Source organism: Macaca fascicularis, chromosome 12 (assembly GCF_037993035.2).
Source record: "Macaca fascicularis isolate 582-1 chromosome 12, T2T-MFA8v1.1".
NCBI classification, from domain to species: domain Eukaryota; kingdom Metazoa; phylum Chordata; class Mammalia; order Primates; family Cercopithecidae; genus Macaca; species Macaca fascicularis.
This window is the reverse complement of record NC_088386.1, coordinates 60,783,214-61,026,874: the sequence shown is the minus strand read 5'-3', so window position 1 is coordinate 61,026,874 and position 243,661 is coordinate 60,783,214. Positions and strand designations below refer to the sequence as shown.

The window sequence follows — 243,661 nt, the reverse complement described above, 5'->3', positions numbered from 1 at the left end:
TCATTATTTTCTTTCAAAACCCAACAATGGATTCCACAAATGCATGGCAAATATCAATAGAAATGGAAATGATATATTTATAACCCAATAAGACCTACTTCATGATGGTCTTAATGATTTCACTAGGTTGCCAAGTAGGAAATAATTAAAAGACAGAGGGAAAAAATATCAAAGAGAGATACAAATCATAACGATGTATAGTGCTTATAGCAAACATATCAAAAGCATATTGACAACAGCCAGATGGAAATAACGGCAGCAGTATTGTTTACTCATTGCTGTGCAGTTAAATAAAATATGTCTAAGCATTTTCCAGAGTTAATCATGTATTATTTACTCCTTCACTCAACTGATGGGAGTAATCCTGAATTATATTTCTGAAAAAAGGAAAGATGCATTTATAGAATAAGAAATAAACTCCTGGTGCATTTATGAACAAGAACTTTAAAGGCATGAGCTCGTTTAATTCCAACGGCACTTCAAGATAGGTACTATGACCTCAAATTTACAGCTGGGAAAATGAGATCAGAGAAATTAGATAATTTGTCTGAACTAACCCCATTAGGAATTTAACACAGAAACATCTGGCTCTCAAAAATATTTCACTAATCCCTTTGAAAAACCATGAAGAATGAGTCTTTTCCCAGTAAAAGACATACACACAATACTTTACACACAAAACCTGTCCATAGATTCCCCCCACTGACCAATCCCACCTACAGTCAGATAAGATCCTCGGTCATATCTCGCTTCCTCAGAGTGAATGCTAACCCCAAGCAAGCATTTTTCTTCCCTAGAATTAAAATCTTAGTAGTGAACAAGAGATTTTTAAATTAAGTACATGTATATAGACAGCTTACTATCAGATTGTTTTTAGGATCTGCATAATAACTTCAAAGGAAAATGCTAAAATGGTTGAAGTAAGACTTGATGATGCCATACACATAAATATAAAACATATGAGTAAAGTGCATTGAGGCTCACATCTTTTTTCAACACAGTAGAATCTCAAGCTTCTAGGATCAATTATTGTATGGAACTGGTTAACAAATACTAGAACACTATTGTGCCATGTAAATGGCATTGTATATTCACAGTAAAAACCTATTTATTGACATTGAAAGAGTACATATAAAGTAACGTTTTTGTGTGTGTGTGTGTGTAGAGAAAGTTCTAGAATAATATATTGAAATGTTGAAAATTTTATTTCTGGAGATAAGGTAATGTTTAAAAATCTTCTTTTGCCTATTTGCATTTTCAAAGTTTTGTATAATAAGTATGCACTATATAAAATTACTTAATAATTAGCATAATACATCATTGCTCAAATGTCAAAACTTCATGAACATTAAAATCCTTTTCTTAAAGCCAAAAGTTAGCTTTATGACTTGGAATCATTTTCTGCACACATATATTCCACCAATTTAAGCTCAGGGAGAAGTAAGAGTCTTTGGCAGGAAACAGACAGCACCTTCCTGCTAGTGTGTTCTGTCAGAAAAACATTAATCTTGACTTCAGTGTGGGGTGACATCTAGTGAAGTGTTTCTGCAGATGATTGCTGGTTATTATCATCATGGTTCTTTCTCTTGCCTCTTTTCTTTCAGTATACAGTCCTTAATATGCCTGTTCCTTTACAAAGCATGCATGTTTACCCAACCTAAAGAAGGCAGTATTTGAAACATGCATATGCATATAAGAGAGTCCTTATTTTGTGCACCTTGGTAAGAGAGAGCTTTTCTGTGTGCCATGTAAATAGCACACACTTTTTTCCTCTGGAAAACAATGGTAGAACCTCAAATTTTGGATTATGATTCACCTGGCTTTTCATCTGTTAGTAAATAATAAGGTAGCATCATAGTTGCTAAGGTTTAAGACAGATAGGAAGTCAGTATCTATAGTCAGTCAATAGGTTAAAGACCAACACTATCCCCACTAATATGCTTCAGTTTTGGGGAACAGTCAACTATTCCTGAGAGGGGCCAGTAGGGGCCCTTAGTCCTCTGGTTTCAGACAGATAGACTAATAATCAATACTGAAATTACAGATCAAGACTGAATGGGTGAGACCGGTGACTTAGCTATGAAATGGAACCTGTTGTCTACAGTCAGGATTGCTCCTAAAGAATCGGGCAGGTAGAAGTCAAGTTGCCTTGGAAACAGGGAAAACATACCATAGGCAGAGCTTGACAATATGTGGAACTAGATAGTCCTTTGGAATTATCTTACAAAATTTAGTCTAGTCCCTCTCCATGTTAATGTTTAAATTGTCAGAGTTTCATTTAACAGCATGCCCATAGTTATGAATTATTGATGTAAGTTTGGGGATCATGACTCTTCTGGATTTTAAAATACATTTTGACATCACAAACACTCTTGGCCAGCCATAACAGAGATTTAAGCACCAAATATGCTGTAGTATCATTCTTGTACTAAATAAAAGTAAGATCCATGAAGCTTTATCAACCTCAGATAGTGGGATGGGCTAGGGGAAGTGGTGAGACAGAGAAGGATGGGAGTCACATGACGAAGCTTGCTAGTTGTCCTAAAGAAGCAGTTATTATATGTTACAACATTTGCCCTAAAACATAAGGTTGTCTGTAGATTCCATAGTCATCAAATTCAGATTCTAGTCAATAAATACCAAAGGAGTAAAAGAAACAGGTTGAACATATAAAAATAAGATATTAAACTAGCATACTAAAAAATCCACAGCATTAATAAAATTGCCTTAAGAAAAAGCTAAGGTACCATTACATATCCATTAAATGAGCAAGAGCTATAAGAATCCATTGGTGACAGGTTACGGTAAAAAGGTAGGCATATATTTTAAATTCCATTGTAAATTGATTCAAATTTTCTGCAAAGCTATTTGTGACAAAAAGCCATATAATTTTTTTTTCTTTGACCTAGTAATTTCACTTTGGGGAATGCATTCCCAGAAAATAATCTTAAAGCAAACAAGTAATTTGTTCCAAGCTGTTCATATAAAGCTGTTTAAAAAAGGAAAATTTGAAAAGAACTCAAATGTACAATAATAAGCGATTGTCCAGTGAAACTTATGTTTGATACCATGGTATACTAGCTGGTTTATTAAGTCGTATGGACTTTGTCAATACAGATGCATATTCACAGTAAATTGTTAAGTGAAATAAGAACAAGATCCATATGGGAAACCTGATTAGAGTACTAAATACACATGCATGTGCATGACGAGACTAGGAAGTGAGGGGAGGGAGGGAATACAGATTTATTAATATCTTGAGGACCTCTGTGTTCCAAGTCTTTACATAATTCATCTCTTTTAATCTCTGAGCAACTTTGTGAGACAGATTTTATTTATCCTGTTTCTCCTCAAGAAACCAAGTAATTTGACCATGGTCACGCAGCTGGAAAAGTGATGGAGCTAGAATGAGAGCTGTGTCTGGGATTTAGAAGTTCATGACTTCCCAGTTTGTTATGTTTGAAAGCATTTTCTGAAGTTCTTTTTAAAAAACATTAGTCTCATCTCATGATCATTCAAAATGGATTGATTGGTTGAATACATTTGAAAAGTGTGCTAAGATATATCCTCCTAATGTTAATTGGCACAAACTTTTGCAGTCTTAAAGTAAATAAGCCAGTTTACATTTGTTTAAGACTGCATTTCCCAAACCAGTAAATCCTGTGTGCTTGTGTGTGTTAATACACACACAGGAGTATATGTGGCAACTGTTTATTCCCAGTTCTGCAGAACAGTTTGGGAGACACTGATCTAAAGTGTTGTCCTCACTAGATATGTTCTTTTGAGTTTAAATATTAAAGCATCTATATTTATCGAAGTTAATTATCCCTACCGTGTATATAAACCTCTATCTGAAGGTGCTCAGAGGATTAAATGCAAATTATGGAATTGCTCAGAACTCAAATGTAAATAAATCTATACATCCATATTTTCTTTTATCTTTAGAGTGATAAGTGGCAACTCTAAATATTAAGACAGAAAATTACCATGGAATCCCTGGAGTTAGTCTCCCTTGGAGGAGCAAGTGCATGGCAAGTTGTCCTGTAGATAAGGATAATAACAGTTTTGATGCTTTCAGGGTCAGAAAATTAGCTATCAAAGTGGACAATGAGGAAAAAGTAGAGGATGAGGATTCTGAGTCCATGAGGTGGCACTTTCTGAAACCAATACTAATCCAACACCTTGAGGGGTGATTGCATTGGTAAACGTAAAGAAGTAAACACTAAGAAATATAGCCCTCTGGTTAGAGAACTGCTGCTTTTCCCAAAGGCATCACTTCAAGACCTGTGGCAGTGACCATACTAGAGGATCCATCCTTTCTCTCTGTTCCTGACCTTTGGATTCAAGCATTGCATTTACAGAAAGCCAATTCTGAAGCCATCACAAGGCATCACAAATAGATGGCTCGGATATGTAGTTAATCCCATAATCTGTATCAACCTCTCATGCCTCCATAATTTCTTGTATTGCAAAAAAAGCTTTGTCTAGGTAAAAATATTGGGGTTTTTTTGCTATGCAATTATAACATTAAGACAGTTTTTGAAGGACTATTCCCATTCCCACCAGGTACAAATTCTGGTGCTGTCTCTAGAATGATCTTACATTGGGCTCTACTCTGACCATCTTTCTCAGCATGTCTCCAGCAAGTGGTGCCTGGTTCCATCAATGCTCTTATCTCTTCTACTTCATACGTCTGAGCTTTGAGAAAATTGAAGAATCTTTAGTTTTAGAGACACAGGCCACTTTATCTGGCAGCCCTGCCACAGAACAAGGAAAATTGACACCTGAATGGTGGTTATGAACTAAACCATCTTTGGCACTTAGAATGCAATTCGCTAAGGCTTTAGATTTCCTCTTCAATTGTCAGCATGGCAATATGGGACTGAGATGCATTGGTTATTCTTTATGCGATCTTGATTCTGGATATACTGTAATGCATTACAGGGCCTGGTGTGGGGATTTAGACGAGGACTTAGTCCACTTCTGGACCTATTACTATTTCCACCATATTTTCATCATGTGTTATTACCACTGTGTGGAGATAAACTGGCTAAGGTGTCTGTGTGCCCACCTCCCAGGGTAAGTCAGTAGAAATCTCTGGCCACTGACTGAGCACTGATACTTGTTTCAGTTTCCTAGATGATCCAGGCTAAGAACCACCTATGTAGAGAGTCATCTTTATTACACCCTTGAAGTGTGCCTTGTGATATATTTTATGCTTTGGGTCCTCTCTAATCTTAGCAGCCATACTTCCCTCTGCAGATTTTAGTCATCTTTTGCCTGGTTGATTCTGTTTCCAATCTTGTGCAGTTTCTGAAATGAGGAGCAATGCCTGCTGGATCATCAGAATATAAAATCTCATCAGTGGCCAAAACATTCACTGAGGAAATACAGAAACACTTCAGAGATATTGTGTGCTCTGTTCCAGACTGCTGCTATAAAGCAAATATCACAATAAGGCAAATCACATGAATTTGTTTCTTAATGCATATAAAAGCTACAACTATACCTCACTGTAGTCTATTAAATATGCATAGCATTATGTCTAAAAAATCAATGTACATGCCTTAATTGAAAATACTTTCTTGCTAAAAAATATGCTTATGGTTACCTAAGCCTTCAGCAAGTCTTAAACTTTTCACTGGTAGAAGGTCTTGCTTCAGTGTTGGTGACTGCTGACTGATGAGGGTGGTGGTGGGGGAAGGTTTTGGTGGCTGTGACAATTTCTTATGATAAGAAAACAATGAAGTTTGCCACCTTGATAAGCTCTTCTCTTCTCTGCAATGCTATCAAATGCGATGCTATTTTATAGCATTGCCCACAGTGGAACTTCTCTCAAATTTGGAGTCAGTCATCTCAAACTCTGCTGCTGCTTTACGAACTTAAGTTTCTGTAAAATTTTAAGTCATTTGTTGTCATTTCAACAGTGTTCACAGCATCTGCACCAGGAGTAGTCTCCATATCAGAAAACCACTTTGCTCATCCATAAGAAGCAGCTCCTCATCTGTTCAAGTTATATCCGAGATTGCAACAATTTTTTCACACTTTAGGCTCCACTTCTAAATCTAGTTCTTTTTCTGTTTCCAGTACATCTGCAGTTACGTCCTCTACTGAAGTCTTGAGCCCCTTAAAGTCATCTGTTGATCTAAAGTCGCCTCTGAAAGTTTGGAATCACCTTCTTCCAGACTCCTGTTAATGTTGATATTTTGACTTCCTCCCATGAATCACAAATGTTCTTAATGGCCTGTAGAATGGTGAAATTTTTTCCAGAAGACTTTCAATTTGTTTACCCCAGATCCATTAGAGGAATCACTATTTATGGCAGCTGTAGCCTTACAGTGTTTCCTTAATAATAACACTTGAATGTCAAAATTACTTCTTGATTCATGAGCTGCAGAATGGATGTTGTGTTAGCAGGCATGAAACAACATTAATCTTGTTCATCTCCATCAGAGCTCTTGAATGACTATGTGCATTGTTAATGAGCAGCAATATTTGAAAGAGATCTTTTTTCTGAGCAGTAGGTCTCAATATGAGCTTAAAATATTCAGTAAAACATGTGTAAACAGATGTGTTGTCATTCAGGCATTGTTGTCCCAGCTATAGAGTCCGGGTAGAGTAAATTTAGCATAATTGTTAAGGGCCCTAGGTTTGGAAAATGACAAATGAGCACTAATTTCATCTTAAAGTCACCAGGTACACTAACTCCTGGTAAGGGAGTCAACCTGTGCTTTGAAGCTTTGAAGCCAGGCATTGACTTCTCTCTGGCTATGAAAGTCCTAGATGGCATCTTCTTCCAATAGAAGGCTATTTTGGCCGGGCGCAGTGGCTCAAGCCTGTAATCCCAACACTTTGGGAGGCCGAGACGGGCAGATCACGAGGTCAGGAGATCAAGACCATCCTGGCTAACACAGTGAAACCCCGTCTCTACTAAAAATACAAAAAATTAGTCGGGCACCGGTGGCGGGCGCCTGTAGTCCCAGCTACTTGGAGGCTGAGGCAGGAGAATGGCGTGAACCCGGGAGGCGAAGCTTGCAGTGAGCCGAGATCCAGTCACTCCACTCCAGCCTGGGCGACAGAGTGAAACTCCATCTCAAAAAAAAAAAAAAAAAAAAAAAAAAAAAAGAAGGCTGTTTCATCTACATTGAAAATCTCTTGTTTAGTGTAGGCACCTTTATCAATGGTCTTAGTCAGATCTTCTGGATAACTTGCTGCAGCTCCTCCACCAGCACTTGCTGCTTCCCCTTACATTTCTATGTTATAGAGACAGCTTCTTTCCTTAAACCTCATGAACCCACTTCTGCTAGCTTCATCTTTTCTTCTGCAGCTTCCTCACCTCTCTCAGCCTTCAGTCTAGACCACTACAACTTCCTCTGTATCAGCAGTAAAGCTGTTTCACTTTGTTATTATTCATGTGTTCACTGGAGTAGTACTTTTAATTACCTTCAAGAACTTTTCCCTTGCATTCACAACTTGGCTAACTGTTTGGCACAAGAGGCCTAGCTTTTGGCCTATCTTGGCTTTCCACACTGCTGTCCTCACTAAGCTTCATCATTTCTAGCTTTTGATTTAACATAAGAGACATGCAACTCTTCCTTTCACTGGAACACTTACAAGTCATTGTGGCCTCATTTCACCATTATTGTGTCTCAGAGAACAAGGAGGCTGAGGAGAGGAAGAGAGATGGGAGAAGGGCCCATCAGTGGAGCAGTAAAAACACACACTTTTCTGGATTCACTTCGCTGTCTTCCATGGGCATGATTTGTGCCGTCCAAAACAATTACGATAGTAACTTCATAGATCAACGACCACAGATCACCATAACAGATATAGTAATAGTGAAAGAGTCTAAATATTGCCAGAAACACCAAAATGTGACACAGAAACCAGAAGTGAGCATATGCTGTTTGTTACCACAAACCTTCAATTTGTTTAAAAAAAAAAAAAAAAAAAAAAAGGCAATATAAATGAAACACAATAAAATGAAGTATGCCTATAGAAAGTTTACTTCTCATAAGAATGGTCTGGTTTATACTAACAAAGGTCTATTAAAAGTTTCTTGAGTCTTTAGAAAAAGGGTGCTTTAAATGCAGAAAGTAAAATGCGAGGTAATAATAGAAGCAAAAAGAAAGAGATTATTCTTGCAATTTGCTTATGTAATTTTCTCTCTCTCTGAATTACGGGTAGTCTCTAAGGCATTCATCAGATAATAATCTGGTAGAAGTAATATAGAATATACCAATTCTCTTCCATTAGCAAAACCCTACCTGAAAGCTGAATATTGTATTACAATTCAGATGTTATTACACTACCTGCCTCTCAGGTGTCAGACCTTACCACAGACTCAAACAAAACCTTCTTGTCACTTCCTGATCCACAAACACAAATGCTTTCTTTACATGATTAAAGGTGTGAAACAACTCCCAGACACTTCATCCTCACACAGGATGTGCTTTCAAACTTCCCTCCTGACTTGTTAAGGAAATACCTACATCAAATCACAAATATCTAAGATCGAAGAGCACTGAAGTGTTTGTTTGATATCCAGGATGATTTTGGGCAAGATTTTATGTCAGTTTGAACTTTAGTTCCTTCATCTGTGAAATAAGAGTTTGGTCAAACCATTTTTTCAAAACTGTCATCTCACTGGCTAATTTTGGCCTGCAGATATGTTTTCTTTGACTGGCAGTGCTTTTCTGTATGCATCTGTTGTCAACATTTAAAAATTAGAATGTGTACATAAAAGCCCATTTCTGGATTCTCTTTTAAACATTGGTAGATCTGGCCTACATTCTCCCTTGGCGACAATTAGCTGGAGCTGAGTCTTCACTGCTCATCCTCTTTAGACAGGGATTGTGTTCTCTAAGACATCAGAAGCCACTGCAAGTCCATGCATTGTAGTGTTGCCTGGCCCCAGGAGCACTAGCAATTGTAATCTGTAATCTAATAACCTTTTCTATCTCCTCCAATTCTGAAATCCTATGATTGTCTTTTTCCTAAAAGCCTAACACATACTGCTGAGATAAGTAGAGGTGGATGTAAAGGGATACAACAGAATAAAGAAAGAGGGGAATTCTAGGCTTCCTCTCTGACTCTCTGACAGGGTATGGATGTAAAATATCTCTTGAATAAGTAGACTTAATCCTTTCAAAATGTGATCCATAATTTCAGAGGGGGTGGAGGGTGAGAAAACATACAAACACTGCCATCGTATTTGCCCGATGATGTAGAATTGAAAATAACACCAAAGCAGAAAAACAGCTACTAAATTTTATTTTTGTTATTTTTAAATTTTTTTTAATAGAGATGTGGTCTCACTATGTTGCCCAAGCCGGTCTCAAACTCCTGGGCTCCAGTGATCTTCCCACCTCAGCCTCCCATAGTGCTGGGGTTACAGGTATGCACCAGCATGCCCAGTTATTTTTTAAATTTAGATTTGTTCTCTTTCAAATTATAAAAACTCATCCATATTAATTTTAGAATATTTGAAAATTCAAAAATGTATAAAATAGTACCAGATTAGCATCCATTCAATTCAAATCCTAAGGACATTATATATGTATATCATATTTTTGTGTGTATATATATAATATGTTTAGCTTAAACCTGCAAGCTATGGTTTAAGCATTAGACTTACAAATTGTGGTACTATAGTTTGAATTTACAGGGGATAAAGCGGTTTTATTCAATTGATTATAACAAGCATTAATACATACTTACAAGGTAATAGAAGGGATACAAATACAAACCAAGAAAATAATATCGGGCTTCCTAAGGCACAAAATCTATGATGGGAAAATAATACAAGTACACATACTACTAATGCAAAGCAAAAGGAGGCAAAAAGAAAATTCCCAAATGCAATAATTTCAGGTCTGTAATTCGCAGAAGCTTGCCAATGAAATAATGTAAAAAAAAAAATTACTTTCCAAACAGTTTTAAAGAAATTCAAATTTTCACCATTATTCCAAATAGCACAATTCAAAAAATAAAAATATCAATTAAAATGAAAAAAATGCCTATTATTGAAATGCATGTATATGATTATAATTAATCAAAATTATTCTAACATAAAAAATTAAGTATTGTGAAGAGAAGTAGAAAATAGAGACCCTGCCTACTCACTGTTTGCATAAAGGAAATGAAGCGAGGTTTCATAGCTTACTGGATGAACATTGTACTTTCTCCCAGACTTCATGGGGCCTAGCACTGAAAGTAGTTACCATAATTTAAAATACCTCTGTTTGAAAGATTTTTATTCTCCCATAGATCGTAAACCAACCAGAACATGATTTCAGTATGTTATGAATAATACTTGAAAGAATATTTTTGTTTTTGATCCATAATTTGTTTTGATCCATAATTTCAGAGGGGTGGAAGGTGAGAAAACATACAAACCCCAGCATCATATTTACCAGATGATGTGGAATTGAAAATAATACCAAAGCAGAAAGAGTTACTAAATTTTATTTTATTTTTATCTTTAAAATTTATTTTTTTAAATACAGATGTGATCTCACCATGTTGCTCAGGCTGGTCTCGAACTCCTGGCCTCAGGTGATCCTCCCACCTTTTTTAGAGACAGGGTCTTGCTCTGTCATCCAGGCTGGAGTACAGTGGTGGGATCATAGCTCACTGTAGCCTCAAACTCCTGAGCTCAAGCAATCCTCCTGCCTAAGTCTTCCAAGTAGCTAGGACAACAGGTGCATGCCACCATGCCCCATTAATTTTTTAAAAACTTTTGGTAAAGGTAGGGTCTCACATGCTTCCCAGACTGGTCTCAAACTTCTGGGCTCAAACAATCCTCCCACTTTGTCTTCTCAAAGTGCTGGGATTACAGGTGTGAGACTCCGCAGCTCACCTGACAGAAATATTATCATGTCTAAATATATACTTGCAGAGGAAAAAAACTCTTGTGATTTAATTTAAAAATGATAATTAGTTTATTTTTCAAAGGACTTTAATTCTGAAAATGTTTTGCTATAGCATATTTGTGTATATAAAACCTAATGATAGCCTAGGTAAGTTCCCAAATGAAATTACAACTAGATGCCACGTATTCCGTTTGCAAGTCTACAATGTTATTAAATTATTATTGCCTTGCAAATTAATACTTGCTTTCATCTTTGTAAGTGACCAAGAGGAAAATAGGCTCAAAATGAATGTCAAACAGTAAATACACATCACTAAAATTTATGACTATTTTTCCCTAGAATCTTTTCCTCGTACTTGAAAAATACAACTTATACTAATAATAAAACATTTTTCCTAGCTTTTTATAGTTTTAAAGACCGATATGCTTACCACAGGATCTTTATTTGTCCAGAAAATTTAGTGGGCATAAGCCACTGTCCACCAGATAAAACATGGATAATAAATGTAATCCTTCAAATTTACTGCTGATCTATCAAATGTACAGTTGTCAACCTAATCAATTCCTTTGATGGATCAACATTTCCATTACTAAGAGAAAACGTATACCTCTGAGCTGTGTATTATTCTCTGCAGACAAAAAAAAAAAAAAAAAAGTGAGGTTGTCATGGCGACTGCAAACTGTGAGATTCTGTCATGACCCAGTAGCAGTATAATGGAAAACATCTGCCTGGAAATCACAAGCTGGCACAAGGTCTTTGGAAGGAATTATTTGAGAGAATTTAACCTTAAAAGATTTCCTCAATTTTGATCTCAGACTCTCTTACTGTAAACATGTAAAATATTGCTATTCTTGCCAATTTCTGCAGCACATAACATAAAGGAAAACACAGAGAGAAAAGGTGACTTTTTTCATTGCCAATATTGCATCTATTGAGGAATTTAGTCCTTAAACATGAAATTATTTATTATAAACTCTCTCCTTATACCCCCTTCTCCAAAGTAGGGCAATTATTTTCATGATTTGACCCAAACCAACTGTCTCAAACTGAAACTTATGTCAGGGTGCGTTAAAATACAGATTACTGGGCCCTACCTCCAAAGTAGGTTGGAGTGGGGTCTGAGAATTTGTATTTCTAAAGTTCTCAGGTTGCTGCCAGCCCATTAACCACATTTTGAGAGCCACAGATTTACACCAAAAACCTCAAAGAATTCTAAAAGCTTGCTAGCAAAAAATCTTGAAAGGAGTAAGAAAAATGTCAGGTCTTATTACAAAGCTCATTTCAAAGATAGAGACTACAGTGGTTTCTAAACCTGGCCCTGCCTGAGAAAGCACTTCTAAAATACAAAATTCCAGGTTTCATCTCTGGAGATTTAGTTTTAGCTGGTCTTGGATTGAACTCCGTGCCTGGATATTTTTAACCAGCATCCCAAGTTGATTCAGATGCAAGCATGTTCCCCTACTTTGTTTGAGAACCACTAATTTGAAGCATATTATGACTTTGTGGTGTATAATAATCACCTGTGAAGTTTGTTTGACAATTCTCATCACTGCCTCAGCTACTCAGAATCAGTAGGTCTGGATGACCCAGTAGTTTGAAAGTTTATAAAATATCAGCAGGACTTGGTGAACATGATCACAAACAGTCATCAAATAAGATGTTCAAGACATCTATTGAAGGTGGAGGAAGAAATTTCTAGAAATATTTTTAAATTTTATCTGAAAACTAAGAAAAGCATTAAGATTTACTCATACACTGGCTCTCACATTGAGCCCACAGTCGGGGCAGTCACATGTCACCTTCTGTGGAAGGGAAGGGTGGGCCTTCAAGTTGGAGAAAGGGTTGACAGTAAAGCTTTCATTTCAGTATTATTAGAACACACAGGAGTTCATTGGACTCATTTAGGTGAGCTTATGGATTTTTTTTCCTAGATTCCACTTACCTAAGCCTTCAAAAATGAATTAGTGGCTTAAAAAGAACTTCGATTGAATAGAAATACTACAAATAATGCAACCACAAGTGAGCTACCTGAAAATGAAGAGCTGACAAATTGTTTAATCTCAGTACAAACTCTTTCCCAATCTTATTAAGAGAAATAATCTACTAAGATCTTACAACAAGTTGATCAATAAAAAGAAAATAATTATTTCCTGAAAGAAGCACAGGCTGTGGAAAGAGCATTTTGAAAATGGATGTTTTCATCATTACATAATTTTGTTGCTGAAAGTCTACAAACTTAAAAACATAGAAACCAAATTTTCTGCCTTGATAAAAAGTCTTCAAAAGGCTTTCGTTAGGTTCTGAAGCATTGTTTAAAGCTAATTAACACCTGATTCGATTACAAGAAAAACTGATGAACACTGGGGAAGATTAAGATTTGCTTGAATTTCAACAAAAACTAGACGCTGGATCTGCATGTGCCTTTATTTATTTATTTATTGAGAGAGAGAGAGAGAGAGAGTCTCACTGTGTTGCCCAGGTTGAAGTGTAGTGATGCGATCTTGGCTCACTGCAACCTCTGCCTCCCAGGTTCGAGCAATTCTTGTGCTTCAGCCTCTTGAGTGGCTGGGGCTACAGGTGTGTGCCACCACACCCAGTTAATTTTCTTATTTCTGGTAGAGATGGGGTTTTGCCGTGATGGCCAGGCGAGTCTTGAACTTCTGGCCTCAAGTGATCCTCCACCTCAGTCTCCCAAAGTGCTGGGATTACAGATGTGAGCCACCATGCCCAGGCTTCCTGTGCCTTTGATGTTGGACTTTCCATCCCCTGTAACTAATTTCTGTTGTTGAAGCCACCCAGTCTATGGTATTCTGTTATAGCAGCTTGAACTGAGTAGAAGAATGTTTATCATACCAGTACGTATTTAATATGGTTTTACAGATTATGCAAAGTGATTTCATCTCACATTTGCTAAAATTTTATTGAGTAAATAAGTATATAATCATGCTAATTCTTGTCTGGTATGTCGGGTATAGTACTTTATGAGGAATACAATGGCTTTACATTTATATGACATACCTCGTCTTTGTTTAGATTCAAGTTCTGTGCCTCTGAGTTGTACATTTTCTACCTTGTTTCACCTAAGAGCATGTCTTTGGAGATGCAAATTGAGTTGCCTTGCTAACAATTGTTTGGGGCATGGAACAGATAACCAGGAGATTAATATTCTAAAGTTAGAGAAATGATTTAAAAACTGACAAATGAAAAATATTATGAATCTATAATATCTGCCCTGCCTGTGTGTCTGAATGTCTGTGTGTTTATTTGTGTCATGTATATGCAATATTTCACTACCAAATTACGTGAAAAAAACCCTAATCAATTGGCTTAAAGAAAAGTAAGTGCTTAAATCAAATATTTTACATAATAGAATCTAGCTCAAATGCTTTTTAGTTCATGTGACTTTAGTAATCTTTGGGTAAATACAATAGTTTCTAAATTCTCTTTGGTAATTTAAAATCTTAAAGTAAACTGGGCACGGTGGGTGGCTCACGCCTGTAATCCCAGCACTTTGGGAGGTCGAGGTGGGCAGATCACGAGGTCAGGAGATCAAGACCATCCTGGCTAACATGGTGAAACCTCGTCTCTACTAAAAATACAAAAAATTAGCCGGGCGTGGTGGCGGGTGCCTGCAGTCCCAGTTACTCAGGAGGCTGAGGCAGGAGAATGGAGTGAACCTGGGAGGCAGAGCTTTCAATGAGCCTAGATCGCACCACTGCACTCCAGCCTGGGTGACAGAGCAAGACTCCACCTCAAAACAAAAACAACAACAAAAAAATGCTTAATGTTATTTTATGTTTAATGAAGAAATCCTTATTTTCTAATGGGAAATAAAAGTTACTAAGAGTTACTAATAATTACTATGTGTAATTAAAGCTACTAAATATAAGAGAAACAGTTCTACATATAGCGTGTCTAAAGAAAGTAAGATGTGTTTTTGGTGAAGTTTAATTTAAAAAAAAAATGAGGATGTGGTTTTTGCTGAAGGAAAAGTAATTTTGTCTAGTTGAGAAGCTATTTAAAGTTTGCCTCAAAATAAAGGGAAAAATAACATAAATAAAATTAAATGGCTAGAAAGAGAAAGGATAAAAGTGTGGGAAATTAGGAACCTTTGATTACTGGGTGGCCGCGTGGTCACCCATGGTATGGAGCTGCAGCTGGGCTGCATTCAGTTACAAAAGGTAAAGGGCACCAGAAAAATTTAGAGATGGGTCCGACTCCTGGGGAGCTGGTTCACTGGATGCATAAGGAAATGTGGACTAATAAGGAAAAGGCAAAATATTTAATTCCTTGGTTATTGTTATCTACAATAGCTAAAATGAAAGTAAAAAGAGTGCTGGGTTGGGCCTTGAGATTGGACCAAGCTCAGATGTGGATCTGTCTGAGCTCAGATCACTAGCCTCAAAGCTACCCACAAAGGGGAAAATTATGCCAGGGCAACAGAAAGTACCTCTGAGACCTGTGGTTACCACGAATGTAGTCAGTGTGGGAAAAGGGCAAAACAGTATTGAAACCAAAGGGTGTAATGTTAAGGAATTGTCCCATTTTATGTTACAGATCACCAGTTTATCACCGGCTTCCTAAGGAATCTTTACGAAAATGGACTGTGAGTGTAGCTAACATGGGGGCAATATCTTTGTTTTTAAATGCTGCGGAGTGGAAAAACACGTTTGAGTTGATGCAGAACCCACAGCTCACTATCGAACAATTGTGGGCCGGTATATGTAATCGAGACACACAGAAGGTTAATCCTGAGGGGGCAGCCAGCTGGGTGAACTGGATAAAAGCCACTGTGATATCTATTTATCCTGAGAAGGGGGACTACCAACTCCCTTATAAATGCCAAGTGGAGCACCCCAGATGAGGCAGCTGATACGCTTCATATACAAACCATGGGGGGCTGGCTTTATAATGACTGGGATATTAGCCCATTAAATATGCCTGTTACCCAGGTGATGATAAATGCTTTGGTCCAGGGGGCCCCTTCTACATGGCACAACAGTTTGGGAAGCCTTATCAAATTTGCTGTCTCAGCTTCCCCTCATAGGTCTTACAGATGCTAATAAAACATTAGGGTAATTAACACAAAAATGGAAAAGAAAGAGGAGAGTCATGGGACTTGTCTTGGGACAATGAAAATCTTTAGAGGGATATTAAAAAATGATATAAATAAAATGGAAATTTATAAGGTTAAAACAAAGCTTTTAATGTAACACCATTGACGGTTGGGTGGACCAAAGGGAGCCTCTGCTGTTCTCCCAACATTAAAGGACTCCAAACCAGTTTTCTGTCTTTACCCCAGATAGATATTATTTTTTAAAAAATCAGAAGGCAAAGATTGCAATGAGAAAGCTGACCAAAAATTGCCTGAGGCAATATTGAGGCAAGTTAATCCAGATAAAGATGATAAAGGTTGACAAAAGGGCCAAAGTCTCAGCTCAACCTCCTGCTGGGAAGCCAAATCCTTTTTCACCAGAGAGGATAAAATGGTCTGGGGGTGGAAAAGAAAAAGCTTCCTGGGACCAGAACATAAAAATGTAAGGGCTGATAGGATTATTGAAGTTGGAATGTTTACACAAGCTTTATATAAAGTAGTCGTGACTCCTTTACCTAAAGGTTTTAGGAAAATAGATACTGTATTTGACTGGAGGATGTTTCACTTACCTGATACTATAAAACAGAAGATATATAAATCTGCCCTTCAAACAATATTGATTAGTCTTGCTAAATGAGAACCAGTAAGATTTTCCAAGCTCACAGGGTGTAGAGTAGAAGTTGAAGTGCTGGTAGGGAAAAATTCTCCACTTAATAGCCCTTTGAGGAATGTTTACTGGGGCTTATGGCAAAACCCTGTGAGTACTCCCCAAAGGCAACTACTGGGACTTTGAACTAGAGAATTTCCACTTGAGAGACATTTACTGTCTTGCTATGGAACATTAACTGAACCCATCCCTGTTACTGGAGGACATACAATGATCTGACATCTGAAATACCCATGCTGTCTGGAATGATGTCAGAGAAACACTGTAAGGGGGATAGCAGTGTCCAGAGGGTTCCATCGTAAAATGGGAATGGTTATATAGGATCATACTGCCTGGGGAATTCAAAAGGAGATACTCATGAGCAGGGAGCCTTTTTTTCTCTAGGTCCAACTCTGGAACTGTGGGAGGAGCTGTTGGCTCCTACAGTGCCTGATAAACAGCTCTTACCTAACTGACAAAGAGTTGCTTGGTTTGTGGATGGTAGTTCCAAGGTGAATGGACAACATCCTATTTAGAAGGCTGCTACTCTGATTGTAAAGTGTACTTTTGTGAACAGAATTTACCTTTCTCTCTGAGTTCTCCAAAATGTGGAAATTATTTGTGAGTATTCTTATTTTATGGCAATATAGTTATTTGCATAAATTCAGTAAGAATGTGTTTTCTTTTGAAACAGGTCACAATTGGAGATGCTGCTGTTTTATCAAGTTTTTGACCAGAGTAACATATTTTCAGGCAAATTTCCAGCAAAACTAACTTAAAAAGAGCCTACATGGCCAATGACTATTCTTGCTGCACATTATGCAAATAGTGAGGCCTAATATAATAAGCCTAAAACTTATTTTGTACATAAATTGGTCTTATTATTATTTCTCCTTGGTTGAGAAAGATTATTAGAGAGAATTTTGTTTCAAAGGAAAATTGTAACACACCTGATACTAGATTTCAGCCCAACCTTTGGTTTTGAGTTCTTACTATTTGCTACAATAAGTCTTTAAAACAGAAACAGGTTAAAATTTTCATAACATTTTTACTTAGCTACCTAATAAAATCGGTTCCATTTTCTATTCTGACACACAAATTCTCTTCTAATGTTCAAATTATTAATGTTACTTAATCTCTTGTTTTACTTCTTCCAAATAAACTGGAATCATGATATCCTGAAGACTAGAGATGATTCACCTAAGGCCTGTATATCTCCCTAATTTGGAATCCCACTGGTCCCAATCTGCTTTTCATTGCCAATGCTGTGCTGCTAAAACTATCCAAGCATGCTCCCAGAGACTATCACCAAAGGGGTGGGCTTGTGATTGTAAGGGCCAGTTTCTGGTTTCTGACCAGAGGGTGCACTTCCCAGCTTGTCAGAGTGGCCACCCTGCAGGCTGTAACATGTATGAGAAATAGAGCTCTCTTTTCCAAATTTATGACCCCTGTCATTCTTCAGCTGACACTACAAATACATGCAAAAAAACAAAAACAAAAACAAAAAAAACCCTGCTTCAATTGTGAAAAAGTAACATATGAGGCATCTTAGGTCATCTGTACTTAACTTTTCTTGAAGTTCATGTTGTTTGCTAAGCACAGTGTATTAGTCCATTCTTCTGTTGCTGTGAAGGACCACTTGAGACTGGGCAATTTATAAAGAAAAGAGGTTTAACTGGCTCATGGCTCCACAGGCTGTAAAGGAAGTATGACTGGGGAGGCCTCAGGAAACTTACAATCATGGATAAAGAATAAGAGAAAGGAGTTATGTCTTACATGCCTTGAAAAGGAGGAAGGGAGTGAAGGGGGAGGTTCCATGCACTTTTAAGTAGATCTCGTGAGAACTCACTCTCATGAGAACAGCAAGGGAGAAATCTGCCCCCATGATCCATTCACCTCCCACCAGGCCCTTCCTCCATCTAGACCATTTCACATAGTGAGTTAGAGCCACAAATAACAGTTTAATAAATTTAGAGAAAAACACCTTTTTTAAAGACCCCTCTGAGTTGCTAGATCACATCATATACAGGCAAGGTGAAATAAAACAACTATAATAAATATATAGATTGTTAATATAGTCTTTAAATAAAACAACTATAATAAATATATAGTTCGTTAATATACTCTTTAAAGATCAGAGACCTTAAAGTGTTTTTCCTAATATGTGATCTTATTTTTACCAACAGCAATAGTAATTTTAATTAATATTATATCCAAAAACTTGAATATGTATAGTTTGGATTCTAACAAATTAAGTAGTTTTCTTCAAGAGTGTACAGTTAAAAAAAAATAAGCTTTGTGTTCTTTTTTCACTGGCCGTACAAATCATAGACATTCCAGACTCCTGCCTTCTACAAGCATCTTCCCTCTGCTGCTTTTATTCTTCCTTATCCTCTTCAGGACCCTTTAGTTCTCATCTTCAGTCTTTTCTTCCCTTTTAGGATAATAGGGGTAGTTGAGGATTTGTTTTCCTTTTCAGAAATTTCTCCATTACCCATTGACAGAAATTCAGAACCACAAAGCACTAAAAGATCAGTAATACGATGGCTGCTATTAAGGTGCCTTTAAAATGAGAGATACGAATGAAGTAGATTTTTAAGATGTTAGACTGGTGCTTTTTGATCATTAATGAACATACGAATCTCCTGGAGATTTTGTTAAAATGCAGAGATTGGAAGTGGAATCTGATATTTTGCATTTCTACCAAGCTGCCAGTGATAGGGACCACACTTTGAGTAGAGAGTAGGGACGTTTCTTTAGGAATGCACTCCTTCCTTGAAGAAAGTTGGGCTTCCTCTCTGTTCTTCCTTTTCTCTTTAGGAATGCACCCTTTCCTTGAAGTTTCTGAAAAACACTGAAGATTTTAATTGGTTTTCATTATTTTTTCTTGCTGCTTTATTTCTCTGCATTTACTCCAGGCAAGATTTATACAGCATTTGTGAAATCTACAGTTTCTCTTAGGCATGAATGTTGTACTAGGCCATGTGTCATGATATATCAGTGATAATGAGAAGATAAAACAACATTACTGCAATTCTCTCAACAAGATAATTACATTTCCTTTTTTAAAACCAATAACCCAAAAAGCTATTTTCTAAACAGCTACTCTGTTCCAGGCACCATATATGATCCTGGGGATCCCAAGCTGAAAATTACAGAATTCCTGCCAATAAAGATCTAAAATTTGTTGTGATAAGTGTTATAAGATACTGTCATAGGGTATGTATACATCACAGGGAAGAACAGAGGCATAATTTAACTTGCATATGGGGAAGAGTGAAAGGCCATAGAGAGGTGAATTTTTAGTTGGGGCTTAAATGGAATGGTAAGGTTTTGCCTATTGGAAAAAGAAGAAAGAATATTCTATGCAAAGAAAACCGCATGTGGAAAGGTGTGGAGGCATTTGCTCTTGGGTAGTAGTTTTTGAGGTAGGTGTTATGCTCACCATTGACAAGTTCTTTACAGGAGAAATAAATACAGTTACTGTGAGAAATACTATTATGTTATTCACAGTGAATTCACACTTGAAATAAGAAGCAGGTAATTTTGAAAGAAAAAAACAGTACTTGAAAGCGTAAGTGGACATTAAATGTTTTATAATTACTCTCCACACTACCTTTTTAAAGAAGGCTTTTGTGAAAGAAAGAAAAAGGGAAAGAATGTGTTTTCATCACTTGTTAAAGAGGTTTCCATGGAAAAGCTGAATCTCAATGTGGGGCTCACTGATGGCGAAGTTACTAGAGTGTGCTTCAGAAACATATCCTAGTTTCTGAAGATTAGTGTCCCTGTGGAATTAGAGACAATTTCTTATGACTCAGTATTTTTTAGGATATCTCCACATGCAGAGGAAGCCTTCTAAGAGGCAAGCTTTATACGGTCTGGTTTTTTTTCAGTGTTTTTTTTGTTTTTTCTATCAGCCACTTTGACTGATAGACACTTACTAGGACAAGACTAAAAGCAAAACAGTACAGAACAAGCTTCAAATATAGTGAGCATTAAATTGATTTGTTTGTTACATATTTATATTGCACTTTTTGAACTGAACATCTTTCTAGGCTTTTAAAATAAAATGCCGAAAAAGATAAAATCCCTGACCCCAAAAAGCTCCATTCTAGTGTAAGCACGACTAAGCAATAGGGGTTTCTATTTGATCAATGGTTCTCAAAGTGGGTCCACAGAGCCTTGGGGGTCCCTGAAACCCTTTCAGAGGCACCATGAGGTCAAAATACTGTTCATAATTACACTGAGATGTTATCTGCTCCTTTTCACTATGTTGACATTTACATAGATGGTTCAGAAGCCATGGTGTGTGAAACTGCTGGTGCTTTAGCACGCGTATCATCTGTGGCACCAAATTGTTCTGTACCTTTGATTATTGTATGCTTACTGCCACACACTTGCATGAGAAAGGGGAGAGAGAGAAAGAGACAGAGAGAGAGAGAGAGAAATTTCTCTTATGAATATCCTGGATACCTATGTAATAAACCTGCATGTCCTGCACATGTACCCCAGAACTTAAAATAAAATAAAATTTAAAAATAACTAGTTTTATTAAATCCTGACCTGTAATCCCAGTGCTGTGGGAGACTAAGACAGGAGGATTGTTTAAGGCCAGGAGTTTAAGTCTAGCCTGGGCAATATAGTGGATCCCATCTCTACAAAAATTTTAAAAGTTAGCCAGGCACGGTGGCCCACACCACACCTATAGTCCCAGCTACTCAGGAGGCTAAGGCTGGAAGTTTGTTTCAGCCCAGGAGTTCTAAGTTACAGTGAACTACGATTGTGCTACTACATTCCAGCCTGGGCAATAAAGTGAGACCCTGCTTCTAAAAAAATCTTGACCCTTGAGTACATATTTTTTAAATGTTCTCTGTGATTAAATGGCAAGTATGAATAAACCACTTCTGCTTCAAACCAGAGTATGATAGTTGTCTCAAGGGATAGTGTGATTGAGTCAGGAGCTAAACAAGCTGTCTTTTTTTTTCCCCATGAAAAGCCATTTTTACTTGAAAGAATGGCTGGCAGACTGGTTTTTTAGATTTGGGTATTTGGCAGGCAGTGTCTTAGATATGAAGGAAGTGAGTCTGTCATTTCAAAGAAAACTCAGGGTTTGTTGCCAAAGATAAAATCTGAGCTTTCAAGCAAAAAATTAGAATTTTGGAAATTTGTTTCTGCCACCATGTACTTGAGGGCTTCCCAACCCTTAAAGTTTTTTCTGAGATCAATGGTAACATTAACAACTGTGATTTTGATATTGTCTAATAAGATGTGTCAACATCAAGGACATTTATATAACTCAATGAATGAATATTTTCTAAATGACGGAAGCATGATGTTAGAAAACAATGCATTGTAAAATATACGTTCAAAGTGCAAGAGAGACCAAAAGATTTTAATGTAGCAGATTACAAATATTTCATTGATATAATTTCAAATTTCACATTGCAGCTAACCTTTAAAAAAACTACCCTTGTCGATTTTTGTAATAGTACTAAAACAATATGCACAATAATCTACAAAGGCTATTAACATAGTCCTCACTTTTTCAACTACATATCAATGTGAGACAATTTTTTATTCATATAATTCAACTAAAACAACAGATTTCAACACTTTAAATCCAGAAACTGGCATGAGAATCCAACTGTCTTCTATTAAGGCAGACATTAAAGAGATTTACAAAAATAAAAACCAATGCCATTCTTCTCACTTGTTTTGGAAAACAGTGACTTTTTACACACAAAAAATTATTTATACCAATATGTATTCAGTTTTTTGTTGTTATTTTAAATAGATTTTAAGATAAATATTTTACAATTATCTCAGTTTTAATTTCTGATACACTAAATATAGCCCATGTAAACAAAGGCTCTTTGGGGTTTTCCAGAAGTATAAGATTGTCTTGGAAACAAAATTGGGAACTGCTGTATTAGAATACATTTTTAGGATATCTCCACGTGCAGAGGGAAGCCTTCTAATAGGCAAGCTTTATACAGTCTGCTGGCTGCAGTGGGGTGGGCAGCTCCAGGTGCTGTTACAGGTGCCAGCACCATGCAAGGCTGTGGATGGACCAGGTGTACCACAAGCAGCTTCCACTGTGGGTACTGGGGAACACAGTGGCTCCCAGAAGCTTGTAGACACCAGTAATCACAGAGCCCCAAAGAGGGTGTCACAGCCCTGGCTCAGGGAGCTCCTAGGTCTAGGCTCCTTTAAGGGTTGCATCTCTTTTCTCCTCATCATCAGCAACGTGGTGAGTGGGGGACATGTTTCAGCTCTGCTTGCGTTACAGGTCTTTCAGTCCCACCATCTGGCAGATCCCGGGTTGTTGTCCTGCATCCAGGAAGAATGAGGTACATGGACAACTGGAGGGTAAGCAAGGTGGAGAGGGGCGGGCATCACTGAGCAGTGGAACAGCTCTCAGGAGACCTGAAATGGGTAGCTCCTTCCTGCAGCTGGTAGTCCTAATGTCTGTCTGAGTTTGGTTGAGTCTGGGTTTTTATGGGGTCAGAGGAAGTAAATGTGTGCTTATTGGTCCATGGGCAGCTATGGACAGGCCCAGAAAGAGCACCATAAGTTCTCACCCTAGGCCAAGGACTTAATCTGGAAATGGCAGCCCAGGCCCCAGGCTTCAAGCTATTTCTGGCTTAAAGGTGGGGTTTCACCAGGGACCCACCCCTTTCTGCCCAGGAGCCCATCTGCCTTTTGCCATCAACATGCCATCTATGGCACTAGGATGTTCATGCTGAGGGGTACCTGCAAGCATGCACTAAGCTGCTCCTACCATCCCCTCCTCCTCCCCAGGATGATTGGCACCCAAAGTCCAGAGGGGGACAAGGCAGCAGGGGGCTGGCATGTCAGTGCTGCCCCAAGCATGTGCACATCCAGCCGGGTCATGACAGTGCCCAGGTTCGACCACAACTTTCATCTGCACTGGACCATGTGCCAGGAGTGGGGAGAGGCCAGGGAGCAGGAGCAGGCACTTCCAAGCCTGCAGGGGTGGAAGTGGGGGTTGTCAGGCCCCCCTGAGGGCACAGGGATGCCCGGGTCCAAAGCCACAGCTGGGTGGCTGCAGCTACACCCAGTTCCCAGCCCCTGGCAGCTCTGCAGAGCATGCAGCCCCAGCCACACCTCCCCTGCTGCAGCCGGCATCTTGGTAGTGGCTGCTCCAGATGGGCCTCAACTCCCATCAGAAGGTTGAGTAAAGTTTCTTTATCTCAATAGTTCTTAAATACAATATTTATCAGAATCACTTAGAGTGTTTAATAAAACAGATTCTCTGGCCGAACTCTGGAGTTTCTGATTTAGTAGGTCTGAGGTGGAACCAGATAATTTTTACTTCTAACAAATTTCTAGGGAACACTAATGCTATTGGTCCAGGGATCACACTTTGAGAACCACTGCTTTGTGTAAATAAGTGAGGGAAGGGCCATTTGAAAACAGAGACTGCAATGACTTCTGGTGCCAACTAACCATAGTGAAGCCAAATTTCATAGATTGAGGGGACAAGATTGCCCTTACCTTATATACCAGCTGTAAATTCAAAGGTCCCCAGGCCACTTGTACTCTGACCAGCTGGCTACAATTTCTGGATTCCCCCTAACCTCTCAGGCTTAATTATTTACTAGAACAGCTCATACAACTCAAGAAAGTGCTATACTTATGATTATAGCTTTATTATGGCAAAAGTATACAAAAGTAGAATTAGCCAAAGGGAATGAGGCATAGAGTGAGGTTTGGAAGGGTCTCAAAAGCAAAGCCTCCATTTTGTTCCTCCATGGAGTCAGGATGAGTCACCCTTCCAACATATTGATGTATAACAATGCATAGAGACTTGCCAACCAGGGGATTCACCTGAGGTTTGTCCAGAGTTTTTATTGGAGTATCATCAAATAGGCAAGATTGACTGAATCACTGTCCATGTGATTAAACCAAATCTCTGACCCCTTTATGCTCCCCAGATATTGAGCTAATATCAAAGTCCCAATCCTCTCATCACATGGTTGGTCTTTCTAGTGTTGCCAGTACCTATCCAGAGTCATCTCATTAGTATAAAACATGTAGGGCCCACCATGAGTTACCACATTAGTATAAACAGGGTCCACCATGAATACCATAAACACTCCTATCACTCAGGAAATTCCAAGGATTTCGAGGCTACTTCTCATAAACTGGGGATAGAGACCAGCCAAATTGTTCATTGTACTACAGAGATCAAATGAATAGGCACTGAAATATAGACACCTGAATAAGCATATCTCACATGAATAAATACGTCTAGTCAGGAGTGGCTTGACTCCAGGGTATTTTGAAACGTAAAATAAATAATAAGTCCAGAAAAGCGGTTTGGGAACATTTTATGGGAGATCTTTGAAAATAGCCTAGAGAATTTTATTCTTTTAATAACAGCAAATCTTTACCTATAACTGTATATATTTGTTACCATATTGTTTTAACCTGAATTCTATTATAGTAAGATTATGGCAATTCAAAAGATGTCAGGAAGAAGAATGTGATTTAACCATGTTTCTTAAAAGTCTAACTTATATATTATCTACAATTGGGCCAGTGAAAATTCTCTGGGACTAACAGCTTAACAAAAATAACAAGAGCTGCCCTCATGCTTCCATACAAGTCAGTATCTGACTTCTTAGTTCTGATTACCTATTTAGCTCCAATCCTGGATTCTACGTCTGCTTTTGTCTCCGTTATTCGGACCCATTTTGTTTTCTGACTCAATTTTTTCTTTAGGATTTCAGCTTTATGGATCCTCCCTAAAATAGTTTTTTGCACCTCAACTTATCAATGTTCATTCTGACCCTTCAGCTTGCCTATGGGTGACCTCCCACAATTCCATCATAACTAGCTGCCTAATTATATCCTCCTATTATCAAGTTGGCCATGCAGGACAAGAAATAACCTGTTCCATAATATTGCATCAATTTCTGCATGCTTGCATTTTTCTTATACGCCTGCCCTTTCACTCCCTTACAGCTCTCAGCTCTCAGTCACATGGTGTGATTTCTGCCCTGGCACACTCCTTAGCCATGATGTGATGCATTGGATACAATGAGCACAGTAATTCTATCACAATATCTCCATACCAACTACTTCTGCTGAATTGACTATTATGCTAATCTACTCTATTCCAAAAACAGGAGTCTTTAGAATTGTGGTATACAATAAGGAAAACAGTGTCTGGCCTGGCTTCAAGGGTTTCTATATATGACTTAATTGCTGGGTGCTAAGTGATAAACATAAACAAACAAATGGACCCTTCACCTCATAAAGCTTATAGACTAATGGGTAGCTTAGAACTTGCTTCATTATAAACAATATCAGTTAACTACTAAACACATCCCTATTACACATATATACTTAATTATAGTCTACTAATATACTACTATATTGTTTGTGTATATTATAACGCATATATAAACCAGAAAACAAAAAGGATAAATTAAATAATACTTGTATATTCTTCAAAGTTTCTACTCTTTTTGGCTAACTTCTTATTCGATTTATAATATGGTTTGGATCTGTGTCCCCACCAAATCTCATGTTGAACTGTAATCCCCAGTGTTGGATGTGAGGCCTAGTGGGAGGTGATTCAAGCATGGGGATGGAGTTCTCGTGAATGGGTTAGCACCATCCCCTTGGTGCTGTTCTTGTGATAGTGAGTGAGTGAGTTCTTGTGAGATGTGGTTGCTTAAAAGTGTGTAGCACCTCCCCCCGCAACCTTCATGCTCTCTTTCCTGCTCCAGCCATGTAATACATTCCTGCTTCTCCCTTCACCTTCCACTATGATTACAGGTCTCCTGAGGCCTCCCCAGATGCCAAGTAGATTCTATCATACTTCCTGTACAGCCCGTATAATCGTATGCCAACTAAACCTCTTTTCTTTAAAAATTACTCAGTTTCCGTTATTTCTTTATAGCAATACAAGAATGGAGTAATACAGAAACTTGGTACCAAGAAGTGGGACATTGCTTTAAATATACTTGAAAAGGTGGAAGCAGTTTTGGACCTGTGTAACAGGCAGAGGTTGGAACAGTATGGAGGGCTCAGAAGATAGGAAGATGAAGGAAAATTTGGAACTTCCTAGAGGCTTGTTAAATTGTTGTGACCAAAATGCTGATAGTGGTATGTACAATGAAGTCCAGGCTGAGGAGGTCTCAGATGGAAATGGGAAACTTATTGGGAATTGGAGCAAAGGTCACTTTCGTTATGCATTAGCAAAGAGGTTGGCTGCATGGTGCCCCTGTTCTAGGGATCTGTGGAACTTTAAACTTCAGAGTGGAGATTTAGGGTATGTGGTAGAAGAAATCTGTAAGCAGTGAACTGTTCAAGATGTAGCCTGTCTGCTTCTAACAACCTTATCTCATATGTGTGAGCAAAGACAAGTCCTGAAACTGGCAACTTATATTTAAAAAAGAAGCAGAGAATAAAAGTTTGGAAAATTTGCAGCCCAGCCATGTGGTAGAAAAGAAAAGCCCATTTTCTGGGGAGAAATTCAAGCAGGCTGCAGAAATTTGCATAACTAAAAGGAAGGCAAGTACTGATAGCTAAGACAATGGGAAGGAAAATGACCTCCAAGGCATTTCAGAGACCTTCCTGGCAGCCCCTCCCATCATCAGCCGGGAGGTCTAGAAGAGAAGAATGGTTTTGTGGGACAGGCCCAGGGTCCTGATGCCCTGCACAGCCTCAGGGCACTGCTCACTTCATCCCAGCTGCTCCAGCTCCAACTCCAGCTGTGACTCACAAGCGCCCAGATATAGCTTGGGCCACTGCTCTACAAGGTGCAAACCATAAGTCTTGGTGGCTTCCATGCAGTGTTAAGCCTGCAGGTGTACAGAGTGCAGGAGATGAGGGTTCAGAGCCACTGGCTAGATTTCAAAGGATGTATGAAAACACCTGGATGTCCAGGCAGAAGGCTACTACAAGGGGAGAACCCTCAGGGAGAACTAATACTAGGGTAATGTGGAGGAAAATGTGGGGTTGGAGTGCACACAGAGTCCTCACTGGAGCATTGCCTAGTGTAGCTGTGAGAAGACAGCCACTGTCCTCCAGATCCCAGAATGACATAGCCACCAACAACTGCACTACACACCTGAAAAAGTCATAGGCACTCAATGCCAGCCAATGAGAGCAGCTGTGGCAGGTAAACCTTGCCAAGCCACAGGGGCAGAGCTTTCCAAGGCCTTGGGAACCCACCCCTTGCATCAGTGTGGCCTAGATGTGAGACATGGACTCAAAAGAGATTATTTTGGAGATTTTAGATTGAATGACTCCTCTGCTGGGTTTCAGACTTGCATGGGGCCTGGACCCCCTTTGTTTTGGTTGATTTCTCCTTTTTGGAGCAAAAGTACTTATCCAATGCTAATACCTTTATTGTACCTTGTAGGTAACTAACTTCTTTTTTATTTTACAGGCTGAAAGATAGAAGGGATTAGCCTTGTCTCAGATGAGACTTTGAACTTTGGACTTTTGAGTTAATGCTGGAATTAGTTAAGATTTGGGGGAACTGCTGGGAAGGCATGATTGTATTTTGCAATGTGAGAAGAACATGAGGTTTGGAGGGGCCATCAGCAACATGATATAGTTTGCATCTGTGTCCCTACCAAATCTCACCTCGAATTGTAATCCCCAGTGTTGGAGGTGGGGCCTGGTGGGAGGTGATTGAATCATAAGGGTGGAGTTTCCGTGAATGAGTTAGTACCATGCCCTTGGGGCTGTGTGATGGGAGATGTGCCTACTTCTCCCTTTGCCTTCTACAGTGATTTTAAGTTTCCTGAGGCCTCCCCTGAAGCCAAATAGATACTGCCATACTTGCTGTATAGCCTGCAGAATCATGAGCCAATTAAACCTCTTTTCTTTATAAATTACTCAGTCTCAGGTATTTCTTTATAGCAGTGTGAAAACAGACTAATATAATATGATTAGATTTTCATTGCTTTTACCTGATTATCTGGGTGAAAGAGAGGTTCTAACCAGTAATAAGTGAAAGTGTGATTTTTTTTCTCGTTGTTATGTAAATTTCATAGTCCCTTGCAGGGACCTTTTTAAGCCACTTAGATAAAGAATCCAGACTATCTCTCTCATTTTAACGTAAAATGTCTAAGACATTGGCCCCAAACCAGGGTAAGTAAGTTCTCTATTTCCTGATCCCTTATGCATGCAAGATGGGTACCTATCTCAAGGGCAACCATCCAAAGTTGCCTTACAGGAAGTGCTCTAAACACTAACAAGTAGCTATGTCAGCCAGATCCCTTCTCTAGAATTTAAACTGGGAAACAGAATTTGCAAGAGCAGGACATGGGGTAGGAGAAGCTGAGGGGAACTCCAGGAGGCCATGTGGTTGCGAGACTTGTGGAAGCCATGAGGGAGGTAAAGATATGAAGAAGCTGAAGCTGCAAGGGAGATGAATGAGCTGATTGGGGGAGGACAAGATCAAAAGATGAGTTCCATAAATGCCCAAGAATGATGTACTCAGTCAAGAAGACAACCAAATCAATGGAACCCCAATACTGTGTGGACAATTCCACTACTTATGTTCCATTTCCACAAGCGTCAAACATTTTTTCATCAGTTCCTGGGTTCCTATGGGGTCTTGCCTCCCTTGTTTGCCACATATATCCTTTTAATAAACTCAAATGATTTGAAGTAGCCTAAGTGAGTTTCTGTTACTGAGCAATAAACAAAACCACCCACTTATCTGGGGTCACTTTTTAAAGATTTGATTACTAAGTAGTAAAAAGTCAAAAAAAAAAAAGAGAGAGAGATGTTGGGGTAGAAGGGGTATTTTTTGTTTGCTATGAATTTAAGAGCATTTTTCCAGTATATACAAGTTAGGGAATATATTCAGTGCTTTTTTATTTGCACCAGTTTGGAGAGAATTCATAGGAGCAGGGCAAACAGAGCAACATCACTCCTGGCAATAGGCTGATGTTCTTCCTCCTCTCTCTGCAGTTCAACTTGATCAAACTGAATGAAGCCATTCAAGAAATACCCATGGTTGTTGGGAATATCTTGAAAATAGGCAAAGCTGTAAAACAGTTAGGTACACCCTTTTACAGAACCTGTGAATAATATTGTTTTAAAATCCATTTTGTTCTGTGGCAAGAACAAAATCATACAGAAGAGTATTAAATAAAAAGTCAAAGTCTTCAGCCCCAATGTCTTAGTCCCCATTTCTACTTACCAGAGGTAATGATTCTTAACAGTTTCAGGCATAGCCTTCCAGAGTACTTATTTTTAAATACATACCTTTTTATATAAAGGAACTTGTACTAAATATACTTTCCTCTAACTTTCTTTTCTTGCTTGCAGCAGCTATCTATTTCTATTAATACAAATCTGCCTCATTCTCTTAACAGCTGCAGTGCATTGTATTAAGTAGTTGTCACATCATTTATTTAACCAGAACTCTACTGATGGGCAAGTAGGTTATTTCCAGTTCTCTGTTCTTATAAATAATGCAGCAGTGAACATTCTTCTACATGTATCTTTGTGTATTTGCATGAATATATTTATTGGATAAACTCCTAGAAATGGATTTGCTGAGTAAAGGGGATATGTTGATTTAAAATGCCATAAATATTGTGAAATTGCCATCCCAATATGTTGTTTCAATTTACAGGAACAATATTAAAAAAAAAAGTTATTTTCCCACACCTATACTAGACTGGATATTATAAAATCTTTTTATTTTTGCCAATACTATGGGTTTAAAAACTAGTGTATTCATGGCCAGGCACAGTGGCTCATACCTGTAATCCCAGCACTTAGAGAGGCTAGGTGAGTGGATGCTTAGGCCAGGAGTTTGAGACCAGCGTGGCAATCATGGCGAAACAGCATCTCTACTGAAAATATAAAAATTAGCCGGGCATGGTAGTGGGCGCCTGTAGTCCCAGCTACTTGGGAGACTGAGGTGGGAGAATTTCTTGAACTCAGGAAGTAGAGGCTGCAGTGAGCCAAGATCACACCACTGCACTCCAGCCTGGGCAACAGAGTGAGACTCTATCTCAAAAAAAAAGTTTTCTTTTTCTCACTTTGTTATTTTTTTTTTATTAACTTATAGTATGTTTTCCTGCATATACATATATTCCAAAAAATATTTATATATATTCAACAGTATTAGTCATTCGCCTTTGACTTTGGGAATTTTTGTTATAAAGTCATTTCCCACTAAAAAATAACACCAAAAAATATAGCTTGTGTGTTCTTCTTTAATGGTTTTATTTTTAATATTTAAATTTTGGGGCCGGGTGCGGTGGCTCAAGCCTGTAATCCCAGCACTTTGGGAGGCCGAGACAGGCGGATCACGAGGTCAGGAGTTCGAGACCATCCTGGCTAACACGGTGAAACCCCGTCTCTACTAAAAAATACAAAAAACTAGCCGGGCGAGGTGGTGGGCGCCTGTAGTCCCGGCTACTCGGGAGGCTGAGGCAGGAGAATGGCGTAAAAACCCGGGAGGCAGAGCTTGCAGTGAGCTGAGATCCGGCCACTGCACTCCAGCCTGGGCGACACAGCGAGACTCCGTCTCAACAACAACAACAACAACAAAAAAAAAAAAAATTTTGGGATGTCTGGAATTTATTCTAAGGAGGGATATTGGGATCCATTTATTTTCCAGAAAAACCATTCAGCCTCCCAACAACATGTATTACAAAAACTACCTTTTCTAATCAGTATGAAATATCGTATCTTTCATATCCTGTATCCCTGTATATATATATATATATTTGGATCTATTTCTGATCTGAGTGAGTATGATTGTGCTGATATATCTACTCCTGTGCCAGTGCAAGCTATTTAAATTCCTATAGCTTTGAAAATGTCTTAATATCTGGTGAGAGTTATATCTGTTTCCTAGGGCAATTTGAAAGTACGTGTGAAAAAAATCATAAAATTAAGTGTAATCTTTGACCCAGCAATTCCATTTCTGAAATTTTTAACTAAGAAAATTTTAAAAGTATGTATAACTCAATGATACATAATTCAAATCTCCCCAGGACCAATCAGGATATAGCACAAAGTGGATCACAGAGTTATAACTAGAGTAACGAGTCATTTGCTTGAGAATGGGAGAGTTTCCCTGGATGTGGGTCTTTCAGTGCTAAAATCCAGGAAATCTTCAAGTTAAACTGGATGGTTGGTCACCCCAGCTACCCAAATATTTTGGTTCATGTTCCTTCTGTTCCTACATGTTCTCTAACTTCAGAAACATTCTTCTCCACAAATATTTCTGGGAGATTCCTAAGTTTCATCTGTGCTCACACATGTGTGTTTCACATGAGCACACATATATGTTCATCTCTATTCCTGCTGATACTGCTATTGTTCCACTTGCATAGGAGTTCCCACTAGATGCTATTCTCTATTGTGTGCTACTTTGTTGTCAGACTTTCCTACTTCTTCGGGTAGAGTGGGCATCACTGCCTCTCTACTTGGTATGGTATTACCTATCTGGTGTTAAGAAATCTCTAAAGCTGTGTGACTCCAGTTACTCTGACTTTACTGCTGTTGCACATGTCTGCCACTCTATAACCAAGCATTGAGCCTCCAAGAGATAAACTGCCAGACTTCCAATCCTGAGAATAGTCTATGCCTTCTTTGGATGAAAGATACAGAGATCACGTTGATAGGGAGGTGCCGGAATGGCTCTCTGATCCTCCCAAATCTCAATTCATCATTTGCTTGTGCTTGTCTGTGTAACTGAGTCCTCGAACCTTCCCTCCTAAAAGGAGTGAGTTTTCAAGGGTCTGCCTGGTCACCACATGGTTGACATTACATTCATGTTGTATTGCCTTCTCTGCTTGTATCAGTGAATTCCCAAATGCTTATCTTGAGGTTGCTACCCCTCATCTTTCTATATGTTCAATATTAGGATAAAGCTAGATGTTCTTGGGGCAGAGACAAAACAGAAGCGAGGAGGTTAACCTTTATGCATCTACTTGGGGGAGCTGGTACTCAAGTCATATCTAATATTTACCTACTGAAATCCGTAAATAGCAGAATGATGCTTTTTATCCTACTTTCATCTACCATTTGTACTTTTATACACCATTGGTATGTTGGGTATTGACCAAAATTATATTGGAGGATTTACATAGTTTAGGTTAGCTGGCATAAATCTTTTTGTGTGTGCAGCGAGGTGAAGAGAAGAAAATATTAGAAATTCATAAGTGAAAAAACTGTGGCTAGGAGACAGAACTAACATGCAGCTCCTGCTTGGATGGACAAAACAGCATCTGGAGACTCACATTGTGAAATTTTGCTACAAGAGCAACCACAGAAGCATACCAGGAAAACCAAAAGAATTCACAGACCCTTTGAAAGAAGTGGCTTGCCACTGCAAACGCCATGAGACAGCCAAAAACTGTGAGTTCCCAAAGTGTGAGGGGGGAAAGGTTGGCCTCCAAGTAAACATTCCCACTGGGGAACCTGAAAATCCAGATCACAGGAGAAGCATTTAACCTTACCTAGAGCTGAAATGGATTTAGAGAACTGAGTAAACTATAAAAGTAGAAGCAGCAGGAAGAGCCCTGTAGGCACTCCCGGTCCTCAGCTTGAGCCCCAGGGACCATTCATGGCTTTACCTCACACAGGTCAACAGGGAAGGAAAGGCAGCCAGTGGAACTGGGGAGGGTCCACAGGGTGAAGGAAATTCCTGGCTGAACTTTGTAGTAATTTCGACTGAGCACGAACTCTCCTGAGTAGACTCCAGGGCAAAGGGTTGGGAGGTTGGGTGGTAAAAGGGAAGTGCAGATATGAGTGCAGAAGCTGCAACAGTGCAGGCAGGCAGATGCCAGGCCTGAGACACCTGCTTGCTTTCTCAGCAGGGAAGCTTGTAGCCTGGGACAAGATTTCAGCCCAGCTCACCCACTCCATGGCCCCTCCCTTCACCTGAGAGGCCCCAGTAGTCATTCTGACCAACACAGGGCAAGATTATACCCCACTTCTACTGCTGCAGCTGGAGCTCTCTTGAAAGCGCCACCTCCTGGCTAGAGGCCAACAACTCAAGTCATTACAGAAACTCAGAACAGAACAATCCTGCTTCAAAGAAGGAGAAACTAAGAGCTAATTCCACCACCTGAAATACCCTGCCTAACCAGAGGACCTGTGTCTGTCCACATGACTTTACTGCTAGCATATCCAACATTTGAGAAAACCAGTGCACTAAACAAAACTACAACCAAAGACTATCGCAGAGTCCACTTAGAACCCCTGCCACTTTTACTGGAACAGATGCTGGTATCCATGGCTGGGAGACCTGAAGACAGATCACATCACAGTACTCTTTGCAGACATTCTCCAGCACCAGGCTGGAACCCAGCCACCCCACTGGGTGGCTAGGCCCAGAGGAGAAATAAAAATCACTTAATTCTGGCTCTCAGGAAGCCCTATCCCTTGAGGAAGAGGAAGAGCACAACATCAAGGCATCACCCCATGGTACAAAAGAACTTGAACAGCAGCCCTTGAGTTCCAGATCTTTCCACTGAAACAGTATACCCAAATGAGAAGGAACCAGAAAAGTAATTCTGACCATATGGCAAATTAAGATTCTGTAAGACACCCAAAGTTCTGTATGACTCACTCTAGCTCTCCAGCAATAGATCTAAACCAAGAAGAAATCTCTGAATTGCCAGAAAAAGAATTCAGAAAGTTAATTACTAAGCTACTTAAGGAGGCACCAGAAAAAGATGAAAATTGTCTTTAGGAAACTAAAAAAAAATAGAGGATATGGATGAAAAACTCTCCAGAGAAATAGATATCATAAAGAAAAGAAAATCACAACTTCTGGAAATGAATGATACACTTACAGAAAAGCAAAATACACAATAGAAGTTTGAACAAGTAGAAGAAAGAACTTCAGAATTCAAAGACAAGGCCTTTGAATTAACCCATTCTGACAAATACAAAGAAAAAAAAAATTTAAAAATGAGCTAAGCCTCTAACTAATTTGAGATTATGTTAAGTGACCAAACATAAGAATAATTAGTGTTCCTGAGGAAGAAGAAAAATCAGACAAGAGAAATAAATAAAAGGCATCCAAATCAGTAAAGAGGAAGTCAAATGGTTGCTGTTCACTGGTGATATGATTGTATACCTAGAAAACCCTGACGACTCATCCAAAAAGCTCCTAGATCTGATAAATGAATTCAGTAAAGTTTTAGGATACAAAATCAATGTACACAAATCAGTAGCACCGCTACACATCAACAGCGACCAAGCTGAGAATCAAATCAAGAACTCAATCCCTTTTACAATAACTGCAAAAAAAGAAATAAAATACTTAGGAATATACCTAACCAAGAAGGTGAAAGACCTCTACAAGGAAAACTACAAAACACTAATGAAAGAAATCACAGATGACACGAACAAATGGAAATGCATCCCATGCTCATAGATGGGTAGAATCAATATTGTAAAAATGACCGTATTGCCAAAAGCAATCTACAAATTCAATGCAATTCCCATCAAAATACCACCATCATTCTTCACAGAACTAGAAAAAAATCCTAAAACTTATATGGGAGCAAAAAAGAGCCCACATAACCAAAGCAAGATTAAGCAAAAAGAACAAATCTGGAGGCCTCATATTGCCTGACTTAAAACTATAAGGATGTAGTCACCACACAGCATAGTACTGGTAGAAAAAATAGGCACATAGACTGATGGAACAGAATAGAGATTCTAGAAATAAAGCCAAATACTTAGAGCCAACTGATCTTCAACAAAGCAAACAAAAACGTAGAATGGGGAAAGGACATCCTATTCAACAAATGGTGCTGAGATAATTGGCACCCACATGTAGAATTATAAAACTGGGCCTTCATCTCTCATGTTATACAAAAATCAACTCAAAATGGATCAAAGTCTTAAATCTGAGACCCGAGACCATATAAATTCTAGAAGATAACATCAGAAAAAACCTTCTATACGTTGGCTTAGGCAAAGACTTTATGACCAAGAAGCAAAAAGCAAATGCAATAAAAACAAATATGAATAGATGGGACTTAATTAAATAGAAAGCTTCTGTGCAGCAAAAGAAATAATCAGCAGAGTAAATAGACAACCCACAGAGTGGGAGAAAATCTTCTCAAGCTATGCATCCAACAGAGTACTAATATCCAGAATCTACAAGGAATTCAATCAAGTCAGCAAGAAAGAAACAAACAATTCCATCAAAAGGTGGACTAAGGACATGGATAGACATTTCTCGAAAGAAGATATAAAAATGCCTAACAAACATATGTAAAAATGCTCAATGTCACTAATGATCAGGGAAATGCAATTCAAAACCACAGTGAGATACCACCTTACTCCTGCAAGAATGGTCATAATTTTAAAAAATAGAAAAAATAATAGGTGTTGGTGTGAATGTGGTGAAAAGGGAACAGTTTTACACTGCTGGTGGGAATGTAAACTAGTACAGCCACTATGGAAAACAGTGTGGAGATTCCTTAAATAACTAAAAGTGAAACTACCATTTGATCTAGTAATCCCACTCCTGGGAATCTACCCAGAGAAAACAAGTCATATGAAAAAGACACATGTCTACACCTGTTTATATCAGCAAAATTCACAATTTCAAAAATATGAAACCAGCTTAAAATGCCCACCAACCAATAAGTGGGTAAAGAAAGTGTGAGATATATATAATATACATACTCAGCGTATGGTTGTACAAAATTTTAAACTCAGAGGGAAACCACAACGTAAACAACATTATTTGTACAAACACTTTAGGCACAATGAGTCACTGTGCTCATTTTGGGAAAGTGACATATAGTTGTAACTACCTTTCTGTGGCTTACTTACCTTTCTATGGCTGAGTATATGTGTATATATACACATAGACACACATACACACACACACACAGACACACACACACACACACACACACACACACACACCATGGAATACACTCAGACATAGAAAGGAAGGAAATAACAGCATTTGCAGCAACTGGATAGAGTTGGAGACCACTGTTCTAAGTGAAGTAACTCAGGAATGCAAAACTTAACATCGTATGTTCTCACTTACTAGTGGGAGCTAAGTTACAAAGATGCAAAGATGTAAGAATGTCATAACGGACTCTGGGGACTTGAGGTGAAGCATGGGAGGAAGGTGAGGGATAAAATATTATCTGTTGGGTGCAGGGTACATTGCTTGGGTGATGAGTGCACCAAAACCTCAGAAATCCCCACTAAATAACTTATCCATGTAATCAAATACCACCTATTTCTCCAAAACTATTGAAATAATAATAATTTAAAAAGAAATTCTTAAGTATATTTCAGCTACTTTTAATAAACTTAAAATTACCTTTATTGTTTTAGTATCCCGATGATTTTAAGGCTGTCTTAGAATTACAAATGGAATAAGTTATTCCATTTATTTGTAATTCCAACAATAATGATGCTGATTTACATATCAATTCATTGACAGATAGATAGATAGATAGATGGATAGATAGATAGATGATAGACAGAATCTCATTTAGTCATAATTTTGCCACTAAGAATCTCTCCAGACTAACTTCTCTCTATTTCTCTCTTTTTTTTTAAGTTATTCTTGTGTTTGACAGTAAATGTAGGTTTCAAGCTATACAGAAAGCTATTCTCACAGTAGACCTGAGACCGCTCTCCTTAGAAGGATCTGCAGGCTAGGTTGGCCCCTGGCTGACACAGGAGAACTTGGATGGAAAACAATTCCCTACAACTATATGTAACTTTCCCCAACGGTCACAGTGACTCATTGTGCCTAAAGTGTTTGTACAAATCATGTTGTTTACATTGTGGTTTCCCTTTGCGGGTCTAAAATTTTGTACAACTATATGCTGAGTCCTGTGAATCTTTTTATCTATAGTCCTGTGAAACCTGGGGGTTGTTGGGATCCTTGACACACAGGCTCATGGGCTCATGGTGCATTTATTGTGACCTGAGATTTGGTGCCACCCATCCTCTCAAGGTTCCATCATGTGATTTAGTGAAAATAGTACAAATGGCAACATTCTGAGCTAAGAGGGTTCCTGTAGCTATAATTACTGTTGGGACACAGGTGACACCAGCAACTAACTCCCATTGCCATAGTGACTGAATGCTTCTTAGAACCATCCACTTATACTTATACTTTTCATTTATTGGCATAAAATCCTATTCCAATATAAGAACTTGTTAATGTGTGTGTTTGTGTGGGTTCCTTGCCACCAAATTAGATATTTTACACTATTCACTCTTGTACCAAACCATCTCCTCAAGTTACCCTACTGATCAAAGCTTTAGATATTATTGATGTTTACCATGAAGGAATGTTTATAATGTGCTAGTTATTTCATTTTAGGCCATGAGAGACTGATATGATCACTTACCAAACACAGACTTAGGGGTCCATGGAAGCACCAGATGCAGAAGTATAAATCGCACAAAGAACAACAGTGGCGAAAACTAGGCAAAGCAGTCCCTGGCCTTGCTGTTTGCTTTTGGAGATAATTAAGCTGTTTGAACTAAACCAGAGACAAAGAAATCTAGGAGATTGAAGAATTTTTGACAAACCTTTAACTCAGCATCAGTTATTTAGAGGTCTTAGAGAGTATACCTGAATAACAAACTAACTGCCATTTGAGACATGTATATGACATTATAACAATAGTAGAGTGTTCATGGGACCTTTTACAGGGTTGATAAAACTCAAATTGTAAAGGCCAAAAACACAGGTGGGTTGCAGTACACTTTTATTACAATTTTGCAAATATGTTTATTATTACAAGTACATTTCTGTTTTTATATCAGAGTATTTCATGTAACATTGAGCACAACGGTACCAGGAAGTGATTAGTGCAGATAAACACAGGAGTTTCAATATGCCACGCAGCTTCCTCCAGTTTTGTACTTTGAAGTAATGAATGACTCTATAGAGATGAACTCTTCAAATATTATTATTATATTTTTATTAAATATTGAAGTCCAGATCTTCAAAAAATATTACTACAATTATTACAACAATAATAATTCAACAACATGAACTATAACCACATTTTTATAAGATTAATTAGGGTAATCAGGTAAAACACAACCCCTGAAATAAGAAGTGAAAATTTTCTAGTTCTATTATACTATCCATTTTTCTACTTTTTATTTTCAGCTTAAAAAAATAACTTTCCAACTTGGCTATTCTGAACTTTCACTAAAAGCTGGGTCTGGAGCTTTTAAGTCCCTTGAAGGGGTAGTAGCCTCAGGGCAATATTCTAAAAGCTATAAAAAACTTTCACCTAATACTAATGGTTAAAACATTTCCACATAAATACCTTTGCCTACTTATTTCTGTTTTGTCTCCAGTGCAGTAGAGTCAATAAAGCCAATTTTAAACAATCTTCCTTCTCCAAAGAGGGGATGTATACTGGGGAAAAAAATTAATTCCCATTAAAACAGGAAAAGTTATATGTAGAAATCTAATAAGAGAGGGAAAGACAGAGAGAGAGAGAGAGAATTTCAGCCAATAGAGAATAACTGTGGCTGAAATAGGAAAATTAATTCATTGTTATTTATAGGTTAATTGATTTTAACACTTTGGTTTAGATAAACATAGTTCAAGCAAATGTTATCCCAAAGGACTCATTAATGTGAGCATTCTGCTGGAGTTTGTAAATTTTCATTGGTGAATTTATAGCTGCAGCCTGCTAACAGAGATCATATTGCCTGACTAGACATATGCATGTAATATTCACAAACACTGATATTTAAAAGTCATAAAAGGAGAAGATCTTTTGCAATTACAATGATGCAGTTTTCTGTTTCCACTTAAGTAGTTTTAGCAATTACCTAAGTAGATAACTTTCCAAAAAGAACACCATTTTTTAAACTCCAAAATTTCTTGAATATTGAATTTTAATCCTTTCATCTTTCAATATTCTTTGTACAAAATCAGAACCTCAATGTAGAGAGTTTTTGTCTGTTTGTTCATCTGTATTCTTTTGTTTTCACTTACAAGAAAAAAATGTAAAGTTAATATTGTTTTAAACAGAATTGCTTATTATTAAAATTTTAAATGCAGCAAGTGAAGACATCCAGCTTTCATAACTCTAAATCATATATCCATCCATAGTCTTTCCTTTAGCTAATCCTTTGAAAAAGTTTAGTGTACCCATTTCCATGTCCATTCCTTTCTCTCTTCCTCCTCCATCATTTTTTTTCTTTTTTTTGAAACAGAGTCTTGCTCTGTCACCCAGGTTGGAATGCAGTGTCACGATCTCAGCTCACTGCAACCTCTGCCTCCTAGGATCAAGCAATTCTCATGCCTCAGCCTCCCTAGTAGCTGGAATTACAGACGCCTGCCACCAAATCTGGCTAATTTTCTTGTATTTTTAGTAGAGATGTGGACCATTGCATTAGTCCATTTTCATGCTGCCGATAGAGACATACCAGAGACTGGGCAATTTGCAAAGGAAAGAGGTTTAGTTGTTCTTACAGATCCACATGGCTGACGAAGCATCACAATCATGGTGGAAGGCAAGGAGGAGGAAGTCACATCTTCCATGGATGGCAGCAGGTAAAGAGAGAGCTTGTGTGGGGCATTTCCCATTTTAAAAATCATCATATCTCATGACACCCATTCACTATCACAAGAACAGCATGCAAAAGAACAGAAAGACCTCATTATCATGAGAACAGCATGGGAAAGACCCGCTCCCACAATTCAATCATCTCCCAGTGGGTACCTCCAACAACGTGTAGAAATTATGAGAGCCACAAGGTGAGATTTGGGTGGGGACAGAGAGCCAAGCCATCTGGGTCATGCTGATACAAGAGTTGGGTTCCCATGGTCTTTTCCTGTGGCTTTGCAAGGTGCAGCTTTCCTCCCGGCTACTTTCATGGGCTGGCATAGAGAGTCTGTGACATTGCCAGACACACAGTGCAGGCTGTCGGTGGATCTACCATTCTGGAGTCTGGAGGACAGTGGCCCTCTTCTCATGGCCCCACTAGGCAGTGCCCCAGTGGGGAATCTGTGTGGGGGCTCCAACCCCAAATTTCCCTTCCACACTGCCCTAGCAGAGGTTCTCCATAATCCTTTACTCTTACTTTTTTTCTCTTACTTTCCAACGGCTAGCAACAGTTATTTTCCTTGCTTTTGAGGCAGGCATTTTCTTTACGTAATATACTATTCTTTGTATTCTGTCCAGGGATGCTCCCTTTCCTGTCTTCCCTTCCTTTACTCTCCCGCTCCCCTTGGAGAAGTATCAGTAGTAGCTTCGGGACAACATTCTAAAAGCTATAAAAATCCTTTCACCTAATACTAATGACTAAAACATTTCCATATAAATATCTTTGCCTGCTTATTTCTGCTTGGTCTGCAGTGCAGTAGAGTCAATAAAGTCAATCTAAGACAACCTTCCTTCTTGAGATGTATGCTGGAAAAAAAATTGTTTAGACCCTGTTACTAGGAGTCTACACATACTCATTCACTCTATTCATATGTCACAGGGTCCAAAGTGATGAAAGCTGGTCAATGCTACTTTGAATTCTCAAACCCCAGTTCAGAACACTGTAAAATACACTCATCAGCCTTACCCACAGGGCCCATGCTTTTGGATAAGAAATATCCAGGTTGGATCAATTAAAAGCCATTATAAAATGTGGATTTTACTACCTTCTCTTTCATGCAACCTCCAAATGGTTGTTATAAAGTCATATCCCCCTTCCTGTTTGTCTATGCTTTTTATGAGCAGGACAGGAAAAGGACAGGAAGGCAGCTGGGGATTTGGCAGTCAAGTGTAGCATACTCGATGCTCACACCCTCTCTTTTCATGCTCCCAGTAACGTTTCTTAAGTCCACATTGTTCTGGCAGGGCCCCCAGTCTCTGAAGCTACTCCTATCCACAGGCATGTGGCTCCAGAGATGCCCTCCCGAAACCAAATTAGGCAACAGTGAAGTGATGAAGTGGCTGGAAGGGAAAGTGGAGATACAATATGTTAGAGGAATCCTAAAGCACCATTTATGATATCTAGTGGTTCACAGAATTGAGATACATGGATGTTTTAGGGGTTTTTGTTTGTTTGTTTTTGTGGCCTAGGCTGGAGTGCAGTGGCACAATCTCTTCCTACTACACCTCCACTTCCCAGTCTTAGTCTATCCCCCACTTCAGCCTCCTGAGTAGGTGAGACAATAGGTGTGCACCAACCTCCCCGACCTCTGGCTAATTTTTTGTATTTAGTGTAGAGATAGGGGTTCTGCCATGTTGTCCGGACTGGTCTTGAACTCCTAAGCTCAAGCAATCATCCCTCCTTGACCTCCCAAAGTGTTGGAATTACGGGTGTGAGCCACCATAGGCAGCCAGATGTTTTAGTTTTTATTTACAATTTGCTCTTACAGACTTGCCTCAAAAATTATTTTTAATAGACAGCCTCCAGGAAACAGTCTGGATTTGGGAGCAGACAAGCCCAAATGCAGGAACAACTCATTCATGGGTAATCCTCAGTCTCTAGGATACAAAACAAGTGCTTATCCAAATACTTGCTGAATTAATCATTGAATAAATCCAGAAACAAGCCTCTGTTGTTATGTTCATTCAACCCATTTTTTTTCTTGTTCCCAAGTCCTCGAAATAGTTCAAACAGTTGTAAAGACACTTGGCAAAAATGAAATTTTTTTTTTCCCTAGGATAGTTCAATCTGAGTGGAAATGTTGGCTGTTCACATTATTGGAGAAAGAAAAACTTCAGGAGTACTTTGACCTGCTGCTTTGTCAAAACCATTGAGTGAGTTAAGAAATTGCTAGAATAAAAGGGAGTTGAGTCAGACTCACATGTGTGTCACATTTCAGTGGGCACACACTTGAGTCACAGTGCATAGGTTCAAATCCTGGCTCTGCCACTCAATTCTGTGCAGCTAAGCAAGTTAACATGAGTTAAACAATCTCATGTGCTTCAGTTTCTCCAACTTAAATGTAGAAATTATTATACTTTTATGGGAGAGGTAATTGAGGCAATTCACATAAATTACTTGGAAGAGTGTCTGACAGTGAAATTAAAGTTAGCAATAATAATAAATATAACAAAAGTATTGTTATATATTAGAATATAGTTTATATATAATAATGCTATTATTTCTAGGTGAGGGGTAGAGATAATTGTGAAAGAAGAATCTCAAAGAATATAGTGGAGAGAGAGCTCACAGGAGACTTCCTCTGTGAAAGCTTTACAGTGCTAACCAGTGATTCTCCTCAGAAAGATAAAAGATTATAGACTGATATTCAAGCTTTTTTTCCTTTGGTGGTAAAAGCCACTCTGTGTTTCTTCCTCTTCTCAAATCTTTTTTCTTCTCACCAGCTTAAGCTATTCCCCATCAAAGGCCTCTCTCTTTCTCCTTTTTGCTGTTTTTGAGCTACAAATATTCACTGTCCACAATGTTTTTCTTGCACATCTCAAGTAAATGCATATAGCAAGAGGACCATGTGGGCTAAACATTCTGGCTAAAGGGCAGCATCAGGAATGCAACAAATGGATGTCATTAACTGAGGTTTTGGGAAACGAGACACAAGGAAGAATGCCCAGAGGACATGATGTCAGACCTAGATTGTTTAAGGAGCAGTGTTTTCCCACCATGTTTCGCATTATCTAATTGACATAGCTCCCCTTACCTATTCATAGCCGAAAGTCAAGCTTCACCACAGGACTCTGCCTCCTCAGCCTTTAAGCTGCAGTGATCACCATCTGCACACCCAGATGATGACCTAAGAGTGACAAGACCTCAGACTCTGAAGTTTGGGCTCATTGCCAGTGTAAGTATATGCTGCCACCTTTTGCTACTGAATTTGGCATAAGAGATGAGTGACAAGCGGAGATTTTAATCACTCCTCTGTGTTTAGCTATAAGCAGTCAGAAAAAGACTAGTAGGGTCAGGCTGAGCCCTAACCACAGGGAGTGCTGCTAACATTGAGAACAAAGCAATAACAGAGGCAGACCCCTGTGACCCACAGCAACACAGTGGGCTGGATGTGCTTCTGTTACATTAGTAATTGTTATCCCAATGGCTAAATACCAAATATAGTAATAACTGAAAACACCAGAACAACCAGTTAGTTTTAAATTATCCTCTCTAGCCTGTTCCAGGTTACATTTTTTTTCAGCAAGGAAGAACAAAAATTAGCAATATAGAATCAAATCAATTATATACTGTCTAAAGCAGGTGAATTTTATTGTAGGTTATACTTTAAATATATAACTTTTATACTTTAAAATATGTCTTTTATAAGATATTTTAAGTATGTTTAAAAGTAAAATGAAAAATATCTAAGAAAACAAAAGTAAAAAGTAGTTTCAGATATCATTTTTAAAAGGCGTTAAAGAAATTTAGAAATAATGCTGTTCAATAAAAAGTTTAAAAAATAATATTTTGCAACCCTTTCTTCTTTGTGGTCCTCGGGGTTTAGGTATTGTGAAAAATCAAAAAATGGTACAATGTTAGAGGACAAACATATTTTTAAAAATCTATGTATATGTTCTTTTAATGTTATGTATCTTTGTTGTATCTTTGAACAAACTAGAGTAAATTTATAAACTATGGCTTATACATAGAAACATATTGAACGCCCAAAAAAATGATCAGTGCTACTAAATCTCTTCATGAGCCTTACAATACATTCATCACTTTCTTTCACCTTAACCTATTTTTATGGAAAAGTTTATGTTGTGGTCTTTTCATTTTCAGGTGGGACACTGTTTTAAGTGGTTGAATGAATTTATACAAAACCAGTTCAAGGAAAATAAATGTATCTGCGTTTAAAATTCCTGCCTCCTGGAGAGACTGCAATGTCTTAAAAGCTTAAAGTTTGAGAGATTTTATGCTTGAAGTGCGAAAAATACAGAAACAAGCTGATTCATGCACAGATGTCTCACATTTCTTTCTTCAGTCTCCAGCACTTTCCAAAAGCATGTCAGTGGTCCTATTTGAGGTATCTTTGGTGAAAATTAATAAAATTTTCAAAGTAACCCAAGCAAAAAAGGAAAAAAAAAAAAGAATGGAAAAAAGGATTTGTAGAAGAGATACTTCACGGAATCCAAAGAAACGTTAAAGAACCAGGTCCCGGGAAGAACAGAGGCTTTTTCAACTCTGCTATTACATATTTAAACTTGCAGTTCCCAGTCTCTGTGTCTTTAGTTCAAACAGTTAAGGAAGAGAATCTGATTGACCAGCTGGGGTCCAATCTTCATCCCTGGTGCAATCAACCGTGAGCAGTAGGGTGCAGTCACACAATGGAAGGATGTCTGCTGACTGCCCATGCTATGGGATTGGGGTAGAGAAAATTCTAATGGGAAAGGTATGAGGGCTGCACAAACTGCCTCAAAGTCCAAGTTGTCCCAAACACTTCAGAAGGCTGATAAACAGATTTTCGTTCCTCAATTTTGCAGCAATGTTTAATAAATACATGCTATATGTTTGGTACTATTCTATGCATGGGCATGGTGGGACAATACATTGGTATCCTCCTTATTTTGACACAAATGGCTGATTATTCTTGAGTAACTGTTACTGAAGGCTTCCAAAGGAGCCAAGAAGCAATGATGTCTCTCTGGTTAATAACCATCCCAAAGGTGATCAGTTTAGATTTCTAGATGCTCTCTCATTTGTGTAAAGACAAAAATTCATGTTTTAATATACAACAAAGCATTTGTGACAAGTCATTGTGCCATGGGACACTTAAATGTTCATTGGCTTGTGTTTGATGATAAGACTTCTTCAATATTCTGACCCCTTCATTACTAGTTCATACCAAATTCTGGTCTCCGGCAGAAAGTCTAGCATTCGATATTGAGAAAGGGTCCCTTTCTCAATATTTTGTAGTCTACCATTGCACCCGACATGTAACTGGCCTTAAGCAAACACTTACTGATCGATTGACTTGGTCACTTTATCGTTTCTGGTAACACATTAAATCATTATTACAGATGATCCTCAAGTAAGAGTTACATTTCATTTCAAATGATTATTGCAAATGTTGTGCGTCACTCCCAGGACTAACAAATTATGCAAGACCATGCAGGCAGGATTTAAAACCAATCTCCAGCAATGTTACTTTTGCAAGCTCTCTCCAATGTCTATATCTGCAATATCTTTACTGCCTCACATAAGGCTCTTTAAGCTTAATGTTGTTTTAAAGAACATTCTTTTACTTGTTACTTTTCCTTATTGCTTTTTGGCTTAAATTTAATTCAATTTTATGTTTTGGTTTTTTGGGTTTTTTCTTCAAAGTTCTGATTTTTCATGCTTGGGATTGTATGGAGTAGCCACTTTTCTTCACTAATGCAGTAACTAATATATGGTTGCCAGCTCACTTCGGTGCCTTTTTGAGAAAATAGTTTTGTGCAAAGTTAAGTAGTGCAGGAATGAACTCATTGTGGGGGGTGTGTGTGTGTGTTTAATAGGATAAACTTCAAAAAAGAAAAAAGCTCCAGCAATTCCTCATATCCTGAATAAAAGAGACAAGCCAAAATTATGGCTAGATAACTTCAACTTGATTTTCCTACTAAGGTACTGATAGAAATTTAATTTCAATTCTTAAAATCAGGCTGCATGCTTCTAACCCAAACGTTCCCTGTACTGGCACAAATAAGGAATATATAAACAGATAAAAACCATTTTAATTTCAATGCTTTGGGAATTTTCTGATGGGGAAAGATAAGTTTATTTGTAGCACAAATGAATGAATATGCTTGTGTGAAGGCATAAAGTGTGATGACTGGTAATACTCTTTGCTTGGGTGATATTTGTAGCCACTGGACAGAAAAAAGCCTTGTTACTCTATAATGAAGGGAGGGTTGCAGAAGATGCTTTCTTCCTGGCTTGTCCTGTGTAGCCATTAGACTTTTGATTAGGATAGTCAGGATTCATCTAATCCAGCTATATTTACATCTGGCTGACTCACCCTAGACCACCACCCTCTTATACTCCCCTTCACTTGAATGTGGGCAGAATGTGCGACTTGCTTCCAGCCGACAGAATATGACAAAAGTGAAGGGATTTTGCAAATGTAATTAAGGTGCTCAAACAGTTTGATTTTGAGTCAGTCTAAAGGAGATTATACTGGGTAGCCTGACCAAATCAAATAAGCCTTTTAAAAGAGGCTTTAGGTCTTCCCTGAGCTCAAAGACTTGATGGAGTGAAACTCTCAATTTTTAAAATCAGTCTTAAAGAAACTAACTACAATGGGTTCTATAGCTGATAGGAACTGAATTTTACCATCAGCTGCTTAAACTTGGAAGAGGACTCCAAGCTTCAGATGAGCTTCAAGTCCTGGCTGATGTTGTGATTGCAGCCTTGTGGGACTGAGAAGAGGACCCAGGTAGGCTGTCCCCAGATTCCTGACCCAAAGAAACTGTGGGATAACAAATACTGGATGTGTTGTCTGGGCCTCTATATGTGTGGTTATTTAACAATTGAAAACCAATATGCTATAATAACAATATCTGAAGATTATTTCATAAAGTTGACAAAAGGATATCCATTTGTTTGTTTTTAAAATGAGTAAACTGAAGCACCTTAGGAAAATATATACAGTATATGATTCATTGTATTGACTACAAACTAGGTTCTGGTATACATCCAAACCTTGCTAAAGAAAAACCTGGGATTAAGCTTATGTTTCTGGATTTTTAGACTCTCTTCCCAAGCCCCACATTTATTCGCATCCCAAAACTACCTGCTCTAAAACACCTGCTTCTTATTTTATGGAGGACTTAGCAGTGACATCATTCTGGTTTTGCTCCGAGGATGAGCTTTATAGTCTTTATCAGCTGGCTCCTGAGCAAGGCTTTGCTTCCTATTAGTATGCCTTGGAAAACGCTGACTGCTGACTTTATAAATAACCCAAGAACGACTTTACAATGCTATAATTATATGGATTTAATCAGGTTATTTTGCATCAGATTTACTTTAGGGACTGTGTTTTCCTTGGCTAATTTTTCTGTTACATTTGTGATTTTGCTGTGAACAGTGGCAGAAAGACATTCCCTTTGTAGGAAGAGGAACTTATTGTGTGAATTTGCAGCTGAAAATAAGTGTTCCACACATGAGTGTGCATGACACTACCTGTGTTACTCTCTTAAAACTCTTGGCCACAGGATCTCTGGTGTATGATGAGCTAATTATTTTACTCCTGATGCAACTTCAAGAAATGTAACTTTACTAAATGATGAATTATTTTCTGAATTAGAGACAGAATTTAAGACATGTGCTGAGTTGGACAACCAAATTTTACTGTGCTCACGAAAATGTGGATAAATACTTTCAAGACTCTCAAGTACTTACAGTGATAAAGTTACTTGAAACTCTCTATTGATATGAATACTTCAACACTTGGCTCATTCAATTTTATGTTAGTCGCTGAGATGCTTTCCATTAACCATGTCTTTAGTTTCCTAATTTGCTCATGTTTGTTTAATTTTTGCACTATGAAATCTATGCCCAAGGAAAGAAATCTTTTCTCAATACAAATGCTTCACAAACTGTTTTGTCTTGAAGAGACACATTCAAATTAAATATTATTTTTCCAGTAATGTTCCCAAAGTGGATATTTGCTTTCATTGTTTTACATCTAAGATAGATGCAAAATAAGCAGAAAATGTATTTGCAAAGCTGACTGTCCTTCCACCAACCAAAAAAAATTTATGACTCATGTTTCTTAATGGAAGCATCGCCCTCTAGTGGATAGGGTTGCAATAATGTTAACTTACTTTTTCCACATAACTACGTTTGTGTGAAATTCACATAACCATTTTAAAGTGTACAATTTATTAGTATTTATTGTAATCACATGTTGTGCAAGCACAAGCTTTCTGTAGTTTCACGGTTCTATTACTCCATAAAAACATCCCATAACCATTAAGTAAGCATTTCCTATTCTGTCCTTCCATCCCCAGTAAACTTTAATCTATTTTTATTTTATTTATTTATTTATTTATTTATTTATTTATTTATTTATTTATTTATTTTGAGACAGGGTCTTGGTCTGTTGCCCAGGCTGGAGTGTAGTGGCAGGAACAAGGCTCACTGAAGCCTCAACCTCCGGGGCTCGAGCAATCCTCCTGCCACAGCCTCCCAGGTAGCTGGAACCACAGGCCCCTACCACCAACTGGCTAATTTTTGTAGAGATGGGGTTTTGCCATGATGCTCAGGCTTGTCTGGAACTCTTGCGCTCAGGCAATCCTCCCCATTTGCCCTTCCAAAAGTGCTAGGATTACAGGTGTGAACCACTGCGCCCAGTCGAATCTACTTTTTATCTCTATTGATTTGCTCATTCTGAGTATATAAGAGTAACCACATAATATGTGACTTTTTTGTATAGCTTTTTACACCTGTCATAATGTTTTTGAGATTCATCCAAATTGTAGCATGTATCAGTACTTCATTTCTTTTATGATTGAATAATAAGTCATTATATGTGTATACCACAATTGTTTATTCAACCATTGATGGTCTCTTGGTTGTTTCCATCTTTTTTTCTATTATGAGTAATGTTGTTATAAACATTTGTGTACAGGATTATATTAGACATATGTTTCCATTTTTCTTGAGTGTATACCTAGCAGAATTCCTGGGTCATAAGATAATTCTGTGTTTAACTTTTTGAGGAACTGCCAAAAAAAGGGCAATCAGGTACATCAAAATATAGTTTTCTAAAATATTGGTAAGTTTGTCAAAAGGTGCTGGTTAGTATTGAAAGAAAATGACAATAGTTATTAAAAACAACTATGGTTCTTTCTATGCCAATTCTTCATATAAAGCCTTTCTAGAAATGGGAATGGGGTGATAATCCCTCTTAACATCCTAAAGATTGGCTCCAATAGTATGCTATAAGATTTATCAAATTAAAAATATATGTGCATGTATTTATCTATATTAAGGGAGTGTTTCAGTTGCCTGCTATTGCATTTTGCTTTTCTGGTAAATTTCTCTCCTTTTCTTGAATCCTTTGCCTCATGAAGACCATGAAGCCTTTTCTTTCAAAGAACAGAAATTCAGATAAAAATTATATCAACAATAGAAAAACGTCACTCGTCTTCTAATTTGATATTTATAAATCCATAGTAATGTCAGATTTTTGCGTATTAAGATCCAGAGTTCAGAGAATTGAACAAAGTGTGGATCCCAGAATACAAAGAATAGTATATTATGTAAAGAAAATTCCTGCTTCAAAAGGAAGGAAAGTAACTGTTGCTAGCCATTGGAAAGTAAGAGGAAAAAAGTAAGAGTAAAGGATTATGTATGAGTGATCTGATTTTCCTCCCTCACAATTAAAACTAGAACTGGGGGTGGCGTTGGTGGTAGACATTCAAAGATAGAAACATTTAAGGGACTCACAAGCAGAGGGAACACTCTGCCCTTTCCAGAACATAGACCATGAAAATTGCAAGATGTTGAGGAATGACCTACATTTAGCGTAAACCTGGAGTGCCTTGGTTCCACATACAGGTACAGGAGGAGGCTAAGAGCATGGCTACAATGCCACATGGTCTGCACCTGGCACAAAAGAGGATTCAGAATTTCTTTGGAGCTATGGCATGGGGAGGGGTAGAAAGCAGGGTTTGAAACTGCTTAAAAGACAATGGACCAGAGACATCTGGAAGCAACATTTAGAGAAGGGATTTCCATCAAGAGACCACAGGGCCTCTGTTTCTGATCATTTTGCCTGTAGCCAGGAAATGATTTCTGTTCATGGCAGAGCAAATAAATGTTGTCAAGCAGAGTTCACAGATCTTTATAAGTCAAATCCTCCTTTAAACCTTTTGTTTGGTTCTTATGGATTTTCTCATTAATTAATGAGTTAAATGAAATCTTTGACATGTGTTCATGCTTTCGTTGTCATGAGAATTATGGTTTTAGGGCTTTTTTTGAAATTATTCTTTTTACAGAAGACAATGTCACCTCAAAATGCTAAAATAGAAAAAGTATATTGGAACTCATATCTGGTGAAAATATCCTTCAAAAGTGAAAATTTAAAAAATATTGGGGGACAAATTCAACTTGAGAGAGTCAGTAAGAGCAGACCCATAGTAAAGGAAATATTAAAATGAATTTTTTTCAGGCAGAAGGGAAATAATCCATAGATAAGTAGAAAATATAAGAAAGAATAAAACACTAAATATTTTGGGAAAACTAAGTGATATAGTTTGACTCCGTATCCCAACCCAAATTTCATCTTGAATTGCAAATCCCATGTTCAAGGGAGGGACCTGGTGGGAGGTGACTGGGTCATGGGGGTGGTTCCCCCATGCTGTTCTAGTGATAGTGAGTGAGTTCTCACAAGAGCTGATGGTTTTAAAGTATGGCACTTCCTCACACTCTCTCCCTCTCCTGCTGCCATATAAGGTGTGCCTTGCTTCCTTTTCACCTTCTGCCATGATTGTAAGTTTCCTGAGGCCTCCCTACCCACTGGGAACTGTGAGTCAATTAAACCTCTTTCTGGTTGGGCATGGTGGCTCACACCTGTAATCCCAGCACTTTGGGAGGCTAAGGTGGGCAGATCACTTGAGATCAGGAGTTCAAGGCCAGCTTGGGCAACATAGTGAAATCCCATCTTTACTAAAAATACAAAAATTAGCTGGGTGTGGTGGTGGGAGCCTGTAGTTCCAGCTGCTTGGGAGGCTGAGGCAGTAGAAACACTTGAGTCGGAGGCAGAGTTTGCAGTGAGCTGAGACTGGACCACTGCACTCCAGCCTGGGCAAAGGAAAAGACTCCGTCTGAAAAAAACAAACAAACAACAGCAGCAAAAACTTCTTTCCTTTATAATTACCCAGTCTCAGGTAGTATCTTTATAGCAGTGTGAAAACATACTAATGCACTAAGTAGAAGTTGATTTCATAAAAGTAATGATAATGTCTTCCAGAGTTTAAACTACATGTAAAATGAAAATACGTAATAATAGTACAAAAGATGAAGTGGGGGAAATAGAATGAAAGTGTTCTCATGTCCTAGCAATGTCCAGAAAGTAGCGAAATACTAATTCATTTTGGAATTTAATAAGTTAATGTGGCAATTGCTTGGGTAACTATAAACAATATAGTAACACAATGTATAAAATTGAATTATACAAATAATCCAAAAGGAGTCATAAAATTTAAATCCAAATGTGAAATATGTGTGTGTGTGTGAGTGTAGTGTGTGTGTGTGTCTGTGAAAGATTGTCAGACTGGATATAAAATACAATTCATGAATATTCAATATTGAATAGCAGGTTACAGAAACATTTAAAGTAAAACAATGAAAGAAGATGTACCATGCAACCACCAAGCCAGGCAAAGCCACTGTAGGTATAATAACAATGAGACAAAATGAATTTAGGGCAATCTTACTAGAAATTAACAGGACTAGTCCATAATGACAGTAGGGTCAATCTACTGGAAAAAAAAAATGTAGCAATTTTAAATTTTAGGTACCTAATAAATATCAAATAACTAAATAAAAATTAAACTATATGGCAAAAGTTAACAGAACTAAAATAAATAAAACAAATTTATAATCATATTGGAAAATTTTTACACACCTCTTCTGGTAAAGGATAGTAAAACAGCCAAAAGAAATGAAGATTTCTTTCAACTTCATGAATAAAATGTATAGAATTTTGTACTTAACAACTGAAATGTACTTTATTTTCAACTACACATGAAATATAAGCCACATTTGATACATGCTGAGCTACAAGGCATCTTCAACCAAAAGTTAAATATTACGATTATACAAAGTATATTATCTATATTATCTGAATGTAGCGAAATTAAATTAGAAATCAAAATAAATACATCTAGAAACTTTTTCAAGTATTTGGAAGTGAAGCAGTTCTAAGTTTCTAGTAAGATTTTTAAAAATCAAAATAGAGATGAGAAAATATGTTAAACTGAATGTTATGAAAATAAAATATACCAAAATTTAGGGTATGCTATTACAGCCATGCTTAGAGAGAAATTTATAGTCTTAAGTACTTTTATGAGAAAAAGAACAAAGGTTGAAATCAATGAATGAAATAGAGATTTTCAGAATTTAGAAAACAATTGTAAATTAAAACTAAAGAAATAAAAGAAAGAAAATTATAAATATAAAAACAAATAAAAAATAGAAAAGAACATACAATACAGAATATTTTAAAAGGCAAAAGTTGGTTCCTTAAAAGACTAAATAAATAAAAAAGAGAAATCACAGAATACCAATAACAGGAATCAAAAGGAGTCACCATTAAAGATCCTATAGAGTTTTAAAAAACAGTATCATCATAAACAATTTTATGTGAATAAACTTGAAATGTTATCAAGTTACAGAAAGTGAAACAAGAAGAAACAACAAATCTGAATGGTCCTCTATCAGAGAAAATAATACATAATTAAGAACTTGTACATAAAAACAATTCATGCTCAGATTTTACTAAATAATTATCCAAAGAATTAAGAAAAATATTAACACCAGTCTTACTTATTCTCTACCAGAGAACAAGAACAAGAAAAATCCTTTGCCAACTTGTTTTAAGAGGTTAGCATAATGATGATTTCAAAACCGAACAAGCACATTAAAGTAAAAAGATTACATACCAAACTCTTTCACAAACATAGATACAGGAATATAAAACAAAATGTTAGAAAATCGAAGCAATGTATGAAATTGATAATTCACATGACCAAATTTGATTAAATTCCAGGAGCATAGTTAGAATTAATATACTAAAATCTATCGCTGTGTACCACAATATCAAAATACAAAAGAAAAATAATATATGATTTTCTAAATAAGATGCAGAAAACCAATAAAATTTTGCATTAATTAATGTCTTTTAGAAACTTTTAGAAAATTAAGAACTGAAAGAGTCCACTTTAAGATGATAATGATATCTATTTTTTTAAAATCTATACCAGTTGGCGTTTTTAATAGTTAATTATTAAAACCTTCCTTACTCATATTAGAAACAAAACAAAGCTTACCATTATCACCTCACCTTCTCAATGTTACAAGTAATGTTCAGCCCGTGCAGAGAGGAAAGAAAAGGAAAATGATAGTAGTAGGGATGGACAGAGCAGAAGTAATTAAAATAGAAAGCAGAAGAACTATAGAGAAAATCAACAAACCAAAATTGAATTTTAAAAATATATTCATAAAATTGAAGGACTCCTATATGGGCTAATCAAGGAAAAGAGATGATTAACAAATTTTCAGAATCAGAAATTAAAGAAAAATGATTAGAGATGTCACAGATATTAAAAGCATAATAAGGGAATGATATGAACAATATAGACAGCAAATTCAAATAACAATAACTTAGATGAATGAATTCTTAGAAAAATGCAATTTGTCAAACTAAAAAAAAAAAAAAAATCTTAGTCATCCTACATACCTGTTTAGGAAATTGATATCTTTAATTAAAAACTTTCCCACAGAGAAGACTCAGGTTTCCGATGGCTTCACTTTGAGTTCTATCAATATTTAAGGGAGGAATAATCTCTCTACTCTCTTTTAAGAATAAATGCCTCCCAACTTGTTTTATGAAGCCAGGATTATTTCGATACCAAAACCTGAAAAATTATCCAGAGAGACCACTAAAAGATAAAAAAGGAATGTTAAGAGATATGGAGAAAAGATTTAGACATTGAACCTATATTCTTAAGGAGTTCCAGATAGAATAAAAAAATATGGAATGAGAAAATATTTGTAGTGTTAAAAACTGATCATTTCCTTGGAATTTTCTGAATTAAAAATATTAATATGTGAATCCTCAACTTACATTAGCATAAATTATGAGTCAGATTAATGAAAATAATTTCATAGATGCACAGAAATAAAAAACAAAAGTATTATAATTAAATGTTTATATAAATATTTTAATATAAATATAGTAATTATGCATAAATATTTATACATATTTTTACTTATATTATTTTTATATAAATATATGTTATATATTTATATTTATTATATTTATATATTATATATAATAATATATAAATAATATTTATATATTATTGTATATAAATATAAAAATATTTATATTTAATATAAATATATTTATATATAAATATATAATACATAATTATATATCTTAATATTAAGTTGATATATAAATAAAATAATTACAATTAAAAATGTGGCCAAAATCAAGCCATTTTCAGAAAAAGAAAAATGGGGTCATTTTGCTGCTAACAGATCTTACAGAATTCCTAAAGGATACATTTCAAAAAAGAAATAGAATACAAAATTAAAAAGTTGGCAAAAGAAACAAATTTGAGGGAAAAAATTACTATAATTAGTATGTAAGTCTAAATAAGCACTGCCTACAAATTCATGTAATAATACTCTTTAATTTGTTTTATCTCAAATTAAGGTAGAGTTAAGATACTAGACAAAAATACCATGTTAGAGGAGAGCAATTATATGTCGTCAGTCTAGGAAAATTCATTTTTTCAGATCAGGGTGCAAATATTGATTACAGTTCATCTTAATTATGCATGTTAAAGTTTAAGAGTAATCACTTATAAAAGAGAAAAAAGAAGAAAGGAAGGAAAGGAGGGAGGGATGGATGGAAGGAGATGATGTGTAACTTTCCACCAGAGACGGGGGAAAGAAAAATAGAAAACACAAAGCAAAAGAGGACCAGAAGGAAGAGGAGAAAAAAAGGAAAATCCTCAAAAAGTAGAAAGTGTGAAATAAAGTGATAGGAATAAAATTAGATATATCTGTAAATATAAAAAATGTAAGTTGATTACAATAGGCTATTAGCAGGAAGTGTCACATTGGATGACTTAAAAATCTAGTTTTATTCTTTTACTTAATAAAATCTATCTACTATATCAAGAGATAAGAACCCATTTAAAGAACTGGGAAAATGAGATTGCTGTAAAATACTAGCAAAAAATGAGCAGCGTAGCCTTATTACTACCAAGCCTTTTTACTACCAGATTCAGCAGGTACACATGTATCATATTTCACTGCTCCTTCTACTGCTCAGGAGTAATCACTCCTTTTGGCCACATAATCAATTCCAAACTCTAGCATGGCTTTCCAGGTTCTTCACCTCTGGTTATAGTCTTTCTTTGGATAGTTATAGTCCTCTTTGATCTCTTAGCTGCTATTGCAAAGCTGATATATGGTAGACACTCGAATATATATTTAGTTTAGGTGAAAGAAAATAACATTATTCCTTGACCCATGGAATCATTGTAACATTTACTTGTATAATGTCCTCTTCACTTTTTTCATAGATACCTTTTCTTTAAAAAAAATGAGAGGAGCAGGTGCAATGGCTCATGCCTGTAATTTCAGCACTTTGGAAAGCTGCAGCAGGATTGCTTGAGTCCAGAAATTTGAGACCAACCAGGAAACATGGGGAAACCCTGTCTCTACAAAAAATTCAAAAAAAATGAGTTGGGTGTGGGGGCACATGCCTGTAGTCCCAGACACTCGGGAGGCTGACATGGGAAGATCACTTGAGTCCAGAAGGTTAAGGCTGCAGTAAGCCATGATCACACCACTGTTCTCCAGCCTGGGTGACAGAGTAAGTCCTTATCTCAAAAAAATAAAAAATAAGTAAGAGAAGAAATATGTTTATATTTTAGATCTAACATATTGACAGCTAAGCAACATTTCTTCCTCCTTCTCTCACCATTGCTGCATGTATCCACACCAGACTTTTTTCAGAATTATAACTTATGAAACATCCCATTTCTTACACTCCCCTCCTTTCTCCTACTTTCCTCTATCATTCCCTCTCCTCCTTTCTCCTCTTTCTTTACTTCCCCTCACCTCTTTTGTCTCCTCCCTTTTCTTTGTAAATAGGTCTGTATTACACAGAGTTCAGGAAAACAAGGGATTGTGTGAGATGCCCCAAGAATGGAGAAGATGAGAAGGAGAATCTTTCATGTCTAGATCTGTGAGTTGTTAATGACAAACTGAATGAATGCTTTATGACTGGCCACCGTGAACTGCCTTCTATTGGTCCAGATTAAAGGTTCTCATGCAACAAGGCAGGTAGCATTCACTGGAGGGAGCTATTTTATAAATGTTTACTGTTTCCTAGACCATCCCATATTCATTCCACCCAGTATACACTAGGGATAGTTAAGGTGCCATATGGAGTGTCTGTGTGTGCATGTGGTACCTGAAAACAGTCTCCCTAAACTATTCTAATAGAATTCCCTTTATACCATCCACAGCCCTAAAGAAGAACCTCTATTATAATTAGATCAATGTCAATCCCTCAATCTGTAAGATAAATACTCCAAAACCCATCCTCTTAGGAACTTTATTTTGTACATGATAAGTTATGTAATGAAGGACAGTTTGCACTTTCCGGATAATATGTTTTTCCTTTTGGGCAAAGGAGACCTGAATTTGCTAGTTCTTAGTCCTTAGTATGAATCAGCATCAACGATGAGCCTTCAAAAAATTAAATGCTTAAGTCTCACCCAGAGATATGAGTTCAATTGGTCTGGTCTTGGCCCATGCACTGGCTTTTTTTTTTTTTTTTTTTTTTTGCTTCTCAGGTAATTCTAATATGCATTCAGAATCAAGAAACGTTTCCCAAACTGTACATAATTAAACGAGAAAGTCAAATCTGTGCTGTTTGGGAATTGTTATATATTATGAAAAGTTGCAGTCTAAGCTTTCTTAGAATTTTTGTAAAGAAAATTGTAAAAATAAATACGCAGATACTATGTGCACTTTACAGAGTGATAGCAAATTTTAGGGATCTAAGTCTAAGTGGTCTGTAGACTGTAATAAACAAGACATTTGGTGAATAGAAAAGAAACAAGGAGAATATCCTAAATGAAAAATACTGAAAACCCAAGGAAAGGATAGAAGGATATAAATAAAAGTAGATCAAGAATACATAAGGAAGAAATTGAAATGGAAAAGTGAAAAAAAGAACAATAGGTGGACAGGAAGGAGAAAAGATGCACAACTTAAAGTGTTAGTCAATTTTTTATTAATTTTTGTAACTTTCCACTACTCTACCTAATGCCATATCTAGGTTTTTGGCCAATATTAAAGTAGTTATCCAATACACTCTTCTTAATTAACTTCCATTCCATGAAAAAATTGAAAGATGAATTATCATAATTAATGTGTGTTCTTTACATTTGTTTTTCAGATAGATTATTTTTACATGATAGAAATGTACCTTTAAATGGCATTTCAAAGATAGAAACAAAGACAACAATTAAATACAAAAACAAAAGCGAAACCTTTATTCTTTTGGCTTGATTGTAATGTGGTTTACCGTTCTTTATGGTAACAGCATTTTCCTGCATGCATTTCACCAACACACTACAAGTCAATAGCTTTAGTATAGAGAATCTACATTTATTGTTGCTTGTGAAACACAAAGTATTTTGCTGTAACTGGTAATATAACTTCACTACCTGGTTTTGTGGGGGGGAAAAAAAGCTGGGATCCCATATTATATCTGATACAGTTCTAGTGCCATATGGGTCAATAAGATCTATCTGTGTAAACAAACATTGGAAAAGACTGATGATTACTGAATAAAAAGACTAGGTGGAAACATTGGATTCAAGCAATGCCAAGAATATCAGCTGATTTTTTTCTTTAAGCCTCTTTCAATGATAAGGCATTACTATTGAAAGCAAATAAACATTGAACTCAGTTTGAGATTTGTTTTACATTGAAACGTGTGCAAGTTTACAGTACTAATAAAAAAGCAGAAACCTACACTGCATCCTAGTCCTTGCTTCTTATTTTGTGAAGTGCTTCAATTTAAAAGTGCTAGGAACAGAAACTAACAATAGTGACTGTGAAATCCACCTGAAGATACTTTTAATTTCTCATTTTATGTACAAAAGGCTGAAAAATAAAATAAAATGAACTTTTTACAGTATTTATATTTCCTTAGAAAACTCTAACCATATATTTTAAACAGATTTAAGCAGCTTGCAACGTGTTTGTACAGTCGGGCTTTTCATCATAGAGTGTTCAATTAAGGTTGGAAGAATAAAAAGCAAGAAGCTCTTCCTTGTTTGCTGCAACCTATTGCTTAATGACATGAAGAATGAGGTCTTGGTAGAACAATTTGCTTCACTTTACCACTGACATATGGCTTCCCATATTAGACTTCTGAACAGTGGAAGGAATAAGATACAGCAGCATAGGCAAGATAAACATGCAGCAGTGACAGCTTCAAACTATAATGGAACCAATTACATCATATTACCTGTTGAAAGCTTGCAAACTATACTTACTGTGGTACATATTTGATGCAATAAGTAGTGTGCTTAAATCATCATTTTCGTTTGCTCAAACATGCACCACTGGGTAAAATTACTATTTACAAAGCAGACTTTTATTTTTTTAATTGACATATACTATGTCAACCTTACCAAGAGCAGAAGATGGCTAAACAATACTGCAGGATAAAGCAGAATCAACTTTATAAAGTGGTGGTGGGGATGTTTTTTGGTCAATTCAGGTTTCTTAGAAAGGACTGATAGGATATTTTTATTTTATGCCAAAGGACACTTATCAAAAATGTGATAGTCATGCTGCTGGGACTGTGAATGACAATGTAATGGTATGTGTACATCTCTGTGTGTGTGTGTGTATACATATATATGTATATACACGCACATATACATATATACATATATACATGTACATTTAATGGATTATGTAAAAATAAAGCAACTCTTTAATGCTTGTGATTCTATGGAACATTTACAGGCACATTAAATTTTTTCTGGATGAGACACCTTAAAAATACGAATAGCTATTTAAGCACCTCAAAAATCTAAAAACATCCTGAAACAAGAAGTAAAGTCTTTCCTTTTGTGATGTGATTTTTTTTCATGTGTGAATGAGAATTGCAGCATGCCTCCATTTAAAATATATCCAGTTATACAATACAATAGAGAAATGTAGAATTCCCTCCCTTTAATCCCTCTCCCCAAACACAAACCCATTTACAAAAATAGTCACATATAATAGTAAACAACCTGTGAATTAAAAAGAAAAGTGATAAATTCACAGCACACGTTTTGTAAAAATATGGCAGGTGTGGCAGTTAAAACATAAACAGTGGTGACAATTACTATTATCAAGTGTCACATGTTGAATTTACATAAAAATTTAACTTCCCTCCCCCCTTTAAATTGGTTCCTATCGTCTGAGTAGCCATTACGCCTCTGCTCTTCAGCAGTGTCAGCTGGTTGTGAAAATAGAAACCTCCTGTCGATACTACTTCTCCAGTTTACTGAGTTCCAGTTTGCTGACCAGAGGTCTCTGTCTTGTTGTAGGCACTGACCTTAAGTATACATTTGTAAAAACAGTCAGTTTGGCATAGACCTCCTGTGGGAGTCCTGTAGACACAAACACATCACCATCACGGGCTGTAAACAATTGATCACAAAATGGAATATTCTTGGTTTCTTTTTACTTTTTACTTTCCCTGATATCTTTCCCTTTGTCTTCCTTTTCTGATTTGTCTTTTTCAAATTTTTCTTTTTCCGGTTTGGTCACACTATCATACGAGGGTGGAGATGTGGTGGAAGGCGTCATATCGGTTTTTTCTGGAGTCGAATTCTCATTCAGTTTATCAATGAGAGTATCTTCTTTGATAGGTGTTCCATCACATTCTTTGCCTTTGTCTTTCTTGTATATACTTGATACCTTTTTAACTTTTTGCTTCAAGAGGTAGCGTCTGTAAGCCCTCTGGATAATAATAGCAGACACCTCCTCTTGTTTGCGTTTCAACGTGGTGGTAATGGGCTCATAAGAGACTTTGGAGGGGTTTGATGCCATGAATCGCTCTTCCATCTGTATTCGAAGGGCATCCATCTCTCCACTCTCACCCAAAACACGCTTTGTAAAAGCAAATAAGATGTCGAGGCAGTGGATCCGGTCACCGCTGACCATGGGCAGATCCATGGCAATGAGCTGGACTTTGTTGGGTTTTGCTATGAGAAGAGGAGGATCCAGGGCATCTGCAAAATCAGAGAGCTTGGCAAACTCTATAAACTGGGTCGCATCGGGATCAAACTTCTCCCAAACCTCATAGAACATCTCAAAGTCATCCTCACTCAGGGGCTCTGCACTTTCTTCAGTAGCAACACTGAAGTTCTCCAGGATGACCGCGATGTACATGTTCACCACAACCAGGAAGGATATGATGATGTAACTGACAAAAAAGAAAATCCCAACAGATGGGTTCCCACAATCTCCCTTAACTGAGCTTCCAGGGTGATCTTTTTCAGGGTCACAGTCTGGAGGTCCACTATTAAGAATAGGCGCTAGCAATCCATCCCAACCAGCAGAGGTTGTAATTTGAAACAGGCAGATCATGCTGTTGCCAAAGGTCTCAAAGTTGAACATGTCATCGATCCCAACTTCCCTCTTAACATAGGCAAAGTTGGACATCCCAAAGATGGCGTAGATGAACATGACCAGGAAGAGCAGGAGGCCGATGTTAAATAATGCAGGAAGAGACATCATCAAAGCAAAGAGCAGCGTGCGGATCCCCTTTGCTCCTTTGATCAGACGTAGGATTCGGCCAATTCTGGCAAGACGGATCACTCGGAACAGGGTAGGGGACACAAAATACTTTTCTATCAGTTCAGCCAGAAACATTCCTGTAGAAAATCAACAAATAACAAAAATAATGTTATACTTAATAGTAGCAAATGAAAGTTTACATAATTACGTTAGTTTTACAAAATGTGAACAGGACAGTTAGGTACATGTATGTATGCAAATAATCTGCAATATTTGTTCAGCAAAATGAAACTGGTATGTTTTGTGTTATAACATTGACATCTTTTAAGTGAAGATAACAAGGGTCATTTTTCCTAGTTCAAGGAAAGCATCTATCAAAAAAATGACTCAACCCTGGAAGGTCTAAAGACATCATGAAGCATACAACGGCCAAGTACAGAAATTAATTTATATGTCCAAAATACTAGTTATAGTATTTGCATAAGAACTAAAGGCATATGATTTTGGATCAGGAATATGAGAGTTCTTAACTTTCAGAGATGGCTGTGATCCTGTTTCATTTGGGAGTAGGCAGTGTGATGTACAGAAGAAAACATAGACTTTGGAGACAGATATACTTGGGACTGAATCCTGGCACTTGCTTTTATGCATCAGTAAATGGTGATAATATCAATTTTTTCTTGTGGTCACACTGACCATTTACTGAGTATTTTCTTCATGCTGGGCACAGTGCTAAGTGCATGTATATATATACATAATCTGATTTAATCCTCACAACAACATTTTACAGAAAAATTCCTTGCAAAACCAGGAATTGGAGAGCTGAGGTGACTTCTCTTAGGTCATTGAGCAGGTGTGTAAATAGGGAAGCTCCAGGGCAGATATCAAATCTTGCCTCCTCATGCTACCTCATAGCACTTATGTGAGAATCAGATGCAATGGAACATTGTTACAATGTTCTATTCTACTAAAGAAAGTAGTTTAAAGAGTGCTATATGATTTTCCCCTCCATGTGAATGTTCTCTTTCCCCATATAGGGAGAAGAGTCTCTTAAATCTTCTTATATTTACTTCCAGTACCTCATTTAGTATCTTATACATAAACACTATATATATATATTTTTCCAATAAGCCTTTTGCACTCCTAGCACTTAATATATGTATGTATTCTAACATTAATGTATCATTGATGTTAACAAATTTGTTTTGGATTTTCAAACAAAATATTTGCTTCCAAAAAGAAATACTGCAAACTACAGAAAACTGCACCCAAAGATAACATGAAACTTATATATGTGTAATTATATATATAACTGCACATACACAATATTCCAATTATTTAAGAGGTCATATTTATCAATTATGTGACCACTTCAAATGATTTATGTATATATGTGTGTGGAATGATTGTTTATTCAAAGTAGTAACTATCAATACCACAGGAGTATGACCAGGTACAAGAGTATTCTGCCAAAGTTGCAGTTATTGTCTTCCGAGATGAGAATGAATGAGAATATATGAAAATATTAAATGAGAATAATTGAAAGCTGAAAATACAAATTCATTTTATTCCACTCATCATTTCAAGTATGGCATGCAATTAGAGAAATGGCAAACTAAAGAAATGGACTATTAGATTTTTATTTGGGAGTTTGGGATGAATGAGGAAGATTAGTGAAAAACACCTCTAAAGTTTTAAAACACACATTTTTACTACTATATTTCTTAATTGAATAAAAGCACCTCTTCTTACCTACAATGGAGAGAATGACCACCACAAAATCAAAAATATTCCATCCAATAGTGAAATAGTAGTAACGAAGAGAGATCAGTTTCAGCACACATTCTCCAGTGAACAGAACAATAAACACCAGATTAATCCAGTACAGAATGTTTGTCATTTCTTGACTCTGGTCATCGGTTTCCACCATCATGGTGACCATGTTAAGGCAGATGAGGATCATGATGCTGATATCAAAGACTTGTTTGGTTACAAAATCAAAGACCATTCCTTGGAATTTGTTCTGGAACAAATAATACGTAAAAGTTCCATTAGAAACTTTTAAAAAATTGAATTCAATTCTTCTGATTTTAAGAAAGCAACATAAAATTGTTGCTTTTATAAAAACACACCTTTAATTCTCACAACATTTTAGAAAAAAAAAAAATTCCTTGCAAAACCAGTGATTGGAGAGATGAGGTAACTTGCCTTAGGTAAGTAGTGTATATAGGGAAGCTCCAGGTTAGAACTCAAATTTTCTCTCTCTCTTTTTTTTTTTTTTTTTTTTTTTTTTGAGATGGAGTCTGGCTCTGTCACACAGGCTGGAATGCAGTGCAGTGGCGTGATCTTGGCTCACTGCAACCTCCGCCTCCTGGGTTCGAGCGATACTCCTGCCTCAGCCTCCTGAGTAGCTGGGATTACAGGTACACCCCACCACGCCCGGCTACTTTTTGTAATTTTAGTAGAGATGGGATTTCACCATGTTGGTCAGGCTGGTCTCAAACTCCTGACCTCATGGTCTGCCCACCTCGATCTCCCAAAGTGCTGGAATTACAGGCATGAGCCACCATGCCCGGTCTCAAATCTTATCTCTTGATGCTACTGTATAGTACTTATGTGAGGATCAATTGCAATGGAACATTTTACAATGTTCTATTCTATTAAAGGAAGTAGTGTATTTTATTTTTGTTGTATACTTGGAAGAAAATTTTGTATATTGTATATTCAGCTCTATTCAAATGTATTTGTTTTATTTGTACTAACAATGATACCAGGTTTTATAAACTCACCTATTATGTTCTCAGTGCACAGAACACTATCATGTTATGATGGACAGTTAGTAAATATTTGCCATATAATAAAATTTTTCATGCCATGTGTTGTGAGGGTATTAATTTTACTTTAAATAACTAATAAATAAATACTTCTCTAAGTTTTCCTCTCTCTTTTTAAATTTTTCATCTGGTTTCTGACTTTATATTCTCCCACTAAAGCTACAGTATCTTAAATTTCATCTTAAAGTTCAGCTGAGATGCCTTAAAAATTATTATTCAAGAGAAAAAGCTTCAGTGGAAAAAATAGTGAAATCTGACTAAGTTCTGTATTTTATTTAATGGTATTATACCAAAGTTAATTTCTTAGTTGTGAGAACTGATCTATGGTTGCATAAGATGTTAAATTAAGAGGACACTGTGTCTATATTCATTAGAGTATGCATTATGGGTAACTCTTCTGTAAGAATAAAATTGTCTTTTTAAAAGTCACAATGGAAATATTCAATCTTTGCCCTAGTCTATTTGGACCTTATTTCCAAGTACTAACTGCCTTATGTCTTGCTTATGGAATTAAGTCCCCAAACTGTAAAACAGTTCTGATCATTTGTTTCTGCATTGTTACATTTTGCACGTATCTGCTTTGTTTCTCAGGTAATCTAGGGATCCGGTCTTGACTTACCCCTGTTGGGCTGCCTTACTTTACCTTTGCAACTAGAATGACTAATACTCTGCTACATATACACTTAATGGCTTGCTTTCCCAGATCCTGACACTTTTAGTGGCCTGGATTCTACATCCTAGTGTTCTGCCCTCTTTCTATAGGGAGGCTTCCATTACTTCCAATGGCGATTTTTGGACATCAAACACTACTTGTTCTGTTTTGTTTTGCTCTTTCCTCTGAATGTGTATTTGGCCTGCTCAACTAGATTTCTATTACTGCAGCTGGATCTCTCCTCTCAGGGCCTCTTTCAACCTAATGAATGTGTGTAGTTTTAGTTCAAACCTTTCCTTATTAATTCTTAATTTACTGTGGTTTACCTTTCCAAGTCTGGTATGTTCCCCTTACTTCCACCCTCTGATATTTCCTACCTACCACTCTTAGAAGCTTATGAAGGTTCTACTGTATCATTTTACATAGTTTATCTGTCTACTACTCTGTCTAAAACAGATGTCCCCCACCCCTTCTCTGTCTCATGAATTCTAACTCAGTTTTGAGTGTAAAGCACTTAGTGCTCTCAGAAAACTGAGTTTTTTCGTTGATCATAAAATGTATGGCATTGTATTGCAAATGGTTTGCTCTTATTCAATTTTAGTTTTCTTTCTCTTCCACTTGTTTCGAGGCCCCTCAAAAGCAGAGCAGTGCCATTTTTCTCTCAGATATGCCTCCTAGAGTATAGTAAGTTAAAAATATATTAAAAGCAGAAATTAGTTCTTAATTTTAATATCACCATGACCAATAAAAAGCTCCTTAGATTCCCTACTCATAGAGTTGTCCAATGGGACAGACACTCAATGTACAACTGCAATCCCAAGTCTCTGTGTTCTGTTCTCCCGTTTAAATCCTAGGGTGTCAAATATGTTGGAACAAGATGGATAATTCTGAAGATCTTACCAAAAATTTATGTTCTCTAACTTCATCTTGGCTCTTCACATTTAACAATTAGCAATCGTTTGTCCTTCATTTTCTCCAGAGATAATTCCAAACTTCTCATAAATTTCCACTCTCTTGCCCTCTATTTTTACTTTTTTTTTTTTGAGAACATTAAATTTAAACAGTTTAAATACACTCCTCTATTTCCCTTTGCATTTCATATTATCTCAATTTCCACGTTCTTTTCATATATTACTCCAAATTCATTAGAGGACTCAGCCCCTTTTTCTTTCTAAACCTACCCTAGACCACTATGTTCTTGTCCCACATCTTGTGCATTTTTATGCCATAATTATTCCCTCTCTTCGATCTTTTCCTCTCTAAAATTCCTTTTGCTTTGCTTTGAACCTAATCTCTCAATCTTAAGAAACCTTTATTTTGCTACTTCTTCTAAATATTCATCATTTATTTCCCTTCCTCCTTCCTCTCACTCTCTTACTCTGCCTTGGTTGCCAAATTCTGCAAACTAGTATCTCCAGTTTTCTCACCACTCATGTCCCTTCTTCCTTTCCTGCATGGCACCAGTATTCATCCAGTTGTGCAAAGCAGAAACACACCAGTCATTCTTGTTGGTTCCTTCTTTAGCTCCCATATTCAATTAATAGACAAACTTTTAAATTTCACTCTGGTGATAGCTCACAAATCCATCCATTTTTATTAATCTCCACATCACTATGGTTCAGGCTACCTACCATCTCTGAAATAGCTCCAAAACAAGTCTACAATGTATTCACACAGCCTGTATGAAGCTGATTGAGTGATCAACACAAAGCCCAGACTGACTGGGTCCATTTTAATGGTTTCTTACTGCTCTTAGGATGAAAACAATTCTTGAACATGGCCTCCAAGGCCCAGAAAAGTTTGGGCTTATCCTAACCTCTTTATTCTCAGTGTGTCCCAAATGAACCTTGACTTTCTGCACTCCAATCTCACCAGTCCTCCTACATAAGGACCTTCACATATTCCTTCCCCTTCTACAGGGCTCTTCTCATCCCACTCTGGCTATTGATGCTTTCTATTCTTTTTCCATCCTCAGCTAGTGTATTATATTAACAAAGCCTTCCCTAAACTTCCTTGATTAATCGGTACCCTCCCTATAATCAGTTCTCACAGCTGAATGTATCCCTTTTTTCCTGGGAGGTTTCCATTTTTTGGCATGACTATTTGATTACTATCTGTTGCATTAACTAGACTCCAAACTGTTCAATATTTAAGTTCAAATGCCTGGCATACTGCATAGTATATATTGTCAATGAAGAATATGTGGACTTTACCAGTTACTTCCTAAGTTGTCAAATTGTCACTGATAACATTCTAGCTGAATGTGTTGAACTTTTTCCACGTACCCCTACCACTACCCAGGTAAATCCATGTCATCTGATGGAAGTAAACACAATCTCATTTCTTCATTGATTTATTTCTTCCTATATCTTGGTGAAGTATGCACGGTCTTCTGAGAATTTTGTTTTATTCTCTATTCTAATTATTTTTCAAAAATGAATCTGTGCTTCAGAGCTCAACTGAATTTTGTTCTGACAATTCTAAAATCCTTTTCTCAGTCTGGACATTTCATAGGCTCTGACACTATTTTTCCCAATGCCTTCATATGACTTCAGTTTATGATAGTGGAACCAACAGTCTCACAAAACATCAACAGGTTTATGTTTTAGATTCTCTGTTATCTACATGTCCTCCCTCTTTTCCTGTGTTTCATAGGTGCTTCATCCCAATTGAGTCTTCTTATTGGCTAACTTCACTCCTGGAGTAGTTCCAGTCCAGTTGGTGTGACACAGATTATGGACTCATCTTCTTGTATATAAGTGTTTATCTTCCTGTCTATGGCCCAGGGTTATTTTGCCTCTAACATTTTTCCACACCAGTCTCTAGGTTAAACTCTCTAAAATCTTTCTTTTCACATTACTAGGCTGTTCTGTTAACTATATTGCATTTGTGTTGCTTAATTAGCACAAATTTCTTCAGACTTGTATGGTAACCTTGACTCATTTAACTTGGAAAACCAAGGTTTACTACTCACTAATTCAAATGCATCACTATTCTCCGCTGATATATTTATCTATATGGCTATGAAGTATACATGTTCTCATATAGTAAATGTTCTCTGCGTCTCTCTCTATTCATTCAAATTGTATTATTTCCTAAAGACTAGGCTCAAATTGTACACCCTTTATGTTTGACCCAATATAGCTATCCATTTTCTTTGAGTTATTGGCCGGCTTACCAACTGAACACTTAATTATGGTCTGTTTTATATTGTCACCAATAAATTTATAGAGTCAAGATTTCTGAGAAACACTGAAGTGTTTTATACCATGTATATCTTGGGGAAGATGTTCTGAGACTTATATATCTGAGCTAGTCCTTCAGGAGTGATAGACAAACTTAGCGATTTTCCTGGCAGCAACTCCCTGCAGCAGCCAAACTGAACAAATAGTATCACTGGCAAATATACACCTGGAAGAGCCATAAAAAGCCCTTAAAAGAATGCTATCATCTCATTTAAGGGTGGGATAGTAGGAGAAAATATGAAGCTGGCCTTTTTTTTGTTTAACCAGAAAAAAGCAAAACCTGTGGCCTGTTTCATTAATGATTCCATTCAATCTGCAGAGTTGAACAAAAACTGAGGCCGATCTGGGATGTACCAATTATTCTAATCCGTCTCCTCTGTACTCTGAGAACATTTAATATTTTCACATTATGTATGTATGTATGTATGTATGTATTTTCTTTTTTATGTTATTAGAAGCTTCTTAATGACATCAGCTTGTATGATACTACTGGCACTTAAGTATAGCAAATTTTATTCCTATGTATTTTATATGTTTACATATAAAATATGTTATGCCTTATATAATTTAAACATTACATATGTAAAATACATTTATTCAAGCTATTTAGACTAGCTAGTCACATGATTAAGGTAAAAAAACTGTGTTACAAAGCCACAAAAATAGCTAGTTTCTAGAAATTCTGGGTGTGAAAATGTTAGGTAACATAGCTTTAACAGGCAATGAAAATATACTATTCTTACAGCAGGTCGAGGTATGGGTTTTTGTGGTTTCTTTGAACCCAGTTTTTTCATTGCATTGTAGTATTTCTTCTGTTCTTCTGTCATAAAAATGTCTTGACCTCCAAAGTAAAGAAATGAAAGCAAAACTTGTTAAAATTGTGTTCTTTGCTGGCTATAAAATCCACCTTAGTAATCATGTAAAAATTGGCTCCCACATTTCATTCTATTGTTGCTAATATCTGTATTTATGGAGATGCCTTTATTCAATACATAAATTATGCCATATTAGTCATATTTCTAGACTAAAAATATCAAAAATACACTATCTGAATTATTAATTTCTTTAAAGCTTATCCGTTATCAAATATCTCAAAATAATTTCTGAATTTTATATTTTTTTTGGTGATTGCATTTTGGAGGCTAAAGGAAACAGTATGAAATATTTAGTTCATATTTCAGAGCAAATATGAAGTTTTAATATACTTATCTTCTTTTTCTGTTGGTTGAAGTTGTCTATGATGACACCAATGAAAAGATTCAAGGTAAAGAATGAACCAAAAATAATAAAGATGACAAAATAAAGATACATGTACAGGTTGTCTTCATACTTGGGTTGCAATTCTACCTAAAAAATATGAAGAATTGTAACCATTATATCTAATACTTGTTTCATAAAAAGCACACCAGTAAGTTTTCAATTATCTAAGCATGTTTTAATCCCTGGAATGAAAAGAAACAAACATTAAACAGATTTTATGAGCCTTCAAATCTCACATGCTTATTGAAGAGTTCTGCAAGACTATTCATTACCTGAGAAAATGAAATAACTCGTATAGAAGTCTGAAATATTATAGACAATTTCATCCAATAAATGCCCAGATTATGAATGCACTTTCCTTTGTAAGCAAAGTTCCCAACACCGCATGCAAATTAAAGATTTCCTCTTCTTACAAAAGAGATGTCAGCGTCACATTATTCTATGTCACAACTTTTAAGATTTACTTTCTCTGCCTCAGTTTTCTCATCTGTGAAATGAAAATAATCAAACCTAAACCTCATAGTGTGGTTGTAAAGATTAACTATATTAACATATAATATGCTTAGAACAGTGGCAGTCAGTAGTAATTACTAAGTGTAAGGGTTTGGTATAATACATTTCTTTAGATAGGCAAGAATCATTGTATTATGTCTGCATGGAGGTATATAGGTTGATCTTTCCTTTCTGAAAATGAGTCTATTGCTTTATCCTATTCAGTAGGGACAGTTTCTGTAACAATGATACTATCACTTGTCTAGCCCACTTTTGATTAGAAAAATGTGTGATAGTAGGTTTGAGCTTTAGGTCTAATAGGTCTAATAGGACATTGTTCTAACCAACTCAGTTAACCAATCCCTGATGATGATAATAGATTGATAATAGATGCAAGTGATAACCCACTGTGTTATTAAATCAATTTAGAGGATTATGACCAGCATAATTTTTTTTTCTAATGAAATACAGCAAAATGGAAAATATCAGAAATAATGTAAAACTACTTATTCTTTGATGAGATTTTATTTGTGTGTGAGTTTAGTTACCAGTGATGTAAAATTATATTTTTAAAATTCTTGAAAGACAATATACATATAGGAAAGTGCATAATACATAAATGCAAAATATAATACATTTTTATAAGTGAAATCCATAACCTAGGTCACTCCTACGACTTCAGAAACCCTTGGTGTATCCTTCTCAAACATAAACTCCATCACCCCTGCTAGAGGTAGTCATTATCCTGACTTTTATGATAATTATGTCCTGGTTTTTTCTTTCGAGTTAACACCTCAGTATGCATTTTTGAACAATAAGCTTAGTTTTGTCAACTTTGAACTTTAAGTAAGTAGAATTATAGTATCTGTCTAGTTTCTTTAACTCAATGTTATATTTTTAAGGCTCATCCATGTGGTTGTATATAGCTGTATTCATTCATTTTCATCACTATATACTATTCATTTATTTGCCTATTTCTACTATTTTTTATTTGCTCCCAGTTTTTTCAAGTGAAAAAAAAATTATATTCATCTTTGTACATAGATTATCCTAAACATGTGCATAAGTTTCTTTAGGATACATTGTTCAAAGTAGAATTGCAGAATTAAAAAATATCTTTAACTTTCTCAAATAACGTGATCATACCCAACTGTTTTTAAAGGATTATTTGTCTATTTTTTTTTTCCTATCAGCATTGTATGAGTGTTCTTATTGCTGTTTATCCTTGGTAAAACTTGGTATTGTCAGACTTTTTAGTATCGCCAATCTGGTAGGTGTGTAGATAATGTTTTATTTTGGTTTAAATTTGCATTTCTCTGATGCAATTTACTAATTAAAGTAAGATCCAGCAACTTTTCATAAATATAGTGCTCAATTGACTTTCATTTTTCTAATATGCTTGTAATTCCAGGAGTTTTGCAGCAGAAAAGGTCTGCTAAGTTATTAAAGAAGAAACTGAAAAAGTGTCATGCCATACAAGCTATTGATAAGGAAGGTGGAGAGAGCTTTGAATTAATCAAAAAGGTAAGAAACTACTGTGGAAAGTGGGTATGAGCCATTATTTGTGGTCAGGGTTCAAAAACTTGTTTTACCATTTAATGCATTAAGCTTCTTTGCTTCAGTGCTAAAATAGAGCTAGTATCCCCTATACAATAACGTTGTTATTCAGGATTAAATGGGATAATGTGAGAAAGTCCTTGGCATAGTGAGTAGTGATAAACAACAAACTATTGTTACTATTCAGAAAAATCTCATAACTGGAATTCCTGATAGCACTTACAGAGGATACAATGCAGGGCTTTTCACGTTTTCTTGCTCCCTCTCTGTTTTTATGAAGTGGAAAAAACAAAAAACAAAACCAAACCTCGGGAATTCTTCACTCAGAAAGCTAGCTGCTGGTGCCAGGGAAATAGCATTTTGAGCTTTATTATCATGCTCTGGCATACCAGAAATCAATCTCTCTCTTTTTTTTTTTTTTTCCAAAATATGACTTCATTCCTCATTAAATAGTGAGAAATTAATGAAAATTATAGAAAATAATTCAAAGTACTGGTGTGTATAAAGTAGATTCAGAAAGTCCCTCCCTTCTACCACTTAATCTCACTTTCCCAAGCGAAACACTAAGTTGTTTGTTTATTTTTGTCCCCATTATTAGTCATAGCCTTCCTATTACAAGGAAGATCAAAAGCTGGAGGAAATCTATTACAGATGAAAAGTATTGCCCATGAGAACTTCTAATGCACAAATGACCAGGACTATGAGAGTCAAAAATAAAATGTCTCATTTTGAAAATACAGGCCGGGCACGGTGGCTCAAGCCCGTAATCCCAGCACTTTGGGAGGCCGAGACGGGCGGATCACGAGGTCAGGAGATCGAGACCATCCTGGCTAACATGGTGAAACCCCGTCTCTACTAAAAAAATACAAAAAAACTAGCCAGGCGTGGTGGCGGGCGCCTGTAGTCCCAGCTACTCGGGATGCTAAGGCAGGAGAATGGCGTAGACCCCGAAGGCGGAGCTTGCAGTGAGCTGAGATCCGGCCACTGCACTCCAGCCTGGGCGACAGAGCGAGACTCCGTCTCAAAAAAAAAAAAAAAAAAAAAAAAAGAAAATACATCCAATAAAGTTTTGTGTCAGGTGCCTTGCTAAATACTAGAAAAGATATGTTAAAAGACACATAGTGATTAGAGAAAATCATCCTATGATAAGTTTGAAAGAAATAATATGATTAAATATTTTATCCTTATAATATAGATGTTTTACACATTAAGCACATAATTTTATTTTATTGACAATGTCACTAAATTACAATATTGTAGAAATATACATTTAATCAAATTAAACAATTTCCCTCTAACTAGACTTACATTTCTTGAGTCAACAGCTGCATACATAATATCCATCCATCCCTTAAACGTGGCCTGTAAGAAAAGTCGTATCATTTTCTTTTTTCCCAAAATTATAATTTTAGAAAATAAATTCGATAAGAATAATTGATCAAGATTCTATTTGACCTGTATTCAATATAGGCATATAAATAAGCTTGAAATTTGTATGTACTTTTTAGGCAATGTTTTATAATATGCATTGAAAATACTTTAACTTTATATTCCTCTATAACATCTTATGTGCATATTTAACCCCATGTATAATTAAATAATGATCTACTGTAACAATATGCTATCATAAAAACAATATTGACAATGTTTTACTCTGATGTGCTTATATAAAAATATATCATGTAATTTGATGACAAGATTTCATGTATATAGTATCAGCATCAGACAAGTTCAAAAATATGCTGCATTATTTATCTTAATGCTTTCTTTTCTACCTATTTTTTTCTAAATGATTATTACCAATCACTGATCATGACAGTTTATTCTTGAAAACCTTCTTAATATTGTTGAACATATTATTTTGAGGTAATTACTCTATAAGAGGCAGCAGTTTCCTAATCTGAAAACAATATATTCCACTGCATTTCCTTTTTAAAATATTTGTTTTCTGTGCCGTTGACATAGTAATCTTGAAACCAAAACTTCTGTACGTTTTTTTTCAGTTCCTTAGTGCCACAGGCTCTGCCCCTTTCCTGACTATTTTAATAGTCATGAGGATCGTGTAAGTGGATTGTGTCCGGGAGCTAGTGGATATTTAATACTGCAGTCAGTCAAATAGCTGAATGAATTCTTATGAGTGCATAGCAGACACAAAATAGTCTCAATTGGAAAGTTTTCATTTGCAAGAGAGCAATTTTCCTATCTGAAAGTCTCTCTCTTTCTCTGTCTACACACACGCATGCGGACACACACACACACACACACACACACACACCCCTTTTCAACCCCCCTTGGGGCCAGCACTTCTTTCCTCAGAGTAGGAAGGGAGGAAAACAACGAGTGCCTAGATAAAACACCCAGTGAAAAGGACTTGTGCTGTGCCACCAAATGCATAGTCGGGAGACAATGAAGTTTTTAGAACTATCATGTTTCCAGCCTGGGGCAGAAAAGATCATTCAATCATGGTAAGAGGAACCTAGGCAGATGGGCCTAAGGAAGTATTTGTAAACACTGAGGAAGAAGAATTTTATTTTATTATTTTATAGTATTTTATCATTTTTATATGGTTTTAGTGCATCTATATAGAGTTCCTAAAATGTATATGCGTTTTTGTTTCAGTTGCTTTTCAAAAATATATTCATTTTTTAAATTGACAAATTAAAAATGAATATATTTATGTTGTACAAAATGATGTTTTCAAATATATGTATATTGTGTAATGGCTACTTCAAGCTAAGTAACATATATATCGCTTCATATACTCATTTTTTGTGATGAGAAAACATGATATCTACTCTCTTAGCTATTTTCAAGTATATATTATGATTAACTATAGTCACCATGCTGTACAATAGCTCTACAGAATGTATTCCTCTTGTCAAACTGAATTTTGTATCCTTTGACCAACATCTCCCATTATCCTATAGCCCTTGGTGATTGTCATTCTGCTTTCTGCTTCTATGAGTTTGTGTTTTTTAGATTCCATATACAAGTGACATCATGTGTCATTTGTCTTTCTGTGCCTGGCTTATTTCACCTAATATCCTCCAGGTGAATCCAAGTTGTATAAAAGGACAGGATTTCCTTCTTCCTTTAAGACTGAATAGTATTTCTTTGTGTATATATATATATATATATATACACACACACACACACAAACATATACATCCAATAAGTTTTTAAATGATTATTACCAATCACCAATCATGAGGGCTTATTTTTGAAAATCTTTTTAATATTGTTGAACATACTGTTTTAAGACACTCTGTAAAAAGAAGCAGTTTCCTAAACTGAAAACAAATACATTCAAATGCATTTACTTTTTGAAATACTTTTCTGTTGTGTGGACACAGTAATTCTGAAAACAAAAGTCTTGTACATTTTCTCAGTTTCTTAGTGCCACAGGCTCTGCCCCTTCCCTGACTACTTCTATATACACACACACATATAGACATACACTTTTGATATATATGTGCATATACATATACACATATATAGTGTGTGTATTTATATCTATATGTGTGTATATAGAAATATGTGTGTGTATATATATACATATAATATACATAGTAATTCTGAAAACAAAAGTCTTGTACATTTTCTCAGTTACTATGTATATTATATGTATATATATATACACACACACACAGTTTTCTTTATCCATTTATCTGTTGATGGACAATTAGGTTGTTTCCATATTTTGGCTATTGTGAATAGTGTTGCAGTGAGTGTGAGAGTGCAGATATCTCTTTGACGTGTTGATTTAATTTCCTTTGGATATATACCCAGTAATGGAATTGCTGGATCATATAGTAGTTCCACTTTTAGTTTTTTGAAGAACCTCTGTACTGTTTTCCATAAAAGCTATACTAATTTATATTCCTGCCAACAATGTACAAGGGTTCCCTTTTCTTCACATTCTTGCCAACATTTATTGTCATTTATCTGTTTGATAATAGCCATTCTAACAGGTGGATATCTCATTATGAGGAAGAAGAACTTTACATCCATTTTAATTACACGTCATGGAAAATAACAAAGTGATTACTTACTACTTGAAGTAGAGACAGATATCCAAGTCCCACGTTATCGAAGTTTACTTTCACATTTTTCCACCTGGCAGTTTGATTGCTTTCAATGAGAGCTTTGCACTCGCTGTAGTTGTTAACCACGCTTACATCAAACATCTCTCCAGTGGTGTAGTTAATACAATGGTAAAACTTGCCAGCAAAGAGATTCACTCCCATTATACTGAATATTAGCCAAAAGATCAGACAAACCAGAAGTACATTCATGATAGATGGAATGGCTCCTAAAAGAGCATTTACAACCACCTGGCACAGGATGAGAAGGAAGAGTAAGTGAAAAGCCGACAACAAATATTTACTTAGTTTTAAACATTATTACAAAAACAGTCAAATGATTAAAAAAATCTGTTTCAATTGAATATTGGGAAGAAACTGGACTCTAATAGCTCCAACTAAGAATTTTAAAATTATAAATCAGAAGACTATCAAGGAATTTTATATTGGAGAATGTTTTCTCAAGAGGTAATAATATACATGTAGCAAATTTACCTCAAAGGATGGAACTAACAGTAAATGCCAAAAATAATTAAGAGTATAAATAGTGACATGAATATAGAAGTCAACAACACTTTAAAAAAATCGTACAAACCATACAATTTGCTGCCCAAAGAGTGTAAAAGAGACCACTTGGGGATCAAATTCCACACAGAAAATACAAAAAGTATTCTGGTACTGAAAGTTTGATACCTTTTGTTTATTAAGCCTTCTACTGCAAAAACTTTTCTTTCAAATTGGTAAAGTAAAAAGAATTTAACAGCTAATAACTCTTTTCTATGTAACCATGCATATACAGACACTCACAGACACACATCTACACACACCATTCATCTCTGGTTGTCATTGTAACATGCAGATGAAGTCTAAGTAACTACTTTCAAATATTACAAAAAGTATCATTTTTAAAAAATCCCCTTTGAATCAGCTAAAACCACTGAGACAAGGCATCATCATTTTCTAGGTGGTGGGTATGTGGTCTCAGGTTTTGTGCCTCAGGGGATGACAAATGTCAGCACAAACTCCTCTGTTCTTTTGTACTACCCTTCTAAATGAGCGTTAGATTTCCAGTTGACCTACTTTTTAGCCATCTCAGCCTGTGTTTAAGAACTAAAAGGCCTGATTCAAACATCAAAAGGCTCAAAGTGTATCACAGCGGAGTAGTGAAGAAATGATGAGTAACGATTTGGTAGGCTTAAACTATAGCGAGTAGGATTTCCTGCACATTTATAAATGAAGTGAACATAAATAATCTTGATTCAAATCAGCAGCATAACTATAGAGATTTTTCCAAGTGAAAATCTAGCTAATTAGAAACAGTCCCTCTGGCATTATTATACTCTGTGAGTGACTCCAGCAGTGCCAAGTATTATGGACATCTGGTAAATATTATTTTTGATTGATTAGCTATGTCAGTATGAATGTGTGGGACACAAATTTTCCATAAATTTGACATTTCTATGATACAAAGTGTCAGTCTGCTCTCAATAATAATTCTGACAATTTCTAAGGCATTCAGTCTTACCCTCATTCCTTCAAACCGGGACAAGGCTCTCAGTGGCCTCAGAGCTCTTAGTGTTCTGAGGGATTTGATGGCACCAAGTTCTGAGTAACCCAAGGCATTTGCAGTTAAGCTAACCAATGAGACCTATACAGAAAAAGCAACACAATTTTCTTATTTACATACAAAAATGTCTACACAGTTCAGCCTTGCTCTATGCAATGAATCAGTAATTCTCAAGCTTTCATGAATTTCAAAATCACCCAGGGGTCTTGTTAAAAACACCAATAGCAGAGTCTGAGTTAGTAAGTTTGGGGAAAGGCCTAAGAATTTGCATTTCTACAGGTTCCCAGGGTGAAGTTAATGATACTAGTCTGTGAACACTTATAAAAAAGAAGCCCATATATGTGTTCTATTTTAAGATTCTTGGTAGGAAATGTTTTTGAAAAATTAAAAGTAAAGAAAAAAAAAGAGAGAAAAATGTGATCTTCCTCTACACATCTGTAAAACTTATTTCTGTATCATTTCTAATAATATTGATCAGATCTGAAATGGAAAGAAACATTTGATACACAAGTAAACTATGCAAACCACTGGTGAATATGAGCATGAACACATTTAAAAAGGTCTAGGCCTCTAAAAAGCAGCTTTGACTTTTTACAAATTTCAGTGTGAAGGACATGATATCATTAATTAGGTCAGACCAAATTAGTGAATAAAAAAAGTTGAGATTTTATGATAAATTAGAAATTGCAAGAACAATGTTGTCTTTAGTTATTCATACAGATGACCAATGTAGTTGATAAAAATTATAAAGTCTTAGCTAAAAAGGAAAAGAAAACTGTTCAGGGGAACATACACATGTCCAATTTCCTTTGAAAACATAGAGAAAAATTATTAAAATTATATAAGCTAAGTAAAGATATTTTGTTCTAAAGTGCACCTGAATTTCAAAAGCAGGTAAATAAAAATAAATATGCAATATAGTTTTGCAGAGTATGGTGTTAATATATATTTGAAAAATATATTTTTTAAGCAAAATAAGTGAAGCACATTGAAAGTTGTTACAAAAAACAACTTATTCAAAACAATTTTGCATGTGCAATTTGAAAGTGAAGCCTCTTGAATACAGAAAACAATGAGCTATAAAATTATGTCTTACATAGTTAATATAGTTCCCTTAAAATCCAAACTTTTAGGCTTTGTAAGTCCCTTCTTAACAGATAATTGAAAAATAGTTACTGAATTATCATGACTGGTGAAGCTTTTCTGTATTTAAGATATGAGGACCTGTAGTACTTTACCTTCTCTGAAGACAGAACCAAAAAGAGATAAGCATAAGTTAAAGGACGAAAGATAAAAGTTAGACAGAGGAAAATATTCTGAATGAAGTAGTATTTACTGACTGAAAAGAGGTTGTAAAACATTCAATTTTATGTGACTTGTGTAGCTAAATGTGAAAAAGGAGATACATATAGGCCTTCTCTTTCTGGGACATTGCAGCAATCTCCTAATTGGTGTTTTAATCTCTAAATAATCTCCTTTCTATTCCATCATTCACACCTCCACCTAACTTCCCTCCCTAAAACAACAAGTTGGTCTTGTCACTTCCCTATACGTAATTCTTCAATAGCTTCTTCTTTATTAAATCATAAGTCCAAATTTCCTTGGATGGCACCTCAGGTTCTTCAAACTCTTCTCTAACTTATCTTTCTTACCTCATCATCCCATTACAAAGGCTTACCTCACCCTATCTACTTGTTTCTGGAACCCGCCCTGCATGTCATGCACCAATGTTTTAAGGAATCCATGTTCCTCCCTGTTGCGGGAAGTCAGGGACCGCGAACGGTGGGACTGGCTGAAGCCACGGCAGAAGAACAGAAATTGTGAAGATTTCATGGACATTTATTAATTCCTCAAATTAATACTTTTATAATTTCTTACGCCTGTATTTACTTTAATCTCTTAATCCCGTCATTGTCATCTTGGTAAACTGAGGAGGATGAACGTCGCCTCAGGACCCTGTGATTGTGTCAACTGCACAAATTGTAGAGCATGTGTGTTTGAACAATACGAAATCTGGGCATCTTGAAAAAAGAACAGGTTAACAGCGATGTTCAGGGAACAAGAGACGTCACTTTGAACTGACCGCTGGTGAGCCGGAACAGAGCCATATTTCTCCTCTTTCAGAAGCAAATAGGAGAAATATCGCTGAATTCTTTTTCTCAGCAAGGAACATCCCTGAGAAAGAGAATGCACCCTGAGGGTGGGTCTATGAACGGCCCTCTCAAGGCGCGCCGTCTTTTATGGTGGAGGCTGAAGGGATGAAAAAAGCCCCGGTTTCCTGTAGCGCTCCCAGGCATATTAGGACGCGGAAATTCCCGCCTAATAAATTTTGGTCAGACAGGTTGTCTGCTCTCAAACCCTGTTTCCTGATAAGATGTTATCAGCGAGGATGCATGCTGGAAACTTCATTAGCAATTTTAATTTCGCCTCATCCGGTGGTCCTGTGATGTCGCCCTGCCTCCATCTGCTTTGTGATATTTTATTACCTTGTGAAGTGTGTGATCTCTGTGACCCACACTCTGTTCGTGCACTCCCTCCCCTTTTGAAAATCGCTAATAAAAACTTGCTGGTTTTAGGGCTCGGGGAACATCGCGGATCCTGCCGACATGTGATGTCTCCCCCGGACACCCAGCTTTAAATTTCTCTCTCTTGTGCTCTTTCCCTTTGTTTCTCAACCCAGCCGAGATACTTAGGAAATAGAAAAGAACCACGTTAAACATGGGGAGCGGGTTCTCCCGATACCTCCCTCAGCTGTGCCTGCTGGCATTCACATCTCTTAAGCTCCAGCTCACACTCCACTTCCCTCTTGAAGCCTTTCCTCCTCCCTCCCTAAAGAGGTGGCACTTCTTGCCCCCCAGGTCACTGTGTGCAGAATCACGTGACTAGGACATGCGCCCTGCAATCTGTGCTCTCCTTCCTGTGCCTGTGGGGTCAACAGCAAGAAGGCCCCTCAGTGCCCCTCAAACCTGGCACCAGCCACAAGGGCCTGGGGCAACATCGGGACGTCTTTGAAGGTAGAGGGGGGGGGAAAAAAAGAGGTGGCACTTCTAATACAGGTGTCGACTTACTGTGTACACATCTGTCCTCACTTTTCAACTGTAAGCTCCTGCAGGACTGGAAAAATGACTTATTGACATTTGTATCTTTCATAATGAAATAGATGAGCAATAAGCATATTTGATTTAAAGCAAAGTATTGATCAGTTTAATATACTATCATAATAGTTTTCTTAAATCTAAAAAGGTAAATATCAGAGTACTTTGGGTAATATGATCATTAACTGCGGGACAACTAGATTTCTCTTAAGAGTTTCCTTATATCCAAGTAGTGTTAACTTAATACTTTTATCCTTACATTGATATATTAAGTTTCAGATATTTTTATTATGGATTTGCCAACCTATGATAGGTACATACAGAAAATAGAGAAAAGAAATAGTATCATGCATAATCCCATTATACAAATAAAAGAATGGTTATAGTTTTGGTGCATTTTATATTGTTTGTAATGTCCAGACATATGTAGTTTTAAATATTATTTATGTTCTTCCTTTATTGCCAAAGACTGTTAATGTAATTCTGCATGTAACCTTTATATGTTTAATAGTAGTAGTATATTTAATAGTAGATTTACCTCATATTCAATTATACAAAAATCCTCATATTTTAGTACTTCATCTTATTTTATTTTAACACCAATGTAGTTTAATAAAACCTTTGGCTGCTTGGTCAATAGCCAATTTGCTTCTATACCATAGAAATCAAATGTCTCTTGCTTTTTTGGACTTTCCAATTTCTTTGTAATTAATGATTCATCTGTGTGACCTAAACTCAATAGGCTCTAGTGATGACAAAGATACTAATGTCAAAGATACCTGTGAAAAACTTAAATACAGTTATTTTGTGAAATGTGAGCATGCAAAAAGCAAAATTTCTAAATTCATATTTTATTTTGCATCACTAGAAATTTTAAATATTAATTTGAAATTGAATGAATAAGTACAGTATGATGGCCTTTGACTTTTATCTATGAATGTATGTGTATGTGTATTTAAATTGGTAAAAATGTTTTGGGGCATCCTCTCACTGTGAAATGAGAAACATAATTCATATTTGGGCTGATACAGTGTTACTGAGTGCCTACACTGTGTCAGGCACCATTGCTAGAACTAATACATATATGCCAATGAATAAAGCAGCGAAGTGCAGCATACTCACATCAACAATCAGGAAGTCTAGCCAGCACCAGGCATTGGTAAAATACACTTGAAAACCATATGCAACCCACTTTAGCAGCATTTCCAGGATGAATATGTAAGTGAAAACCTTGTCAGCATATTCTAACATGGTCTTAATGGTTTTTCGCTGCTCAATGTATATATCTTCAAAGGCCTGTAAGTCAAAAAATTCTATTAAATTTTATGATCAGAAACAGTCTCTAATTGATGATTTCTTAAAAAAGGAAATGATGCAAGCTTTTATCAGGTGCCTAAGGCTGGAAGGTTTAATGTTTCCCATGGCTGAATTTTACTTCATCATTATCTGATCATAAATGACTGCTGACTGGGCATTTCAGTCAACCCAGGGTTTCAGTAATTTTTAAATTTTGGTCTCAGGGTACCCCCAAAGAGCTTAAAGCTTTTGAGAGACTGCCAGCTGCTTCTCTCTCGATCAGGAGGCAGCGAAACGCCTGGGAGTGGATTGGTCTCATTCAGTGCAGACTCAATGGAACGCACCCTCTAGTAATACAGATATAAAGCAGGGAGGTCCCTCAGCCGACGGAAAAAGGAAAGGATTGTCATTGCTCACTTTCTTGTCTCTCTCTCTCTCTCCCTTCTCTCTCTGTCTGTGTGGGTGGGTGTACGTTTGGAAATTCCCTTTGACAGAATTTTGCAGAGCCCTTGGGAAAGAGTGGGTAACTCATTTGCAGGAAATCCTGAGGCTTCTGGAATGAAAGGACTATTTATCTAACTTGATCTTCCTATCAAAAAAATTATCAGGAAAATCTGGCAGCCTGGATTAAAGACAAAGGAACATTTTCTTTTTTAGATAACAAGAATCAGGGCTTGTAACCAGAGCTCCATATAAGGATCGAAAGGTTTCTGGGCTTTGCTTAGAGCTGAAGCTGTAGACCCCTGAGGAGCCAGCCACTGTGCCAGCACATTTTGCAATTTGGTGAGCACTGAATGGGTGTAACTCAGAACAAAGAGCTCCTACAGCAAAGGTACTAGTCACCGATGAGACTTCATAGTTCTCTCTCTACTTGGCTTTAGAAAGCACATCTGGCAAGGTGCAGTGGCTCACGTCTGTAGTCCCAGCACTTTAAGAGGCCAAGACGGGCAGATCTCTTGAGGCCAGGAGTTCTAAACCACCCCGGCCAACATGGCAAAACCCAGTCTCTACTACTAAAAATACAAAAATTAGCCAGGTGTGGTGGCTCACACCTATAATCCCAGCTACTTGGGTGGTTAAGGCACAAGAATGGCATGAATCCAAGAGGTGGAGGCTGCGGTGAGTTGAGATCAAACCACTGCACTCCAGCCTGGGCAACAGCAAGACTCTGGCTAAAAAATAAAAAAGTAAAATTAAAAAAAAAATAAAGAAAATTAAGCATGGCTGATCCTCTTTAAACTGAGTATATGGCAGGACACAGAATTCTTACTCAAATCAGAATTCGGCTTAGAGGCCTCCAGATCCAATGCAGCAATTCTCCTAATGAAATCAACTCATCAAACACTCTAGTAATTATTAAATTGAAACAGTAAAAGGAATGCAGCCACATTTGTATCACCAATTAAGAAAATAGGTCATATCATTTTTATTATATTAATATTTTGATCCAGTTGATCATTTCATTGAATGAAATCAGACTTAAGTTTGTAATGCCATCGCTTTTCTGCTAGTCAGTAATTAAGTTAGTCTACTTCTTATCATTCACTGTGGTTGGCAATAGTGAATCAGTGTGAAAAAGACAGAGGAGTCCCCTCCAGCATGGAGTTTATGTTAAACAACTCTGATAGGAACAGGAGGCAGAGAAATTCTGGGCAGAAGAGAGCAGGTACCCGGCAAGGACCCCACCCTCAAGCCTGGAACCGTGGCCCAAAGTGAGAATATACATCCTTGTTTTCCCACTTAAATGTTGCCTTTTCCAAAACCACCTATGGTGCACCCTGTCCCCATCCCGTGCCTATGTGAACCCCAGAACTCAGCAGGCAGACAGGAGGAACAGCTGGACATTGGAGACTACAGTTGGACATCAGAAAGAAGTGGCTTGACATCAGAGGGACAGATTGACAGCATAGCTTCGGGGAGGAGTCTGGCTAGGGATGGCCAGACTCCAGGGGAAGATTACCTTCCTGCTCCGTCTCCTTTGCTCCCCTTCCCTCTGAGAGCCACTTTCACTGGCAATAAAATCCCCCACATTTACCATCTTCAAGTTGTTGGTACAACTTCGTTCCTCCTGGACACCAGACATGAACTTGGGTACCACAAGTGCGGGTGCAAAAGGCACTGACCCTCCACTGAACTGTTAACATTTAAGCCATCCATGGATGGCAAAGCTAAAAGGACACTGTAACACTTCCTCTGGGGCTTCAAGGATCCCAGGCACCCTCCCCTAGATGCTCCCGTGGGACCGTTATGGAATTCACTCTTGCCAGTGCCCAAATGCGCTCGCCTTGGCTCCTGCACCCACTCACCTGCGCTCCCCCTCCTGCGAGGGGTGAAGCAGTGAGTGAGTGGAGTTCGCTCCTACCGGCGCCCATGCACTCTAGTTCTCACCTGCAAAGGGGTCAGGGAAATACCGTGCTTCAGTCTGATATTTAGCTGATAATCCTACATCATGTCTACATAACCAGTCTTAGTAAGAACTGCCTCTGATGACTAAAAGTCAGAAAGATCCTTCTTTAAACATTACAAGAAACCCGAATGATCTGAGTTCGGTTCCACCTGAGGGCTACTCCAGACAGAGTAATAAAAATTGCTATTTACTGAGCCTCTCATACTGTGCTAAACACATCACACATATTTCTTCTCATTCTTACAAACATCTTAATTTAAAAGTGGGTAATATGAGTTGATTGAAGGGAAAGGGAAAAGATTTCAGGTGAAACGTGAAGGAGTGGATAGTGCATCACCTACCAGAGCCCCACTGCTCAGCAGAATCATGAAGACAATGAAGGTTTCAAACCAATTGTGCTCCACTATCTTATAGCATGTTTTCCTCAAATTCCACCAGAGTTTCCCTTTGCCTTCTTCTATGCTTATCTGACAACACTTGAACTTCCGTACACAGTCTAAAATACGTGGAAAAAAACAAAGAAAACAAATTACTCTTTGATTAGGTATATTTGTGTTGTGGGAGATTCATCTACAACATTACCTGATAATACATTGTAAATAACATTAACTTTTAAGATAACTTCCACTTACAGAAGCTATCTTAGAATCATCTATATGACTTTTTAATCATTTGTTCAATAAATTTTTTTATGTTGATAGCACTACTATAATGGATTACATTACACTGTAAAAACACAATATATAAAAAATAGAAGAATCAAAAGGAAAATAAACTTACCAAAAGTTGATATTTCCATCCGGTCGTTATCCTATGAGTGTAATTCCACTCTATATGGACCTTTTACATATTTGAATTCTGATTAGTTCACTTATTGGTATAACTATTTCCCATCTTTATTATAAGTAAATAAATTTGTGAAAGATTTCATAATATTTCTCTAAATATGATTACTAGAATTAATATAATTATTCCACTTTTTTTTTTTTTTTGAGAGGGAGTCCAGGCTGGAGTGCAGTGGCCTGACATTGGCTCACTCACTGCAGCCTCCGTCTCCCAGGTTCAAGTGATTCTCCTGCCTCAGCCTCCCGAGTAGCTGGTATTATAGGCATATACCATTACGCCCAGTAGAGATGGGGTCTCACCATGTTTGCCTGGCTGGTCTTGAACTCCTGACCTCAAGTGATCCGCCTGCCTCGGCCTCCCAAAGTGCTGGGATTACAGGCATGAGCCACCGTGCCCGGCCCAATTCCACTATTATTGAATACTTCGTTTGCTTTAAATCTGGCCATTATCAACAACAATCTAATAAACACCTTTCATAATTTCTGGATTGCTGGATCAAAGGCTCTTCAACAAATACTTATTGAGTATCTACTATTGTCAAAAAATTGCACAGAACAAATTATACTACTATAACATGTAAAACATAGCCTTGCCCTTAAAGAATGCACATTTTAAGTTGAGGCAATTTGTCTACAATTCTATAGTTATGGAAAGCAATAATTATCACAAAACAAAGTGTTATGAGAGTTTTCTGGTAAACTTTAATTTTTGAGCTTTATGGAGGAAATGGATTTGGATCTTGAAGGATATGTAAGAGCCATATGTATAAAATGAAGCTGTAAGAATGGAGAAATAATGATATAAGTCAAACTTAGTGACAAGAAAGTCTGTGAGTTGCGCAGAAGGAAATAAGAGTCAAAACTAGAAAAGCAGTTTAAAGCCCAGGGTTTTAGGTGGTTTGATACGCAGCATTGCTATCACCATATATAACTGATCCATACCTCAAACAACATAATTTTAGTTTTCTTCAGAAAATCCTTTTGCGATTACTCCAGTGACATGTTGCTCCATATCATATGACTCATAGTATATTTTGGCATTTTTATGATCTATCTTTTTTCAGAAATAATAAAAAAAAAATTGGCCTTGACTGAAACAGGAGCTGTTACTTAAGGACAAATTTAAATGTACACTTATCAATTAGTACCCATTATAATATCACAAAATAGTGCATCATAAATTACTTCTCTCACTTTCTTATTTATTTAATGTTTAAACCTAAAGAGAGATGTGTGTGATTTGGCTTTCTCTCCTGTAAGATATTTTAGAAGGCCACAGAAGAGCCAGTTAGTAATATTTCTTAGAGTTAAAAATGATTCATAAAAATGAAAATATCTAATTACATAAATTAAACTTTGCCTTTTAAAAAGCTGCATTTCTTTTTCAAACGGCAAATGCAAAAAAAAAAAAAAACAAATAAATGAACAGTTGTTGGGTAGGTACAGATGATTACTAGATAGATAGATAGATAGATAGATAGATAGATAGATAGATAGATAGATAATAGATGGTAGTCAGATAGACAGACATTTAAATAAATAGGAAAAAATGGATAGATAAGAGGATACTCAAGACCACATATGTTATTGTTTTGCTCACCTTCTGTAAAACAGGCTTCAGGTTCAAGGGATTCCTCAGGTTCAACCTCAGGTTGTTCTCCCTCGGCGGGAGCTCCTATATCAACTGTGCTGCCTTCAGATGAACTAGTTGCATTTAGCTTCTGAAAATCAATCCCACAAAAAACCACATTTAATTATTTTCTTTAATCTAAATGTAAAAATTAATTAGGTGTGCCCCCCCATCTTCTGTATGAATTTTCTTGATCTGTAATTTAAGAATAACTTAAACATAATGCCAATCCGCTTTGGTAAAGGTCGGGGGTCACAAGATTAGATACAACACCATAGTATTTTTTTTTCTTTAAAATATGGTGCTAACAACTGAAATAACTTTTGTTTGAGCCTATGTATAGAGATTCTGAAAGAAAATCCTGCAGAAAGCTTATGTAAGCTGCCAGAGTCATATAATCATCTGTGATCTTGCTTTTGTACATTAGCTGCAAATGGTTTGCAAATAGTTTGTTTTATTCTAAAATTGTGACCCAACCAATGAAAGCTGCACAAGTGTATTTTCATGTCAAATTCAGAAAAGATTTGGTCAAATGCACATAAACAGCAACCATCTAAATTTATCCACTTTTCATTGACATGAAAACATATACCAGATTGTTATTAAATATATTCTATAATTTTCTAATTCCAAAAAGAGCAGCACGTTGTTAGCTATATAGCAAGAGCTGTTATTTTGCATTCTCTTTGGCCAATGCACTCCTGTGTTTCATTGTGCATTTGGAAACTACTTGTTACTCTGGCACTCTTACCTGCCCTGTTAGTACAGGCAGAAATGAATATTTAGTTGTTCTTTTGTTTTCCTTTAGGATAAATCAAATATTACCAAAAGAAAAATATAATAGAAGTTGTTTTATATCTTGAAATGCAATAAACTTTAGCCAGGTCGGTCCATTCTTGGGATCAGCATACACAAAGGGATCCCAGTGTTTAACCCGGTCTTAAAACGCTCTAGGAATGATGCAGGGCCAGGTGTGAGTGCCACACAAGAATCAGAGTAGTTTGGGCCACAGCATTCTCGGACCTGTTACAATGTTATTACCATGAGTGCATAACATTAGGAAATGGTTGAGCTGGTAAGAGCTACTTTATAAAAAGGATGAAGTAAGCACATGATAAAATGCACACTGAAGTATGTTAAACTAGAATAAAATGGATGCTGTAGTCAGTACTGGAAATGTTACATTTATATTTGGGCATAGGATTATGTGGATTTTCTCTAGAAAGATGGTTTCTTTATTTTATGAAAATAATTTTCTTTATATAAAATATTTCCTTAGCATAGTGATGCTGATGACTTAAAAAATATTGATGTATGATATACATGAGATTAAAAATGCTTCTGTCTCTCGTAATTTAACAATACCAATGATAGAAGCATAAATATTAGATACTTCTGCCTGCTTTGAGTTAGTTTGAGAAGTATTTTTTAATTTGTCCAAAAAAGTTAAATCAATGATTATATATTATAAGGTGCTTGAAGATTGTTGATTTCTTATTTTAATTTATCAGGTATATCAAATTACCAGAAAAAATAATCCTAATACTTTGTCATTAAAATTTGAATATATTTGTTCTCAGATGAAACATTACATGTTTTTCTAATTTCCTATCCTTTGGATTGGAATCTTTCTGAGATAAGTATACCTATGTTTCTATACATGTAATTGACTAAAAAATGACTTAAAAATCTTCTCATTTTAATATATCTAATTCACACGAAGCTGTTATGCTATTAGGGACCTGATAATACTGATCTTATCACTTGCAGCCTGTTGGAAAATAACACAGGTAATCAGAAAAGCTGAAGCTTAGTCACATCTGATGGAAGTATAGACAATCCACGATAGGAAACGAAAAATGTTCCTTTTAAGAATAAGGTCCACATTGTAAACACAGAACGGGGTAAGACTTGGGGTGACCTCAAGGCAAAAATGAGGATCCATATTCAGGGTTCTGCAAATGCTCAGGCTGACATTGCTGGATGACTGTATCAGAGCTTACATCAGTGCTAAGTAATGTTACAGGTCTTAATAAATTTTGCTTAAAAAAACGAATGAGTGAATAAATGAATGAAAGACATGGTAACATAATGAGGTCTAGCCCTTGACAGTGATTGGGAGAAGTCACCAGACACCTTATTATAGAAGATCTTCAGTAAAATGTGCAAAAGTTTACATAGAATTCTTGTAACATCAATTATCACCCCTGCTGCCAAGTATCTGGGTTGCTAATACTTTAAATGACTTTGGGAAGACTTTTGCCACCACACTATTTCTTTCTTCACTGTCTATTTTGCAACAATCATGCTTCCTTGCTTTTATAAAGTCTCCCCAATAAATCTGGAGACGTAATTTCTTCCATACATCTTCACTCACCATATGCACCCTAGGCTGTTCACCAACCTTTTCATGGCTTATCATGCATCTTAAACCTTGATAATGTATGGGTCAAATTTTTTCAGACAAATGGATTCTGTGTACTTTAACATGTTTGTAAGACATTTGGGGGCAGAAGCTATGTACTCTAGGCCCAATGGATAATACATCAATATGGATAATAAGAATAATATACATGTACTCTAGGCCGTACGGATAATACACCAATATAGTTCAATACAAGGAACAGACTTTGAATTGCTAAAATGCTGTTCATTAAGTATTGAATGAATGAATGAATTGCTAGATACACTGTCTGTTTTCAACAGCCTGTTCAAATTAGCAATTTGCCAAATAGTTTGATCCAAGGTTAAAATCAGAGAATATCAAACAGAGTTTGCTGTACTTGGCTGAAAATGAGAAGCATGTTGAGATTTTTATTAAAATTGCTTTTTTATTCATTTTTTCTGGAATTTCAAATTATAAAAGACATCCCTGTATCTTCGCTTATTTAAATAACATTAAAAGTAGAAGAATTAACATTGCTCCCTTTCATTTTAGTGCACTACCTTAGTTCTGATGTAGAATTAATAGATACCTTTTTCCTAAAGCCAAATATTTATTTATCGAAAGGTCAAGTTTTTACTTTTTCCAAGGTTCAATTCAAAAGTATTTTGTGTTTCTAGAAAATGCATCTCATCAGACTTAATTTTTTGGAGGAAAGATCATATTTTTGTCATCCTTGTATTCCTAGCACCAACGTTTGTGTTTAATAAATTTTGGGTAAATGAATGAATGACCAGTGCGAGGACTCTTCTATCCAACCACTAACTACTAACACTTCGTATCTGATATTTACTTTCACATTCAAAAGAATACACATAATATTCTCTCTTAATTGCAGAGTAACACAAATCTTTCAAGATTCTGAGTTGCGTGGGCAATGATGAACAACTCTTAGAACTAGGAGTACTGTCTTAAAACCAGTCTGCCAATTAATCAGACCTAATGTGAGTGTATGAGGTGAACCGTAGTTTAACTGTGGAGTCAGGAAAACTATTACCGAATCATTTTGACAGTGTTTTCCCTCTTTTCACTCTGTGTACAAGGATCTATAGCGCTAGTGATGAATGGAGCCTCTTTAAGGAATGCAATCTCATCCTTCCCCACCGTCCTCTGAAGTGGAGCAGCACAGTATCTGTCACATGTGTTACTTGAATACTTTTCCGCTTGTGGTATTTGATTTACAAATAACAGAGAATCTAAGCTGCACTTTGATCCTTAATGTCAGCCAATCCAGTAATTATTTAGAGAAGGAAATATGAGTTTTATCAACTTGTCAAAAGTTATACCGAATCAGTGGTTGGATTCCAGATCTGCTGCAACCCATTCTGCCATGATTCTCTAAAGAATCTTTTTGACGATTCAAAAGTAAACCCAATGTTTATCAATTTAAAACATTTAGTAGACTAGATACGTAATCAAATATTGTAGGTTCAAGATAGTGCTTATGATATTGTTGATTTCCATGTTTTAAAACCATGAACTTTAGTATTAATTCAAGTTATATTCATAATTGTTAATATGTTTTAATGTAGAGGAGAGCTAAATACACATTGGAATATTTCATGAACAAGAATTTTTCTTTAAGCAATGATCCCAAAACATAGGCAGGAAATTCTCATTTATAAAACCCTTCTTGATAACGTCAATTAAATGACTTTCTTAAAATTATATGCGAGGCAAATATCATAGTATTATAAAATATGCTGACTAAAGCAGTGAAAATGTGTAAAAGCCCATAAAATAAAATTAATCAAATTAGGAATATAAAAAATTCAACTTCGTTTAAGTTCATAATTACGATGAACCTGACTGTAGTACATATTCACCAATTAGAACTGTGAGATCATCATTATGTGAAATTGTTACAATTCATGCACTTAAGAATTTTCAAATAAAGAGTGCCTGTAAATGCTCCAATCTGGGGATAATTCATGGTGAAATGCTACATAAATAAGTGACAAAAATATGGCTAGAAGCAGACGCAGTTTAAAAAGTTCTATATATGTCCCTTTGGTATAATTTGGATATTTAGGTTCACTTTTTATTACCTGTACTTATTTATCAGGAAACTAGTGGACTATGTGATGTTGTCAGTGTAGCCCTTGCCTAGTTAAAATTTAACAAAATAAGGATGCCAGGACAATAAAGAGATCAAATAGGAATAGCCAATTTTATATGCTCTGAAAAGCATTGGCAATAATTTACTTTCAGGTGGAAATATTGCTTGAACAATATTTTTGGTGGATACCTAATATTACAGGACTCTTCCTAGTGAAAATCTGCTGTGATTCTTTTATACGCTGGATAATTATAATCAAATGATTTAAGCAGGGGAGAATCATATTTTGCTTAATGATCTAATAAACATCAAGATACAATATTTCATTTTGTATTTTTAGATATTATACTTCCAAGTTATGCTTTCTGCTTTAATAATAAATTACTACTAAATATCAATGTGCCAAATGAATAGTTTTTCTTTAGACAGCAAATGTGAGCAAATGCAAGTAAATTATTTTCAAAAATAATGAATCACAACAGAAAATGGAAGAGAAAACATAACTTCCTATTAAATTTTTCATGGGCACACTCATTTCTCATTATGAAGCTAAGATACATTTTGAAGAAAATATAATTAGTAGATATTGCATATAATTTGGGAAAAGAGATAATTTAATTAAAAAATTGGTACTTAAAAAAGAGAAAAGTTCAAATACAGATTAAATCAAGTATCCCATATCTGACTATTTTGGCTTCCAAGAACAAAAATCATTTGTTCTGCATGGATCCTATTGCTGACCTGTACTTAAGGAGCTCTGGTTACTTTACATAAACTATCTTAACCCTGAAACAATGGAAAGAATGGTCTTGCTTACTTTGGAATGGGCTTAAAGCCTAAATGACACATTTATATCAGACAGGAATTGCTGGTGTTACTTTTCAATAAAGAACATGGTAAAATCAAAATAATTACTCACGGTATACTGTAGTATCCAGAAAGTCATTTTAGTGTTTATAATGAATACATTATAACATTTTTTAAACCACAAATGGTAGGATTTCAAATATTTTTCTTTGGATGGCAAAAGGAACTCTTATGTCATGATGTCCTACTGCTCAGTAGATTACCAATGACCCAAAGACACATGTGTTTGGCCCATTTTGTTCTTATATTAAAGATATTTTGGGCATTTTTTTTCCATTTTAATTGCTATCCCACTGGAAAACTTTCCCATGAGGACTACACATTCTCCAGGATAAAGTCATAGACAGGTGCCTGTTGAACCCATTCCACCATTGCTTACTCAAACCTTCCAGACAGATTTTTGTCCCTGTATTTAACCCTTGTATTAGAAATTAGTATATTCTTTTAGGAAGTGGACAATGTTTCCTGAGGGAGAATCAGAAACTTTTTCGAGGAAATCAAAAATTGCAATAATGTGAGGGTTGAAAATAAACCAAAAAGTTCCTTCTTAGCTTCTATTCTACCACCTTTACTCCAGCGGAATCCCCTAGATACATTGATGGATAATATGCTTCAAATATCTTTCTAAACCAGAAATTGGCAAAATGGGATACTCAGAGAATAAGGAAACTAACCTTGCCTCTTTCCAGTAAACAAGCTATTACCCAAAAGTGCCTAAATTTCATGCTTTTCTGAAGAATTACTACATAATAGGAAAAAGTAATTCTCTGTCGTCCCTGTGTATATGTGCATCTGTGTTTAACTGTAAACAATTACGCATCTTGGATCCCATTTTATATACCATGCTTCCAATATATAAGGCATTATAGATCATGAATCTGGAGAGTCAGTGATGGAATATTTTGTTCCAAAGTATAAAAGAATGCTCCAGGAATGGCACGACTATTGCTTCTTCCAAAGAGCCAACTACACTTTTATGTTAGTGTTGTTTTACAGTTTTATTGGCAGAAGGAGAGGAAACTGTATCTAAGTGACAAAATAATTAACATTTCTTTTTTTTTTTTTTTTTTTTTTTTTTGAGACGGAGTCTCTCTCTGTCACCCAGGCTGGAGTGGTGCAGTGGCCGGATCTCGGCTCACTGCAAGCTCCACCTCCCGGGTTCACGCCATTCTCCTGCCTCAGTGTCCGGAGTAGCTGGGACTACAGGCGCCCGCCATCTTGCCCGGCTAGTTTTTTGTATTTTTCAGTAGCGACGAGGTTTCACCGGGTTAGCCAAGGTGGTCTCTATCTCCTGACCTCGTGATCCGCCCCTCTCGGCCTCCCAAAGTGCTGGGATTACAGGTTTGAGCCACCGCGCCCGGCCTTAACATTTCTTAAAAATGAATAAATTGGGTTAGGCAATTTGGTTAGCACATTGGTGCATAAAACTGTGATTTCAACATTACGAAATGAAAGTCCACTAATGGATCCCATAGAATGATGTTACATTTATTGCTATTGTCACATGATAGGGAGGTCTCTTCATTTTAAAAACACCCTAGGAGCAAGAGTTTCTGATTCTTTTCCTATACAGGAGTTTGTGGATCATGGCAAACTTAAATAATATTCTTCATGAGAAAGTTTTCCAGCAGGTCTGATTAAAACAGAGGGGAGAGAAAGCACAGAGGAGCCAAGAAGATGAAGAAGATGGACTCTAAATCTATTTTTAGAATGAGCATACAATCTGTAAGTCTTTCATTATCACTATTATTATTATTTGGTACACAAAAAACGTTATATCCTTTTCTTTCAGTCTAGGAGTTTTAAGGATAAATATAAACAGACTCTTCAAAGAAATTATATTCTAAATGCAAAATACTTTTGGTCAATTGCTAAATAAAGCAATGCCATTTTCCCTAAAATGAAGCAGATAAAAATTATACCCATGCTGCTAGCAACTGAAACATAGACATTCCTAATCATTTACATTATTATCACATTAAAACACCCTTTGGGAAGTTTGCACATGAATAAGGGATTGCTTTAATTTGCAGATTACCCTTCAGAAAAACATAACACTAAATAAAAAACTGTCAAGAAAGTACAGTAACTGGGCTATATATTTTTTTAAAGGCAGAGGATAAAAAACATTTTTGCAAGTTTTCAAAGAGCACCTACATTTCTCCTTTAGGCTCTTAATATGTTCAAAACTCTGTAACATTAAATGGAAATTAAATAACCCAAAAAGGCATGCACTTTTACTTTTCATTGAATATAATTTCTGTTAAAATCTATGTAAGAAAATTAGCAGCTAAATCATTTTTTTTAAGTTAGGGTTGTCAGACTTGCCTGACCATGCTTTATATGACTCAGCATAATAGCAGCTGTGCATGTTTTTATTTTACTGCCAATGGAAGGGCAAGGAACGTAGCTGAGTAACATGCAGGCCAGTCAAAAGTCATTTAGAAACTGATTATATTTATAGATGTACAACTTGCTTGGGTAACCTGGGTAAAAGTGGTGGCACGAGCCTCTGGCTGGTTAAAAAACACCAGAGCTGCATTCTCGATGGCTCCAGCTTGATTTTACTCCTGTGAGAAGTAAGAATGGTAAGCGGTGAAGGTCACCATATCGCACTACTAAAGTTCACTTCGAAAAATAGTCATTCAAGCATGGCTTCCACATTATTAAACACTCTAAAAGAAAAAAACAATCATTCAAAATCACAAAAGGAATTACATTAATATAATCAAAATAACATTAAAATTAAAGCATATGTGATTATAACATGATTTTAAATGAGAGAGAATCTACAGAAAACTACTGAAGAATCACACACATTTAGCAAAGACATTGCAGAGGACTTACTGTGAACACCCAAAAAAACCTCTGAGTCTACTCAGTCTGCCTTATAAAAAAATTCATTTAGACATTCCAGAAAAAAATGCCTCATTTTTTCTTTAATTAAAAAATTAATTTAGAAAGGATTGGCAGTACGTCTCATGATGTTTCCTACTACTCTGTGATATTTAACAATGTAATCCTGTCCCCCAGATAGAAAAATGACCGGACAAAAATGACTAGAAGGCAGACAAGAAATGCTATTTCAAAGGGGAGTGTCTGAAATTCTTCAATAACTGTTTTAATTCTCTAGTTTTTTAGTGTAGAGCTACCAGGTAAAATTCTGAAAGATCAAAACCTACACATAATCTCTTTCATGGCTATCATCCTAATCATTTATTATTTTATAAATTTATGTCTAGAAAGTTTGATATAAAGCCAGAATTAAAAACCCCTCCAAATAACGTTAACACTGAAGTAACAGTCTGTATGCTGGGAAGGTATTGGAAGGACTCCACAACTCAAGCAATAAAATAATTCTGTCTGCTTCCACCTGGCAGATCAGGTCTCTTCCTCCAATTCTGAAATACTGAATTCACAAATATTATTTTAGAGTATTTAATTCAGAGCTAAGTTAATTAGAAAACAAATAAAAAAGCTTAATGATAACAAGAGAAACAAGAGATTTCCCTACTCTAAAGCCCACATCACTAGACTTCCCTCTTATTTCAAACATAATGGCTTAAGTTAAGGCAAAATACGTGCTCTTTTGGAAAACCCAGGGCTCTAAAATCTCTTAAAGCTAAGAAGACTGGATGTCAAGTTAAACATTCCTCAGAAGATCCTCAAACTTAGCTAAAAGATTAAACTAGCCAATGGCTTCAACGTTTGATACTGCATAATTCATTCTTAGTTTATATGACAGCCTAAAACTAAACATGTGTGAAAATAAAAGTTGATTTTTTCTAACTATTAGGGAGATATTCACCATTAGGCATAATTTCAAAATAATTTTACATTAAAATTCGAATGACCCAATTATATTTTATAAATGCTGACTTCAGCTTCTCTAATAGTAGTATACTCTATTAGAAATTGGGCCACTCCACCCTTCTAGCATAACCCAACTATTATAACAATACTTGTTCAAAATTTTGTTAACAAGATTTTAAGATATTATTCAACTTTCAAACAATAATCTAGTTAGTAAAAATTTAAGTTCAACTAATTAAAGTAATTCTTTGCCCCAGGATAGAAGGTTTTATTACTTTTCCCTTGAATCTCATCAGTTATTTTTTGTGAAACCAATAGCTATGTCCCTGTTATTTATACCTTCCTACATTCAAACATTGTCTGAATTTCCCATTAAACATCTACCTCTACCTAATCACTAACAGCAATACTACCGAACTTACAAACAAGAAAAAGCAGAAAATAGCATACTCTTTAGTAATTTTATCAAATAAATACAGAAACACTGTGTGAAATATCTAGTTCTTTTTTTTTTTTTTTTTTTTTTTTTGAGGCAGAGTCTCATCCTGTCACCCAGGCTGGAGTGCAATGGCATAATTTCGGCTCACTGCAACTCTGCCTCCTGAGTTCAAGCGATTCTCCTGCCTCAGCCTCCTGAGTAGCTGGGCTTACAGGTGCATGCCACCACATCTGGCTAATTTTTTGAATCTTTAGTAGAGACAGAGTTTCACCATGTTGGCCTCACTGGTCTCGAACACCTGACCTCGTGATCCACCCACCTTTGTTCTTTTTTTTATAATTATATTTTTCCTCATAATTTTAGCTGATTGTTAATTATCAGGACCATGTTGTGCTACCTAAATTTTACCTTTCAGTGCCCAAACTCTCCTATGTCATCATTCTTTCTTTCCCAACATCAGGAGTAGAAACTTTTATCTTCCTTGCCAAACAATTCGTATGAGGAAGGAACAAATCTTTGTTTTTCCTTGTTATTTTTGTTTGTTAATGCAAGCTTTAATCACTGGAAATCTTGTCTTCATTTTTGCATAAGCAATTAAATATTAAGGTTTTAAATTCCTCTCTTTACCTCCAACTCTGTACTTGTTGAGCTACAGGTTAATAACAAACAAAACAAAAAATATATTCTGTTGCTCATACCTTTCTTGTAAATCAAAGAATACATTAAGGTACCAGGACTTACTGAGTTGGTAAATTCAGAATTTTACATTCTATAATGTATGAAAGATTTTTGTTTCTTTAAATGGCGAACACTGAGCTCAGTAGGGTTAAATATGTTTTTAGTGTGATTCCTCATCAATACCTTCTCTTCAAAAAAATGACTGACTTCGGGAAAGATAAACTGTATATAAATATCAAGCCAAGATCCCAATTAGGTCTTCCTTGAGTAAATATGTCTGTGCAAACTAAATACAATACTATTTTATGAAGCATTTCATAAGAACTAAGAACATAACAAGATGAGAATTGTAACTACCCTCTCATCAGGTATTTTTCCAGTACATACAAAAACCACTGTTGTGGCCAAATTATAAGGAAGAAAGTGGAGAAATGGAGGCATTTTCAGAAATGTAAAATTATTTTTAAATACTGAAAAATTCATATCAAGAATACTATCAAGAATTCAAAATGTGAGTATTTGAAATATGAGTCAGCATATTGTTTCTCTAGCTCTATTTTAATCTATCACTAATTTATTTATTACCAATTTTGCCATGGAAAATGTATTGCTAGACAGATATTTTCTATTTTCTTAACAGGAAGGAAACATACAATTTAAAAATACCTGATAATTTTAAACAACCAAAATATATAACACCAAAATATCTCCTTATTTAAACATTTTTACCTCTTTGCTTTCCTCCATATCTGACTCGCTGCTGAATTCTTCAGTATTTAAATTTTCAAAATCAGATTCTCCAACAGCAATTGGTACCGTCACAGTGAGGCTAGGGTTGTTTATAAATGACATGTAATCACTTTCATCCACGACATATTTTTCTACACTGCTGCCTATGCCACTAGTAGTTCCATTTCCGTCTTTGAGATAATTGAGGTCTTTGCCTATTTCTATGGTGGTATGGTTGGAAATACAGCTGTCTTTTTTATTATTTAGATCTTCAAGAGGTTTAATTTCATCTAAAGCTTTCTGTTTCCTAACAAAGGCTTTCTGAATAAATTCACGTATTTTTCTTTTAACAAAATCGATTCCTTTCTGCATCCTTCCCACAGCAATCTGGAGATTATTCATTTCGTTATCATCATCAGTGGCAGCCAGATTGTCAGAACTGAAGGAACTCAAAAGCAAGGCCAAGAAGAGGTTCAGAACCTGAAACACAGTAGGAAAACAGGTGATGAAAACATTCTTTTGCTTCAATTGCTTTCAACAATTAGTTTTCTAAAATTGTTCTTGACACCTTATTTTACTCTAATACGTATTTCTGCTAATTCATGATAAAAATTCTGCAAAAAAGTGAATGAAATAAAAAATACTTGGTCAACATAAAATAATACTATTATCACTATTTGCTTTTTAGTCATTGCAGAAAATAATGAAATCATTGCTAAATGAAACATTTATATTAAGCTCGGTTCCAAAAGATAAATATAGACAATTGTATAGTGAAAAAAAAAAACCCTTTTATTTGGGATGCTGATACATTTTGGACATTTGTCCCCTCCCAAATCTCATGTGGAAGTGTAATCCCCAGCACTAGACGTGGGACCTGGTGGGAGGTGTTTGGATCACGGGGGCAGATCCCTCATGCCTTGGTGCTGTGCGCATGTCAGTGAGTTCTCATGAGATGTTGTTATTTAAACGTTTGTAGTGCCTCCTCCCCACGCTCTCTCTTGCTTGTTCCTGCTTTCGTCATGTGAAATGCCTGCTCCAATTTGCCTTCTGACATGATTGAAAACTCTGTGAGACTTCACCAGAAGCCAAGCAGGGGCCAGTAACATGCTCCCTGCAGAACCATGAGCTAATTAAATCTTTTTTCTTTATAAATTACCCACTCTCAGGTATTTATCTGTAGCAATGCAAGAATGGCCTAATACAGACGCTATTTTGACTATGTAATTTGGATTTCCTTAAACACTGATAATTTATTCCTAAAATCAACAATTATCCCAATATATTTAAATATGATTTTATTTTTGTGCCTTTGTACCATTTTCTGTACCTAGATAACTGGACAAATCAGACAAAAATGTATTTATTGCTGGATGAAAAGTCCCAATTTTTATTAAGACAATTATGGCTACTATAATTATACAATAGTAGGAACTACTATAAAATGGTTATTATACAATAATTATGATGTTATTGTTGAATTAAAGATTGTGGAGTTGAAGTATTGCCATGAGTAAGGACAATAATCAGTCTGCAAATTGGGTCTTTAAAAATAGGCTTCACCAGTATGAATGAGTGAAAAGATTCGTGACATTAAACCCACTACTGTGGAAAAAAAAAAAAAACAAGAGAACTTACGAAGAAATCAGACTTTCTCAGGGATACAAGACTGAGTCATAGAATATTTTTTCTGGATTTTATTGATAATATCAATGAATCCCTGATATTTAAGCATACAGAACATACAGAACAAAAGAAGGATATAAAGGGGGGCAAATGCACAAAGTAAATACAAGTTGCATATCCCTTATTTGAAATGCTCGGGACCAGAAGTGTTTTGGATTTTAAATTTTAAAATATTTGCGTGTACATAATGACATATCTTGAGAATGAGACACATGTGTAAACATAAAATTCATTTAAGTTTCGTACACATCTTATACACATAGCCTGAAGGTAATTTTATATAATATTTTTAATAATTTTGTTCAGGAAACAACATTTTGACTGTGGTTTAACTGCGATTCATCACAAGAGGCCAGGTGTAGAATTTTCCTCTTGTAATATCATGTTGGTGCTCAAAAGCTTTGAACTTTGGAGCATTTTGGATTTCAAATTTTCCGATTAGGGATGCTCAACCTGTAGTATAAAAGTAGAATCTTACGAAACTTTTTAAGTAAAACTTCAATAAAAAGGATTCTACACTCTTGCTATATTCTCATTTTTCTATCAACTGTTTTTTTTTAAAGCAGCCAATCTGCACATGGTGACACAGTGTTGAAACTGTGTTTATTAATACCCACTAGACACTAACTTTCATCAGCATGTTTATCTTAGTTCTACAGATTACTTGACATAGAGGAGCACATATTTTAGAATTCGAGTGCTATGTAAGAATCTATTTTCTGTTACCTACTAAGTAGCATAACCAATCTCAATCTCAGTATCCTCATCTATAAAATAAATGTAATCTTTTTTCTAGTGCCCAGCTTACAAGGTTGTTGTAAGGATTCAATGATAGAATTCATGTGGCATTCAGCGCAGTTCCTGGCACATAGTGAACCTTTGAGAAAGTTTAGCTGTTATCACTGTTACTATTATCCAACTTATCCTCCACAGCACTATCTTTCTATTTACTTTATTTTCCTAGAATATTTGTGTGAGTCAAGTTAATCTCTTTTTCTAGACTTCCTTTGTTACTGAAGGGTATGTGCATAACAACTGGCACAGGTGTTTGGTGTGATCCACGACAATTTAAGAAAACAGAGTTCAGCAAACTCACTCGGGGACGGAAATCCTGAATCCTGTTTCACAAATGTGCTAGCTCACTAAATGAAATCAACTCTTTCATGTGTCTCAAATTAGCCTCTTGGAATGGAAATGTTACCATAATTACCATTTTGAATTCAAAACTGAAATCTATTACATATTTTAATTGTTTCTCCATCCTGATTCCCAACTCGTGAGAGGAAGCCAAAACCTTCACACCCCTCCTGTGTGCTATTATCTCACCTTCTCTTAGGGAGAGAGGTTTTATTTTCTACTTCTAGAACTATCAGTTTTCAGAAAGTCACATTCTCTTTCTGCAGCACCTATCTTCAACCTTTGAAGGGTCTCTCGCCATCGTGTCTGGAAACTAAGAACGGCTCATAAAAATCCTGGTCTGGGAAACAGTAGTTAGTGGTCCCAGCTCTGTCTTGTCTGTAGACTAGACTGGCAGTCACATGTACTGTGACTACCACTTCTATCTGGGTGGAGCCCCATCTGATAGTTCACGTGTGTTAAGATGAAGGTATGCCAGCTTGCCTTTGGGATACCTTTCCCCTTTTTCCAGTGAGAATAGGAAGGAAGAATTGTAGTAAGGAGTGAATACATCAAGTTGATTCAGTCTTAAGCAAATGTTATATAAGCATATTTCCTTAATAGTGGTAAACATGATAGATATTACTACCTCAGCTACTCCAGAAACATATCTAGGTTATCACAAGATGAAGAAATTGTTTTAACTGACAGTCAAAAAGAAAATTTTTCTCTCTTAAAAGAACAAAAATTAAATTTACACCAGTAGATGGAAATGATTCTTTTATAAATGATATCTTTTTATGCACATATCACAATCTAAATTAATACTGATTTCATCCATAAGTATAGATACTTGATATTTCCTGAAACTCTCTTTTCAACTTGAATTCTCTGTACAATTATACATTAGAGAGGTATGTTAATTTCAGTAAACTAATAGACAACATGGGGTAGGCTGAGTTTTATCCTCTTTTAAAACTACTCTGCATTCTCCTGCTACATACATTTCCAAAATAATATCACTGGTTCATTGTCACTTTCTTGATAAAAAACCATCTGTAGCTTTGAATTGCCTAAAGGAAAATACATTTTATTATGCACAGTCAGCCTTTTCATAAATTAAATTCTACCCAATCTGGTCCCAAACTTTCTTTCTGAATTCCCCATTGCTGTCTGATCAATTATTGTTGTCATAAAGGATTATTTTCTCTGCCTTTTCTTTTCTTCTTCCAACATATACCAAATATACCTACAGAGAAAATGAAATCAAATCTATAACATAATTATATTATCTTTTCTTTGTTTCTGTTCTATGTAACCCTATGACACTTTCTGTTCTATGTGATCTTACACTTTTCTGAAAGCGAATATTTTAAAGTTGCTTGGGGATTATAGTAGCTTGAGCTCTTCTTAGTGACTAGCTTCTAATGAATACAATATTGGAGAAGTGGTGAAGGGTGACTTTCAAGAGTAGAATATAAAGAGGATTTTCTCCTTGCCTTCTCTCTTACATCACCTTCCCTGGAAGAAGCCACCTGCCATATCATAAGCATACTCAACAATCATATGGGAAAGGTCCTGTAGAGAAAAAATCAGACCTTCAACTAATCGCCAAAAAGGAACTGAAACCTCCTTCCAATAACCATGAGATTGAGCCGCCTTAGAAGCTAATCCTCCAGCCCCAGTCAAGAAAACTGTAACCTCAGCTAACATCTTGACAGCAACTTTGTGATTGACCCTGAACCAGAACCACTCAGCTAACTTATTCCCAAAATTCTGACCCACAGAAACGGTGAAATAATCAGTGTTTATTGTTTTAAGTCACTGTTTATAATTCTAGATTGTACACTGTTCATGTTTCTTGTTACTTTGAAAGTAGATCAGAATCATCAAAAGTAATGCTGCAGAGGCTGAAATCTGGTAATGAATAAAAATAAAATAATACTTTGCCTTTTTCCCTTGCCCTTTCTCTATCTTTGGGGACTTGAGGTTACTTTTATATGAAAGGAAATCATGTCTAAAGAGTATATGCTTTTTTTCTTTTTCTTTTCTTTTTTTGCAACAAAGTCTCGCTCTTTCACCCAGGTTGGAATACGGTGGCACAATCTCGGCTCACTGCAAACTCTGCCTCTCAGGCTCAAGTAATTCTCGTGCCTCAGCTTCCCAAGTAGCTGGGATTACAGGTGTGCATCATCACACCTGGCTAATTTTTGTATTTCTAGTAGAGACGGGGTTTTGCCATGTTGGTCAGGCTGGTCTCGAACTCCTGTCCTCAAGTGAACTGCCCACTTCACTCTCCCAAAGTGCTGGGATTACAGGCATGAGCCACTGAGCCTGGCAACAGTATATACATTAAATTACTTGTTGTAGTAGTCATTTTTCTATTCCATTAGTTTGGGTTCTAATTAAGCAATTCAGTGTAATTACTTCATATTTAAAGCATAAGAGCCTGATACTTTTCAGAGTCTCCTGTCCTCTGTCCTCAGTCACCAGGTACCTTGTTTCCTTGTTTGGGATGATCTTTCTTCCTACCAAGCTAAATTTTACATCTCAGTTAAATATATTTTAGGTCCAAACTCTTTGACAAAGACTTCCCTGATCAACCTTCCTATTGCAAAGCAAGGTTCCCATTTTGTAAACTTGGCATATAGCACTTTGTTTTCATATTTTTGAACACATATTAGTTACTTCCTATTTTTAATTCTATTTGAGTACATGCTATATCACTTTGTTATATTTATCTTCCCATGCCTTCTCATCTTCTCCATGCCTTCATGATTCAGGACACTGGTGTTGGGCATGGTTAATTTTTTAAAAATTATTATTATACTTTAAGTTCTGGGATACATGTGCAGAACATGCAGATTTGTTACATACGTACACACTTGCCATGGTGGTTTGCTGCACCCATCAACCCGTAATTTCCATTAGGTATTTCTCCTAATGCTCTCCCTCCCCTAGCCCCCCAACCCCCGACAGGTCTCAGTGTGTGATGTTCTCCTCCCTGTGTCCAGGTTATGAGTTGAACCTCATAAGAGGTTCAACTCCCACTTATGAGTGAGAACGTATGGTGTTTGGTTCTGTTCCTGTGTTAGTTTGCTGAGAATGATGGTTTTCAGCTTTATCCATGTCCCTGCAAAGGACATGAACTCATTCTTCTTTATGGCTGCATAGTATTTCATGGTGTGTATGTATCACATTTTGTTTATCCAGTCTATCATTGATGGGCATTTGGGTTGGTTCCAAATCTTTGCTATCATGAATAGTGCTGCAATAAGCATACATGTGCATGCATCTTTATAGTAGAATGATTTATAATCCTTAGGGTGTATACCCAGTAATGAGATTCCTGGATCAAATGATATTTCTGGTTCTAGATCCTTGAGGAATTGCCACACTGTCTTCCACAATGGTTGAACTAATTTACACTCCTACCAACACTGTTAAAGTGTTCCTATTTCTCCACAATCTCCCCAGCATCTGTTGTTTCTTGACTTTTTAATGATCACCATTCTAACTGGCATGAGATGGTATCTCATTGTGGTTTTGATTTGCATTTCTCTAATGATCAGTGATGATGAGCTTTTTTTTTTTTTTTTTTTGCCACATAAATGTCTTCTTCTGAGAAGTGTCTGTTCATATCCATTGCCGACTTTTTGATGGGGTTGTTTTTTTCTTGTAAACTTAAGTTCCTTGTAGATTCTGGATATCAGATGAATAGATTGCAAAAACTTTCTCCCATTCTGTAGGTTGCCTATTCAGTCTGTTGATAGTTTCTTTTGCTATGCAGAAGCTCTTTAGTTTAATTAGATCCCATTTGTCAATTTTGGCTTTTGTTGCTATTGCTTTTGGTGTTTTAGTCATGAAGTCTTTGCCCGTGCTTATGTCCTGAATGGTATTGCCTAGGTTTTCTTCTAGGTCTAACATTTAAGTCTTTAATCCATCTTGAGCTAATTTTTGTAACGCATGAAGACAAGATAAAAGAAAAAAGAATGAAAAGGAACAAAGTCTCCAAGAAATAAGGGACTATGTGAAAAGACCAAACCTAAGCTTGATTGGTGTACCTGAAAGTGATGGGGAGAATGGAACCAAGTTGGAATACACTCTTCAGGATATTATCCAGGAGAACTTCCCCAACCTAGCAAGACAGGCCAACATTCAAATTCAGAAAATACAGAGAACACCACAAAGATAATCCTTAAGAAAAGCAACCCCAAGACATGTAATTGTCAGATTCATCAAGGTTGAAATGAAGGAAAAAATGTTAAGGGCAGCCAGAGAGAAAAGTCAGGTTACCCACAAAGGGAAGCCCACCAGACTAGCAGTGGATCTAGGCAGAAACTCTACAAGCCAGAAGAGAGTTGGGGCCAATATTAAACATTCTTAAAGAAAATAATTTTCAACCCAGAATTTCACATCCAGCCAAACTAAGCTTCATAAATAAAGGAGAAATAAAATCATTTACAGACAAGCAAATGCTGAGAGAGTTTGCCACCACCAGGCCTGCCTTATAAGAGCTCTTGAAGGAAGCACTAACCATGGAAAGGAAAAACCAGGACTGGCCACTGCAAAAACATACCAAATTGTTAAGATCATCAACACTATAAAGAAACCACAGCAACTAATGAGCAAAATAACCAGCTAGCATCATAATGACCGGGTCAAATTCACACATTACAATATTAACCTTAAGTGTAAATGGGCTAAATGCCCCAATTAAAAGACACAGACTGGCAAATTGGATAAAGAGTCAAAACCCATAGATGTGCTTTAACCCATCTCACATGCAAAGACACACATAGGCGCAAAATAAAGGGATGGAGGAATATTTACCAAGCAAATGGAAAGTAAAAAAAAAAAAAGCAGGGTTTGCAATCCTAATCTTTGATAAAACAGAGTTTAAACCAACAAAGATTAAAAAAAGACAAAGAAAGACATTACATAATGGTAAAGGGATCAATGCAACAAGAAGAGCTAACTATCCTAAATATATATGGTGTTGGGCATGGTTAATTTTATGCAGAAATGACAATGTTTTTGAGTCAATGTTACTTGCTCATACTATAGTTTCTAGGCACCAAAAACCCCATGAGCTTTTAATAAACTGAGATTGTTACTAATTTTTAAATTTGTAGAAAACCAAATCTGAAACATTTTCACGTGTTATTGCTAGTACTTATAAATAAAATGAGTGTTCTAAGTAACACTTCCATGCTTTAGTACAGGAACTGAAAGATAAATAACAGAAATGTTTCTCTCCATGTAGCAAGAAGGATAATGAGAGAAAGAACAACTGGTTCAAAAGGTAGTTTAAGGGTTTGTGTGGATTACAATGGTCTAAACTATACATGGCTCTCATGAGTAATAGACAATAGGAAATGGCCTTGATTTAAAAAATACAAAATATTCTTCAGTTGAACACACTTTTTTATGGTTACATTATCTTTTAATGAAAATGAGGAAAATGTTTTTGCTACATACCACTAGATTTCCAATCACCATGACCATCATGAAGACAGTAAGGCACATGGTTTGGCCAGCGACCTCCATACAGTCCCACATGGTCTCTATCCACTCTCCACACAGCACTCGGAACACGATCAGGAAGGAGTGGAAGAAGTCATGCATGTGCCAGCGTGGGAGTTCACAGTCATTGGAAATCTTGCAGACACATTCTTTGTAGCTCTTACCAAAGAGCTGCATGCCGACCACAGCAAAAATGAAGACGATGATGGCCAACACCAAGGTGAGGTTTCCTAGAGCCCCCACAGAATTGCCAATGATCTTTATTAGCATATTTAGAGTTGGCCAAGACTTTGCCAACTTGAAAACTCGGAGCTGGAAATAAAAGCAAGAACAGCATTAATGCCCTGCATTTCTAAAAATATCTGTAATTTTATTAACAGGGCAAATGTACAGGTAACTGTCTCAATTATAGAGTAATGAATTATTTATTTGTCAAACGATTACTAACAACTATAGCAGTGACTTGCTATCATAGAGGGTTCTCTTTTTCATTTTGAAATGGTCCACACTGTAAATGAAATAATTAAATTATATATATTTTTAAATTGGCAGTTTAACAAGATACAACAAATTTTCAAGTATCCTACATAAGCATATGTAAAATACACCTTTGTTTCTCCTTAAGGAATTAAGATATTTAAGATTGATGGTGGTTAATTAGCAGAGATCCAGTTTCAGAGAAGTAGAAACTCTCATTATTTTTTGTTTGTTTGTTTGTTTTGTTTTGTTTTTTTGAGATGGAGTCTCGTTCTGTCGCCCAGTCTGGAGGGCAGTGGCCGGATCTCAGCTCACTGCAAGCTCCGCCCCCTGGGTTTACGCCATTCTCCTGCCTCAGCCTCCCGAGTAGCTGGAACTACAGGCGCCCACCACCTTGCCTGGCTAGCTTTTTGTATTTTTTTTAGTAGAGACGGGGTTTCACCTTGTTAGCCAGGATGGTCTCGATCTCCTGACCTCGTGATCCACCCGTCTCGGCCTCCCAAAGTGCTGGGATTACAGGCTTGAGCCACCGCGCCCGGCCAGAAACTCTCATTATTTTTAAAAGGCCAAAGCAGATATAGTTTTCAGTGTACTTTAAATATCATGCTGAAATGCACAAGTGAAAATAATATCAACACTTAAGTTACACAAAGTAGAAGCAGAAATCAGCTAATTTCTTTGTCTTTTGATTGGTTTAATCTAGCTATATTTTTAGCTTGCTGTAACTTTAGGCTATATTTTAAACATGTATTATATTCAAATACAAAAGTATTTAAACTTAAGTAAAAAGCTAAGCTTCTTTTTAATCTTTTTGTCTTCAAAGGCTTAATTCAGTGTAGTGTGTAAATGTCTTTCTCATTGTGTTTGACATATTGGTTGTATTAGCTTTAGAGTTCACTAAAGTACCATTTATGGTTAAACAGTAGCAGCATTTTATTTCTGATGCTTCAGTAAATGTCAGGATGAGAATAGTGCATTATTTAATGGCATCAGAGTGACCCAAAGGAGTAAATACATGCACCAAAGTATTTAATTTATTCCAGAGAATAATTTATGCAAAAGAGCCTGGCACACTAAGTAAGATTCTAATGATACTGTGCTTCCTATTTCCCTTAACTGCATCACATTTTCATGAAAGTTTACTAAATCTTTTTTTAAGTTCTTGCCCATATTACTTGTTTTATCATTTTAAATTTTTGTTCTGTTTTTTGCATCCTTCTAGTTTCAAATTAGATTCATAACTACCTTTGAGGATTAGGGAAGGAAATATAGTTCTAAGGATTACAATTTAAATTTGAACGTTGAAAGCAGCAAGGGAAATTGTAAACAGATTTCATGAAAAAGGCTTCAGCCTAACCACTATTAAGGTAAATCATCAATAGGAACATGTCCTTAGTAATCATGTACAGCCTGTGTTATTTGAAAATAAATCACAAAAGTTAGAGCCCACTGAAAGTAATAGTATAATAAAACATATAAAACTTTCACTGGAAATATGTCACGTGATATTTTATCTCTGAATTTTAAAATCTAATAGTTTTTACAAAAGATCAAAGAAAGATACTTTCTTTAAAATTAACAAAATATAGTACAGTTAACTCTCTCAAAGAGTAGATTTGGTGATTTTCTGATGTGGCAGCAGTCATATGGGGAGCTCTGTTTGCTTATCCTTCTCTTTTGTACACTGTCCCCTGTCTTAACTCTTTCCTCTACAGGGACAAGGTGAGCAATGAACAATTCCATAATTCCTTTGTCTCTGGCAGAAAGGGGAGCTCATCCTAGGTCCCAAGGAAGCTTTGTACACAGTTACGCAAACCTCAGATAACTGAGACTTGACTATGGTGTTGTTTAATTGTGATTTGAGTTTATCTGTGACTCCCTTTTTCCTCCTCTCTATTAGTCTTCCATTCAATAACTAAGAAGAGAAGTGTAGACTATTCATTTAAGTGAACTTTATTAAACCTATGATGAAGAAACAACTACTATCTGGTGGTATGGCAATCCAATTTGTTTTAGAAGTGTATTCAAATAATATTATAATGATGGGAAATCTTGCCATTATTACTAGATGAGAATGAAGACTAATTAGTTACAAAGTACATTTTATGAACACTCCCAGTTAATTTACCAGCCGGAATGATCGGAGAACAGACAATCCTTCCACATTTGCCAGACCAAGTTCCATTAAACTAAGGCTCACAATAAAACCATCAAAAATATTCCAGCCTTCTTGGAAGTAATAATATGGATCCATGGCAATTATCTTCAGAAACATTTCTGCTGTGAAGATCCCCGTGAAGACCTACATGAGAAGTGTAGTTCATTATATGAGCAAATACTCTTGAAACACAAATAATTATTGAGCAACTTAATTTACTCCCCACAAATATAAATTAAATTCTGATTTTTAAAAATTGGTTTAGGTCCAACAACTTGGTATCCACAAATGCTTTGCACTCAAATCAATAATTGTGGCCGGGTGCGGTGGCTCAAGCCTGTAATCCCAGCACTTTGGGAGGCCGAGACGGGCGGATCACGACGTCAGGAGTTCAAGACCATCCTGGCTAACACGGTGAAACCCCGTCTCTACTAAAAAATACAAAAAACTAGCCGGGCGAGGTGGTGGGCGCCTGTAGTCCCAGCTACTCGGGAGGCTGAGGCAGGAGAATGGCGTAAAAACCCGGGAGGCGGAGCTTGCAATGAGCTGAGATCCGGCCACTGCACTCCAGCCTGGGCGACACAGCAGGACTCCGTCTCAAAAAAAAAAAAAAAAAATCAGTAATTGTTCACCATATATAATGTTTATCAAATGATAAAGAGTACATAGATTAAGTCAATAAAATTAATATTATTTTCATATGAAAGGTGCAACTTGCTCATTGTGATCAATTGTTTGTCTCTGTCTCTGATCTTTCTAGCTCTCCAAAAACTTACCAAATGATTACCTGACAGTGCAGGCTTCCATCACCAAGCCCAGTGGATTGGTCCCCTCCCCTGGCCCTGCAGGTGAGACTGGTGCTAAGGAGATGTCATGTAAGCTGTAATAAACATGCTCATGGCTAGCTCTACAGATAGTAAGAACTCTTACAAAAAATGTCCTTTTGCTGGCCAAAGGGAAGCAGTATTTTCCTTTCTGCATTTCTATTATCTACAACTATTTCAAACTCTCTCTTCTGCACATAACCTCAGCCATTTTTCCTTATGCCTTCCCATCTGAGAAGCATAGTCTCAGTACTTCAGCTTCTTAGAAGTGATGAAAATCAGCCAGCCTGAACTTTATGTTTCCCTTTATCTACCAGACTATTTACAACCATAACTGTGCTTTGCCTTTCTCTTCTTGTTAAAATGAAAGAAGTGCCCCTGTTTTGAGCTAATCTCTCAAATTGTGTTATGTGTTTTCCTTTGGACTTTGCAAGGAATTCATTCTCAGTTAACCAACTTTTCTACTACTAGCTACTTCCTGTTTTTTTTGTTTTGTTTTGTTTTTTGAGTTTTGGGTTTTTTTATTTTTTATTTTTATTTTTTTATAGAAAGTAACAGACACCGAGTCCTTCTCTTCCTTAAAAATATCACCACTGTCATCAGAGAATCTCTCCTTGCACTCTATTTCCCCTTCCATCTGCCACCATCTATCCTTTCCTTATGGCCAGATTTCTTTCAAAGATTGCATACTTGTCTGCACTTGCTAGTTCCACTTCTTTAACTTACTCCACGATCCACCAAATGGCTTTAACAAACTTCACCAACAAGACTGACATCACTAATAAATCCAAATGAAAAATTTTAAACAATTATCTTGCTCGCTTGCCCTTTTAGAAGTTTTGGGCATTGTTTTTGGTTCCTTCTTCACTGAAATATTTTCTGTCCTTGGCTCCTGTGATCCACACCTCCCTGGATGCTACTCACCTGATTTTCTTCCTCTAACAAATCATTCGATACTGGATTTATTCAGAATTCTCTCTGTCTAGACCCCACTTACTTTAATTTTCCTTTTATAACAAGTTACATTTTTATAATGGTTTACATTTCAAAATCTATTTTTCTGTTCAAGCATACCTCCTAATCTCTAGAAACACATACCCACCTGCCTATTCAATACCTACATTCGAAAGACTGTCTTCCAGGCATCTCAAATTCAACAGGTCAAAAATTCACCTTACTGCTTTTTCTCCACAGTTTTGCTTCTCTTCTGATATTTGCTAACTCAGTAAATGGAATCTCTCTTTACCTAGGTGGCCACCTCAGAGACCTGACAGTCTTAGTGACTTTTCCAAACATCTCTTGAATACTTCAAATTGAAACTCACCCATGTGTATATTACTAGACTTTTTTCTTTTTCACTGAGTAGGGCTCCATTGTTTGAAATTTCATGGACATTTAAGTAATGTATAACACTTTTTGTCTCTTTCCCAATAAATTTTTGCCTACCCCAAGGTCTCAAAGATGTTCTCCCGTGTTTTATTTCAGATGTTTTATTGTTTTAGCTTTTTTATTTTTATTTTTATTTATTATTATTATTATTCTTTAAGTTCTAGGGTATGTGTGCACAACGTGCAGGTTTGCTACATATGTATACATGTGCCATGTTGGTGTGCTGCACCCATTAACTCGTCATTTATAGTAGGTATATCACCTAATGCTATCCATCCCCCCTCCCCCCACCCCATGACAGGCCCCAGTGTGTGATGTTCCCCACCCTGTGTCCGAGTGTTCTCATTGTTCAATTCCCACCTATGAATGAGAACATGCAGTGTTTAGTTTTCTGTCCTTCTGATAGTTTGCTTAGAATGATAGTTTCCAGCTTCATACGTGTCCCTACAAAAGACATGAACTCATCCTTTCATCCTTTTTTATAGTTGCATAGTATTCCATGGTGTATATGTGCCACGTTTTCTTTTTTTTTTTTTTTGAGACTGAGTCTTGCTCTGTCACCCAGGCTGGAGTGCAGTGGCTGGATCTCAGCTCACTGCAAGCTCCTCCTCTCGGGTTCATGCCATTCTCCTGCCTCAGCCTCCCGAGTAGCTGGGACTACAGGCGCCTGCCACCTCGCCTGGCTAGTATTTTGTATTTTTTAGTAGAGACGGGGTTTCACCGTGTTAGCCAGGATGGTCTCGATCTCCTGACCTCGTGATCCGCCTGTCTCTACCTCCCAAAGTGCTGGGATTACAGACTTAAGCCACCGCGCCCGGCCATGTGCCACATTTTCTTAATCCAGTCTGTCATTGATGGACATTTGGTTCCAAGTCTTTGCTATTGTGAATGGTGCTGCAATAAACATACATGTGCATGTGTCTTTATACCAGCATGATTTTTAATCCTTTGCGTAATATGCCCAGTAATGGGATGGCTGGGTCAAATGGTATTTCTAGTTCTAGATCCTTGAGGAATTGCCACACTGTCTCCCACAATGGTTGAACTAGTTTACCTTCCCACCAACAGTGTAAAAGCGTTCCTATTTCTCCACATACTCTCCAGCACCTGTTGTTTCCTGACTTTTAAATGATCGCCATTCTAACTGGTGTGAAATGCTATCTCATTGTGGTTTTGATTTGCATTTCTCTGATGACCAGTGATGATGAGCATTTTTTCATGTCTGTTGGCTGCATAAATGTCTTCTTTTGAGAAGTGTCTGTTCATATCCTTTGCCCACTTTTTGATGGGGTTTGATTTTTTCTTGTAAATTTCTTTAAGTTCTTTGTAGGTTCTGCATATTAGCCCTTTGTCAGATGGGTAGATTGCAAAAATTTTCTCCCATTCTGTAGGTTGCCTGTTCACTCTGATGGTAGTTTCTTTTGCTGTGCAGAAGCTCTTTAGTTTAATTAGATCCCATTTGTCAATTTTGGCTTTTGTTGCCATTGCTTTTGGTGTTTCAATTATGAAGTCATTGCCCACACCTATTTCCTAAATGGTATTGCCTAGGTTTCCTTCCAGGGTTTTTATGGTTTTAGGTCTAACATTTAAGTCTCTAATCCATCTTGAATTACTTTTTGTATAAGGTGTAAGGAAAGGATCCAGATTCAGCTTTCTACTTATGGTCAGCCAGTTTTCCCATCACCATTTATTAAATAGGGAATCCTTTCCCCATTTCTTGTTTGTCAAAGATCAGATGGTTGTAGATGTGTGTTATTATTTCCAAGGATTCTATTCTGTTCCATTGGTCTATATCTCTGTTTTGGTACCAGTACCATGCTGTTTTAGTTACTGTAGCCTTGTAGTATAGTTTGAAGTCAGGTAGCATGATGCCTCCAGCTTTGTTCTTTTGGCTTAGGATTGTCTTGGCAATGTGGGCTCTTTTTTGGTTCCATATGAACTTTAAAGTAGTTTTTTCCAATTCTGTGAGGAAAGTCATTGGTAGCTTGATGGTAATGGCATTGAATCTATAAATTACCTTGGGCAGTATGACCATTTTCACAATATTGATTCTTCCTATCCATGAGCATGGAATGTTCTTCCATTTGTTTGTGTCCTCTTTTATTTCGCTTAGCAGTGGTTTGTAGTTCTCCTTGAAGAGGTCCTTCACATCCCTTGTAAATTGGATTCCTAGGTATTTTATTCTCTTTGAAGCAATTGTGAATGGGAGTTCACTCATGATTTGGCTCTCTGTTTGTCTGTTATTGGTGTATAGGAATGCTTGTGATTTTTGCACATTGATTTTGTATCCTGAGATTTGGTTGAAGTTCCTTATCAGCTTAAGGAGATTTTGGGCTGAGACGATGGGATTTTCTAAATATACAATCTTGTCATCTGCAAACAGGGACAATTTGACTTCCTCTTTTCCTAATTGAATACCTTTTATTTCTTTCTCCTGCCTGATTGCTCTGGCCAGAATTTCCAACACTATGTTGAATAGGAGTGGTGAGAGAGGACATCCCTGTTTTGTGCCAGTTTTCTAAGGGAATGCTTCCAGTTTTTGCCCATTCGGTATGATATTGGCTGTGGATTTGTCATAAATAGTTCTTGTTTTGAGATAAGTCCCATCAATCCCTACTTTATTGAGAATTTTTTGCATGAAGGGCTGTTGTTGAATTTTATTGAAGGCCTTTTCTGCATCTATTGAGATAATCATGTAGTTTTTGTCTTTGATTCTGTTTATATGCTGGATTACGTTTATTGATTTGCGTATGTTGAACCAGCTTTGCATCCCAGGGATGAACTTGATCGTGGTGAATAAGCTTTTTGATATGCTGCTGGATTCGGTTTGCCAGTATTTTACTGAGGATTTTTGCATCAATGTTCATCAGGGATATTGGTCTAAAATTCTCTTTTTTTGTTGTGTCTCTGCCAGGCTTTGGTATCAGGATGATGTTGGCCTCATTAAACGAATTAGGGAGGATTCCCTCTTTTTTATTGATTGGAATAGTTTCAGAAGCAGCGGTATCAGCTGCTCTTTGTACTTCTGGTAGAATTCGGCTGTGAATCCGTCTGGTCCTGGACTTTTTTTGGTTGGTAGGCTATTAATTATTGCCTCAATTTCAGAGCCTGTTATTGATCTATTCAGGGATTCAACTTCTTCCTGGTTTAGTCTTGGGAAGGTGTATGTGTCTAGCAGTTTATCCATTTCTTCTCGATTTTCTAGTTTATTTGCGTAGAGGTGTTTATAGTATTCTCTGATGGTAGTTTGCATTTCTGTGGGATCAGAGGTGATATCCCCTTTATCATTTTTTGTTGTGCCTATTTGATTCTTCTCTCTTTTCTTTATTAATCTTCCTAGCGGTCTATCAATTTTGTTGATGTTTTCAAAAAACTAGCTCCTGGATTCATTGATTTTTTGAAGGGTTTTTTATGTCTCTATGTCCTTCAGTTCTGCTCTGATCTTAGTTATTTCTTGCCTCCTGCTTGCTTTTGAATGTATGTTTGCTCTTGCTTCTCTAGTTCTTTTAATTGTGATGTTATGGTGTCAATTTTAGACCTTTCCTGCTTTCTCTTGTGGGCATTTAGTGCTATAAATTTCCCTCCACACACTGCTTTAAATGTGTCCCAGAGATTCTGGTATGTTGTGTCTTTGTTCTCCCTGGTTTCAAACAACATCTTTATTTCAGCCTTCATTTTGTTATGCACCCAGTAGTCATTCAGGAGCAGGTTGTTCAGTTTCCATGTAGTTGAGTGGTTTTGAGTGAATTTCTTAATCCTGAGTTCTAGTTTGAGTGCGCTGTGGTCTGAGAGAGAGTTTGTTATAATTTCTGTTTCTATGTTTGCTGAGGAGTACTTTACTTCCAACTATGTGGTCAATTTTGGAATAAGTGTGATGTGGTGCTGAGAAGAATGTATATTCTGTTGATTTGGGGTGGAGGGTTCTGTAGATGTCTATTAGGTCTGCTTGGTGCAGAGCTGAGTTCAATTCCTGGATATCCTTGTTAACTTTCTGTCTCGTTGATCTGTCTAATGTTGACAGTGGGGTGTTAAAGTCTCCCATTATTGTTGTGTGGGTCCCTAAGATTCTTTGTAGGTCTCTAAGGATTTGCTTTATGTATCTGGGTGCTCCTGTATTGGGTGCATATATATTTAAGACAGTTAGCTCTTCTTGTTGAATTGATCCCTTTACCATTATGTAATGGCCTTCTTCATCTCTTTTGATCTTTGTTGGCTGAAGTTCTGTTTTATCAGACTAGGATTGCAACCCCTACATTTTTTTGTTTTCCATTTGCTTGGTAGATCTTCCTCCATCCCTTTATTTTGAGCCTATGTGTGTCTCTGCACATGAGATGGGTCTTCTGAATACAGCACACTGATGAGTCTTGACTCTTTATCCAATTTGCCAGTCTATGTCTTTTAATTGGAGCATTTAGCCCATTTACATTTAAGGTTAACATTGTTATGTGTGAACTTGATCCTGTCATCATGATGTTAGCTGGTTATTTTGCTCGTTAGTTGATGCAATTTCTCCCTAGCATTGACGGTCTTTTCATTTTGGCATGTTTTTGCAGTGGCTGGTACTGGTTGTTTCTTTCCATGTTTAGAGCTTCCTTCAGGAGCTCTTGTAGAGCAGGGCTGGTGGTTACAAAATCTCCCAGCATTTGCTTGTCTGTGAAGGATTTTATTTCTCCTTCACTTATGAAACTTAGTTTGGCTGGATATGAAATTCTGGGTTGAAAATTATTTTCTTTAAGAATGTTTAATGTTGGCCCCTACTCTCTTCTGGCTTGTAGAGTCTCTGCCAAGAGATCTGCTGTTAGTCTGATGGACTTCCCTTTGTGGGTAATCTGTCCTTTCTCTCTGACTGCCCTTAACATTTTTCTTTCATTTCAGCTTCGGTGAATTTGACAATTATGTGTCCTGGAGTTGCTGTTCTCGAGGAGTATCTTTGTGGTATTCTCTGTATTTCCCAAATTTGAATGTTGGTCTTCCTCTCTAGGTTGGGGAAGTTCTCCTGGATAATAATCCTGAAGAGTGTTTTCCCACTTGGTTCCATTCTCCCCATCACTTTCAGGTACACCAATCAGACATAGATTTGGTCTTTTCACATAGTCCCATATTTCTTGGAGGCTTTGTTCATTTCTTTTTACTCTTTTTTCTCTAAACTTCTCATCTCACTTCATTTCATTCATTTGATCTTCAATCACTGATACCTTTTCTTCCAGTTGATTGAGTTGGCTACTGAAGCTTGTGCATTCGTCACATAGTTCTCGTGCCATGGTTTTCAGCTCCATCAGGTCATTTAAGGACTTCTCTACACTGTTTATTCTAGTTAGCCATTCGTCTAATCTTTCTTCAAGGATTTTAGCTTCTTTGCAATGGGTTCGAATATCCTCCTTTAGCTCGGAGAAGTTTGTTGTTACCGATCGTCTGAAGTCTTCTTCTCTCAACTCATCAAAGTCATTCTTCGTCCAGCTTTGTTCTGTTGCTGGCAAGGAGCTGCGTTCCTTTGCGGGAGAAGAGGCACTCTGACTTTTAGAATTTTCAGCTTTTCTGCTCTGGTTTCTCCCCATTTTTGTGGTTTTATCTACCTTTGGTCTTTGATGATGGTGACATACAGATGGGGTTTTGGTGTGGATGTCCTTTCTGTTTGTTAGTTTTCCTTCTAACAGTCAGAACCTTCAGTGTCAGGTCTGTTGGAGTTTGCTGGGGGTCCACTCCAGACCCTGTTTGCCTGGGTATCACCAGTGGAGGCTGCAGAACAGCAAATATTGCAGAATGGCATATGTTGCTGTCTGATCCTTCCTCTGGAACCTTCGTTTCAGGGGGACACCTGGCTGTATGAGGTGTCAGTCAGCCCCTACTGGGAAATGTCTCCCAGTTAGGCTACTCAGGGGTCAGGGACCCACTTGAGGAGGCAGTCTGTCCATTCTCAGATCTCAAACTCCATGCTGGGAGAACCACTACTCTCTTCAAAGCTGTCAGACAGGGATGTTTAAGTCTGCAGAAGTTTCTGCTGCCTTTTGTTCAGCTATACCCTGCCCCCAGAGGTAGAGTCTACAGAGGCAGGCCAGCCTCCTTGAGCTGTGGTGGGCTCCACCCAGTTCACACTTTCTGGCCACTTTTTTACCTACTCAAGCTTCAGCAATGGTGGACGCCCCTCCCCCCAGCCTCACTGTAGCCTTACAGTTTCATCTCCTACTGCTGTGCTAGCAGTGAGCGAGGCTCCATGGGCTTGGGACCCTCTGAGCCAGGTGCAGAATATAATCTCCCGGTGTGCCATTTGCTAAGGCCATTGGAAAGCGCATTATTAGGGTGGGAGTGTCCTGATTTTCCAGGTACCGTCTGTCATGGTTTCCCTTTGCTAAGAAAGGGAATTCCCCAACCCCTTATGCTTCCCAGGTGAGGCGATGCCCCACCCTGCTCCGTGGGCTGCACCCACTGTCTGACAAGCCCCAGTGAGATGAACCTGGTACCTCAGTTGGAAATGCAGAAATCACCCATCTTCTGCGTCACTCACGCTGGAAGCTGCAGACTGGAGCTGTTCCTATTTGGCCATCTTGGAACCTCCCAATCTGTTTTAGCTTTTTTGCTTAGTCTACAATCCATATTGATTCTGGCATGTGGCATAAGATTGAACGGAGAGGTTCATTTATTTTCCGTACATTTATTTAAGTGTTCCTGATATTTTGGTGAAAATACTTTCTTTCTTCTATTTCCTTTCTGTAGTGTCTTTGTCAAAAAATCCATTGACATATAGTTTGGATCTATTTATGAACTCAGCATTATGTTCCATTGATATCTTTGTTTATGCCAATACTGTAGATTCCTGATTAGTACAGCTTTATAACAAGCCTTGAAGTCAGGTATGTTAATGTTTTCATTATTCTTTTATCAGTATTATTTTGGCAATTTTAAGCACTGTGTATATGCATAGAAAGTCAGTTCAGCAATTTCTACAAAGAAAATCTGTGACATTTTTACTGGGATTGGGTTGAATTGACAGATACATTTGGGAAGAATTAATTTCTTAATAATATTGAATCTTCCATTGCATGAACATGGCATATATATTTCCATTTGTTTAAATCTTCTGTAGTTATTCTCAGCCATGTTTCAATGTTTTTAGTGTAGGTGTCTTGAAATGATTTGTTAAATTTATTACTATATTCTTTGTGTTTTTTGCTATTATGGCAAATAAAATATTTAAAATCATTGTTTATTTCTAATCACTGTTGCAAAGATTTATTAGGATTGTCTACAATATGATCATGTTGATGAAATAGACACTTCTACCACATTTCAATATTTATACATTTTATTTGTGTTTTTTTCCCCTTTACTTCAGTTGGTAAAACTTCCAATGCAAGGTTGAATAAAAGTGGTAAAAATCAACACATTCGTCTATTTTCAGGGGAAAGCACTCCATTTTTCTAAGCGGCAAGAATTCACTGCTTACACATCTCACTGATAAGTAAAATATTAGGTGTAGAGTTTTCCTTCCTTCCTTCCTTCCTTCCTTCCTTCCTTCCTTCCTTCCTTCCTTCCTTCCTTCCTTCCTTCCTTCCTTTTCTTTCTTTCTTTCCTTCTTTCTTTCTTTCCTTTTTGTTTCATTTTGTTTTGTTTTGTTTTGACAGAGTTTCACTCTTGTTGCCCAGGCTGGAGTGTGGAGTGCAGTGGCTTGATCTCAGCTCACTGCAACCTCTGCCTCCCGAGTTCAAGCAATTCTCCTGTATCAGCCTCCCTGGTAGCTGGGATTACAGGCGCCTGCCACCACGCCCAGCTAATTTTTTGTATTTTTAGTACAGATGGGGTTTCACTATGTTGGCCAGGTTGGTCTTGAACTCCTAACCTCAGGTGATCCACTGCCTCAGCCTCACAAAGTGCTGGGATTACAGACAGGCATGAGCCTCCACACCTGACTAGATGTAGGGTTTTCTTAAACATCCTTAACAACTTGAGAAAGTTACTTTCTATTCCTAGTTTACTGAGAGTTTTTCTCACGAATGGCTGGTGAGTTTTGTCAGATCCGTTTCTGCATCTATTGAGGTGATCTTAGGCTTTCCTTTATTCTTTTAGAGGTAATATGGCCAATTAATTGATCACTTTTCAGATGTTAAATGAATCTTACTTTTCTGAGATAATCTCCACATGTTTAAAAAGTTAAGTATTTACTACTTTTTTCTCTATTGCTCGATTTTATTGATCATATTTTGCTAATGATTTTTTGCTTCTGTGTTCATGAGGGATACTTTCTTGTAATTTTTTATATAGAATTAATATTGTAACACTTTATATAAAATGTTCTGGCCAGGTATGGTTGCTCCTGCCTGTAATCCCAGCACGTTGGGAGGTCAAAACGGGCGGATCATGAGGTCAGGAGATTGAGACCATCCTGGCTAACACGGTGAAACCCTGTCTGCACTAAAAATGCAAAAAAAAAAAAAAAAAAAAAAAAAAAATTCGCCAGATGTGGTGGCTGGTGTCTGTAGTCCCAGCGAGTCGGGAGGCTGAGGCAGGAGAATGGCGTGAACCCGGGAGGTGGACCTTCAGTGAACCAAGATCGCACCACTGCACTCCAGGCTGGGTGACAGAGCGAGACTCCATCTCAAAAAATTCTAATCTTTTCACATATTTCACACTTAACTATGTTATAAATCCCCACTTTAAACAATCAGTTGTCTTTTTAAAAAATTTACCACAGCAACAGAAAACCAAATACTGCATGTTCTCACTTATAGGTGGGAACTAAACATTGAGTTCATAGGAACACAAAGAAGGGGACAACAGACACTGGAGGGTGGAGGGTAGGAGGAGGATGAGGATCAAAGAAATACCTACAGTGTACTATGCTTATTACCTGGATGATGAAATAATCTGTATACCAAACCCCTGTGATTTACAATTTATTTATGTAACAAACCTGTATATATACCCCTGAACCTCAAATAAATGTGAAAAAAAATTAAGGACAAAAAAGATAGTCTTTTTTGTTGTATTTACCCACATTTATTCATATCTAGTGACCATCATTCCCAGAACCAAATTTCGATCTGCTATTTTTCCCATTTGGCCTAAAGAACTTCCATTAACATTTCTTGTAGTGTAGTTCTGCTGGTAACAGCTTTTTTAGGTTTTTGTTTATCTTAAAATTCTTTATTTCATTTTAATTTCTGACAGATAGTTTCACTTTCTGTAGAATAATGGGCTTTTATTTCTTTATTTTATCTGGCCACCTTCTTCTGGCCTGAATCATTTCTGGTAAGACGTTAGTCTCATGTATATAGTAAATAATTTTCTTCTTGTTGTTTCCAGAGCTTTTTGTTATTGCTGTTGTTTTCAGCAGCATGACTAAGGTATGTCTAAGTATGGGCTTACTTTACATTTATCCTTTGATGTTCACTAACATTTTATAAGGTAACATTAAAGTCTGTAAGTTAATATTTTTCACCAACTTTAGGAAATTTTTGGCCATTGTGTCTTCAAATATTTGCTCTGTTTCATTCTGTTTATTTTCTCCTTCTGATTCTCCCATTATATAAATATTTAGACTACTTGATATTATCCCATATTATAGTCAGACTCAGTTCATTTTTCCTTTCAATTCTCTAGTGTTCAAATTGGATAATTTCTATTAATGTGCTTCGAGTTAACAACTATTTCTTCTGACATCTGCAGTTTTCTTTTAAACACATCCAGTGAATTTTTTATATTAGAATATGTACTTTTCAATTATAAAATGTCTAAATGATTCTTTTTATAGTTTTCATTTTTTTCTGCTCATGTTCTCTGTTTATTCCTTATGACCACATTTTTCCTTTAAATTGCTCAACGTATTTACAATAGGGCCTCCAAAGTCCTTTTTTGTTTATTCTAACAATTCATTCATGTCCAGATCTATTTCTACATACTGCTTTAATCTATTAACTATGAGTCACATTTTCCTATTTCTTTGCATATCATATAATTTTTATGTGACATAAATATGTTTAATATTGGGAATACTTCAATCCTGGAAATCTATTCTCTAGAAGTTAATACAACATTATGAAAGGTGATATATACAAGAACTTTTACTGCAACATGGTGGTAAAGTATCTGGAATCAACTTGAACATCCATCAATAGGTGATTGGAATAAAAATTAGTGAAACATGCCTACTATGAAATATTAGTATGCAATTCAGAGGCTTGTAATATATTCACAGACTTGTACAATCATCACCATTATTGAATTTTAGAACATTTTCATTGCCTTAAAAAGAAGCTACATACCCATTAGTTAGTTGTTGCTACCATTTACCCTAATCCCTGCTGCCTGGCAACCACTCATCTACTTTCTGTCTCTATGGGTTTGCCTATTTTGAACATTTCATATAAATGTAGCAATATGATATGTAACCTTTTGTGATTGGCTTTGTTCACTTAATATAATGTTTTCAAGGTTTATTCATGTTGTAGATTGTAGCAATACTTCATTCCTTTTATGGATGAATAACATTTTATTGGATGGATATTGTTTATCCATTCATCAGGTGATAGACATTTTGAATTGTTTTTAATTTTTAGTATTATGAATAATATTCTATAAGTATTCATGTGGAAATACATTTTAATTCTCTTAGATATATATCCGAAGAAATTAGTAAAATTGCCAGGTCATATGGTAATTCTAACCTAAACTTTTTGGGGGACAGCTAAATTATTATCCAAAGTGATTGCATCATTTTATATTCTCAAAATAAAGAACAAGCATTCCAATTTTTCCACGTCCTTGCCAAAAAATGGTATTGGGTTTCTTTCTGATTATAGCCATCTTAGTATGTGTGAAGTGGTGTTTCATTTTAGTTTTGATTTGCCTTTCCCCTAAAATTAGCCAGTTATGCTGACCATCTTTTATGTGCTTATTGGCCTTTTGTCTATCTTCTTTGTTAATATGTCATTTTTAGTGAGTTATCTATTTTGTTTGCTGTGGAGTTATAAGAATCCTTTATATATATTAGATACAAACCATGATCAGATATCTGGGTTGCAAATGTCCTCTTCCATTCTATAAGTTGTCCTTTTACTTGATGATATTGTTTGCAGTATGAAAGTTGCTAATTTTGATAAAGGCTAATGAACTTTTTTTTCTTATTGTTATTGTTTGTGCTTTTGGTGTCATATCTAAGAAATCATTGCTTAATAATAGGTCATGAAGATTTACTTCTACATTTTCTTCTAACAGTTCATAGTTTTAGCTCTACATTTAGGCCTATGACCTATCTTAATTTGTATATATGTTATTAAGTAAGGTTTCAATTCCATTCTTTCATATGTTGATATTCACTTGTCTAAGCACCATTTGTTGAAAAGGCTTCTTACCTTAATAAAATTGTCTAGTAGTCTTGTTGAAAATTAATTTAACAAAAATGTAATGATTTACTGTTGGAATTTCAATTTGATTCCATTGATGTATATAGCTATGCTTATGCCAGTACCAAACTATCTTGCTTACTTTTGCTTTGTAGTAAGTTTTAAAATTTGGAAGTTTGTGTTCTCCAACTTTGTTTTTTTTCTAGTTAAGATTGTATGGTACATGGTCTCTTGCATTTTCATATAAAATTTATAGTCAATTTGTCACTTTCTGCAAAATAGGTAGCTGGGATTTTGATATGGATTGCATTACATTTGTAGATTAATTTGGTGAGTATTGCCATCTTAATGATATTTTCTTCTAATCTATGAATATAAATGTGTTTTCATTTAGTTAGTACTTCTTTAATTTCTTTCAACAATGTTTTATAGCTTTCAGTGTACAAGTTTCACACTTATTTTATTAAATTTATTCCTAAGTATTTTATTCTTTTTGATGTTATTATAAATAGAATTTTCCTGATTTTATTTTCTGATTGCTCATTAGTAGTGTTTAGAAATATAATTGAGTTTTGTATATTGATCTTGTATTCTGCAATCTTATTTATTAGTTCTAACAGTTGTGTGTGTGTGTGTGTATTTTATAGGATTTTCTAAATACAAGATTATGTATTCGTTAACAGAATTTACTTCTTGTGTTCTAATCTAGATGCCATTAATATCTTTTTCTTGTCTTATTTCCCTGGTTAGATCTTTCAGTACAGTATTGAAAAGAAGTAGCAAGAGCAAGCATCCTTGCCTTCTTCTTGACCTGAAGGTAAAAGCACCTAAAGTAACTATTAAGAATGATGATAGGTGTGGGGTCTTTTGAGGTGGTGTTTATCAGGCTGAAGTTCTTTTCTATTTGAAGTTTACTGAGTGTTTTTATCATGAAACACTTTGGCTTTTTCCATGTGATTACAGCATCTATAGAGATGATTGTATAGTTTTAAAAATTAATATGATATATTACATTAATTTTTTATGTTGGTCCAGCCTTGCATCACTGGGATAAGTTTCACTTATTCCGAGTACATAATCCAAAAATCTAAATATGTTGTGTGATTTGGCTTCTAGTATTTTGTTGAGGATTGTTGTGCTTATGCTCATATGGGATATGGCTGTTCTATATTTGTGTCTGTGTTCTTTTCTCATAATATTTTTGTCTGGCATTAATATCAGGGTAATTCTAGCTTCATAAAGTGCGTTGAGAAGTATTCCCTTCTCTTCTGTTTGTTGGAACAGTTTGTTAAGGATTGATGTAACACTCCATTAAACATTTGGCAAAATTCACCAGTGAAAACTATCTGGACTCAGGCTTTTTTTGGCGGGAAGTTTTTTTTTTTTTAATTGCAAATTCAATTTTTACTTATTATAGGTATATTGAGATAGTCTACTACTTCTTGAGTCAGTTTTGGGAGTTTGTTATTTCCTAGGAATTTTTCAATTTCACCTAGGTTATCTAGTTTGCTGGTGTTTAATTTTATTCTATTCCTTATGCTCCTTTTTTATTTCTAAAAGATCCATGGTGATATCCTCTCTTCATTCCTACTTCTAATAATTTGTGTCTTTCCTCTTTTTTTCTTGGTTGGCCTAGCTAAAGATTTGTCAATTCTGTTGATTTTTTCAAAGAAATAACTTTTGGGTTTATTGATTTTTATCTGTTATTTTTCTCTTTGTTACTTGCCTTTTCTGATAACTTCAGGTTTAATTTGCTATTCTTTATCTAGTTTCTTAAAGAGGAGCTTAAATTAGCAATTTGGGAAATCTTCTATTTTACCATAGACATTTACAGTATAAATTTGTCTTTAAATATTGTTTTAGCTGCCCTCATTCATTTCAGTTTGGTTTGTTTTGATTTTCAGTCATCCTTAAAGTATTTTCTAATTTCTCTTATGATATCTTCTTGACTCATTGGTTATTTAAGAGTAAGTTGCTTAATTTCCAAATATTTGTGATTCTCCACATTGACTTGTTATTGATTTCTAATTTCATTTTATTTTTTATCAGAAAAATACTTTGTATTATTTTAATTTTTTAAGTTTATTGAGGTGTGTTTTATGACCTAACCTATAACTTATCCTAGGGAATGTCCCATAGGCATTTGAGAAGAATGTGTATCCTGCCCATGGATTTTCTACTATTCCATAATTCACCTCAGATACAGATCCTACATTCCTTAACACATAAGACCAGCCCCAGCTTGAATTGTCTATTTATTGGTTATTTCTTTCTAGAATCTATCCTCCTTCTGGTAATGGTATCCTAATTTTTGTTTTCATGGTTTAACTCATTTATTCTGCCTCCAGTGATAAGATATGATTCTGATTTAGGCAAATATGGCGTTAAAACCAAGAGTTAGGGTAACTGATTGATTTAGAAATGGCCATGTAACTCCAACCAGGTCAATGATATTCAATTTGTGGGCCTTAATTAAAGCTACTAATTAGGAAGCACAAACTTTCTGTACCTGGAGCTACATTAGTAGAATAAAAGTTGATAGAATGTTGGCAATAGTAAGAAAATACCCAGCCAGAGAGGAAGGTCACATATTGAGAAGAAGAGAGACGAGAAACTGATTCCCAATGATGCTGGCTGAGAACCTGAATCTAGCCAGGTTAGGACCTAGAACTAGTTCCAAGTGGGCTTCAGTAACGTGAGGTAATGAATTCCCTTTATTTTTGCTTAAGCTCACTCAACTTGGATTATAACATATTACCTCCAAAGGCTTTTTTGTTTCAATTGCCACTATCCCGCTTTTTTTTTTTTAGAAATAATGTTGAAGAGATTCTTACATAGCTCTGAATTTGAACTAGGTAATATTATTGTCCTGTCCTACTCTAAGCTTCTGTGATCTTTGCCCATAGCTTACAATAGTCTCTGAAATAGCTTTCAGAGTCTGATACAGCATTCAGACCTTCTATTTCTCTGTTAATTTCTCATGGATACAGTTTCCCAACTGCAAAATACAGACAATTTATAGTAAATATCTTAAGACTGATTTTTTGGGACTCTAGAGAGAGAGAGTTAATGTAAACCATTTAGTCCAGTATCTGATACAAAATAAGTGGCCAACATATGCCAACTTTATCATTTAATTCAGGTAAGTCCTACCTGAAATATAATTCAAAAATGTAGTGGTTACTTCAGCGCCTAAAAATATTGTATGTTATACTTTAGGCCATATTATTTACAATCTCTATATAACCTGCTTATATGTTCATTTATCAAGTTGGGAACTTAATAAGCATTTTATATTTGTATAAATATACTTTTTTGCGTGATTTTCTTCATTTTGTCTCTCTGTATAAGACCACTCTAATATCTATCACTATACTATACTACATTATGATATCAATACGTATCCAGTGAATGCTAATATATATTTTAACAGAATTATATAAATAATTTCTAAATTTAATATTGCTAAGACTGTAGAAGAAACAAAAACAAAAAATAATAATCCCTCATATGATGTTTCCTCCCACATAGTCCATCTTCAGGTACCTACAAATGATATTTCAAAATTATCTGACTTGGGCATATTTTATAATTTGTTTAGTAAATGCAGACATGTCCTAAAGAACCTATTCTAAATATCTTAAAAATACGTCAGAATTTTGTTATAGATCAATGTCCTTGGAAGACAATTCAGAATCATCTTCTAATAAATAAGCAATTTAAATTCAATTCTAAATCAAATTATACATAAATTCTTTGACTCTTTTGCACTATGGTAGCAATATATTTTTGTTATTTAAAAAGGATGCTAAACATTTGATGTCAAGGTATACATGGCCAATTAGTTGATATTCAATTTGAGAGCAATATGTAAAATTCACTAAGACAATTATAAAATCTTTCAATGGGAAGAGAAACTCTCAGTGAGGCTTACCAGGTTTCCAACAGACAGTACACTGCTGAACTGCTCCGTCATGGGATAGTGCTCCATAGCCATGAAGAGTGTATTTAAGACAATGCAGATGGTGATGGCCAGGTCAACAAATGGGTCCATTACAACCAGGTTGACAAGGTGTTTCACCTTTAACCATGGTTTACAACAGTCCCAAATCAAACACATATTAGCAAATTTATACCAGCATGGTGGGCATTTCTGTCTGGATTCTTCAAGTTCTGGAAGAAAAAAAGTTAGAATCCTCATGAAAACTGCTTACTTTCTGTTAAGCAGTCTTTGGTTTAAATTAAAGCAATTTTAAAAATCTAAAGTTGTTAAAAGATATGATGGGTTAATCTGCTGGAGGAACAGGGAAAATTTTACAGTGGGTTTGCTGTCACAGAAAGGATCAGGACAGAAAGGCTAGTAAGGTTTCCAAATGTATCCTGGCTAAACATAGCTTCCAAGATTCTATCAGAAAAACTAAATTGTCTGATACTTATCTTCAAGGCTGCTAGAAACTAGTGGTTAGAACTTGCACTGAGTACACTTAAAGCTCACCCATATTCCAGATAGAGCAAGAAGTATATATGTTATCATAGATATCTCAGGAGATGTGCTAAGGACCTTAATCAGTCACACTGAATGCCAGTTTCTTGGATTAGATATGTTTTGGTGATCTTCTAATTAGATAATTTTGTCAGTGTCACCAATCTTAGTTTAAAAGTCTCAAATTTTATTAGATTATAGGCTTGCATGTTAGACATAACAAAGTTCCATCTCTCTACATTTCTCATTTAAGTAGAGGGCATAAAAGAAGAGAAAATACTCCAGCCTAAGGAATTGGAGTCCTCACTGTTATTACAAATCAACATTTCACAAAGTGGAACTCATTTATTATTGGAAAAATACAAAAGGTTTAACTGAAATATACATATAATTCATACGTTTTCATGGTATACATTTATTTTAATGTATTGAAATATATAACTCTCAATCAAACCTATGACATAAAATTTTATATTAAAATGCATTTATCCAAGAAAAATGTACAATGATGTCAAGAAGAATTTCAACCAAATACTGGGAGAGAAGACAGAAATGCACAGACCTTTAAGGTGATACCCAAAGTACTGAAATTTGGTAAATACTGGCAAAGAAATTTGGGGAATTAGGAAGTGAAAAATTGTCTGCCATCTTCCTTTGGCAAGATAATCTCTTCATCAACTTATGAGTGGAAAAATACGCAGAATTTGTTGTTTTCTGTCAGTATCATTGCTGTACACCCTATTACCTGTACTGCCAAAATATGGCCACCACCTCTTAGCACTGAAATAGAGGGAAGGTTTCTTCTTTTTAAATCCATGGCATAGTTGACTTTAGTCAGTCACTTTAATACTATTGTGGCAACTGGTACATCTGTCCACATCCGGCACAGTTTACTATGAACTAAACCTTGTAAGGGTGTGACCAGCCTATGAAAGGACAATCACAACAACAGATAATAATTTTTCTTCTACTAATCAACATTTGCCACAAATCAATTCTATAATTCTATTTTCCAAAGTAAATTAATTTATTGCTCATTGTTTTTAAAATTTCCACTAAAAGTAGATTTGTCAGTTGTCTCTTTGGATATTGAAATTCTTCAAGTGCACAGTTTGTTTCCATTTATCTTAGTACATAACTTTGTAAACAATAAATAATATTTGATTTATAATTCAAGAAAAAATATAGTTATTATGCACTATTTTGTAAATACTTCTGAACTCCCAAATAACCTTATATTTACATTGAAGGTTAAAAGGAGATATTATTATTTACAGTAAATAACAAAAGAGATACAAAATTTAATTTTGTCTGTATACTGTCATAATATGACTTTTTCTTTCCATGCCAACTGTCAAATAGCAAATAAAGAGAAGCAAACAGGAACTGGATAGAAAAAAAATAAACTGGAGAAAAGTTTAAAAAATGAAATTCAGCAGGTGTGACTCATCTTGACAGTAGGAATAACCGGAGCAAAGTTGTTTAAGTTCTAAAATAAAATCATTCAATTATTCATTCCAAAAAAGAGGGGGGGTGGCGAATCTCACACTTTAAAACAAAGCAAAGCATTCAGGAGAGAACTGCAGCCACATCTCCATTATTCCTGCATGGGTTATCCACACTTAGAATCACTTACAATAAGTCTGTGTCTTTTGCTGGCTCACCTTGATTCTTTAGGTGCTTCTAACTCACCCTCCCACCATCCTTCACAAAGGTGTGACCAGAAAACATTTCTATGTGATTTTGCACTTTTAAAAATTTGAAAAGCAAATTGTTCATTTTTGCTTATTCATTACTGCTTCACTAAGCATGAGGCTATCCATTACCCTGGACAACAGAGACGTGGCTGTAGTTAAAAAGAAGGAAAACAAAAATTGCCAACTGGATCAACAAGCCTGGTTCATAAAAAGGGAAGGCGAACTAAACAATGATCAGACATAGAAGAAAGGATCCCCAAGGAAAGAGATTACGTCAACCAAGAAAACTTTGCACCATTATCAGAAACCAAAAAAAAAAAAAAAGGACTATCTTAAGTCACCTTGAGTATGCATGTACATGATATTGCTAACAACCAACCTTGACCAATGTCACACTCAACGTGTCTACATACAATTGAATAAAGAAAAGTCAGTTTTCATTCTAGATAACTGATAAAAGCAGAATAAAAACTTGGCCATCATTTCTCACAAATATACAAAGTCAAAAGCTCTGCAGATAATAAAACGAAAACACTCTCAGTCTTCAGCTCCCTAGGTTGCACTTATTCCTAGAATATCCTTTCCATCCTAAGCAACTCCATGTCACATAGTTTCATGGAGAGATGTGTGGGTGCATTTATTTTGAACTCCAAATCTTAACTAGTTGGCAAGTCCAATCTTGTGGATATTTGAGGTTTTGTAAGTAATGCCTTATTTAGCTCAAACTTAATGCTATGAGAAGTGCAAAGCATGACTGTTGATTGAGACTTACCCTGTCTCCTTCTCTACTTCCTGCTTTAGGGAGCAGACATGCTGCTGACATCGGTAGCAGAACCACTGGCAGCTTCCTTTCAGTGGTTTTGCTATGGCAAGGAGCGGAAGGCCAGACAATCTTCAAAAGATTTACCTGGAGGGACAGGGAGGAGCAAGCTACTGGCAGCTGGGGGGAAGAGGGAGTGCAAGCTAACGCAGGCGAGGTTGGGGAAGAACGTACTAGAGTTTAATATTCCATTGAAATCAGTGAAAAGGTTTCTGATACTGCATTAGGACATTATGAAAATTGGGTCTTGTAATACTGACTTGTCTGTGATGTACACAGTCATCTACACTGTGAGTTTTTTCTAGCTGTGACTTTTCATATTGGTATTAATAATATTATGGGATCTTTGCATACAGACTGGAAAAGAATTATTCCAGGAGTCTATCCAATCTCAAGAGAAAATCTAATTATTAATAAGAAAGGGATGTGTATGCTTGCTCTCTTTTGCTTTCATTCACCTTTTCTCCTTTGACACATCTACACACACACACACACACACTCACACACATCCCTGGGAAGGGATACAAGGGAGAAGGTTTGTGAAGAGATAGGGAGAGGAGAGAATAGGAGGGCAAGGAAGGGGGATAGAATACATTTTACATGAAAATGTTTTCCAAGTAGTTGAAGTTGATAGTTGTTTGAATTCTCTTACAGTATGGAAAGGCAAAAACATGCGAATTAACAAAAATAACAACAACAAAACAACTAATAATGATAATATTTATTAACTGTTTTCTGCATGCCAAATACGTCAGTGTTTTATCTAAGAAGGCTTATTTAATTCATTCAACAACCTTATGCCTAAACATCATCATCCACACTTTACTGATGAGGAGACTGAAATTCAAAGTCACAAATTAACACATTTAACATATGGCAGAGCCAGAAATTGATCACAGATTAAGTTGTCCCCAAAGTCTTTATTTTGGCATTCTGAGATCCAGAGTGCTAAACATTATGTTAACTATTCAGATAAAATCTGCAACTAAAGAGAAAGCTGATATATTGTAAGAATCTAGTCAGAGAAAGGCAAAAGTAGGACTATGAAATTTTAAACACTTTGCTTCAAGGAAGTTAATATTAAACCCTAACATTTTTAATTTATATTTCTGGTTAAGTCATAGGATTCTATAACTGTGTCTCAAGCAGTTAATACAATCCAAATGGCTTAGCATCATCATAAGGATAAGCATTTATCATTACTCTTTTCAATGTCATGCATAGAAGTTTCAGTGTTTAGAATTTAATGTATGAAAGTGGTGTTCAAAATATACCTTAAATTTGCAGCAACTTTCTGGAGGCTAAATATAAAAAATCTATGAAAGATAATAGAATCCATGAGTTGTGCACAGATTTTACTTTTACATAGTAAAATGTATAATGATGATACAGTATCAAGTCAGGAAGTATTTTATTGAAATTTGTGAAGTGTTTTTTTATCATTACCAAAGCACCAAGTAACTATGATGCAGGACTTTTGACATACCTTCCATGGTGTTGGTCAAAATGCTGGCTATACTCATTGCTCTTTGCCTTGATGTAGGATCTTCCAGTAAATCCATGGAAACATGATAAGAACTGGACCGTCTCTTTCTTATTTCTGTTTCAGTAGTCGTGCCCTAAAAATAGAATTTCAGACGAAATAACCACTATTTTTGAAAGCAGCAAAGCCCAAAGCATTCCTATAATGGGTGTTGTTTAACTAAATATACACCATGCTTTCTCAGATGTAAAAAGCTCACTAAGATATTGTTGGAATTATAATTATTGGAGGGTATTTGAAAGTCCATCAGATTTTCAGCTTTTAGGAAGGCTTGGGTTTGTCAAGATGGGCTTTCCTATTCCTGCATCCCAGGGATTTGGGCTGGAGGTACCAGGTCTACTACTGGACAGATAGCCTTTTAGCATTTCAGCCAGTCCTACTGAGGACTTCAAACCGAAAATATTGTTTCTTAATTTTCACTCAAGTTGAGTTTTTAGATCTTTATAGACATATATTCAGGTAGTTTAATATATGAAGAAAAAGGTTTGAAAGTTTCCTTAACATGCATCAGTACTAGTTCCCCGAAAATGTGAACTCCAGCTTTCAAATGCCTTCATTCATTAGAGACAGGTAACATTTCCCAACATTCCTAATTACAAAACTAAATTTTAGAACTAATCTATAACTTTGCCCTATATTAAAAAAAAAACTTAATCCACAAAACAATCCACCCTTGGCACTGAGACTCTAATTTAAGGAGGTAATACCAACGTGGGGGATTATGATTTTTAGTAATGATACAGTGATCTGATCATCTCCTATTGCAGAATAAACTCATCAGGATTTCAACATGGGCGAAATTTTATTCCTACTTCAGTAGATCAAACGATGTTAATTATCACAGGGGAAAAAAAGGTAAAACTAAAGATTTTCAAATGCAGTTCTCAGTGTTAATAATAAATTAAAAAGTTTCATTTATTTGAGGATTTTCCCTATTTGAGAATTTTGAACAATATGATCAAAATATAATAATATGATCAAAATATTATTTATTTTGGTCACATCATATTATGGTGTGAACAATTAGCAGTATTTTATCTTTTGTAAGCTGAATTATTTTAATGCATACATATTCAAAACCAAAATTTCCACTCAGTGCATATGATTGTCACTAATGGTCATAAACATTCATATATATCATTCTAAAATTAATTTTAAGGTAAAAAAGAAAATTAGTAGGAAAAGAATAACCTCTCTCTAAAAATAAAACTCTTTTAATCAAAAGGGTGCCTCTCAGAATTTAAAATACTTTAGCTTGTCAGAAAGAGGCAAAGGTTTAAGGAGAAAAACAATAGGATCACATGGAGATCATCTAGTCCCTTCTGTTCTACACAGAAGCACATGTACAAACCTAGATTTGTCTAATTTTCAAATAGATTCCAAAACTGCTAATGACACTACAAAGAAAATTCTTTCTTAAGTTAAATTGTCTCAATTGAATTTATGTGTAAAGTAAAGGAAATTATGTGCTTTCAAGGGTGTCATTTGCCCATAGCTATTTATTTTCTATTGTCATTTCCCCTCTACATTCTCCAAAAGCCTACTTCATTTGTCTGACCTTCATCTCAACTTTTCAATAGTACGGTGCCCTGCCCCAAAGCACCTAAGATTCTAAGATTAAAGAATGAAGTTGAGGAAGCAGGAAATAAAGGGATCACACGAAGCTTTGTTTCAAGTTGGCCCCAACTTTGCCTTCAGAGATTTGTGCCGTCCTCTCTGATAGGACAGGAGATTTATAATAATTATTGATAAATGCTAAATAATTTCTGACAGACTGACAGTCTCTCTGTGTTCACGCATGGTAATTGTAGATTTGCTTTTATTTACCCAATTAACATTTATCAAGATCAGTGATAAACATATTTTGTTATGTATAGAATTATGTGGGATGCTTGTTAAGGAAGAAGATGCCCAGACATTTTCTCATCAGTGTTTTGGTCTGAATAGGTCTGGGTAGGCACAGGAATCTCTAGTTTTAAGAAGCATCCCATGAGATTCTGATGTAAGTAGTATGAAAGTGAAGTATATTTTGGAAACACTGGTTAAAATGAAAGTGTTTATGTATTTATTTCCTTAACCATCTCTTCTTTTCAATTTAAAAAAATTAAAAATAACTCAATGGGAGGCAATATTTCAGTGTCGGTAGAATGTAGGTTCAGTAACCAGCATAACTGGGGTCAAATCTTAGCTCCACCATGCACAAGCCTGAGTTTCCTCCTCTGCAAAACTGGGATAATATTACTAACTATCAAAAAGGGTTGTTATGGGTTAAATGACTTAACACATGTAAAGTGTTCTGGACAGTGTCTGGTACATGGTTAGCTACTATCATTTTTTAAGAAGAACTGATGTTCTCTCTTCATTCTTCCTGGTTCCTCCACTATAAAGTTCTACTTTTCTCATGGTTCAACCTGACTCCAGGATACCTGGACACTTCTCTGGTAGAAGGAGGTGGGGAGAGGCCATGCAAAAAATGTGAAGAAGATAATGGATATTTTATAATCCAAGATAAGAAGCTCCACCATTAGGTAACTGAAAGAGAACTCCATATCATTTTAATGTGGCTCAAAGAGCTTGTCCAATGATAATAAATGGAGCTATGTAAAAAAAAAAAAAAAAATCATAAGAAGACCTTTTAAATGCTATAAAAACAATCAAGTGACATTGCCAAAATATTTTTTGCTAGCTCATGAAATTTTATTTAATACCAACATTATGGCTGCATAGTATTCCATGGTATATATGTGCCACATTTTCTTAATCCAGTCTATCACTGATGGACATTTGGGCTGGTTCCAGCACATGTACCCTAGAACTTAAAGTATAATAAAAAAATACCAACATTAAAGGCATCTTATGGCTTATGAAGTAAATTTCAATAATATAGCCCTATAAATGTCTAGTATGTAGTTGAAATCCTTTTCCATGTGATTGATTTTGGGCCACTTTGTTTATAATAAGAGTTTATGATAATAATATAAAAATTGGAATCTGCTCTAAAAATGACAACCCATGATTCCATACCAGGTGCTTTTTGAGTGGTTCTTCACTACACAAATTTACAATGGTTGGGATCATTAGAGTGGTTGCTAAAAAGGTTACAACACTCTGACCTACAAAGAGAGGCAATCTTGTACTATGAGATTTAAATCTACTTAGTAATAGTATCTACTGCAAGTGGAAGTATTCAAATCTCCTTTTAAATGAACAACCGTCACAAAATCCTTAAGTATTTATTTAATTTATGAGCATTAATTTCCTTGGATTTAATTTAACTATATTAATCAAACATCATGCTTGATAAATTGTTGCTTTGCTTTTTGGCGAGTTTCATACCATAGTAATAATGATGAAAGATTACTTCTAATTATATTCTCTGACAGCCAACCTAAGTTTTTAATTACTTTGTAGAAAAGTCTGAATAGAACAATTTTACAAGATAATAGCTTGATTGAACAAACTCCCAGCCTTTGGGCAACAAACTCAACAAATTCTTAGATGTGGAAATGGAAAAACACTCCTGCCTGCACCATTCACAACTCTCTTCCCATCAGCTGCAATTTTAATTGGCCTCACCTCTGGTAGGAGCTGCCCAGCAGATGTGAGGGTAGAAGGGCCCCCGACCAGGGAGACCACACCGTTGCAGTCCACAGCGCTATGCATCTTCCCATTCATGGGCAGGATGGGGAGCACCCTGGAGGCACGACTGGCCTGGCTGACATTGCTGTGGCGCCGTTCTCCATGTCTGTGCGGCACGAACAGAGAGTCTCTTCGGCTGTCATTGTCCTCAAAGGTGCTGTGCTCATCATCAGCAAAGTCATTCTCAGAGCCAATGTCCTTTGTTCGACCTCTGAAGCTGAAAAGACTAGCCCTACTGTTGCGTCTTGGAGAGAAAAGGGAGCCACGGATGCTCAGTAAGGACTATGAATAACAAGAGAAGAAACAAAAACCAGATGAACAGAATTAAGAGCTGTCATTCTGAAAAACAGAATTTGATTCACTGTGTCATAGTCATTGACTTACTCAAGGATAAGTCATTGGACACGCTGAACCAAGGTCCCCTCTGATGACTGCTGGTGGCATTTTGTCACTTTCTACAAGGTTCGCCTTTTCTATTTCACTCTTGCTTTTTCTCCTTCCTCCATTTTTCATCTTCTGCTCTCTTTTCTTCTACTCTACCCGTACCTCAACATAGCTAGAATTGTCCCCATAATGTTTTGTCCTCTTCTTGGCATTAGAAATGATATTTTTGATAGACCCTTCCTTAGAAGTTAATTTCAGTTAACAACCCAATGGAAAACAATTTAACACAAACCTACCTTTAGATCCTCTGAAGTCAAAAATATAGCCAGTAAGAGCTCACTAGTGACCACGCCCTGATGCAAATCTTACCATGGAGGAAATATAATTAATCTTGCTAGTAGGGATGTTTAATTATAGTACAAGGGGCAGCTTCTCCACTTCCCTTTGCATATTTTATGTTGGTCTTCATGAATAAATTAAATCAAGCTGAAATAACTGTATGATTTATTCCTCAATTTTCACCATTTTGTCTCTGTCTCAAGATATCTGAGGGCAATATTTACAAAAACTAAGTTTTCACTAAGAGTCCGATCACAATCATTTAATTTTTTTATATATATATATCAGTACCCTTTTTAGTCTTGAGAAATGCTCCTCAACTCTCAGACCAGGTAATCTGGGAGACACTAACTTCAATTCCTGGATGCAGCAGGAATTGAGGTTAGGGTCTCCCAGTGTCCCAGGCAATGTCCCAGGCCTAGTCAATCAGTGTATTCTATACATAATTTAAAGATGGTCATGAAATCCTGCTTGGTCAATTGAAAGATATCCCTGTCTTTTACAACTGTTGAGGAAATGGTGTTTTTTCACTTAAGACTACTAAATATATTGGCTCTAAGTTTGGAGTTGCAGTGACATCTTGCCACCATGTGGGAGGAACCTGGATTCAGATATGGTGGAAAAAGACATGGTCATGGTAACATGTCTTGAGTTTCTAGATGCAACCATTCTTAAAGCTACTCACAGACATAATTTACACCATCTAATACATTCTCTTTTTTACTTGAGCCAGCTTGCATTGGATTTATGTAATTATTAATAGAAAGAATACTAACTTCATCATTTAAGTATTACTGGTTTGATCTTTTCCTCTCCAAGGGTTTAAAACCAATTAAAACCATTATTTTATACCTACTAATATCTAGGTTTTCATATTCCTGACTAATATGGTTTGGCTGTGTCCCCACCCAGATCTCATCTTGAGTTGTATCTCCCATAATTTCCATTGTTGGGAGAGGGACCTGGTGGGAAAAAGTTGAATCATAATATCAGTTTTCTCCATACTGTTCTCGTGTTAGTGAATAAGCCTCATGAGATCTCACGGGTTTTTTTTTCTCTTTAATTTATTTTCTTTTTTATTATACTTTAAGTTCTAGGGTACATGTGCACAAAGTGCAGGTTTGTTAGATATGTATACATGTGCCATGTTGATGTGTTGCACCCATTAGCTCATCATTTACATTAGATATATCTCCTAATGCTATCCCTCCCCACTCCCCACTCCCCACAACAGGCCCCAGTGTGTGATGTTCCCCTTCCTGTGACCAAGTGTTCTCATTGTTCAGTTCTCACCTATGAGTGAGAACATGCAGTGTTTGGTTGTCTGTTCTTCTGATAGTTTTCTGAGAATGATGGTTTCCAGTTGCATCCATGTCCCTACAAAGGACATGAACTCATCCTTTTTTATGTTTGCATAGTATTCCATGGCGTATATGTGCCACATTTTCTTAATCCAGTCTGCCATTCATGGACATTTGGGTTGGTTCCAAGTCTTTGCTATTGTGAATAAGTGCCACAATAAATATACATGTGCATGTGTCTTTATAGCAGCATGATTTATAATCCTTTGGGTATATACCCAGTAATGGGATGACTGGGTCAAATGGTATTTCTAGGTCTAGATCCTTGAGGAGTTGCCACACTGTCTTCCACAATGGTTGAACTAGTTTACAGTCCCACCAACAGTGTAAAAGGGTTCCTATTTCTCCATAGCTTCTCCAGCACCTGTTGTTTCCTGATATTTCAATGATGGCAATTCTAACTGGTGTGAGATGGTACCTCATTGTGGTTTTGATTTGCACTTCTCTGATGGCCAGTGATGATGAGCATTTTTTCATGTCACTGTTGGCTGCATAAATGTCTTCTTTTGAGAAGTGTCTGTTCATATCCATTGTCCACTTTTTGATGGGGTTGTTTGTTTTTTTCTTGTAAATTTGAGTTCTTTGTAGGTTCTGGAAGCCCTTTGTCAGATGAGTAGATTGCAAAACTTTTCTCCCATTCTGTAGGTTGCCTGTTCACTCTGATGGTAGTTTCTTTTGCTGTGCAGAAGCTCTTTAGTTTAATTAGATCCCATTTGTCAATTTTGGCTTTTGTTACCATTGCTTTTGGTATTTTAGACATGAAGTCCTTGCCAATGCCTATGTCCTGAATGGTATTGCCTAGGTTTTCTTCTAGGGTTTTTATGGTTTTAGGTCTAATATTTAAGTCTCTAATCTATCTTGAATTAACTTTTGTATAAGGTGTAAGGAAGGGGTCCAGTTTCAGCTTTCTACTTATGACTAGCCAGTTTTCCCAGCACCATTATTAAATAGGGAGTCCTTTCCCCATTTCTTGTTTTTGTCAGATTTGTCAAAGATAAGATGGTTGTAGATGTGTGGTATTATTTCTGAGGGCTCTCTTCTGTTCCATTGATCTATATATCTGTTTTGGTACCAGTACCATGCTGTTTTGGTTACTGTAGCCTTGTAGTATAGTTTGAAGTCAGGTAGCATGATGCCTCCAGCTTTGTTCTTTTGGCTTGTAGAGTTTCTGCTGAGATCTGCTGTTAGTCTGATGGGCTTCCCTTTGTGGGTAACTCAACCTTTCTCTCTGGCTGCCCTTAATATTTTTTCCTTCATTTAAACTTTGGTGAATCTGACAATTATGTGTCTTGGAGTTGCTCTTCTCGAGGAGTATCTTTGTGGCATTTTCTCTATTTCCTGAAATTGTATGTTGGGTTGCCTTGCTAGGTTGGGGAAGTTCTCCTGGATAATATCCTGAAGAGTGTTTTCTAACTTGGTTCCATTCTCCCTGTCACTTTCAGGTACACCAATCAGATGTAGATTTGGTCTTTTCACATAGTCCCATATTTCCTGGAGGCTTTGTTCATTTCTTTTTACTCTTTTTTCTCTAAACTTCTGTTCTTGCTTCATTTCATTCATTTGATCTTCAGTCACTGATACCTTTCTTCCAGTTGATCAAGTCAGTTACTGAAGCTTGTGCATTCGTCACATAGTTCTCATGTCATGGTTTTCATCTCTATCAGTTCGTTTGTGGATTTCTCCACATTGGTTATTCTAGTTAGCCATTCATCAAATCTTTTTTCAAGGTTTTTAGTTTCCTTGCACTGGGTTCGTAATTCCTCCTTTAGCTTGGAGAAGTTTGATTGTCTGAAGTCTTCTTCTCTCAACTCGCCAAAGTCATTCTCCATCCAGCTTTGTTCCATTGCTGGCGAGGAGCTGTGTTCCATTGGAGGGGGAGAGATGGTCTGATTTTTAGAATTTCCAGCTTTTCTGTACTGCTTTTTCCCCATCTTTGTGGTTTTATCTACCTTTGGTCTTTGATGATGGTGAAGTACAGATGGCGTTTTTGTGTGGATGTCCTTTCTGTTTGTTATTTTTCCTTCTAACAGTCAGGACCCTCAGCTGCAGGTCTGCTGGAGTTTGCTCGAGGTCTACTCCAGACCCTGTTTGCCTGGGTATCAGCAGCAGAGGCTGCAGAAGAGTGAATATTGCTGAACAGCAAATGTTGCTTTCTGATCATTCCTCCAGAAGCTTCATCTCACAGGTGTACCCAGCCGTGTGAGCTGTGTGGTGTCAGTCTGCCCCCAGTGGGGAATATCTCCCAGTTAGGCTACTCGAGGGTCAGGGACCCACTTGAGCAGACAGTCTGTCCGTTCTCAGAGATCTCATGGTTTTAAGGGGAGAAATCCCTTTCGCTCAGCTCTCACCCTCTCTTTCCCTGTCACCATCTGTGTAAGATGTGACTTGCTCCTCTTTGCCTTCTTCCATGATTGTGAGGCTTCCTCGGCCACATGAAACTGTAAGTTCAATTAAATGTCTTTCTTTGGTAAATTGCCCAGTCTCAGGTATGTCTTTATCAGCAGCATGAAGACAGATTAATATAATAAATTGATACCAGCAGTGGGGTGCTGCTGAAAAGATACGCAAAATGTGGAAGCAACTTTGGAACTGGGTAACAGGCAGAGGATGGACCAGTTTGAAGGGCTGAAAAGAACACAGGAAAATGTGAGAAAGTTTGGAACTTCCTAGAGACTTATTGAATGGCTTTGATCAAAAGCCTGATAGTGATATGGACAATAAGGTCCAGGCTGAGATGGTCTCAGATGGAGATGAGGAACTTGTTGGAAAGTGGACCAAAGGTGACTCTTGTTATATTTTAGTAAAGATACTGGCAGCATTTTGCCCCTGTCCTAGAGATTTGTGGAACTTTGAACTTGGGAGAGATGATTTAGAGTATTTGGCAGAAGAAAGGTCTAAGCAGTAAAGCATTCAAGAGGTGACTTGGGTGCTACTAAAGGCATTCAGTTTCATAAGGGAAGCAGAGCATAAAAGTTTGGAAAATTTGCAGCCTGACAATGTGACAGAAAAGAAAATCCCATTTTCTGAAAAGAAATTCAAGCAGGTTGTAGAAACTTGCATAAGTAATGAGGAGCTGAATATTAATCCCTAAGACAATGGGGAAAATGTCTCCAGGACATGTCAGAGATCTTTGTGCCAGCCCCTCTCATCACAGGCCCAGAAGTCTAGGAGGAAAAAGTGGTTTCATGTGCTGGGTCCAAGGTCCCATGCTGTGTGCAGCCTAGGAACTTGGTGCCCTGCATCCCTGTGACTCCAGCTATGACTGAAAGGGGCAAATGTAGAGCTAGGCCCATGGCTTCAGAGGGTGCAAGCCTCAAGCCTTGGCAGTTTCCACATGGTGTTGAGCCTGCCAGTGCACAGAAGTCAAGAATTGGGATTTGGGAATATCTGCCTAGATTTCAGAGGATGTATAGAAATGCCTGGATGTACAGGCAGAAGTTTGCTGCAGGGGTGGGGCTCTTATGGAGAACCTCTGCTAAGGCAGTGAGGAAAGGAAATGTGGGGTCAGAGCCCTGCCACAGGATCCCTACTGGAGCACTGCCTGGTGGAGCTGTGAGAAGACAGCCACTGTCCTCCAGACCCGAGAATAACAGATCCACCAACAGCTTGCACTGTGCACCTGGAAAAGTCACAGACATTCAACACCAGCCCGTCCATGGAAGTAGTCAGGAGGGAAGCTATACCCTGCAAAGCAACAGGAGTGGTGCTTCTCAAGACCATGGGAACTCACCTCTTGCATAACCTGGATGTGAGCCGTGGAGTCAAAGGAGATCATTTTGGAACTTTAAGATTTGACTGCCCTGCTGGATTTTGAACTTGTGTGGGGCCTGTAGCCCCTTTTTTTGGGCCAATTTCTCCCGTTTGGGATGACTGTATTTAGCCAATGCCAGTATCCCCATTGTATCTAGGAAGTAACTAACTTGTTTTTTATTTTTCTGACTCAGGTGGAAGGGACTTGCCTTGTCTCTGAGGAAGCTTTGTTTGGACTGTGGACTTCTGAATTAATGCTTAAATGAATTCAGACTTTGGGGGACTGTTGGGAAGGCATTATTCATTTTGAAATGTGAGGACATGAGATTTGGGAGGGGCCAGGGTGGAATGACATGGTTTGGCTGTGTCCCCACCCAGATCTCACCTTGAGTTATATTTCCCATAATTCCCACTGTTGTGGGAGGGACCTGGTGGGAGATAGTTAAATCATGGTGGTGGTTTTCCCCATACTGTTCTTGTGGTAGCGAATGGGTCTCATGAGATCTGATAGTTCTACAGGGAGAAACTTCTTTTGCTTGGCTCTCACTCTGTCTTTGCCTGCCACCATCCTAGTAAGATGTGACTTGCTCCTCTTTGCCTTCTGCCATGATTGTGAGGCTTTGCCAGCCATATGGAACTGTAAGTCCATTTAAACCTCTTTCTTTGCTAAATTGCCCAGTCTTGGGTATGCCTTTATCAGCAGCATGAAAACAGAGTAATACACTGACCAATAAGTATGTTTTTTATTTTCTTTCCAGCTAAAGAATTACTGTTTCTCAATAATAACTTAGTGTCTATTAAATGTCTGTAAATGTTAAACACTATCTTATGTGATTCTATTCGTTATTTATTGTAAGAACCACTTCTAAGGAGACTTACGGCTCCCACGACAGAAGTCATCTCTCCTTTTGTTGTTCCCATGATTTTTATCCTATTAACTACATTAGCAAAATTCATATTTTCTTTTTTTGTTTTCCATACAAGTAGTTATTTTTTAAAACTGCTGTTAGACTATCCATCTTCTTTTGTGTCTCCTTTCTCTCCTCTAACAAGGGACTTTGAATTAGCTATGAGGATATAACAGTTACTGGATTTACAGGGTGTGTGACATACTGCTCATCATTAGCTGAAAAAGAAAGGCAAACAATACATGCTTTGCCATGAAGAATGTTTCTATCGCTTTTAGTAAGAGTTTATATTTTAACTGCCAGGACCCCGTTCAACTGGAGCCATAGAAAGGTTGGAAGAAAATAAGTTATAAATTTGCATGTTTCTCAAGGATCATGGATGAATTAAGCTATACTAAAACATAGTTTACATGTGACAGCTATATGAGAAATGATTGTGCCCCATCCATTAGCATCAACTTCTATTGCTAACATTCATTACATAAATGCATAGTAATCAAAGGCTGTAACACACAAAAAAGATGGCCAGTAAGAAATATTCCGCATACTAAGTGAATCTTTAAAAAGCAAAACCCATAGCTTATCACAAATAAATAATAAAGTAATAATTTAAGGTCAATTGTACCTTATAAAGATTTCAAAAAAATCCAGATTATCTTGAAACCTGATTAGAGATTACATTCTTGACTTTCTTCTCCCCTTTCTACCACACTAAGTCAAATCAGAGTCTAAGAAACATTTCGTATGTCCACTTACTCTGCTAAAGAAATTATAATCTTGCAGTAAAGGCCTACATTGTGTAGTTTTTCAATACAAACACAGAGATTGTTACCAACATAATCATGTCATCACAAAACAATAATTCCTAATATTTTGGGGTCTCGAACTCTTAAAAATCTAACAGACACAATGGGCCCTCCATTACTATACCAAGGTTAAGTACTTCTATCTGGTTTGACATTTTCAGTATTACTTTCAGGGTTTGCAAAATGGGGTTGGTGTGATTTCAGGGTTTTCTGTCTCACCTCCCTTCTTCCTTTTCTCTTCCCCTGCCTTTCCCTTTCTCTCCCTTTCCCTCTGTCTTTTTCTGTCTCCCTCTCCATCCTCTTAGACATTTGTTTGACTATTTCTTTATCAAGCAAAATAAAGTCTTTGATTGCTTATAATACGCAACTAGCTGGGAAATGGAGGTATGTAGAAGTATGAAGAGGAGGCGCTGGGAGAATATCATATCTATGAGCAAAACATACAGAAAAAGGAAGGACAGAGCCTAGCTTTATCAGCCTTCACTATTTTGCCTAGAATTAGTTTTATTCAATTAGAAATAAGGCAAATTGAAGAGAAGCTCTGGGGTATCTGTTTGATATGAAGTTGATATGAAATTTCAAATCTAGGCTAAAATTTAGGCAAATTTTGGCCAAAACTTAGACAAGTTGAGGCATAAATTTAGGCAAACTTAGGTAAAAATGTAGGCAAAAATACTCCACCTTCCTCCCTCCTTTGCTCCCTTTTCTCCTCTCTCTCTGTCCCCCCACCCCCTTTCTTTTTCTTGCTTCCTTTTCAGAATCACTAATGCTGTAAACAGGGGATTTGCCTTTCAAAGGATTCCTATTTATTGATTAATGTTTCCACTAATGGAATCATCATGATTGTGACAACAAAATGAAAAAGACCAAGTCAATTTTGATATTTAGTTTAAAGATCCTATGTTAAATTTGAATTAATCCCCAATGTATCCTATCTTATGATGTTATTTGGATTTGAAATGAATAAGGCTGACCTACAAGAATTTATATATATCACATGTAAGGTTATGTGAGCTTGTCTGTACTACAAAAAAGTAAAAAAGAAAGTATAATGCCATTGTGTCTTTTAAATAAAGTTATATTGTAAATTTCCTTATCAGTTTTTAAAGGCAGTCTTCATAGGCAACTTGATAAAGTGGAAAGTTTAAGGCTTTCAGTACCAGGCAAAATTTGAATACCAACAACCCTAATATGAACAAAGATCATAAAAACTTTTTCTATTACTATATGACATTGTGCAATTTTTTAACTTTACTGATCCAAAATAGTTTTTTCATTGTAGTAATGAAAATACTACTATTCCACAGAACTGTTAGCATTAATTTTGAGAGTGTAGAAAGAATGCCAATCATAAAATAGGTACTCAACAAAGAATGCAGCCCCCTGCTTCTCTTCACATAAAAATTGGGGACATTAATTAAATTAGAACTTACCTAGGGTTATAGTGAAAGGCTTACATGAATTAATATTACAAATAACAACACAATGTGTAAATATTAGCCATTATCAATGTTGTTGTTGTAATTGTTATTGTTACTGTATAGATATTAAGGTTTCACTCTTGGTGAAAATGTCTTCTGAGGTACTGTGTATTCCTGTGAATTCTCTTGGTGATTTCAAAGACAATTAGGATTCTAAATTTTAAAATTTCAACAACTTGTATGGGTACAAAAGGCAGAGGCACCCAGTGAATATTTGTTGCAGTTTGTAAATCACAGCACTCTTCGAATGCAAGTCCCATGTTTAACATGAAACACAGATAATCAAGTACAACTAAACACCACTTTTTATTTCGTGTCATAAATCTCCGTCAGTGCCTGTCTATCTGAGAGTTTTGGCTACTTTTAGAGATATTTTGTTTCAGTCCCCTTTGGAACAAGGGCAAGAAGAATGCCCTTGGCATGTGATGTTTGCACCTGATGGGAGCAACCCCGCAGATGGCCTAAAAGAGTCTCTGGTCCACTTCTGGGAATTTGTCACTCAGAAAACCCACAGTTCACTAGATCCACGCACAATAGTTAAGAAGAGGTGGGAACCATCTGCTGATAATTCCTGATGTGGAAAATTTCTCCAAGATTTTTGAATCTTTAAGAAAACCTCAAAACTGCAAATCTTTCCAAACCCAGAGGGATCTAAAATTTCCTTTCTGGGATTCCAAAAAGTTGTAAAACTCACAAATTCTCTGAAGTGATAGCCAAAATACTTGATAATCATCACTACTCTGAAAGCATTGTGCCATCTAGGTGGAAGGCAGTTTTCTCTCCATTAAATTCTGGCATATTCTTTAAAAAGCTTTTACGAGAACACAATTCATGTAATTTAATATTTTTACCTGGTGTGGAGAAGAAAATCTCTTTTCATATGTCAGCCTACTTCCTTCCAAGGAAAAACGGAAACCTTTTCTTCTTATGCTGTCTTCGGATTCCGATTTTCGGACTCTGTCGTTTTTCTCTTCTTCTCCAGACTGTTCTTTCTGTTTCTTTTTCTTTCTTCTATTTTTCAGCTCTTTTTCACTTTTGGAGCTCAACTTAGATGCTACTGAAGAACTCTCTGAAAAAACTCCTATCCCACCAGCACCACTGAAGTCTCTTGATTCAGCAGATGCGGCCGCAGCTGCTGCCTAGAAGGGCGCAAAGTAGGTGGAAGTTGCATATAAACTTAAAAAATAATTATCATGTTACTGCTTAATTGAGCTTCAATATCATGAAGATAATCTTGAAAATCAATTCTCCATTTCGCTCAATATTTTAGAAAACGGTACATTGTTATTAGACCAATCAAAGAATAAAATGGGCAGTCATATGGAAAATTACACATACGACTTTTATGAGAACCTTCAAGCTCTGTCCTCACCCTATGATGCCTAATTATCTAATAATATGAGCAAGACACTCAAAGATCATAATAACTTTTTCTGTAATTTGAACAATATTTTAAGAAGGAAATAATTTAGGAATTAAAGGTTTCCTATTTAAACCTGGTAGACATTTGCCTTTGATTCCATTTTCACACAATAAAGAAATTGAATTATTAAATGTAATTCAATCAAGTATTTTATTTTAATTACATTTTTCTCTGTGATTTAAATTGAGTATTTCACTAAGAAATGCACAGCAAAGACATGACACGTATTGTTTATTTGAGAATCCTAGATCATGGCATCTGCATGAATTTGTAAAGCATAACTGTAGTTTTGGCAGAAAGATGGTGTTTAATATTGTTGCTATTACATCAATATACTTTGACCTTTATTACATATTTAGGAATACTCAGTGATAAAAGGGAATTGTATTCAACATACAAAAAAAGACAAAAATAGGCAATTGGATTAGTTAATGCCATTAAGTCAAGCAAATATAATTAGAGAAATTCTTGCCTTATTTTGAAGGCTCGTCAAGTTCAAATTAAAGGATTTGTAGAGTAGGAGGCAGAGAGTGCTAATGTTTTAATATGTTTACACACTAGTGATTTACCGATGTAACCCACAAACTTGCATTTATATACTTTATATAAAAGAGAACAAATATTGAATAAGCCTTTGCCTTTCCAGACTCAATGAAATAATTTTCTTAGTTTGATTCTGGTTTTCTGACCCTTACCATCTCTGGTGATACTGCAATGAAGAAGCAACTGTAACTGAATTCCTCTTCCCCTAAGAAAATACTTCAACTGAGGACATGTCGGTTTATCTACTCTGCAAGTTTGAGTAAATGAGGCCTTTGTTAATAGTTAATTTCCTCAAGGAGTCACAAGAGAGAAAAAACGTCAGTAAAGCAGTTATAATTATCCGTGTTTTGGTTCCTTTACTATTGACAGAGATCGTTGCAATAAACTATTAACTTCTTAATAAACAAACAGGCTCCTAGCACTTACCAAACACATATGACATATTTCTAATGTCAACTACCTCAACATTTAGGTCAACGAATTTAGATAAAGAAAAACAAAGGACTGTATGCTTGTTCACTATACCTGAGCTTCTTCTTGTTGCTTTTTCAACTGTTCGAGCATCTGCTGAAATTCAGCTTCCTTCTGTTCAGCCTCTTCCAATGTGGCCTGATTCTGTTCCTCATAGGCCATGGCCACCACAGCCAAGATCAGATTTATTAGATAGAATGAGCCCAAGAAAATGACCAGCACAAAAAATATCATGTACGTTTTCCCAGCAGCACGTAGTGTCTGCAAAATGGAAGAGAGATTTTAATAAATTGTATACAGGATGTTACAAACTCACACTCTAAGTAATAAAGTATTCTACAGCAATTCTCTTGAGCTCAGTGTTTTAGGAGTCTCAGAAAAATCATTTTATCTGTTCTCACCAGTTGATAAAGGTTTTCCCAGAAGTCTTGAGTCATGAGACGAAATAAGGACAAAAAGGCCCAACTAAAGGTATCAAAGCTCGTGTAGCCATAGTTGGGGTTTCTACCAGCCTTCACACAGATGTATCCTTCAGGACACTGGCTGTAATTAGGTTAGAGGAAAGAGAGGAAGTCAATAACTGCAAGTCTGCTAATTGGTTTTCCTATTTTAATAGATGCCAGTGTCTATTTTATACGGGCACTAGAAAAAAGCCAATTTCTCTCACCTTACCCAGTACTTAGCTCAGCACTATGTGGACTGATTTATCTAATAACAGAATCTATTAGGTCTGCTTTGTGGATTCCTCTGTGATTCATAATTGTCATTATTATATTTATCATGTCTCCATATAAAAGCAATAATTTCATGATTAGTATCTTCTGGGACTTAAGGACAGATAAAAAAATCTCTGTAAGGAAAAAGTTGATTTTCACTGAAGATGTCATGAGGCAAAAATGTGTGTAAGTGTGGGAACAGGGCAAAGAAGTGAGAAAAGGATAGGTGGGGCTCGCTGCAAGGAGTGAATGACACTGTATGGTAAAAATGTCATAGGAGGACCTTGAAGATCAAGCAGGCGGGGCTTCAGTGTCTTGCCTCACACTTCTGAGCTGAACCATCCTGGGCAAGTTACTTAATTTGCTAATCTTCAGGCACCTCGCATGTGAGAATGGGCTAATAAGAGAACCTATCTCACGAATTTGCAAACATTGAAGAAGATAGTGTATGTAAAGCATTTAGTACACTACACACAAGGAATGAAAATCAATTGATTTACTTATCATTGGAAGCTGAAGATAAAGGAAGCATAGTGCTGATCATAAAAGTCAAATGGAAAGCCTATTATCACTGGGAATTTTGCTACAGGTATTAGCTACTAATGTCCACAGTATCATCGTCCAAAGAAAGTACGTTAGACTTTTGTGTGTGACTCTAAAATCTTGCTAAATAGAGAACATTAACTGCATTTTAAAATTTTCCTAGGCTTTAGTTCCATGTTTCTTAATACCAAACATTTGGGTGATCCCAATAATAACAATTACAAGCACTTATTGAGCGATCTAAACAGCTATACATTTATTAATCCACTTCATCATCACAAAAACCCTATTATTATCCCATTTGTCATATGAGGAAATGAAGACAAGTAGAAATGAGATTATATGATGGAGTCAAAGTCTGAATCTATGCAGACTCTCCAGTTTATGTTTTTAACCACTTTGCTAACATATGCTAAATACTCCCCATATCTCAGATATTAACATTATCTTCAGAGATCTTACATTTTAAGCCATGGAGAACACATTAGTATATATAAAATATCACACTTATAAAAAGTATGTGCTTAAAAATTCTATTGAGCTTCAGATGCATATTATACTGTTTTATTCTCTATTTTACATTGAATTAATTTGGAAGATTAGATGTGACCTAGCATAGAAAAATAATTGCAGCAAATGACTGTGTGAAGGAGGTGAGAATCTACACTTATCCTGGCTATTCTGAGAGTCACCGTGAAGTAGAATTTATGGAGGGTTTCGAGTGAGGAGTGAGTGGGACTGGATGAGTGGGAGGTGGCAGGTTGTTGACACTGATGGAGTAGTGTGGACTGAAACTCCGTAGGAAGCATCACTTACCCTGCATCTGAGCTGTTGCCACAAAGCAGAGCATCATTTTGCCCTTCTAAAAAATAAAAGTGACCTATTTGAAGAGAAAGGAATAGAAAGAATCATTAAAAGCCTGTAAAACACTTCAGTCACCCCATTTAGGTGGCAAAGCTCACAAATGTTTTCAAACATAATGAGATGGATAAACTAATAAATACATATGGCTAAAGAGATTTTTCAAAATGTTGAACAAATAATATATAACATTTTTGATTATACAAATGGTTAGCAAATCTATGTTAAAAATGTTCAGAACGAATTACTATGATAACATTCTTACATCAGCATTCATTGCAAATATAAGCTCAAATTGCGTGGGATACATCAAGAAAGAGCTGCCAGTCTATTGCTGGGTACAAAAAGTAAGAAAGAAGAAAGCCTTGTTGTGTCTAGGTGTTTTCATGCAAATAAAATTTTACTTTACATATACTTTTTTTCCCTGGGCTCCAAATAGATTCAGACATTTTTTTCCTGCCAATTTTAACTTCATTTCCTGTGAGAAGTGGGCTTAGGTATTTATTCCCTCTTATGATGCTGTAAATAAGTGTTTTGCTTGAAATTTTGCTTGATTTCTGCCTTTCAAATGAAGAAAATAAACTTGTTTCTTTGGAGAGATATGTTGTCTAAGTTTATCTAGCTTTTATTTTTAAGCTATGGAGAACTATTTAGTTTTTATTTTTAAGGTATTGCATATAACTTCAGTAAGTTGCAAAGATGATCTCAGAAAACATGCACACACATGCAAACATATGTATTTTTGTATTAACATACAAACATGCACACACATAAGAAAAATGACAGAGGGGCTAGGCTCAATGTTAAGAAATCATGCTGAACTATATGACATGAGATTATTCTGATGTTCATACCTTAAATATAATCAAACTAAACTGGTAACTACAATACAACGATGACACTAAAGGTACTAATTAGAGTATGAATAAGTGAATGGCTAAATCAGGATTACTTAACCTTTTGAGGAGCGCACAAATTATTATTTCATCTTGGTAAGTGGTTTCTCTATTTTCAGATACAGCATGTGTGCTCAATATATATGTTGCATCAACCAAATAGGGCCAAATTATTTCCCTTCAGTCTTCTTAACACATTTCAGTGGAATACACTGAATAGTTCAAACTACTGATTTATTTATTAAAATGACTGAAAATGCCTGATTAATGCCTACCAAATAAACATTTTTTAATATGGCATAATACAAAATTACTTTCAACATGAGTATAAGACAATACATTTTCAAATGAGAACTTTTACTATATCAATGGACAGATAAGAAAAAAAGGAATAAGGTATCATTTGATATCTCTATTATATGTATTAAATCATCTTAAATTAGTCTAAGTCACTTGGTTCACATCTAAATTGAGATAATTTCTATGATATATAATATTCAATATTTAGAGAACTAAACAACTTAATGGTTTATAGAGTATATCTTACTTTTATCCTCAATATATTCATCCCAGTTAAACATGCTCACTGTCCTATTGAAAGTGGTACCATTCCCATCCAATGAGTTGTTAAAGAAGGAAGTAATATTTATTTCAAAGGAAGAGTTATCTGGAGGCCATTGCAAACATTTATTTCGTAGGTTGCCCATGAACAACTGTAATCCTATTAGCGCAAACACGCTTAGACAGAACACAGTCAAGATCATGACATCAGAAAGCTTCTTCACTGACTGGATCAGGGCCCCCACAATGGTCTTCAGGCCTACAAATAAAATCAGAAGGAGGAATTTAAATATACTACTCAACAGCTATTTTACTGGCAAAAATATCATGAGCTTGTCCTGGAAAATAAAAGTGTCATGCAGAACGCCAACAATATTAGTTCAATGTTTGTGATTGAATAACATTTTCATGAAAAGCCTGCTAGCTGGTGAAAATGAATGAAAGCAGAACTTGTACGTTCATTAGAAAACTGTGAATGGAAATGAACCAAATGTGTATTTCCAAACACTCCTTAGAGCAAAAGAATGATTTTGTTATTCATGCTTAAACATCAACCTTGTGTAAATATTTTGCTTTTATTTGCAGATGTCTTACTTCCTAACCCCTTACTGGTTTTAGAAAAGTCTATATGAATAGAGTAGTAAGAAATCTTGAAGTCGATGAATTATGAGGTTATATATTTGTGAATTCGGCAAGCTTGAGTATGGGTTAAAAAAAGGAAGACATCTGAAGTCTGAGCCCCATGCAGCACTCATGCTATCCCTTGCTCTTTCATTTATCTGCAGCTTAAAAGATTGCCAGTTTTAGGCCTAAATTGTCAAATTTGCATCAATCTGAATGTCTCATAGTTTAGCTTCTATGCGGAAAGCTTGATGTTATAGGATGCAAACCATGTAGCCTGTTACTGCAAATGCCTCATGCAACACTTGTTAAACTCAAAGGCTGATTTAGAATAGTTTTAAAGAAAGCAATGAGTAAAAAGCAAAGAATCAAATCCATCCAAAAAATGATGTACCAATTCTTGCTTTTTTTACATATTTATTTGCAATATGCAACTAGCAACAAGGCTTCTGCACAAAAGCTGTGATTGTAGCACCACTGTAGCTAAAGTCAGCCTCGGTGTTTAACCTAGCTCTCACCTGGAATGACTGAAATTGTTTTCAATGCTCGGAGAACTCTGAATGTTCTCAACGCTGAGACATTGCCCAGGTCCACAAACTCTGTCACATATCTGTAATAGGGGGTTCACACACAAACACAATGACAGAACACAAGAAACAGTTGGAGATATAAGGGGCCTACCACCTTATACCATTTTCTTCTTACCTGGAATTACAGAAATAGTTTTCAAAGCTCTCAAGACTCTGAAAGTTCGAAGAGCTGAAACATTGCCTAGGTTTACAAATTCTGTTACATACCTGTAGAATTAAATCAGAGTTATTCAGAATTTAGGGAAATCTACGTCTGCCTTGGTCTTTCATCAAGACCTTTTAATTTCATGAGTGTTGCCATCAGATTTCCCAATTAAGAGGAAAATGGCATTGTCATCAATCATAATCTCTGTTATTTGGGAAACTTTATTACTTTACAGTGCTAACTGAAACCAAAGCCATGTAATTTACTATGATAGTTCCTAATTTCTCCAAACTGAATAATTTGATTGGAAGAAAAATATGATTACTAAGAAAAATGCTTGGTCTGTCAAGGCAAGCCACCAAGGAAAATATAGTATAGGCTCCCACCAGTGATTTACTCTTCCAGGATAGAAAATGTATTAAGATACTTACGCAAAAGTAATGACTGTGAAATCCAACCAATTCCATGGATCCCGTAAAAATGTGAAATCTTCTAAACAAAAGCCCCTTGCAAGTATTTTAATAAGTGATTCAAAAGTATAAATTCCTGTAAAGGTATACCTGAGAGAAAATAGCCAAGTTCACATTAAAAATCTAGTGGTTAATTTACATGTACATATCTTAAAGATGACATAAACAGCAAACAAAAATTAGACACTTCCATGTTGGTCTCCCTATGATATAGAGTTTAGGTGGAGCTTAAGTCAAAAAAGAAGCATTAAATTCCAAAAGACATTCTCATTGACTAAATAAATAAATATTGCGTTTTCCACATTAATTAATTTAAAGGATCCAAATAATGTGGCTCTATGTGAAGACATAATCTGAAATACACTGCCCTTCAGTCTGATTGGAGCAAATAGGTATTAATCCAAAAATGAGTGAAGCATTTGTATTTTATAAAATGTGCACCATTAAAAGTCATCAAACATATCCTAGTAACACGTAGAACTGTGATAGTCATTTAAAAAGGAACATAAAAACTATGTATACTTTTTATCCATAGATTTTAGTAAATCACTGGTGATCTTCAAAAGAGCATTAAGACTCACAAAGAAGATAAAGGGCTGCAGATAACGGCAGTCAAACTAGTGCAGTAATTTGTGCAACTGAGTGAGCCCACTACAAGCTTTGTCCTAGAAGGCATTTCATGATACACATGAACTTGAATCGGGGTCTGGTAAACAGTAGCTAGCATGATTTGTTTAAGAAATTGAGGAGGTCTCAAGGTGTTAAAAGCACATTACGAAACATAAAGGGAGGTCAATATTGAAAAATATTTATACTTACTCCACATTCTTTGTCCAGTCTGGAGGGTTACTCATGGTCATAAATACACAGTTGGTAAGAATAGTGCACATAATGAGCATATTGAATAAAGTAGAAGAATACCGTCAAGGAAGACAAAGTTCAATGGAAAAATCTTACTTTCATGCACTACCATGCCTTCACCACCATGAAGTTTAAAACTTTAGTGCTTATTATTATTTTGTTGTTTATTATTCTATCATTGACCTTTTTTTTGCCATTTCTGTAACTCAACAACCTCATATTTACATTTGTCTTCAGGCCAAGCCATCAACTATTTTGAGGCTATTTAGGTACCTTTAGTAATTAAAAAGATTAAATGCAAAGAAATTAGTTCATCGGTGAATAATTTATCAATTTAAATTTTATTAATGACAGACTCAACTGAACAATAAAACTGCAAGTTCATCATGTATGTAAACCCTGGCAAAAATTCAACAAGAGAATTCAAGTAATTAATTAAGTGTATTATAACATCATTCTAAAAGTCACCCTGGTGGAATATCTTATAAGGTCCTTTCTAAACAGAGTGTATGATATACTACAACTGCTCATAAAATTCTGAACTATGAGAGAAGATGGCAGGTATTAGCACTGTCATTTCTGGGGTTTGTAACTAAGGCAAAAATACTTATTAAGTTCCCCAAATCTCAATTGACTTGGTTATAAAAGTAAGAAAAAGTAATCATTTAACAGGATTGCTATGAAGATCAAATTTGTTAAAATATGTAAGTCTCCTGCAACTTAATGGCCATAGTGCATAATAGATGTTCAATAAATTGCTTCCTGAATCATAGAGAATACAGTTTATTATAAATATTGGGTTGGTTTCACCCTATCCCACTTTGTCTTTGCAGGTATAGTCAATGCCCTTCCCTTTCCTTGACATTAAAAAACAGGAAAAGACAAAAACTAAAACAACTATTTAAGAAAATATTCAGTACTCAGATAACAGTAATGACTTTCATATTTAATAAAAAGCACAATAAAGATTTAGTTGCAATTATGTAAAGCGGCACTCTTTATCAGTGTGAATCTGGACACAATTATAAAAATCCCAGAGAGGAAATACATGCTCTTCATATCTTTTCTCACTCCTAATGTTTTTACTATAAATCATACATTACTTATACATAACAAAATATCAACACTATTATAACTGGACAATGTTGTGTTGATCTAGAAAGGAAGTTCATTTACACTGAGTACTGGTTTTGGTCAAAACAATAATAGTAGTTATTATTTTTTAATTTTAGTAGCTGTGCTGGAAGGCCCATGCTTAATTCTCAGTTTTTCCATCCATATGAAAACACTCATAAGTAAATGATCTGCATCAGCCACGTGAGGGCACTATAATCTAGAGAAAACACACACACACACACACACACACACACACACACACACACACACACACACACAAAATACCATTTCAAAGAAGAAACACTTAATTTTTCTTTATTGCTAAAACAAACAAAAAACTAAATTAAATAAAGAATGACTTGCTATTGGTATATAAAACTAGACGGTCCCCTGTGCCTGTTGGTCTGCTGAGCCTTGTTGGGAAAATAACACCCCGTGGCAGATTGGCACCATTCTAAATTAATGATCACAAACCTCAGTGGTCCTCAACACAGTCCTGTATTTTCCCACTTGGCTCCATCTCCTACTCTCTGCAAAGAAAGTTTCAAATATTCTGCACTTTCCTTCAACTTCCAACCTTCATCTTTATTTCCACTCCATTTCAAGCAGAAAACTTATTTTCTACTTTACAGAGAACAGACAGTATCATAATGCCCCTCCTCCACTTCCCACCCCCAAATCAACAAACTTCTCCACATTGAGACCAATCCTTTCCTCCTTCCTGTTATAGTGGGGAAGTTTCCAATCCCTCCACCTGTATTCTGGACACCTTCCCCCTTCCAGAAGACTTGAGCAATCTCTTATCTCTCTCTTTTCTTACCCTTAATGGCCCCCACCTTACTGGCTTTTTCCTATCAACACAAACTTGCTTATGTCTCCCTTGTCCTGGCATGGGGGAATGGATATTTCTCTCCTATGACTCCCAACCCTCCTTAACTATTTACAGCCCTATCTCCCTTTTCCATATCATGGCCAAACTTTTGAAAGAGCTCCTTATCTTTCCTTTTCTTATATATCTATCACATATTCAGCCTACCAGCTTTTCTTTCTAAAGATGACAACATCTTCACGTTTTGTCACTAAAAACAAAAGGATAATTTGAGTTTATATTTGATGTGCTTTCTGAACAGCATTCAACAAGAATGGTTCCTCCCCTTTGCAGTAAGTTATCTTGCCTCTGCTTTCAGGAGGTTCCAATTCCCTGGCTTCTTCGTGCCTCAGAGCACCAGTTTCTCTGTATTCTTTGAAATGTGGCATTTTTCTTTTTGAAAAGAAAGACGTAAGGTATGTAAGCCATCTACCTCTCTTCTACTCTCCTCATCCTAGTGTAGCCCATAGACAAACTTTGCTCAACAAGCATAACCATTATGTACCCACCAGTCTCAGGTACTTCTCTCCAAGCGAAACTTCTCTTCTGAATTCCACATACTTGATTGTCCATATGGCATCTGTACTTACATATCTTATCAACACTTCAAATTTTGAATTCTAAAACTGAACTTTTGAAAAGTATCTTTTCATCTACCCCTCCGCTCCTGCTAATTGCTTACTCCTTTGACACCTCTGTCTTACAAAGTGTGCATAGTATACCCAGAGACCTATGAGAAATCTTAGATTGCTGTCTCTCCTTAAACGTTCACATCTAATTAACTATCAAATATTGTCAATTCTGCCTGCTATCTCTGGATTCAGTTACTCTTTTCCATGCCCATATCACTGCATGGTCCAAGTGTCTGTCAAGACTAGCATCAAGTCTAATAGTCCATCTAGATTATTGCAGTCTCCTCTAAACTGATCTTTCCAAATTCATGTTAGTCTCCATTTAATCCATTCTGCATACTGTGCTAAAATGACAATTGTAAATGTAATATGAATCATTTTGGTAGCTTTCTATTACTCTTAAGAAGACGATCAAATGTCTTAACATAGAGTCAAGACACTAGGAGGTCTGATCCCTGTCTACTTCTCCAGTTTCATTTTCTTTTCTGTTCATTGAATTATCCCCATTTGGATAATACTGTAATTATTTTAGGTTGTCAAATGTTATGAATGTTTTATATGCTGTTTCTGACATTAGGGTCTTGGAAATGTCACCTCTCTTTTTCTTCAGTACTCAGATTGGCCTACTACCAGTTATATACCCCTGCAGCACTTATATTATTCCTGTAATGACAAGTTTTAATGATGATCTTCTCAACTACTCTCTGAGCTTCATGAGGACAGGAATCATGTCTATATTACTCACCATTATAGCCTTGCTATTTCATATAGTGTCAGTTGACTATTGAATGAAATTAATTTTGCAATTCATTTGTTATTAAATGGAGTTTTAAAAAATAATTTTTGATAAGTTATTAAAAAATACAACTTAAAGTTTGTCTTCAAGTATATTATTGGCCAGGTGCCATGGCTTGAGCCTATAATCTCAGCATTTCAGGAGACCAAGGTGGGCAGATCATTTGAGGTCAGGAGTTTTGAGACCAGCCTGAGTAAAATGGTGAAACTCCCATCTCTACTAAAAATACAAAAATTAGCCAGGCATGGTAACTCATGCCTGTAGTCCCAGCTAATCAGGAGGCTGAGGCAGGGGAATCACTTGAACCCAGGAGGCAGAGGTAGCAGTGAGCCGAGATCATGCCATTGCACTCCAGCCTGGGTGACAGAGTGAGACTCTGTCTAAAATATATAGACATATTGTTTACACAAGTTTCTACATTTTTTGAGGGTAAAATATAGGATAAATATAAGGTGGAAATTAACAGCCTAATGCGATTATGCTGCATAATGGACTTGGCAATGGTTTTATGACACTTAAAAACTTACTCTTTATAGTGGTAAAACTTAGTTATATATAATAAGGTAAAATATATATTTCAATATTAATTAACAAGAGAAATAATTATTTTCTAATTAGTTACTGATAATAAGTCAAAAACAGGCATTTTCCTTATTTCATGGCTATCTTTTCTTTTTTTTTTTTTGAGACGGAGTCTCGCTCTGTCGCCCAGGTTGGAGCGCAGTGGCGTCATCTCGGCTCAATGCAAGCTCTGCCTCCTGGGCCCACGTCATGGCTATCATTTTAATAAAAGTATACACTTAAGTTAAAAATTCTGACACACAAAAAGAACAATTTTGCTTTTAGTAGAAAAAAGTAAATAACTAGGGTCAAGTTTTTATGCTTGCAGTTTGATAGGTATCTCTAAATAGAAAGGTTTAAAATTCATTAAGTTTCTAAATTATTGTCAATTTACTTCATCAGTCACGTAGTTTACAAATTCCTGGATTCTGGTGAGTGACTGAAATAGTTTCAGATGATCTTAAAAATACTCAAATACAAAAGTATTTAATGTAGGTATGAATTTTGCATTGGTGATGCCATACATCAAAAAAGCATAGAAACTCCACATCAAGGCAGATTTTAAAAGGCTCAAACAAGTAGCAAAATGCATACATCCTATATTATTTTTTAAATATATAATCCAAGTCATAAAGTAGAGTACATTTTTCAAAAGAACACTGTATCCTGGAACAATGTTGCTTTAAGAACTTTGCAATGTGAAATAAAATAGAGGCAGATAAACCTTATATAATATCAGGGGACAAAGATATTTTTTAATCTATTAATTCCTTTATGCCAGGTATAAATAAAAGTGAGTAAACCTAATGATTGATATTAACCTGAGAGTTGGCAAATGTAAAATATTTCCTATGTGTATATGATGAAGAAACACTTCTTCAAGTTTTTACTGAAAATTGTTTAAGTAGCCCTTGATACGGAGCCCTGGATCATCACAACACTGGCACGCCCACCCCGTCTCCATAGAGGGAGGATGAAGCACCGTGAGATTTAGAGCAATGAACCATGGATCAGATACATCCCTTACCAGCTGTGTGGGCTTCAGTGACTTGTTTAATTCTTTGAGGCTCAGTTTGCTTATATAAATGTGGACAATACTTTTCTTACAGTATACAGTCATTATCCACTAAGATAATAATTATTAGTTTATTACCATTAATAATTCATTTATTGAGTATAAAATTACAGGGCATTTCTTTGTTATTCTATAGGAAGGAAAAGACATTATGCTCTGTTCAGAGACTTTGTAATAATGTATAATATCCAGAGACGTTGCAGAGGAGTTTTTAACCTATATATAAACTACAAGTAGAAGATAGCCTGATGTTAGAGATTTTCTAATGTAAAAATGTATAATTTGAAGTAGAATAGAATAGGTCTCTTTCTACATACCATTGCATATTTCTGAGCCAGCAGAAAAATTAAGTAAACGTAACATATAGTGTTAAATATTGGATTGTTTAATTTTAATATGAACAAAGTCCTATTTGCCAGTAGATAACTAAATGATAACATATGAGCACTGAAAACAAAAGAAAGAGAAACTGTTGTGTCATCTGCTTTCATATAAACCTGTATATTTCTTTTCATGGAAAACCATGATATTTTATGTCTCGGTATGGACACCATGTAAAGAATTAGTAAGTTGGAGCATCTAAGGAGCACCTTTGAAATTCATAAAACAAGAACACTGGCAATGTCCCAAATATATTAAATCCGAGAGTTTAAAAATCATTTTTTTTCTGTTGGATGCAAAATGCTAAGAGCCGAGAATCAAAAAGCCCGGTCTGAAGTTTTAGCTCTGCCACTGACAGAAAATGTAGCCTTAGAAAAAACTAAATATCTCTGGGTTTCAGTGAACTCATCTACAAAATGAGACAGGACTGACCACATTGTTTGGGTCACTTGCAGGTCCAAACTCTGGTGCTATATAAAGATTTTGTTTGCAAACTCAGAGTAGTGATTTGTATAAAGTTCTTTGTGCAATTCCTTATGCAATACGAGAGTTTCCTTTTTGCTAATCTTACAGCAGTTGCTGCTAGAATTTTAGCTATTAGTGTCATAGATACCCTGTATTGAGTACCTACTAAGCACTAGGATGGGATCTGGTGCTAGATACTTGTCACAGATTTTATCATTATTAATGTCTAAACTGTGATTATAATTTTACAGATAGAGAAGCTGAGATTAGAAAGAATTGGAGTAACTTGGACCAAGGTCATATAGCTGAAAAGTATATATATTTTAGAGATAGGGTTTGAATCTACGTTTTCTGATACCGAATCTTTGTTTTCCATTTTCCTACCATTTTCAAATGATAGGTAGGTCAGCATTACTAGTGTGATCTGGAGTGAGGGTCTCAGCTCTTTGGCAGCCTAGTCCCATGTCATGACTTTAAATACCAGCCATACACTGAGAGCTCCCAAAGTTGAACACCTCCAGCTCAACGCTTTTCTGAACTCCAGATTTGCATAGCCACCTAACTCCTCCACTCCTCCAATGATGTCTAACAGGTGTCTCAAACATCACATGTTCAAAACCAAGCTCTTGATATTACCCACCAAACTGGTTCACTCAAGTTGCCCCAAGCTCAGTCATTACAACTCCATTTTTCTTTCTTGAACAGACTAAATGCTTGGAATCATCCTTAGTCCCTCCCTTCCCCCTAGACCCCACAACCAATTGCTCAGAAAATCCTGTCAGCTCTTCTGCAAAATACCTCAAAATTTGATGACATTTTACCACCGTCATTGTTTCCACCATAGTCCAAGCCACCATGCTCTCTTGCCTTCATAATGACAGTCGGTCCCAGTCTCCTTGCTTCACTCTTTCCCCTTATGCAGTCTATTCTCCATGAAGCAGCCAGAGGATCTTTTAAATATGTGAGTCAGGTCATGATACCCTGCTACTGAAAACTCTCCTGGAGTCTCATTCAGAGTAAATGTGGTGTCTTCACAACGACCCACTGCATCTCACCTACAACTTTAGCCCCTGACCTTCACTCCCACTGATGTCATCTCCTCGCTTCCTGCCTTTCCCACTCTGCTCCAGCCACTCAGGTCTGCTTGCTGATTCTTAAACATACTAGTTGCACCCCCGCCTTCAGACTTTACCTTCATATTTGCTGGTCTCCTTGAACTGACTTTAACCCTAGATTCCCATGTCTCACTCTCCTTTGCTTCCTTCGGATCTCTGCTCAACTGGTACCTTTTCAGAAAGGATTTTGCTGGCCATACAATCCAAAACTACACTTGTCACTCCTCCCTTTTACACTCATTTATTTTTCTTAGTAACACTTATCACTAGCTTCCATTTGATGTATTTGTTTATTGTCTTTTTCCAAACACGCACACACACTCACATAAGAGTAGGAACTTCATTTCGTTCAGTGTTGCATCCCAATGCTTACAAGAATATCTACCACATGGTAGATACTCAGTAAGTACTTGCAAATGAACAAATGAGTAACAAATGCAAGATAAATTAGAGGAGTGTGCATATATTAACTTAAAATAATAAAAGCTGACAGGAAACACATTTAAAACCTTGGCAGGGAACTTTAGGAGCATAGATCATTTTTAACTTGTTTGTTATCTAGAAAATAAATCATGTTTTATTTAAATATCAAATAAGACACTAGGCACATGAGAAGAATTTTCAGTTTTCAAAATGCACCCTTGTTAAAATATCATAAGCATAATTTCTGATTCAGCCAAAATAAATTTTTCACAAAGCTAATTTGATACACAGTAGCTCCTAATAGATAACAGTTATTTGAGAAACAAGTCAAGCTTTTTGTTGCAAATGGAGGTATTAGTCCAAGTTTAAAAACAAACTTCTTTAACATGAATGACTTTTTGTCGGTTTATAAACTAGTGGTAATAAATACACAATGACCTCACAACTGTGGCCAAACAACCATGACCATCTCTCCAAGCATTTTTAACTTACAGTAAAGGACACTGTACTTGAAGTCAGAAAATCAGGATTTGAGTCTAGGGTTTGCAACATGAGGAATAAAGGACAAAATTATTGTGAAAATGAGTTACTAACTACAGCATCTATATACCTCTAAGTTTACTAGGCTATTTGATCAATTGCATCACCAAAACATGGAAGGATTCATGTATCTTAGACTATCAGCCTCATTGCCTTTTGTTATATCTCTGCTCCAAGGTGAGACATCGAAATATAACGCTTTAAGTCAGGAAATTAGAGACTTTTTAAAATCCAATTTTCTACACTGGAAGAAATTTGTGACTCTAAGCCATCTGTAAACTTCTCAGAGTCAACAGCTCAGCTTGGCATACCTTAATAGATTTGCCTGGCTGGCTTCACATTTCAACCTGCATCACCTCACGCCTCCCAGTGACTTCAGCCTTTGGAGGGTGAGTTCCTGGGAAGCAAATACAAGCCCACAGATTCAAGTTGTATCTGGATATCTAGAGAGGTCCTGGCGAAAACTGTGTCCCTAGTACTCAGATTCTCTGATCGGAATTTCTTAAACTGCCCTTACCCTCTACCACTAGGAGTTTCTTTACCAGGAGGTTTTAACGGGGATTCATAATCTCCTAGGATTTTTTTTTCAAGTGGGGACAATAGTTTTCATGAGATTTTCCATGGTCTATTACAAAAGTTTTAAGACAAAAATCTGCTTTTGTAAAAAGCAAATATATTGGGTTTTCTTAATTCCATCTCATCATTCAGATGCATGACAAGAAAGATTTTTTCTGATCCATTTAAACTTATTTTTTCACTTGTTTTGTATCTGATTCTCTAATCTCTGACTTTCTAGTCACTTATTTATTTAATGCATATTTTCCCAATATCTACTAGGAACAGAAGCCTGAATTTTTCACGTAATTTAAATATAAATTACTTTTGAATAAGGAACATACAATTATTTTAAAATATAATGAATAGTTTATGCAGAGATTTATTCACTGTACAGATTATAAATGCTTGAAACATAATAATAGATCATAATTTATAATCATGAGACCCAAATATAAATACCAACTTTATTATTCATTTCTAATGCTAACTCAAAGACATCTTTTTATCCACATCCAACTGGGTTTTTTTATTTGGAAAACAGAGAGAGGTAAGAAAACATTATTGCTTAAGGTAATGCCAAGAAACCATGAAATCTTAAAACATGAAACATAAACATCAAATAAAAGATGTTGCTATCCATCTAAACTTGGAAAGAGGAACAACCTAGAGGCTAAAAGGAGACTTTACAGAATGTTATGCTTCTAAAGACAGCATTTGCCATACTGGTAGGCAAGTCTAGGGACATGCTTTACATCCCCTCCACCCAGAAATGACATAAGTACCCTGTACCAGACTTATCCCATTTCCTGAATTCCTTACTTAATTTAATTCCATACCTTATCTAATTCAAATATTTTCTAGGCATGATAAAGGTGGAGAGTGTTTATACTGAAAGCCTTAATACCAGGCCCTGGGCTAACCACATCATGGAATTCCAAGCAACAATTCTTTCTAAAGAAGAAATAACATGCTGTCCTAATCTGAGGCTTTGCTTTATTTCAGTTCCCCTGCCTTACCTCTGGTTCCTGAAGCATATCACTCCCCGTCCCATGACTTCTGTGTTCTTCCTGTAAATGCCCCTGCCCAACACAGCTTCAGTCTTCCAAGCCTTTGCTTCATTGGTATTCCCAAGCCTGGCTGTCAGCAAGACAACTGTTTCTGGCCTAGAATAAAACCTCTCATTTCCAACTACTCTATTTAATTTCAAGGAATCAATCAAATTGCCATCTACCACCAAGCTGTCATCAATCTCATTTTTGGAAAGCAGGTGCATCAATAAGGAGTATAAAAAATAAAATGGGAATGTATATGGATAGATAGATATTAATCCTTTGGAGAGGGATAATTGTAGCAAGACGTGTGACTTGAATAAAACATAGAAACAGGTGATGAAAAGAAAAAGGAAGGAAAATAATAGAAAGTAGAAGATCAATAGGAAGGCTGTTGGGAAACAAATTTGGAAAAATATTTGAAAGGGTGTTATACCTATAGACACAATTATAAACACTTACTAACTCAAAGCTTTTAAATGCTAAAATAGAAGAAAGTCATAAAATTCAGACCAAAAACATATAAAATTGTATTCAGATTATGCATATTTATTTTCCAAATGTAAAGGCAGTAAAGAAAATTAGCTTATGGAGTTTACTCCCTTACCTAACATTGTAAATTGAAGACTTACAGGAGGAGAGCCTGGTAATATGGTCAAAATTAATGAGAAAGGATTGGATATGGCAAGCAATTCATAAGGGAGAAGAAAAAAGAAGAAAGAAGTAATAGTGAGTTGGGTAGAGAAGAAACACTTAGAAGATGGGGAAAAGTAATTCACTTACCTGTGATCTCACTTTGCAACATGCTAACTGTTGAGTAAAAGGAAAGAAAAAGAAATAACACATAACATTGCCAACCACAGATATTTTGGAAAACGTGTAGCTCAATAACTTGGTCAAAGAAGAAAATCATATTCAGTGACGATTTGAAAAAGGATATGAATGTACCAAAATCTTAATAGCTAATTTTCTAATAGGGTTGAAGGGAGTTAAAATGTAAAGGGCGGGGGTGGCACTGAATCGAGAGATTGCTTTCCCTTTATTCAATACTATAAACGTCTGAAAAAGAAAACACAACACATAAAACAAAATTTAGAATATATATGAAGAATATTTTAAGAGAAAAGTAAAACCATTATTTATAAATATTGCCCTGTAAAATAGTGTATAACATAATAATTACCAGCATATGATATGAAGATAGATGCTTTCTTTTTCTGAGCACTATAAACTTTCCTAAATTTGATAAATGACATGAGGTTTACAAAGAAAATCTGTGGTCAATGCCATAGGAATTCTTAGCATCTTTATCAAGTTTTAACGTTAGTATTTTAAAACCGCATTTATAATTCACCTAAAGCACAAAACTGAGGCTTTGATTACTTTTTTGGTTAGATAATTTTCTCATGAGAACTTCAAGGTTTTCCAGGTGTGTTCTTTGCTCACAATCTTATTTGGCACCTACAAGTCACCTGCTATTATTTCTTCTTCTGTGGAGAGCAATAGAAAGGAGAAAGTATGGTATAAAGGAATAATTAAACCCACTGAAGATCAAAGTGACGTATGGAGAGCTAGAGACTGTAAAGAGGAATTTAGATACTACTCCTGCAAATATAAAAAATAAAATTTAAATATACTTCTAGTTTACAGTTTTTGCTTCTCAACATTATTAGGGAATCAGGGTCAATTTACACTTGGTTTAAGAATATAATTTGTATTCAAGAAGGTGAATAGGCTTTTGTCCTTCCTTAATTCCCGCGCTGGAGGATACCTCACCAGTTCTCTGCCTGTCTCACAAATGCAGGTTCAAATGAGTGCTTCCAAAAGACTTCTAGGATCATTGGTCCATTACACAGTCAGGCCCATCCAGCATCTTAGTGATACTTTAGACAGGGGGAAGGAGGCAAGCCTTCTTCACCATCATCCCTGGGACTAGCCCAGAACCAATTAGCAAATAGGCAGTGAAGGCAACTTGACTAAGAACTCACTTTCTTATTGATATAGTAGGGGTCCAGATCCTCCAGGGGCACTGACACCATCTCTGGAGGAATGTCTCCATAAATAAATGGAAGAGATTTTCCTGCTTCCAAGTCACTGTTTGGCTTTGGGCCATTTTCATCATCCTCATCCTTGCGTTCCTGTTTGGGTCTCTTAGCTTTCTCTTCTGCAATGCGTTGTTCAATAGCAGCAAGGGATTCCCTGGTAAAGAAGCGGAAGCTGTCAGGTCCTGGCGGTACCAGCACTGACTGTGCCATCTTTTCATCCTGCTCCTTTAATCACTGTTTAGCTCCTTGCATAAGAAAGTGCTACAGAAACAGGGAGGGAAAAAAAGCAACGGCTATTAGAATAAAAGGTGATTGTGTCAGTTACATGACACTGAGCACTGAGATACAGCATAGAAACCCAGATAGCTATAATATTTTTAAAGAAAGTTGTATTTGATATTCAGGGAATCTCATATATGCATCCATTTGCTCGCATGGAGATCTATCTTTCACATTCAGTAGGTGTCTATGAGGTAATCTAATCTCCCACTCCCAAAATGTTTTAAGTGATTGTGCTACTTGTGGGAAAATATGCAATTCAGAGCTCAGAAATGGAGGATACTGGTTTGTGCCTGCTGTTTCACTTGTGTGAATATTTTGGCAGCCATCTTTTTCAGCATTCTTTCTGAAAAAATAGCAGAGATTCAAAACAAGAGATGAAACATCACACTAAATTGTAGAACCTGAGCTGAGGATCTTGCACGTATCTCTCCATGTCTTTCCACGTGCCCTTTGGCTCACTTTATAACATTTAAGAGTTTATTCCAAGTCAATTCACTGGGTAAAAAGCTCTGGAAATCGTAAAATGCCAGGCTATGGAAACATAGGTAGATCCTGCTTGAAAGAAAGGGAGTGGGAAGGAGCAGAAGATGCCTGGTTGTGTTTGGAACTGCTCGGAAGCTGCACAGGAAGAGACCCAGCTCCTGCCAAACCGGGCAGGAAGTCATCCACATCAGAGGTCTGTAGCTCGGACCCCCTGGCTTAGCAACCTGCTGCTAGCTAGTGTAATTGCTTCTTAAATTAACACATTTGCAGTACCTTAGGAAATACTGTAGAGATAGCCTATTTCCTCAAATAATGCCCATTTCACAAAAATGTAGCATCACAGTCTTAGTGTCCACATCAGAATTTGAATTTGAGAAAAAATAGTAAGTTTATGATAGTTTATCTTTTCATGCAAACTCTTATTATATGCATCTTTGCAATAACATAAATAGGTTTTACTGGTATTCAAATCATGTTTCACTAAACTAAAGTAGATAACTCAAAAGAGCACATCAGTCATTCCAAATGTTACCTCTGAACCAGTGGCAGGAGTTTCTACGCTATTTGAAACAATACAATCAACATCTTGACTCCTGAATGCCACTTAATCTATTTTTCCCATCTTTTCAAAAAATCAATCTATTTCACCCCCATACTATAGGAGTCAGAGTTGTCATTTAAATATATGAGATGCATTTTCTAAGAGTTAAATGTGTTATGCAGTTCACTTCTGCAGCATACACCAGATAAAACAGAGGGAAACCCAAAATAACAAAAACTACTGCACAGTTTTATTTTAAAAAATGTTGAAGTAAACCAGGACCTTTCAGCTACCAGCTAGCAGACTGCCCTCCCCAGTATTATAGTGCCTCCAAAACATACCTCATTTTTCTCACCCATCCCTACAGACCCTCATGCCTAGCGACAGACATAGGCATGAAGATGGTCCTTGCACACTGGGGGAGGAAACTGCCATGCCTGGATTCTCTAATAGAAGAGACATGCTAAAACATGCAGCCAGCAGCTTCAAAATGAAAGTGGTCCCTCTGCAGATTTCCCCAAGGATTCTACTACTGTAAAGGTAGAGAAGCATCACAGAGAATAAGCATAATAAGAATATTAAAACATTACCCCTGTAGAATCTTTTACACCCAGAGTTTGAGATTGATAAGCTGGTACCAAGAAGACTGCAGCTAAAATTCCATCATGCTTTAAAAAAAAAAAAAAAAAAATTCTTTTTTTTTTTTTTTTTTAATTCTCCTTCAAAGACCACACCTAACTTCCTGTAAAAGGATTCTGGTAACTGAAGTAAGAAGAGGCATTTCCTGTACAGGGACTACAAAATGGCATTATTGTAACTACCACTAGAGGGCGGGGAACTGTGAAGAGAAACACCTTCGCAGCGTACACACAGACATATGTCTGAAACAGCCCAAAGCTTTCAGTTGTGGAACTGATCTTCCACAGGCTTTTCTTGGAACGAAACATTAAAACTTTGCTGATTTTAAGTTAATTTTGTTAACCAATAATGCTTCTCCTCATGCTTTTTATTTGCTATGTCAAAAAGTCATTCAATCAATATAAAGAATTCAACTTAAAAGTAAAGAGAAAGTACAGTAGTGAACTGCTTAATGGCATTTTTGGTCAATGACAGATCACATATACGACATGGTCGCAAAAAATTAGAATACCATATTTTTTACTGTACCTTGTCTATATTTAGATGTGTTTAGATACACAAATACCATTGTGTTACAATTGCCTGCAGTATTCAGTACTGTAACATCCAGTATAGTTTTGTAGCCTAGGAACAATAAGCTATACCACCTAGCCTAGTTGTGTAATAGGCTCTACCATCTAGGTTTTATGTACACTCTATGAGGTACACAAAATGACAAAAATCACCTAACAACACATTTCTCAGAATATATCTTGGTCCTTAAGCAAAGCATGACTGTAAATAGGGAAGGGTTAAAAATAAAAACTCATATTAAACAGCAATTAACCCTTACTATATGTAAGTTAAAAATAAAAATTCATATTAAACAGTAATTACTGTATGTAGGCTTGTAGCCTAGGAACTACAAACATACAGTAGGATTTGATATTAGCCTCAGCCCCAAATAATCTGAAATCCAATATAGTCGTTGCTAATTCAATAAAGACATGGCTTGTGCCACACAAGTTAACTCTCTCTAGAAAAAATATTAACCCAATGAGACACCAATCTTATTTATCTCGAATTTAAGTCACTAAAAAGCAACCAGAAAAAAAGAATTGATAAACCAGTGAGATTCTAAATGCTAGGCTTTCAATTAATATCATAGTGAAAATTTGAGGACTTACTGAGTGCCAGTCACTTGGCTAAGATGTTTACTGTATTATTTCATCCTCCACACAACCCTATTGGGTAAATGCTTTCATTATCCTTATTTGCAAACTGAAGTAACGACATACACTGAAATTAGGAAAAGTCTCCTAAGATCATACAGGCAAGATTCAAACTCAAAATCTGATAGCAAAAATCTGTGATCATTACTCAATCATAAAAAGAAAACAGGCACTGACACCAATTATAATTAGAACAGTTCTAATTGTTAAATCAATATATTTCATACTTTCTGGCTTCATCATTTTCACTGGAAAATGTATTTGTTGGGCAGAAACAGAAAACAAAACAACACACCTTCTCACTTATAAGTGGGAGCTAAACACTGGGTACACATAGACATAAACATGGGAACAAGAGACACTGTGGACTATAAGAGGGTATAGGGTGGGGGAGGCAAGTGTTGAAAAACTACCTATTGCTTGTTACCTGGGTGGCAGGTTCAATCGTGCCCTCAAACTTCGGCATCATGCAATATACCATCATAAACCTGCACAGGTACTCCCTTAATCTAAAATAAAAGATTTGGAGAAAAAAAAGAAAATGTGTTTGTTGGAAATGAGCAAGGGGAAGATGTAGCCAAAAATAATATTTTAGTCACTTTAGGAGGTAACTTTTGATGGTAAGAGAAAAAGATGTCTCAAACTAGTTGAAGTAAAAAAGAAATAAAGACAGGAGTTTATTGGTTCATGGTTTGTCCAGGGCTAGTCTTAGGCATATGATGATTCAGGAGCTCAGTTGGTGTTACCAGCTCATAGTTATGCTGTATCCTTTTGTTCTGACTTTCATAGTGATAGGTTTCCTAAAGATTCTTCCCTTATTTTAGTAAGATTCTGTAGCAGCTCTAGTCTCCCAACCTTCCAGACCTCAATTCAGTGGGAAGAAAGACTCAGAAAAGCTCTCATTGCATCTCACTGGCACCTGGTTCATCACATGCCTATCCTGAAGTAATTACTGTGTCCAGGGTAATGCCATCTTTGGTTGGCCTCTCCTAAGCCACATGCTCTACCCTTGAAACACGGAAGAGTCCTCACTTGAAACCTATAAGTAGTCAGGGTTATTGTTGTGGTACAGAAGCATTTCTCAAAAGTGGAGTTGGAGCTGGGAAGGTCGCTTTTGCTTATAATCCCAGCATTTTGGGAGATCAGGGCAGGAGGATCCCTTGAGACTAGGCGTTTGAGGCTGAAGTGAGCTATCATCACACCACTAAACTCCAGCCTGGGAGACAGAACTAGAGAAAGAAAAAGAAGGAAGGAAGAAAGGAAGGGAGGGAGGGAGGGAGGGAGGGAGGGAGGGAGGGAGGGAGGGAAGGAAGGAAGGAAGGAAGGAAGGAAGGAAGGAAGGAAGGAAGGAAGGAAGGAAGGAAGGAAGGAAGGAAGGAAGGAAGGAAGGAGGGAAGGAAGGGCGAGCAGAGAGGGAGGGAGGGAAAAAAGAAGGATGGAAGGAAGGAATGACAGACAAGTCCCGGCGCGGTGGCTCATGCCTGTACTCCCAGCACTTTGGAAGGCTGAAGCAGGCAGATTGCTTGAGGCCAGGAGATCAAGACCAGCCCAGTCAACACGACGAAACCCCATCTCTACTAAAAATACAAAAAATTAGCCAGGCATGGTGATGAGCACCTGTAATCCTAGCTACTGGGGAGGCTGAAGCAGGAGAATTGCTTGAACCCAGGAGGTGGAGTTTGCAGTGAGCCGAGATCATGCCACTGCACTCCAGCCTGGGCGACAGAGTGAGACTCAGTCTCAAAAAAAAAAAAAAAAAAAACAAAAAACAAAAAGCACACACACACACACACAAACAAACCAAAAAACCCAGGAAATTACAAAAGAGCAGAGTTGAGTTACTATTACTGGAATAAGGGGAAAATTAATGCTGGACAGAAAGAACAAACAAGTGCATGCTCTGGTCACATACTCATCGTATTTGCTGTGCCTCCACATTTGGAAAGTAACATTATCAATATTGGGATATACACATATGATATATATTCCATGTGTACCAACTTCCATGTATACTGGTCAGGCAAGATACTTAGAAGATTCCTTCCCTGATTCCCTATTTAATAAATGGTGCTGGGAAAACTGGCTAGCCATAAGTAGAAAGCTGAAACTGGATCCCTTCCTTACACCTTATACAAAAATTAATTCAAGATGGATTAGAGACTTACATGTTAGACCTAAAACCATAAAAACCCTAGAAGAAAACCTAGGCAATACCATTCAGGACATAGGCATGGGCAAGGACATCATGTCTAAAACCCCAAAAGTAATGGCAACAAAAGCCAAAATTGACAAAGGGGATCTAATTAAACTAAAGAGCTTCTGCACAGCAAAAGAAGCTACCATCAGAGTGAACAGGCAACCTACAGAATGGGAGAAAAGTTTTGCAATCTACTCATCTGACAAAGGGCTAATATCCAGAACCTACAAATAACTCAAACAAATTTACAAGAAAAAAACAAACAACCCCATCAAAAAGTGGGCAAAGGATATGAACAGACACTTCTCAAAAGAAGACATTTATGCAGCCAACAGACACATAAAAAAATGCTCATCATCACTCACCATCAGAGAAGTGCAAATCAAAACCACAATGAGATACCATCTCACACCAGTTAGAATGGCAATCATTAAAAAGTCAGGAAACAACGGGTACTGGAGAGGATGTGGAGAAATAGGAACACTTTTACACTGTTGGTGGGACTGTAAACTAGTTCAACCATTGTGGAAAACAGTGTGGCAATTCCTCAAGGATCTTGAACTAGAAATACCATTTGACCCAGCCATCCCATTACTGGGTATATACCCAAAGGATTATAAATCATGCTGCTATAAAGACACATGCACATGTATGTTTATTGCGGCACTATTCACAATAGCAAAGACTTGGAATCAACCCAAATGTCTATCAGTGACAGACTGGATTAAGAAAATGTGGAATACTTACACCATGGAATACCATGCAGCCATAAAAAAGGATGAGTTCATGTCCTTTGTAGGGACATGGATGCAGCTGGAAACCATCATTCTCAGCAAACTATCACAAGAACAGAAAACCAAACACCGCATGTTCTCATTCATAGGTGGGAATTGAACAATGAGATCACTTGGACACAGGAAAGGGAACATCACACACTGGGGCCTATTGTGGGGTGGGGGGAGTGGGGAGGGATAGCATTTAGGAGATATACCTAATGTAAATGATGAGTTAATGGGTGCAGCACACCAACATGGCACATGTATACATATGTAACAAACCTGCATGTTGTGCACATGTACCCTACAACATAAAGTATAATAAAAATAATAATAATAATAAAAGATTTTAAAGTTAGATTAAAAACAAGCAAAAAAAGAGAAGATTCCTTCCCCGTAGTAAGTTGCCCTACTGCAATCAAGCACACAATATTTCATAGATTTCTATGGTGAGCATCAGCTTCAATTATCAAATCTATATTCAGGTTTCACTTTACAGATGTGCTCAGCAATATACCAACTTATTATACAAATGATTCTAATTCAAAATAAATTAAGAATAAAAAATTTATAAGATGATTTACCAAACATATTTTTGGGAGGAGATTAGTCATAATAATAACACATAGTATTTACCTTTTAAATAAAAATATACACATAGTACCTACTTTTGTCAAGCACTATTTTAAGAGGTATGAAACCGTTTATTCCTTATAACAACTTAATGAAATAGATACTGTAATCATCTCCCTTTAAAACATGAGGAAGGAGTAAAAAATGGAACAGAGGATACTAGAGGCTGGGGAGGATAGGGAGAGATTTGTTAAAGGATACAAAATTGCAGCTAGACATGAGAAATAAGTTATAGCTTCTATACCACTGTAGGATGACTATACTTAACAATATTATAGAATTTCAAATAGGTAGGAGGAGGATATTGAATGTTCCCAATACAAAGAAATGCTAAATGTTTGAGATGATGGATATGCTAATAACCCTGATCTGATCAGTATATGTTATATGTATTGAAATATCACTATGTACCCCATGAATATGTACAACTATGGTCAATTTAAAAAATAAAGAAACATGAAGAAACAGAGGCATCAAGAAATTCAAGTTCTCACAACTAGAAAGAGTAGGGTCAGATGTGGAACTCATCCTTGCAGGCCACGGATTCCATGTTTCTGACAATTATTCAATGCTTAAGACATTTTCAGGAATTATGCACTATCAGAAACATACCAAGATATGTGCAGTTTCCTTAACATTATATTAGTTACAGGGTCACCTGTTTCTCTCCCATTGATTCTAGCCAGTGAGTGTATCTTGGAATATTTAAAAGGGTGAACACAAAATGTTTTACCAAAACATGTAAGACATCAAAAGAACAGCAACTGAATATTTTTTCACATCAAAGATACTTTTGTGTAATGTAGATTTAAGAATTATAGTCTATTTCTCATTTCCCAAGATAAGGTTTTCAAAAATCATACATTAGTTTTTCTTCCATTTGTTCTGACCTTTGTTATCACATCAAACTGGTATTTTATGAGAGTTCTATATGGCATATATTACGTGAAGGTTTTAAATTTCATTCCGTTGCCCTATATTTCAGACAGAAGATTTTGTATTACAACTTTTAAGGCCAGACACTATATTTGGAAGATCCATGAATAATGAGAAAGGCAAACAATATTATTTGAAGTAGTCAGAAAATAAAAAATGTTAAGAATTGGGATTCTAAATTCTGATATTCCTATAATGTTTTCCTTTCAATACTCTTCTTCTTTAGTTTTCTCATTTATACAAGAGGAATATATTTTTTCTAAATTAAAATTTCTTAAAATCATGTTATTATACATGATGACATCAGCAAAAAAAATGAAAGATAAGACAATTTAAAAAATAAGGGTAATAGCAAATATCCACATTCATAATAAATGCTCTAGAAATAAATTTATACTAAGAAAATGGCTTATTACATTTCATAGATAAGGACATAATTTTATATTAGTTTATATTATAATTAATGGTTGTGGATAAGTACTCAAAAACTTAGAAAATTTTGTGCTCAAGAATTAAGAAAGCTGAGAAACACTAAGGAATGTCTCTTTTTCTGGAAGTGGTCTTTTAAGTTCTGTTCTACAATTATAGTTTTTTGGGTTCTTTGGTACATTACAGTAATGTAAACATGAACTAAGAAAAGATCTGCTAAAAATTATTTGAAGATACATTTTTCAGATTTTCTAGCTTATTTCATAGGTTCAGGTCTATTTTCTTATCAGTTTTTCGAATGTTACTTGCTGTGATATATATATATGTATGTATGCACACACACACACATATATACACACACATATGTACACACACACACACACACGTATATGTATCCTTCTCTTTTTAACCTGAATCCACTAGCGCATTGCTGTAATAACAATTTCCATAATAGGGAGAAAGTTCTGAACAACCAGACTTACATGTTTTTCTGCTGCAGAGAAGAAACAGAGAACAGAATATGAAAAACTCAAGTTCAGTGTTTACTGATCAGAAAAGCTGTTTTTGTTTTTGTTTTAAATGCTAGGTTTAGTTCCAATATGAAACTAACTTATTTTTTATACTTTTATATTAGGTGCATTGAGCAATATTCTTTTTTCTCTTTCTTGAAATAAAAAAAAAATTATTTAGAAACTACTTAAAATAGGAAAAAAAAAAGGCCTGTCAAGAACCACCAGGTGGAAAATGAGTTGCTAATAAAACAGAATTTTAGGTAACAAAAGTCTAAAAACCACAAAAAAAGAAATAGCACCACTGTCATTGGAACAACGGCTATTTACTTGCATTTTTTGGCACTGTCAATCACTGAATCTGGATTTTTCTCTCAATTCCACACAGAGCATCCATTAAACAATTTTGTTATCAACTGTTTACTTTTTACACACATTTTAGGACAAGCTATCGCCAGACACAAAGGGGCTGAACAATCTCAGTGAGTGACACGTATTTTGCAAACTTTTGCCAAACAAAAGGACGGAATAGGTTGTGCACAAATCTAATGAGGGAGAGTTAAGGAATAACACAGTTTAAATATTAATAATTCAGACATGGTACTGTATTTTCTGTAAAAGAAAATGAACATTTAGTAACACACTAATACATTTTGTCTCTTAAGAGATTAGGGTACTGATAAAGTATTCAGAGAACTGGAGAGCTGTGGACAGCAGATACCAAAAACACCCCAGCTTTGCAGAACCCAAGGTAACCATAGCCTTCCCTGCTTACTCCCTTTGCCAGAGGTCCACGAAGAACTTGCAGTGTGCGCACCTGCCTGCTGCACTTCCCACTCCAAGCTGCAAACTTTAAGAACCCAAAGAGGTGTCCCTAGTGGGCAAGGGGAGCAGAGAAGAGAAGCAATGTTACAGTAGATAGTTAGGCAGACATGAGCAAGGCGGGAGAGAGCCCCTCCCTCAGGAATGTCAGGCAACCATCAGGTGATGGTCAGGTGGTTATTAAACTGTCTAAAATAATAATTGGTCTTAGTCAGCACCAGATAAAGACAGTCCCCCAATGGATTAAAAAAACACCTGAAGCTGGTGATCAGAGGCTTCCTGATAATATCTCAGGAATTGGGTGAGTGGGCTCAAGCATGCACATTAAGAGGCAAAATGGCAGAATTTAACTGGTATATGACCTTCTCAGGAACAATCTACTGGTAAAGGAAAAATGCCTCAAGTGAGCATGCACACTTCAGTAAACACACTGCACATATCGCCCCTCCCAAGTGCTGGCAGGTCACACTGCACATGTGTACAGTCTGCTCCAACAGAAAATTAAGGGAAGAGAAATGCAAATGCCTTAACCAGGCCAATGTATAAAACCTCAAGTCAAGGGCCAAACAGGGCACTTGGATTTCTTAAGTTGCCTGCTTGGCCTTTTCCAAAGTATACTTTACTTCCTTTTGTTCCTGCTCTAAAACTTTTTAATGAACTCTTACTCCTGCTCTAAAACTTGCCTCGGTCTCCCCCTCTGCCTTAAACCTACTTCTTCCCCTCAGCCAAATTCTTTCCTCCAGTGAGGCAAGGATCAAGTTTGCTGCAGACCTCTATGGATTCACCACTGGTGACATGTTAAATGTGAAACTAAAGGATGGTAAAATGGGAAACAACCTCCATTCAATCTCAGAGATGTGAGGAAATCCCCAAAAGGGCTGTTAGATGAAAGAATTGGACACACCTCATTTCCCAAAAAAGCGTAATACATAGAAATTTCAGAGATAATTGGAAAAATTCCCAGAGAAATCCTCAATGACAATAGAGCTCTTCAACCCAGAAATCTCAGGGCTGAAACACACCTTGTGTTCATCCAGGCAACAATGCCTCTTGCTTTTTAGCAAGGATGCAGTTTGTCAACGACCCCAAATGGCTGTACAGAGCAAGCTTTAGAACTTTCCTTTTGGGCCAAAGTCTAGGCCTGTGAGGTTGCAAGTAGCCCTGTAAGGCCTGTGATGACACCAGGTTGCAAAGGTTCTGAGGTCTGGCCCTTCCTTCCAACATACAATGTCAAACACATAAGATGTCCTGATGTGTTACATTTGATATTTTGAATATGGAAGCATATTTTAATACTCTTAAGGCATTAACTTATTACAAAATTCTCTACCAAGGTTTCACATTAGGTTAAAATTCAACTCAGTCTTTACATTTCTGTACCGAGGTCTCCACCTCAGCATATTACCTAACACCTTCTCCAGCAATCAGTGTTACCTCCATGCACATGGTGAGCCCCATGGTCAGCCTCTTTGTTTCCCAGGTGAACTAACTAGATGTTATCATTGCTCTGCCACACAGTAAAAGCTCGTAACTCAAACTCACCAGAAAAGGAGTGAAACTCTGCAAAGTGCACTCTAAAAAGAGGTACTTTATGCTTATAAAAAGAAACTAGTGAGTTTTCTAAGAATAATAAAAGAGAGTGTTTAACAGTTAAGTACAAGATTTGGAGTGCAAAATTCGGATAAGGCTCTGCTGGTTCAGGTTGTTAAAACTCTTCTTGTTCCTCCTGTGGGCCCCCTTAATCGGATATCACGAAGTCTTCATCTGTGGCATAGAGAATGTCTACAGTCCACTGCAATACGGGGTCATTGTTCCCCTTGTTCTGCTGGCAAATCATTTCATTGTTCCTTAGCTTTCTGAAGTACAAATCTCTTTCTCCAAGCCTTCAATGGCAAGTTTCAGTACACTGACCTGCTAGCATCGGTTTGACCGTGCAGCACTCCTACTGCCTGCATCAGGATTCTTTTATACCACCCTGGGGCCAGCCTTAGAAGCTGCAGTTATTTGTGGAAATGGTCCTCCGTGGAGCTGGATTGCCAGAGCTGAGAAGTGACTTCGGTTTATCCAGAACTGGAGCAACAAAATGGAGGGAGCCACGTCAGTTTCTTGACCTTGTCCGGCAGCCACAGGGTTATAGTCTTTTTCATTATAGTTTGCGTGAAAAAACTTCTTAAACTACTGAATGAATTCAAAGTTGTTCTGAAACTTTCCTTTTACTAATTGTCCACAGAAATCACTTTGTCAGCACCCACCCTCTTGAAAATACTGCTTGTAGTATTTCGAAGTTCTGGATGTATTCATAGAATTTCACCTTCTTTAAGGCAATGGAGCCAGGGAGCAGAATGACCAAAAAGTGAAAATAAGCAGCCCCTGAGCACAATTGTTCTATCTTTGTCAAATTCAACTTCAGGAGACTCATTGATCCAGGCCAGTATGTCATGTAGCACTAGGTCGTCATTGGTGACTGATGTCAAGTATATATTCACTGCCATCTTTGGCTCCTGGTGGAACAGTCTACTGCCCACACCCAGCCCTGGTTCCATCTTCATCTTGTTCAAATTGCTTGACCAACATTCCTTTTTAAAGTATAGATATTCCATTAAATGACTGTTATGTTCTAAGACACATTTTGCTTTTCTTTAACAGAAATGCATACAAATCTTCCTGTGATGATCTCCGGGAAATATAATTCAGTGTATAGATAATCACTTTACGTCTAACTTTCCTAGGAAAAATAAGTTAACTATATAAAAGAAATATACATATATTTTAACGGAAGCATTTTTATTTTACTGTAGGTAGACTAGCAATACATTACTACAACCTTTTAAAATCTTCAGATGTATTAAGTGCATGTTAGTAGACTTCCATGAACTCATTCAAACCTCTCTAAATGGCTCGTCAGCAGGAAGGCCATCTCTAATCTGATTACGTAGTAGTTTATTTTTCATGGACGGATTATGCTGGAATCACAGAATTCTAATTCTGGATTTTAATAATCAGTAAGAAAGAACATTTCTAGGATATGGTTCTCTTTATGAGGGTGAGGTATTTCTACTTGTTTGATATACCTGAATATTTCTAGCACAGTTTTCCTCATTTCTTCTTTTCATCAAAGACTTCTACCTAAAATTTATCCCTCAGTCCCTGTTCTCTTTTATGGGGGAGAAAAAAGCAGCCTCTAAACTCCTCAGTGGAACGGTAGATCTGAGTGTCTGGGCATCTTCCCCATGTCAGAATGAGCAGGTAGAGCCAGGATCAGAAAGTCTTTGAAATAATAATAATAATAATAATAATAAAACAATGCTCAAAAAATAGCTACATTCCAAAGCGTATGTATGCATGCCCATGTGTGTGTGTGTGCCTGTGTGTGTGTGTGTGAGAGAGAGAGAGAGAGAGAGACAGAGAGAGAGAGAGAAACAGAGAGAGAGAGAACTAGAGAGGAGGCAAGGAGAGCATAGGAGACCGTGGGCTCATCTCTTCGTGTAATGTCAACACTAACTAAATTGTGGCACACTACTAGCTTCTTGATTTGTTATCTCATTGATCCTTGCATTATTTGTGAAGGAAGTAGTGTTGTTGTCACTTTTCAAATGTAGGAGTGATCAGGGTATATGGATGTTGAATAACTTGCCATTGCCACACTGAGCTGGAGTTTAAATTCATATGTGTCTGATTTCAAATACTAAATATAGTCCCTGTTCCATTTTTCCCCCAGGATGAGAAGTGCACCATTGAGCTGCAAGTTGAGAAGGGAAATATGATATAAGTCTGATTTCCTAAAAGTCACTGGATCCCTTTCTATACCTAAGATGTTTGTAGAATCCCACAGGTTCACTGCTATTAGACAAATTTGTGACCCAGTACAAATAACATAGTTTCCCCTTACAATCTTGCTATTGCTACTATGGGGCTAGCTTAACCTCTGCTGGAAAACAGAAGTTGTTTTCTCAATACCTTCACATGCCCCATAATGAATGTACTCTTATCCCAGTCATGGAAGAGGAGCTTACACATTTACCAGGAACTCTCTTCTGCAATACTGTATACATCTCTCCTCATATTCATTTTTTGATGAGTTAACCATTCTTATGACTCCATCTTACACTTACATGATGCCCTCAACACAGATCCCTAGTCCTGAGTGCTAGGATCAGGATTCAGGATTCCATCACATATTCCCAACAACCCATAGCTAAGGTCTCCTGGGCTGTGGGTTCTTGGAGCCTCAAGTGACATTTCCAAAATTGAACTTATTTTCCTTAGAAATTGGTACCATTTCTTAAATATTTCCATTTCCTTCATTTTTCTTATTTTTTCCTGAATTAGAAGTATTTTTTTCTGACTTAGTTGTTTCACTCCCCTTCCTTTAATTTATGATCTCTGTCACCAAGTCTTAATATTTCTACCTCTAGGAAATACCTCTGTGATTTGCTTCTGCCGCTGCATCTTCATTACCATCAATGTGTTTCAGGAACAGATACATAACAGGACACATCATTTATGTATTTAACAAATAATGTCAAGTTCCTCAGGTAAAAAACCTTACAGCCATCCTTGATTCCTTTCTCTCTCTCTCATATACTACATCATAACCTCTAGTGACCTTTCTGTTCTATATTCAAATTATATCCTGAATCCAATCATTTCTCACCTCCTCTACCATTAGCACACTTGTTCAAGTTGACACCATCATTCACTTAGATTACTGCAATTGTTAGGGCCAGTAATTTATGAAGTACAGTGCAAAACTGATAACATTGAGGCCCCAGTTGCAAGTGGTGCCTTGCACCTATAATCCTAGCTACTCCAAAGGCTGAAGCTGGAAGATTCCTTAAGGCTACGAGTTGGAGATCGGCCTGGGCAACATAGCAAGACCCATCTCTAAAAAAAAGAGGGAGACACTTGTTTAAGTAGCAGGAAAAAGGGGCCATTAAAAGATTATACAACATAGCTTTTTTCTTATTTATGCAAACTGTCTACTGATGGTTTTTATTTCCTATTTAATGTTGTACTCATTGGAGCAGGGAGACACTTGTAGGGCAAACATAGAGCCATATGAGTGTCCCTGATTCAGAGCAGAAGATAATGTCTGCCCCCATCCGGCACTGCCAAATTCCCCTTCCCACCAGTTGCCGGACTGAAGCAACCTGCCCTCAACTGAGGTCAGAGAAGTCAATCTACCCTTCCCATGAGCCTGCCACCCAAACTGGTGGAAGGGCAACCCCCCAAAGCATTGCAACTCTGCACCTGACACACCTGAATTAGAGGTGGATGAGAAGCTCTCTCCCACTGAGTCTCTCACTTGCCTTAGCACTTCCAGCCTCAGGTGCATTCCTAACTGCAACTTGACCTGAGCTTGTGACCAAATCCCCAACAGGCTTAAGGGCAGCAGAACACAGACATCTTCCCACCAGCAACCCAGTATTCTCCCTGTTGGAGGGTGGCAATAGCTGCAGGGAAAAGGTGAAGAAGAGGACACTGAGTGGCCTGGGCAGGGAGCAGGGGTGCAGGTGGTGTTAAACCTATCCACAGCAGAAAGTACCAGACACTGAGCAGCCAGAACATGCTCCATAGTCCCATGGCTTTCACTTACAAAACCTAACTTCAAACACAAATTTTTTTTTGTTTTGTTTTTTTTGTTTTGTTTTGTTTTTTGAGACGGAGTCTCACTCTGTCGCCCCGGCTGGAGTGCAGTGGCCGGATCTCAGCTCACTGCAAGCTCCGCCACCCGGGGTTACGCCATTCTCCTGCCTCAGCCTCGCCCGGCTAGTTTTTTGTATTTTTTAGTAGAGACGGGGTTTCACCGTGTTAGCCAGGATGGTCTCGATCTCCTGACCTTGTGATCCGCCCGTCTCGGCCTCCCAAAGTGCTGGGATTACAGGCTTGAGCCACCGCGCCCGGCCAAACACAAATTATTAAAATTATCAAGATGGTGACTGCAGAGCATTAGGCCCCGTGTGTGGGGCCCTTCTTAACACGGAGCCTTGTGTGACTGCCCATGAAGCCAGCCCTGGTAATAATTTCTAAATTGGTCTCCATGCTTAATTTTTGGCCTCCTTCAGTTTATTCTCAATGTAGTAGCCGGATTCCTTTGAAATGCTAAAACAGTCGCGTCACTGTTCTGCTCAGAACTCTACAGTGACTCTCCATTTACTCAGAGGAAAAGTCAAAGTGTGAACCATGGCTTCTGTTGGCCAGGAAGGTCTGCCCACCCACCTCACTTCCTTCTCTCATGTCGTCTCCTGCCCTGTACTTTCTCACATGGCTGCTTCTTGCCAAGCACTCCAGACACACTCCCAGCTCATGGCTTTGCACTTGCTTTCATCTCTGCTTGAAATACTTTCCTCCCAGAAATTTGCATGGCTCCTTCTCTTAGCACTTACTAGTCTTCACTCAAATAGGACCTTCCCAGTGATGCTTTCCCTCACCATGCTATATAAAATTGAACACCATCCCCTACAACTAAACACACACACACACACACTTTCACACACTCTAACCACATCTCCTTCCTTATTTTCCTCTATAACTTTAACTTCCCCTAATATAAAATCTACTTTTTTAGAGATAGGATCTTGCTCTGTTGCCCAGGCTAGAGTGTAGTGGCAAAGGTCACTGCGGCCTCGACCTCCTGGGCTCCAGTGATCCTCCCACCTCAGCATCCCAAGTAGCCTGAGCTACATACAGGCACATGCCACCATGCCTGGCTAATTTATTTTATTTGTAGTGATGAGGGTCTTGCTATGTTGGCCAGGCTGGTCTTGAACTCCTGGCTCTAAGCAATTATTCTGCCTTCACCTCCCAACTGACTGGGATTAAAGGCATAAGGCAACATGACTGGCCTAGTATGAAACTTATTAATAATTATTTATACTGTTTATTATTTGTCTTTGTACATCACATTGCAATATAAACTACATGTCTTAGGTCAGGCTCCCAGAGACAGGCACTGAGATGTGGCTTAATGGGAAAGTGATTAGTTAAGGAAGTACTCCTAAGATCAATCAGGAAAGGAGTGGGTAAAGCTGCAGGTCTGGATGGGGAAGGAGCCAAGCTAAGGTGTAATCCCAGCAAAGCCCTACAGAAGGTGGCTTTATTATGATCCCACAGGACAACTTTGGAGTACAAATTATGTATTTGAGTTTGTCGCTATATGAAGCAAGGGATCTGTACTTTCATAAGACTGCAATAGTCAGTCTTTGGCTAAGGATATGGGTGGGGGCACGTAAACTCCCCGGCACTTCAGACTTTGTACTGAAGTGGAAAAAATGTCTAAAATAATCTGAAGACAGTTCTCTAAAGCAAGACACAGGTACAGATTTTTAAAAGCAGAAACATTCACCTGCCAGAAGAGGAACACAGAGATAACAATAAAAGGGACGGAGGTGATCTGGTTTGGGTGAAGCAACATGAGGTTTATTGTACCATTGAGAACAAGACTTTTTTCTTTTCTTTTTACGCTATTGCTAGTGCTTAAGACAATCCCTGGCACAGAGTAGGGATTGAGTACATAGATAAAAATTGTATTGCATACCTTCTATGGTCCAGGCTCTACAATAGTCTGAGTACATAGTACAGATAAACATAGACTTTCCAAGACAAATTACCATTTCTTTTAAAGGTTCTATCTCCGGCATTCAAATTTACAGAATGTGTTAGTCTGTTTTCACGCTGCCGATAAAGACATACGTAAGACTGGGCAATTTACAAAAGAAAGAGGTTTAATGGAATTACAGTTCCACCTGTTGGTTGGGGAGGCCTCACAATCATGGCAAAAGGCAAGAAGGAGCAAGTCACATCTTTCTTGAATGGTGGCAGACAAAGAAAAGGAGCTTGTGCAGGGAAACTCCCCTTTATAAAACCATCAGATCTTATGAGACTTATTCACTATCACAAGAACAGCATGGGAAACACCTGCCCACATGATTCAATTACTTCCCACTGGGTCCCTCTCACAACACATGGGAATTCAAGATGAGATTTGGGTGGGACATGGCCAAACCATATCACAGAATTAATGTCCTCTATCTCCCTCCTCCTTACACTAATCTCTGTCAAGTTCTGTGAATTGTGCTTCTGAAATTACGTATCTATCTCTTCCCTTCTCATTCCATTGCCAACATCCAGCTTCAAGATTTTATTACTATAATTAACTGGACTACCGTAAACAGATGATCTCTATTCTTCAGTTTGTTTCTCATCCATCTATTTTATATATAATTACTAATATAATTTTTTTAAAACTTGGCTGTAGTTATATAATAATCTATCTAAAAACTTTAAGTCCAATTAAAACTTCAAATACATTATCCTTCTGTGCTGTGATCTTAGATTTCCTTTCCATCCTTTATACCTTTTTGACGGTGTTCAACCAAAGATTATTTTCTGTTCCCAATCTCTCTACCTTCTCCCCTTTGTATCTTTGCTCAGTTTCTTCCATTTGAAATGAATTGTCTTCCTTATCTCAACCAATGAATTCAATATTAACTCGTCAAAATTAACTCAAATACCATTTGCTCTAAGAAGACTCTTTTCATCTCCTAAGCTGGAAGCTATCTCCCCCTTCAGAACTCTTGGGACACCTCCTAGGTAATGTGGTGTATGGGAAAGAGTATGGGTTTTGAATCAAATTATTGGGATTGAAATCCAGTTCTGCCATTTAGTAACTCAGTGACCTTGAGTGAGGCTCAACTCTCAGAGCCTCAGTTTTCTCGTCACTATGATTCCTCTTCCGGGCATTTAAAGAATGCTTCAGCCTGCCTGCCTGCCTGCCTGCCTGCCTTCCTTCCTTCGTTCCTTCCTTCCTTCTTTCCTTCCTTCTTGCCTGCCTTTCTTTCTTTCTTTCTTTCTTTCTTTCTTTCTTTCTTTCTTTCTTTCTTTCTTTCTTTCTTTCTTTCTTTCTTTCTTTCTTTTTCTTTTTCTCTTTCTCTCTTTTTCACAAGATTCTGCTCAGTTGCCTATGCTGGAGTGCAATGTTGTGATTAGGACTCACTGCAACCTTGACCTCCCAGGCTCAAGAGATCCTCCCATCTCAGCCTCCTAAGTAGCTGGGACTATAGTGCACACCACCATACTTGCCTAATTTTCTAACATTTTGTAGAGATGGGGTCTTGCTGTGTTGCCAGGGCTGGTCTCTTGGCTCAAGTGATCCCCCTGCCTTGGCCCCACAAAGCGCTGGGATTATGGCCATGAGCCACCTTACCTAGTGCAGTTTTTCTTTCTAGTCTTCCCTCTTACCAACCCCTATGATAGGGTTAGGTTTTATGTCCCCACCCAAATCTCATTTTAAATCGTAATCTCCGTAATCTCCACGTGCCAAGGGAGAGACCAGGTGGAGGTAATTGAACCATGGGGGTTGTTTCCCCCATGCTGTTCTTGTGATAATGAGTGAGTTCTTACCAAATCTTATGGTTTTATAAGGGGCTCTCCCGTCTTTGCTCAGCACTTCTTCCTGCCGCCTTGAGAAAAAGGTGCTTTGCCTCCTCTTTGCCTTTTACCATGATTGTAAGTTTCCTGAGGTCTCCCCATGCCAAACTTTGAATCAATTAAACCTCTTTCCTTTATAAATTACTCAGTCTTAGGCAGTTCTTTATAGCAGCATGAAAATGAACTAATTTAGCCTACCAGTGTCTTATGGTACAGACAAAATATAATGTGCTCATGATCTTCTAAATTTTCACACTGATCTCTGTGTTTCCACTTCAGTGGCATTGTTTAAGCTATTTTCACCACCTGAAGTCCATGACACCATTTCAACCCAGGAGAAAATAGCAGTTTAAATATCAAATACGTTTTCCATGCACACTCTCACATCCTTTCAGCTGGATACACTCTTTCACTTTTTCAAGCTTAAGAACATTTGTTTTTCACACACCTTTTTTTCCATTTAAGTAATTGCCTTCAACTAAGATTATAATTTGTAACTCTTGCAGTACATAAAGCAATGCCTTACAGAAAGTAGACACTCAGTAAAAGAGCTGAATAACAGAAGATTTCAAATAGAAGCAGCATTGAACAAACTCTCATATTGAAGACAGCCTCAGGGTGAAATAGCCTCTGTCGATTCTAGAGGGCAGATCTAAGGTTACTATGAATGTTATAGATAGCAAAATGTTGATAAAATATGTTGAAATAAATTAAAACAGACCAGACTTGAAGAGTTTCTGAGCAGACAAATCCAAGTGGCCCTCAGAAGTGACCTAAACTTTGCTTGATTTGCAAATATACACAAAGCTCAACTTGAACTATTTCTTAAATGCCTAAAGAAAAATGAAACTTAAGGCTAACCAATCAGAAGTTGCCAACTCATGTAGTAATATAAGTAGGAACTTTTCAGCAAGATAGATCAAATAAGGCAACTATGTAATTGTAACCAATTAAATATTTCCTTTGCTTTATTTCCACATTCTCCCTATAAAAGCTTTCTCTTTGAGTTCTCTCAAGAGGCCTCAGAACCACTTTTGGTTTGGAGCTGATTCAAGAATTACCATTTGCTCAAATAAGCTCTTTAACATTTTATTGTTTCTCAATTTACTTTTTAACAATTATAAGTAACAATGTTCAAATTTTGAGATTTGCATAAAAATGAGTATTTTTTTAATGTGAAATAATCCTCAGTTACTAGCAGATACTGCAGTAAGGATGCCTATCTGAGTAATTAGAATGTGTAATTCCCCAAATATTTTCAACCTCTAGAGTCTATGATTGCCTTAATAAAACACTGGACATTAAATTGTCTTTTACTAAGTAAGAAAAGATGAAGACAGAATTGAACTATATATATATATATATATATATATTTTTTTTTTTTTTTTGAGACAGAGTCTTGCTCTGTCACCCAGGCTGGAGTGTAGTGGTGCCATCTGGGATCACTGCAAGCTCCACCCCCTGGGTTCACACCATTCTCCTTCCTCAGTCTCCTGAGTAACTAGGACTACAGGCGCCCGCCATCACGCCCGGCTAATTTTTTGTATTTTTTTATTTTTATTTTTAGTAGACGGGGTTTCACTGTGTTAGCCAGGATGTTCTTGATCTCCTGACCTCGTGATCTGCCCGCCTCGGCCTCCCAAAGTGCTGGGATTACAGGCGTGAGCCACCAAGCCTGGCCAGAATGGAACTAATTTTTAAGATCATTGACATAAACTGGATTAGAGATAACTCCGCATCCAGAAGATGGTCACAGAACATGTTACTTTCCTGATGAGTGACTGAGACTGATCCCTTTTGACTGTGGGCTTACTGGACTTGATGAAAACCTTCCAGTCTCTAGCGCTGATTGCGTCATGTGGGGTCGTCCTAAGTATGTGGTAGTAATGGAGCCTAGCCTGCATTTGTACAACCAAATCAAAAGGTGTCAAAGGAGAAGACGAAGTAAGGAAAGATCTTACCAGTGAAATCTGGCTTACTTTTAGAATGCAATTAATCAGAGTTTCTTAAACTACAATGAAGAAAGCATTCAAGAGCTATGGCGTAGTTTTCTTGTCTCTTTTTAGCACCAGGGATGAATGTATTTGTATTTGTTGGGCTCATATTATAAATATATTTTCAGCAAAACGTGTCAAAATATGTGTCCAGACTTTTTTTTTTTTTTTAATTAAAATTAGTTACCTTGGAGGGCCAGGCACTTAACACAAGATTACTATGGCCCAATAACTTCGGAATTCCTTCTTTTGGAGTTGTTGCTTTTGTTTTTTTAGGGAGCTAATTCAGAAATCTTTTTTTTTTTTTTTTTTTGCTAAGTATTTTTGGCAACCTGTTTCTAGCTACACCTTTTTATGAAACATCATTCATTTTGAAGAACTCTTGCTACTATTTGGCAAGACCAATTCTTCTGAGCAAAACAACCACCAAAAAAAGGCAATAATTTTAGAGCCAGACAAAACTGGTTTACATCTTACTCTCCTACTTTCTAGCTGTGGTTCTTTGGTCAAAATACCTAGATTGTTGTGAGGATTAAAGAGTATAAGTTGGCTGGGCATGGTGGCTCACCCCTGCAATCCCAGCACTTTGGTAGGCCGAGGCAGGCAGATCAGCCTGGCCAACATGGTGAAAACCCATCTCCACTAAAAATATAAAAATTAGCCAGGCATGGTGGCAGGTGCCTGTAATCCCAGCTACTTGGAAGGCTAAGGCAGGAGAATTCCTTCAACCCAGGAGTCGGAGGTTGCAGTGAGCTGAGATCGCGCCACTGCACTCCAGCCTGGGCGACAGAGCAAGACACTGTCTTGGGAAAAAGAAAAAGGGTATACCTTAAGTAAAATATCCAGTATACATAACAGATGCTACTTATGCTCCTTTCTCCTATCTTTCAAGCTCTTACATATAGCATTGTAATAAGCACAATGAATAAAACCAAATCGTAAACAGTAAGCCTAATCTTTCAGCATTAAAATCCAGCTAATCATTTAACAAAAATTTTGAAATGTCTACTAAGGGCCAGTCTTCTTCCAGACACTTGGGATACAGTAACGAACCAAACAGACAAAACCTTGCCCTTGTGGAGCTTATATTCTAGGTAACCAAGTGGAGGGATACAGATAATGTCCATGTAAGGCAAATATAGATTCTGACATGTGGTGCTAATTGCTCCAGGGGAAAAAATGTATGAAAAAGAGAGAAAAAATGTCAGGGTTGGGGAGGAGAAGGATGTATTGCAATTTTAAGCAGAGTGGTCATGGAGAAACTTACTGAAGAAATGAGGTTTAACAGAAGCCCTGAAGGAAAGTGGAGAATCTAGCCAAGTCATGAGCCTCCCTAGATGAATGGGTTCGACGGGGAATTCATGCATCAGAAGAGTTACGGAATGGTGTTCACGTTTGAAAAGGCCTGTTGGAAGGTAAGTAACACTGAACAAATGAAATAAAACGAGGCAGTAGCACATCAACAGGAATAAGAAAGTAGAGCAGGTAGCAGTGACACTGGGGACAATAGCAGTTGCTGCCAACCTCAGTTAGGCCTGCCATCTGGTTTCACAGCAGTTTCACCAGTGACACCTGTGACATAAATGTCAAGATCAGAGCCCAAGCCAGACCCGGAGAAGCAACAATTGTACCAGAAGTAAAGGGGAGCTCTCTGCCATTCTATGTCCTTGGCTTGAGCACACAAGGAGGATGATGAAAGCAGGATAGCCAAGCCCAGGCTGCCCGGAAAAATCCAAACCTGGATGGCTGCCTGCAGGGTGGGCCCAAGAACGGCTTTACGGATATGAAAAGTACAGCAGCCAAATTTAGCAACTAGAAACAGCTCGACGTCAGAGAAGTAGACAAGGCAAAATATTGCCTATCCTTAGTGTCTAGAAATGTGTGTTGAAATCTTAAAAGATTAGAAAAGGGATTCTCTTTTTAACCAGAGTACAGTTTTTAAACTAGGCAATAGCAGCCATTAAATGATATAGCTACACATCAGGTATTTGTACAAAATGTTTTTTTGTTTGTTTTCATGTGTGAAAAGTATTTTGGCAATGTATTTTTCTATTCGATATAGGGGTAGCTATCTTCTCTAGCATATTCCATTACTTCCAGTCATTCCTAATACATTACAGAGAACAAATAACCACTCTGTTCCTCGGTTCACTCAATCTCTTGACCACCGGGGTTTTTCCTTTCTTTCTTCTTTTTTTTTTTTTTTAAATTGTTTCTCCCCTATTTAGAATAAGGATAATCCCTCTCCTGGTTAAATCCATAAGTATACTATTGGAATAAATTCAAATTATTGGGAGTAAACCATTTTTTGTGTGTTGTAAAGCAATAAAATATTTTAAATTCATTTTCTTCTTTTTCTTAATATTATTAAATATCAAGTTTTGCCTATAGGAATGAATTGAGGAGTATTTTATACAAAAATAAATTATATTTTGGATTCTGTATTTTACAGTATTTTGTATAGCTTCATGCATGTGAATTTTAAAAGTATGGCTGGAACTCATAAGATGGTTGGATTTTGAACAGCGTCTCTGTCCATGTGCACAGATACAGGAGCCCACATATGTCAGATTCATGTGATTTCTACCCCACCATATTGCTGCACCAGTTTCATCTGCAAATGAAAACAGAAAAAACAGCAGGCTGGAGAAGGAAAAAGGGCAAAAGACTCAGAAAAACTTACCGCCTCCCCCCAGTAAAGTGACCATTTGCATTCTATATATTCATTACCAGACTGACACTCATGAGTGACATTTTCCATTTATTTTTCTCACTCCCAACCAAAATATATGGAAATAATTAAAAACGAAGATTGATCTCTAAAAGCAAAAGCAGAGCCTCGTCATTTGGAAATTATCAAAGGGCAAGAAATGACTCACACATTTTTTGAAAAGTTCAAATCATAATCACAAATTATAAACTGCATTTTCTTTTGGGTTCTCATAAAAAAAAAACAGACAGTGAGAAAGAGAGAGAGAGAGGGAGAGAGAGAAAGAATGGTTTTAGTTCTATAAAGAAAATATTTTTCAACATTAAAGAATTTATAAATTGTAAGATATAACTAAAATTTAGAATTAAATCCCTACTTTATAAAAAAGATCTTGAGTGTGTCTTTTCTTTGCGTTGGCACTATAACCAATGCAAATTAAAATAATGGGTTTTGTGTTTGGAAGGGGGCCTCCCAAGAGATCATTTAGTCAGGCTTCTTATATTCATTAAGGATTAAACTAAAATCAAAGACAGATGGTTTGGTCTCATATCTCAGAACAGAGATTTCACAGCTTTCTTTGAGTGCTTATTCAACTCTTTAATCACCATCTAACTTATTCCTTAGTTATAATCTCTATCAATATTAACACTACCTGGACTATTTTCACTAACACTTCATTGGATGAAAATGGAAGCATTATGCATGTTGCTATAAGAGATTTATCAGGAGAAAATTGACAAAATGTTTATTTAGCATTTCATTTACTGGCATTTTGAAAGGATCTATTCCCATTGGTTTAACTAAGATCCGATGACTTCGTTACAATTGTAGTAGAGTTAAAACATTGGCTGATTGTGACCATAATTTCTATAATTCGCAGTCTTCTGTCTACATTTTGCCCAACTTCTTTCTCATTTTATCTGAAGATAATTAAATGCTAATTTGAATAATAAGCTCTTGAGGCAACAAAATGGTTAAAGGCATGAACACAGAGATTCCTAACATGTTGTATTCTAATTATCACTCAGTATAGCACATTTTATTTTTTGTGTGTGTGTGTGTGTGTGTGTGTGTGTGTGTGATTTCCTTCTTTGATCCATGGATTCATTATTTAGAAGTCTGTTGCTTAATTTTGAAGAATGGGGCCTTTTCTAGATATCTAATTGCAATTGATTTCTAATTTAATTCCATTGTAGTCAAATACTCTTTGAAATGAATTGTGACTTATTTTATGGCCTAGCATAACACCACCTGTGGAATGTTCCATGTGTATTTTAAAAGAATGTATATTCTGAAGTCGTTGGGTATACTATTCTATAAAAGTCAGTTAGGTCTGCATGTTTGATCATTGATAATGTTATTTAAGTTCTGTATATCAATTTTTTGTCTTCTTGTTCTAGCAACTGAGAGAAAATTGATAAAATCTGTAACAATTATTGTAGATTTCTCTGCTTTTTACTTTAGTTCTGCCATTTTTTTCTTCTTGGATTTTGAAATTCTACTTTGTTATACCCTTTTAAGATTGTTATGTCTTGTTACAAATTGGCCTTTTTTTCCCAAATAAAATGACCATTTTTATCCGTGTTAGTATCCTTTGTCTTAAAATCTACTTTTTTGATATTCATATAGCCATATCAGCTTTCTTTCGCTTAGTGTTTGCATGCTATATCTTTTACTGATTTTTTACTTTCAACTTGTCTGTTATATTTAAAATATGTTTTGAAAACAGCATACTATTGAACTTTGCTCTTTATCCAGTCTGACAATCTTAAGAGTAATGAAAATATACACCCACAAAAAGACCTATGCAAGAATGTTCATAGCAAACTTTTTTATAATCGTTAAAACTTAGAAACAGCTCATATGCTCATGAATAAGTAAATGAAAAATTATTACAACATATTTATATAGGAGAGTGCTACTCAACAGCAAAAAGTTATGATATACTTACATATGCAACAAAATGGTTAAATCTAAAATAAAAAATGTGTTAAGTGACAAAAGCCAGGAAAAAAAATTACATTCTTTATGATTCCACTTACGTGAAGTTTTTGAGCCGGTAAAACTAAGCTATGGTAATAGAAATTGGAACAGTGGTTGTCTCTGGGGGAAGGAGGGATTGACAGGAAAAGGGTACTGGGGTGATAGAAATATTCTACATCTTAATCGGAGTAGTTGCCAGACAGGGGAATACATTTGTCAGAACTCAAAGTAATATACACTTAAAAATATCTGTATTTTATTTTATGGAAATTATATTTCAATCAAAGAAAATGGCAAAAGCCCAATCTCCACTACCTTTTGTCTACTTCCTATTTTCCATAGTCTATATTGGTTACACCAAGCCAGGCTAGATAAGCTGAGACACGCTAACTATGTTTTCATTGTCTTGCTGACTCTCTTTCAGTTGACAGAATTCCTATTGAGTATCTCCTATGTACTATCTCCATGTGGCCATCAGGAAGATTGCAAGCTTCTCTGATGTTAATCATACTTTAATGAGAAGCACAAGTCCAATTATGCCTCTTAGATAATTCTCTCCAAAATAATTAGGAGGTGGCTCCTTCCGGGTCTTTGCTCATAATACCATTCATACTCTCTGCTTCCAAAGAATTCAAAACCTAATTAGGTTGTCAAAATAAACACAGAGAAATTTAAATAATAACACCAAGTCTGGTAACAACATAAGAGAACAACGTACAAAAGCAATCCAAAACAGCAAGGTAGTACCCGATTGACCTGTGGTAATGATGACAAGCTTGAACAGATTTTTAAAAATTTTACAAATGTTTTTATACACAGTATTTTACTTATCATGTACAACAATCTTAAAAGGTAGATCAGGGAGGTATAAATATCCTCATCTTTTAGATGAAGAAATTGAGTTTTTAATCAGGCTATGTCACTGGCCAAGCGAATAAGAGACAGATGCAAGACTGCAACTCGTATTTTGACTCCTGCTCCCAACAAGGATTTATTCTATATTGCTTTTTGTTTATAAGAGGTTAACAGCATTGAGATCTGAAGTGATGTACAGAGGCTTCATGGATGTGGTGGTACTTACATTAGGCTTTAAAGGCTGGCCTGGAGTGAAAGAATATTCCAATTGCAAGGGAAAATTATGCGCAAAGGCCCAAACCCAAGCAGGACCTGACTCTGACCTATAGGAGAAAGCAAAGCAGGTTGGGACAATAGCAGGTGAGAAAATTAGTTGGGCTGGCGTAGAGGTTCTTGCCTTGGTCAAGTTGCAGATTTAATACAGAAAGGATGATAGTGGCCAGAGTCCAGAGGTATCAAATACAATGCCGAAAGTCAATGGTAACTTGCTGAAGCTTTTTAAAAGGAAGTAAAATATTAAGAAGAAAACTCTATTACGGAGTATGTTAAATATTATAAAATATTAATATTACAAAATACTGATATGATACATATTTAAGATTACAATTTTAGTACAGTTGTAAGAGTGGATGAGCAATGGGTGGGTTGTAAAGAAATAAAAGAATTAGGTGCACAAAACTTGTTTGAAATGTACTGTTAAGCGAATGAAAACAGGAGCAAAACAGAACCAAAGAACACATTTTTCAGCATGAGAGAGAGGCATACTTGCTTGAAGGCATAAAAAAGGAGTTATCAAGAAGAAGAAATTAAGAATATGAAGAGAAACTTGCTTGAGGGAACTTTTGAAATAAGAAGGCTAGGATGGGGTCAAGAACAAGGAAGAAATTGTTAAGCTGTGAAATCAAGAGGGATAATGTTAAGCATGGAGAAAAGTCAGAGTAAATGGATGAAGAGATTAAAGTAAACAACAGAGAAGATTAAATTCACCTCAGCACCTCAGTCTTTTCAATAAAGCCCTGTGCAAGATGCTGCTGAAAAAGAATAGAAGAAAAGAATTGGGATTGAAATTCAGGAAAGAATAAAAAGGCCATTTGAATGATCACTGATAAGAAATGGGTTGTGTTGGTTGTTTTCAGAAGAAATAAGATGTTATAAATGTAAAAGTTAATACATAAATTTAAACACTTGATTTTAATAAACATATAAATTTAAGTAATAATTTATATATATATATAGCATCTCCCTATGTTGAATTGACATTCTTTTTCCATTTGAATAAAGGAAAATAGAATGATCACATATGAGGTCAAATTTTATCTGTCTAATAATCCATAAATGTAACAGGATAGAACATCATCATAATGACCATTTTTGTGGAAATGTTACTAAGGCCAGAAACTGTCTTATGTGTTTTACATGTACATTTCATTAATTCAATCTTCATAATAAAGTGTAGGATAGGAACAATGATAATCCCATTTTACCAAAGGAAGCCAAAATAAGTTTATTACTTGCTTAAGAACACATTAGTGAGTAAGGAAGCCTGAATTTGGGCTATGGCAACCTGAATCTGAGTCCAAGTTCTTGACCACCATGTTTGATTGGTTGCTAAAACTATCAGTATAAACTGCAACATGTTACCCAAAGCTCCATTTCCTGATAGAGCTAATAATCCAATATTTTATTATATTTGGTTTTTCAATTATATTTGACAATTGAAAATTGTATATATGTGTGGTGTGCAACTTGATATTTGTATTGTGAAATGATTAAATCAAACTAATATCTCCATCACCTCAGATATTTATATTTTGGTGGTGAGAACATTTAAAATCTACACTTAGCAATTTTTGAATATGCAATGCAGTATTATTAACTACAGTCATTACATTGTACAAAAGATCTCCAGAATGTATTCCTACTGTTTAACTGAAATTTTGTACCCTTTGACCAACATTTTCCATTCCTCCACCCCTACAGCCCTACCCAATAGCCCCTGATAACCACCATTCTACTTTCTGTTTCCATGAGTTTGATTTTTTTAGATTTCATAGATAAGTTACATCACACAATATTTGTCGCTCTGTGCTTGGCTTATTTTACTTAACCTAATGTCCTTCAGGTTCATTCACGTTGCCACAAGTGACAGAATTTCCTTCTTTGTTAAGGTTGAAGAGTACTTCTTTGTGTGTGTGCAATTCTTTATCCCTTCCTCATCTAGATAAGACTTAGGTTGATTCCATATCTTGTCTATTGGAAACAATGCTGCAATAAACACAAGAGTGTAAATATTGAGATGATCATATGATTTTTGTTTTTAATTGTTTATGTGATGTACTCCATTTATTGACTTACATACGTTAAACCATCCCTGCATCCTGGGTATGAAACCCACTTGATCATGATGTATTATCTCTTTGATATACTGTTGGATTTGCTTAGCTAGATTTTTTTTGAGAATTTTTGCACCTATGTTCATCAGGGATATTGGTCTACAGTTTTATTTTTTGTTGTGTCCTTTCCTGATTTGGGTATTTGGGTGATACTGACTTCATAGAGTAATTTAGGGTGGATTCCTTCTTCCTCTATCTTGTGAAGTAGTTGCAGTAGGGTTGGTACCAATTCTTCTTTGAATGTCTAGGTGTACACCCAGTAGTATAATTACTGGATCATAGATAATGGAACATATAATAGTTCTATATTTACTTTTCTGAGGAACTTCCATATTGTTTTTTATAATGACTAATTTACAATCCCACCAACAGTGTACAACACTTTTGTTTTCTCCACACCATTACCAACACTTATCTTTTGTTCTTTTGATAATAGCCATTCTAACAAATGTGACGTGCTATTTCACTGTAGTTTTAATATGTGTTTTCCTGATGATTGGTGATATTGGGCCTTTTTTTCACATACTTCTTGGCCATTTGTATGTCTTCTTTTGAGAAATGTCCATTTAGGTTCTTTGCCCATTTTGTAATCAGGTTATTATTATTATTATTATTATTTGCTATTGAGTTGTTGGAGTTTCTTACATATTTTAGATATTAACCCCTTATTGAACATATGGTTTGCAAATATTTTCTTTCATTCTGTAGGTTGTCTTTTCATTCTGTTGATTGTTTCTTTTGTTTTGGTCTGTGATTTTGGGGTCAGATTCAAAAAATCTTTGCCTGTATCAATGTCAAAGAGTTTTCCCCTATGTTTTCTTCTAGTACTTTTACAGTTCTAGGTCTTCTGTAAGTTGTTAATCCATTTTGAGTTGATTTTGTATATAATGTGAGTTAAGGGTCTAATTTCATTCTTCTGCATGTGGATACCCAGTTTTTCCAACATCATTTACTGAAGAGACAGTTCATTTCCCATTTTTTGTTCTTGGTGCTTTTGTCAAAGATTGATTGACCATAAATGCATGGATTTATTTCTGGGCTTTTGGTTCTGTTCCATTTGTATGCTGATTTTTATGCCAGTACCAAGCTGTTTTGATCACTATAACTTTGTAATGTATTTTGAGATCAGGCAGTGTGATGCAACCAAGCTTTGTTATTTTTACTCAAGATTCCTTTGGCTGTTTGGGGTAACTTGTGATTCCATCTGAATTTTAAGATTTAAAAAAAATCTGTTATGTCATTGGAATTTTGACAGGGATTTCATTGAATCCATAGATCACTTTAGGTACTCTGGGTATTTTAAGAACGTTAATTCTTTCCACTCGTCAACATGGGATATCTTTCTTTTTATGTGTGTTTTCTTTTAATTTCCTTAATCCATGTTTTGTAGTTTTTGATGTACCAATCTTTCACCTCATTAAGTTTATTCCTCGACATTTTTTGATGCTATAAAATGATACCGTTTTCTTGATTTCTCTTGCAAATAGTTGATTCTTAGTGTTTAGAAACTACTGATTTTTGTATGTTGACTTTGTATCCTGCAATTTTATTGAATTTATTTATTGGTTCTAACAGGTTTTTTTTTTTTTTGTACAGACTTTAGGGATATGTATATATTTAACTTATTTTATGATTTGGATGACTTTTATTTCTTTCTCTTGACCCATGGCTCTGGTTAGAACTTACAAGAACTTACTATGTTGAACAGAAATTACAAGAGTAGGCATCCTTGTCTTTTTCATGATTCAAAATTTTATCTTACATTTACTATTACCAGGTCATATTGTGAACACTGCCCCATCTTGCCCAGAAGTAGTAGAACCTCATGCTGGAGTATAAGATTCTTGAGGTGGAGTTGGCTCATGTGAAAGTTAAGTAATCTTGATTTTATACTAAAGAAATAGGGAATCAATGGGGAGCATAATTAATAAGAGCAACACAATCAGATTTATTTTTCACCTATTACTTTGGTAGTATGGAGGATGTGTAGCGTCTGAAGCCTTTTAGGGCAAGAGATAAGATAAAAGCCGATTGCAAGAGCCCAGGCAAAAGACAATGAATGTCTAAATCCAGGCAGAAATAACAAGAGTAAAAAAATGATCTGAACAGTTCCGAGTTTCCGTCAATACAATTTGAAGTTTGCCTGCATGTTGATGGAGAAGGAGTTGCAGAAGCTGAGAGGACTCCAAGATTCTTGTTTGGGAAACTTGATACACAGGAAACAGAAACCTTCCCTGGCTTTCCCGGCCCTTATTCATCTTCACCTCCTTTGAAGCTCAATTTCATGTGAAGATATCTCAAATTTTTGGAGAAAGAATGAAAGCTGCATTTAAGAAATATTATTCCGCCTTAAGATATTGGAGAAAGAAGACTACTAAAATTAAGAACACCAGTAAGAAATCATTTGCAGGAATAAACCCAAGTCGGCTTGAAATTAAATGATGGAAGGAGTGGTGCTGGTGGAGAATAGATACTTCCAAGTATTTCATGAAAGAAAAATTTAGTTGAAGTTTGAAAGACTAATAAGCATAGCCTTTGGTAATACAAATATATGCATGCTTCTTAAAAGTATGTTTATATTTCCATAGTTCATTAGACCATCATAGATTTTTTTCTACAGCAAAGAGTAAAATGATAGTCTTTCCAAAAAAGAAGTTCAAAATCATATTCTTTAGTAACTAAAAATGAATATGAAAGAGAAAATATTATTATATTATTATAACATGAAACGTAATAAAGAGTCAGGCATGGCGGCACATACCTATGGGCCCAGCTACTCAGAGGCTGAGAAGGGAGGATCGCTTGAACTCAGGATTTCAAGACTGCAATGAGCTATGATTGCACCACTACACTCCAGCCTGTGTGACAGAGTTAGACCCCATATATTAAAAAAAAAAAAAAAAAAAAAAAGAAGAAGAAAGAAAGAAGAAGAAAAAAGTATAATAAAAAAGAAATAATAATATTTTTTCCTTATTTAAATGTTGTTTGTTTGGGTGAACATGAAATAGTGTTAAGAAAGAATGCTGTGTTGTTTCAGGCAAACAAAATAAAAAATGAATGGATTTTCATTTGAAGGAAAGTCTAACTATAGTTTTACCATTGAGGTTGATAGTGGGAAAAAAAGCTACCAATATTTTAAAGTTCAGTATTTTTCTTCGAGTTAAGGGATATGACAAAAGAATATGATCTAATTAAACTAAAGAGCTTCTGCACAGCAAAAAAATATATAGATCAACAGAGTAAACAGATAACCTAGAGAACAGGAGAAAATACTTTCCAACTATGCATCTGAGAAAGTTCTCATATCCAGCATCTATAAGGAACTTAAACAAATTTACAAGGGAAAAAAACCCAAACAACCCCATTAAAAAGTGGCCAAAGGACATGAACAGACACTTCTCAAAAGCAGAAATGCATGTGGCCAACATGCATATAAAAAAAACTCTACATCACTTATCATTAGAGAAATGCAAATCAAAACCACAAAGAGATACCATCTCACACCAGTCAGAATAGCTATTATTAAAAAGTAAAAAAACAACAGATACTGCAGAGATTGTGGAGAAAAAGGAACACTTACTTATACACTGTTGGTGGGAGTGTAACTTAATTCAATCATTGTTGAAGACATTGTGGTGATTCCTCAAACACCTAAAGACTGAAATGCCATTTGATCCAGCAATCCCTTTACCAAGTATATACCCAAAGGAATATAAATCATGCTATTATAAAGACACAAGCATGCATATGTTCATTACAGCACTATTCACAATGCCAAAGACATGGAATCAACCTAAATGCCCATCAGTGATAGAGCAGATAAAGAAAATGTGCTACATATACAACATGGAATACTATGCAGCCATAAAAAAGAATGAGATCATGTCCTCTTCAGGGACATGGATGGAGCAGGAGGCCATTATCCTCAGCAAAGTAACACAGGAACAGAAAACCAAATATGACATGTTTGCAGGTATAAGTAGATGCTAAATGATGAGAACACATGAACACATAAAGGAAACCAACACACACTGAGGCCTATCAGAGGGTGTGACAGGGTGGGAGGAGGAGAGGATCAGGAAAAATAACTAATGCATACTAGGCTTAATACCTAGGTGATGAAATAATCTGTACAATAGTTCTCAGGGGGAATGCTTCCAACTTTTCCCCATTCAGTGATGTTGACTGTGGGTTTGTCATAGATGGATTTTTATTACCTTAAGGTATGTCCCTTCTATGCTGATTTTGTTGAGGGTTATAATCATAAAGTGATGTTTGATTTTGTCAAATGTTTTTTCTGGATCTATTGAGATGATCGTGTTATTTTTGTTTTTAATTCTGTTTATGCAGTGTACCACATTTATTGACTTGTGGATGTTTAACCATCCCTGCATCCCTGCTACAAAACCCACTTGACCATAGTGGATTATCTTTCTGATATGCTGTGGGATTCGCTTAGTGCAGGATTTTGCCCACTTTTACCACTTCTATTCAACGTAGTATTGGAAGTCTTAGCCAGATGATTCACACAAGAGAAAGGAATAAACGGCATCTAAATTGGTAAAGAGGAGGTCAAACTGTCACTGTTTGCTGATGACATAATTATATACCTGGGAAACACTAAACACTTTTTCAAAAAGCTCCTATAACTGGTAAATGAATTCAGCAAAGTTTCAGGATACAAAGTTAATGTACCCAACTCAGTAGCTCTGCTATACTACCAACAGTGGCCAAACTTAGAATCAAATCAAGAACTCAACCCCTTTTACAATAGCTGCAAAAAAAAAAAAAAAAAAGAATACTTACGAATATACTTAACCAAGGAGATGAAAGACCTCTACAAGGAAAACTACAAACACTGCTGAAAGAAATCATAGACAACACAAGCAAATGGAAACACATCAAATTCCCATAAAAATACTGCCATTATTCTTCACAGAACTAGAAAAAAAAAAATCTCAAAATTCATACAGAAAAAAAGGAGCCTGCATAGTCAGAGCAAGACTAAACAAAAAGAACAAATCTGGAGGCATCACATTACCTGAATTCAAATTATACCATAAGGCTATAGTCACCAAAACAGTAGGTACTGGAATAAAAATCAGCACGTAGATCAATGGAACAGAATAGAGAACTCAGAAATAAAGCCAAATGCTTACAGCCAACCTTTGACAAAGCAAACAAAAACATAAAGTAGGGAAAGGACACCCTATTCAATAAGTGGTGCTGGGATAATTGGCAAACCACATGTAGGAGAATGAAACTGGATCCTCATATTTCACCTTATACAAAATTCAATTCAAGATGGATCAAGAACTTAAATTAAGACCTGAAACCATGAAACTTCTAGAACATCAGAAAAACCCTTCTAGACATTGGCTTGGACAAAGACTTCATGACCAAAAACCCAAAAGCAAATGCAGCAAAAACTACCATAAATAGATGAGACTTACTAAACTAAAAAGCTTCTGACCAGCGAAGGAAATAATTGTCAGAGTAAACAGACAACCCACAGAGTGGGATAAAATATTCACAATCTGTACATCCAACAAAAGACTAATATCCAGAGTCTACAATGAACTTAAACAAATCTGCCAGAAAAAAAAGCAATCTCATCAAAAAGTGGGCTAAGGACATGAATAGACTATTATCAAAAGAAGATATACAAATGGGCAACAAACATGAAAAAATGCTCAGTATCACTAATTATCAGGGAAATGCAAATCAAAACCACAATGAGATATCACCTTACTCCTGCAAGAATGGATACAATCAAAAAATCAAAAACTAATAGATGTTGCCATAGATGTGGTGAAAAGGGAACATTTTTACACTCTTGGTGGGAATATAAACTAGTACAACCACTACTGAAAACAGTGTGGAGAGTTCTTAAAGAACTAAAAGTAGATCTTACCATTTGATCCAGCAATCCCACTTCTGGGTATCTACCCAGAGGAAAAGAAGGCATTATATGAAAAAGATACTTGCACATGCATATTTATAGCAGCATAATTCACAATTGCAAAAATATGGAACCAGCCCAAATGCTCATTAATCACTTGTTGATTAATATATATATTATTATATGTATAAATATATTATTATATATGCATACACATATATATATATATATGAATACTGCTCTGTCTTAAAAAGGAATGAAGGCTTTCTCCGCAATTTTGATGGAATTGGATACCATTATTCTAAGCGAAGTAACTCAGGAACAGAAAACCAAACATCGTTAAGTTCTCACTCACAAATGAGAGCTAAGCTATGAAGACACAAAGGCATAAGAATGATACAATGGACTTTGAGGACTCAGGGGAAAGGGTGGGGGGGTGAGAGATAAAAGACTACACATTGGGTACAGTGTACACTGCTTGGGTGAGGGTGTACCAAAATCTCAGACATCGCCACTAAAGGACTTAGCCATGTAACCAAACACCACCAGTTCCCCAAAAACCTATTGAATTTTTTTAAAAAAGAAATAAACCATCATGACACACATTTACCTGTGTAACAAACCTGCACATCCTGCACATGTGCCCCTGAACTTAAAATAAAAGTGAAAAAGAGTCCCACCTATTATTTGAGATGGACAAGAAATACACATACACAGAAGTGAAACATCCAGACGTTATTGAAACGATAATGTGTATCCTTTTACCTTTCCCAGGCAGAATAGATATCTGGATAAAACACCAGTTTGTACTGCACCCTTTTTTTCACTTCAGACATTTTTCAGTTATTACCAGCTTAAAAAATAGAGATCATTTCAACTGAGAGATAACCAAAGCACTCAAAAGCCATTTTCATTTTATAGATTAATCAATACCCAGAGCCACAGTAAATTATAGTTTTTATTGCAAATCAACATTTTGGTAGGACTAAAATGTTTCTTTTCTCTTTTTTAACCATCTAAAACACATCTGACATCATACACAATGATGCAAAGTGACTAAAACAATGGGATGCTCAGGCAAGTACAAGAGGAGGTAATGGAATCATAACAATATTCTGTGACAAAGATAATTTGTATCAACAAAGGTCAATATGACCAAATTGATCTCAACTCATTGGTGTACCCCACTTGAGGTGATTCACCTTATTTTATTTCTGAAAAGCATTAAAAAAGGACAGATAAAGTTAATAGAGTAAAGCCAGGGTTAAAGCATTTAACAGCACACCAATAACCTAGTATATAACTTCCCTGTTTCACTTATAATTCAGAAATGGAGTATTTAGCAATCTCTGGCCTTCTAAATAAGAAGAGAACCTTGCTTCTCCTTGTTGATTTACTCTGTAGTACTTTAGAAACAGATATCAGCCTAACAATAGTCCTATTAATATGGACTGGAAGAAATGTAAAAGTGGAAGACACTTTAGAGATAATCTAGTCCATTTCTTTTACAAAAGATAAAATTGAGAATTACGGAATTTAGAAGTATAGTTAGCTCTCCATATTTGTGAGTTCTGCATCTGGAGTTTAACCATCCATGGATCAAAAATATTTTTTAAAAATTGAATCTGTATCAAACAGGTACAGCCAACTTTTTCTTGTCACTATTCCCTAAACATTGTAATATAACAACTGTTTACATAGCATTTACCTTGCATTAGGTGTCATAAGTAACGTAGAGATGTTTGAAAGTATATGGGAAGATGTGCCTAGGTTATATTCAAATACTACACACACCATTTTTTTTTTTTTTTTTTTTTGAGACGGAGTTTCACTCTTGTCACCCAGGCTGGAGTGCAGTGGCACGATCTTGGCTCACTGCAACCTCCACCTCCTGGGTTCAATTGATTCTCCTGCCTCAGCCTCCCAAGTAGCTGGGATTACAAGTGTCTGCCACCACCCCAGATTTTTTTTTTTTTTTAGTAGACAGTGGGGATTCATCACGTTGGCCAGGCTGGTCTCAAACTCCTAACCTCTGGTGATCTGCCTGCCTCTGCCTCCCAAAGTGCTGAGATTACAGGCAAGAGCCACCAGGCCTGGCCGCCACACCATTTTATATCAGGGACTCCATAGAGTTTGGTATTCATCTGAGTCCTGAAACAAATTCTCCATGCATACTGAGGGATAACTGTATGCAGCTGGTGACTTTCAGTTGAAGCCAGTGCTCATTTACCATTCCAAAAATCCTAGGGCCTTTAAGAATTATGCTAAATCTATTCAGCCTATGCTCTGTGAATGAAACAATAAAGTCTGAATGACAGCACATCTGTTTACAGCATGGTTTATTGAATATTTTAAGCTCACAGTTAAGATTTGTCGCTCAGAAAAAAACTATTCTTTTCAAAATATTACTGCTCATTGACAATGCACCTAGTCATTCAAGAGCTCTGATGGAGATCTCCAAGGAGATTAACGTTTTCATGCCTGCACTCCATGGATCAAAGAGTCATTTTGATCTGGAAGTCTTATTAAGAAATCCATTTTGTAGGACTACAGTTGCCATAGATAATGGTTCCACGAATGAGTCTGGGCAAAGTAAATTGGAAAACTTTTGGAAAGAATTCACCATTCTGGATGTCATTAAGAACATAAATGGTTCATGGGAGAAGGTCAAAATATCAACATCAACAGGAATTTGGAAGAAGTTGATTCCAATACTGATGGTTGATTTTAAGGGGTTCAAGACTTCAGTGGAGGAATTAACTGCAGATGTGGTAGAAATCGCAAGAGAACTAGATTAGAAGTGAAGCCTGAAAATGTGACTTAATTGCTGCAATCTTATGATAAAACTTCAATGAATGAGGAATTTCTTCTCATGAATGACCAAAGTAAGTGATTTCTTGAGATGGAATCTACTCCCAGCAAAGGTGCTGTGAATATTGTGAAATGATAACAAAGGATTTAGAATATTACATAAACTTGTTGATAAAGCAGTGGCAGGTTTCGAGAAGATTGACTCCAATTTAAAAGGAGTTCCACTGTGGGTAAAATGCTATCAAACAGGATTGCATGCCAAAGAGAAATCTTTCATGAAAATATGAGTCAATCAATGCAACAAACTTCACTGTGGTCTTATTTTAAGAAATTGCCACAGCCACCCAACCTTCAGCAACCCCCACCTTGATCAGTCAGCAGCCACTGACATTCAGACAAGATCCTCCACCCGCATAAAGATGATGACTTGCTGAAAACTCAGATGATCATTTGCATTTTTAAGCAAGAAAATATTTTTAAATTAAGGTATGTACATTGTTTTTTCAGATGTAATTCTATTACATACTTAATAAACTACAGTATAGTATAAACATAGGTCTTTTTTTAACTTTTAGGTTCAGAGGTACATGTGAAGGTTATATAGGTAAACTGCATGTAACAGGGATACAGATTATTTTGCCGTCCAGGTAATAAGTATAGTACCCAATAAGCACTTTTCTGTTATCCTCTTCCTCCTCTCACCCTCCTCCCTCAAGTAGGCCCCAGTGCCTATTGTTCTCCTCTTTGTGTCCAAGAGTTCTCATTGTTTAGCTCCCACTTGTAAGTTAGAACATGTGGTATTTGGTTTTATGTTCCTGCATTAGTTTGCTTACTATAATAGCTCCCAGCTCCATCCATGTCCCTGCAGAGGACATAATCTTATGATTTTTTTATGGCTGCATAGTATTCCATGGTGTATATGTATCACATCTTCTTTATCCAGTCCACTGTTGATGGGTATTTAGGTTGATTCCATGTCTTTGCTATTGTGAATAGTGCTGCAGTGAACATACATGTGTATTGTGTCTTTATGGTAGAACCACTTATATTTCTTTGGGCACATACCCAATTATTGGGTTGCTGGGTTGAATGGTAATTCTGCTTTAAGTTCTTTGAGGAATCACCACACTGTTTTCCACAATGGCTGAACTAATTTACAATCCCACCAACAGTGTATAAGCATTCCCTTTTCTCTGCAATCTCTCCAGCAAGCAATGGACAAAGGACTCCCTATTTAATAAACAATACTGGGATAACTGGTTAGCCATATGCAGAAGATTAAAACTGGATGACTTCCTTATACCATATAGAAAATAAACTCAAGATGGATTAAATACTTAAATTTAAAACTATAAAATCCCTAGAAGGTAAGATAATAAATACCATTCTAGACCTAGGACCTGGCAAAAGTTTCATGACAAAAATGCCAAAACAATTGCAACAAAACCAAAAATCGACAAATAGGATCTAATTAAATTAAGAGTTTCTGCACAGCAAAAGAAACTCAACAGAGTAAACAGACAACCTACAGAATGGGAGAAAATATTTGCAAACTATGCATCCGACAAAGGTCTACTATCCAGAACCTATCAGTAACTTAAATTTACAAGCAAACAACAACAACAAAAGCCACCATTAAAACGTGGGCAAAGGACGTGAGCAGACACTTTTCAAATGACATACATGTCAAGAAGACATACATGCGACAAACATATGAAGAAAAAGCTAACATCGCTGACCATTAGAGAATGCAAATCAAAACCACAATAAGGCTGGGTGTGGTGGTTCATGCCTGTAATCCCAGCACTTTGGAAGGTCAAGGCTGGTGGATCACTTGAAGCCAGGAGTTCGAGACCATCCTGGACAACATGGTGAATACCCGTCTCTGTAAAAATACAAAAATTAGCTGGGCGTGGTGAAGGGCGCCTGTAGTCCCAGCTACTAGGGAGGTTGAGTCAGGAGAATGGCGTGAACCGGAAGGCGGAGCTTGCAGCGAGCCGAGATTGCACCACTGCACTCCAGCCTGAGTGACAGAGGGAGACTCCGTCTCAAAACCAACAACAACAACAAACAAACAAACAAACAAAAAACCACACACACACACACACACAGAAAGAAAAACCAAAATCACAACGAGATACCATCTCACACACCAGTCAGAATGGCTATGATTAAAAAGTAAAAAAGATAAGTCTCTTAGGCCGGGCGCGGTGGCTCAAGCCTGTAATCCCAGCACTTTGGGAGGCCGAGACAGGCGGATCACGAGGTCAGGAGATCGAGACCATCCTGGCTAACACAGTGAAACCCCGTCTCTACTAAAAAAACACAAAAAATTAGCCGGGCGCGGTGGCGGACCCCTGTAGTCCCAGCTACTCCGGAGGCTGAGGCAGGAGAATGGCGTAAACCCGGGAGGCGGGGCTTGCAGTGAGCTGAGATCCCGCCACTGCACTCCAGCCTGGGCGACAGAGCGAGATTCTGTCTAAAAAAAAAAGATAAGTCTTTTATGGACTAGGAAATTTAAAAAAAATCATGTGATTCACTCTGTGATAATTGCTTTTCTGGTGGTGTGAAACTGAACCCGTAATATCTCTGAAGTATGTCTGTAAATAAAGGATGTGCCAGTAGAACACCACAATTACACCTGAATTCCATAGCAAGGGTTGAAGGAAGAGCAAGTTTTGCAGCAATAGCAGGACACTGCAAGTCTCACTAATGTTTCTGAAATATTTCCCACCAGATGGGAAAGTCTGTGCCCAGCTTTTAGGTGCAGACAGTCATGTCAGACAAAGAACAGGAACACCACTACCCTTGAACGCAACTGAGTCCTCGCCGTCAAACCTACACAGACTCGGCTGTGATTGGTTCATATTTTCCTTAGGCCACTGTACATTTAAATGAGCAAAGTTTTTAAAAAAAGTTTTCATTTCGTTACAAGTTGAACTAGTAACTGTTAAAACAAAATTATAGCTTCTCCTCAGCCTAAAAGACTTTTAGATGTTTTCAGGAAATGAGCAGTATTCGATAGAATCATCTAAAATACAAATGTTATAGAGAATAGAGTATCTTCTGTAATGATGAGTAAGCAAGAAAAAAAAATCGCCAAACATATGAAAAGATACCGTTGTTCAAAGTAAGAAGCAGAAGAGGCCATTTTAATGTTAGAATACACTCTGATTAAGATTAAAGAGGACACTTTAATTATGAAAGGAAAGCTGGCAGTTAACAAGGGAGTCCAGTTTGATATAACACGGATACTTATAAAAAATAGTTAAATTCGTAAGCTCAGTATAAACAGTAACAAGCATATTTGGAAGTGCAGAAATTAAGTTTGTTAAATGGAAGTCTGTGATAGCTTCCCAATACCTCAGAGTAAAAAGTTAATCAGATGGAAATAATTATTAACAATGTAAAGATATATACATGGTGCAAAAGCCCTGAAGATGCTATCATTAAACATAGTAAATTGAAAAGGAAAAACTAAGGCTAACACAGTTGTTGCAACAAATTCTAATCTCAAAAACCAATGAAATCTTTTACCAAAAAAGAGTCTGTAAATCAAACAGGGTCATGGAATAGCATTTACATTAAAGAAAATAGGCCAGGCACAGTGGCTCAAGCCTGTAATCCCAGCACTTTGGGAGGCTGAGGCGGGCGGATCACCTGAGGTCAGGAGTTTGAGATCAGCCAGACCAACAAGATGAAACCCCGTCTCTACTAAAAATACAAAATTAGCCGGGCGTGGTGGCGGGCGCCTGTAGTCCCAGCTATTCAGGAGGCTGAGACAGGAGAATTGCTTGAACCCGGGAGGCGGAGGTTGCAGTGAGCCGAGATCGCGCCACTGCACTCCAGCCTGGGCGACAGAGCGAGAGACTCCATCACACACCCCCCCCCCCCCCCCCACACACACACACACACACGAAAAAGAAAAAAAAAGGAAAAGAACTCCAAATGTAAACATTTCATATTGAGCTAGAGAAGGTCAAAGGATAAAGAAAAACATCCATCAAGTTTCTGGTAGGGGAAAATGGTTTGCTTTCAAGGAGGGGGAAAAAAAAGCAAAACTCTGGCTGTATCTTATCTTCTCCATATTAGATGTCTGAGAATAAAAGAACAAAATACATTTTTAAGAAAAATATTTGTGTATAAACTGAAATTATCATTATTACATGAGGGCATTACAGAAATATTTTCACATACCAACAGCTGAGAAAATATATCATCAATATGTCCTTCATGAAGAGGTGACTCTAAGATACACTTCAGCTCTACAGAAGATGATAGAAGAAATTGTAATACATAGTAATAATGGTAATATCCTTAGTTAGGATATGGGGTTAAACCATAGAGCCATATTTTAATAATTGTTAGGATGTGGAGTTAAACCATAGAGTCATATTTTAATAATTGTTGTTAGTAAGGTTATAAAATAATACACTTATGGGGAACATTTTTAAAATTAATGTGAATACCAAATCATGTGCATTTTTTTAAACTGGAAAATAGTTGGAAGGGAAAGAAAAAATTTAATATTTTTATCTTATGTAAGGGTAGTTAATAGGTAGTTTCACTTATGATGCTGATGGTTTCTTTTAAAATAATGGAATGAAATAAGGCAATACATGCATTCCAAAAAGCTAGAAAAATAGAAGAAGAAAAAATAAAGAAGGGAAAAACTGCAGTTGATATATCCCGATGGGAAAATCAGGAAAAATATAAGAGAAGTAGAAACCACAAAACAAGTTATGAGAAGAAAAATCAAATATTATCTGACACCTAAGACAATAAATTTTGATTTGGTTAATTTATAATTAACCAACACAAAGTACCAAATTAGATCACAATGCAAAAGTTGAACAGATGTTGTTTATTTGGAAGAAGCATAGAACAAATTGCCAAAATTAAAAATAAAAAATCGACAAAAATATATCAACAAATACAAACAAAAATGTAGCTTTTACAATGTTATTAGACAGAAAATATGATTCAATGCAAAAAACTTAAATGGTTAAGTAAGGTAATTTTGTACTTATAAAGGTAAATGTTCTAATAAATATAAACTTGTCATAAAATCAAAAAGTTAATAGTAATACATTATTATGCAAAACTGTTAGAAACCCAGCACAATTGTAGAAGACATGAAATCATGTTTCTTGGCTTTTGAGACACCAAAAGTATGCAAACAAAATTATTAACTATATTAAAATCTTTGAATTTTTCTACAAAATGTGCATGTTTGTGAAAGTGAAATTGTCAAAATGATGTAAGAAGTGAAAACTTAATCAGGCAATTAATAAGGACATGAGTTAAAAGAAATATGTAAACCCACTTTAAAATAATAAAATATGTTTATAGGTGAGTTTTTATTTTCTAGCAAATAAATATTGATATTATCTAGAAATGATTTATTTCCACATTTTGTAAACAGATTCAAAGGATAGAAAAATAGGAAAATTACTCAAAAAAATTTTTGGAAGCAAATTTAAATTTCATAGTAAAACTTTGCCAAAAGGACACCCTCAAAAATGAAAATGTACAGCCAATATCACTAATAAGTACAGTTATAAACATCTTAAATAAAACATACAACTACTTAATAACATAATGCACCAAAATAAGATCCAAAATAGTAATGAAAAAATGATGCAGTACTTAAAAATATATTAATGAAATACATGACATTAATTGGCCAAAACAGAATATGAACTACATCTAGATGCTCAAAAGTCATTTAATAGATATCACATTTATTTATAAATTATTATAAATTCTCTTTGTAAAGAGAAATATCCTTACATTATGAAGTTGTTCTGTCTGAAATCAAATTTACATCAATATATCACTAAGGATATTGATGTAAATGTGATTTAGTGAAGAGCCACTATAAATATTTATGTCAAAGTTAGGAAACAGCAGGAAATTTGCACTGTTAATACTTTCCAGGAAAATCTGCCAGTATAACTGGGGGAAAACATTGGTTAGAAATAAGTAAAGGAACGATTGCTTAGAAATATTAGAAAAGAAAGGCATGATATATTGTCCTAATTATTTACAGACAAAATTATGTACCTAGAAAAGCTAAAAAATCAACAGAAAAATAGTAAAATTAATAGGAAATATCAGTAATATAGATATACCTATACATTTCTCTACATAGATTCATTCATTCAGAAATTTAAATACTGTCAAACACCGATACTTGATAATTATAGTGTAATGTGACTACATAGACCAGAGTCTGCAACTTAGTTTCCATAAGGGATGATTTAGTAAATATGTTTGGCTTTGTGGGCCATATTTTCTCTGTTGCAAGTATACAGTTCTCACCTTATAGCATGAAAACAGTCATGGAAAATTTATATAAAAATGAGCATGGCTGTGTCCCAATGAAACTGTATTTATGGACATTAAACTTCAAACTTCATATAATTCTTACATGTCATGAAATATTATTCTTTATCTCTCCAAACCATCTTAAAAGAGGCTGTAAAAGACCATGGTTTGCTGAGTCATAAATAGGCTATAAGTGGCCTCTTAATGATATTATCACAAATCAATCTGGTAGGTGTTATGCACATCAAAAACAGAACTGTCAAAGTCTATATCCTGTCATGAAGAATTTCATAAACTTCATGGAAGAAAGATTACCGGCTCTAGAAACAAGAGAGAAGCAAATTTGGAATGTAAAGGTTAAGAAGGGCAGGTAGAAGACCCTGAGGGGTTTAATAAACCAGTGAAATCATCTTCTGCTCCAGTTTATCTAGATGAAATAATAAGAAACCCCCTATCCTTTCATGTTCTAGGAAATTACTATAAAGAATGACCCTTCTCCATCTGGCATAGGCAAAACTTACAAATGTCCCCCATTTACCTATGATGAGACCCAACACAGAACCTCAAAATTCCTGTTCTTTACCTCATAAATGATCAGCAAAACTGCCTGTCCCCACTGACCAGTGGGAACAAAATGCTTATTAACCAAATTTTGGCTAAGATTTTCTAATTTCCCCAAATCCCTGAATTTTGACTTACCTTCAGGATGAGGCAGCACGCCACCCCCCTTACACAGTCCCTCAAGGTAGCAGGTTGATCTCAGAGTGGAACATTCTCTGTCAGATCATGCCACCCTTAAATCTCTCTTCCCCCCACCCAGTTCATTCTAGCCTTGTTTACTCCTCTCTCTAAAAGAGAAATTTTGCCTAACTCTTGAGATCCTTGCCCTTTCCTCACCTTGTAATCATCCCTGAAGATAAAATATCTCCTTACTGTAAATAAAAATAAAAATCTGACTTTTTGGTCACACCCCTATGTAAAAATCAGCAAGAATTTCCCAGTAAATAAAATTTTCCTTTTTTGTTTAATGGCATGATGCTCTTTTTTAAATAAAAAATTAATTTAAAAAGAATGTGCATTTTCAGGGAAATAACTGATAAGTAAAGTGCATTTGCTAGTTTTATTTTAATGAGTCTTTGGGATTTAAGTAGTGCTTTTTTAATCTTAAATTTAAATGATATATACTTGATAACTGAACATGAGGATAGACAGCAGATAGATTTTTCAGTTAACTTGTAGGATATATTTATATTAGTTAAAGGTTTTCTTCAAATGTTGAAAAAATGTCCGCTCTACATTTTTTCCAAATAATTAAGATGCTTAATAATATCTTGTTGCATTCAGATATGCAGAATATGTGCATGGGATATTTCTAAATTTGGGTGTCTGTGTCTAGTTTTATTACCTGTGAACTAAATTTTCCTGACTTCTTTCTATTTTATTTTTCTGTACTTAGATCTTGTCTATGGGATTTATACAGATACCAACAATATAAGATTTTCTTTAAAATCATATTAATTACTATCACATCTAAGCTCTGCTCTGGGGTCAGACTCCTGGATTTTATTTTGTCTTAGTTTTTAGCTATACGATCATTAAGGTATTTAAACCCTATGTTCTTCAGTAGCCTCATACTTTAAATTTAGTCATAAGAGTACCTAATTCACATAAATGTTGTGAGGATCAAAAAATTGGAGTCATGTGAATTATTTCAACAGTGCCTGCATTATAGTAAATATTTCATAAATGTTAGCTATTATACTAATCAAAGTCTTCACAGAAAACGGATGACACACCCGAAGAGGAGATTTTAGTTGAGAGATTAAAACAAAAATAGGGTTATTTGCAAAGGTACATTAGGGTTAAGGAAAATAAACAAAGCAGGGTGCACCCCAAGGCTAGCAGCAGCAGGAGGCAAAAGGAGGAAATAATTACTAGAATCAGAGAGAGTAGGGGCCACTTGGCAGGAGTTGTGGTGTTTACATTTAACCACAGTAATCTGGCAGGGAAGGATCTGGGGAATAAATGCCCTTACCTCACTCATGGCATAGAGAACTTAAACCACCCAAGATAATCTTCACTGGGCTGGAAGAGACCTAATATATCAACATATGCAGCACTTTGCATGAAATTCTTGAGAGAAAATATTGTCATGCTATCTTTGAAAGTGTACATATAAAAATAGACCCTTTGACTTTTTTCTTTTATTATTTCTACTCTTATTATCGTTTCTTTTGTTTTGTTTTCTACCACCACCACTCTCACTTGAATCACGGATGTTCCTTTGGTTCTTACCACCTATTATATTAGAACATCCCAAATACTTGTCCTTGTCTATGAGCCACTCAGCAACACACTTTGTTGTTGTTGTTTGATTGGTTGGTTTGGCTTGGCTTAATTTTGCTTACATTTTCCTGAGTCTGTTTTTGATACTTGCTGTAAGGGACACTAGGTTCCAAAACATTTTCCTGTATTTGTTAGAAACATTGTCACTAAAACTAAAATAGTATATACTGAATTATAGTCAGAAACTATCACATCTTTTAGAATGTTTTGAGTTACAAAATATATTTAATATTATATTAAATCATATTATTATATTATAATCATAATATTATATTAAATCATATTTTGTTCTGTTGATTACTCCTTATGGTCTTTAATAATAAGCAGATTTTTTTGGTTGAGTCATTTAAGGTCAGAAATCTGGAAAACCAGAATCTCAGAAAAATGATGAAGAACACGGGATCAAATTTGTTGGTAGTTAGGGTGGTATCTCAAATCATTCTACAATTCAGGGTTTGAAATTCCTGCAAAATACACATTCCTTGCCATCCCAATATCAGAAGAACATTGTAACCTACATTTTATCCTTTCCTATAGCAGCCAGGTCATTGTATTTTATAAGTTGCATTATTGAAGGTAGATAGGTAATAATGATGTGGGGGAGTTAGGCTGTGTATACTTGTGAGTATATGTTTATGTGACTATCATTGGTTAATCTGTTATTGGTTGTAAAAATTATTCATGGAGTTACAGAACTCCTTGCGAACAAGATTTGGAAATAGAGATTTTGTGTGTGTGTGTGTGTGTGTGTGTGTGTGTGTGTGTGTGTGTGTGAGAAATAGAGAGAGAGTGAGAGGGCACCGTCTCCCTAATTTATACTTATTATTTACATTTCTGTCAAAATTTTTTTTTTTTTTTTTTTTTTTTTTTGAGACGGAGTCTCGCGCTGTCACCCAGGCTGGAGTGCAGTGGCCGGATCTCAGCTCACTGCAAGCTCCGCCTCCCGGGTTCACGCCATTCTCCTGCCTCAGCCTCCCGAGTAGCTGGGACTACAGGCGTCCGCCACCTCGCCCGGCTAGTTTTTTGTATTTTTTTTTTTTAGTAGAGACGGGGTTTCACCATGTTAACCAGGATGGTCTCGATCTCCTGACCTCGTGATCCGCCTGTCTCGGCCTCCCAAAGTGCTGGGATTACAGGCTTGAGCCACCGCGCCCGGCCCAAAAATTTTATATACTATATCCATATCATTTTACAAATCTCCTTAAAGTCTACTCAAACAAACACTAAATTCAAAAGCTATAAAGGCAGTTGTATTAAACCAAACTATTGAGAGCTATTTTAATAGGTCGCTTGAAGTAGGACATAGTTATGTTGTAAAACTAAGAAACTCCAATAGTACCTTGATTGAAGTGTTAAATGAGTAGAGCTCAGCATATGTATCACCTCCTATGGAAGAGAGTACATGTAGATACTGGGTAGCTTGACAGAATAATACAAAACAATATCTGTCCTTATAGAGTACACAAGTAAATGTGACAGATGACTCAGGTCCACATAGATCTGGCTACTTCACATTACAAGTGTAGAGATAGGTGCAGAGTATAATGAAAGTATACGCTGCATATGAAAATAGAGAGAACATCATAAAGGAAGTGACATTTGAGTTAGATTTGATTAGGACAAAAGTTTATATACACTTCTGAAGCAGTGGAGATTATTAAGAAAAAGTCACTGAAATTATTCAGTGGAAACTTTTTTCAGTATATGATTATGTGGAAAGTGATCAATTTTTTCATAGCCAGTTAGCATATTTATATTAGTTAAGACTTTCTATAAATAGAGTAGTATAGACATTAAGTGGTAAACGATGGAAAATACCTAAGCTGAGATTTAGAACAAGACATGCTTGAAGACTCTTTAGGTGAGTTAACTGGGTGGCTTCCATGAGATCTTGGTGATTTATATAAACTAAGGTAGTAAACAATTTTATTACACTTAAGGGATTGAAAGCACAAAACGATGAGGTCGACTTTCCCAACTGAATTGAGCAGGAAAACAACGTTCATTGTCTCTTATACACTAAGCTAAGGCGTGCTTCTAACTGAAACTAAAAACAAAACATTTCCAAGAAATCTGGCATTGTTAGCATTATTTCAATTTATCTTTAAAAAAGGAGTATAATTAACTTCCTGCGATATGGTCACTAGAGACTAGACAGTGAGAACACTGCATTGATTAAGTCCTGGACAAAATAACCAGCTTTATCACATCTGTAAAATGAGACCAACGCTTCGCTCCACATGGTTGTAAAAATTAAAGCAACCCACATAGCGAAAGCTCAGGACACAGCATATGCAGGAATGATATTAAATTTTAAGTGTATGCTCATCCTATGACTAAAACAGCAGATTTTTAAAACTTCTTATGTGCCAGACATTGGGTGTGGTATTTGGGAGGTAGATATGATGACCAAGTTCCTGACTTTGAGGAGCTCACAATCTAGAAGATGAACAAGCAAACAAAGAACAATGAAGTCATAAGAGAAAAATATTAAATGTCATACATAGCAGGAAAAGGTCTTCAGTAACTATTAATGATACATTTACTCTCATTTAAGGTTTGATTTTATAACACTAATATGCATTTTATTTCTATTGGTGTAAATACTGAATGAAAAATCAGGCAATTTGCACTGGGTCATTTGTAAATGTGAATCAGCCCAATAAAAGTGAAAGAGAAAGCATGGTGCCCCTTAGTATGCTTAAAGGAATAAATTTAAGTTTCTAAGATTCATTAATTTACTCTACAAACATTTTTAGTCTCTTCTATAGATCAGGAAGTGTTCTAAGCATTTGTGAAACATCAGGACACCAAACATAATAATCTCTGGGGCTTAATTTAATCTTTGGGGCTTAAATTACCAACAGGAGAAATACAATGTATACAGTATGCTATAAGGCGATGTGTTAGAAGGGAAGGAAAGCAAAGAAAGGAAATGAAAGGAAAAAAAGAACAAAGCAAACCAAATGATAACAAAGAAAAGAAAGTATAGAAGAATATGGGAGATGATAAGAATGAGGTTAGAGGAAGAGGGCTCAGATTTTAAATAGGATGGTTAAGAGTAGGTATTATTTAGAAACGACATTTGAGTTCAGATTTTAAACAGATGAGGAGGTTAGTCATGCAAGTGCCCAAGGCAAAATTATTCTAGGCAGAGGAAACAGACCAAAGGATTGAAGTGTTCCTGGAATATTCAAGAAATAGTGTAAGTGAGTGAGGGAAAGAAAAACTGGAGACAAATTCAGAGAAATACTGTAACGGGATGGAGACCAGGCTAAATAGAGCCTTTTTGGAAATTGTCAGGTGACTTTTATCCTGAGAAAACTGGATATCACTTGCAGAATTTTGAGCAGGATGTGGCGTAATCTTCTGTCTTGCCGTGTTGAGAATAGATTGTGAGGACAAGTAGAAGAATAAAGTCCAATTAGGAAATTAAGGCAAAAATCCACAAGAAACTTGATGGTGGCTTGAGCAGGGTAGCAGTGTGAAGGTGGCAACACATAGATCCTGGGTATATTCTGAAGTAGAAATCAACAGGAATTTCTCAGGAATTGAATGTGGGATATAAGAGAAAAAGAATAATCAAGGATGATACCAGAGTTGTTAGCCTGAGGATGAGGAAAACTAGAGTTATCTCCTGATAAAAGTAAGGTGGGGAAAACAGGGATTGAAGCAGGTTGGTTGGGGATGACTATCAGAAATTTAGTTTAGGGATGTTAACTTTGCAGTGTCTTCTAGATATCCCAGCCAAATAATCAGTTAGACCCACAAATTCAGTTTGGCAGAAAACTGGAGGTAAATATTTGGATGTCATCATTATTTATATGGCATTTAAAGCCACAAAACTCAATGGGAACAAAAGAAAGTAGATAAAGAAGAAAAGAGAATCAGGGACAGAACCAGGGACATTCAAATAATGAAGTTTGGAAAGGCAGAGTAAAGAGTAAAATGAGAGTGAAGGAGTGAACAATAAGCTAAGAGAAGAGTCAAAATTGTGCGCTATCCTGAAATCCAACAGAAGGCAGTGTATCAAGGGGCAGTGATGAACTGTTTCCAATACTGCTGGATGGTCAAGTAAGATGAAAGCTGAGGATGGACCACTGAATTTGGCAATAGAGTGATCATCAGATTTCTATCAAGAGCTGATTTAGTAAAATGTTAAGAGTAAAAACCTGACTAACGTAGATTTAAAAGAGAATAGAAGGAGAGACATAGATACAGAGAATACAGCACACACTTTCATTAAGTATTTTTGCAAAGAGGACAAAAATTTAAAAAAGATAGTTGAAGGAAGTAAAAAAAATTCAAATATAGGAGCAATAATGAAATACTTGTATGCAAATATAATAAAGAGATAAAATTACCAATGCAGGAGAGATAGAGAAATAAAATGCTCTAGAAATGCCCTTGTGTAAGAAGCAATAGGATCTAGTGCACAGATGCAGGAACTATTTTAGATAGAAATGGGGATAGTTGATTTAAGGTAATGGGTGGGAGGTCAGGTTATGTGGGTGCAGAACCTGGTAGGAAGGCACATGTAGTGATAGAAACCTGTGGGGAAAAATCTCTTCTGATTGTTTCAATTTTTTCACTGATTTAGGAAACAAAGTTTTCAGCTGAGAGTGAAGTCAAGGTAGGAGATATTGGTGGTTTGAAGAGAAAAGAAAAGATATGAAATGTAAGTACAAGAACCTGGGAGAATAAGTGATCTAGGGACATGTGGCATGATTACTGGGCATCATCAAGGATCCACTTGTGTGTGTGTCCACCTGCAAAAGTGCAGGCATGAAGAAAGGTGGGAATTGAATATGAGGATGAAGATTCAGCCAGACAGTTACCGAAAAACCAATCAAACAAAAAAAACACTAAGAGGGGAGTTTGTTAAGTGTGTATGTATAAACAAGGAGTGATTTTTATGAATGACCGTGGAATTTATCTAAGGAAAGGGAAGAAGACATTAATTGAGAGACTATCAAAGTATGACAAGATCAGTGATTTAGAGGCCTGGTGTGGTTAATGGATTGAGTTGGAGTTCTAGATGAAATGCGCTAGAAAGGTGGTGTAGGATGTGTGAAGGAAGGATTATAGGCAGGTCACAGTTACTGGCCATGAAGAGTTTCAAGATAAAACCATGGGTGTGGATGTCTGAGGAAAAGTAAAAAAACATGATTGTTGGAGGAAAATAATTTAAGTAATTTACAGGATAGTCTGTTAAGAGGCAATACATATGCATATTGACATTACCGAGATTTGGGTAGAAAGTGCCAGTGGAGAAAATTCTGGGGTTCTTGGAGCTAAATTCCTATCTTCTAAGGATTATACATTCATGAAAACTCCTTAAAAGATGCATATCCAAATGTGAAAATAATTTGAATCCATATTTTATCCTGCTTTTGCTTTTATATTTGAATAGATTTATGATGCTGTGAGTCTAAGTTTGTAATAACAGCATAATTTACTAACAGTTTTTTTCTGCACACAATTGAATTCCCTGGGAAGTCAGGCTTAACATTATTGGAGTGACATCATTCCTGATGATATACCTAAGGATTCAACAGGAGTCATTAGAGGCTTCAATTGATGGATTTGTCAAGGCCAGTAATTGGAGCAGCTTAGCTGAATGCCCTTTGTCTAATTGATGGGTCTTTTCACATTTTAAGTTTCTAACACTTAGGCACCAAAATCATGAACAATTTATTTGAATAGTCTGATTAAATGTAAAAGTTTCTTGACCCTTAGAAGTAGAGTGACTGTGCATCCCAGTTTACCTGGAACCATCTTGATTTATACCTGTTCTTGTGGAGAAATTATTAACAAACTACATCCTGGTTTAGATGACACATTGTATGGTAACCCTGTCTACATAACTAGGCTCCTGTCTTCCAGGACTGTTAATTCAGGAAATAGTAAGTGTAGGTCTAAGCACTTCTTGCAGATCCTAGCTGCCTGACAATTGCTGGGCTCCCTCATTTGCTCAATCCAAGGGAGACACAGTGTATTAGTCAGTTCTCATGTTGCTATGAAGAAATACCCAAGAATGGGTAATTTATAAAGGAAAGAGGTTTAATTGACTCAGTGCTACATGACTGGGAAGGTCTCAGGAAACTTACAATCATGGCAGTAGGGTAAGCAAACACATCCTTCTTCTCAAGGTGTCAGGAGAGAGAATTTAAGCAAAGAGGGAAAAACTCCTTATAAAACCATCAGATCGAGTGAGAACTCACTCACTATCACAAGAACAGCATGAGGGTAACCACCCCCGTGATTAAATTATCTCCCACTGGTCCTTCGCACAACACGTAGAGATTATGGGAACTACAATTCAAGGTGAGATTTGGGTGGGGATCCAGAGCCAAACCATATCACACAGAAAAGAAGGAAAATATTTTAGCTGGATGTGCTGAGCTGATACAGAGATAGCATCACCATTGCCCTGACCAGCTTGCTTCAGGCCTTAGATATTTCACATTTTGATACCACTTATTCAGAGAAGAGAGATAGTATCAGTCTTCTTTTATCATAATATTATCATAAACTCCCTTTCTTTTTTCATGATATTTCAACCACTACCCTTCATATATGCTTAAGAGAACTGTTGTTATTCCATTGTCATTTCCCCATACATATCACACAACACAAGATGTAGCAGAGTAATTACACAATCACATAATTGTATACTTATTTGCTAATAACACCAAGACATGTTCATGTTCAAAACATTATATAATCCCAACTAATCCTAGATACCAGCAAAAGACTTAACAACTTAAAACTATAAAAATAATCTAAATAATTCAAGCACTTTTTATGGGCAATTGCATCCTAAGATCATTTTATCGCTCTAAATATTATTTTAGTAAGTACAAACAGTTAACTGAAAGGATAGATTTTACCATCAAAAATATTTTATCACATTCCAATAAATAAAATATACTTAAATATCTTTGATTCTTAAACCATTTCTCTAAAATGTTTCATTAATAAACAAAAATATATTACCCAACAAAATTTTTTCTTTTATTATTATTAATGTAGTTAGTAATTATGTCTTCTTCCACATAAAGGTTTTGACTGAAAAGTTTAATGGAACATTACCAGGAAAAAAATTGTACTTCTGATTTGCAAAATCCACCTCTACCTCTCCTTCCACTGACCTCCAATTTCACTAAACCCAAATAGATAAAGAGGAGATAACACTAACGTACGAGTGTTATAGAGAGCAGGTTTTATTTTCCTTCTTTCCTTTTCTTTTTATTTATTTATTTATTTATTTTTGACCCAGAGTTTCTCTCTATCGCCCAAGCTGGAGTGCAGTGGCACGATCTCAGTCTACTGCAATCTCCACCTCCTGAGTTTAAGTGATTCTCCTGCTTCAGCCTGTGGAGTAGCTGGGATTACAGGCATCAGCCACCATACCTGGCTAATTTTTGTATTTTTACTAGAGATGGGTTTTCACCATGTTGGCCAGGCTTGTCTAGAACTCCTGACCTCAGGTGATCTTCCCCCCTCCACCTACCAAAGTGCTGGGATTATAGGCAAGAGCCACTGTGTCCCGCCCACTTTTCATTTTTTAGTAGAATTTCATCTCATATTCTTGATGCAGGTTATCTTTTCCTAATAGAAATAATATTTCAATAGCCACTACTATATTGGCAATGGTATTCATTATTATCAGTAAAATATATATTTAACTCATCAGTGCTTGTGCCTTCTTTAAGGCTTCCCACTGCCATATCATGACAGATGAATGTAAGAGAATGCATTCACCTTAGAGGAGATTGGCTGCAAGAAGACGCAAGGATTCTGTAACTGCCAGAATAAAGGGAGAAAAAAGGAACTTCTCCTAGGACGCTCCATAAGAAAGCTAGTTCCCTAAAGGAAAGGAGGTTCCTGACATTGACTTTTTTTTTTTAGACAGAGTCTCACTTTCTTGACTACGCTGGAGTGCAGTGGCACAGTCTCAGCTCACTGCAACCTCCGTCTCCCAGGTTCAAGCAATTCTCCTGCCTCAGCCTCCGGAATAGCTGGGACGACACGTGCCTGCCACCACGCCCAGCTAATGTTTTATTTTTAGTAGAGACAGGGTTTTACTATGTTGGCCAGGTGGGTCTCAAACTCCTGAACTCAGGCGATCCGCCCACCTCGGTCTCCCAAAATGCTGGGAGTAAAGGCGTGAGACACTGCACCCGGTCATGACATTGACTTTCTCTCTACACAAGTCCTAGTGAAAGTGCTAATGAAACTGAAGGATTCAAAGAAGGAAAGAACTTGAATAATTAATTTAGATGCTGGCAAACCAGCCCTTAATAATCAACTAGATAGGTATAATAGTTATGTGTTGGTCTAATTCACTACAAGTTTTAAATAGAACCTGTTTTTAAATAGGTGGTTATGAATAAGAAGTTGATAACTGAAGTATGTAAAAGCTTCATGTGAAACAGTGTTATTATTCTCCAATTCAAGAATTAATGTGACTAAAATATATTCTGCAGGAAAGTGTTTTAATACTGAGGATTAATTATTTCTTCCAGAAAGTCCATATGCCACAAATAGTCTTTACTGAGGAACAAACTGATTTAAATAGAGGAGATACTTCATCTTACAGACAATGATTTAATTTCCAAAAACAGGCCACCCAAAGTGAGTTACACCAGCTTTGCTCATTATCATCAACCACCCTTTCCTCCTGTGTCAAGGAAAAGCATTTTCAAACCTTCCTTCTGTCTCTCCCAGGACCTTGATGTACTTTTGTTTCTTCTTTCCTCAATTTCTCTCTATTGACTTCATACCTTACTCTACAAAAGGCTTAGGTTTTCCTAATCCTCATTGAAGTTAAATTTCCCTCAATAGTACCTTCTTTCTCAAGGTAAAAAATGTTATCTCTCCTACCTTTCCCTGGCAAACTTCATAAAACTTAAATATAATCCCCAGATTTCTCATGTCCAATTTAGTCCTCAGATACCCTGTCTCTGCCATTCAACTAAACCTCTTCTCTTAAAATTCATTTATGACCTGATAATGATAACTAAATCCATCATCTTTACTCTATCCTGTTATGAACCAACCCCTTTATGGGTTTTCTATTGCTTCTTATCCCTATTTTGATATTCAATTTACCTGCTTTGCCTCCTGTGATATTGTTATTCCATCAACTTCTCACATTGTTTTCACACAATTTAATAATACTTTTTCTAGACTTTTTTACTCTCCTAATGTTAAGATTATGCCCCCAGTCATCTTCACTTATCTTTTGTTCCCCATTAATGTTTAACTATGTGTGACCTAATTTTTGCCCACAACTGCATGCAGATCTGTATATTCAGCCTTAACCACTAATCTGATACATGGATATAACATGTTCAGCTTCTTATAGAACACCCCAGTGTATGAGTATGTGCCGGTATGTCAAATGCATAACACCAAAAGCCAAATTCATTATCCTTAATTTTTCTGCCCCAGGGGAAGAAAAAACAACTGCAACAACAACACCAACAACAGAAGCTTCAAAATATTGGGTTATTTACCATTCTCTACAGTTTTCCTATACAATGCCTACAGTTCCCCATTTTCTTGTATTTACTTGCCTCACCTATGAACCTGGAATAAGCAACTTTCTGTTTTTCTTTATTTATATCCAACTCACTCTTAAAGATCTAATTTAACTGTCACATCCTCCTAAAATCTTTTCCTCTGAGCTCTGAGCTCACCATGGACAGAAATCGACATTATTGTTTTATTCTGAATCCCAGGATGTAACATGGTGCCTGGCACAAGACAGGTGCTGATATTCCTGTCCCATTCACTTTCTCACCTTTCTTCATTCCTTATTTTGAGGTATAGTGGTATCTGCATGTGTATATTTGCATGTTAACCTCTTAGAGGTAAACTCCGTGACTAATTATTTCTTAATCTCTACCATGGGCGCTTGGTAGATATGCAGTATTCCACAAATATATGTAGACATGACACATTTTAATCCCTTTCTTTTCTCAAGATATTGAAGAAGTAGGGTAAAGCCTGTGCCTAGTAAGTGAACAAAGGAAGAAAGGCCTGGACATGAGATGATATTCTTATAGTTGTCAATAGATTAACCTATATGTACAATCTTTTCTATTAGGTAGGAGGGAAAGAGTCATGTGGCCATCCATATCATTCATGAGCATAGGGTAGAAGAGTATACCCCACCTAATAATGAAAAAGGCATACTAAAAAACAGAATTTCCATAGTTGTCATTCAGTTTTCTTGGATGCTTTGACAAGAAACCTAAGAAAATTGAGCACTTCATGTAATATGCCATTGAGCAACAGTATACTGAAAGAAACTCTATTTTACAGAATACAACCAAACACACACACATACATGCACCCACACAAACACAGTGAATATCAGCATACCTGCTCTATGCCATCCTGATATGTTCACACTAGAGATAAATTGCGTTACTGCTATGGAAGATATGGAACTGTCAATCAGTGTTCTAGCCTTGCCTGATTGTAATTTAGTACGTGACTCTGGGAAATCCACTTAATCTCTCAATTACAGTTGCTTTTCTTTAAATGATAATGGGGATAAATGGCTAAATATCTGTAATTCTAAAAATCTCCATATATATGGAGCCATGTGGTACTACAAACTCTAGATTCCACACATTTAAAAAACATGTTTTTTTCATGGTTTGTCCAAACCATTTTATAAAATCACTCCCCATAGCTTTCGCAACCTCTGTCATGGCAAAACTACCTTTTTATAGGAAAACAATGACTGAGATAAAAACATCCTGATGCACCCCCACTGCCTGCCACCTCCATCATCACACACACACACACACACACACACACACACACACACACACACACACACACACAGAGCTCTTTCCACAGGAGAAAGAAGTGAGGCATTTAAAAACAATCTTACAAAACTATTTTTAAAATATTCGTAAAATCTCTTTAAATTTCTCTAAATGAAAATCAGTGGTTGTTAAATGTAGGATTTCTATATGTCTTTATTCCTATTATTCTGATAATAATCAAGCAAGGATTTAAGGGAAATCACGAGAAGCAGCAGAGAGAAGCTAGGCTGTTGCATGCAACTTCTACCTCCTGAGTCATTCCACTCTTTAACACAGATAATGTCACATGACCTAAAATAATTTAAAATGTGAGCACCTTCTATAATATCAACTGCTTAAAATGGCCACAGTTCTATTATCCTAAATCCAATAAAATATAGAAAAAAATCAATTTTCATGGCAATTAATTTGTGTTCAGCATACTCCTCACATCCACACTGGGGGAGGAGGGAGGGTCTATAGTCTCATTCCAAGTCTATTAAACACATTACATAAATCTTGATTCATGTGGGAGAAATGGCTTACGTATTATTTCTAAGAGGTAAAAATAAACACATAAACAATCTGTACCATCGTAGCCAGCAGAGATTGTTCAAAAGGCCTTTGGACTCAGAATACTGGCTTGCCTCTGAGGCTGCAATCAGAAGGCTCAGCCCTGGGCTTTGGCAGAGCCACTGCCATGTTAATCTGCTTCATTATATCTCTACAATTTGTTCACTGCATTAAGGAGCAGTATTTCCCTTGTGAAAGGAAAGCCCATCTTTCACTTTGAAAGCTTTACCTTTAAATGGTAAACAAATACAGCCAGAGACAGACACCAACAGCTAGAAAGCCAAATAAATAATAAAATACGGTATGTCATAGTGAGAGCTCATTTCAGCCTAAGAAGATTTTAAATTGCACAACAGCTAGAATTAGAGCTTTTGAATCTCTTAGATCTGAATACAAGCTAACAAAGCACACATCTTATATTAAATGTCATTCTTAACATAGATAACAATCCGTGGATAAGTCAAAAATAGAATCATGCTGGCTTACCTGAAATAAAGAAAAATGTAAATCATAACACAGAATCCATGTATGTGTTGAATATAATAGTCTTCAATGCAATTCTTCAGAATTTTTACTGGAGTAGAAAGTAAAATCTCACATGTATTCTATCCTCATTAAAGAAGAAAAAAACAAGAAAGGATGACCACAGCATCCTCCCTCCTTTACCTTAGCTTTCTGTTCTGACACTCATTCGATGGTACCCAATGTCTGTTAGAAAACAGCATGCTAAATTAGAAAAATAAATAAATAAAGGCAGCATCTTACATGACAGCTCCATCTCCTGGTCAAAAGTGGAACCATTTTAATTCATGTTCCTTTGGGTATGTAGCAGTTAGCACATAAAATTAAATGATGTACAACCCATAATTCCACTGTATTTGAAATAAACAACCTTAATTAATTATAATTTAAACATTTAAGAAGAATTATAGTATGAATTTTTAGAATTATGATTGTATTTTGGGGATTTAAATTTATTTACATTATGTTTAAACTGAATGGAAGCTTTTCCCATCATTGAAAACTTAAGATTTATTTAACTTTATATGCCATCTGAAAAAGTAACATGTATCTCCTATAAAATGATTTTAGATGTCAAGCTTTTTGTTAATGAACATCACATCTCTTTGTGGAGAAGTATAAGTTTTTGTCACTAGAGAAGATAACACATAACACTTTGTGTTGTTATTATTGCTTGGAGGAATGCTGAAAGGTTAAAGTTAAGGCAGAAAAATTAAATGACTTAAAGACAAACTTGAAAAATCTTTAGTTAATCTAAGCTAAATACAAAAATACAGATGACAAGTTATAGGCAATATGAAATTTGATGATTGTAGTAGCAAACTATAGTGTGTAGTTACATCTTCTCAGAGAGATAAGAGAAAATTAAGTTGTCAAAAGAATTCATTTGGTAAATGACACCATTTATAGAATCCAAGTTTTACTGTGCATATGATGCTCTCAATATATGTTCGTTTAATTAATTATTCTTTTTATGAACAGTTGTGAAGGCCAGGACCTTTTTTTAAATTTTGAAGTAAAAGGATAGGCATTTTTTTCTCCCAATTTTTTACCATATCATTTTAATTTGGGGCCAAATTGATCTTTAACTTCCTATTTCAGTAACGCTGTCCATGGTGCTGAGAACCAATTTTAGACCTCATGGTGAGTTCTAGGTCTTAAACAGGTTTGAAATACTGTCTTTGAAAGATTTGATATAAAATTTACCATTAAAAGTCCTTAGATCAACCAGAATAATTGATAGTATCTAATATAAAAATAGTTAAGTAATATTTTATCCACAAAATATGTATATACACATGTTCACCAGAAGCCAAAATGCTGATAAATACATTTAATAAAATACATGATCACAAGCAACACTTTCTCTGGATTCATAATATTTTATTTTCTATGTGCTAAAGTTATATTGCATAGATTGTTTTAACATTAGGTTGTTCCCACACTATTAAATAGACGAGGAAACCAAAGCCCACTCCTCAGTAACTTATCCAGTATTAATGAGCAAGTCAGAAGAACAAACCCATTTCCTTAAATTTTACCTTACTTCCATTTCTACAACATTATTAAGATGTATTAGTTTGGCTTTTAAAATATGTTTTTAACACTGCACAAATAAATAATTAAAGAGACTTGGTAGATCAAATTATTTTAATGTATACACTCAACTATTTCATCTCACAAATTTCCTGCACTATCATAAGATACCTAAACTCTCAGGGCACATACTTATAATAATTTTGACACATTAATTTGCAATTTCAACAAATTACTCCTGATGGCCAAGAAGCTTAAACCCTTAAGATTAAAGCCTAAGATGCCACAAATATGAAATATTATTGATACTTTATCTTTAAAATCATGGGAATTTTACGATAATTTATATAAAATTTAAATATTTTTCTTAACACAGAAATCATTTTCCCCATAGTCTTGAGGGTAAATTTTATCCTTAAGGAAGATGTGCCTAACTGATCCTGGGATTTTGTGTACCTCTAGGTACGCCATCTCATGCCCCTAGGGATACAATATCCCAGTTTCAAGACCATAGGGTTATATGACACAGAAACTGAAGCAATCCTCTACAACTGTAAGTCATATCACATACTCTTTTTCTCAGAACTTTTTAGTAGCTACCCATCTCCTTGTGAATAAAGTCTATGCCTCCCCCAGTGTTCACAATGCTCACAGTCTGGACTCCTTTACTTCTCTGATGTTATTCTTGCTCTCACTCACTCTGCTTCTTCTTTCTCATTTTGTCTTCTTTCTCATTACTCAAACATGGTAGGCATGTCCCTTCCTTCGGAGGTGTCCACCTTTTAATCTCTTTGCCTGGAAATCTCTTACATGGGCTCCGTATGGCTCACTTCCCTCATTCTTATCACAGTTCACAGCTGCTTTCTTACTGAGGCTGGCCTTGACCCTCAATACCACACCCTGTCCCCTCCTCTGGTTTTCCCTGTAGTACTTAGTTGACATACTATGTTGTCTATTGTCTGCCTCCTCCAACAAAATGTAAATTCCATGAAGGCAGAGATGTTTGCCTGTTTTGATCACTTCCATAAATGTGGTTCATAGAACAGTACCTGAAATATAAGACCCACCCAAATAATGAATACATGTCCTAGACATAGAAAATTCATGTTTTTATTAATGCACCATAGGAATGCTATTATTTCTGTCTGTGGATTCCTATGTTCTTATTAATATGTATGTCATAGAGTATGAAATCAATGACACAAATGGCACGTTCTTTGAGTAAACTATTTAAACTATGTTTAATTCATATACTTAAGCAGAAAACAGAACATATAGTGAATATTTCATAAATATGTTAGGTTAATGATGCCAGTGTTGAAATTAGATCATTATGTTCTTGAGTTGTTTTTAATGGAGTTCTGACAAAATTTTGGTAAGATATTATTGAACAACTCTTATATCACGTTAGCACATCTTTCCAGGGTAAAAAAAAACTTTGAGGTAACTATTATAATTTTATTTTTATGGAAAATGTTTAATCTTGTCTAGAAAATTTTAGCTGTTTTAAAATAAGTTGTAAAACTAGCAACATGTCATGTGGTAGATATGTGTGCATGTGTATATAAATATATATATATACATATGTACACACACAGACACACAAGTACATACACACACTAATTCTTTATGAAATCAACTTGAGTTAGGCATTCATTTGGCTAGTAACAACAAACCAATGACACATAATTTCTCAGTAATATGTCTCTCTAGCATTGCTTTAATCATAACATCCATACTTTTATTTTGGCAGCTTGATTTTCAAAATTATTTTAATTGTTAGAGATAAAAGTAAGTAAGCCTTATTTTACCTCCATTAAGTTGTGGATACTGACTGTTATTTAATTTTTTTCTACCATTTATCACTCACCCAGACTTCAAAATATCATCCACCTGATTCAGAAAATAAAAGAAGACTAAGTTCCTAGTTTATACCTAATATTTGTTTACATTTTTCTTGCAACACTTCTTATTTAAAATATCTGCATTGGAGAAAAGCAAATGAACAGACATTCTTAAATGACAATTTCATTTGTACACTTTTAGTCACCTTAAAATGCTCTAACCTCTTTTAAATTATTGGTCACCAATGTCAAGACAGTTTTAAAAAGTTGAACTCCATATCTAATGTTTTTCCTGCAGTATTATCATTAGAGAATCATGGACCTGTAAGCCAAAATGGGCATATTTTTATGCCATGTTCAAAGACTTCTAATACTGATGAAGAGGATAGTTTATTACGTTAGTTCCAATTAGTATGAATTGTTGGCATCTAATAGTATGTTATCAAAAGATGAAGAAACAAAGGAAAAGAAAAATTAAGCCATCAAAAAGACATAATTTCCATAAACAAAGTCTGACAAACAGAACAATTCCCATAATTCCTTGAAAGAGGAGGTATTACAAATAATGCTATAAATATATAACATTTATTGGGCATGGTAATGTGCTAAATACTGTACATAAATTATCTCATTATTCCTAGCAACAGGTCTGTGAAGTAGACTTTTATCTTTTTCCTCTTAGAGATGAGAAAAATAAAAGTAAGTGATGTCTTGACCTCCAACTCAGACCTCTATTCTCAATGCTTATGTTCTATTTGAGTTCTACTTAAGACACAGGAGTTGTAACCTACGAGGAAGTGATTTCAGTGACCTTTGGAATTTATGTGCTTTTTGTCCTCATCTCCAGTTGTTCGCCAGTTGTGTAAGCCAAGGATAAAACAAGAGTGGAAAAGAAGGAAGGTCTTTAAGAGTACCTCCCTTCAGTGTGGCATTTCAGAGCAGGTGATGGATTTGCATTGGATGCAAGGATTGACAGAGGAAGATAAACAGAAGGAACTAGAGTTATTAAGGAAAATAAATTGTCAAGAAATTAATGAGTGAAAGAACAAGGCAGAGAGGTGAAAGAGAAGCACAGGACCCACAGACCTCTGCAAGAAACCCTTCTCTTCCCCAAAGACGACTGTCTGAAAGAGAGCAGCATTTCATGATTCTATGAGAAACAAGGACTTATCATCTACAAGGCTCACATGATTCTGTTACCAACACCAGAAATACACTAATCCTGGCTGGTAACACTTTGCTGAGGGTAACTGAAAAACACAAAGGTTGTCCTGACATTTCTCATCAGTAGGTCTACCTTTATTGTGGAGTAAATAACTCAATCTAGCATGATGAAGAAACAGGTAAATTGACACTCTCTGAACCCAATACTAAAATATGGTCACCAGATGTCCACAAAAATATCCCTGAAAGATGGAAGACTGATCGTAAACTATAAATTCATTTCAGTGGTTCTTACGGTAGTCATTGTCCAGTGTGCAATTTTTCTAAGCTTTTCATTGTCATTGTTGTTAATGATAGTAATTATCAACCAAAAAAACTGCATTTGGTAAATTCCTAAATTTTTGTTCTGACAATTTCAGCTCTCTCAGTGGGGTAGAAAACACCCAGATAGAGAAAGATGATCCTGTTCTTAATTCAGCCCAACAAAGAACTTCGGGAGGAGCTCCCTAGGCTTAGTTACGGGATGGAATGGAGAGAGCACAGACAATTGGAATTCTGGAGGTTGCATTGAGCAGATAGCCCTGTTGCCCATCTGTAGGAAGTATTAAAGTTGAACCTAGGAAGGGCAGATAGAAGTCTTAATTATCAGAAGAATCCCCTATCCTTACTGCATTTGTTACACCATAATAAGGTACGGGGACCACAGCTATATGAGCAAATTCCAGTATGGCAAACAAGAAAAGTAGACTAAAAAGCAAACCCTAGAATGATGGAGACTAAGCCATGGACCGTATTAGTCTGTGGCCTGGGGGTTGGAACCCCTGGTCTAAAGGATGCCAATTGTTCTGTTGGTGGGTGGGCAGAGGAAGATGAATTCTGGAGAAACTGAGCCTCCAGGTTCACTTTCTAGAAGACATAAGTACTCTCTGGTAACTTTCTGGAGTGGCACTGCACACCTATTCCTTTGACCCGTGTTGATCACAATAAACCAGTTATTTAAAGTCACCTCTATCGTATGGTGGTTCACTGGGAAATAAAGGTGCTTTCTTGAGCCAGGCAAATAATTGAATCGTAGAAGATAAAGAATGTCAGGAATGGAGGGAACACCCAGAAATATAATACCACAAAATTAATTGCCATCTGGGTACTAAAGGGCAATCTTCCAAAAGCCAGTATCACTGGATGATGCATATATACCCATCATTGGATGATGCAGCTATGTCAAGTAGAGATGCATATATACCCAGCTCCACTTATGAAATTTTAGTTGAAATATAACTAGTGATGTGGAACCTAATATAATAGTTTCTATCACAGATTCCAAAGGAGAAGAAACACATATCAAAATAATTGCAGGGAAGTCATTTTATGCTTCCAAATTTGTACTTAACATAAATAAACATAAATCTATTAAATACATAAATATACTTTCTCTCTCTCCATATATATATATATAGCCTGATTGTTCTTCTCTTGTATTCGACTCCAGTATCACCTTGTTCTAAAAAATTGACTAGCAATACAGAGTACTCTGGGTGGACTAACATTGTTTTAATTGTTTTAAGAGTATAGTTCATCTCTGAGATGCTGAAATAGAGAGAAGAATTAAAATCAGAGTAGTAGCTTAAATACGTTCTGCAAAGGAGGAGAAAACCACCGCCAGGATGGAACTATCAGAAATAAATTCTAGCCTAAGGGTAATGGTAAAGGAAGGGACATAGAAGGCCCTTAAGCTAGTCATGTCTTCAATATCTGTGCAGATATACTGTCATAACTGTTCCTGTGACCAGCCAAGGTTAGGAGTGATGCAGGCTGAACTCAAGGAGGTGGCCCCAAAGGAAAGTGCTCAGGTCTCAAAGAAGATTTTGTTGGTTAGTTGATCCTACTACCTCAGCAAGTTCAGCTACATGCGTAAACAGAAATGCGGCAGCATTTTCCTGGGGGAGTAATATCCTCCCAGCCTGCCGGAGTCATCGTTACGTCAAAGTCAGTTTGCAGAGTGGAAGTCAACAGAATCTTTGGATGCACAAGGTTTCAAATCCATTCAAAGAACACATGAAACTCTTTGTCTTCTTGAGGTCAGTAATTGTGACAAAAGCATGGAAAAATTAGCAGTGATTCGTTGTCAGTAACTAGAAAACCTTAGAAATGACGAGATATGCTTGGTGAAACCAGTATCTCCCAGATCTAATACCTCATCTAGCATTTTTCAGATGCATCATGTACACAAGAGAGTCCCATTGAATTGCCAGAGGTTGGTTTAAGTTTCCATTTTTATCTTTACCTTTTCTGTATGTAGAAGACTTGTGGGGAAATGACTGCATATTTGGAAATCTAACCCGTCTCCTTTTTGGATAAAAGGAGTCTAGGGGCCAACCTACAAGTTTTCATATGAGGCTATGGAGCAAGAAGGGGCAAAATATGCAGAAGTAGCATTCTAAGCCATGTTTATAGCAGGGATTGAAGCCACATTATCATGTACAAGTGGAGCAGATGGAATGGTGAGTCAAGAATAAAAGATATCAATGTTGAAATCCAAGTTGCACTCATACAGAAGAAAGATAAAGCTGTCTCCAGATATCAAATATCCATCAGTGGCTTTCAATGTTCCTGATGGATATTTGATGGGACAGAGTTTTTGGAAGAGTGGATAGAAAGAGAAACAAACACTTGCAGATGAGATTGCTGAACAATGCAGGATAATATCTGAACAATTATGAAGATAGATGGTAAAATTTAGTGGAAAGGTGAATAATGAGGACTGCCAGTTGACTCACATGTGACCAGGTGAAGAAGGAGGACTCAAATATGTAAGTTCTAGCTGATTTTCCCATTACATTTTTGCTCAATACTAGACAGGACTTAATGATAACTGATGGCAATAAATAGAGCTGCCTTGGCAGACAGATATTTCTCTGAATTCTGCTAGAATTTGCACACCTGTCAGAGGTGTTGTCAAATGGTTTCTGATACTGGGTCTGATGTAGGGACACCTAGCTCCTACATCCACTTCGGCTCTTAAATAACAAGATACTATGATCAGATTTAATATGTAAACTTCTCTCTTATTTTATAAATCAGGAGATTGATCCTCAGAAAAGGTAGGTGACAGTGATGGTTGATATTAGGTGTCCACTTGACTGGATTAAGGAGTACTCAGATAGCCAGCAAAATATTATTTCTGTGTGTGTCTGGGAGGTCACTTGTGTAGGAGATGAGCATTGAACTTGCTGGACTGAATAAGGAAGCAATATCCACCCTCACTCAGTGTGGGTGAGTATCATTCAATTGGCTGAGACTCAGAGAGAACAAAAGGGCAGAGGAAAGGCATAATCACTTTCTCTCTCTCTGTTTTCTGGAACTGGGTCATCCCTCTTCTCCTGTCCTTGGGCATCAGAACTCCAGGTTCTATGGCCTTTGGACTACTAGACTTGCACCAGTGGCCCCCTGAGTTCTCAGGACTTTGGCTTCAGACTGAGAATTACACCATTGGCTTCCCATCATTACGCCTTCAGACTCGGGCTGATCTACGCTACAAGCTTTCCTGGTTCTTCAGCTTGCAGATGGTCCATCCTGCGTCTTCTTAACCTCCATAACTCCTTAAGCCAATTTTCCTAACAAATCTCATATAGTCTGTCTATCTATCTATCTATCTATCTATCTATCTATCTATCTATCTATCCATCCATCCATTATCTATCTATCTATCTATCTATCTATCTATCTATCTGTCTGTCTGTCTATCTTTCTTTCTATCTATATCTATCTGTCTTATTGGTTCTGTTTCTCTGGAGAACCCTGACTAAAATAGAGACTTAAGAAAGCTATAACCTCAAGAGAGAGAACTAGAAATCTGACCACCTTATTCTTCAACCAACTTTCTTTCCACTAAACAAAACAGCCTTGACCATGAAGAGGATATACACTTCCTCATAAGGATTGCAGTGAGTGGTCTCATTGCTTTGCCTGGCTCCGTGAAGAAGCATTAACGTATTTCCAAAAGAGAGTACAACTAGAAAGAGTTGAATTAAAGATGGGAATCTCTGATATTTTTCAAGGAGAGCAGAAACAACTCTCTGTGTTCATCAAATGATTTCACCTTCCTCCTTAACACACAACTAAACTACATCTCCCAGTTCCCTGGCAGTTAATAACACCATGTGACTGACTTATAACCAATACAGTATTAAGCAAGAGTGATGTTCACCTGCTGCACAATGGTCCTCTAAACTTCTCAAGTAATCTTTAATGTACTCTTTTATCCCTTGTATCCTGGCCAGGTCCAGAGGACCCAGTGGAGGATTCAGAAGAGCCATCAGATAGGTGAACTATGGGTCCTGTGTTAGCAATTAAAGATACTCCAACCAGGAAATAGAGAATAGGAAAATCGTGGAACAAGCCATGCACAGAGTAAGGATTGTTAACCAAGAAATCAGAATTAAAGAATCCTTTGGTATGCCCAGTGTTGCCTAAATATCTTTTTTAGAAATGTAGTCTTCAAGATGTTATTAACAGCAGATTTTCCAATGAGAGCATAAGACAACTTCTGTGGTCAAAATAGTTTAAGCATGTTGAGTATAAGAGTGTATAAGCTGAGATATTACAACAAATGAAACTTTAAAACCCTCACTAAAGCAGGACAAAAAATTATCTCACCATAAAAGTCTAGGATGTAAGGCAAGCTTTCCTTTGCAAGATGGACAGGGACCCACTTTGCTGTTGTGTTCCCTCTTAGGGCATTTTCCTCAGCCTCATATTTGAGATTGACTGACATTCATGTCCACATTCTGACACATAGAAAGAAGAGAGGAAGTAAAGGGCAAGCAACAAAATGTTAAACAGATTAATTTTGTTACTGAAGGATTTCTTAAGATATTTAAATCACTAATGTGTATTATGATTCTTTAATAGAGAGCTTTTTATAAGAAGAATTTAAAATAAATATTGGACAGCAGAACTCTTTTTAAAAGAGTATCTTGGGGTTAGTTTATTTTTGTAACAGAACATAACAGAACATATCATCAGAAACATTAGCCTATCCAGTTTCTCTAGTTATAAAAGTAGGGACTCATCTACCTCATCTGCCCCTAAAAGGATAAAAGGATCCTCAGGGGTAATCACTCCCTCAGCCCCCCAGCCCTACTTTTAAAGTTCAAGTTGGAACATAACTAATGATGTGAAGCCTAACATAACAGTTTCTGTCCACAAATTCCAAGGGGGAAACAACACAAGTCAAAATAGCTGCAGAGAATTCATCTCACTGCTCCTGAATTTGTGCATGTGTTTTGAAATAGGCATAAAATGCTTTCTTCAATTGAACGTGTTGAAGAAGGAAAACTCTTTACCCACACATTAAAAAAATACATATCCCTAGGCTACAGTCAAGTATTTTTAACACTTTTTAGGAGTCATCCAGCCTTGTAAGTGTAGAAGAGTACCAGCAGAAAAGGCTTAAAATGTAAGAGTGGGAGTTTTGCTGTTGGGATAAATTCAGTAGCAGTTGTGGTTACAGCAACAAAACTCAGGTTTTCTGCCATGCACCAGTAAGTCAGGTCTCTCTCCTGGTTCTCCACCTAATGCTCTGATTGTTCTTCTTCTGCCTTCCTTCTTCCACTATCATTTCTTTCTGATCAGACACGGTATTCTAAACATAAAGAATATCATATTTAATTTATTAATAATAACGGGATAATAGTTGCAAATGATTTTTAATAAATTTAAATGTATCTGAGATTATCCCTATAATAGCAAAAGTCCCCCTCACTTTCATCTGGAGAGTCTTTTTCAGAGAAGAAGAGTCAGATTTACAATGAGTCGGTTGGTAATTGCCCTTCACCTTGGGTAGGATCATGCAATTGAATTTCAAGTGTGAACAGGATATATTTTGAAGCAGAAAAAAAGGGCATGCTTCTGTTCTAATGATGAGCAACAATGCTTCTGAATAATTTTTATGAAGCACAGAACTAGTCATAGCTGTCTCCGGTTGAACAGCATTCAGTGACTCACTACTGTCCAAGGATGAAGTCCAAGCCCCTTAACATGGCAAGCAAGATCCTTTCTGATGTGATTCCTGGCTGCTTTACCTTTGTAGGTTCCATCCCCTCTTCACCATGTATGCTTAGTTTCTGTACTACTGAGTATTCTGAATTATAACACACATTTTTATGCCTCTGTTTCATTCGTAGATTGTTATCTCTATTGGTAACATTTTTCCCTTTCCAATATCATCTGTATATCAATCTTGTAAATCGCAGGTCCTGTGAAGACTTTACCAACCAACTAAAGCAGATTCCTTCGTGTGGATACAGCATTATAGCCCCCTCCCTCACCCAAACTGACAATGTTGCTATAAGGATCAATCAAATTAAAAAAAAAAAAAAAGTTTGTGAAGGTGTTTCTGAAATCATAAACTAATACAAAGTTATTTTGAAGTTATCAGCAGGCTGTACTTAATAACTCTCCTGAGGCCAGGAACGGTGGCTCATGCCTATAATGCCAGCACTTTGGAGGCCGAGGCAGGAGGATCACCTGAGGTAAGGAGTTTGAGACCGGCTTAACCAACATGGTGAAACCCCGACTCTACTAAAAATGCAAAAATTAGCCGAGCATGGTGGCAGGCACCTGTAGTCCCAGCTACCCGGGAGGCTGAGTCAGAAGAATTGCTTGAACCCGGGAGGCGGAGGTTGCAGTGAACCGAGATAGTGCCATTGTACTCCAACCTGGGCAACAAGAGCGAAACTCTATCTTTAAAAAAAAAAAAGGCCGGGCGCGGTGGCTCAAGCCTGTAATCCCAGCACTTTGGGAGGCCGAGACGGGCGGATCACGAGGTCAGGAGATCGAGACTATCCTGGCTGACACGGTGAAACCCCGTCTCTACTAAAAAATACAAAAAACTAGCCGGGCGAGGCGGCGGGCGCCTGTAGTCCCAGCTACTTGGGAGGCTGAGGCAGGAGAATGGCGTGAACCCGGGAGGCGGAGCTTGCAGTGAGCTGAGATCCGGCCACTGCACTCCAGCCTGGGTGGCAGAGCGAGACTCCGTCTAAAAAAAAAAAAAAAAAAAAAAAAAAAAAACTATCCCGAGACAAGTTTTGAACTTGTTTATATTTTCTCCCTTTGACATTGACATAAGACACAGTCACAATTTGTCTAATTCTGTTATTGTGGCTCCTTCTTTTATTCTGTCTCTGGGAAGGCAAAGAGCAGGATGCTAATCAGAAGAGTCCCAGCTGGAATGAAATTGAGAGTGTGGGTGCAGAACAAAATGTTATTAACACTGTGGGCAGAAGCAAAGGATCAGAGAAATGCTTTCTTCCTAGAAATAGCTCCTGGGCTCTCCTCCACCTAGTTTGCACCTCCAGGTAGTAGCTTAAAAAGATAGGGGCAAATATTTCAAACCTGCCCTGTCTCTGTAAGTAAAGGTGATCACAGATGTCTGAGCATACTGAGAACATTGTGTAGACCCATTCAATATGATAATCATTTATTAGCAGGCCTTTGGCAAGGTGCTAGGGACAGAAAGATAAGGCAAAGCCTCTGCTTCAAGTTGCTCACTTTCTAATAGATGAGAAGGAAACAAAACCAAGATTACCACTGAGTGGGATATATTTTGTAATACAGCCAAGTATTAGAGATGTAATAGAGACAGCCAAGTAATGGGGCAGAGCTAACAAAATTTCCAAGGTTGGAGGCAAGGAAGTGATCAAGAGAGGCTTCAGGTGAACAAATTTTAAAAAGGATATTATCAATATACTTATACAACTTTCCGCCACAAACCTGGTTGTATTTTTTGTCTACCCTTTCAGAACATAAGCTTTATATTTATCACTTGGTCAAATATCTTATGAATTTGATAAATGCTGTAACATACATTTTGACTTACTAAATGAAGCTTCCCTTTCTTTCTCTGGCCTTCTATCTTGTCTAAATTTTAAATAAACTTCATGTTTATTTAAACAGAACTCAAAGTTATATTTAAAATTATGACTCCAAATATTGTTCTTCTTTACCAAGAAATCTCTACAGTCAAATATTTTCAGTTGTATGGCACTCCATAACCAATTATTTACAAATTCAATTTTATTTTGAGTTTATTTCAATTTTAAGTCACTTCTCACACCCTATTGCTTTCATTTCTTTATTTTAAAAACTATCAACACTTTTTTGTTCTTCTTTGAAGGCAGAAGATCTTAATAAGTCCAAGTAACATTTAATGTGGTCACTATAGACTGACATTGCAAGGTCAAAGCCAGAATCCAAGTCAACATAAGACCCTGAGCAAAAGGCTATTTTATGAGCAAGTTTTGGTCACATTCTTTAGGTTTTTAAATATTTCCGAAAACAACTTCAAAGCATCTTTTGTTAGAACGTATTCAATAAAAATAATTTATCTCCACTGATACATACGAGAAATTATTAACCCCCATAGTTAATGCAAACAATAGAAAACTGGAAATAAACTTGCTGTTTATAAAAACATTTAGAGGAAACTTAATTAGATAAAATCCAACTGGGAACTAAACCCCTCTGGAAAAATCTTCAAAAAGGAAAAAGATGACTCTCATTTTGTTGCCTCCATTTGGGTAGTGGCCTTGTGATCATGCGTATGTACTTGTCTGATGGCAAGTTTCTTGACTAATTTCAATATAAAAACCTTGCTTTTGTTTGAGTCTGGTCACCAGTGAAACAAGAGAAAGCCTTCACTGGCTATGCACTGGCCCAGCTTCCACTAGTAGGAAACACGAGAAAGCAATGAGGCTAAAAACAGGATGAGAGCCAACAATCACAGTGTGTCTCCTAGGGTGAAGGGCTAATTTAATGCTGCTCTCTCACAGCACTCACAAGTAAACAGTTGTCATTCATGCTTTAATTAATCAGATTAAAGCACTAGTTGGATGGAATAAGTGTTCGTCTTTTCCATTCTTGTGTGTTATGATTTGCTTATTGGTAACTCAGCTCCATTTCAGATAGCTTAGAGGAATAATTCTGCTTATTCAAGCATGCTGACAGAGCTGGTTCCAACATAAAATATCTCTGCATCTCAGAGTATGGCTCAAAGGTATCTGCAGAGAAAATACCATTTCTATTAAATCAGGCAGGAACATTTGTCCCAAAGAGATGAAGCAAAAAAAAAGGCAATCTCTTATGAGGCCTAGACTGAACGTTCTATGAGACTATTTATTTCCTTATGACGTGCTATTCCTTTTTTATTCTTCAACTTTAATTTTAAGCTCAGGGTACATGTGCAAGATGTACAGGTTTGTTACATAGGTAAATGTGTGCCATGATGGTTTTGCTGCACAGATTATCCCATCACCTAGGTATTAAGTCCACCATCTATTAGCTATTCTCCCTGATCCTCTCCCTTCCCTCATCCCACCCCCCTCCAACAGGCTCCAGTGTGTGTTGTTCCCCACAAAGTGTCCATGTGTTCTCATAATTCAGCTCCTATCAATAACAGCCAGCTATTCTTTATGGCAAAACATCTCTACCTTTTCTCCATCTTCTCCTAAGGGTTGGCTTAAAAGTCACCTCTTTCTGATCCTGTCCTTGCCAGCCTCAGCCCACATTAACTTTCTTCTCTAAGAAATGCTGGGTGTTTTTTCATTATTCTGACACTTAAATAATAGAATAATGCTTTGATGGGTGCTTGGCCTAAGAAAGAGTGTAGGTTTAGAGCAAGAGAATCCTTGGGTGAAATTCTCGTTAAAATATTTACTAGCTCTGTGACCTTAGGCACTTCACTCAACCTTTCTAGTACCAGTTAATGCCTTTGTGATCCTCATCTGTAACTACCTTGTAAGGTTTTGAAATTAAGTTAAAAAAATGTGGAGTGCCTAGAACAGATCTGACATTCCATAAAGGTTATTCGATTATCTGTACAGATGATATTATAAATGATGATAAAGAAGATTTATTCATGTTTATTACATTTTTGGCTACAGAAAGAAATACATTTTTAAGTATAATTGGGATTCAAAGTCTATTTAATAAGATCACTTCCCTCATTTCAATTCATCAGCCCTCTTCCTATCATTTACTTCTTAAAGAACAAAGCAAAAAAGTTACTTCTAAGGACTCAGTCTCATAGTTTGTGAGAAAGTGAGAAATTGCTTTTCAGGTTATTTTCATTTTAAACCTTTAACTCTCTACAACGTAATCCCTTCCTTGGAAAGGGAAGTTTACCACCACACAAAGAACAATATTTATACGGGCATATATAGATGAGATTACACACAAACACCCACATACACTTACATACATATATACTAAAACACACACACACACACACACTGTGTTTATAAATATATATTCCCCAATCCCAGTGAAAACTAATGAGGTCCTAAGCCAGGCACAGTGGCTCACACCTGTAATCCCAGCACTTTGGGAGGCTGAGGCAGGTGGATCATCTGAGATCAGAAGTTCAAGACCAGCCTGGCAAACATGGTGAAACCTGTCTGCACTAAAAATACAAAAAGTATCCAGGCATGGTGGTGCATGCCTATAATACCAGCTACTCAGCAGGCTGAGGCAGGAGAATCACTTGAACCAGGGAGGCAAAGCTTGCAGTGAGCTGAAATCACGCAATCGCACTCCAGCCTGGGTGACATAGTGAGACTTGGTAAAAAAAAAAAAAAAAAAGAAAGAAAGAAAGAAAGAAAGAAAGAAAGAAAGAAAGAAAGAAAGAAAGAAAGAAAGAAAGAAAGAAAGAAAGAAAGAAAGAAAGAAAAGAAAGAGAGAGAGAGAGAGAAAGAAAGAAAGAAAGAAAGAAAGAGAAAGAAAGAAAGAAAGAAAGAAAGAAAGAAAGAAAGAAAGAAAGAAAGAAAGAAAGAAAGAAAGAAAGAAAGAAAGAAAGAAAGAAAGAAAGAAAGAAGGAAAGAAAACTAATGAGGTCCTAAACTAAGATAGAGGTCACAAAATGGAAAGAAGAGTAGGTATGCTGATATGGTTTGGATCTGTGTTCCCACCCAAATCTGGTGTCAAATTGTAATCCCCAATGTTGGAGGTGGGTCCTGGTGGGAGGTGATTTGATCATGGGGGCAGTTTCTACTGGTTTATCATTATCCCTTTGGTGGTGTCCTTATCACAAGGTCTGGTTGTTTAAAAGTATGTGGCACCTCCTCCATCTCTCTTCCTCACCCTCTGGCCATGTTATGAAGATGCTAGCTCTGGCTTTGCCTTCTGCCGTGATTGTAAGCTCCCTAAGGCCTCCCCAGAAGCAGTTGCTGCCATGCTTCCTGTATGGCCTGTAGGACTGTGAGTCAGTTAAACCTCTTTTTTAAAGAAAAATAGATTACCCAGTCTTAGATCTTTCTTTTTGGCATTGTGAAAATGAACTAATACATATGCTATGTGCCATACACTGAATATTTGTGTCTCCTCAAAATTCACATGTTGAAATCTTAATCTCAAAGGTAGTGGTATTAGGAGGAAGGGCCTTTGGTAGATGGTTAGGTCATGAGGGTGAAGCCCTCACAAATGGGATTAGCACCCTTATAAAAGAAATCCAGCAATTCTACTCCTAGGTATATACTCAAGAGAAATAAAAACATACATTCATACAAAAACTTGTACATGAATGCAACTAGTAGGATTATTCATAATCCCCCAAAAGTGAAGACAACCTATGTGACCATCAGCTGATGAATGGATAAATAAAATTTGATATAGCCATATAATGAAATACTATTTGACAAAATGAATGAAATACTGATACATCCTATATTATAGTTGAACCTCAAAGTTTATTATGCGAAGGGAAAGAAGCCAGTCACAAAAGACCACATCGTATATAATTCCATTTATATGAAACATTTAGAATAGGCAAATTGATAAAGACAGAAAGTGGATTAGTGGCTACCTAGGGCTGGGAATGCAGGGATGAAAAGTTGGGGGGAAATGGAAAGTGACTGCTAATGAATATGGAGTTTCTTGTTGGGGGTGATAAAATGTGCTAAAATTGATTGTGGTGATAGTTGCATGAATCTGTGACTATACTACAAATTACTGCATCATACACTTTAGATGAGTGAGCTTTATAGTATGCAAGTTGTCTTAATGTAAGTTGTTAAAAATCAAACTGAATGTGTCGGGGAAGGAACATATATGAAGGATAAGTTTACTCTGACTCTCAGTTTCTGACTTGGATGATGAGAGACTAGAAACAAAGGACCACAGAAGTAGGAGAAAAGTCATTAAGATGAATGTTGTCATCAAAGTCATCAGGGAGTGGAATTACATAGAATTAGGGGTCAAGATTACAAAATAAAACAGAAATAACAACTCACATAAGGACAGGAATATGTTCTTGTATTTGGCAGATTTAGGACATTGGTGAACCCAGGGAAATTGGTTTCTGAGGAATAGTAGGGGTGCAGTCAAGTTGCAGTAGTCAGGATTAAACAGGAGATTTGTCACTCCTTTTGATTTGGCTAAGAGTATATATGCACAGGTAGAACACAATCTTTAGACTATCTTTAACATTCTTTCCTTCTTACCCAAATGTAGTACCTTTGCTCCTCCTTTCATGTTACATTGTACCCAGATGTGAAGAATTTAGAGGCTTTTCTTCCTGTATCCTTTCCCAATTAATACTCACCATTTTCAGCTTAGAACTGAATCATAAATTCTGGCTTCAAGAATTCTAAGGTACATGCCTCTCAAGTCTGGCTCTGGGAATGAGTAGATATTTTGCTTAAGAAACCCTCAAGTAAAGGAAACTACTGCATAGGATGAGGAAATCATCGCAGCCTCACTTTAACCCAATCTACATAATAATGTGATGGGTTGAGGAATAGGGGAGTTTATTTCATGATAAACTTGACCTCAAAATATCTCAGTATGCTGGAAAAAAGAATCAAATCTTTAAAAAAGAAAATAAAACAGAATGGTTAGTAGAGTTAAATATTTCTCTTTCCTTGGATATAAAAATCTAATATTAAATTTAGTATGAAGTTGATAGGGTTCAATGGAACTGTATCTTAAAAAGAAAAATGTAGTTAGGACTGCTCGGACAGAGTAAGTCTGAAGTTGATAGGGTTCAATGGAACTGTATCTTAAAAAGAAAAATGTAGTTAGGACTGCTCGGACAGAGTAAGTCTCAAACTGAAATATTTTAAAAGCCATTCTGTTTGACTCTCTCTGTATCACTTTGAAATTTCAACAAAGTAAAATTAGTTTAGCTAATAAAATAGAAAGCACTTAGGGAATATTTCAGATGAAAAAATAAATGGGAAATCACCCTAAAAATCAATAGTTCTACATATAGATAAGTTTTTTGTTTGTTTGTTTTTAATCAGAGATGTAGCAAGATATAGGAAGACATTGGCTAATACTAAGAGCATCTGTGATAGAGCTTTTGCTAAAGACGTATCTGAATTTGGGTCATGGAGAAGGGCCTTCCACTTACTTGCGTGTTTAGCTTCCACAAACATATTCGCTACAAGACATAATTATTCAGGAAACTATTTCCAGGGAATGTCATTTTAGTAGCTTTTAGATGTCACCATAAGACAACCTCCCTTCACTTCCCTATCCTCTCCTGTGATTGACCAGTGGGAACAAAAATCTATAGTGGACACTTGCTGTACTTGAAACCCTGTACACACACCCCTCATCTCCTTATGCCTGCACCACAATTTTTTTTCACTATAAAATGTTCTTTGTCAAGCATCCAGTACCTATTGCCCAGGTGATGCTGACACTTCCTTCAGCTTCTGGCACAAATGGGTAACGTAGTTAGACTTGGTTAAGACCCTACAATCCTTTGGTCACCAAGCATGGTTCAAGACCGGATGTGAGTCCCAATCAAAGCCAATGGATTGGAATATCAGAGCTTGGAAACTTTAAAGAAAGGCAAACTCTGTTTTCTATTGAACTAGAACTGTAAGGATGTAAACATGGAGCTCCTGGAGGCCACTGTGGCACAAGACAGGAAAGCGTATCTATGACTAAAGCCAATAGTGAGGAAAGGAAAGGAGTAAGGAAAGAAAAGCCTCTAAATTCTTCACATCTGGGTACAATATGAAGCTGGAAGAGAGGATAGGTCCAAATGATTTCATCTGATTCCCTGGGTGCAGACCTTCTGAAGCCATACCACCCTCTGGACTTTCAAGTATCATGAGCCAATAATCTCTCTCTTTACTCAAGCCAGTTGTAGGTAGGTATTCTGCCACTGGAAGCCAAATAATTCTTATTGACTTTTACATCACTGTTTCTAAAATGTCTGCTTTTTGGCAGGCGAAAGAGAACTGAGCAGTTGTTTTCCCAGCCAACTAAAGTCCCTACATTAAAATAAATAAATCATAACTTGAGGCTGGCTTAACAAACATCATTTCTTTCCAAATGTTATTGATTATTAATGTGATCAATCTAACTCTGTGTTAAACACATAAATGGAATAGTACTGTATTTTTAAAAACCTTTTAATTTGAGAGTGCTCAGGGAAACTGTCTGATATATGATAGCTCTCAGAAAGCAGTTTTACTTCTAGCACTTGAAAGTCTTGTGTTCAATTACAAATATGGCTTATTAAATAGCAGTCTCATTTTATTTGCTCTTACCCATACTGGACTTTGCTTTTGCTGATATTTAGGACACACCCTGCGAATTAAGCTCTTTGGAAAATGCCTTTAATCTTTCCTGCAATTGGCATTCATATTTAAAATGGTGTAAAGATGTGTTATGAAAATGCAATGCCCACAACTTGTGAAAGAGATGTGGGATACAAGCTTGCCTTGGCACCTCATTTATTTCCTTCAGGTTTATAATCTATGGAATGGAGTCTGTCAATATTTTCTTCTTCAACAGTTAACTTGCTATTGTGCAGTGACACGTAGAATTGTTGGACTTAAGTTTCTACAGGTTATTTAAATATTCCTCTCTATATTTATGTGTGTATACATATAAATAAGCTATTATTGTTCACTTTCAATATATAAATATACATATTTTTGTGTATATATGTATTAAATATATAGCCAAAATTGTCTACAGTCTGAATCATTAATCCTTCTACATGTAACCAACCCATCATAATCAGAATAGACTTACTTTTCTACCAGAACTTTTCTATCTAGATCACTGGGGTGATCAAGAATTTGCTTGTGTGGTTTAGTTATGTCAGACTCTGGAGGTCTGGCAGTGGTCCTTAGGAGGTGAGAACTCTGGTTTATGATTATGGCTGTTACTTGCTCACCAAGTTGTCTACTTGTTGCTTAAGATTTTACTACTCAGGTAAAAACAATAAACTAATTTGAGAAATATAAACTGCTTCCTTAATCTTCATTTGTTTTTTTGAAATGACTGCTGAGTGTTCTAAGTTTGAAAAATTGTAGAACAGGTTTTTTTTAAAATGTAATCAAGGTCATACACCAGTTTATTTCAAAATTTTTGTCCTGATTTGTTCTAAAAAGCTTTAAGGAAACTCAGACATTAAGCAAAAGCCTTGCCTCCCAGTCCATTCCTGGTTCCATGCCAGCGTGCTGAGCTGATGGTGCAGACCCGCCTCCTGTCACCCCCACCATCTTAGAATGCAGGCAAGAAGACTCTATGTCCAGTACAGATGACTAGTGGTCATTTGTGAAGCCTCTTGCTCATTGCCACACTCCCTTCTTCAGTCAGCCTTCAGGTAGATGGTCATTCCTCTGCTGACTAAGCCCTCCAGTGCCCCCCAAGCAGCCCTTTCATCATGGGAAGTCTCTTAGTGAAAGGCGGGACGGGTCAACCCTAAGGAAGAGTTGTGTAGAATAAATTTCTAATTAGCAAAGAGAAATGTTCATGACGCTCACTCTTAAAAAAAAAAAAAAAACGCAGTAAGCTGCATTATTGACAGCTATCATCACTTATATCATGCTGCCTGTCAGTGACAATATAAATAATGCTTGCTTAATTAATGTACAAATAAGCAATGAAGAACCAATGAAGGAGTATGGAAAATCCAAATCTTAATTTTTTTGAAAGTGTAAGAGACTAAATTATCACATGAGATGTTAAACCTAAGTGTTTTTCTGTGTACATAAGAGGTAGAGATAATATAATAGAAAGAAAATTTTATACAAATGTGAGTAAAAATATATGTTTGAAAAATATATGCTTGTAAAGAAATGCTGCAATACAATATTTTTGTAGTTTCCTGTTTAAAAAGATATTGTCATTGTATTAATCTTGCAAACAATCCTATAAAATAGAACCAGAAATATTACATTTAAAGATGAGAACACAAGTGATTTGCCTAATATCACATAGCTTTTTAGTATCAGAAAACAGAAACTGAACCCCTTATACAAAAATAACCTCAAGATGGATTAAAGACTTAAATGTAAAACCTAAAACCTTAAAAACCCTGGAAGAAAACCTAGGCAATACCATTCAGGACATAGGCATGGGCAAAGACTTCATGACTAAAACGCCAAAAGCAATTACAACAAAACCAAAATTGACAAATAGGATTTAACTAAACTAAAGAACTTCTGTTCAGCTCATCATCACTGGCCATCAGAGAAATGCAAATCAAAACCACAATGAGATACCATCTCACACCAGTTAGAATGGCGATCATTAAAAAGTCAGGAAACAGGCCGGGTGCGGTGGCTCATGCCTGTAATCCCAGCACTTTGGGAGGCCGAGGCGGGCGGATCACAAGGTCAGGAGATCGAGACCACGGTGAAACCCCGTCTCTACTAAAAATACAAAAAATTAGCCGGGCGCGGTTGTGGGCGCCTGTAGTCCCAGCTACTCGGGAGGCTGAGGCAGGAGAATGGCGTGAACCCGGGAGGCGGAGCTTGCAGTGAGCCGAGATCGCGCCACTGCACTCCAGCCTGGGCGACAGAGCGAGACTCCGTCTCAAAAAAAAAAAAAAAAAAAGTCAGGAAACAACAGGTGCTGGAGAGGATGTGGAGAAATAGGAACGCTTTTACACTGTTGGTGGGATTGTAAACTAGTTCAACCATTATGGAAAACAGTATGGCGATTCCTCAAGGATCTAGAACTAGATGTACCATATGACCCAGCCATTCCATTACTGGGTATATACCCAAAGGATTATAAATTATGCTGCTATAAAGACACATGCACACGTATGTTTATTGCGGCACTATTCACAATAGCAAAGACTTGGAATCAACCCAAATGTCCATCAGTGACAGATTGGATTAAGAAAATGTGGCACATATACACCATGGAATACTATGCAGCCATAAAAAAGGATGAGTTTGTGTCCTTTGTAGGGACATGGATGCAGCTGGAAACCATCATTCTTAGCAAACTATCACAAGAACAGAAAACCAAACACTGCATGTTCTCACTCATAGGTGGGAACTGAACAATGAGATCACTTGGACTCAGGAAGGGGAACATCACACACCGGGGCCTATCATGGGGAGGGGGGAGGGGGAGGGATTGCATTGGGAGTTATACCTGATGTAAATGACTAGTTGATGGGTGCAGCACACCAACATGGCACAAGTATACATATGTAACAAACCTGCACGTTATGCACATGTACCCTACAACTTAAAGTATAATAATAATAAATATATTTTTTAAAAAAAAGATAAATATCTTTATACAATTATTTAAGAAAAATAAAAATAAGACAAATAAAAGAAGAAACAGGAAAAAAAAAAAAAAAGAATTTCTGTTCAGCAAAAGAAATCATCAGATGTACAGGCAACCTACAGAATGGGAGAAAATTTTTGCCATCTATCCAAATGACAAAGGTCTAATATCCAGAATCTACAAGGAACTTAAACAAATTTACAAGAAAAAAAAAACAACCCCATCAAAAAGTGGGCAAAGGATACGAACAGACACTTCTCAAAAGAAGTCTTTTATGTGGTCAGCAAACATATGAAAA

General features: G+C 36.5%; 1 protein-coding gene and 1 pseudogene across 4 annotated transcripts; both read right to left on the bottom strand.

Annotated features, from left to right (window-relative positions):
• Positions 1 to 57,555: 57,555 nt before the first annotated feature.
• On the bottom strand, positions 57,556 to 221,457 carry SCN2A (sodium voltage-gated channel alpha subunit 2). Of its 4 annotated transcripts, none has more exons than XM_065525595.2 (27): positions 221,231 to 221,457; positions 163,075 to 163,392; positions 162,028 to 162,145; positions 151,466 to 151,556; positions 150,608 to 150,736; positions 150,147 to 150,238; positions 148,807 to 149,079; positions 147,319 to 147,382; positions 145,645 to 145,786; positions 145,298 to 145,504; positions 143,658 to 143,945; positions 133,715 to 134,059; positions 130,082 to 130,214; positions 125,530 to 125,768; positions 108,017 to 108,190; positions 105,367 to 105,723; positions 97,084 to 97,563; positions 86,026 to 86,146; positions 83,922 to 84,076; positions 81,000 to 81,173; positions 76,741 to 76,863; positions 75,186 to 75,467; positions 72,442 to 72,495; positions 69,034 to 69,171; positions 68,568 to 68,672; positions 62,846 to 63,116; positions 57,556 to 61,230 (listed from the first exon to the last, which is right to left on the bottom strand). In XM_065525595.2, the coding sequence occupies exons 2-27, from the start codon at positions 163,339 to 163,341 to the stop codon at positions 60,035 to 60,037; spliced, it is 6,018 nt and encodes a 2,005-aa protein (XP_065381667.1). In that variant the 5' UTR covers positions 163,342 to 163,392; positions 221,231 to 221,457; the 3' UTR covers positions 57,556 to 60,034. The 4 variants fall into 4 exon arrangements, with proteins under 4 accessions (XP_065381667.1, XP_065381665.1, XP_065381668.1 ...); XM_065525593.2 differs by lacking the exon at positions 150,147 to 150,238 and adding an exon at positions 149,960 to 150,051; XM_065525596.2 differs by lacking the exon at positions 150,147 to 150,238 and adding an exon at positions 149,960 to 150,051 and having other exon boundaries at positions 163,075 to 163,285.
• LOC135966431 (microtubule-associated protein RP/EB family member 1 pseudogene) lies at positions 174,168 to 175,081 on the bottom strand (annotated as a pseudogene).
• Positions 221,458 to 243,661: the final 22,204 nt, after the last annotated feature.

Excerpts from the sequence above, each read along its gene's own strand:
- SCN2A (XM_065525595.2), bottom strand. The coding sequence starts at position 163,341 with ATGGCACAGTCAGTGCTGGTACCGCCAGGACCTGACAGCTTCCGCTTC. Across the intron at positions 145,787-147,318 it reads GGCAACAGCTCAGATGCAGG|CCAGTGTCCTGAAGGATACA; the intron begins GTAAGTGATGCT and ends ACCTAATTACAG. Across the intron at positions 143,946-145,297 it reads AGCAACAAGAAGAAGCTCAG|GCAGCAGCTGCGGCCGCATC; the intron begins GTATAGTGAACA and ends GCGCCCTTCTAG.